At 42.5% G+C, this 273,147-nt stretch overlaps 6 protein-coding genes and 2 long non-coding RNA genes across 12 annotated transcripts; 3 read left to right on the forward strand and 5 right to left on the reverse strand.

The window, feature by feature from the left end:
* Positions 1-57,336: 57,336 nt before the first annotated feature.
* Positions 57,337-65,069, reverse strand: LOC115144547 (uncharacterized). Of its 2 annotated transcripts, XR_003865831.2 has the most exons (3): positions 64,816-65,069; positions 59,960-64,575; positions 57,337-57,477 (listed from the first exon to the last, which is right to left on the reverse strand). It is a non-coding gene; the product is annotated as an uncharacterized LOC115144547 (long non-coding RNA). The 2 variants fall into 2 exon arrangements; XR_010459297.1 differs by having other exon boundaries at positions 57,337-64,575.
* Positions 65,070-75,107: 10,038 nt separating this feature from the next.
* On the forward strand, positions 75,108-76,743 carry LOC115144549 (dexamethasone-induced Ras-related protein 1-like). The gene is made up of 2 exons (XM_029685591.2): positions 75,108-75,491; positions 75,658-76,743. Exons 1-2 carry the CDS (start codon positions 75,233-75,235, stop codon positions 76,185-76,187), a joined length of 789 nt encoding a protein of 262 aa, XP_029541451.1. The 5' UTR covers positions 75,108-75,232; the 3' UTR covers positions 76,188-76,743.
* Positions 76,744-94,010: 17,267 nt separating this feature from the next.
* LOC135561163 (uncharacterized) lies at positions 94,011-116,543 on the reverse strand. The gene is made up of 3 exons (XR_010459262.1): positions 116,406-116,543; positions 94,466-94,509; positions 94,011-94,065 (listed from the first exon to the last, which is right to left on the reverse strand). It is a non-coding gene; the product is annotated as an uncharacterized LOC135561163 (long non-coding RNA).
* An 11,271-nt stretch (positions 116,544-127,814) lies between these two features.
* Positions 127,815-137,639, forward strand: LOC115143997 (COP9 signalosome complex subunit 3-like). Its single transcript, XM_029684555.2, has 12 exons — positions 127,815-127,987; positions 129,164-129,293; positions 129,587-129,699; positions 129,941-129,990; positions 135,038-135,130; positions 135,254-135,433; positions 135,810-135,950; positions 136,082-136,255; positions 136,564-136,650; positions 136,804-136,917; positions 137,055-137,135; positions 137,312-137,639. Exons 1-12 carry the CDS (start codon positions 127,933-127,935, stop codon positions 137,363-137,365), a joined length of 1,272 nt encoding a protein of 423 aa, XP_029540415.1. The 5' UTR covers positions 127,815-127,932; the 3' UTR covers positions 137,366-137,639.
* An 18,336-nt stretch (positions 137,640-155,975) lies between these two features.
* On the forward strand, positions 155,976-202,852 carry LOC115143998 (ubiquitin carboxyl-terminal hydrolase 22-like). Of its 3 annotated transcripts, none has more exons than XM_029684556.2 (13): positions 155,976-156,455; positions 174,876-175,008; positions 177,988-178,101; positions 186,352-186,453; positions 189,197-189,363; positions 189,801-189,948; positions 194,685-194,790; positions 196,008-196,166; positions 196,509-196,635; positions 196,777-196,868; positions 199,528-199,587; positions 200,411-200,560; positions 201,442-202,852. In XM_029684556.2, the coding sequence occupies exons 1-13, from the start codon at positions 156,336-156,338 to the stop codon at positions 201,482-201,484; spliced, it is 1,521 nt and encodes a 506-aa protein (XP_029540416.1). In that variant the 5' UTR covers positions 155,976-156,335; the 3' UTR covers positions 201,485-202,852. The 3 variants fall into 3 exon arrangements, with proteins under 3 accessions (XP_029540416.1, XP_029540417.1, XP_029540418.1); XM_029684557.2 differs by having other exon boundaries at positions 194,688-194,790; XM_029684558.2 differs by lacking the exon at positions 174,876-175,008 and having other exon boundaries at positions 155,977-156,455.
* A 1-nt stretch (position 202,853) lies between these two features.
* Positions 202,854-216,167, reverse strand: LOC115143999 (tumor necrosis factor receptor superfamily member 13B-like). 2 transcript variants are annotated; one of them, XM_029684559.2, is made up of 5 exons: positions 214,594-216,167; positions 213,553-213,694; positions 213,097-213,213; positions 204,886-205,182; positions 202,854-204,657 (listed from the first exon to the last, which is right to left on the reverse strand). In XM_029684559.2, exons 2-5 carry the CDS (start codon positions 213,665-213,667, stop codon positions 204,404-204,406), a joined length of 783 nt encoding a protein of 260 aa, XP_029540419.1. In that variant the 5' UTR covers positions 213,668-213,694; positions 214,594-216,167; the 3' UTR covers positions 202,854-204,403. The 2 variants fall into 2 exon arrangements, with proteins under 2 accessions (XP_029540419.1, XP_064858489.1); XM_065002417.1 differs by having other exon boundaries at positions 213,553-216,167.
* A 12,980-nt stretch (positions 216,168-229,147) lies between these two features.
* Positions 229,148-235,546, reverse strand: LOC115144551 (somatostatin receptor type 2-like). The gene is made up of 3 exons (XM_029685592.2): positions 235,050-235,546; positions 232,649-233,445; positions 229,148-232,324 (listed from the first exon to the last, which is right to left on the reverse strand). The coding sequence occupies exons 2-3, from the start codon at positions 233,372-233,374 to the stop codon at positions 231,908-231,910; spliced, it is 1,143 nt and encodes a 380-aa protein (XP_029541452.1). The 5' UTR covers positions 233,375-233,445; positions 235,050-235,546; the 3' UTR covers positions 229,148-231,907.
* Positions 235,547-240,575: 5,029 nt separating this feature from the next.
* On the reverse strand, positions 240,576-245,892 carry LOC115144552 (somatostatin receptor type 2-like). Its single transcript, XM_029685594.2, has one exon. The coding sequence runs from the start codon at positions 245,230-245,232 to the stop codon at positions 244,180-244,182; it is 1,053 nt and encodes a 350-aa protein (XP_029541454.1). The 5' UTR covers positions 245,233-245,892; the 3' UTR covers positions 240,576-244,179.
* Positions 245,893-273,147: the final 27,255 nt, after the last annotated feature.

Genomic DNA, 273,147 nt, shown 5'->3' on the forward strand with positions numbered 1-273,147 from the left:
GACGTATTTAGCACTAAGTGAAGTTTATTTAGTGCTTTATCCGGGTAGCCAGCAAGTAGAGCATTGCAGTAGTAACAAAAGCATGGATTCATTTTTCTGCATCATTTTTGGACAGAAAGTTTCTGATTTTTGCAATGTTACGTAGATGGAAAAAAATCTGTGCTTGAAACAGTCTTAATATGTTCGTCAAAAGTGAGATCAGTGTCCAGAGTAACGGTTCAGATTCAACATAAGATCTCTTTGTTTCTTGGGACCTAAAACAAGCATCTCTGTTTTGTCCGAGTTTAAAAGTAGAACGTTTGCAGCAATCCACTTCCTTATGTCTGAAACACAGGCTTCTAGCGAGGGCAATTTTGGGGCTTCACCATGTTTCATTGAAATGTACAGCTGTGTGTCATCCGCATAGCAGTGAATGTTAACATTATGTTTTCGAATGACATCCCCAAGAGGTAAAATATATAGTGAAAACAATAGTGGTCCTAAAACAGAACCTTGAGGAACACCAACATTTAAAGTTGATTTGTCAGAGGACAAACCATTCACAGAGACAAACTGATATCTTTCCGACAGATAAGATCTAAACCAGGCCAGAACTTGTCTGTGTAGACCAATTTGGGTTTCCAATTTCTCCAAAAGAATGTGGTGATCGATGGTATCAAAAGCAGCACTAAGGTCTAGGAGCACGAGGACAGATGCAGATTCTCTGTCTGAATCCATTAAAAGGGCATTTACCACCTTCATAAATGCAGTCTCAGTGCTATGATGGGGTCTAAAACCAGACTGAAGCATTCCGTATACATTGTATGTCTTCAGGACCGATGTTGCACAACTGCTTTTTCAAAAAAAATTGAGAGGAATGGAAGATTCGATATAGGCCGATAGTTTTTTATATTTTCTGGGTCAAGGTTTGGCTTTTTCAAGAGAGGCCTTATTACTGCTTGTTTTAGTGAGTTTGGTACACATCCCGTGGATAGAGAGCCGTTTAAGCTAGCCGCACGACACGGAGGAGCGGTCCATGGATCACACGCCCATACTTCCTTCCAGCCTCTTGCCTGTTGGCACCGGTGGTGTGGGAGATGGACGTGGACATAGAGCGGGCGTTACGCACAGAGAACACTCCCCCCAGTGTCCAGCTGGGCGTCTGTACATTCCGTGTGCTGTCCGCGACAGTTTGATCTATTGGGCCCACACGTCACCCTCCTCTGGTCATCCTGGCATCGGTTGGACGGTGCGTTGACTGAGTGGGAAGTACCTGTGGTCCACCTTGGCCAAGGACATGAGGGTTTATGTTTCCTCCTGCTCAGTGTGCGCCCAGTGCAAGGCCCCTAGGCACCTGCCCAGAGGGACTCCTCACGGATCTTCCTCCCTCCCAGGATTACACCACGATCCTGGTCGTTGTGGATCGGTTCTCTAAGTCCTGCCGTCTCCTTCCTTTGCCCGGTCTCCCTATGGCCCTGCAGACTGCGGAGGCTCTGTTTACACAGGATGGCTTTCACCCCGAGAGTAACGGGCAGGTGGAGAGAGTAAACCAGGATGTGGGTAGGTTTCTGTGGTCTATGGCCCTACAGACTGCGGAGGCTCTGTTTACACAGGGGCGCTTTCACCCCGAGAGTAACGGGCAGGTGGAGAGAGTAAACCAGGATGTGGGTAGGTTTCTGCGGTCATATTGCCAGGATCGGCGGGGGAGTGGGCGGCGTTCATCCCCTAGGCAGAGATGGCCCACCACTCCTCCACTAACCTCTCTCCTTTCCAGTGCGTACTGGGGTATCAGCCGGTTCTGGCACCTTGGCATCAGAGCCAGATCGAAGCCCCTGCGGTGGACGAATGGTTTAAGCGCTCAGAGGAGACCTGGGACGCCACTCATGTGGCGGGGGTACTGTCACGTTCTGACCATAGTTAATTTGTGTTTTCTTTGTTTTAGTGTTGGTCAGGATGTGAGCTGAGTGGGCATTCTGTTGTCTATCTATTTTTCCCGTTTCTATGTTTGGCCTGATATGGTTCTCAATCAGAGGCAGGTGTTAGTCAATGTCTCTGATTGGGAACCATATTTAGGTAGCCTGTTTTGTGTTGGGTTTTGTGGGTGGTTGTTTCCTGTCTTTGTGTCTATGCACCAGATAGGACTGTTTCGGTTTTGGTATTTTGTAGTGTTCACGTTTATGGTCTTTATTAAACATGTTGAACTCTAACCATGCTGCGCTTTGGTCCGATCCTTCGTCCACAGACGAAAACCTTTACACAGACATTTTCCATATGCTCAAAAGGCTTATTTCTCTCACATTTTGTGCACAAATTTGTTTACATCCCTGTTAGTGAGCATTTCTCCTTTGCCAAGATTATCCATCCACCTGACAGGTGTGGCATATCAAGAAGCTGATTAAACAGCAAGATCATTACACAGGTGCCGCTTGTGCTGGGGACAATAAAAGGCCACTCTAAAATGTGCAGTTTCATTTTCAGCCCGATCAGAAACATTGTGGTCAGAATCTTATTCCCTAAATGGCATCACTGATGTGTTGAATTTGGGTACTATTCCACGATAAGGATTTCATCTTACTTCGATCCATTTAGATCCTGTTCGCGAAACACACATTTGTATTTGCTCCATAAATGTATCGTCTACAGAAGAACTGTTTACACACCATGTATAGATGAGAAAATTGTGGACTACCTTCCTGTAATGTCAACCATCCAAATAAATAATTTCAGGGTCCTTTCGTCCTTTTTGTCCTTGTAAACTTTGTAAACAACAGTTATTCCATTGATGGTAGTCCAAAACACTTATTGTCCCAGCTGATCATCATCACATATGGCTTATATACAGTGTAGTCATAGGCTACACAACTTGCAAGGAGTAGGGTATTTGATGAAAACAACATTATCACATTGACAACCCACGCTTGCTGGAGGAAGTTTTGCCCTGGTTTGGAAATGACATCTCGCATAATTTCCTTATTCTAAAACTGTTAATCATTTAACGAGTTAGTAATTTTGAAAATGTAGGCCATAAATGTATGCTAATCATATGTTTATAGTACCCAACAAAAAAAATGAAATTTTGATAGCGGCACGCATCAATATCTATTGGAACCTGGAAATTATATTGAAGATGTTTTTTTATAAATAAAGAGAGAGGGAGAGACTTGGCAAGTTCAGAGTGAGTGACGAAAGAGAGAGATAGACATAGGGAGTTCAGGTCACTGGGGTCATTCCCCCCTGCCTCACACTCCCACGGGTGGCCTGCATGTTTGCCTGTGGCCTGTGGAGTATGGGTTGCCCTGTGACGGTCGCTGCTAATCCTCTCCATATGCCATATGGTAATGTAGAGAAATATGTCTAAATACACACGCAAATAAAAGCCCCCATGGAACATTGACTGAACTGCCTGCCTTCCCCTGAGTAATCTCCAGCGCTGCTTAGCAGAGGGTAGACCTTTTCCCTTCTCTTTCTCCCTTTCTTCCCTCCATTTTTAACTCTCCAAGTACGTTTGCTATTTTCCCCTGTTTCCTACAGGTGACAGAAACTGAGGTAGCAGGGTAAAATGCATTGTGTGAGTCATATTCCCCAATATAGCTAGGTAATAGATGGTGCAAATGTAAACCGACTGGTGCGCAACTACGGGGCGAAACAGATGGGGTTTGCTTAGATTGTTGACAACACGTGAAACTCTATTTTGTCTCCAAAATGTTTATTGAAAACATAAATGTATTTGCACAATTAGCAGTTGTTGTCTCTCAAATACATCGTTAGAGTTGTTATTTAGCTAGCTAGCAAAGTTGATCCATATTAGCATTCACATGAAATTAGTCAAAACACCTAAAAACAACACATGATATCAAGAACTGTCACGCCCTGACCTGAGTATTCTTTGTTTTTTTTATATATATTTTGGTTAGGTCAGGGTGTGACAAGGGTGGTATGTGTGTTTTTGTCTCATCTAGGGTTTTGTATGTCTAGGTGTGTGTCTAGTCTAGGTGTGTGTCTAGTCTAGGCATATTGTAGGTCTATAGTGGCCTGGATTGGTTCCCAATCAGAGGCAGCTGTTTATCGCTGTCTCTGATTGGGGAACCTATTTAGGTTGCCATTTTCCAGTTTGGTTCGTGGGTTATTGTCTATGTGATGTTGCATGTTAGCACTCAGTTGCTATAGTGGTCACAGTTAGTTAGTTAGTTAGTTAGTTAGTTAGTTAGTTAGTTAGTTAGTTTTGTTTGTTTAGTGTACTTTGTGTTTTTTTGTCTTTAATTAAAAGTATGTATTCACACCAAGCTGCGCTTTGGTCTCCTCAATATGACGATTGTGACAAGAACAAGATAAAACTAGCTGAAACAAGCCACCTATGATTCCCCACATGGCAGCTTCTTGTAATTGTTGTTAGCTACAGTGCCTTGCGAAAGTATTCGGCCCCCTTGAACTTTGAGACCTTTTGCCACATTTCAGGCTTCAAACATAAAGATATAAAACTGTATTTTTTTTGTGAAGAATCAACAACAAGTGGGACACAATCATGAAGTGGAACGACATTTATTGGATATTTCAAACTTTTTTAACAAATCAAAAACTGAAAAATTGGGCGTGCAAATTTATTCAGCCCCTTTACTTTCAGTGCAGCAAACTCTCTCCAGAAGTTCAGTGAGGATCTCTGAATGATCCAATGTTGACCTAAATGACTAATGATGATAAATACAATCCACCTGTGTGTAATCAAGTCTCAGTATAAATGCACCTGCACTGTGATAGTCTCAGAGGTCCGTTAAAAGCGCAGAGAGCATCATGAAGAACAAGGAACACACCAGGCAGGTCCGAGATACTGTTGTGAAGAAGTTTAAAGCCGGATTTGGATACAAAAAGATTTCCCAAGCTTTAAACATCCCAAGGATAACTGTGCAAGCGATAATATTGAAATGGAAGGAGTATCAGACCACTGCAAATCTACCAAGACCTGGCCGTCCCTCTAAACTTTCAGCTCATACAAGGAGAAGACTGAGATTGATTTGAGTTGTTCAAATACATTCAGACCTAACACATTCTCTAATGCTGAGGTGAGTCCATGTCTGGCTGTACCCAAACATAGTTATATGCAAAGGTTATTGTCCAGCACATGTAATGCAACTTAAATAATGAAAAAAATCAAAACAAAAAAACAATTAACACATTATGGAGTAACAAAATCATACCGGCTGTGATGACATCAGCTTTGTCAGTCCAAGATGTCTTGAACTTGTTCAGACGGATTGCAGCAGCAATAAGCTGTGGCTCCTCCCTTATTTCTCCAAAACGCTTTTGGAGACCATTCTGAATGGCTCTGATAAGTGGTAGGCACATTTGGCAAGATGCTTCCAGCCTTTGAAGTTTTGTTTTTAGTAAGAGGATCACTGGCAGCAGCCACCCCATATGCGTGTTGGTCTCAGACTGTAGAATGTTCAAAGCTGAGACCAAAGGCTTCATCACTTTGCAGTACTCATTCAAGAAGGACATTTCTGCCGGGCTCAGCCTGAAAGATAAGGTAAGGTAAATGTAATACCTCTTAGAATTGTAACATTTCATGGACAATAAATATTACTGTCGTAGGAAAACATTACATTGATTCAAATAATTGCTACTCACATTTTCACTTCTAGTTCGTCACACACATTTCTTATGGCATCCTCCCCCTTCTCTTGTATGATACCTGGCTGTGGAGAGGATCACACGTAAGTGGAGTTCCAATGTGTTTGATTTGGACGGATCAACTGCAGTTTGCACTCATTCTCTACAACTTCAGCAGCTAAGGTTGACCGCCCCGTTTTACTCCACATGGCATTTGGCAAAAGACCACCTGGACAACCTTTTGTAGCCATCACTACTTGTTCCTGGCAAAGCAGAATATGTTGTTGCAATGAGGTTCAGCAGGTGACGTGCACACCGTTGATGCTGAGGGAGTTGATATTCTAGGCCACTGTCATTTTCCAGGATGGAATAGGTGTCTTGGTATTCAACCTGCTCTGCTGGCTCTTCAGCATCTGAGTCTCGGTCTGCTGACTCGACTGCCTGGCTCTGCTCACCAAAAACATTGAATGCTTTGATGACGTTTTATCCACTGTCTGTGGTTCTTACCACTTTCTCCCTGATCCTGTATGCACAATGGATGTCATCGAGGGCACCTGCAAGCACATCAAATGTGTGGGAACCTCTCAATCTCTTGCAAGCGAGTGCAGCAGAATGTCCCACCAGAGTTTCTTCATCTATCCAGTGACATGTTTTAATTTTTTATTTTATTTATTTAACCTTTATTTAACCAGGTAGGCCAGTTGAGAACAAGTTCTGTTTTACTACCGCGACCTGGCAAAGATAAAGCGAAAGCAGTGCGACAAAAACAACACAGAGTTACACATGGGATAAATAAACATACAGTCAATAACACAATAGAAAAATCTATATAGCGTGTGTGCAAATGTAGTAAGATTAGGGAGGTAAAGGCAATAAATAGGCCATAGTGGCGAAATAATAATTTAAATTGTTCATTAACACTGGAGTGATAGATGTGCAGATGATGATGTGCAAATAAGGATACTGGGTGCAAAAGAGCACAAATAAATAACAATATGGGGATGAGGTAGTTGGGTGGGCTATTTACAGATGGGCTGTGTACAGGTGCAGTGATCGGTAAGCTGATGCTTAAAGTTAGTGAGGGAGATATAAGTCTCCACCTTCAGTGATTTTTGCAATTTGTTCCAGTCATTGGCAGCAGAGTACTGGAAGGAAATGCGGCCAAAGCAGGTGTTGACTTTGGGGATGATCAGTGAAATATACCTGCTGGAGCGCATGCTACGGGTGGGTGTTGTTATGGTGACCAGTGAGCTGAGGTAAGGCGGGGCTTTACCTAGCAAAGATGACCTGGAGTCAATGGGTTTGGCGAATAATATGAAGCGAGGGCCAGCCAACGAGAGAATACAGGTCGCAGTGGTGGGTAGTATATGGGGTTTTGGTGACAAAACGGATGGCACTGTGATGGACTACATCCAATTTGCTGAGTAATTTGGAGGCTATTTTGTAAATGACATCGCCGAAGTCAAGGATCGGTAGAATAGTCAGTTTTGCATGGGTATGTTTAGCAGAATGAGTGAAGGAGGCTTTCTTGCGAAATAGGAAGCCAATTCTAGATGTAATTTTCGATTGGAGATGCTTAATGTGAGTCTGGAAGGAGAGTTTACAGTCTAACCAGACACCTAGGTATTTGTAGTTCTCCACATATGTTTAGTCAGAACCGTCCAGAGTAGTGATGCTAGTCGGGCAGGTGCGCCCAACTAGGTTAAAGAGCATGCATTTAGTTTTGCGAGCATTTAAGTGCAGTTGGAGGCCACGGAAGGAGTGTTGTTTGGCATTGAAGCTCGTTTGGATGTTTGTTAATTAACACAGTGTCCAAAGAAGGGCCAGAAGAATACAGAATGGTGTCATCTGCGTAGAGGTGGATCATAGAATCACCAGCAGCAAGAGCGACATCATTGATATATACAGAGAAAAGAGTCGGCCCGAGAATTTAACCCTGTGGCACCCCCATAGACTGCCAGAGGTCCGGCCAACAGGCCCTCTGATTTGACACACTGTGACCCCGATTTGACATGTGACCCCGATGTAACTCCTTTGATGAGCTGTCCAACAATCAGTGGTGGTGGCAACATAATTTACCCTGCCAAGGTGTGCCATAACTGAGTTCTTCATGTAATTGGCAGCTTCATGTATTCTTGAATGAACAGTAGGTCTGGTGATGACTTTGCATTGAGGTTGCAGGTTGGTTACCAACTCTTTAAAAGCTAGTTGTTCGACCACAGAGAATGGCTGTTGGCCTTCACAGATCAAATTAATGACAAGCGTGTCAACGGTTGCTTGTGAGACACACCTGGCTCCTCCCACTGCCATAATTTCAGACATCTTTGCTTGCAAGTTGAAGAGGGGTTTGATAGTTCCTTGGTTTGTTTGTTTGTGGTTGCAGAGGTGAACATATTGTAGTTTGTCATCTTTAATGGATGTTTCCTCTGTGGACAAAATGATTGCATAGCCTGACCAGTTTGGTTGTATACAAATTAACTTAAACCAGCACATAAAATGCAATCTGTAAGTATTTGGGTAATGACAACATTTTTGTTTTAGCTCTATAGTCCAGCACATTGGATTTTAAAAGATACAATGACAATGGGGTTAAAATGCAGACTGTCAGCTATAAGAAGGTGTTTTTATTCATATCAAATGTACCATTTAGAAATTATAGCATGTTTTGAATAATGTCACTGTCCAAATACATATGGATGTTGGGGAATATTGTTCTTTCTTTTCCCAAGTTATAAGAACTATAGTTTTACCAAACATGATTTTGGGCTATTATTCGAAACTCAGTGATCCAACCAGGTATTGCTAGGTAATAATCAAGCAAAAAAAAAAGATAATGCACATACCTAAAAATCTCAGGTCTCAAAATGATTTATTTATTTTATCATCACAAGTTCATTGATTTCACTTTTAGCTATCCCCAACAACTGACATTATGTGGATGGCTAGCTACTAGCCACCATAATGTCAATGCGGTAGTAGCCCGCACTAGCTAGCAACAGGATGAGCTAGCTAACCTTAGCATTATGCTAAAGATTGAATGCAACTGGCTAGTAGAAACACTTTGTTTGCTAAATTTCATGGCCATAAAATATATTTACTTTACTTTTTGTGCCTACACAATAAACTCCATTCATGGCCATAAAATGTATTTACTTTACTTTTTGTACCATTACATGTTTCCTCAAGTTTGATGCAGAGTTTTTGTAGGCAGCCACCCCCATCACATCTTGGGTAAGCAGAGCTTACATTCCATAATTGGGTTATTATGCAACTTTGGGCACTTTGGCTGTGCAAACTTTCAGAAATTGAAACTTATTCAAACACCATTTTACCAGTATTGTACTTTGATTTGTCCAGAAAATATATATCTGATAATGGCTACTATTCAGGAATGTATATATTTTTGTCATTTTTCCCAGACAGCCATATTTCCATCACATCATTAAAGATCCATTTTAGTTGAAAATGAAATATCATACAATTGATTTGTAAATGAACTTGTATTGAATATTATTATCACTTATAAGTGATTTTTAAGGTTTTCCTAATATTAATAATTCAACACAACGCCTGAATGTATGAACTTGCCTCGGTGACAGCTGAAAGTATTTATTTCTCATGAAAAATAAGATATTTAAACCCAACCTTTTTGTGAGATTATGATAACAACCATATGATTTCCATATCTAAAACAAATAAATGTATGTAAATTATACATAATATACTCATTTACCTCAAAAATATGGGTTGTGATGGAAATGACAAGGTGTGGTGTAAATGTTTTTTTTTTAAATAAAAACAATATTTTATTGCAAACATTTTGAACAACCATTGTTAAAGATTTCATTAATATAAGACAAAGTAAGATTCCAAAACACTGGAACTTGACTATACTTAGATGCTACAAATAGAGGGAAGATGTCACGTTCGGCAGTCGACATCACCGGCCTTCTAGCCATCGCCGATCCACTTTTCATTTTCCATTTGTTTTGTCTTCGTCTTACACACCTGGTTTCAATCCCCCAATTACTTGTTCATTATTTAACCCTCTGTTCCCCTATGTTTGTAATACGGTCCGTTATGTGGGCTCGCTTTATAGTATCGTATTTGTCTATTTTTGAGTAATTACGTTTATATACTCATATCTGCTGTCCTGCGCCTGACTCCGCTACACACAGACCTCATTACAGAACAGTTAATTGAGAGCTACACATGTTTTATTTAATGTATGATGTTATGCCCTGCTTCGTATGTACTGTATAGTGAGTTTACAAGTGTATCTAAGGCTTAGAAAGAGCGCTAAATTCCTCCCAGACATCCAGCTCCATGTGCCTTTTGGTCACTGTCTGTACCATATGATGTTGTCTCTCATTGGCCATTTACACAGGTAGTTCTCTGCAATGTCAATTTGCACAATGATATCCTCTTTCCCCAGATTCTCTTTTAATTCTCTCATTTGTAGTATTGGTGTCGAATATTGTACTGTCTTCCAATATAATCTGCAGTGTGCCACACCTTTTTATTTTACTGTCAAATGTACAGTGAACTTCTACATGTTTCCCTCTATCTCTCTCTTCAGCTTTGTTTTTCCACTGAAACCACCATGTCTGCTCACCAGCATCAAAGTCAGATGTTTTAAGCTCTTTTGCTTGACAAAGGGAGCACTCTCTATACATGCACTCTTCAGGTTCTCACAGCACAAACACTCAAAAGCTTTCTCAATGTTGCTGCAGCTGATCACTTTGTGATACTGTAGTTTGTCCACCATGAAGTGGAGATTGGTGTGGGTTTTGCAAAGGCATGTGTCCCTATCTTGGCTGCTGGCTTGACAACCCAAAAAGGACGTCTTTTGCAGAATTCACAGTAGGATATTTGAATGTTTGAATATTCCCTTTTAAACTTCTGATAAAGGTTCTGAATTGTGCCATTCAAGAAGCGCTTCTGCTTTTTCTTCTTGTTCCTCGTTAGTGTGTCCTTTTTCCCTGTTGTTGCTTTACTGTTGACATCATGTTCATAGAATCTAGTGATTTTCTCTTCTGTGGCAGTGCTAATTCTGTTATACTGATTCTTCCTGGAGTATTGAAGACTTGATGGCCTGTTTTCATTTGCCCTCATTGCTTTGGCTGAAAATCCAAATTCTCTGTTTGTGGCTTTGACCAGGCCATACTTTCGCAGGATGTTTCCTCTGAGCATTTTTGAAGCCACTTGTTTGTCCTTGGCACTGCACATTTTAATATACTTTTGTTTTAACTCTGCAATGATGGCATTTTGAGACAATAAAATCCTCAAGTTTTTCGGAGTTCCCTTCATTTGCTGTTTTATCTTTGGGGAATCTTGTCTCTCGATTTCGTTCATCAGTCGATCATACCTTTTTACATAAAGCATTATCAAGTTTGACGTTTGTCATACTAAGATCTCTGTATGCTTTTGAGCAACCTCTTCCAACCCTTTTCCTTCCAGCAAGTATTCTACTTCTCATTCCTGTTGCAGATGATGAGGGATGGGTATCAGGATCAGGGAAAGGGGCAGGTACTGTATGTTAACCTCATGTTCTGGCTGCAAGTCATCTGGTGACTGAGGTGGTGTGTTGCCTGATAAGTAGGTCTCCATTGCGACTGTTCTCTTTAACTTCTTGCGGCGAGCCATCCCGGATCCGGGATCGTGAATACAGCCTCAAGCTCATTACCATAACGCAACGTTAACTATTCATGAAAATCGCAAATGAAATGAAATCAATATGCTAGCTCTCAAGCTTAGCCTTTTGTTAACAACACTGTCATCTCAGATTTTCAAAAATATGCTTCTCAACCATAGCAAAACTAGCATTTGTGTAACAGTATTGATAACTATTGATAGCTAGCATTAGCATTTAGCGTTAGCATTCAGCAAGCAACATTTTCACAAAAAACAGAAAACCATTCAAATAAAATCATTTACCTTTGAAGAACTTCGGATGTTTTCAATGAGGAGACTCAGTTAGATAGCAAATGTTCCGTTTGTCCTGAAAGATTATTTGTTTAGGAGAAATCGCTCCATTTTGTGCGTCACGTTTAGCTACTAAAAAAACCTGTATCCAGGATTGTGTAAATCTATCCGCAAGCTCATTAGGATAACACAACGTTAACTATTCATGAAAATCGCAAATGAAATTAAATCAATATGCTAGCTCTCAAGCTTAGCCTTTTGTTAACAACACTGTCATCTCAGATTTTCAAAATATGCTTCTCAACCATAGCAAAACTAGCATTTAGCATTTAGCGTTAGCATTAGCAGGCAACATTTTCACAAAAACCAGAAAAACATTCAAATAAATCATTTACCTTTGAAGAACTTCGGATGTTTTCAATGAGGAGATTCTCAGTTAGATAGCAAATGTTCAGTTTTCCTGAAATATTATTTGTGCAGGAGAAATCGGTCCGTTTTCTGCGTCATGTTTGGCTACCAAAAAAAAACGTAAATTCAGTTATAAAAACGCCGAACTTTTTCCAAAATAACTCCATAATATCGACTGAAACATGGCAAACGTTGTTTAGAATCAATCCTCAAGATGTTTTTCTACATATCTCTTCAAAGATATATCGTTCGTGGAAGTGTGCTTTCACCTCTGTATCCCATGTGAAAATGCATGCATCTGAGAATTACGCACCAATTTAGACGAAGGACACCGGGCGGACCCCTGGCAAATGTAGTCTCTTATGGCCAATCTTCCAATGATATGCCTACAAATACGTCACAATGCTGCAGACATCTTGGACGAACGGCAGAGAGCATAAGCTCGTTCATGGCACATTCACAGCCATATAAGGAGACGATAGAAAAACAGAGCCTCAAAAATCCTGCTCATTTCCTGTTTGATGTTTCATCTTGGTTTCGCCTGTAGCATGAGTTCTGTGGCACTTACAGATAATATCTTTGCAAAGCTGCCAATTATATGCATAGTCGAGCATCTTTTCGCTACAAAATATTGCGCTTAAAACGGGAATGTTTTTTTTATCCAATAATGAAATTAGCGCCCCCATAGCTTCAACTGGTTAAAGTCTGTCTTCTATTCTGTTGGTTACATTTCCATTGCCTTCTCTTGTTGATTTGTTCTCGCTTTGTAAGCTCAGAGATAGATTTATCTTTTTTCTTCCAATATCTCTCCCTGTCTTTTTGCAGGTGTTCCTGGTATCGTATAGGATAATATTTTTTATTTTGTTTCTATTTGTCTATGACCTCTGCTAAGAATAAAGATAAATACTACTTAGTTTTCAACTTGTGATGGAAATGACTGTGATGGAAATGACACTTCTACAGTTTCTGGAGAAAATTGACAGACTGCTTTGGTTAGTATTACAGCTAGCATATAGTTTAGACTAAATATATAAAATTAAAAAAAAGTTCTACCACAAATTAAAGAAATTTAAAGAAAGATTAAAGAAAGATTCCATACAAATATTTGTATATTTTTATATTTTATTAAAAAAACAAAATTGACCCGAGGACATAGAAGTGCCCGTAGTTGCAGAATCACTCAATTACACTGTCTCCACTTCTCTGCTTGAAGCTGAAGTGTTCTTTGAGATGCGGCCAGGGTTTTCCTACCTTGTGGTCTTCAGAAGACCTGGCCACTGGCTCTGTCTCTGTGTGTGTCTGTATTGTCTCCTGAACCTGCTCAAACTCGTTAGGCTCCATTTATTTTTCAAGTCGATTAGGAAACCTTTTTTTTTCATGGCATGTAGCTACCTTTTTTTCCTTTTTTTTCCTGCAACCGATCATCATTTGATTTGCATACACAGCTGTGATTGGGCCGTTTTGTCGTGATGTGTGAAATTGAGTAGTATTGGTCCATCTGGTCATGTTACTTGTCACTGACAAACAAGTGAACAGTTCTAGCTGCTTCATTCAAAATGTACTTAAGTTAAAGTACAGCCTTTGAAAAATACTGGAAAAAAGTACAAGTACACAGAAAAGCTACTCAATTACAGGAACGTGAGTAGCTGTAATTCATTACTTCCACCCCTGGATATAAGGTACGGAGATTAATATAAAGCATGTTGTGAGATGTTCGGTGAGCTCCTTCTCTATGTCATAATGGTATATCCTATCCATCATGTCCTGCTGTGAAATAGGCTCAGAAACAGAGGAATAGGGTGACGTTTGTGTGTGTGTCCATGTTTGTGCGTGCATGACTGCGTGTACAATATGTGTCCATCTATCTAGCACAGTACAGCAAAGGTACAGTAACATTGTGATCCTCGTATCGTACGGTGAGTCTTTTGGAGCCTTCATCCTGCACAGCTGTGCTTTTTGCATAACGACTAACAAAGGTGAGCACAGGACGCTGTGTTCTCCCCCACCCCCCACCCCACACACACACACACTCTCTCTCTCTGGCAGAGTCAGAGGGGGGGATCAGGACATACCCAACCCTACCTAGCTATCACTGATGGCTGACCTTTTTACACCGGGTGTGCGTTCGTACAAGGCCGTCTCCTTCCCCACACCCCGTCCCTAGCTGGGAGAATGGTCTGGCTGGTTGTACTATTCAGGGTTGTGATATTCACCAGCTGGACACTGTGTCCTCTGACACATTGGTGCGGCTGGCTTCCTGGAAACTCTTAAGGATCAGACCCTTTTTTTTCAATTTTTGCCTAAAATTACATACCCAAATTTAACTGCCTGTAGCACAGGCCCTGAAGCAAGGATATGCATATTATTGGTACCATTTGAAAGGAAACACTTTGAAGTTTGTGGAAATGTGAAAGGAATGTAGGAGAATATAAAACAATAGATCTGGTAGAAGATAATACAAAGAAAAAAACAACAGTTTTTTGAAATGCAAGAGAAAGGCCATCATTTATTATTCCAGCCCAGGTGCAACTTAAATTCTGGCCACTAGATGGCAGCAGTGTACGTGCAACGTTTCAGACTGATCCAATGAAACATTGTATTTCTGTTCAAAATGTGGTATCAAGTCTGCCCAAATGCACCTAATTTGTTTATTAATAACTTTTCATGTTCAAAACTCTCAAGCAATAGCATGGCATTATTTCACTGTAATAGCTACTGTAAATTGGACAGTACAATTAGATTAACAGGAATTTAAGCCAATTAAGTGTCCTCATTAGTTGAGGTCAATGAGTTGGAATTGAAATAGTTGTGGTCACAGAGTTGGAGTTGGAGTTGAAAGAGATAGATCTCAATGTATCTATCTATCTAGGCTAACTGATGATAATTTTGTCTAAAACTGCCTGTTTAGCTGAAGTTTCTGACGCAAATCTACTTATTATTTAACCCTTATTTACCAGGTAAGTTGACTGTGAGCACATTCTCATTTTACAGCAATGACCTGGGGAATAGTTACAGGGGAGAGCAGATGAATGAGCCAATTGTAAGCTGGGGATGATTATGTGGCCATGAAGGCCAGATTGGGAATTTAGCCAGGACATCAGGGTTAACACTCCTACTCTTACAATAAGTGCCATGGGATCTTTAGTGGCCACAGAGAGTCTAGACACCCATTTAACATCCCCCTACACAGGGCAATGTCCCCAATCACTGCCCTGGGGCATTGGGATATTATTATGTTTTTTTAGACCAGATGAAAGGGTGCATGGTACTGGCCCTCCAACACCTCTTCCAGCAGCATCTGGTCTCCAATCCAGGGACTGACCAGGACCAACCCTGCTTAGCATCAGAAGCAAGCCAGCAGTGGGATGCAGGGTGGTAATAAGCTTAGTTTTCTATTACCCAAGTTCACCCATATTAATTCCTCCATGACCAACATTTCAAGCTTAGTCATAAAAAGTTCCATCCATTACCTATGTACTGTATGCATATTCACATAACATTCATATGTCCTTCAATCAGCTGCAGAGAGGTGGGTTTACAGCTAAACCTGTTTTTCAGGGTTTCCTATGAATTAGGAACTCACCTGAAAAAAACAACTAATGTTTAAGGTCAGATACAGTACGCTAGCCTCAATGCCCATCCCCTCTGTTCAATAATTCAATAAGTAATTGGAGATTGTGAGAATGCATTACACATATGGGTCCCGATTCAGACGTAAGAAATGTACGCCTTTCCTAGGCACACCTTTCCAATGCACTTCTCAGTAGTTGGTATTGAGACTGACCTTATGCAGATGCATAACGTGATTGGCAGGCGTGGTTCCCTTGAGTGCACTGAATACATTTAATTCAGCTGCTGAAAACCATCCCACTTGCTGGCCAACAGATTTTCTCATGGAGCTTTCATTCAATAGGGTTTTCAGTACATTTATCTAAAGCCATCCCTTTAAATGTGATGTACCTTTTAATTAGAATTTTCTCAACAAACTCACCACAAAATTGAGAGAATGATTCAGAATGTTAAGGATCCATGAAAGAAACCCATGTACTTCTCAGCACCAATTGGTAGATTAAAAAAATACTCGGGTGTATATTATTTAGGATAGGAAAGTATTTATAAATAATAATAAATAAGTCAAGGTCAGAATCGGTAGACACCTCTGCCACACCTTCATTTCTTTGATCACCACCCCGAATGAGTAGCTGGCTGAAACATACGTTACCTCATGCCTAAATTCAAGGTCAGAATACACGTAGAAAGAAAAGTGCATAAAAAGGGAATTAAGTTGCATTTATGCGTGAGTAACGTGGGTCTGAATCAGCCCCATGGACAATTAAAGCACTTTATATTCATGAGATAAGATTTCACTCTTGATTAAAATGATTACAGATGGATTACCGATTGAGCGTCTCAATCCCCTGCACAAATTACACAGTCTTTGTATCCATAGCCGATTCGTTCTCACAATAGCCAGTCAGGTCTTATATTGTAGGAGCACACAGTGCTTTGTATAGAAACCATTGCTGTTGTTTTAGAATGGGTTGAATTTCAAAAGGGTTTCAGTATTCTGTCCTTCTGTCTCGTCGAGGGGGATAAGGTCAATGCTGTGGAAACTGGACAGAATACACTTCTGAATGTGTTTTAGTGACGACTTTGTCTCTCTCTACCTCTCTTTCACACTCTCTCTCTGTTTACTTAAAACTATATACATCAACTGTTAATGTATGCAAACTGTCATACACTGACATTTATGGCATAGCCTGTGTGTGATCGGATGAGATAGATGCACTAATTTCTATTTTGTGCATGACTGAAAGGGTTAAACAGTAAATTACATCGCCATAGGAAGGGGGGGGGGGTCTAATGTGTAGTCCGTTATGCATGTAATCAATGTATGTTCTATTCTCTCTGTTTCCCTGGGCTGGGGACAGGGACAGAGCGCGGCTGTGCATTAATACGGGTGATGAATCCCAGGTGGTGATTAGGTTGGTTCTAAGGCAGTGTCAGAGAACCAGGCCCCGGGAGACTGAGCCTGTACCCACTACAGACACTCAGTACCTCGGTAATAGCCAGGATCTTGTTGTCTGAAATACACCTGTGGTGAGAAGCTGGATGGAGTGGCCTGTCCAGGCTCTTACCTAAGCCTTGAATCTGTGCATGGGGCTGATACAGAACGCATTCAGAGTGTGATAACTTTGATCTGCCCGTGTATTTATACGACGAGAAATACATGTGCATTTAGAGTGCCTTCCGTCATAGAGCACATGTTAGGCTCTGTGTTTTTCTCAACCAAGTGATGTACCTAGCTTAACATACACTTGTCCTCGAGGCATCACAATGTAGAAAATAGTCCAAATAAAGAAAAACCCTTGAACGAGTAGGTGTGTCCAAACTTTTGACTGGTACTGTATATGCAAATGCACAATAAAGTATTGTAACGTATGGTATCATAGCAGCTCATAACAACTCCGCAATGCATCAAATGAACTTATCTCGCTGTCACATGTCACCCCTGCACTTGGAGCCACACCTGAGGGATGGGATGAGTCTACTCCCACCCAAATTGGAGCTAGAATTCAACAACCACTTTGTAAAATCTATGTATGGACAAATGACCACTCACTCTTCCACTTGTAACTGTGATGGAGGCGCGGTGTACCCACGGAACAAAGAGTAATCGTCTCTTTTTACTAGACAACATGCACGAAATGCTTTTAGAGAAGGTGAAGTCTAAGAATAGACACGCATTGACCAAGATAAACCCAATGACATTCATAAACACAATTACCATGCTCTCTCTGACCACCTCAACCTGACCATCATATGGGCCGTTCCACGAAATAAGTCACTGTTGCGTCCCTTTGATATGTTGAGTAGAAATTGTGCACCAATATTGAATTTTAAAAGCCTGTTATATTAAATGAAGTGCCCTTTAATATATACTTCATGTACAGTTTAATATGAATAAATACTTGCTAAAGTGCAAAATTATGCATTTTGGCATGTCCCTCTGTGCACCCTCTGTCACACCCTCAGAGGTTGTTGTATTGGGCCCCCACCTTGCTTAAACTCAGATTGTAGAGAAGTTGGTCATTTGTCCAAAATTGTAACACATACGACCAGAAACCTTGCTATCTTCTTTGACTCTGACCTAAACCTCGAGTTGCATGTACAAAAAGGTTGTCTAGTCTTGCTTTTATCATCTAAGAAATATGCTAAAGACAAGTTTTATCTTAGTCATTGATCTGGAGAAACGCATACATGCTTTTACTTCCTCATGCCTAGATCAAAACAAATGTTATTTGTCACAGGCGCTGAATACAACAAATGCTTACTTACAAGCCCTTAACCAACAATGCAGTTCAAGAAATAGAGTTAAGAAAATATTTACTAAATAACCTAAAGTTTAAAAAATCGAATCAAAAAGTAACACAAGAAAATTACACAAAAACAACGAGCCTATATACAGGGGGTACCTGTACCGAGTCATTGTGTGAGGGTAAAGGTTAGTCGAGGTAACTTGTAAAGTGACTATGCATTGATAATAAACAGCGAGTAGCAGCAGTGTAAAAACAAAGGAGAGGGGCAGTCTATGACTTGGTGACTGGAGTCTGACAATATTTGGGATCCTTTTTCTGACACTGCCTAGTATATAGGTCCTGGATGTCAGGAAGCTTGGCACCAGTGATATACTGGGCTATACGCACTACCCTCTGTAGCGTCTTACGGTCAGATGCCGAGCAGTTGCCATACCAGGCGGTGATGCAACCGGTCAGGATGCTCTCGATGGTGCAGCTGTATAACTTTTTGAGGATCTAGGGACCAATGCCAAATCTTTTCAGTCTCCTGAGGGGGAAAATGTGTTGTTATGCCCTCTTCACAACTGTCTTGGCGTGATTGGACCACTTTAGCCCCGTCAATGTTAATGGGGGCCTGTTCGGCCCTCTTTTTCCTACAGTCCACGATCAGCTCCTTTGTCTTGCTCACATTGAGGGAGAGGTTGTTTTCCTGGCACCACACAGCCAGGTATCTGACCTAGGGTGTTTCATCTTTGTCAGTGTTATGTCGTCAGGAAACGTAATGATGGTGTTGGAGTCATGCTTGGCTACGCAGTCATGGGTGAACAGGGAGTACAGGAGGGGAGCACACACCCCTGAGGGGCCCCAGTGTTGAGGATCGGCGTGGCAGATGTATTGTTGCCTACCCTTACCACCTGGTAGCAGCCTGTCAGGAAGTCCAGGATCCAGTTGCAGGGTCCTTAGCTTAGTGATGAGCTTTGTGGGTACTATGGTGTTGAATGTTGAGATGTAGTCAATGAAAAACATTCTCACATAGGTGTTCCTTTTGTCCAGGTGGGAAAGGGCAGTGTGGAGTGCGATTGCGTCATCTGTGAATCTATTGGGGAGGTATGCGAATTGGAGTGGGTCTAGGGTTTCCACATTGATGGTGTTGATGTGAGCCAAGACCAGCCTTTCAAAGCGTTTCATGACTACCGACGTGAGTGCTACTGGTGGTAATCATTTAGGCAGGTTACTTTCCCTTTCGCACAGGAACTATGGTGGTCTGTTTGAAACATGTTGGTATTACAGACTAGGTCAGGGAGAGATTGAAAATGTCAGTGAGGACACTTGCCAGTTGATCCGCGCATGCTTTGAGTACACATCCTGGTAATCCATCTGGCCCTGCAGCTTTGTGAATATTGAACTGTTTAAAGGTCTTGCTCAAATCGGCTATGGAGAGCGTATTCACACAGTCGTCTGGAACAGCTGGTGCTCTCATGGATGATTCAGTGTTGATTGCATCGAAGCGAGCACAAAAGGCATTTAACTCGTCTGGTAGGCTTACGTCACTGGGCAGCTCACAGCTGGGTTTGCCTTTGTAGTCCATAATAGTTTTCAAGCCCTGCCACATCTGACGAGCATCAGAGCCGGTGTAGTAGGATCTTAATCCTGTATTGACTCTTTACCTGTTTTATGGTTCGTCTGAGGGCATAGCGGGATTTCTTACAAGCATCCGGATTAGTGTCCTGCTCCTTGAAAGGGGCAGCTCTAGCCTTTTGCTCACTGCGGATGTTGCCTGTAATCCATGCTTCTGGTTGGGATATGTACGTTCGGTTACTGTGGGGACGACGTCGTTGATGCACTAATTGATGAGCCGGTGCCTGAGGTGGTGTACTCCTCAATGCCATTGGATGAATCCCAGAACATATTCCAGCCTGTGCTAGCAAAACAGTCCTGTAGCGTATCATTCGCGTCATCTGACCACTTCTGTATTGAGCGAGTCACTGGTGCTTCCTGCTTTAGTTTTTGCTTGTAAGCAGGAATCAGGAGGATATAATTATGGTCAGATTTGCCAAATGGAGGGAGAGCTTTGTATGCGTCTCTGTATGTGGAAGTGGTCTAGAGTTTTGTTCCCGTCTGGTAGCAGAGGTGACATGCTGGTAGAAATTAGGTAAACTGGATTTAAGTTTCTCATTTTAAGATTGTGATGAACGAAATAAAAGCTGAAATCATTCTCTCTACACTTATTCTGACATTTCACATTTTACACCTAAGACAGGGAATTTTTACTAGGATTAAACTGAGTTTAAATGTATTTGGCTAAAGTGTATGTGAAATTCCGACTTCAACTGTATGTGTGTGTGAAAGTAGAGAAAGAGAAGAGAGTAATAAATAGTGTCATGATCGTCGTAGGGAACTGACCAAAATACAGCGTGGTATGTGTTCATGATTATTTTTTAATTAAAGAAAGCACTGAACACTGAATACAAACTATACAAAACAATAAAGGAATAACGACCATGAAGCTATAATGAGAACTGTGCTGACACAAGCAACTAACATAGACAATCACCCACAACCCACAACCCAAAATGACAACAGGCTACCTAAATATGGCTCCCAATCAGAGACAACGACTAACACCTGCCTCTGATTGAGAACCATATCAGGCCAAACACAGAAACAGACAAACTAGACATCCAACATAGAATGCCCACTCAGATCACACCCTGACCAAACAAAACATAGAAACATACAAAGCAAACTATGGTCAGGGTGTGACAGAGAGGCAAAGGAGGAGGCTGAACTGAGCTGAACCTGACTCTCCATGCAGCCCCCTTAACCTGCATACTTAGAATCCAATTTGTAATCTCTTAATTGCTCTGACACAGGGAGATTTGGAGAAAAGGAAAGAGAAAAAAAACAGAGAGAGACAGAGAAAGACCACAAGAAGGCAGGTCATTAGTTTAGCCTCTTCTCCAGCTTCTCCATCTCACCACGGCTCTCTGATAGATAGATAGTGATGATACAGAAAATTGATGAATACTGCATGAAAAAGGATAGAGAGAGCTAGTATAGAGTGCACATTGATAAAGAAATAGAGAGCAGGGTTATAGAAGGATAAAGAAAAAAGAGAGATCTACACCTGTTTCTGAGTCCTAAAAGCGCAGGCGAGGATGAGGTTGTCTTTGTACTGTACAAGGACTATGGAGAGAGTGCTCTCAACTTTCTAGAGGGTTGCTCTTTAACTGTAAAGAAATTAAAGAAAGGATTTTAAACTAAAGTGGAGGAACGAAGCGAATGTACGTGGAAAATTGGAGCAGAATACCTTACTAATGACATAAAAGGTTTGTAATGGGTGAATGTATGACAGCTGATGACGAGGAAAGAAGAAGACTTCAACAAGTGTTCAACAGATGGAACCAATCACACATTCACATGATAATGGCACGAGAGATAATGGCCCGTGACACATGTCCCATCTGAAAGAATGGGTAGAAGAAGCAATAATGGTGTAAACTCAATAACCTACCAGAGGGCTGGGTTGAGCTATTACTGTATTGTAAAATACTCTGGATTTAAAATTCTAACAGACTGAATGTGAACTTGGTTACCTTTTTTTATTGATTGTGTCGAGCGGTCCATAGTGTACAGAAAAGTAGTATACTCGAGTGAATAAGGTTCATAGTGTACTAATAGCATAGTGACAGCTCTGTCGTGGTTTGTTCCATGAACAATAGAGTGCCTTTAATGTCCTTGTGACATTGTGCATCTACGATCAAACAAAACTAAATCAATGTAAAGATTCCAATAGTGATGTGTTTTCAATCAAATAAATTTGTTGTTTTCTCAGAAAATTCCTATTTTGGCATGTCCCACGTCATGTTCTAGGAAGATTAGAGGATGTAGCATCCTACACTTTTCTTCTTAAAAGTGCTATATCTTGAAAACTTAACTGCTGACATGGAAAAAAAATGTGTGACTGTATCAACAGTGGACTCGTGAAAAAAATACCAAAAGATAGTTTTTGAGTGCATTATTCCTTTAAGCCAAACACGTCCCCAGGTTTTCACCGTGATTGTAAAGTCCTAGTTACTTTGTTGCTTTGACAAAGTCATTTCTGAAGATTATTATTTATTCATGTGATTCGTGTGGTGGTTCATTTCAAACGTATCACACAAGTCAGAGTTATACTTTAAACTAAATCTTTATTCACTTATTAATAAGGGAGCAGGTCAATACAACACACACATATAAAGTGAATCGATTGAGTGCTCTATGATAATAATGGCTGGTCGACGAATCACCCTCAGATGATTCGTTGAGAGCCCAGAGGTAAAAGTACAAATGTATTTTATAGCCAGTCTACATGACGACGAACAACAGGTGTATGGAATGGGTCACAAGGTTAAGATTTGTAGGAAAGATACTTATAATTCACAGCAGTATCTGCTGTAAAAAATGGTTTTCTTTGTGTGGAGACCAAGATCTGGCCCTGGGGTCATCTCTCTCTGGAACGATGTAGAACAGAAACATTAACTCATGCTCTGGAATGCGGTCCCTTTAGGTTTGATCACCCAAAAGCCATCGTAAATCTCCTGTCAGTGTCCCAAAGGCCCACTTTCAGTTCACACAGACACAACAGTTATAAGAATCCTCTATTCTGTTGCATAAAACAACCATTTGATGCAATAAAAGTATTAACATAATCTTGCAATTTTGCTCTTACATTCGTGAATAATTTACATTGTCCCTAATGTTTAATGTCAACCCTGTTATGTGAACTGAACTCTCATATAGTAAAACTTTTATTATTTTGTATTATTTTTTCAAAAGAAACATTAAACAACTAATAGTCAATTATAGTGTAAAAGCAGGTGAGCTGGTCCTACACTTTTTTGCAATTTTCTGGTGTTTTGTGATGGAAAACTGAAAGCATCAAGCATAACGTAAACCCTGTTTCCCATATATAGATACATTAGATAGATAGGCTAGAAATGGGTTAACTAGGCCAAGGATTACAGAACACTCCTGATCAATCAACAGATCAAGGAGATCAAAGGACATGTTCTTCAATTTAACAGCATGTGATCAAAAAATCTAATCAAATCAAATGTATTTGTCACATACACATGGTTAGCAGATGTTAATGCGAGTGTAGCGAAATGCTTGTGCTTCTAGTTCCGACAATGTAGTGTAGGTGTCCTGGAGGGCAGGTAGTTTGCCTCCGGTGATGCGTTGTGCAGACTTCACTACCCTCTGGAGAGCCTTACGGTTGTGGGCGGAGCAGTTGCCGTACCAGGCGGTGATACAGCCCGACAGGATGTTCTCGATTGTGCATCTGTAGAAGTTTGTGAGTGCTTTTGGTGACAAGCCGAATTTCTTCAGCCTCCTGAGGTTGAAGAGGCGCTGCTGCGCCTTCTTCACGATGCTGTTGTGTGGGTGGACCAATTCAGTTTGTCTGTGATGTGTACGCCGAGGAACTTAACTTACTACCCCCTCCACTACTGTCCCATCGATGTGGATAGGGGGGTGTTCCCTCTGCTGTTTCCTGAAGTCCACAATCATCTGCTTAGTTTTGTTGACATTGAGTGTGAGGTTATTTTCCTGACACCACACTTCGAGGGCCCTCACCTCCTCCCTGTAGGCCGGCTCGTGGTTGTTGGTAATCAAGGCTACCACTGTTGTGTCGTCCGCAAACTTGATGATTGAGTTGGAGGCGTGTGTGGCCACGCAGTCGTGGGTGAACAGGGAGTACAGGAGAGGGCTCAGAACGCACCCTTGTGGGGCCCCAGTGTTGAGGATCAGCGGGGTGAAGATGTTGTTACCTACCCTCACCACCTGGGTTGGCGGCCCGTCAGGAAGTCCAGTACACAGTTGCACAGGGCGGGGTTAATTGAAATGCATTCCAGATGACTACCTCATGAAGCTGGTTGAGAGAATGCCATGAGTGTGCAAAGCTGTCATCAAGACGAAGAAGAATCTCAAATATGAATTACATTTGTTCAACACTTTTTTTTTATTACTACATGATTCCATATGTGTTATTTCATAGTTTTGATGTCTTCACTATTATTCTACAATGTAGAAAATAGTAAAAATAAAGAAAACCCCTTGAATGAGTACGTGTTCTTAAAATTTGGACTGGTTGTGTGGATGATACTGTAATGATACTATAATTATACTAGCTGATTACGGAGGGCAAGTTGGAGTGAATTTATGAAGTTGTGGGATCTTCAGGATGACAAACAGGACATGATCAGGCTGGATTAAAAACCTGTGTTTTCTAATCAGAGGTCCATTTCAGATGCCTGTCTCAGAGACATGGATAATTACAGTAATTATAGAGGAAATGGACAAAGCTGAAATAAATCATAATCATAACGAGCTGGACAAGAACAGAGGGAGAGATAGAAATAGAGAGAGAGATAGAAATAGAGAGAGAGGGAGAGAGAGGGCTAGAGAGAGAGATTGAGAGAGACAGAGTTAATAAGGCTTAGATATACTCTAATAGCATATCTCTTGACCTGGTTTTGAGTCAGTACAAAACCTTTTTTCTCACAAGCACATTGATTACTTAAGGAGCAAATGACCACTCTGCTCTCAGCTGGAGTCTGGCCACGCTTCTATTAGGCATTAATCACACACATATTGAGCAGCAGTAGCATTTACAGAGAGGGATGAGATATGCCTTTTGGGTACTACCCTGAACAAAAATATAAGTACAACGTGTAAAGTATTGGTCCCATGTTTCATGAGTTGAAATAAAAGATTCTAGAAATGTTCAATACGCACAAAAAGAGTATTTCTCTCAATTGTTGTGCAAAAATGTGTTAATGAGCATTTCTCTTCCAATATAATCCCTCCACCTGACAGGTGTGGCATATCAAGATGCTGATTAAACAGCATTATAATTACACAGCTGCACCTTGAGCTGGGGACGATAAAAGGCTACTCTAAAATGTGCAGTTTTGTCACAACACAATGCCACTGTCACGGTTGTCGTAAGAACGTGACCAAGGCGCAGCGGATGTTTAGTTTCACATATTTATTTCCAAGTGAAACTTCAGCAAAACAAAAATATACCAATAAACGAACAACTAAACGTGACTACGTGGTGCACATGCACAAACACAAAACAATATCCCACAAACACAGGTGGGAAAAAAATAGCTACTTAAATATGATCCCCAATTAGAGACAACGATTACAAGCTGCCTCTAATTGGGAATCATACAAAACACCAACATGGAAAATATAAACTAGAACACAACATAGAAATTATAAACTAGAATATCCCCTAGTCACGCCCTGACCCAGAAACAAGGGCTCTCTATGGTCAGGGCATGGTCAGGGCATGACAGCCACAGATGTATCAAGTTTTGAGGGAGCGTGTAATTGGAATGCTGACTACAGGATTGCTGTTGCCAGATCATTTAATGTTAATATTTCTACCATAAGCCACCTCCAATGTCATTTTAGAGAATTTGGCAGTACGTCCAACCGGCCTTACAACCGCAGACCACTGTCATGACTCTCCGGTGAAGATGTCTTTTCATATAAAGTTCTACACAGTCAATGACCACACCCACGTGAGCACAGACATTATATTGACGTCATGGAACACCCCCTTTTGCTAGACTGCATAAAATCGAAATGTACATTAGAACAAGCAGACGGACAGTGTTGAACCGGATGTCACGAATGGTTCGATTCAGTGGCTGCACATTAAAATGGTAGGAATTTAAATCTCTAGAGACCAGTACATTGCCGGGTTGCTATGGGCATGTAAAATGGTTCCAGCTCTACATTAGACCAACGTGACCGACAGCGTGAGCTGAAAGGTACGGAATGGTTAGAAACTCTGAAAGTCTCTCTCTCTAGGAAGAAGAAGAAGAAGAAGAAGACTACACAGGAACATTCAGTCTGCAGCTGTTGAAGTACTTTACTCTAGTAAACTAGACCAAATACGAGAAGACAAAGAGCAGCTTACTCTTACCACTATAGATACCTCTATTCTAATGAACAGAGCCCGTTGAACGATGTGGGGTAGACCTATGGATGATCCATTCTCACAGACACTCTGAAACTTAAAAGCTATGACTACAAAGGACATGCTGACCTTTGGTGGATAACCAGAGACTTACACAACCAGAGACTTTGTTGAATTACTCCCCGTAAATGTGTACATTGTAATTCTTTCGATTGAGTGGCCGTTCATGTGTATTCACATATCCATGAGCATAGTTATCTGTACAATAATAGTTGTCTGTATATAATTGTCTGTACAATAATGTAATTCCTTTGTCGCTCCCTTTCCCTCTCTTTTGAATCCGCCATTTTGTGTAACAAGCCGTCATATCTGTTTAGTCCACTAGGGACTTGTCATTATATTGTGTAGTAATCAATGTGTAAGCTATTCTGTTTGTGTGTTTACGTAATTCTGTTTGATTATTTAGTTAGTTAGTAAATAAATAACAGAAACAATTTGTATATCGCTGATTCATCATTTAGGCTAGGGTTCGTGCAGATTTCCAAGAATTTTGCGACATTCAGAATGAGACCGAAGGTAAATAGGAATTAATGAATTGACTGACTGAGGTAAGAGATATTTATATCTTTAGAGTTTAGTCTGGAGATAGTAACTCGTTAACTTCTTATGGCTGAGATCCCGTTACCGGGAGCGATATAACAACAACCAGTGATAGTACAGGGCGCCATATTCAAAAGAACAGAAATCTCATAATTAAAATTCGTCAAACATACATGTATCTGATATCGGTTTTCAAGGTAGTCTTGTTGTTAATCCCACCACAGGGTCCGATTTCAAATAGGATTTACGGAGAAAGCACCACAAACGATTATGTTAGGTCACCAACAACTCACTAAAATACACAGCCAATTTTACCAGCCAAAGAGAGAGAGAGAAAAAGCACATATAGAGATAAAAATCACTAACCTTTGATGATCTTCATCAGATGACACTCATAGGACTTCATGTTACACAATACATGCATGTTTTGTTTGATAAAGTTAATATTTATATCAGAAAATCTGAGTTTACATTGGCGTATTAGATTCACTAGTTCCAAAAACATCCAGTGATTTTGCATAGCCACAATACTCATCATAAATGTAGATGATAATACAAGTTATCCTTGGGAGCAATTTCCAAACGCCTGAAGGTACCACCTTCATCTGTACAAACAATAGTACGCAAGTATAAACACCATGGGACCACGCAGCCATCATACCGCTCAGGAAGGAGAAGTGTTCTGTCTCCTAGAGATGAACGTACTTTGGTGCGAAAAGTGCAAATCAATCCCAGAACAACAGCAAAGGACCCTGTGAAGACGCTGGAGGGAACAGGTACAAAAGTATCTATATCCACAGTAAAACAAGTCCTATATTGACATAACCTGTAAGGCAGCTCAGCAAGGAAGAAGCCACTGCTCCAAAACCGCCATAAAAAAAGCCAGGCTATGGTTTGCAACTGCACATAGGGACAAAGATCATACTTTTTGGAGAAATGTCCTCTGGTCTGAATGAAATGAAATTAGAACTGTTTGGCCATAATGACCATCGTTATGTTTGGAGGAAAAAGTGGGAGGCTTGCAAGCCGAGGATCAACAGCCTAACCGTGAAGCACGGGGGTGGCAGCATCATGTTGTGGGGGTGCTTTGCTGCAAGAGGGACTGGTGCACTTCACAAAATAGATGGCATCAGGTGGATATATTGAAGCAACATCTCAAGACACCAGTTAGGAAGTTAAAGCTTGGTCGCAAATGGGTCTTCCAAATGGACAATGACCTAAGACAGGACATTTTTACTGCATTATATGTCAGGAATATTGAAAAACTGAGTTTGAATGTATTTGGCTAAGTTGTATGTACATTTCTGACTGTTCATTGACTACAGCTCAGCATTCGACACCATAGTACCCTCCATGCTCATCATTAAACTTGAGGCCCTGGGTCTCAACCCCGCCCTCTGCAATTGGGTCCTGGACTTTCTGACAGGCTGCCCCCTCATGTCCTCCCTGTTCACCGATGACTGCGTGACTATGCACGTCTCCAACTCAATCATCAAGTTTGCAGATGACACAACAGTGGTGAGATTGATTACCAACAACGACGAGACAGCCTACAGGAAGGAGGTGAGGGCACTCGGGACTCGGAGTGTGGTGCCAGGAAAACAACCTCTCACACAACATCAACAAAACAAAGGAGATGATCGTGGACTTCAGGAAACAGCAGAGGGAGCACCCACCTATTCACATAGACGGGACATCAGTGGAGAAGGTGGAAAGTTTTAAGTTTCTCGGCATACACATCACGGACAAACTGAAATGGTCCACCCACACAGACAGTGTGTTGAAGAAGGCGCAACAGCCTCAGGAGGCTGAAGAAATTTGGCTTGTCACCTAAAACCATCACAAACTTTTACAGAGGCACAGATGAGAGTACCCTGTCGGGCTGTATCACCGCCTGGTATGGCAACTGCACAGCCTACAACCGCAAGGCTCTCCAGAGGGTGGTGCGTTCTGCACAATGCACCATTTTGGGCAAACTACCTGCCCTCCAGGACACCTACAGCACCCGATGTCACAGGAAGGTCAAAAAGATCATCAAGGACAACAACCACCCAAGCCACGGCCTGTTTACCCCGCTACCATACATAAGGCGAGGTCAGTACAGGTGCATCAAAGCTGAGAGACTGAAGAACAGCTTCTATCTCAAGGCCATCACACTACTAAACAGCAATCACTAACACAGAGAGGCTGCTGCCTCCATACAGACTTGAAATCATTGGCCACTTAAAAAAATGGATCATTAGTCACTTTTACAATGCGACTTTAATAATGTTTAGATATCGTACATTACTCATCTCATGTATATACTGTATTTTATACCATCTATTGCATCTTGCCTATGCCGCTTGGTCATCGCTCATCCATATATTTATATGTATATATTCTTATTCCATCCCTTTACTTTTTTTGTGTGTATAAGGTAGCCATTGTGGAATTGTTATATTACTTGTTAGATAGTACTGCATTGTCGGAACTAGAAGCGCAAGCATTTTGCTACTCGCAATAACAGCAGCTAACCATGTGTATGTGACCAACAACATTTGATTTGGTTTGATTTATATGTGATAATAGTATAAACTTTATGTACACAGAGGTTAAAATAAACACACAAAAAATGACTAAATAGCAAATTCGACCTTCTCCATCAGCGCCATCTAGATTGAGCTTTGTGCCAAATTAAATTAAATGGTGTAGTGCTTGCTTAATATGTTTTTAGCATCTCCTAATCTCTTCTCTTAACACGTATGGAACCAGAACTTAATCGAGCAGCTGACCAATTACATGAGACTTTAGTTATTGGTTGACCGAGATTACACCACCATTAAATACATTAAAGTGCTGTTGCCATTGAGAAACTTGCAAGCCCTTCTCTGGTATCCCAGTATTCCCATTCAAACTGGAAATGCTATTTAAAGGCATACGATACCTGCGAAAAAGATATGGATTATCTCACTGTAAATTTGTAAATATACACAGGAATCTAACAGTTTATGTATTTGTTGCAATTTAATCCACTCAAAGTTCTCTCAGCATCCACCCTATTTTGTTGATGTAACCTAGATTTATGGTAGGCCTAAGCACTGCTGGCCGACTGGTCAAATATTATCTAGTGACAATTACAAAAGTCTGGATATCAGGGGAATTTGGGAATTTTGTGGCTGTTTTTACATTATGATAACCTGCTAATGGTGCGGCAAGTAACCTAGTGGTTAGAGCGTTGGGCCAGTAAACGAAAGGTTGCTAGATTGAATCCCCAAGCTAACAAGTTAAAAATATGTTGTTCTGCCCCTGAACAAGGTTGTTAACCCACTGTTCCTAGGCTGTCATTGTAAATATGAATTTGTTCTTAACTGACTTGCCTAGTTAAATAAAATAAAAAGAATGCTGAAAATATTGGATGCTGCAGAATTTCATACAGTATATCCAAAAACTGAGATTCAGCACCACAGTTGATCAATTTCCTGCAAATCTGACTTGTCAAGCCTCTCACTCTCACTTTTTTTAGTGTAACATCATGGAACAATGTTGCAAAAGTCTATTTCCTTGAGCGCTATTGTGGACACAATGTGCAGATGTAGGATCTTAATTTGATCACTCTATTGTTGCAGCCAATTTTCCTGAAAAGCAGGAAATGCAAACTTGTAGTGAATTTTAGTTTTAAAAAGGATTAATAAGGTAATTTCCACTTTGAAATTTGACATAATTTGCCCCTACAAGATGTCCTTTTGCTGCAGAATTATTTTCCTGTATCAGCCATTTTGTTAACAGTGATTATAGAATTATAGCAGCCATGCAAGTAAGTTTGGGATTTTATGTTGAGTAAATATGGTAGGCTGCAAGTCTTGCAATGACTGGTCTAATGTATGAATGAAGCCAGAGTTGATATGTCTGTGTCACGCAGCTATTTGCTTGTGCATATTTTGCATTAGTGAGGTATAGAAATAGTAAATTGGGCCTAAGTTCCCATATTTTTTTCCTCAGAAATCAGGAAGGAGCTTGGTCAGGAGATCTCAGGATCCCAGTTACCAGTTACCAGTTACCCTACTCAAAAATGGAGTTTAGACATGTGCAGCGTTTCAAGACTGCATCATAAATACTGCAAGCACTTGCGCACATACTATGTATTAAACAGACATACACCCCGCTTCCCTACACACAGCTCCTCTACACACACACAGGGCAGTCAGGGAGGAAGGCCACAGTCAAGGACAGCCGGGCTAAGATAGCAGCGTCAGGGTCCCAGGCAGAGAGAGGATCAGATAGGAGGAGAAGACGGTCACAGAGGGATTTGAGGTGTGAGTAAGGGTTACATGGGGCATTTCAGACAAATAAACCCTTAGGGATATGCTAGGGGATTTGGGGAAAGAAAAAGAGGAAATGGAGCTGAATCTGAGTCCATAGTGTAAACAAATTAATTGAGCAGACATGATTGGCCCAGTGAATGTTAATTAACAGTACAAGGCTTTCTTACAGTGCCTTTGGAAAGTATTCAGACCTTGACTTTTCCAAATTTTGTTATTTTAGCCTTATTCTAAAATTGATTTTTTTTAAATGTTTTAATCTCCTCACAATACCCCATAATGACAAAAATAAAAACAGGTTAGAAATGTTTGCTAATTTATTACAAATGAAAAACAGAAATATCACATTTACATAAGCATTCAGACACTTTACTCAGTACTTCATTGAAGCACATTTGGCAGCGATTACAGCAGTGAATCTTATTGGGTATGACACTACAAGATTAGCACACCTGTATTTGGGGATTTTCAAACATTCTTCTCTGCAGATCCTCTCAAGCTTAGTTAGGATGGATGGGGAGCATTGCTGCGCCTGGAGCAAGTTTCAGGTCTCTCCAGAGGTGTTCGATCAGGTTTAAATCCCGGCTCTGGTTGGGCCACTCAAGGACATTGAGACTTGTCCCAAAGCCACTCCTGTGTTTGTCTTGGCTGGGTGCTTAGGGTCATTGTCCTGTTGGAAGGTGAACCTTCGCTCCAGTCTGAGTTCCTGACCACTCTGGAGAAGATTTTCATCAAGGATCACTCTATACTTTGCTCCGGTCATCTTTCCCTCGATCCTGACTAGTCTCCCAGTCTCTGCCACTGAAAAACATCCCCACAGCATGATGCTGTCATGCTCCACCGTAGGGATGGTGCCAGGTTTCCTCAAGACGTGACGCTTGGCATTCAGACCAAAGAGTGTCTGCGCTGATGAAACCAAGATTGAACTCTTGTTTCTCATGGTCTGAGTCTTAAGGTGCCTTTTGGAAAACTCCAAGTGGGCTGTCACGTGCCTTTTACTGAGGAGTGGCTTCCGTTTGGCCACTCTACCATAATGGCATGATTGGTGTAGTGCTGCAGAGATGGTTGTCTTTATGGAAGGTTCTCCCATCTTCACAGAGGAACTAGAGCATTGTCAGAGTCACCATCAGGTTCTAGGTGACCTCCCTGACCTTCTCCCCCGATTGCTCAGTTTGGCCAGCTCTAGGAAGTCTTGGTGGTTCCAAACATCTATTTAAGAATGATGGTGGCCACTGTGTTCTTGGGGACCTTCAATGCTGTAGAAATGTGTTGGTACCCTTCCCCAGATCTGTGCCTCGACACAATCCTGTCTCGGCGCTCTACGGACAATTCCGTCGTTCTCATAGCTTGGTTTTTGCTCTGACATGCACTGTCAATTGTGAGACCTTATATAGACCATTTCCGGGGCAGAACATAGCCATGGCAACACTAAAGATACTGGAATGGAGTGGTTTATGTATGTTGTACTTATTTGAGAGACCCCCCCCCCCAATCTGTTATTGTCTATTTCATGTGGTTTTAGGAACTCAATGGCAACACAGGTTGATATGAGCACGAATGTGACAAAAATAACGCATGGTCTACTTCCTTTAAAAATAGTATCTAAAGTAGAAGGGATTTGTTGCTGTGTTACTTTGCCGAGTAGTTAACAGAGTTTGACTAACTTTGTACAACTGTGTCACATGTTAGTTATATGCAGAGTAAGGAAGGAGAGTAGGAGTGGGAGGGGAAAGCAGGGAGAGGTGGATGTGTGAATGATGTGATACGGTGATAATGACGAGAGTGTATCAGGGGTAGACAAACACAGGTGGATGGAGGGTGAGATTCATTGTGAGTGTGTGTGCTGTTGTAGCCTATCGTAGTCAGGCCATGTAGGCCTACAAAGACGTGCCATAAATTAAAAGCGCACGCATTGTTTATGCTGAAATGCAGTAGGACTATGGTAACAAAATTGACTCCAACAGAGCTTCACTAAAAATGAATGCCACCGTGGCAGAATTCAAAATGTGCAGGCGCAGAATAAAATGTGCAGGCGGTTCAACAAGTGTATTGATCCAACATGCAGGCCTACACCCCCAAGTAACACTTGCATGGCATGTGCAGAGAGGGGGCCTTAGCAGCAAAACCTCCTAAAATGATGCTGTCTTACCTCAAGCCGATGCAAGCACATCCTAATTGAAGTCTTTATTCATACAGATTTCCTCAAGGTTTTGCATCCCTATGCTTTTACCAACATGCAATTGTTTGTTTCCTGCAGGTAGAGTTGTTTGTGTCATGCACGAACACTCTGAAATAGCTAACTTCCTAATGACAGAAGAACAAATTGTTTATACCATCACCAAACCAATTACATTTAATAAGAGTACAGGACAGTGTGAGGGAATGAATGACAGCGGAAAGAGCAACAGCGAACACTGTGTTGTATTTTAGGCGGAGAGTGCAGACTGCACTACCAACCTCCTGCACACTGAGACCTCCATTAGGGGTAATTGTGTCTTTCCTGCTTTGGCTTTTGAGTTGAAAAGTGAAGTGCTGTCATTATGACTGGCCATTTGGACTGAGGGTCAGTAGGTTTGAGACACGAGATTCATGGTTGTTCAGCTAGCCACAAACACACCTAGTACGGACCACAAACACACACACACATACACACACACAGGGAGACTAGCACTAGTGTGTGAGTCCCAGGTAGTTGGCAGTGCTGCCCCAATACATAGGGTTCTATCATTATGTCTAAGAGACGTGATCATTCATACAGGTACGTACATAACAGTACAGAATATGTAGAATTTTGTATCAAGGTGGTAATTTTTTAAGATTTTGGTTATGCGGATAGCAGTAGATGGACGCTGGTGGGGAGAATGGAGCCAGGTAGCAGGCAATGTTCCCTCTAAGCTGTGCATGTGCGCAGGCATGCAGCTCCCCCGGGAGTGCCATTCAGAAGAAATATCAGCAATATTCAATGCAACATACAGAAACAAAATGAACTATGCAAGACTTAGTGTAACAGATGTAAATCGTACTCTCCTTCCGTTGTGTTTTGTCCAAATAAATCACCCCAGCCAGCAGGCCCAGTTGAGCATAATTTATTTCTGTTGTTAAATAGGAAACAGCACGTTAGTTGTGCAGGGCTTACCGATGTTGATGGCTGTCGATGGTCACATTTTCATACTGGGTGAAGAAAATACAAAAATGCAATACAAAATATAACATGTGTAAATACCCATTGTTAAATTGATGGCTGTCAATGGTAAAAATCTGTAGCATGAAAACAACTGTGTTAGCAGTGGGTATATGTGACCATTACATCGGTGTATGCTAGCTAACACACTTATTTACAGCAATCATATGCCAAAGCACATCCCAGAAAGCCCCTCAATCCCTAACAGGTACCATATACCCACACATGTATAAATCAGTAATGTGTAGCAAAATTGTACACATTGTAAAATAGAAAACAGTGCTCAGAACGTGACCTACCCCTTGCATCACATTTTCATACTGGGGAGACCTGATGTTCGCGATCTCCCCCTATCTGCATGCGGAGCCAATCACAACACGCCTTATTGTCATCAGAGTTGAACCAACTAATAAGAATGCTTGAACATTGAATACACCTTTCTTTAGAGGCAAGTGGAAACATAACCAACCTTGTTACATTAGCATGCAAAACTAACTATGCAATAGATTTTGTTGTAGACAGAACGCATCAGAGTATGATTCTATTGCATTGACATGCACCACTCAGCCAGTACTCTATACAGATTGGGGCGGCATAACCAATCAGAGCTGAAGTAGGCCTATATGCAAATAGACCATTGCCATATATGGATCTGTGCCTTTCACTTTGAACTGAACTGTGTTTACAGCATGAGCGGACCTGAGTAGATGTGCTTGTTTTGAGATCAATGCGAGAGCACAATTGTTCATATTTGTTGCTAGTTAGTGAGTTATTAGCCCAGTTATAGATGTTTATTTTTTATTTTATTTCACCTTTATTTAACCAGGTAGGCAAGTTGAGAACAAGTTCTCATTTACAATTGCGACCTGGCCAAGATAAAGCAAAGCAGTTCGACACATACAACAACACAGAGTTACACATGGAGTAAAACAAACATACAGTCAATAATACAGTAGAAAAATAAGTTTATATACGATGTGAGCAAATAAGGTGAGATAAGGGAGGTAAAGGCAAGAAAAAGGCCATGGTGGCGAAGTAAATACAATATAGCGGGTAAAACACTGGAATGGTAGATTTGCAGTGGAAGAATGTGCAAAGTAGAAATAGAAATAATGGGGTGCAAAGGAGCAAAATAAATAAATACAGTAGGGGAAGCGGTAGTTGTTTGGGCTAAATTATAGATGGGCTATGTACAGGTGCAGTAATCTGTGAGCTGCTCTGACAGCTGGTGCTTAAAGCTAGTGAGGGAGATAAGTGTTTCCAGTTACAGAGATTTTTGTAGTTGGTTCCAGTCATTGGCTGCAGAGAACTGGAAGGAGAGGCGGCCAAAGGAGGAATTGGAGAGATATACCTGCTGGAGCACGTGCTACAGGTGGGTGCTGCTATGGTGACCAGCGAGCTGAGATAAGTTGGGACTTTACCTAGCAGGGTCTTGTAGATGACCTGGAGCCAGTGGGTTTGGCGACGGCCAGCCTTTGGGGCTTTGGTGGGGCTTTGGTGACAAAACGGATAGTACTGTGATAGACTGCATCCAATTTATTGAGTAGGGTATTAGAGGCTATTTTGTAAATGACATCGCCGAAGTCGAGGATCGGTAGGATGGTCAGTTTTACGAGGGTATGTTTGGCAGCATGAGTGAAGGATGCTTTGTTGCGAAATAGGAAGCCAATTCTAGATTTAACTTTGGATTGGAGATGTTTGATGTGAGTCTGGAAGGAGAGTTTACAGTCTAACCTGACACCTAGGTATTTGTAGTTGTAAGTCAGAACCGTCCAGAGTAGTGATGTTGGACGGGCGAGCAGGTGCAGGCAGCGATCAGGTGAAAAGCATGCATTTAGTTTTACCCGTATTTAAGAGCAGTTGGAGGCCATGGAAGGATAGTTGTATGGCATTGAAGCTCGTCTGGAGGGTTGTTAACACAGTGTCCAAAGAAGGGCCAGAAGTATACAGAATGGTGTCGTCTGCATAGAGGTGGATCAGAGACTCACCAGCAGCAAGAGCGACATCATTGATGTATACAGAGAAGAGAGTAGGCCCAAGAATTAAACCCTGTGGCACCCCCATAGAGACTGCCAGAGGCCCGGACAACAGGCCCTCAGATTTGACACACTGAACTCTATCAGAGAAGTAGTTGGTGAACCAGGCCAGGCAATCATTTGAGAAACCAAGGCTATCGAGTCTGCCGATGAGGATGTGGTGATTGACAGAGTCGAAAGCCTTGGCCAGGTCAATGAATATTCTAATCTTTGGTGACTTTAATATTCACATGGAAAAGTCCACAGACCCACTCCAAAAGACTTTCGGAGCCATCATCGACTCAGTGGGTTTTGTCCAACATGTCTCTGGACCCACTCACTGTCACAGTCATACGCTGGACCTAGTTTTGTCCCATGGAATAAATATTGTGGATCTTAATGTTTTTCCTCATAATCCTGGACTATCGGACCACCATTTTATTACGTTTGCAATTGCAACAAATAATCTGCTCAGACCCCAACCAAGGAACATCAAAAGTCGTGCTATAAATTCACAGACAACACAAAGATTCCTTGATGCCCTTCCAGACTCCCTCTGCCTACCCAAGGACGCCAGAGGACAAAAATCCGTTAACCACCTAACTGAGGATCTCAATTTAACCTTGCGCAATACCCTAGATGCAGTTGCACCCCTAAAAACTAAAAAAATGTCTCATAAGAAACTAGCTCCCTGGTACACAGAAAATACCCGAGCTCTGAAGCAAGCTTCCAGAAAATTGGAACGGAAATGGCGCCACAACAAACTGGAAGTCTTCCGACTAGCTTGGAAGGACGGTACCGTGCAGTACCGAAGAGCCCTTACTGCTGCTCGATCATCCTATTTTTCTAACTTAATTGAGGAAAATAAGAACAATCCGAAATTCCTTTTTGATACTGTCACAAAGCTAACTAAAAAGCAGCATTCCCCAAGAGAGGATGACTTTCACTTTAGCAGTGATAAATTCATGAACTTCTTTGAGGAAAAGATTATGATTATTAGAAAGCAAATTACGGACTCCTCTTTAAACCTGCGTATTCCTCCAAACCTCAGTTGTCCTGAGTCTGCACAACTCTGCCAGGACCTAGGATCAAGAGAGACGCTCAAGTCTTTTAGTACTATATCTCTTGACACAATGATGAAAATAATCATGGCCTCTAAACCTTCAAGCTGCATACTGGACCCTATTCCAACTAAACTACTGAAAGAGCTGCTTCCTGTGCTTGGCCCTCCTATGTTGAACATAATAAACGGCTCTCTATCCACTGGATGTGTACCAAACTCACTAAAAGTGGCAGTAATAAAGCCTCTCTTGAAAAAGCCAAACCTTGACCCAGAAAATATAAAAAACTATCGGCCTATATCGAATCTTCCATTCCTCTCAAAAATTTTAGAGCAGGCTGTTGCGCAGCAACTCACTGCCTTCCTGAAGACAAAACAATGTATACAAAATGCTTCAGTCTGGTTTTAGACCCCATCATAGCACTGAGACGGCACTTGTGAAGGTGGTAAATGACATTTTAATGGCATCGGACCGAGGCTCTGCATCTGTCCTCGTGCTCCTAGACCTTAGTGCTGCTTTTGATACCATCGATCACCACATTCTTTTGGAGAGATTGGAAACCCAAATTGGTCTACACGGACATGTTCTGGCCTGGTTTAGATCTTATCTGTCGGAAAGATATCAGTTTGTCTCTGTGAATGGTTTGTCCTCTGACAAATCAACTGTAAATTTCGGTGTTCCTCAAGGTTCTGTTTTAGGACCACTATTGTTTTCACTATATATTTTACCTCTTGGGGATGTTATTCGAAAACATAATGTAAACTTTCACTGCTATGCAGATGACACACAGCTGTACATTTCAATGAAACATGGTGAAGCCCCAAAATTGCCCTCGCTAGAAGCATGTGTTTCAGACATAAGGAAGTGGATGGCTGCAAACTTTCTACTATTAAACTCGGACAAAACAGAGATGCTTGTTCTAGGTCCCAAGAAACAAAGAGATCTTCTGTTGAATCTGACAATTAATCTTAATGGTTGTACAGTCGTCTCAAATAAAACTGTGAAGGACCTCGGCGTTACTCTGGACCCTGATCTCTCTTTTGAAGAACATATCAAGACCATTTCGAGGACAGCTTTTTTCCATCTACGTAACATTGCAAAAATCAGAAACTTTCTGTCCAAAAATGATGCAGAAAAATTAATCCATGCTTTTGTCACTTCTAGGTTAGACTACTGCAATGCTCTATTTTCCGGCTACCCGGATAAAGCACTAAATAAACTTCAGTTAGTGCTAAATACGGCTGCTAGAATCCTGACTAGAACCAAAAATTTGATCATATTACTCCAGTGCTAGCCTCTCTACACTGGCTTCCTGTCAAAGCAAGGGCTGATTTCAAGGTTTTACTGCTAACCTACAAAGCATTACATGGGCTTGCTCCTACCTATCTCTCTGATTTGGTCCTGCCGTACATACCTACACGTACGCTACGGTCACAAGACGCAGGCCTCCTAATTGTCCCTAGAATTTCTAAGCAAACAGCTGGAGGCAGGGCTTTCTCCTACAGAGCTCCATTTTTATGGAACGGTCTGCCTACCCATGTCAGAGACGCAAACTCGGTCTCAACCTTTAAGTCTTTACTGAAGACTCATCTCTTCAGTGGGTCATATGATTGAGTGTAGTCTGGCCCAGGAGTGGGAAGGTGAACGGAAAGGCTCTGGAGCAACGAACCGCCCTTGCTGTCTCTGCCTGGCCGGTTGCCCTCTTTCCACTGGGATTCTCTGCCTCTAACCCTGTTACGGGGCTGAGTCACTGGCTTACTGGGGCTCTCTCATGCCGTCCCTGGGGGTGCGTCACCTGGGTGGGTTGATTCACTGTTGTGGTCAGCCTGTCTGGGTTGGCGCCCCCCCTTGGGTTGTGCCGTGGCGGAGATCTTTGTGGGCTATACTCGGCCTTGTCTCAGGATGGTAAGTTGGTGGTTGAAGATATCCCTCTAGTGGTGTGGGGGCTGTGCTTTGGCAAAGTGGGTGGGGTTATATCCTTCCTGTTTGGCCCTGTCCGGGGTGTCCTCGGATGGGGCCACAGTGTCTCCTGACCCCTCCTGTCTCAGCCTCCAGTATTTATGCTGCAGTAGTTTATGTGTCGGGGGCTAGGGTCAGTTTGTTATATCTGGAGTACTTCTCCTGTCCTATTCGGTGTCCTGTGTGAATCTAAGTGTGCGTTCTCTAATTCTCTCCTTCTCTCTTTCTTTCTCTCTCTCGGAGGACCTGAGCCCTAGGACCATGCCCCAGGACTACCTGACATGATGACTCCTTGCTGTCCCCAGTGATGACTCCTTGCTGTCCCCAGTCCACCTGGCCATGCTGCTGCTCCAGTTTCAACTGTTCTGCCTTACTATTATTCAACCATGCTGGTCATTTATGAACATTTGAACATCTTGGCCACGTTCTGTTATAATCTCCACCCGGCACAGCCAGAAGAGGACTGGCCACCCCACATATGCTCTCTCTAATTCTCTCTTTCTTTCTCTCTCTCGGAGGACCTGAGCCCTAGGACCGTGCCCCAGGACTACCTGACATGATGACTCCTTGCTGTCCCCAGTCCACCTGACTGTGCTGCTGCTCCAGTTTCAACTGTTCTGCCTTATTATTATTCGACCATGCTGGTCATTTATGAACATTTGAACATCTTGGTCATGTTCTGTTATAATCTCTACCCGGCACAGCCAGAAGAGGACTGGCCACCCCACATAGCCTGGTTCCTCTCTAGGTTTCTTCCTAGGTTTTGGCCTTTCTAGGGAGTTTTTCCTAGCCACCGTGCTTTTACACCTGCATTGTTTGCTGTTTGGGGTTTTAGGCTGGGTTTCTGTACAGCACTTGAGATATCAGCTGATGTACGAAGGGCTATATAAATAAATTTGATTTGATTTGATTTGAATACGGCTGCACAGTAATGTTTCTTATCGATGGCGGTTAAGATATCATTTAGGACCTTGAGCGTGGCTGAGGTGCACCCATGACCAGCTCTGAAACCAGATTGCATAGCGGAGAAGGTATGGTGGGATTCGAAATGGTCGGTTTGTTGACCTGGCTTTCGAAGACCTTAGAAAGGCAGGGTAGGATTGGTATAGGTCTGTAGCAGTTTGGGTCAAGAGTGTCCCCCCCTTTGAAGAGGGGGATGACCGCAGCTGATTTCCAATCTTTGGGAATCTCAGATGACATGAAAGAGAGGTTGAACAGGCTAGTAATAGGGGTTGCAACAACTTTGGGAGATAGTTTTAGAAAGAAAGGGTCCAGATTGTCTAGCCCGGCTGATTTGTAGGGGTCCAGATTTTGCAGCTCTTTCAGAACTTCAGCTGACTGGACTTGGGAGAAGAAGAAATGGGGAAGGCTTGGGCGAGTTGCTGTGGGGGGGGGGGGGGCAGTGCTGTTGACCAGGGTAGGGGTAGCCAGGTGGAAAGCATGGCCAGCCGTAGAAAAATGCTTATTGAAATTCTCAATTATGGTCGAGGGGTGACAGAGTTTCCTATCCTCAGTGCAGTTGGCAGCTGGGAGGATGTGTTCTTATTCTCCATGGACTTTACAGTGTCCCAGAACTTTCTTGAGTTTGTGTTGCAGGAAGCAAATTTCTGCTTGAAAGAGCCTTGGCTTTTCTAACTGCCTGTGGGTATCAGACAGATAAAAATTATTGAAATTTATGAACATTGATTACTGAACAGTTCCTGGTTCTAAATTTCTTGAATGGGGCATGCTTATTTAAGATGGTGAGGAAGGCATTTAAAAAAAATAACCAGGCATCCTCTACTGACGGGATGAGGTCAATATCCTTCCAGGATACCCGGGCCAGGTCGATTAGAAAGGCCTGCTCGCTGAAGTGTTTCAGGGAGCATTTGACAGTGATGAGTGGAGGTCGTTTGACCGCTGACCCATTACGGATGCAGGCAATGAGGCAGTGATCGCTGAGATCTTGGTTGAAAACAGCAGAGGTGTATTTAGATGGCAAGTTGGTTAGGATGATATCTATGAGGGTGCCCGTGTTTACGGCTTTGGGGTGGTACCTGGTAGGTTCATTGATAATTTGTGTGAGATTGAGGGCATCAAGCTTAGATTGAAGGATGGCTGGGGGTGTTAAGCATGTCCCAGTTTAGGTCATCTAGCAGCACGAGCTCTGAGGATAGATGGGGAGCAATCAGTTCACATATGGTGTGCTGGGGGCAGAGGGTGGTCTATAACAGGCTGCAACAGTGAGAGACTTTTTTTAGAGAGGTGGATTTTTAAGTCGAAGTTCAGATTGTTTGGGTACAGACCTGGATAGTAGGACAGAACTCTGCAGGCTATCTCTGCAGTACATTGCAACATCGCCCCCTTTGGTTGTTCTATCTTGTCTGAAAATGTTGTAGTTAGGGATGGAGATTTCAGAGTTTTTGGTGGTCTTCCTAAGCCAGGATTCAGACACGGCTAGGACATCCGGGTTGGCAGAGTGTGCTAAAGCAGTGAATAAAACAAACTTAGGGAGGAGGCTTCTAATGTTAACATGCATGAAACCAAAGCTATTACGGTTACAGAAGTCATCAAAAGAGAGCGCCTGGGGAATAGGAGTGGAGCTGGGCAATGCAGGGCCTGGATTCACCTCTACATCACCAGAGGAACAGAGGAGGAGTAGGATAAGGGTACGGCTAAAAGCTATGAGAATTGGTCGTCTAGGACGTCTGGAACAGAGAGTAAAAGGAGCAGATTTCTGGGGGCGATAAAATAGCTTCAAGGTATAATGTGAATACAGTGGAGGTAAACCTAGGCATTGAGTGATGATGAGAGAGATATTGTCTCTAGAAACATAATTGAAACCAGGTGATGTCATCGCATGTGTGGGTGGTGGAACTGAAAGGTTGGATAAGGTATAATGAGCAGGGCTAGAGTCTCTACAGTGAAATAAGTCAATAATCACTAACCAGAACAGCAATGGACAAGGCATATTGACATTAAGGAGAGGCATGCTTAGCTGAGTGATCATAAGGGTCCAGTGAGTAGTGAGGTTGGTTGGGGTCACGGCGATTCAGACAGCTAGCCGGGTCATGGGTAGCAAGCTGGCAGAGGATGGAGGTTTGTTTTTAGCCACCTCATGCGTTTCCGTCGGTAGATTATTGGGGTTCCGTGTGGTAGAGGGGACCAATCCAATTGACAAAATAGATATAGTTATAGTGACCCTGCTTTTCAGATAGCAGCCGATAAGACAGCTAACGATTAGCGGGCCGCAGATGGGCGTTCAGGTTACGTCGCGACGGAGGGGCTAGTTGGATAACTTCCTTCGGCAGATAACGTCGGTTGTCCAGTCGTGAAGGCCCGCTGGGGCTCTGTATCGGCAGTAAAACGGGTCCGGATAGGTGATTGTAGCCCAGGAGTGGCTGATGGAACTCTTCAGCTGGCTAGCTCCAGAATAATTTATGTTTGCTCCGGGACAATAGTCACTCGGATAGCAGCTAGCTAGCTGCAAGGTCCAGGTGTAAATGTCCAGAGCTTGCGGTAGAAATCCGGGGATATGGAGAGAAAATAGGTCCGGTATGCTCTGGTCTGAGTCGCGTTGTACAGAACTGGCGATAGCTTTTCGAGCTAAAGGATAGCTGATGACCGCCAACCGTGGTTAGCTGAATACTAACGTTAGCCAGCTTCTGGCTAGCTTCTGTTGTGGATTTCAGATTTGAGGTGAATAATTGCAGGAGAGCCCGTCAGGGTTGCAGCCCGTCAGGGTTGCAGGAGAGTGTTTTGAAGTTGAGTTTTTAGAAGAAAAAAAATATATATATATAAAATGATATGCGAAGAAAATATGTAAATATATATATATACACGGGACACGACGAGGACAAAGGACGTCTGACAACTATGCCATCTTGGAATATGAGTGAGATCATTTGTAGTCGGCAATGGGGGAGTGATTGCTTCCTACAAGAGCACAAAACGTTTACATTTCTAGACATCTTGGAAAAGTGAGGCGGGTAAAGGGCCATGTTGTATTTTGAGACGGTCTGTCACGCCCTGACCTTATAGATCCTTTTCATGTCTCTTTTTGGTTTGATCAGGGTGTGATTTGGGGTGGGCTTTCTATGTTTCTTTTTCTATGATTTTGGCCAGGTATGGTTCTCAATCAGGGAACCATACTTAGGTAGCCCGTTCCCTCCTTTCTGTGTGGGAAGTTGGCTTTGTTTGTTGGCACTATAGCATTTAGCGGCACGTTTTTTGGATTGGTTATTGTTTTTGTCACCGTCATATAAATAAAGTAATATGTACGGTCTTGAATAAGCTAAGTAGCCAATAGACAGAGGGTATCATCATTTATTTGATTCTCTATAATAATGCTATGGGAACAAGAGTGCATTTAATTTTGTAAAGTGGTTTCTTGCATCAAACAACACAACATTTTTAGTCACCTCGTCTGAAGGACAAGTGGATAAACAGGTTAATGTCAAGCCCTGCATGTACATTGAACACCACACATTGGCTGCTACTGTGGGCTGAATGATAGAACAGCTGTTTCCATGTTAAAATGTCATGGGATGCATTTTCTCCATTATGGTATGGGATGCATTTTCGCCACTCTGGTAGGCCTATATAATGATCAAATAACCACAGTATCCTACTTGACCACTGTCTGAAAACTATAACTTAAAGCGGGTACAGACTCAGTATTCACAGTAAACACGTGCTGGAAGTCGCACAGAACTTTCACAATGTTCAAGTTTGCGCTCAGCAGATCTGAAATTTGCTCAATGCCCAACATTTTTGGGGGGAACATTGGTGGCAGGAATCTCTGATCTGGGGCACAGCTCAGTATAATGGGAGCACCTGTAGGGCCCCCATACACACAGTACAGACAACTACACACAAATGCGCTTTTGTGGTTGGTTTTGGCAACATCTCTGGATTTTCACATCATGGTGCTGATGTGTGCAGAGCGGTATACTAGGACACGAACTAGATCTAGTCAGGATTTTCCTAAGCTAGCCAGCACGTGGATAGTCCAACGAGTTGAACGCCAAGGTCTTCATTTTGAGACAATGTTGAAGCAGCAATCCATGGGCGAGTTAGTGCCACATTTAACTTTTTGACAAAATCTAAATTAAATACTTTATCCTGCAAATTCAGGCTTTAGTGGTTAATAGGCTATTAGAAGTGCCGTCTTACTTTGGTGTGCTTATCAATAAACAAGCACCATTTTTTCCCACTCCTATCGATCAAATACTTGTATATAGTCCTGCAAAACTTGAACCATCTGTGAAGTTTCTACACTAAATGTGGAGTTTGATAGGTATTTTATTGACTATTTTTAAAACAAAATAACATTTAATTAATAAAATATTTCATCGGTCGTCTTCCTCAAATGAAGGGAATGTTGATGGAATTTTTGCAAGAGATTTTATTGGTCCTCAATTCACGTCTCAGGTTAGAGCTGAAGGAAACGTTGCCATAGAAATTGACCTGGCTAAAAGGTAAGCTACCTGGCTAAAAGGTGGGCTACCTTCGTGTCAACGGCTATCCCGTTTTGTAGTATACCCCTCTGCTGTTTGGTAGATGGAAGATGGAGGATGTTGAGATGTAGGGTTAGAGGGAGGTTGAGCTAAGAGGAGGGTGTAGGCTGGGGACAGAAGTCCCTGATCTGGGGCACAGCTCAATGTAACTGGAGCACCTGCAGAGCTTTAACTGCATAACCTGCCAGTTCTCTTCCACATACAAACAGTACAGACACACACACGCTCACTTTCTCTCTCTCTCTCTGACTGAGCCACACACAAATTGACCTTTTCTAATTCACACAGATGGTTTTCATTATTTTATCTGTAAATGCCAAATGTAAGAGGAGGCAGGTAAATATGTTTGGTTATATAATGGGTTGCATTATGGAGTCTTTTAAATGACAAAGTGCGATAGACATACATAAATATTTGCTAAATAGAAAACCTGGCTTTTAGGGTGTCATAACAAAACCATGGTAACCTGATTTCTGTATCGAAAAGTGAGCTTTACCTACAAATTTACTGTACCTGCATCACTTGAGAAGATTATTATCTTATTCAATTTGGTCACGAAACTTCAAACCCAGATTTCTTGATAAATTACCAAAGCCACTGAAGGAGGGTGTACAGTAGGGGCGACCAGGGTTGGTTGTCACACGTTTTACCCAACTAGCAATGGGTGCCCTTTTTTGCAAGGCACTAGAATACCTCCCTGGTCTTTGTTGTTGAATCTGTTTGAAATGCACTGCTCAATTGAGGGACCGTACAGATACTTGTATGTGTGGGCTAAAGAGATGAGGTAGTCATTAAAAAATCTTCTTAAACACGATTATTCTAAATCAAATCAAATGTTATTAGTCACATGTAACGAATACAACAGCTGTAGAGACCTTGCAGTGAAATGCTTACTTACGAGCCTCTAACCAACAATACACTTTAAAAAAAATATGAGTAAGAAAAGGAAATAAAAGTAGCAAGTCATTTAAGAGCAGGAGAAAAATAACAATTGCTAGACTATACACAACAGGGTACAGGTACAGAGTCAATGTACCTTTAGTTGAGGTGATATGTACATGTAGGTAGAGTTATTAAAGTGACTATGCATAGATGATAACAACAGAGAGTAGCAGTGGTGTAAAAGAGGGGGGGGGGGTGCAAATAGTCTGGGTAGCCATTTGATTAGGTGTTGAGGAGTCTTATGGCTTGGGGGTAGAAGCTGTTTATAAGCCTCATGAACCTAGACTTGACGCTCCGGAACCACTTTGCGTGCGGTAGCAGAGAGAACAGTCTATGACAAGGGTGGCTGGAGTCTTTGACCATTTTTAGGGCCTTCCTCTCACACTGCCTGGTGTAGAGGTCCTGGATGGCGGGAAGCTTTGCCCCAGTGATGTCCTGGGCCATACGCACAGCCTTCTGTAGTGCCTTGCGGTCGGAGGCCGAGCAGTTGCCATGCCAGGTAGTGATGCAACCACTTTTGAGGATCGGAGAACCCATGCCAAATCCTTTCAGTCTCCTGAGGGGGAATAGGTTTTGTTGTGCCCTCTTCACAACTGTCTTGGTGTGCTTGGACCATGTTAGCTTGTTGGTGATGTGGACACCAAGGAACTTGAAGCTCTCAACCTGCTCCTCTACAGCCCCGTCGATGAGAATGGGGGCGTGCTCGGTCCTCCTTTTCCTGTAGTCCACAATCATCTCCTTTGTCTTGATCACATTGACGGAGAGATTGTTGTCCTGGCACCACACGGCCAGGTCTCTGACCTCCTCCCTATAGGCTGTCTCGTCGTTGTCGGTGATCAGGCCTACCACTGTTGTGTCATCGGCAAACTTAATAATGGTGTCTGAGTCGTGCCTGGCCGTGCAGTCATGAGTGAACAGGGAGTACAGGAGGGGACTGAGCACGCACCCCTGAGCGGCCCCTGTGTTGAGGATCACAATGGCGGATGTGTTGTTACCTACCCTTACCACCTGGGGCCAGCCCGTCAGTAAGTCCCAGTTCACTTAGTCCATGCAATGTATTATGCAACTTCTTAAGCAAATTTGTATTCCTGATCTTATTTAGGATTGCCATAACAAAGGGATTGAATTGACTCAAGACATTGCAGCATTTCATTTTGTAAAAATAATAAACTGTACACTGAGTGTATATTTCGACACCATAAGGTTAGAATAATATTGTGAAAATGAAGATAATGCCATTTTAGTGTAAGAGCTGTTTTAAATGACCGCCTGAAATGTCATCCTGATTTGGTGTGATGTACACTGAACAAAAATATAAATGCAACTGTCACGCCCTGGCCATATAGAGGCTTTTATTCTCTATTTTGGTTATGCCAGGGTGTGACTAGGGTGGGCATTCTAGGTTGTTTATTTATTTGTTTTGTATTTCTTTGTTTTTGGCCGCATGTGGTTCCCAATCAGAGGCAGCTGCCTATCGTTGTCTCTGATTGGGAATCATACTTAGGCAGCCCTTTTCCCCACCTGTGTTTCGTGGGTAGTTAGTTTCTGTTTAGTATCTGCACCTGACAGAATTGTTTCGGTTTTTCACTCTGTTATTTTGTTCGAGTGTTTTCTGAGAAAATAAAATATCATGAACACTTACCACGCTGCTCATTCCGACAAGAGCCGTGACAGCAACATGCAACAAATGTCATATTTTACTGAGTTACAGTTCATATAAGGAAATCAGTCAATTGAAAAAAGTCAATCTGCCCAAATCTATGGATTTCACATGACTAGGAATACAGATATGCATCTGTTGGTCACAGATATCTTTAAATAAAATATTATGGGCCTGGATCAGAAAACCAGTCAGTATCTGGTGTGACCACCATTTTCCTCATGCAGCTCGACACATCTCCTTCGCATAGAGTTGATCAGGCTGTGAGATTGAGTGGAATGTTGTTCATTCCTCCTCAATCGCTGTGTGAAGTTGATGGATATTGTCGAGAACTGGAACACTCTGTTGTACACATCGATCCAGAGCATCCCAAATGTGCTCAATGTGTGACATGTCTGGTGAGTATGCAGGCCATGGAAGAACTGAGACATTTTCAGCTTCCAGGAATTGTGTACAGATCCTTGCAATATGGGGCCGTGCATTCTCATGCTGAAATATGAGGTGATGGCGTCGGATGAATGGCACGACAATGGGCCTCAGGATCTAGTCACAGTATCTCTGTTCATTCAAATTGCCATTCATAAAATGCAATTGTGTTCATTGTCCGTAGTTTATTTCTGCCCATACCATAACCCCACCGCCACCACGGGGCACTCTGTTCACAACGCTGACATCAACAAACCGCTCGCCCACCTGACGCCATACATGTGGTCTGCTGTTGTAAGGCCGGCTAGAGTCATAGACCGTTTCATCAACATGAAAGAGAGGAGGATGGCGTTGGCGTAGTAAGTAGGGTGAGTAAACCTTTTTTTTCTACTTGCACAATCATGCTCACACACACACACACACATACAGAGATAAATCAGATCCATGGACAGCCACATCATATTTAGCTTAAGTTGATAGGCCTAATTGTTTTGGGTATGTTTTAGTTGTCACAGTATTAGACTAAGCATACGTGATTTTATGATGTTGAAATGGTGCTGGAATAGTGGAGGCAGCTCCTGTTTTCTTTGTGACTTGCAGTAACTCTGTGGTTCTAAATCAAAAGTAGTTTAGTAGTACGAAAATGTCAGAAACATTAACTTGCATGCCGATGCTGTGGATCAGCTATTTTCTAAATGCAATATGCTTTGTGTATTTAACCGGACAGATGTTGATCTCCGGTTTTGTGATGAAACAAAGGTGTGGTTGAATTTATTCTGCCATGGTCGCAAGGCATATGAACTAACAGGTGATAGAGCAAACAACACAATTATCACAACACATAGGTTGTAATATGGCATTTTTTTTCCTGCCTTGGTTTACCCAGTGATTTTACCCATGCACTGATTCTGGTAGCTAGCAAGCTAGCCAACATTAGCCAGTTAGCCTGGATGCTTGACTGCCATTGAGAGGAAAGCTAGGATCAACCCTACTCCTCCGCCAGAGCGTTGAGTGTCAATAGTGCAGTGTGCGCTCTGTACCCTCGGAGAGCGATACGCTCTGAATTTACTAACATAGAATCTAACAATGCTCTGAATTAACGAACGACCCAGAGCGCACTCTGACACACTGGAGGCAATTTATGAACGTACCCTTAGCTAGTTGTCAATCAATGTATTGTATTAGCATTGATCAATTGGACGGGCAGGCAAGTTCCCATTCTGTTGTCAAAACGTGAGTTAGGAAAAGCATGCATTGGCAGGCAAGCTGCAGATGGACGAACATGCTACTATTCCCAATCGTTTATTAGCGCAATTTTGATGGCCAACTACCTGAAGAAGTTTTAGAGGTTTATCTAATGTTCTCTCGTTAGATTTTAGCTCATATCGCTCTGGCTAGCATTAGTTGTTGATCTTGTTGTTGTTGAGGTGCTTAATTTAGGGAGTGACAGCCTACCTTTTGTTAAGGGTTGCGTCAATCGAATCTGGTATCAGGATAAGTATGACACTGAGTCACCGAATTGTATACTATGTACTTTTTATTAGCTAAGCAATAAGTGGTAAATGCAATTTTCATATATACGGGCTCTCTGTCCCATCTCGCAGGGCAAACAGAGAACTGACTTGTTCCTGACAAAGTTATTATAATATGCTCTGACAGAAGTAGTTCCTGCTTCCGAGCCGGCCTGTCAGAGTAGAGACTGGGCGTGGTTTAAACTCACTCAGCCTATCGTTGATTGTTGGCGCACGAGCTGGTCCCAGCACCCTAGGCGCTTCAGCGGTCAGTCGTTGTAGTTGTGTAGAATATCTATGCGCCCATGCACTCGATACAGTTATCACACACCTGGCTCCTGTTATCTAACAAAAGACTGTTTGTTCCTGTTTTTATGTTAATCTGTATTTTTCCATCCCGAGAAAGGACCATGGCCCTGAAACTGTTGACAATGTCTCAAGTCAGCTATGTTGCATAACACATACACCCACACAAGCCAACAGCAAATAATATTCCATCACATATGATATGGTAACGGGCTATAGTGTATAACACAGAACCTCACACTTTTCATGGTTGTTTGATCAATAGGACTGTAAAGTTCTGTAAAGAGGACTCCTGTCCTACATAGCCTATTTGCAGAAATCCATTCAGGTGTATTTTGTGGCTTTTGACAAATGCGTTCTAATGATCCCGAGTGACGCAGCGGTCTAAGGCACTGCATCACAGTGCTAGAGACATCACTACAGACCCTGGTTCGATCCCGGGCTGTATCACAACCAGCCGTGATCGGGAGTAGGGCGGCGCACAATTGGCCCAGCGACGTCCGGGTTAGGGGAAGGTTTGGCCGGGGTAGGCCGTCATTGTAAATAAGAATTTGTTCTTTAACTGACTTGCCTACTTAAATCAAATAAATAAAACATCTAAAGTAGCGCTGTTTCTACTACCTGTAAACACACAGTCCAGTTCAAAGAGTATGATGGCAGGCCCGTGTTGCTTATTTGCATAAAGGACTACTGTAGCTCTTATTGGCTAGTGCGCATTGGTCTGCATACGGCGCAAATGGAATGGCATCATTGTGTTCGATTGCGCTCCAGTCATTACCGCGAGCCTGTCCTCCCCAATTAAGGTGCCACCAACCTCCTGCGGTTTTTATTAAGTTGTGTTTACAGCATTGTCTAATAATTGTCCAAACGCACGGCCGCGTTTCCCAGTCTATTTTGCTATAGAATTTTTACAAATGCCTCACTATGTCAGTCCCAGACATTCTAAGAATTTATGAAAATTTGAAAATGAAAATCTAAATGCTTGCTTGTCAGAAAAATAAAAAAGGTGTCCTATTCTTCCTAGGGGTGTATATGAACATATTTTAATACATTTTCAGATTCCTAAAACGCTGTCAGTTCCACTTTAAGAGACTTATAGTGCTATTCATAGGTATTTATGAGTTTAAAAAGAAAAATCTAATCTATTCCTATCTCATCTCTCAATCATACAAACATTCTCACTCAAAATGCACATTCATGAAGTTCCCTAAGGCTTTGTTAATGTTGTTATTATTCTTATTAATTCACCATTATTGCTTGTTTTACCCATTCTTTCAGATAGGACATGTGTCAAGGGCCATTATCACTTATGCCATTTATCATGTGAATGTGTGATTGGTTCCATCTGTTGAAGTCTTCTTCTTTCCTTGTCATCAGCCGTCAAACATTCACCCATTACAAACCTTTTATGCCATGAGAAATTCCACTCCAATTTTCTACATGCATTCACATTATTCCTCCACTATAATTTAAAATCCTTTTTTAATTTCTTTACAGTAATAGACCAACCTTCTAGACACTTGAGAGCACTCTGGCCATAGTGCTTGTACTGTACAAAGGCTACCTCATCCGCACTTGCACTTTTAGGGCTCAGAAACGGGTGTAGATCTACCCATCCTTTCTGTATCCCTCTTCACAAGTCATAATAATCCAGACACTTTGAATCATCATCAAGGGAGCCTAAAGCTAAAGAACAATACTGCTATTCATAGGTGCTGATTTGTTTTTTATTCTTCATATATAAAGGTTAGAGGGAACAATCATTCACAAACTTCTTAATTAAAAATGCTAATTTAATATGTTCCCTAAGGCTCTGTTAGCTTTGCTATTCTTGATTTGTGCCCACAGGGAGGAAGTGAGAAAATAACTGTGGCGTTGTGGGCAAGAGGGACTGGTATGACATTTGCAAAATTGCCATGGCATTCACACAATTATTCGCAACCTTGTGTGTGTGTGTGTGTGTGTGTGCTTGGTAGGGTGTGTGTGCGTGTGTGCTTGCACACGTGTTTTCTGTTTATATAAGTTGTGCTTGTCCGTGGTGCTTGAGTGTGTGTACTCAAACTAATTGTCTAACTCTCTAGGATACTCAGAGCTCAGATGCACTATGCTGTGAAATAAGGGTTATGAGAAGGTCCTGCTTCTCTAACTAAGATTTAACGAGCACACTGGTCCTGAATGCACGACACAGTGGCACACCCTGATCGGTTTCACCTGTCTTTGTGATTGTCTCCACCCCCTCCCAGGTGTTGCCCATCTTCCCCATTATCCCCTGTGTATTTATACCTGTGTTCTCTGTTTGTCTGTTGCCAGTTCATCTTGTTTGTTCAAGTCAACCAGCATTTTTTCTCAGCTCCTGCTTTCTCCAGTCTCTTTTCTCGCCCTCCTGGTTTTGACCCTTGCCTGTCCTGACTCCGAGCCCGCCTGCCTGACCACTCTGCCTGCCTCTGAGCCTCCCTGCCGACCTGTAACTGTCCCCCCTCTGGGTTACTGACCCCTGCCTTACCCTGAGTCTGCCTGCCACTCGGTTCCGTTGCCCCACCTCTGGTTTACTGACCCCTGCCTGCCTTGACCTGTCCATTGCCAGCCCCTGTTGGGATATTAAACTATTGTTTATTCGACGTGGTCTGCATCTGGGTCTTACCTTCATACCTACCTACACAGTCTGTCTTGCTCTGTTCATTCAGTACGTCAGAGGCGACGGCAGGTTATAAATACATGCAAAATAGCTGTGTTTTTCTTCCTTTCTATTCCCCACGACTATGAGAGCTGACATTATGTCTAAATGGGCTGCCACTCAGCGAGAGATGGAGGCTGGAAATTGAACCTACCAGAATCTCGGTTACTTGCTGAATACTTCTTTGCCTAAGAGGAACAGCCCATCCATCATCCCTACCCCTACTCATCCTTCAGGACCAGGTGAGTGCCAGGCCAATCTTGTCTGGGAAAAAAAGCCATCCATTCCAGGAAACTATTAGTAACATATGTGACATTTTCTTCCATTAAGATGTGAGGTAAAAATTGACGAGAAGGCCTATAAGTTTATGGAAATTCCTATAAGCTTATGCACATTAAGCCAGGGGTACTCAAGTACTAAGTACTACTAGCTGCATAGTACTGATCCAAGCCTATGGAATAAAAGTGGGGCTTTTATTGCTCAATATAATTCATGGTGATAAAAAAAATAATCCATAGGCCTAATGGACACATGCTCAAACTCGCACACATTTGATAGACTTAAAGGGGCCATCTGTAGTTGCTACACCAATTTTTGGATTTATAAATGGTATATAGATAGATATCCATTGATTCTTGAAAAATATAACTTGCAAATGCCTCATGAGTTTAGTTCAACTGTCACACTCCATGCGAACCCAACATATAAGCTTGTTTTTATTGAATATTTGTAAACATTGTAAACAAACCCTGTATAGCCTCATAACATGGTTAAAACAATCATTTTGATATCATGGACGGTCAGTCCTTGCATCCATAGCTCTGTCTATTAATCTGACTGTGGTTACATTTCTCCAGGCCCATCCCTCAGTATTTTACCAAAACAGAGGTGGGGCAAACATTTTATTGTTTCATATGTGAATGTGCCTTTTAAACAGCTGCATATGATCAATATATCAATGTGTCACCAACAAAAAGATAACCACGGGACGGTTGAGCTAACATAGGCTAATATGATTAGCATGAGGTTGTAGGTAACAAGAGAATTTCCAAGGACATAGACATCTGATATTGGCAGAAAGCTTAAATTATTGTTCATCTAACTGCACTGTCCAATTTAGAGTGAAATAATACCATGCTATTGTTTGAGGAGAGTAGATAGTTACGAACTTGAAAATGTATTAATAAACCAATTAGACACATTTAAGCAGTCTTGATACAACATTTTGAACAGAAATGCAATGGTTCATTGAAGCAATGCTAACAATGCTCTGAATTAACGAACGACCCAGAGCGCACTCTGACACACTGGAGGTAATTTATGAACGTACCCTTAGCTAGTTGTCAATCAATGTATTGTATTAGCATTGATCAATTGGACTGGCAGGGAAGTTCCCATTTTGTTGTCAAAACGTGAGTTGGGACAAGCATGCATTGGCAGGCAAGCTGCAGATGGACGAACATGCTACTATTCTCAATCGTTTATTAGTGCAATTCTGATTGCCAACTACCTGAAAAAGTTTGAGAGGGTTTATCTAATGTTCTCTCGTTAGATTTTAGCTCATCTCGCTCTGGCTAGCATTAGTTGTTGATCTTGTTGTTGTTGAAGTGCAACTTTTATAAGCTGTGGATGCCTTATATAGAATACTGTACGATTAAAGGAGTCTGTATTGAAAACATGCCCCGTCAGGGGAGATACCTATTTAGGCAATTCCTAGCTGCTGGGCTGCTCATTCCTGGCCCTGGGGGTCTGCTGTACTGTTATCACTCTGGCCTTGGCCTAACACACCTGAAACCAATAATGAATGTTTCACTAATATCCTAAAGCTGAGTGGGGTGTGTTGGGTTGGGGCGCTACAGGGCCATAGACCCCTAGGGGCAGGACGGGGTGATCCAGTTATATTGTGTGCAAGTAAAAATAGCTCTAATGTACTATTAGGCCTATGATATTAATTATATGGAGGGTGTACTGTTTCTGTGTGTTAATGTGTAGGTGTATGTGTTTTCATTCAACCTTTCCCTTGAGACATACAACAAAAAGATGGGAAGGAAGTTATGCTGGGGAGAGTTGCGTTATTGACTAGACTAGTGCAGCTCGGGCGTGTAGGCAGCTCTGGTTGGCTGGGCGGTCTGGCTGAAATTTGATTTACAGGATGTATTAAAGACAATCAAAAGTTGTCTTTGTACTTCATTTGTAAGAGTTCTTCATTTGTAAGAGTTCTTCATTTGTAAGAGTTTATGAGGCTATTGGTTAAAGGTGCAACACAATACAAATTATTGAATTATCATGGATTTAGTTTATTTATTTTTTATTTTACCCCCTTTTTCTCCCCAATTTCATGGTATCCAATTTTTAGTAGTTACTATCTTGTCTCATCGCTACAGCTCCCGTACGGGCTCGGGAGAGACGAAGGTCGAGAGCCATGCGTCCTCCGAAACACAGCCCAACCAAGCCGCACTGCTTCTTAACACAGTGTACATCCAACCCGGAAGCCAGCCGCACCAATGTGTCGGAGGAAACACCGTGCACCTAGCGACCTGGTCAGCGTGCACTGCGCCCGGCCCGCCACAGGAGTCGCTAGTGCGCGATGAGACAAGGATTTCCCTACCGGCAAAACCCTCCTTAACCCGGATGACGCTAGGCCAATTGTGCGTCGCCCCACGGACCTCCCAGTCGTGGCCGGCTGCGACAGAGCCTGGGCTCGAACCCAGAATCTCTGGGAGCACTGCTAGTGTCTTGCGCCACCCGGGAGGCTGATTTAGTTCATTTTGTCTTACTTTTTGTTGTTCTAAATAGAGACGGCTAAAGGGCCATGGTTTATATTCGATAGTTTATAAATGCAGGAAATCTGCTTTAGATGCCCCCAAAAATGTGAGGACCCCCAGAAACCCTGCCAATTTATGTACCCCTTTGCAAATAGCACTGCTAGGTGATTTAAAAAGTCTGAGCAAATGTTTTTAATTTGCAATATTTAGAAGCCATGAGCACAGAACTTTAGTGAAACATCTCAGCACAGTTGAAAAATATATGGCAAATAGAAATCAATGGTGGTCAGGAATAGATGGGGGGGTTGACTAGAGCTGAAGGATCGGACCAAAAACAATCAAAATATAACTCTTGTAAGATATATATAGTATGAATAAACTGGAATTAGAAGCCAAATTGTTCTTGTCCATTAGTTTACTCCAATTAGAGGAGGGGTGGTAGGGTTAGGGGAAATAATAGATGAAAAAGTTATATTTTTTAAATATATATATATATACAGTGGGGCAAAATAGTATTTAGTCAGCCACCAATTGTGCAAGTTCTCCCACTTAAAAAGATGAGAGGCCTGTCATTTTCATCATAGCGACACTTCAACTATGACAGACAAAATGAGAAAAAAAATCCAGAAAATCACATTGTAGGATTTTTAATGAATTTATTTGCAAATTACGGTGGAAAATAAGTATTTGGTCACCTACAAACAAGCAAGATTTCTGGCTCTCGCAGCCTGTAACTTTTCTTTAAGAGGCAACTCTGTCCTCCACTCGTTACCTGTATTAATGGCACCTGTTTGAACTTGTTATCAGTATAAAAGACACTTGTCCACAACCTCAAACAGTCACACTCCAAACTCCACTATGGCCAAGACCAAAGAGCTGTCAAAGGACACCAGAAACAAAATTGTAGACCTGCACCAGGCTGGGAAGACTGAATCTGCAATAGGTAAGCAGTTTGGTTTGAAGAAATCAACTGTGGGAGAAATTATTAGGAAATGGAAGACATACAAGGCCACTGATAATCTCCCTCGATCTGGGGCTCCACGCAAGATCTCACCCCCTGGGGTCAAAATGATCACAAGAACGGTGAGCAAAAATCCCAGAACCACACGGGGGGACCTAGTGAATGACCTGCAGAGAGCTGGGACCAAAGTAACAAACGCCTACCATCAGTAACACACTACGCCGCCAGGGACTCAAATCCTGCAGTGCCAGACGTATCCCCCCGCTTAAGCCAGTACATGTCCAGGCCCGTCTGAAGTTTGCTAGAGGCAATTTGGATGATCCAGAAGAAGAGTTGGGAGAATGTCATATGGTCAGATGAAACCAAAATATAACTTTTGGTAAAAACTCAACTAATCGTGTTTGGAGGACAAAGAATGCTGAGTTGCATCCAAAGAACACCATACCTACTGTGAAGCATGGGGGTGGAAACATCATGCTTTGGGACTGTTTTTCTGCAAAGGGGGGGAAAAAAAAGAAAAAAAAATCTCAAATTTGGACTCCAGCCCAAACAACAAATTTCCACCGATCTAATGTCCATTGCTTGTGTATCTTGGCCCAAGCAAGTCTCTTCTTCTTATTGGTGTCCTTTAGTAGTGGTTTCTTTGCAGCAATTTGACCATGAAGGCCTGATTCACACAGTCTCCTCTAAACAGTTGATGTTGAGATGTGTCTGTTACTTGAACTCAATTTCTGAGGCTAATAATTCTAATGAACTTAACTCTATGACCTAAAAATAAAGAAAAACCCTTGAATAAGTAGGTGTGTCCAAACTTTTGACTGGTAGTGTATATAGTTATGTCCCCCCCCCCCTTCTAAATCAATAGCCCACTAGGGGATTTGTTTCCATCGAATCAGGGTCAATTAAGACATTAATTAAATGAATTTGACTCATAAATAGAAAGCTAAAGTCATCGGATTAGGTAAGGACCAAAGGACAGGATATTAACAGTCAAAAGGCAGGAATGGTGAGGTACAAAATGAAACATCCCACAGTAGTCTCTGCATTGGCCTGTGATTCATGTCTTGACCCCACTCAATCACTATGATGTCATTCTGATCTGAGTTTCAGTGGGGGGTTGGAGCAGCATTTGGAGACCCCAAGCAGGAAAACAAGGTGTGTGACAGAGAGACAGGAGGAGGAGAGGAGAGCGAGAGAGGAGGAGGAAATAATAGAGGTAGCGAAGATAGGGATGAAAGAGAGAGAAAAGAGAGGTAGACATTGAGGAGGTTGATGAGGGTGCCTACCCATTAGGCACACATTGGTTGAATCAACGTTGTTTTCCACGTCATTTCAATGAAATTACGTCTGTGGGTAGGAGGTAAAGGGCAAGATACGGGGCCCCAAACCGTCTGGTCAGAACTTGTATGATGCTTCCAACGCGCCATCTGCAACACACAACACAAGTATCATTTCACGAATAGACTGCCTTTTCGGGTAGTATAATCTTGTAAAAAAATATGATTTATTTAACGTAATTTGAACCTTCTCTATTGTTCATAAGAAACATGTTTTATCTCCAGAGGTTAAATCATAAAAAATGATAATAAAATGTGACAATTAAAGTGACAGGTTTCATGTTAAATCAGCCCATTTGCAAAGTTCATTGTTTAATTCCAGCATTCACTTCCAGCATTTGAATCAATTTATTCATTTCCTGGACTAATTTGTTATCATTTACACCCTGTGTCATATTTCTTATGCCTCTATTGAAAAAAATACTTGACAGAATAATTATGCATTTGTCAGTTCTTACTTTCGCCACTCGACAGCGATAGGCAAATTTATGGGGGTCGGTATTCCCAAAGTTGTTGACTGTTTTTTTGCTTGCCAGTTAGCTTGCAGTTTTACACTATTAGCAGCCAATGGCTAGCAGATTCTTACTGGCAATAAAAACAGATGATTTTCATCCTTTCTTTTGAGTCATTACTGAATTATTTAATGTAACTACTGTTGTATTCGGCGCATGTGACGACTGAAATGTGATTTTATTTTATTTTAAACCTTGTAAACATTCATGGTAACCGTATAACCAATTCATATAGACCCGGCATTTATTTCAAACAGGCGTTTATTTGCTGAAATGTGTCCCATTCCCTAACTATTACAAGGGACAGGCGGCTATTGAAAAATTGGAATAGAAGGATTTGTCTTCCTGTCTCTCTTGTTATCAAACTCCCCCTCACAATTTATTAAGGGGGAGTTGAGAGGGAGGAGTTGAGAATTAAATAAACAAATGTGTTTTCTTCCGAGCACATCAAAGCAGAGGATGGAGAGAGGGCAGAAGAAGGTTCAACCCACACCCAGTCTTCTCCTCGGACATTAAGTGTGGCCCACTTATGATCTTTCCATTCCTCCGTCCATCCCTCTGTCTCCCTGTCACCACACAGAACCAGCTAAAGCCAGAGCCAGAGCTAGCTGCCAAGGTCCCCACTCACTATACGCCTATTCATACAGTGCGTGCAGGGAAGTGGGTGTGAGAGCAAGAGATAGAAACTCATCAACAACCCAGTGACAGACATCAGACACATGCTTTTTAGTTGCCTGCCTTTGGACGATACACCAGACAGGTAATCAACAGAGGGACACATATAGACAGAGTCAATTACACAACAATCAGAACACATATGTGCAGGTATATCAAGGGGACTCAGGGAGAAAATATGCATCAGAAGCTCCCAACTAATGCTCCCTAAACGAATGAAAGTGCTCACGCAGAAAAATGTGTCTTCAATTGTTTGAAAACCAGGTCAAGAGATTTGTTATGAATAGAGAATAAGTAACCCATATTAACCTTCCCTGTGACAACACACATGACCTGTCCCTGTCTATCCCACTTAAAACATGTTGACTAACTCTGTGTTGTTTGTCTTGTGTTCTGTATCCGTGTTCGGTGTTTCTAAATCAACACATACCCTGTCCATTATAAATGATGTTTGTCAAACAGCACCCACCCTATCCCCTATATAGTGCACTATTTTGACCAGAGCCCTTTGGGTCCCTTTCAGGCTTATATTTAGCCTACCTGTGCTAGGATCGATGAGAAGCCTAGCCACTCAAATAGGTTTTAAATGGACCTGTGTGGAGCGACCACTGATTGAAAGGTTGGGAGAAGTCATATAATTAGGTCACTGTGAGGCTGGGGTCAGGCCTCAGATAGTCCAGCTTTTTCATCACAAGTAAGACTGGACGGCATTTTACTGTGACTAATTCAGACTCACTCTGGAAGAGAGAGTGACAGATACGGAGAGAGAACGAGAGGAGAAAAGCCAATTACATAGCTGTAGGTTCCCTGCTGTGCATCACTGTTTCCCTGGGGAGTTGAATACAGACCAGGATGGAACTGGTTGACTTTTTTAGTGTGTCGATTGATTTGTCAAGGCACGGTCCATGTCATGAGTCTTCTCCAAGCACAGAGGAAGTGCGTTTTGATCAGCTAATGTGTCGAATGACAACACATCCACTGTTTTGTTGATGTAGTAAAACCAGCACTAGAGCTATTCTAAGTGATTTGTATAATGCCTGAATGAAATTAATTCAATCTTCAAATGATTGATGGAGTTGTTGAATCACCTGGTATGAGTTTAGGCCAGGTTCAAATCAGATCAGCAGTAACCCGTGGTAACCGACAAACGCATAGCTTATCATTGCATTTGTTTGGCGTGTCAGAGGTGTAACTGCATTGAAGCTGTTAGATCTACAAGCGGCTCCTGGCGTTATATCTATTGCGTGTGTGTGGGCCAGCTTCCAAAGTCACGCTCACTGCGTGCTATTCAGACTAGCAGAATAATAGGTAGCTCTGTTTACTGTACCTGCCCCTGTCTATCCCAATCAAAACATGCTATATATCACTCTCCAGTCTGTACCTACCTGTTGTCAGTTCATTGAACGATTCTTGATGTAAATCCAGATGCTAATTAGTCTCCATTATCCATAACTGGGTGGGCATTAATAACTTTTTACTCCCGTGTTTTATAAGGAGCAGTGACAGAAGAGAGGGAGGGAGAAGAGGGAGAGAAGGTCATTATAGGGTTGGACGCTACACCTGTTCCAGCAGTCATCTGTCTGTACAGGATGGGGCTTTACGAGGAGTGACTGGGAGGTCATTGGTGCAGAACACTGTGTGTCCATGCGTGCAGCAATGGATAACAGGCAGGAAGAGGGACAACTTTTACACACACACACACACACACACACACACACACACTCTTCCGGGGAACAAACACGGGCTCCAGGCACGGGCTGGTACGGTGGAGTAGCCGTATTACTCTCTTCTCCCATTTATGATTCTATTATGGGTTTATTCTCTGGTATTTGCAGACCTTTCACCAAGGACGTCTATCGACAGAGAGCACAGTGCTGCAAGCAAAAATGAAGATGAAGCAGGGTGGACTGTTTGTCCAAGGATCACTAACAGACCAAAGACCACCAGTCTGACTACCAGGCAACACTAAACCTGCTACAGAGAGGACTGCACAGGGTGGGATACAAAGAGAGGGGGGATGTTGTTTTCTTCTCCTTTCTGTCAAAGATCCTCCAAGCACAAGTCCAAGATATTTTATTTCTGTTTTTGAAAACCTTGATCACTGTATTTTAATAGTAAGTTCTTACAATGAACGGGTTGGATAAATAATTTCCAGCTTTTAAAGGGCCCATTGAATGAGCTGTAGTTTTCATATTTCACACTATGTTTTCTGACAATACTCTCAGCGTTTACCTACAGTTGAAGTCGGAAGTTTACATTCACCTTAGCCAAATACATTTAAACTCAGTTTGTCACAATTCCTGACATTTAATCCTCTTAAAAATTCCCTGTCTTAGGTCAGTTAGGATCACCACATTATTTTAAGAATGTGAAATGTCAGAATAATAGAAGAGAGAATTATTTATTTAGTCTTTTATTTCTTTCATCACATTCCCAGTGGGTTAGAAGTTTACATACACTTCATTAGTATTTGGTAACATTGCCTTTAGACTGTTTAACTTGGGTCAAACGTTGTGGGTAGCCTTCCACAAGCTTCCCACAATAAGTTGGGTGAATTTTGGCCCATTCCTCCTGACAGAGCTGGTGTAACTGAGTAAGGTTTGTAGGCCTCCTTGCTCACACACGCTTTTTCAGTTCTGCCCACATATTTTTTATGGGAGTGAGGTCAGGGCTTTGTGATGGCCACTCCAATACCTTGACTTTGTTGTCCTTAAGCCATTTTGCCACAACTTTGGAAGTAAGCTTGGGGTCATTGTCCATTTGGAAGACCCATTTGCGACCAAGCTTTAACTTCCTGACTCATGTCTTGAGATGTTGCTTCAATATATCCACAGAATTTTCCTCCCTCATGATGCCATCTATTTTGTGAAGCGCACCAGTCCCTCCTGCAGCAAAGCACCCCCACAACATGATGCTGCCACCCCTGTGCTTCACGGTTGGAATGGTGTTCTTCGGCTTGCAAGCCTCCCCATTTTGGCCGAACAGTTCTGTTTTTGTTTCATCAGACCAGAGGACATTTCTCCAAAAAGTTCGATCTTTGTCCTCATGTGCAGTTGCAAACCATAGTCTGGCTTTTTTTATGGCGGTTTTGGAGCGGTGGCTTCTTCCTTGCTGAGCAGCCTTTCAGGTTATGTCGATATAGGACTCGTTTTACTGTGGATATACATACTTTTGTACCTGTTTCCTCCAGCATCTTCATAAGGTCCTTTGCTGTTGTTCTGGGTTTGATTTGCACTTTTCGCACCAAAGTACGTTCATCTCTAGGAGACAGATTGCATCTCCTTCCTGAGCGGTGTGATGGCTGCGTGGTCCCATGGTGTTTATACTTGCGTACTATTGTTTGTACAGATGAAGGTGGTACCTTCAAAAAATTGCTCCCAAGGATGAACCATACTTGTGGAGGTCTTGGCTGATTTATTTAGATTTTCCCATGATGTCAAGCAAAGAGGCACTGAGCTTGAAGGTAGGCCTTGAAATACATCCACAGATACACCTCCAATTAACTCAAATGATGTCAATTAGCCTATCAAAAGCTTCTAAATCCATGACATAATGTTCTGGAACATTCCAAGCTGTTTAAGGCACAGTCAACTTAGTGTATGTAAACTTCTGACCCACTGGAATTGTGATACAGTGAATTATAAGTGAAATAATCTGTCTGTAAACAATTGTTGGGAAAATGACTTGTGTCATGCACAAAGTAGATGTCCTAACCAACTTGCCAAAACTATAGTTTGTTAACAAGAAATTTGTGGAGGTTGAAAAATGAGTTTTAATGACTCCAACCTAAGTGTATGTAAACTTCCGTCTTCAACTGTATATGGAGCGTATAGGTGTTATCTAAGAAGCCAATGAAAAGTATTTAATATTATAAAGTGGGTGGTTCAAGCACTGGATGTTGATTGGCTGAAAGCCGTGGTATATCAGACAGTATACCACAGGTATGACGAAACATGCATTTCTACTGCTCTAATTATAAAAGTAACCAGTTTACGATAACAATAAGGCACCCTGGGAGTTTGTGGTAAATTTCTAATATACCACAGCTAAGGGGTGTATCCAGGCACACCGTGTTGCATCCTGCCTAAGAATAGCCCTTAGTCATCGTATATTGGCCAAATACCACACCCCCTCAGTCGGGCCTTATTGCTTAATCTTCTAGCTGGCTATGTTTGCAGATGTTACAATTACCATGCATCTTAATTAAATCTGATCCTCTAACTCTGATGTGTTCGGTGTTTCTGATCCATACACTACATACCCTGTCCATTATAAACTATGTTTGTGTTTCAAATATCCCCTATATAGTGCACTATTTTGACCAGAGCCCTTTTGGTCCCTTTCAGGCTTATATTTAGCCTACCTGTGCTAGGATCGATGAGAAGCCTACCTACTCAAAGAGGTTTTAAATGGACCTGTGTGGAGCGGCCACTGATTGAAAGGTTGGGGGAAGTCATATAATTAGGTCACTGTGAGGCTGGGGTCAGGCCTCAGATAGTCCAGCTTTTTCATCACAAGTAAGGCTGGACGGCATTTTACTGTGACTAATTCAGACTCACTCTGGAAGAGAGAGTGACAGATACGGAGAGAGAACGAGAGGAGAAAAGCCAATTACATAGCTGTAGGTTCCCTGCTGTGCATCACTGTTTCCCTGGGGAGTTGAATACAGACCAGGATGGAACTGGTTGACTTTTTAGTGTGTCGATTGATTTGTCAAGGCACGGTCCATGTCATGAGTCTTCTCCAAGCACAGAGGAAGTGCGTTTTGATCAGCTAATGTGTCGAATGACAACGCATCCACTGTTTTGTTGATGTAGTAAAACCAGCACTAGAGCTATTCTAAGTGATTTGAATAATGCCTGAATGAAATCAATTAAATCTTCAAATGATTGATGGAGTTGTTGAATCACCTGGTATACGTTTAGGCCAGGTTCAAATCAGATCAGCAGTAACCCGTGGTAACCGACAAACGCATAGCTTATCATTGCTTTTGTTTGGCGTGTCAGAGGTGTAACTGCATTGAAGCTGTCAAATCCACAAGCGGCTCTGGCGTTATATCTATTGCGTGTGTGTGGGCCAGCTGCGAAGGTCCCCGCTCACTGCACGACTACTCATACAGTACGTGTGTGTGTCTTTGTATGTGTTCGTGTGTGTATGCGCGTGCGTGCGTGCAGGTGAAGCGTTTGTGCTCGGGTGTGTGTTAAGGCGAGAGATAGCAACTCAACAACAACCCAGTGACAGAAATCAGACACATGCTTTTTAGCTGCCTGTCTTTGAATGACATATCAGACCGGGCATTAACAGCGGCATTAACATTTTCCACATTTTGTTACATTACAGCCTTATTCTAAAATTGATTAAATGTTGTTTTTTTTCTACACACAATACCTAATAATAACAAAGCAAAAGCAGGTTTTTAGAAATGTTTGCAAATGTATGAAAAAAAAAAGAAATATAACATCAGACCTTTTACTCAGTACTTTGTTGATGCACCTTTGGCAGCGATTACAGCCTTGAGTCTTCTTGGGTATGACGCTACACCTGTATTTGTGGAGTCTCTCCCTTTCTTCTCTGCAGATCCTCTCAAGCTCTGTCAGGTTGGATGGGAAGCGTCGCTGCACAGCTATTTTCAGGTCTCTCCAGAGATGTTAGATCGGCTTCAAGTCAGGGCTCTGGCTGGGCCACTCAAGGACATTTAGAGAGTTGTCCCAAAGCCACTCCTGCACTGTCTTGGCTGTGTGCTTTGTATCGTTGTCCTGTTGGAAGGTAAACCTTAGCCCCAGTCTGAGGTCCAGAGCACTCTGGAGCAGGTTTTCATCAAGGATCTCGCTATACTTTGCTCTGTTCATCTTTCCCTCAATCCTGACTAGTCTCCCAGTACCTGCCGCTGAAAAACATCCCCACAGCATGTTGCTGCCACCACCATGCTTCTCCGAAGGAAGGGAGACAGGTTTCCTCCAGATGTGATGCTTGGTATTCAGGCCAAAGAGTTCAATCGTGGCTTCATCAGAGCAGAGAATAATTCACAGATATTAGTGTTGTCACATTGAATTTATATTAGCATTGTTAACTCATTTTCAGGTCTGATTAAAGCCATCCCGAATCTCACTCAATATTTGATTTCCTTCTTCCACCCACTCTTATTCAGACTAGCAGAATAATAGGTAGCTCTGTTTACTGTACCTGCCCCTGTCTATCCCAATCAAAACATGCTATATATCACTCTCCAGTCTGTACCTACCTGTTGTCAGTTCATTGAATGATCCCTGATGTAAACCCAGATGCTAATTAGTCTCCATTATCCATAGCTGGGTGGGCATTAATAACTTTTTACTCCCGTGTTTTATAAGGAGCAGTGACAGAAGAGAGGGAGGGAGAAGAGGGAGAGAAGGTCATTATAGGGTTGGACGCTACACCTGTTCCAGCAGTCATCTGTCTGTACAGGATGGGGCTTTACGAGGAGTGACTGGGAGGTCATTGGTGCAGAACACTGTGTGTCCATGCGTGCAGCAATGGATAACAGGCAGGAAGAGGGACAACTTTTACACACACACACACACACACACTCTTCCGGGGAACAAACACGGGCTCCAGGCACGGGCTGGTACAGTGGAGTAGCCGTATTACTCTCTTCTCCCATTTATGATTCTATTATGGGTTTATTCTCTGGTATTTGCAGACCTTTCACCAAGGATGTCTATCGACAGAGAGCACAGTGCTGCAAGCAAAAATGAAGATGAAGCAGGATGGACTGTTTGTCCAAGGATCTCACTTACAGAATGACAACACATCCACTGTTTTGTTGCTGTAGTAAAACTAGCCCAATGCCTGAATGAAATCAATTAAATGTACAAATTATTGATGAAGTTGTTTAATCACCTGGAGTGAGTTTATGCCAGGATTAAATCAGTTCAGCAGTAACCCGTGGAAACCGACAAACACATAGCCTACCATTGCTTTTGTTTGGTGGTGTCGAAGGTGTAACTGCGTTGAAGCTGTTAAACCTACAAGCGTCTTCTGGCGTTATGCCCATCGCCTGTGTGAGGGCCAGCTGCGAATTTCCCCGCTCACCGAAGGACTAGTCATACAGTATGTGTGTTTGTGTGTGTGTGTGTTGGGGAGTGTGTGTGTGTGTGTGTTTGTGCGTGCGGGGGAGTGTTGGTGCGTGGATGTGTGAGAGCAAGAGATAGCAACTCATTATCAACCTAGTGAAGTAGAACAGACACATGCTTTTGAGCTGCCTGTCTTTGGATGACATACCACACAAGTCATCAACAGAAGAACACATCGATATAATCAAGTAACACCTAGTACATAGTGGGGTCAAAACAGTACTTAGTCAGCCACCAATTATGCAAGTTCTCCCCCTTAAAAAGATGAGAGAGGTACATTATAGGTACACTTCAACTATGACAGACAAAATGAGGGAAAAAAATCCAGAAAATCACATTGTAGGCTTTTTTATGAATTTTTTTGCAAATTATGGTGGAAAATAAGTATTTGGTCACCTACAAACAAGCAAGATTTCTGGCTCTCACAGAACTATAACTTCTTCTTTAAGAGGCTCCTCTGTCCTCCACTCGTTACCTGTATTAATGGGGGCGTGCTCGGTCCTCCTTTTCCTGTAGTCCACATTCATCTCCTTTATCTTGATCACGTTGAGGGAGAGGTTGTTGTCCTGGCACCACATGGCCAGGTCTCTATAGGCTGTCTCGTCGTTGTCGCTAATCAGGCCTACCACTGTTGTGTCATCGGCAAACTTAATGATGGTGTTGGAGTCATGCCTGGCCATGCAGTCATGAGTGAACAGGGAGTACAGGAGGGGACTGAGCATGCAGGGGCCCCTGTGTTGAGGATCAGCGTGGTGGATGTGTTGTTGCCTGTCCTTACCACCTGGGGGCAGCACGTCAGGAAGTCCAGAATCCAGTTGCAGAGGGAGGTGTTTAGTTCCAGGGTCATTAGCTTATTGATGAGCTTTGATGAGCTTTGAGGGCACTATGGTGTTGAACGCTGAGCTGTAGTCAATGAATAGTATTCTCATGTAGGTGGGAAAGGGCAGTGTGGAGTTCAATAAAGATCGCATCATCTGTGGATCTATTAGGGCGGTATGCAAATGCAAACCTTTCAAAGCACTTCATGGCTACAGACGTGAGTGCTTTGGGTCGGTAGTCATTTAGGCAGGTTAACTTAGTGTTCTTGTGCATAGGGACTATTGTGGTCTGCTTAAAACATGTTGGTATTACAGACTTGGACAGGGAGAGGTTGAAAATGTCATTGAAAACACTCGCCAGTTGGCCAGCGCATACTCGCAGTACACATCCTGGTAATCTGTCTGTCCCTGTGGCCTTGTGAATCTTGACCTGTTTAAAGGTCTTACTCATATCTGCTGTGGAGAGAGGGATCATACAGTCGTCTGGAAAAGCTGGTGCTCTCATGCATGTTTCAGTGTTATTTGCCTTAAAGTGAGCATAGAAGTAGTTTAGCTCGTCTGGTAGGCTCGTGTCACTGACAGCCCTCGGCTGTGGCTCCCTTTGTAGTCTGTAATGGTTTGCAAAGCCCTGCCACATCCGATGAGCGTCGGAGCCAATGTAGTATGATCCGATCGTAGTCCTGTATTGACACTTTGCCTGTTTGATGGTTCTTCGGAGGGCAGAGCAGGACTTATTATAAGCTTCCGGGATAGAGCCCCACTCCTTCAAAGCAGCAGCTCTAGCCTTTAGCTCAGTGCGGATGTTGCCTGTAATCCATGGCTTCTGGTTGGGGAATGTACGTACGTTCACAGTGGGGATGACGTCATTGATGCACTTATTGACGAAGCCAATGACTGATGTGGTGCACTCCTCAATGCCATAGGAATAATCGTGGAACATATTCCAGTCTGTGCTAGCAAAACAGTCCTGTAGCTTAGCATCTGCTTCATCTGACCACATTTTTATTGATCGAGTCACAGGTGTTTCCTGCTTTAATTTTTGCTTGTAAGCAGGAATCAGGAGGACAGAGTTATGGTCAGATTTGCCAAATGGAGGGAGAGCTTAATACCCAACACACAGAGATGCGTAAAGGTGTTCTAGAGTTTTTCCCCCCCTCTGGTTCCACATTTACATGCTGATAGAAATTTGGTAAAACAGATTTAAGGTTCCCTGCATTAAAGTCCCTGGCCACTAGGAGCTCCGCCTTTGGATGAGCATTTTCCTGTGTGAAGCTCACTACCATTGGACTCTGGAACAGTGGAAACACTTTCTCTGGAGTGAAGAATCACTCTTCACCATCTGGCAGTCCGACGGACGAATCTGGGTTTGGTGGATGCCAGGAGAACACTACCTGACCAAATGCATTGTGACAACTGTAAAGTTTGGTGGATGAGGGATAATGGTCTGGGGCTGTTTTTTATAGTTTGGGCTAGGCCCCTTAGTTCCTGTGAAGGGAAATGTTAGTGCTACAGCATACAATGACATTCTGGACAATTCTTTCCTTTTTCAAATTTGTGTCAACAGTTTGAAGGCCCTTTCTGTTTAAACATGACAATGCCCCCATGCACAAAGCGAGGTCCATACAGAAAAGGTTTGTCAAGATTGGTGTGGAAGAACCTGACTGGCCTGCACAGAGCCCTGACAGCAACCCCATCAAACACTTTTGGGATGAATTGGAACGCCGACTGCGAGCCAGGCTTCATCGCCCGACCTCACCATGCTCTTGTGGCTGAATGGAAGAAAATGGAAGCAAGTCTCCACAGCAATGTTCCAACATCTAGTGGAAAGCCTTCCCTGAAGAGCTTAGGCTGTTATAGCAGCAAAGGGGGACCAACTCCATATTAATACCCATGATTTTGGAATGAGATGTTCGACGAGCAGGTGTCCACACACCTTTGGATCACGTAGTGTATTATTATTTGAATAATAGTATGTAATTATGAAGTCTAGTTGTTATTTAGTTCACTGGGTTACGAGTGCAATCAGGGAGTCACACACTCACAGGCATACACACATTCTGTCCCATCCACATCACTCCGGCCAAATGACATGCCCAGTAGTGTTTCTTCTCCACGATGAGTATGGATATGCATTCCTCCCTGACGTCTTGTTGAATAGAGAACGTTGGGCCAGAGACAGCCTACACGAATCATGAATAAACGCCAGTGGATTCGATAATTTAATTGGTCAGAGAAGATCCAATCGCTGATTTAATTGTTTTGTACAATGGCCCTCATTTTGAAGTCAGCACAAATGACTTCTAGGATGGCAGTTTCAGACTGCATGTACAGTGCATTCGGAAAGTATTCAGATCCCTTGACTTTTTCCACATTTTGTTACATTACAGCGTTAAATTGATTAAAATGTTTTTTTTCACCTCATCAATTTACACGCAAAACCCAATAATGACAAAGCAAAAACAGGGTTTTTTGATTTTTCTGCAACTGTATTACAAATAAAAAACAGAAATATCACATTTACATAAGTATTCAGACCCTTTACTCAGTAATTTGTTGAAGGTGTGTGACTTTCAAATCAATTGAATTTACCACAGGTGGACTCCAATCAAGTTGTAGAAACATCTCAAGGATGATCAATGGAAATAGGCTACACCTGAGCTCAATTTTGAGTCTCATAGCAAAGGATCTGAATACTTATGTAAATGTATTTGAATTATTTATTAAACCTTAATTTAACTAGGCAAGAACAAATTCTTATTTACAATGACGGCTTACCAAAAGGCAAAATACCTCCTGCGGGGACGGGGGCCTGGGATTTAAAAGAATAATTTAAAACATAAAATATAAATATATGACAAAACACATCCCGACAAGAGAGACAACACAACACTACATAAATAGAGACCTAAGGCAACAACATAGCAAGGCAGCAACATATGACAACACAGCATGACAACAACATGGTAGAAACATTTTTGGGCACAGACAACAGCACAGAAGGCAAGAAGGTAGAGACAACAATACATCACACAAAGCAGCCACAACTGTCAGTAAGTGTCCATGATTGTTTTCGCTTTGTGTGTAGATTGATGAGAGAAAAAAGTATTGAATCAATTTTAAAATAAGGTTGTAACGTAATGAAATATGGATATAAGTCAAGGGCTCTGAATACTTTCCGAAGGCACTGTATGGAGCGATCAATGGAGCAGCAGAATTCTATTCTGGATTGAATTCAGGCAAGTACAATTCATAAATTATTACATTTACATTTACATTTAAGTCATTTAGCAGACGCTCTTATCCAGAGCGACTTACAAATTGGTGCGTTCACCTTAAGACATCCAGTGGAACAGCCACTTTACAATAGTGCATCTAAATCTTTTAAGGGGGGTGAAGGATTACTTTATCCTATCCTAGGTATTCCTGAAAGAGGTGGGGTTTCAGGTGTCTCCGGAAGGTGGTGATTGACTCCGCTGTCCTGGCGTCGTGAGGAGTTTGTTCCACCATTGGGGGCCAGAGCAGCGAACAGTTTTGACTGGGCTGCGCGGGAACTTACTTCCTCAGTGGTAGGGAGGCGAGCAGGCCAGAGGTGGATGAACGCAGTGCCCTTGTTTGGGTGTAGGGCCTGATCAGAGCCTGGAGGTACTGAGGTGGTTCCCCTCACAGCTCCGTAGGCAAGCACCATGGTCTTGTAGCGGATGTGAGCTTCAACTGGAAGCCAGTGGAGAGCGGAGGAGCGGGGTGACGTGAGAGAACTTGGGAAGGTTGAACACCAGACGGGCTGCGGCGTTCTGGATGAGTTGTAGGGGTTTAATGGCACAGGCAGGAGCCCAGCCAACAGCGAGTTGCAGTAATCCAGATGGGAGATGACAAGTGCCTGATTAGGACCTGCGCTGCTTCCTGTGTGAGGCAGGGTCGTACTCTGCGGATGTTGTAGAGCATGAACCTACAAGAACGGGCCACCGCCTTGAAGTTGAGAACGACAGGGTGTTGTCCAGGATCACGCCAAGGTTCTTAGCGCTCTGGGAGGAGGACACAATGGAGTTGTCAACCGTGATGGCGAGATCATGGAGCGGGCAGTCCTTCCCGGGAGGAAGAGCAGCTCCGTCTTGCCGAGGTTCAGCTTGAGGTGGTGATCCGTCATCCACACTGATATGTCTGCCAGACATGCAGAGATGCGATTCGCCACCTGGTCATCAGAAGGGGGAAAGGAGAAGATTAATTGTGTGTCGTCTGCATAGCAATGATAGGAGAGACCATGTGAGGTTATGACAGAGCCAAGTGACTTGGTGTATAGCGAGAATAGGAGAGGGCCTAGAACAGAGCCCTGGGGGACGCCAGTGGTGAGAGCGCGTGGTGAGGAGACAGATTCTCGCCACGCCACCTGGTAGGAGCGACCTGTCAGGTAGGACGCAATGCCGCGCCGGAGATGCCCAACTCGGAGAGGGTGGAGAGGAGGATCTGATGGTTCACAGTATCGAAGGCAGCCGATAGGTCTAGAAGGATGAGAGCAGAGGAGAGAGAGTTAGCTTTAGCAGTGCGGAGGGCCTCCGTGATACAGAGAAGAGCAGTCTCAGTTGAATGACTAGTCTTGAAACCTGACTGATTTGGATCAAGAAGGTCATTCTGAGAGATAGCGGGAGAGCTGGCCAGGACGGCACGTTCAAGAGTTTTGGAGAGAAAAGAAAGAAGGGATACTGGTCTGTAGTTGTTGACATCGGAGGGATCGAGTGTAGGTTTTTTCAGAAGGGGTGCAACTCTCGCTCTCTTGAAGACAGAAGGGACGTAGCCAGCGGTCAGGGATGAGTTGATGAGCGAGGTGAGGTAAGGAGAAGGTCTCCGGAAATGGTCTGGAGAAGAGAGGAGGGAATAGGGTCAAGCGGGCAGGTTGTTGGGCGGCCGGCCGTCACAAGACGCGAGATTTCATCTGGAGAGAGAGGGGAGAAAGAGGTCAGAGCACAGGGTAGGGCAGTGTGAGCAGAACCAGCGGTGTCGTTTGACTTAGCAAACGAGGATCGGATGTCGTCGACCTTCTTTTCAAAATGGTTGACGAAGTCATCTGCAGAGAGGGAGGAGGGGGGGGAGGAGGATTCAGGAGGGAGGAGAAGGTGGCAAAGAGCTTCCTAGGGTTAGAGGCAGATGCTTGGACTTTAGAGTGGTAGAAAGTGGCTTTAGGAATTATCTGAAAGAAGAAAAAAATAGGTTAGTCTGTGAAAACATACACTTCTTAATGTAAGGTTTCTAGCCCGTTTACTGTTGAAGGGGTTCATGCAGAGAAGGTATACTTGTAAGACAACTTACGCAGTCAGTTTTCTTTATGTTCAGCAGATGCCTTAAGGCTTTTGCTGAGGTGAAAGGCCATGTATCACGTAGTGTCTTGTATACATGATCTGCACTCACCTCTTCCAGACATGTCCAAACACCTTAAGGCCATTGGTGAGGTAAACGTTAATGTATCTGGTCGTTTTTAATGTCTGGTTATACCTTCTCTGCAACCACCAAACCCTTCCAGTCAAACCCCAAACAATGACTGAAGGTATACTAGTATGTATCTGGTTGTTTGTAGTGTCAACACAACTCCTGCTTCCAGCAGCTGGCCAGTGTTTATGCACTCTGGACACCCCATGCTTTGCAGCTTGTGGGAACCATGTTTGTACAGAGCAACTTCCCAGTGTGAGTGTTGTGTTCCCATCACTGTCTGTGTAGCAATCCTCCAGCATGGCTGCAGCTGCACAAAGCTGTTTGTCCCTGTGTGCCTACTTTTTTTCTAATGTCAGTCCCACACGGCGAGAGTCCTTGATAGTCCGGCTGTTTGAAGTCCTCCATTTGCTTTGTACACATGGTGTTCCACACTGTTCTCCTCCGACGCCTCTGGACCAGTAACCAGTTACCTGTATCATTATCACCTTCTGTCAACGACCGTTATCTGACATTAAAATGGCCTGTCTGGCCATCCTTTTGATGTGTGTTTCGTGGTCTCGCTCTCTGCATTTTTTCTCTCTCACAATCACAGGGAAAGTAGATGTATGTCATTTCTTCCTCTCGTTGGTAGCGTGAAACGAGGGCGTGGGGGTGAAGGATGGACATGGCAGTAGAAAATTGGATGCTGTCTTTCATGTCTGGGCACTGTCTCCCTCCCTTGTTCCCTCCCGCAGTGTTAAAGAGAGGTCGGAGTTACCACATCTCTCCTTCTCTCTGTTTCAATGTTATGTCTCATCCCCTTTGTCTTTGCTCTGTAATAAAGGCCCTCTGTGTCCACCATTACCTAACCGGTTATAAAACGGTGATTTTTAACTCCATTTTAATGTGTCATGTCTTTGGTCTGCGTTCTATGTAGTTTCTTAGAAATCGGAAATGGCTATTTTGTTTTACTCTGATTGAATGTCTCTTCTGCATCTCTCTCTCACACACACACACACACACACACACGATCATATTTATATAGTAGATATATAAACAATTTTCTGCATAGTTTTGTTCTAGTCTATTGCATAAAATAAAATGTATAAAAGGTTCACTTTCGTCTGATGTTTTTTTGGGGCCCTGAGTTCCATTAGAGACCTGTGCACCAGGCTCAGGGTCAGAGAGACCCTGGATAAGTCATCAAGGGCAGGCCGTGGATACATTGGGTCACAGTGCCTATTTTTTCTGTGTTTCGCCACCCACCAGGGGCTTTTCTGAGAGGCACGTTGCTTCTGCCCTCCAACTCAGATGGGATTGAAGTAACATACCTCATCTCTTGTGGACTGACGCACGTTACATAGGATGTTATCGTAGCATCTATCAACAGACTGTGGGATGCGATGACTAACAAGGAACTTTGTTTCCGGTTTGAAGATGAGTTTTTCGTCATTTATCAGTTGGACAAATCACGATTTCTCTTGTGTTCGCGTCTTTTTGAATTTGGGGAAAAAGGAGACATTTGGTCTAGTTTTGGCTGAGAGTTTCTGTTTCGGGGGTTGGAGACTTTGCGAGTCTCATTAGTATCTTTTCTCATACGTCTCCCCCAGAACCAAATCGAGCATCTGACCCAATTATGGGAGATTTCAGTTCTGGGTTTCTGAGAAGACTGATAATTGGGTTCTTAACATGAGTACACCGTTTCCTTGAGCAGGTGCAGGTTGAAATAGTCATAGAGACACAGGTACATGCATGCACATATACAGATACAGGAAAACATGTAAGCACATAGGTACACGTGTACACACACAAACACACTATGCATTATGCAGCCACACAAACACACTAAATGCGGTAAAGTGATAGTTTTCTTACTGACTGCTTCTATGGTTAATAAATCACACAAAGCACAATTGTATTTCACTACAATGTGTTTGCCAAAGCACCTGTGCTGGTTGCAACATGAGTGCCCCTTAGTGGTAGTCCTTGTAAATACACAAATGTTCTCCGCTTTCCACGAGAGGCTTATTTTGACTGGTGACTTGAATGAAGAACTATGCACAAATGCATTAATGGAGTGCACGTTTCAAATAATTGAATTAAAGCTGAAAGGGATAGTCTCCCAAATGACAAAATCACATTTATAAGTAACTTCATTGACTGACACAATCAATTTGTATATACTTTAGGATGAATTGGACATGAAGTGCAAAAATCTTAATATTAGGTACTATTGACTTGCATTGGATTTGGGCCACAAATGCTAAACAGTTAGCATTTGAAACAGTGGTCAGGAATACAAAACCAAAGCATGGATTGTTGTCATACCTTGTCCATAGACTGCTTACAGGGTAAGGAGACCAACATGTAATTGTGTCATTTGGGTGAACTATCCCTTTAAAACATTTAAATGTATTAGTGTTAGCCTAATAGTAATCAACTGAGTGTGCAATTGAATAAAACTAGGCTGTTTTGTTACACTTGAGTGAAATGAGTTTAGTGCAATGTCTGGAATGACAATTTAATTTTCACCTGGCTGAATGTGCATGGGCTTTTTAATTAAAAGCACTGTCTGAAACAGATCAATTGTAAAAGGGCAGATTGTGTAGGCCTACTGCTCTGATGCATTGGGAATGCCTGGTATGTAGAAGGCTAGGCTACTGCAGCCTATTTTGAGTCACATTATGTTCAAGTCCATCCTTTTAGATTTGATATTACTAAAATTGTCCAAGGTTCAACATCATTCCAAACAGAAGAAATACTGGCCAAATGTCAGAAAGAGTGTAATTATTAACAAAGTAGGCCTAATATTGCAGAAAGCGAGCATTACACACAATATTACTAACAACACACGGAGTGTACAAAACTTAAGAACAGCTCTTTCCATGACAAAGACTGACCCGGTGAATCCAGATAAATACTATGCTCCCTTATTGATATAACTGTTAAATCCTCTTCAATCAATGTATAGGTTAATAAAGAAGGATTTTTGAGAAATGGATTGTGTATCCCCAAGGTAGTTGGTAACGCAGTTATCATAGTCTCGTATTCCCTGGAACTGACAGACGCATCAGCAGGCACCTGTTACCCTTTCCCTTCTACTCAATAGAGCACTGAGTACGGTGACGTCGGGAGAGGGGAGGGCTCTGCTTTCAGCTTAAATAGCTGGCGATCCCCGTAGTTCAGACAGACTGAACAGAGCGCACTGAGAACTTTAAAACGATAGCCAACTGTTGAATCCAACTTTGGCTGAAAATAAAGGAAACGACGAGGGAGCACATATTGGAACCACTCTACGCACTCTTACTTCACAATCACGATCAAGAAAATGTCGCCTTCAGAGAACGACTTTGATATACCGGCGAAGAACTGTTGTAGGATGGTGATTTTGGGGTCCACCAAAGTGGGCAAAACAGCCATCGTGTCTCAGTTTCTGAACGGGAGATTCGATGAGCAGTATACGCCGACCATAGAGGACTTTCACAGGAAACTGTACAGCATTAAGGGAGATGTATACCAACTGGACATATTGGATACCTCAGGAAACCACCCATTCCCTGCCATGAGGAGACTATCCATACTGACAGGTAAATATCTTATTCCATCTCTGGTTATTGCAACTCAAATAGTGTGCATGTTCAATAACGCAATTTGTGCGTCTTTGTAGTTACTACGCGTTGAAATACTCTAGCATATTTCACTGCGTTTCATAGAAGCTCTGATTCTAAATCCCTTTCTCTTGTTTCCATTCAGGTGATGTCTTTATCCTGGTCTTCAGCTTAGACAACAGAGACTCATTCGAGGAGGTTCAGAGGCTCAAGCGACAGATAATTGAGACCAAGTCTTGCCTAAAAAACAAGACCAAGGAGAACGTTGACGTGCCTCTGGTTATCTGCGGCAATAAGGGCGACCGGGAGTTTTGTCGGGAGGTGCAGAGTGAAGAGATTGAGCAGTTGGTGGCTGGAGATGAGCAGTGCGCATACTTTGAGATATCAGCCAAGCGCAACACCAACGTGGACCAAATGTTCCAGACCCTATTCACCATGGCCAAGCTACCCAATGAGATGAGCCCGAACCTCCACCGCAAGGTCTCGGTGCAGTACTGCGACATGCTTCGCACTAAGTCCCTGAAAAATAAGAACAAGAAAAACGATGGAGACGCGTATGGCATCGTGGCACCATTCGCACGGCGCCCGAGCGTCCACAGTGACTTGATATACATAAAGGAGAAGGCGATCGGTGGCGGGCAGGGAAAGGATAAAGAGAGATGTACTATCAGCTAGGACTATGAGATTAATTTTATGGAAGATATTGTAACCTAAAAGGATATGCTTCATTTGTGATGCACCTGACAGACGGGGTTTGGGCGCGCAAGGCTGCCCATGCCGCTTCCGTTGTCCTTAGTGGGGACACTTGAGACAGCGATGCGAAAGCCAATGAGCTCCAGGAGCAATACTGTCTAGATTCAACCTCTCCACAAACGTGGAAGCGCATGTTACATGTCCGCGAGATATTTAAGAACGTTCGCTACTTTGTTCTGTTAGACCAGAGCCTTATGTGATGTGGCTTAAAATATTGTGAGATTATTCACAACAAATGTGTAAAATGTGTTGTTTAGACATCTCAAAACAGACAGGCGAGAACAGACTCTGGCGTGGAGTACAATGTGAAGAATGTTGTTTACATTTTGTTATAACATTTTATAACAGATAATTCAACTTGAATGTTGCAATCTGAACAATTTTATATTGTGAATGTATATTTATTATTGTATGTCGACGTCAACTTTTGCAAAGAAAGGATGAAAAGAACTGGAAAAAATAAATACAAAAATCTGAATCTGCTGTTTCTTTATGCTTTTCTTCTCACAAGGTGTTTTGAAATGGCCCACTATTCACACATCATGCCCTTGACCTAGTAGGCCTAGATACTGTGTCTAGGGATAAACTAACTAGGCTAAACACCAAAGCATGAATTCATGAAATAAGCTGCAATGAGCAGTCTAGCATTCAATACAGTTGAGAGCCAAATGTTCCCACACCAGTTTACAGATGGAGAAATAATTTAGCCTACTTGGATGTAAGAACTATAATTACCCAATAATGGGAACATAATTAGAGGACCATGCACTTTCTCAGCTTTTTCACCTTTTGCATTATTGGCTTATTATAGACCTAACTAGTCCTAACACTGGGCACACACTGGTTGAATCAACGTCGTTTCCACTTCACTTCAATGAAATTACATTAAACCAACATGGAATAAATGTTGAATTGATGTCTGTGCCCAGTGGGAAAGTATACTGAACAAAAATATAAATGCAACCTGCAACATTTTCAAAGATTTTACTGAGATACAGTTCTGAGGGCAAAGGGGGGCAATGTAATACTAGGAATGTGTTCCTAATGATTTGTACACTGTGTATTTAAAAATACATCTGAGTTAAAAGATTACACTCCTTGGGGACAAACACAAACATGATAAGAATGTATATCCTTGGCCTACATGCCTCTGCCCACACCATGACACTGAAAATATAACAGCTGGTACATGTAATGTCCTACAAGAGAGCATCAACAGAAACGACAAGGCTTTCCTACCAGACTAAAGCACATACTGTAGTCCTGTTCTAAACCTTCAACCAACCAGAAACATCTCAACACATAAAATTCAGCGTAGTCCTGTGGATGGGAGAGCGCGGTAGGTTGAAATATAGTTCTCTTTCTAACAAAGATATCTACATATTGTATATTTCAGTCACTAGCAGTTCTGGGGGGGGGGCAGTGCCCCTGTGATAACAATTTTGGACCCCCTTGTGGTCTGCCTAAATGTGGAGTATGAAATCATTCTTACAGAACACATTTTTGCAATCACTTTTTTACATCTGTTATTAGACAGAAAATGCAAATAAATTGTTGAATGATTATGAACACCTTATTTTGCCTGCTAATGCCTGCAATGCAGTGAAGAAAACGATAACGTCTAATGTAACTGGCCCCTCTAACAGTACAACTGGCCCCAGCTTTCTGACTGAACTTTCTTAACACTTTTTTCAAGTGTTCTTCCTTGACACTCCATGAAATGATGACCTCTTCCTAAACATTTGGTAAAATGATAGGGTGACTCAACTTACCCCTTTAGCTCAACTTGTCCTGTAAATTCATACACAAGAACAGTGACATGCATGTCTTGATTATGCCTATCCTGCAAAGACTGGGACATGATCTTTTACAACCGTTCCAATCAAAATAATTCCCCTGCCTTCTGTAACATTCTGTTCTTCCCTCTGGTTTAATGGCTGAAACGTGTAATTACAATGCTAATTAATATGCAGTTCTCTCTTGGCAGACGACTGCTTTGTGTTGGTACTTCAATGGGCTAGGCCTTTCCAGGAATTTGCTTTGCTATGTCTACCAATCATTGTTATGACTGAATACTTCAGATACCATCCACATAACTGAGAATAACAACAAAAAAAGGCCCAATGAAATGTGTTTATTTCTACAATACAACAATAAAATCAACTAAATATACACTATTTAACACTTCTTATTGATAATAATTCTGTTCTACAATTGCACGATATCAAACAGTCAGTACTTATCTAAATTGAAAGAAGGCAGGCTATGAACTCACTGAATGATGAACACATTTGGCATAAAAATGTCAGTCTTTTGTAGCCTGGTTAAACCAGACTGAACGCTGCACTCACCATTATTTAACTTGACGTTAAACAACAGTGAAACCAAGCTAAATTAGTTTGGATGCCATACTTAGTCTTTTCGGTCCCATGCCCTGATAATCCATTCACCAAAATGTTGTCCCCATCCCACTATGATTTGGGAGAGTCAAACACACAGAGGCCCTTGTATTTTTGTAGGAGCTGTGTCTTGGTGTCCACCTTCTCTCTCATGGTCTTCAGCTGCTCCTGTTGCTCCCCAGGACTGGACTCTATCTCAGGCATGGCTAGGATCTTCTCCCTGGTCTCTTGAATTTTAGTCTTTAGCTTGGTCAGCTCTTGGTTCACATCCATACTGTCTTTATCCATGCTATTAGAAAGGGAGAAAATATTTAAACAATACTTTAGGCTACATAGCAGTTTCTTATGAAGTACAGCTTGTTGATGCTGCTGATCCCAGCCTTTGCAAGCAGCACGTAACGCCCTGGACCAAAGCCACTTAGCTATAGATGTAGTCATAATAGTGCATTGTGAAAGAGCATACTAAAGTAACAAGGCACAATGAGGCTTTGACAGCTAAATTACATCTCACTACTAACTATCCTATGCTCTGTGACTGCATCTATTATGTGCTGCGATATACCTAACACTTCAAAATCACAAGCAAAACAAACTATCGCTAGTAAGCTAGCCGGTTAGCGTTACCATGGTTCTAGCTAACTAAATAACGTTATCTTACGTTGGCCTCACACGAGAGGAGTACACATAACCAAAAGCTTTATGTGAAGGGTATTGGAACATGCACAATAAAAAAAGCAGCAGAATTCATTTACCATTTTATAATATCAAGAATAAAAGGAAGCCAGGAGCAATCTTCATTTGTTGCCTCTACCTCCATTGCGTCTGCTAGAATAACTGAAACGTCATCAACAAGCGCTGGTACATGAGTCCGTTCCCCCTCTCCCTATCACGTACTTTATGTCGACAGTGAAAACACGCGCAAAATGGTATGCTGCATTATCTGGATATGCCTGCAACAAAAGTTCAACATTCACCTTCTGCTACCATCTACCAAGCCTTTTAAGCATGCACTTTGATACATACGTTCAATAAATCCAACACAGTACGCTCTGCAGCTGCCACTGCAACGCAAGGCTGCAAGACAAACACAGCTCCATTGGAAATGAATGTACTTCTGGTATACCAAAACCTATTATGCTTGGATCACACCGATAGTACATTGCGCAAAATGGTATGCAGCAGCATCATCTGGATTTTTGTACAACTAAAGTTCAACATCCACCTTCTGCTACCATATTTTTTACTTAACACGTATTTTTCTTAAAACTGCATTGTTGGTTAAGGGCTTGTAAAGTAAGCATCTAGGTCTACTACACCTGTTGTATTTGGCGCATGTGACAAATACAATTTGATTTGATATGGTGATAAATCCAATCTATGCACCACACAGAACACACTGCAACTGCAAATCAATGTTGCAAGGCAAACACAGCTTTCCATTCGAAATGAATGTACTTATGGTGTGCCAAAATGTAATGACACTGTCGGCGTGATCGAGGCGTTACTGTCTGTATTATTGAGGTGGTATTCTAACATCGGGAGTCTTCCGGGAAAGCTTGCGAAACAGAACAAGCGGGGTTTGGCTTTTGAGAAGTCAATGAAAGAAAACATATTCCTTATTTGTTAATTTTCTCGAAATTTAAAGGCACTGTCTTAATGAACATGTCATTACCCCCAACCTCGTAAAAGTGACAAACTGGCATGTTTTCATTTTCGTCAAAAGCTACTTTAAATCCTTTGATTTGACGGCCTGTACACGCGCAGTTCACCGCAAGACACCATGACGTCTTTCTGTGCATGAGCTTGTCATCGCCTACAAGTGTGATCTGGGATTTCTATTGTAGAGGCAGTTTCTGCTTACTTTCATAGTGTACTGTATTTGTTATAACCTCATCTGTTGTAACAGATATTGCAGTTGCACAAGCAGGACTGATCTGTTCATGTACTAATCAGAACTAAAAACGTGAAGATTTCCGACTTGCTGGTTCGTTGAACGCAGCACGTGTATAACTACAACTAGTTAGACTAGCTAGACATGTTGAAAATTCAAGGTGTTGCGAGCTGCTAATTTTTATAGCATTCAAATAGGCAGTTTATTCTCCCATACAACTCTAAGGGGGGCCCTATAAAATCTGAGATTTTTCTCCCAAGTTATGTTTTATAATTTATTATTTCTCAGTTTTATTTTTCCTGGTTTTAGATTGTTTTATTTGATTTACTCTCAAAATGACAATTGTTCATAGAGAAACAACGAAATTTGACTTCCCCAGGCCTTGTAAATGCTTAAATCACATCAGAAGACACTTTAAGGTCTGGAAGATTTGGCATCTGGTCCTTTGTGAAGAATGAGGATTGTGCTGTCTGATGTGTTAGTCTAGCAATGGTTCTGTACTGCTGCTGCTCATTTCATGGTAAAGTGTGCAAATAACAAATGATAAATACAAATTATATACTTACTCATGATATACACTTCTGCCAGGTAAGCCTACTTTGCAGTTAACATTTAATTGAGAAGGTTTAGGGGAAAGTATTTCTGTCAACCCACAAGATGGATATGACATCAACTGGCTACACAGAGTGATAGAAAATGTACGCACCACACAGACAGACAGGGGCAATATTACTGTACATTTATTGTCAGACATTGTTTTAGGTTTGGCTTTTTAAGCTAAGTGGCTAACCAGGGGTGGGGTAATGTCAATGTTGTGTTGATGATTTTTTTTCACCATTATTTAACCAGGTAGGCCAGTTGAGAACAAGTTCTCATTTACAACTGCAACCTGGCCAAGATAAAGCAAAGCAGTGCGACAAAAACAACACAGATTTACACAAACAAACACAAAAACTCTATGTACAGTGTGTGCAAATGTAGAAGAGTAGGGAGGTAGGCAATAAATAGGCCCTAGAGGTGAAAATAATTAAAATTTAGCATTAATACTGGAGTGATAGACGTGCAGTTGATGATGTGCAAGTAGAGATACTGGGGTGCTATTTACAGATTGGCTGTGTACAGGTACACAGATCTGTAAGCTGCTCAGACAGCTGATGCTTAAAGTTAGAGAGGGTAGACTTCAGCTTCAGAGATTTTTGCAATTCGTTCCAGTCATTGGCAGCAGAGAACTGGAATTAAAGGCAACCAAAGGAAGTGTTGGCTTTGGGGATGACCAGTGCAATATACCTGCTGGAGCGTGTGCTATGGGTCGGTGTTGCTATGGTGACCAGTGAACTGAGATAAGGCAGGGCTTTACCTGGCAAAGACTTATAGATGACCTGGAGCCAGTGGGTTTGGCGACAGATATGTAGTAAGGGCCAGCCAACGAGAGCATACAGGTCGTAGTGGTGGGTAGTATATTGGATTTGGTGATAAAACGGATGGCACTGTGATACACTACATCCAAATTGCTGAGTAGAGTGTTGGGGGCTATTTTGTAAATGACATCGCTGAAGCCAAGGATCGGTAGGATAGTCAGTTTTACGAGGGTAAGTTTGGCGGCATGAGTGAAGGAGGCTTTGTTGCGGAATAGGAAGCCGATTCTAGATTTAATTTTGGATTGGAAATGCTTAATGTGAGTCTGGAAGGAGAGTTTACAGTCTTACCAGACACCTAGGTCAGAACCGTCCAGAGTAGTGATGCTAGTCGGGTGGGAGGGTGCGGGCAGCAATCGGTTGAAGAGCATGCACTTAGTTTTACTAGCATTTAAAAGCAGTTGGAGGCCACGGAAGGAGTGTTGTATGGCGTTAAAGGTTGTTTGGAGGTTTGTTAGCACAGTGTCCAAAGAAGGGCCAGAAGTATACAGAATGGTTTCGTCTGCATAGAGATGGATCAGAGAATCACCAGCAGCAAGAGCAACATCATTGATATATACAGAGAAAAGAGTCGGCCTGAGAATTGAACCCTGTGGCACCCCCATAGAGACTGCCAGAGGTCCGGACAACAGGCCCTCCGATTTGACACACTGGACTCTATCTGAGAAGTAGTTGGTGAACCAGACGAGGCAGTCATTTGAGAAGCCAAGGCTATTGAGTCTGCTGATAGGAATGCAGTGATTGACAGTCGAAAGCCTTGGCCAGGTCAATGAAGACAGCTGCACAGTACTGTCTTTTATCGATGGCGGTTATATCGTTTTGGGACCTTAAGCGTGGCTGAGGTGCATCCATGAACAGCTCGGAAACCAGATTGCATAGTGGAGAAGGTACGGTGGGATTCAAAATGGTCGGTGATCTGTTTATTAACTTGGCTTTCGAAGATTTTAGAAAGGCAGGGCAGGATGGATATAGGTCTATAACAGTTTGGGTCTAGAGTGTCTCCCCCTTTGAAGAGGACGATGACCGCGACAGCTTTCCAATCTTTGGGGATCTCAGACGATACGAAAGAGAGTTTAATAGGCTAGTAATAGGGGTTGCAACAATTTTGGCAGATAATTTTAGAAAGAGAGGGTCCAGATTGTCTAGCCCAGCTGATTTGCAGGGATCCAGTTGAAAAGCATGGCCAACCATGGAAAAATGCTTGTTGAAATGATCGATTATCGTAGATTTATCGGTGGTGACAGTGTTTCCTGTCCTCAGAGCAGTGGGCAGCTGGGAGGAGGTGCTCTTATTCTTATTAGTGCTACAGGATGCAAATTTCAGTTTGAAAAAGCTAGCCTTAGCTTTCCTAATTGACTGAGAATGCTGGTTCCTGACTTCCCTGAAAAGTTGCATATTGCGGGGGCTATTTGATGCGAATGCAGAACACCAAATCAAATCAAATTTTATTTGTCACATACACATGGTTAGCAGATGTTAGTGCGAGTGTAGCGAAATGCTTGTGCTTCTAGTTCCGACAATGCAGTAATAACCAACAAGTAATCTAACTAACAATTCCAAAACTACTTGTCTTATACACAGTGTAAGGGGATAGAGAATATGTACATAAAGATATATGAATGAGTGATGGTACAGGGCAGCATACAGTAGATGGTATCGAGTACAGTATATACATATGAGATGAGTATGTAGACAAAGTAAACAAAGTGGCATAGTTAAAGTGGCTAGTGACATAAGGATGCAGTCGATGATCTAGAGTACAGTATATACGTATGCATATGAGATGAATAATGTAGGGTAAGTAACATTATATAAGGTAGCATTGTTTAAAGTGGCTAGTGATATATTTACATAATTTCCCATCAATTCCCATTATTAAAGTGGCTGGAGTTGAGTCAGTGTCAATGTCAGTGTGTTGGCAGCAGCCACTCAATGTTAGTGGTGGCTGTTTAACAGTCTGATGGCCTTGAGATAGAAGCTGTTTTTCAGTCTCTCGGTCCCAGCTTTGATGCACCTGTACTGACCTCGCCTTCTGGATGATAGCGGGGTGAACAGGCAGTGGCTCGGGTGGTTGATGTCCTTGATGATCTTTATGGCCTTCCTGTAACATCGGGTGGTGTAGGTGTCCTGGAGGGCAGGTAGTTTGCCCCCGGTGATGCGTTGTGCAGACCTCACTACCCTCTGGAGAGCCTTACGGTTGAGGGCGGAGCAGTTGCCGTACCAGGCGGTGATACAGCCCGCCAGGATGCTCGATTGTGCATCTGTAGAAGTTTGTGAGTGCTTTTGGTGATAAGCCGAATTTCTTCAGCCTCCTGAGGTTGAAGAGGCGCTGCTGCGCCTTCTTCACGATGCTGTCTGTGTGAGTGGACCAATTCAGTTTGTCTGTGATGTGTATGCCGAGGAACTTAAAACTTGCTACCCTCTCCACTACTGTTCCATCGATGTGGATAGGGGGGTGTTCCCTCTGCTGTTTCCTGAAGTCCACAATCATCTCCTTAGTTTTGTTGACGTTGAGTGTGAGGTTATTTTCCTGACACCACACTTCGAGGGCCCTCACCTCCTCCCTGTAGGCCGTCTCGTCGTTGTTGGTAATCAAACCTACCACTGTTGTGTCGTCCGCAAACTTGATGATTGAGTTGGAGGCGTGCGTGGCCACTCAGTCGTGGGTGAACAGGGAGTACAGGAGAGGGCTCAGAACGCACCCTTGTGGGGCCCCCGTGTTGAGGATCAGCGGGGAGGAGATGTTGTTGCCTACCCTCACCACCTGGGGGCGGCCCGTCAGGAAGTCCAGTACCCAGTTGCACAGGGCGGGGTCGAGACCCAGGGTCTCGAGCTTGATGACGAGCTTGGAGGGTACTATGGTGTTGAATGCCGAGCTGTAGTCGATGAACAGCATTCTCACATAGGTATTCCTCTTGTCCAGATGGGTTAGGGCAGTGTGCAGTGTGGTTGAGATTGCATCGTCTGTGGACCTATTTGGGCGGTAAGCAAATTGGAGTGGGTCTAGGGTGTCAGGTAGGGTGGAGATGATATGGTCCTTGACTAGTCTCTCAAAGCACTTCATGATGACGGAAGTGAGTGCTACGGGGCAGTAGTCGTTTAGCTCAGTTACCTTAGCTTTCTTGGGAACAGGAACAATGGTGGCCCTCTTGAAGCATGTGGGAACAGCAGACTGGTATAGGGATTGATTGAATATGTCCGTAAACACACCGGCCAGCTGGTCTGCGCATGCTCTGAGGGCGCGGCTGGGGATGCCGTCTGGGCCTGCAGCCTTGCGAGGGATAACACGTTTAAATGTCTTACTCACCTCGGCTGCAGTGAAGGAGAGACCGCATGTTTTCGTTGCAGGCCGTGTCAGTGGCACTGTATTGTCCTCAGGCAGACGCCTGGGAGCAAGACATCCTGGTCCGTGACTGGGCTGGGTTTCTTCTTGTAGTCCGTGATTGACTGTAGACCCTGCCACATGCCTCTTGTGTCTGAGCCATTGAATTGAGATTTTACTTTGTCTCTGTACTGACGCTTAGCTTGTTTGATAGCCTTGTGGAGGGAATAGCTGCACTGTTTGTATTCGGTCATGTTACCAGACACCTTGCCCTGATTAAAAGCAGTGGTTCGCGCTTTCAGTTTCACGCGAATGCTGCCATCAATCCACGGTTTCTGGTTAGGGAATGTTTTTATCGTTGCTATGGGAACAACATCGTCAACGCACGTTCTAATGAACTCGCACACCGAATCAGCGTATTCATCAATATTGTTATCTGACGCAATACGAAACATGTCCCAGTCCACGTGATGGAAGCAGTCTTGGAGTGTGGAGTCAGCTTGGTCGGACCAGCGTTGGACAGACCTCAGCGTGGGAGCCTCTTGTTTAAGTTTCTGTCTGTAGGCAGGGATCAACAAAATGGAGTCGTGGTCAGCTTTTCCGAAAGGGGGGCGGGGCAGGGCCTTATATGCGTCGCAGAAGTTAGAGTAACAATGATCCAGGGTTTTACCACCCCTGGTTGCGCAATCGATATGCTGATAAAATTTAGGGAGTCTTGTTTTCAGATTAGCTTTGTTAAAATCCCCAGCTACAATGAATGCAGCCTCCGGATAAATGGTTTTCAGTTTGCAAAGAGTTAAATAAAGTTTGTTCAGAGCCATCGATGTGTCTGCTTGGGGGGGGATATATACGGCTGTGATTATAATCAAAGAGAATTCTCTTGGTAGATAATGCGGTCTACATTTGATTGTGAGGAATTCTAAATCAGGTGAACAGAAGGATTTGAGTTCCTGTATGTTTCCTTCATCACACCATGTTTTTGTGCTGGTCAATGGCAGTCAAGTCTGGGGTGAACCAAGGGCTATATCTGTTCTTAGTTCTACATTTTTGGAATGGGGCATGCTTATTTAAGATGGAGAGGAAAGCACTTTTGAAGAATAACCAGGCATCCTCTACTGATGGGATGAGGTCAATATCCTTCCAGGATACCCGGGCCAGGTCGATTAGAAAGGCCTGCTCGCTGAAGTGTTTTAGGGAGCGTTTGACAGTGATGAGGGGTGGTTGTTTGACCGCGGACCCAGTATGCACGCAGGCAATCAGGCAGTGATCGCTGAGGTCCTGGTTGAAGACAGCAGAGATGTATTTAGAGGGCAGGTTGGTCAGGATGATATCTAAGAGGTGTCCATGGTTACAGATTTAGGGTTGTACCTGGTAGGTTCCTTGATGATTTATGTGAGATTGAGGGCATCTAGCTTAGATTGTAGGACGGCCGGGGTGTTAAGCATGTCCTAGTTTAGGTCACCTAACAGTACGAACTCTGAAGATAGATGGGGGGGGTGATCAATTCACATATGGTTTTCAGGGCACAACTGGGGGCCGAGGGGGGTTTATAATAAGCGTCAACAGTGAAAGACTTGTTTCTGGAAAGGTGGATTTTTTAAAGTAGAAGCTAGAATTGTTTGGGCACAGACTTGGATAGTTTGACAGAACTCTGCAGTAGATTGCAACTCCGCCCCCTTTGGCAGTTCTATCTTGTCGGAAAATTTATAGTTAGGGATGGAAATTTGTGGAGTGGTTGAAAAACGAGTTTTAATGACTCAAACCTAAGTGTATGTAAACTTCCAACTTCAGATGTACTGCATGTAGATATTCTAAACTAAGGGTTGTGATAACTTTCAAATGTAGTAACAGGTCCATGCAGAATAAACAACCCTTTACACAGGGTTGGGTAGGTTACTTTCTAAATGTAATCTGTTACAAGTTACATGTCCAAAATTGTAATCAGTAACGTAACTTTTGAATTACTCAAAGTGAGTAACGTAATATACTTTTACGTTGCTTTCCCCTTAAGAAGCATTAGAAGAAAACAAAAATGAATGTTACCAATTGAACCACATCTATTGCAGGATAAATTAATGTTAAAGTTTACATAGCTGGCCATATACAGTATGGATGTAAAATTTTACTTTATTGTTTGGTTAAGTAGGCTTCTTCTAACTCATCGCTTTCTAGTACATATAATAATACAATTATATCTTTACATTAAAAACCAGTCTATCAGAATTCCATTCATTCCAATAAATGTTATACCCCTTGAACTTCAAGAATAGGACTTGGAAATATGGAAGTATAGATTAGCCAAATTGTTTTACCTGAGCATGACACCAAAACTAAGGACATATTTGCCAGCCCTACTCTATTGTTTATGTTGTCATGGAGGACTGATTGGGCTCATTGATTCGAGTTGAAAAATAAATGCTGCGCTCATGGAATGCCATGCTTTTACCAAGAGTGTGCAAAGCTATCATCAAGGCAATGGGTGGCAACTTTGAAGAATCTAAAAAAGTTTTGATGTCTTCACTATTATTCTACAATGTAGAAAATAGCAAAAATAAAACAAAACACTTGAATGAGTGGGTGTGTCCAAACTTTTGACTGGTACTGTATATGCAATTTATAAGTCCAAAAATAGATGTAGCAACTACAGATTTTTTCCTTTTAAGTCTATCAAAAGCGTGCAAATTTAAGCATGTCCATTAGGTCTAAGGATTTTTTGTTTATAAGTATGAATTAGATTGAGAAATAAAAGCCCCACTTTTATTCCATAGGCTTGGAGCCGCACTGTGCAAATTTTGCAAGAGCGCATTTTTCACTGGCTGTCCACTGGTTTCAAAAACAAGGATTGATAGGCCACTTAAACTTCTTGAATTCAACCATTACTGAGTTCAAATACACATTTAGATTTGTGAGCAGCCATCCACAACAACCACAATATGTAATGTGCAAATAGCTAAATGAGAGAGCAGGAGTGTGATTCACATCAATGTGCTATGTAGATATCAATAATAAGTGATATCTGTATCGTCGTAGACGACACCACTACTGTCATCCTTACCTCCAAGTGTTTGTTCAAGTTGGATAATCTTTGGAGTCCGACAGCAGTCGCTCCATTGGAAGACATAGCTTGGACAGTAGCATACAAAAGCCTATTCCTGCTCTTTTCCCAAGATCCATCAAACACATTTGGTGTGTCATCATAGTGATCTCTGACTTGTGGTCAGACGGAACAAACTTAAAACTTGCGCCTTTTTTCAATGCTGATTTGATTGTCATTGAGAAAACTGAGAAGTGTCAAGATTTTCTTTTGCAAACATCCTTTCTGAATTTAAAAGTCACCCTCGAAGTAATCATCTAGTTTTTCAAAAGTATTCGGCAATCTGATTACAATATTTTTTTGGAAACGTAACCGATTACTGTTACATTTTTCTTGTAATCCCTTACATGTAACAGATTACATGCAATCCGTTACTCCCCAACCCTGCCTTTACATAATACCATATAAGCAGTGTTCTGCTAATATAGCAATGTGCACTTTTCATTGTCATTCCCAGCCAATAGAGCATTTTGTCTGGTGGTAATGGTGCTACCTTGGCAAACATGTCAGAGTCGTCATGCCTTCCTGTGTGGTGTCCCGTATACAACAGGAATTCCCGATCCTGGTCCAGAATGCACAAAGTTACTCCCTCCCCATATTGGCTGACACCATTCAATTCAATGATAAAAGAAAGACAACACAAGTAAAAGTTTTGTCTAGCAAAAATGTTATGCCGAGTGCCAGGTCTCGGTGACAGTCTGGACTTCATCACATCACCTTGCAAGTCTCCATGTGCTGGTTCCATACATGTTTCTGTGAACACATACACATAGTAACTGTTCTATTACCAGTGGCAGTTAGGATAGGTCATATCTGATGGCATGTGCGTTTCATAGGAGTGGAGGGAGACTCCGTCAACATCGGAGGAGGTGTAACAAGGGTTTTAATTCGGAGGTCTTGCCTGACAAGCTGAGAAAATAGCAAGTGAACAAAACTATTTTTGGAGGTCGCTAAACCATTGCAATCACATTGGTGGACATGTTATGATACCCATCTTTGCTCCTTCTGGTAGGTCCCGACATATGTTAATAACAAAGACATCAGTCTGGCACCCAACTGTGCACTTTGTCTAACAGCAAAACAGGTTCAACGATTGTCATCATCCCTCAATTATAAACATAGCTCGTAATCTCGTTTGGAAGCTAATTCTATGCTTTACAGCTGTCTGGCTCCAGATTGGATTAGACTCGGGCCGGTGACGCCGTTACACTAAACAACCAACTGTGACATGTTTTGCTATGGCTCTGGGTTGGTTTTAGTTTGTTGCTGCTAGTTAGTACACTGTTTGTAGTCAGACATGAGTTTAGTTTAGTTTATTAGGATCCCCATTAGCTACTGCACATGCAACAGCTACTCTTCCTGGGGTCCACATAAAACTTACAAATGCATCAAAGTACAGAACAGTTTTAGACAGTTAAAAAATGTATAAATAAATACAAATATATTATATATTATATATACACACACACACACTGTATATGGGAAAGACACCAAGAGACAACGAAAATACTATTGACACACTATTCATATATACAGTTAAATTATGTTAGCTAGTACCACCATAGCTGAATCCAATATTTATTTGTGCCCTAGTGATGGCTTCACCATCATAGGTTAATGTGACTGTTTAGTCTGAATTACACTAAATTAGTGGCATGGGAATGCGATGACATTGCTAAAGTGGGCAAATAACTAGTAGGAAACAACTTTGCCATATTATGATATCTTAATGTACTTTAAAAAGGGATGGCAACCATCCGAGATCCTCCCCAAGAGCTGCCCCCCAACCATCCAAGACCCTCCCAAAATGCCCCCTGAGAAATCACCCCCTTCATTCCCTATCCCCAAACACCTATCCCCCCCTAAGAAAAAAGGTAAACAACAACAGAAAACAACAATGTAAAAACAAAAGACATGTATGTGTGTGTTCGTGTGCATGTGTGGCACTATTTGCATGTGTGCGTGTGTGTATCCTTGGTGAGGATCAAAAGGACCCATCAGCTAGGCAAATGTCTGAGGATAGCCATAGGAGAGGGGGGGGGGAATTTGGCCTATTTTATGACTTAAATACCTTGCAGAAACTCTCCCTTCGGCTCTGCAGAAATGTATACCTGAAAATCCTTTGTTACAGAGAGACTTTGCCACCAAAACTCCAAGATCCAAAAGTGGATAATGAAACAATATTTCTAACATAAAGAATGTGGGAAATGGTAGGTGGGGATTTAAATAACAATCCTGTCAGTGTTTATTATTTTGTGATATCATTAAGGGTGGTATAACTAAATGACTAACCTGACATCTAGAATGTGTACACCCTCAGAGATAGTTATCTAAATGTTGTATAAAATATATAAGTAAGTATGACAATATTTAAACAAAGATAGAAATGTGATTTTAGCCTTCTAAAAGAGATAATGGCTTTTCATATAAACCTGGGCACAGTCAGTAACCACGCCCATGAGAGCACAGACATTGTGTCAGCGTGTTGGAACGCCCCTAAGGGAAGAACAGCTCCCTCTGAACACCGTGTGATACATCTGAAGTATCTATTCTAACGAACAAAGATGCCTACAAGTAAGAAGGACATTGTGAACTCTGGTGGACAACCAAAGACTACCATCAAACCACTTTCCATAAACAGATCGAGTGGTTTCAACAGCGGGTCGACAGAAAAAGACAGCTACGCGTAAATATATATTGCATTTCTGTAAGGTTCTGTGTTTATTTTCTTAGCCAAGCCCTGGATTTCATTTTTGTTCATTGATTTCACCTGTGTTAATTACTCACCAGGTCTCATCAGCTCCTTATTTAGATCAGTTCATTCGGTTTGTGCCTTGTGAGGTATTGTTCATTTTGACTCCACTAAGCCTTTTCCTAGCTTGTTTGTGAAAACCAATTATAGACTTCAGTTCTAGTTTTTAATTCACTTCCCTGTTTGCCTACCTGTGTATGACCATTGCCTGCCTGTGACGACGATTCCTGCCTTCTGTCGAGGTGAAATAAACACCTGCCGTGCTCTGCGGGTGAATCTACACCTTTTTCTCCCTGAGTAGTCATTACAATTTCTAATCCGAATGACCGGTTGTTAGGGTGCCAAGTATTCTGGTTACGGTGAGCATAGTTTCGAAATGTATGTACGATAAGTTGACTCTTTGTCTCTCCCTTTCCTTGTATGCCCTCCCTTTCCATCGCGTAACCAAATGTTCATGCTTTTGTTAATACAATGAAAACAGGTCCCCAGTGGACTATGTATGTAATCAATAACCTTTGCTGTGTGTGTTTACGTATTCTGTGTGATGATTTAGTTACACAAATTGATGTATTTATTAGCTATCGCTGATTCATCACTTAGGTTATGGTTCATGCAGATATCCAAGGATTTATGCAACATTCATAATGAGACTGATGAGGTAATAATTGACTGTTATTGATGTAAGAGATATTTAGATCATCTTCAGAGTTTAAGTCGGGAGATAGTAAATCGGTAAACTGTTCCCGTGGTGCCCCAAATTCCTAATGGGTTAATTGTTGCATGATTAATTTAATCAAGTAATAATTAAGCATAGTAGGTAATTATTTGATAAATAGCAGTCATCACATTAATGATAGTCACAAGAGCTCTTAAGTTAAAACCAAAACTCAAATTTAGGGGTATAGGCATACCTTTAATTACTTTAAAATGTAATATTTCGGTAATTTGTGTGGTATTAAAAATGATTCTGCTAATATGTCAAATGAAATAGAATTGCAGGAAGTGTTTAGCAAATAAATTATCAGACTTGCAAATATGTTGATATATGAATGCAAGGCTTTTACTATAAAGGTGATCTTTCCACTCCTACTCTTGTCCAAGGTGGTCTGTGAACCCACAACCTTCTGGCCCGCAGCCCTGTGCGCTATCAAAATTACTGTGTTGCCATGTAATGCTTTCATGATGACAAACAGTTTTTAAAACTGCATATTTAAGGCTCCGGTCTGTCCAAGAAGTGAGGGTAAATGGTTGACATGTTCTCTGCTATCCATTTTATGTTTAAATTATTATTTTGGGTATAGGGGAGGGTCACTTGTTTCATTGCAAGTGTGAAGGGAGGGTTAGGTAATATATATTTTTGCTGAATCCATTTTAATTTCAGAGAGGTCTGATTTTCTCTATGTAATCCATAAATAACATTCACTCCCTAAATTGTGTGAGATATTTGTTTTGTGTCAATATGACAGTGAAATATGTCTGACCTAAAAAAAAAATCATCGCTTTCACTCATTAGCATATTATCCCGTTAGAGACAACAGTCAATTCAAATTACTTTTCTGAAACACTGCAATATCCATTTAGGGGGTGCGGTCTCCAAATACAGATATCCTATTGCTCCAAACCTGACTTGGTTAAACAATTAACAGGAAGAGGGAGGATGATGTGGGCCAATTCTGTGTATGGCTGTGTGCAGGGTAGTGTTGACAGTTTGATATATTTGGATACATTCCAAGAAATGGGCATAGAAATACCACCTCCTAATAGGGGATCACATTAGTAGAAACATCTTTGGTCAGGACATCCATGAGTGAGCAACTTGAAGCTGTTATTATGTTGACATCCCCTTACGCATGGATGCATGCACAAACACGCACGCACGCACACACACACAGAGAGAGAGTCACAGGAATACACACACCCACAGGTGGGGGCTGTGTATAGGCGTGTAGAGAATGGAGGATGAACCTTCCTTACCTTATCATCTTTCTCCTTCAAGAGATTTAAAAAAAAGTAGAACTGAAACCTACTGTATATTGGACTTCCAATCAGCTTTCAATAACATCACAGATCCAAAACAACAATCACTTTCCTCGACACCTCTGCATCTTTCTTATCCTTGGATTTCAAATATTCAGATGGATTCATCATCCTTGCTTTCATTTGGTGTTTTCATCAACCCCGTCAAGCCTGCCTTGGGGCTCAAAGCTGGATGTAAACAAACAAGAGGCAAATTAAATTACAGATATCAGCTATGAAAGCGTTCCGGTTGGGTCCGATGGGCCGTTCTCTGACGCACTGGCTCGCTCAAACACAAAAACAAGCGCAGCCTTCCTAAACCCATGGAAATTGCTCCAACCACATGATTAACAGTATGTTAGGGCTTGTGACTCAGGCCCTGGCATCTCTGCTTAGGATCATTCCTCCTGTTGCCCATAATTTCCTTGTTATGGTTTTTCTATGTTGTGGTTGTTGTGGTCTGGTCAGCTGTCTGACAAGACACAAGATTTGTTATGTTTTCATTTATGCTCAAACCTATAGAAAGATCACTGGTTAAGAGGTGTGTGTATTGTTTCTGTGTTTGTGAATGGTAGCTCTTTCTCCTGGGTCTTGTTTGTTCGTCTGTTCTTTGCTTTATAACTCGACCAATCTCACTTTGATATCTGTTTAGTTAGGTACTGTAAGTACATTTTTCGGGAAATGTGTGAACATTGCCCAAATTAGTAAAAACCCAATCTTACTTATGGCCTCAGTTTGGCCTGCAGTGGCCTCAAAATGACATCTTAGACAAGTAAGCCTTGACCTACTAACCTTGAGTGAAATGAAAGAACATTCATTGGTATTGTATTGAGATAAAGATAGACAGACAACTTACCTTCTTCATCCCCATACTACAATGGTCAGACTGCCAGCTCAAAGACAAGTACAACCTGTATGGATTAACATTGACACAGATGTTAATATTAACTCTGTATCTAACAATAAGTACTTTTCTTAGACAGACTAGAGCAGGTGTCCAACATTTCACACATTGAGTTGAACTGGGTCAATGTGGGATTTTCCCTAACCAAGATAACTCTCGCGCTTTGGAGATCCTTTGAACATGAGCTTATAGCTACAGGATTATGTAACCGAGAAGTACAAGGAACCGGATTTTCAGATAGGAAATGTACAGTATATTCTTGTGATTTTTACACGGTACATTTAAATAAATGTTATCCAACATACCCTTCCATGCTCTGTTTCTATACCATGTGTCTACTTTGGCCATAAGTAAGCTATGATTTATTCTAGAAACAGTCCAACGATTATAGAGCTCATTGTAAATACCTCTTTTCCATTGGTTCCATGAAGGTTGCCATTCTTGAGCCATCCTGCACAATACAGAGATACTACTGAAAGTCTTTTAATGTATAGATGATAATGTACAGTTATCCTTTGTGGGCTAATGAGTGTGATCATGTTCATGAAAATGGTCCTATGATTTTCCTGGCTCCTAAGTTGACTTGTAACATAAGAGTAGCCTGCTGTGATTTTCACCATGGGGAGAGGGAAACTTGACTGACTGGGCAGTGGAAGTGCATAATTTTGCCAGGCCTATGTTGTGAGATCAGATAACAGGGCCTTCTCACAAATTATCCCTCAGTTACAGAGCTCACATTAGTGCCCATTAGCCTCACATTATGCCTCTCACTTTCCACTTGAACTGTGTCTTTAACATACAGTGCCTTCAGAAAGTATTCACACCCCTTCACCTTTCGCACATTTGGTTGTGTTACAGCCTGAATTTAAAATGTATTATATTGAGATTTTGTGTAACTAATTTACACACAATAACCCAAAATGTCAGAGGAATTTTGTTTGTAGAACATTTTAGATATTAATAAAGAATGAAGAGCTGAAATGTCTTGAGTCTATAAGTATTTAACTTGTTCGTTATGGCAAGCCTAAAATGTGCTTAACAAATCGCATAAAAAGTTGCATGGACTCATTCAATAATAGTGGTTAACATGATTTTTGATTGAGTACACCATCTCTGTACCCCACACATACAATTATCTATAAGGTCCCTCAATCGAGGAGTGTATTTCAAGCACAGATTCAACCCCAAAGACCAGGGAGGTTTTTGAATGCCTCACAAAGAAGGGCACTGATTGGTAGAAAAAGCAGACACTGAATATTCCTTTGAGCATGGTGAAGTTATTAATTAGGCTTTAGTTGGTGTGTAAATACAGTGGGGCAAAAAAGTATTGAGTCAGCCACCAATTGTGCAAGTTCTCCCACTTAAAAAGATGAGAGGCCTGTAATTGTCATCACAGGTACACTTCAACTATGACAGACAAAATGAGAAAAAAAATCCAGAAAATCACATTGTAGGATTTTTAATGAATTTATTTGCAAATTATGGTGGAAAATAAGTATTTGGTCAATAACAAAAGTTTCTCAACACTTTGTTATATACCCTTTGTTGGCAATGACAGAGGTCAAACGTTTTCTGTAAGTCTTCACAAGGTTTTCACACACTGTTTCTGGTATTTTGGCCCATTCCTCCATGCAGATCTCCTCTAGAGCAGTGATGTTTTGAGGCTGTTGCTGGGCAACACGGACTTTCAACTCCCTTCAACGATTTTCTATGAGGTTGAGATCTGGAGACTGGCTAGGCCACTCCAGGACCTTGAAATGCTTCTTACGAAGCCACTCCTTTGTTGCCCGGGCGGTATGTTTGGGATCATTGTCATGCTGAAAGACCCAGCCACGTTTCATCTTCAATGCCCTTGCTGATGGAAGGAGTTTTTCACTCAAAATCTCACGATACATGGCCCCATTCATTCTTTCCTTTACACGGATCAGTCGTTCTGGTCCCTTTGCAGAAAAACAGCTCCAAAGCCTGATGTTTCCACCCCCATGCTTCACAGTAGGTATGGTGTTCTTTGGATGCAACTCAGCATTCTTTGTCCTCGACGAGTTGAGTTTTTACCAAAAAGTTATATTTTGGTTTCATCTGACCATATGACATTCTCCCAATCTTTTTCTGGATCATCCAAATGCTCTCTAGCAAACTTCAGACGGGTCTGGACATGTACTGGCTTAAGCAGGGGGACACGTCTGGCACTGCAGGATTTGAGTCCCTGGCGGCGTAGTGTGTTACTGATGGTAGGGCTTTGTTACTTTGGTCCCAGCTCTCTGCAGGTCATTCACTAGGTCCCCCCCGTGTGGTTCTGGGATTTTTGCTCACCGTTCCTGTGATCATTTTGACCCCACGGGGTGAGATCTTGCGTGGAGCCCCAGATCGAGGGAGATTATCAGTGGTCTTGTATGTCTTCCATTTCCTAATAATTGCTCCCACAGTTGATTTCTTCAAATCAAGCTGCTTACCTATTGCAGATTCAGTCTTCCCAGCCTGATGCAGGTCTACAATTTTGTTTCTGGTGTCATTTGACAGCTCTTTGGTCTTGGCCATAGTGGAGTTTGGAGTGTGACTGTTTGAGGTTGTGGACAGGTGTCTTATATACTGATAAGTTCAAACAGGTGCCATTAATACAGGTAACGAGTGGAGGACAGAGGAGCCTCTTAAAGAAGAAGTTACAGGTCTGTGAGAGCCAGAAATCTTGCTTGTTTGTAGGTGACCAAATACGTATTTTCCATCATAATTTGCAAATAAATTCATTAAAAATCCTAGTGTGAAAATAAGGAAGCTTGTACAGAATATAAATATTCCAAAACATGCATCTTGTCTGCTACAAGGTAGTTAAGTAATACTTCAAATAAATGTACTTTCTGTCCTAAATACAATGTGTTATATTTGGGGCAAATCCAACACGTCACTGAGTACAGTACCACTCTCCATATTTTCAAGCATTGGGGTGGCTGCATCATGTTATGGGTATGCTTGTCATTGGAAAGAACTAGGTCGTTTCTTAAGATAAAAATAAACTGAATACAAAATTCACAGGCAAAATCCTAGTGGAAAACCTAGTTGTAGCGTTTGCTGTCCTTAAATGTGAAGACTTATATTATCATATCAATTAAACAAATCACGGAATACTAATTAAACTAGGAAGTCGGGTCACCATGGGAAAATGTTGTTCATAGAGTTGCAAATTTTCTCGGCAGATATTTTATTATCTCATCGATTACAGTCTTCTATTAATGTATTATTACCTCACCAGTCTCATTCCTGAATGTCACAAACTATTGGATGTCTGCACGAACCCTGGCATCATATACAGTGGGGAGAACAAGTATTTGATAACCTGCAAAATCGTCAGTGTTTCCTATTTACAAAGCATGTAGAGGTCTGTAATTTTCCAGAAAAAAAATCAACAAAAAAAAAATCACATTGTATGATTTTTCAGTAATTAATTTGCATTTTATTGCATGACATAAGTATTTGATCACCTACCAACCAGTAAGATTTCCAGCACTCACAGACCAGTTAGTTTTTCTTTAAGAAGCCCTCCTGTTCTCCACTCAATACCTGTATTAACTGCACCTGATTGAACTCATTACCTGTATAAAAGACACCTGTCCATACACTCAATCAAACAGACTCCAACCTCTCCACTCTACATGCTTTGTAAGTAGGACAACCTGCAAAAATTGGCAGTGTATCAAATACTTGTTCTCCCCACTGTATATACAGAATATCACAAAAGTGAGTACACCCCTCACATTTTTGTAAATATGAGTATATCTTTTCATGTGACAACACTAGAGAAATGACACTTTGCTACAATGTAAAGTATTGAGTGTACAGCTTGTATAACAGTGTAAATTTGCTGTCCCCTCAAAATAACTCAACACACAGCCATTAATGTCTAAACCGCTGGCAACAAAAGTGAGTACACCCCTAAGTGAAAATGTCCAAATTTGGCCCAATTAGCCATTTAGCCAATTAGTCATTTTCCCTCCCAGACAAGGTTCCCAGACGCACTGTCCCGGATGTATGACACAGAGGAGCGGTCCACGGATCCCGCTCCCATACTTCCGGCTTCTTGCCTGGTGGCACCGGTGATATGGGAGATTGACGCGGACATCGAGAGGGCGTTATGTGCGGAGCCCACTCCCACCCAGTGTCCAGTTGGACGTCTGTTGTCGTGGAAGAATCAGAATTTGTTGGTAACATATGTAAGATGTTTTATATTCATCAAATGTGTGTAAGTTACTTCTCATCAGAATGGTATTTTTGTATAATACTGTGGCGAGGTTGCAGTTATCTGTTCTATGTCAAGACTAAGTTGCATGGGCCGCAGAGAGGGGAGAGGTCAAAGTGCCATCATGTGTAAACATATCTTTTGCTCCACAATGTCTGTATGCCAGTCAGTGTGTCTCTGTGAGTTTGTCCAGGATTGGTTGTATTTAGTATTGGTTGTATCTAAATGACAATTTGATATATATCATAGGGTGGGGGTAATGTCTTGGTACCATTTTGTACCAAGGACGAGATAAGAGCTTTGTTTAGGAGACCAAACTGAACGATAATTTATAGCCAACTCTGTCTTCTTTGGGGATACTCCTCTCTGAAGTAAAGTCTTTGCTAGGGGGTGGATCTTTGCTATAAAGGAACCCATTTGCCATTGTGTTGGGGACTCTCAACTTTTCATTAGAGATACTGAACTGTTGAAAGTCAAAAGGCTATTGCAATGTGGAAGGGGCTCTCAGAGAATTCACTGAGAGACACTGAATTCCATGAGAGTCACATGATTGTGATAGAGCTCATATAATTAAAGATGGACTTTGATAACTAACTGACTTGTGTGTGTGTGGTTTGCTCCCATGATTTGGTAAATAGAGGAAATTTCCACGACACTGTACGTGATGTCCGTGATCGATTGATCTGTTGAGCTCACACGTCACCCTCCTTTGGTCATCCTGGCATCGGTCGGACAGTGCGCCGTCTTAGTGGGATGTAATGGTGGCCCACTTTAGCTAAGGACATGAGGGTGTATGTGTCCTCCTGCTCGGTGTGCGCCCAGTGCAAGGAACCTAGACACAAACCCTGAGAGAAATTACAACCCCTACCCGTTCCACAACGGCCGTGGTCACACCTATCGGTGGATTTCGTGTCGGATCTTCCTCCATCACAAGGAAACACCACGATTCTAGTGTCTGATCGGGGTCCCCAGTTCACATCCAGGGTCTGGAGGGCGTTCTTGGAACGTCTGGGGGTCTCGGTCAGCTTGACCTCAGGGTTTCACCCTGAAAGTAATGGGCAGGTGGAGAGAGTTAACCAGGATGTGGGTAGGTTTCTGCGGTCTTATTGCCAGGACCGGACGGGGGAATGGGCGGCTTTCATCCCCTGAGCAGAGATGGCCCAAAACTCCCTCCGCCACTCCTCTACAAACCTGTCTCCGTTTCCGTGTGTACTAGGTTATCAGCCGGTCCTGGCACCGTGGCATCAGAGCCAGATTGAGGCACCTGCGGTGGATGAATGGTTTCAGCGCGCTTTCATCAAGGATCTCTCTGCACTTTGCCCCGTTCATCTTTCCCTCGATTCTGACTAGACTCCCAGACCCTGCCGCTGAAAAACATCCCCACAGCATGATGCTGCCACAAACATACTTCACCGCAGGGATGGTACCAGGTTTCCTCCAGACGTGACGCCTGGCATTCATGCCAAAGAGTTCAATCTTGGTTTCATCAGACCAGATAATCTTGTTTCTCATGGTCTGAGAGTCATTTAGGTGCCTTTTGGAAAACTCCAAGCGGGCTGTCATGTGCCTTTTACTGATGAGTGGCTTCCGTATGGCCACTACCATAAAGACCTGATTATTGGTATGCTGCAGAGAGGGTTGTCCTTCTGGAAGGCCCTTCTCCCCGATGCTCAGTTTGGACTGGCGGCCAGCTCTAAGAAGAGTCTTGGTGGTTCCAAACTGTGTTCTTGGGGACCTTCAGTGCTGCAGAATTGTTTTGGCACCCTTCCCCAGATCTGTGCCTCAACACAATCCTGTCTCTGAGCTTTACAGACAATTCCTTCGATCTCATTACTTGATTTTCGCTCTGACCTGCACTGCCAATTGTCGAACTTTATGTGGACATGTGTGTGCCTTTCCAAATCATGTCTTATCAATTGAACAAGTGGACTCCAAGTTTTAGAAACATCTCAAGTTTGATCAGTGGAAACAGGATGCACCTGATCTTAATTTCGAGTCTGATAGCAAAGGGTCTGACTACTTGTGTAAATCTTTAGTCAATGGTGATGTAAGAAGTTCAGTGTGGTTTCCAGTGCCCTGTCTCCTCCCAAGAGTCCAATCAGAGCTAAATGAAAGATCCCCTCAACAGCCATCTGCATCTTTAGGCATCACACCACAGCCAGAAGTATTGGGCCTTATCAGTAAAACACACTGATTGTCCACTGTGGGAGTCATTGGCCTAAATCTCTTATTAATGACAAACCAGGGATGGCTGTTTTTCCCCCAAAATATACTATGTTCTACTAAGTCCTAAAAAACTGGAAGAGCTCTGTATGCTTTCAGGGTTTGCGTAAATGCACTTGTGCGTGCATGCGTATGCACATTTTGTGTATGGTTGTGATTATGTGTATGTGTAAGAGCGTACCACTGCCACACTGTAAGACAGAGAGCCCTGTCTGGCTCCTGGACACAGGGGTAGTAAGGGAGGATGGTGTGAAAGTGATAGATTGAGGAGGAGGGCAGATGAACAAATGATACTGCTCTGCCAGAGGCAGCATATGTCACGACTTCCACCGAAGGTGGCACTTCTCCCTGGTCGGGTGGCACTCTGTGGTCGTAGTCACCGGTCTACTAGCTGCCACTGATTCCTTTTACTTTTCTGTTGGTTTTGTCTTGATTGTTTTCACCTGTACCTTTATTTGTTGTTAATTCGTGGCTATTTAAACTTCCAGGGCCCGCCTGCTTTTGTGCTTATTCCTCTCTGTCAGTGGTAGATTTTTGTTTGGCTCATACGTATTTTTGCTGTTCATTATTTTCCCTGGTTTTGGGGGACTTAACTGTTTATTGGTCATTGTGCCTGTTAGTTGGCTAGACCCAGCTCTGCGCCTGACTCCACACCCACCACTCCTAGCTTTCGTGACAGCATAACACTTGCAGACTCCTCGCACTGTTGGTGCTGAACATGTGAGGGAGGATCCAAACCTTTTTTCATCAATAACTCACAAATTGAGGTGTTGCTTTTACCTTCTTCCTTCACTGAGAAAGTCAAAACTTTAGTTTAGAATGTACCCTACATACAAAGTCTCACACAGCGCATTTTTGTTCAGTGCACAGAAGCATCCATACTAAAGGCCATATCACAGCGATATTAGCTTGTGTCTGGTCTGCACCAGAAGAAGAGAAAGCCTTTGCAGAATAACTTGCTGAAAGTACCACCACATGATCAAAATAACACATTTGTGTGCTACTGGCAAAGAGTGTCCTCTGTTGACTGTTCACATACAGTAGCCTCCTTTTGTATCATAGATTGCCTTTGATCCAGCATTATCGTTTAATCTCTCTAACCTTTTGATGGCAGACACATGCACTCGCTCACTCGCAAAAACACATGCACTCGCTCACTCGCTCTCTCCCTCCTGCCTGTACACACTCCCTCACGCACACAAACCAGCAGACACAACCGCAAAGCTTTTGAAGTCTTTCTCTCTATAGAGACTCAGGAAGGCTGGTCTGAATGCTTATTTAACTTCATCCTGTAAGCGTAACATAATTCCTATTATAGAGGCATGGTGGGAATGAACACAAACGTACCATCATCAGCATAGCATCTCATTCTTCTCTTCTTTCCTATTAGCCATGTGAGGAATGTGTATATTAATAAGAATGGTGCAGGATGGGATGGCTGCCGTTTTACAGGCTCCTAACCTTTGTTTTGTTGACATTGAGTTAGAGGTCGTTTTCCTGACAACACACTCAGAGTGCCCTCACCTCCTCCCAATAGGCTGTCTCGTCGTTGTTGGTAATCAAGCCTACTACTGTTGTGTCGTCTGAAAACTTGATGATTGAGTTGGAGGCATGCATGGCCACGCAGTCATGGGTGAACAGGGAGTACAGGAGGGGGCTGAGCACACACCCTTGTGGGGCCCCCCTTGCGGATCAGCGAGTTGGAGGGGGGGGGCTGTCTGGAAGCCCAGGACCCAATTGCACAGGGCGGGGTTGAGACCCTGGTCTTCAAGCTTAATGATGAGCTTGGAGGGTACTATGGTGTTGAATGCTGAGCTGTAGTCAATGAACAGCATTTTTACATAGTTATTCCTCTTGTCCAGATGGGATAGGGCAGTGTACAGTGTGATAGCGATTGCATCATCTGTGGACTTATTGGGGCGGTACGCAAATTGAAGTGGGTCTAGGGTGACAGGTAAGGTGGAGGTGATATGATCCTTGACTAATCTCTCAATGTCACGACTTCTACCGAAGCCGGCACCTCTCATTGTTTGGGCGGTGTTTGGAAAACGAAGTCACCGGCTTTCTAGCCATCGCCGCTCCATTTTATATATATTTGTTTTGTCTTGTTCCATACACACCTGGTTTTCATTCCCCAATCAATCTACATGTATTTAACCCTCTGTTTCCCATCATGTCTTTGTGTGTAATAGTTACATGTTATGTGGTGTTTTATTATGCAACTTTTGTTATGTTCCGTGTTTTGAGTGTGTTTGATTTATGTAGTGCTCTCAATTTTGGAACGAAAATAAAAGTGAGCCTATTAACATTACTCTGCTCTCCTGCACCTGACTTCGCTTCTAGTACACCCCTTGACACTCAAAGCACTTCATGATAACAGAAGTGAGTGCTACGGGGCGATAGTCTATAGTTCAGTTACCTTTGCCTTCTTGGGTACAGGAATAATGGTGGCCATCTTGAAGCATGTAGGGAAAGCAGACTGGGATAGGGAGATATTGAATATGTCTGTAAACACACCAGCCAGCTGGTCTGAGCATGCTTTTTGAATGTGGCTAGGGATGCCGTCTGGGCCGGCAGCCTTGCGAGTGTTAACACGTTTAAATGTCTTACTCACGTTGGCCACAGAGAAGGAGAGCCCACACTCCTTGGTAGCGGGCCGTGTCAGTGGCACTGTATTATCCATAAAGCAGGCAGAGAAGGTGTTTAGTTTGTCTGGAAGCAAGACGTCGGTGTCCATGACATGGCTGGTTTTCTTTTTGTAGTCCGTGATTGTGTCTGAGCCGTTGAATTGTGACTCCACTTTGTCTCTATACGGACATTTCTCTTGTTTGAATGGCTTGCGGAGGGAATAACTACACTGTTTGTATTGGTCCATATTCCCATCAACTTTCCATCATTAAATGCGGTGGTTCGCGCTTTCAGTTTTGCGCAAATGCCCCCATCTATCCATGGTTTCTGGTTAGGGTAGCTTTTAATAGTCACAGTGGGTACAATATCTCCAATGCACATCCTTATAAACTCACTCACCAAATCAGCGTATAAATCAATATTATTCTCTGAGGCTATCCACAACATGTCCGGACGACTGTGTGATCACGCTCTATGTCGCCGATGTGAGGAAGACCTTTAAGCAGGTCAACATTCACAAGGCCGCAGGGCCAAATGTATTCTCAGGACATGTACTCAGAAAATGCGCTGACCAACTGGCAAGTGTCTTCACTGACATTTCAAAACTGTCCCTGACTGAGTCTGTAATACCAACATGTTTCAAGCAGACCACCACTGTACCTGTGCCCAAGAACAGTAAGGTAACCTACCTAAATGACTACCAACCCGTAGCACTCACGTTTGTAGCCATGAAGTGCTTTGAAAGACTGGCCATGGCTCACATCAACACCATTATCCTATTAACCCTAGACCCACTCCAATTTGCATACCGCCCCAACAGATCCACAGATGACGCAATCTCTATTGCACTCCACACTGCACTTTCCCACCTGAACAAAAGGGACACCTACGTGAGAATGCTATTCATTGACAACAGCAGTTTTATGAAAAATACCTACAAATATTATAAATAAAAGTAACAAATAATTAAAGAGCAGTAGTAAAATAACAATAGCAAAGCTGTATACAGTGTAACGGCTGTTGGTGGAAGAAGGTGAGGACCAAGGTGCAGCGTGGTACGTGTTCATATTATTTATTCGAAACTGAACACTCAAATGCAAACCAACAAAGAGAACAACCGAAACAGTTCTGTCTGGTGCAGACAGAAAGCAACTACCCACAAACCTCATGTGGGCAAGAGCTACCTAAGTATGGTTTTCAATCAGAGACAACGATAGACAGCTGTCCCTGATTGAGAACCATACCCGGCCAAAAACAAAGTAATGCAAAAACATAGAAAAAGGAACATTGAATGCCCACCCTAGTCACACCCTGGCCTAACCAAAATAGAGAATAAAAGCCTCTCTATGGCCAGGGCGTAACATACAGGGTGTACCGGTACAAAGTCAATGTGTGGGGGCACCGGTTAGTCGAGGTAATATATACATGTAGGTAGAGTTATTAAAGTGACTATGCATAGATAATAAACAGAGAGTAGCAGCAACATTAAAAGGGGGCAATACAAATAGTCTGGGTAGCCATTTGATTATGGCTTGTTGGTAGAAGCTGTTTAGAAGCCTCTTGGACCTAGACTGGGCGCTCCGATACCGCTTGCCATGCGATAGCAGAGAGAACAGTCTATGACTAGGGTTGCTGAAGTCTTTGACAATTTGTATGGCTTTCCTCTGACACCGCCTGGTGTAGAGTTCCTGGATGGTAGGAAGCTTGGCCCCACTGATGTACTGGGCCGTTCGCACTACCCTCTGTAGTGCCTGAAAGAGATCGATGGAGGAATGAAACTCCCTGCCAGATGCAGCATGACACGTGCAAACTCCTAGCACTGAACATGTGAGGGAGGTTCCAATTCTTTTCAGTAGTAGCCTAGAGGTTAGAGAGGCAGACCAGCAGTCGGAATTGAACTGGCAGCTGGAAGGCTGCTCGTCTCTTATCCAATGTACCATCTCCTGCCATTGTACCCTTAAGCAATGCATTTAACCCCTTACAATTGCTCTCCATCTAGGGGTGCTGCAGTGCTTCTGACCCTGTGCCTCTTAAAGTGTGTGTGCATGTATGTTTATGTGTGTGCGTGTGTGTGTGTGCGTGTGTGTGTGTTGTTGGGAAAGGCAGAAGACACATTTCTGTTGTAACCAATGGACAATAAAGTTGTATTCTATGCTATGCTATCGAGTTGTTGCTTTTACCATCTTCCTTCACTGACACAGTCAATATTTTAGAATCTACCCTACTTAGCCTCATACCGTCTTTCTTTTCAGTGCACAGAAACATCCCATACTAAAAGGCCAAATCACAGCACCAGTAGCTTTGGTCTGCTCTACACCAGGAAAAGTGAAAGACTGTGCAGAATAACCTAGCTGAACGTAAGGCAGCACGATCAAAATGAATACATAGTAGGAGTACTGGTAACAGTGGCGTGTATTCATGGATGCCAATGGAAGCCAGGCTTCCCCCAAAATGTGTAATTATTATTCCTTTTAAATAAAATAATGCATATTTGGACTCAATCTGCAAGTGGCTGAGTGCATCTCACTGGAGAAAGCATCAAAGTGAGCAAAACAGCACCCCTCTGTCTCTGTATTTAGAGCCCACCTAACTGATTCTGTCTGGTCAGAAAGAATATGAGATTGTTGCCAACCGTTGAATTGAATTAAATAGCAATGGAAGCAAGTGAGCATTTGGCCTATTTTCTTATATAAAGGAATAATCAATCAATGTTGAGCTAAACTGAGTGAGCTCAACCGTGAATGGTCCTGGCGCACCAGGACCATTCACGGTTGAGGGACCATTCATTGGCTTCACGCCAATCACATCACATCAAAAGCAAAACGTAATTGACAGAAAAAAATGTAATTGTTGCATCTCATTGTGTCGTTACCCTCCGGTGGCTAGCTAGCTAAAATCGTCCCTTGCCTAAATTAGCCATGGATGGACACACACACACACACACACACACACACACAGACAGAGCGAGAGAGAGTACCATGGACAGCCACATGATATTTAGCTTACGTTGATTGGACTAAATCGTTTTTGATATCTTTAAGTTGTCACTGTATTAGCATTCACCTGCAGCCAGGTGGTTTATTTGGGATGGGGCCTTATGACACTGACAGAGCTGGTCTGTACTAAATGGATAACACTAGCCCACTGTTTGTGACAGACAAATTGATATTTTGTGCTTTATAAATAAAATACATTAATATTGTGTGTGTCCATACAGTATGTTGACTGCATAACACACCATAATGTACACTACCGTTGAAAGGTTTGGGGTCACTTAGAAATTGGGGTCACAGTGCAAAATGGCTCTAACCAAAATAGAAAGAGGAGTGGGAGGCCCCGGTGCACAACTGAGCAAGAGGACAAGTATATTAGTGTCTAGTTTGAGAAACAGACACCTCACAAGTCCTCAACTGGCAGCTTCATTAAATAGTACCCGCAAAACACCAGTCTCAACAACAGCAGTGAAGAGGCAACTCCGGGATGCTAGCCCCCCTCCGAGGATATGTATAACTTAATATTATGTCTCCAGAGAAACCCGTATTGACATTTTTGGATTTGCCCTAGAGTAACTACTTTTCGGAGAATTACACACCAATACAGATCTCTATGTATGTTCAGATGGTGTCTGGGTTCTGTATTGCAGTTCTATCAAGTACACCTTTGGCAGATTTTATATGCAAAAACATATAATTAATTTGGGTTTTGCAGACAGTAATACGATATATGGTATTGAAAAGTACAATCTCAGGCAAATACATGGGGTGCTATTGTCACGTTCACCGTCTTAACTCCCTGTCATAAATGAGCCAATGTGCAGCGTGCATGTAATTCCACATCTTTTAATAAAGTGAAACTTTCACACAAAAAAACAGGTAAACAGATACCGACCATGACGCACACAAACACACACAGTAAAATAAATAATTACCCACAAACACAGGTGGGAAAAAGGCTACCTAAGTATGATTCCCAATCAGAGACAATGATAGACAGCTGCCTCTGATTGGGAACCATACCCGGCCAAAAACAAAGAAATAGAAAACATGCCCACCCAAGTCACACCCTGACCTAACCAAATAGAGAAATAAAACGGCTCTCTCAGTTCAGGGCGTGACAGCTATATTTCAGCAGACGATCTGTCTATCTGGTCAAAATCACTGATACAGGTCCCTCTCCACCATATGGTGATATGGATACATTGTAATTATGTCTCCTAGATCTCCATGTCCTTTTTATCAAATTTCTATAAGCAGACTTACTGTGGTTGTTTTTGGCTGGGGTTAAAATGACCCAAGTCGGTTAAGGCTCCTGCAGCTTCAAAACATATTTTCCATCCATTTATCTCCTCTCTCCCACAGCCCCTCTATACTGCTTTGGTACTATAGCTCAGTTGTTGGCTCTTGGCGATTACACTTATTGCGATAGGCAGAACAACCCAATCATAACACTGCAAGGGTTTCAAGGAATCATCCTCTTATTTATTCCCAGAAACAGTTTGGATAGACAGGCAGTGTCTACTCCAATTGTTTTTGTTAAGTGAGGAGATTTATAGTTTAGGGCAATGACACACTTAGAGACCTGCATTTTGAGTGCACCCCACTGTTTTTGCACTTTTCATTCAGTTGAAGTAACTCAATTTCCAGGTAAATCACTCAAGAGGGACTTCAAAATTGGACGTGCCTTGATTTGAAGGGAAATGCCTTCAAATCAAATCAAATTGTATTGGTCACATACACATGGTTAGCAGATGTTAATGCGAGTGTAGCGAAAATCATGTGCTTCCAGTTCCGACAGTGCAGTAATATCTAACAAGTAATCTGAACAATTCCCCAAAAACTACTTAATACACACAAATCTAAAAAAGGGGTTAATGAGAATATGTACATATGAATATATGGATGAGCGATGGCCGAGGGGCATAGGCAAGGTACAATAAAATACAATATATACATATGATACGAGTAATGTAAGATATGTAAACATTATTAAAGTGGTGTTATTTAAAGTGTCATTGTTTAAAGTGACAAGTGATCCATTTGTTAAAGTGGCCAGTGATTGGGTATCCATGTAGGCGGCAGCCTCCGAGTTAGTGATTGCTGTTTAGCAGTCTGATGGCCTTGAGATAGAAGCTGTTCTTCAGTCACTCGGTCCCAGCTTTGATGCACCTGTACTGACCTCACCTTCTGGATGGTAGCGGTGTGAACAGGCAGTAGCTCAGGTGGTTGTTGTCTTTGATGATCTTTTTTGCCTTCCTGTGACATTGTCTGCTATAGGTGTCCTGGAGGGCAGGTATTTTGCCCCCAGTGATGTGTTGTGCAGTGATGTGGAGTGCCTTGCGGTTGAGGGTGGAGCAGTTGCCGTACCAGGCTGTGATACAGCCCGACAGGATGCTCTCGATTGTGGATCTGTAAAAGTTAGTTAGGGTTTTGGGTGACAAGCCAAATTTCTTCAGCCTCCTGAGTTTGAAAAGGCGCTGTTGCGCCTTCTTCGCCACACTGTCTGTGTGTGTGGACCATTTTAGTTTGTCGTTGATGTGTACGCCGAGGAATTTAAAATGTTCCACTTTCTCCACTGCTGTCCCTTCAATGTGGATAGGGGGGTGCTCCCTCTGATCATGTCCTTTGTTTTGTTGACATTGAGTGTTTTCCTGACACCACACTCCGAATGCCCTCACCTCCTGTAGGCTGTCTCGTCGTTGTTGGTAATCAAGCCTACTACTGTTGTGTCATCTGCAAACTCGATGATTGAGTTGGAGGTGTGCATGGCCACCCAGTCATGGGTGAACAGGGAGTACAGGAGGGGGCTGAGCACGCACCCTTGTGGGGCCCCAGTGTTGAAGGTCAGCGAGGTGGAGATGTTTCCTACCTTCACCACCTGGGGGCGGGCCGTCAGAAAGTCCAGGACCCAATTGCACAGGGCGAGGTTGCGGCCCAGGGCCTCCAGCTTGATGATGAGCTTGGAGGGTACTATGGTGTTGAATGCTGAGCTGTAGTCAATTAACAGCAAAACCGTCCACTAGGGGGCAACAGTGAGCGCTCTTACCATCAAGTAGGCGTGGATTTTGCTAGGGTATTGTGGACGGGGTTTGTATGATAGGCATAATCCCACGACTCTGGATCAGAAGGTTGCATGTTTAATCCCAGTGATGGACACTTCTAGAAAATAAAAATAAAAAACCTTAACCCTTAATTTAACCATTCGGAATGAGTGCCTAAACTTCATGTTTTAACCCTATCCAAAACCCTAACCATTAACCTTCTAAGTGTTAAGTTTGGAAATTTGACATTTTTTAGAAACAGTACGATACTGAGCAGTAGAAATCAACCCAGAGTGTCAAAAACACACACTTTTGATGTTTGGAGAAACATAGACAAACGTCTAATTCTGCATTGAGACTGAGAGCTTGTTGCAATTTCTCTGTGTCATGTTGGCCTTCTAAAGTGTCGTGTTGGCCTTCTAAAGTGTCTTCGTTCTCTCTTTTCTCTGCCGGCACACTAATTTGCATGTTGCCTTTGCAGAAACTTCTGTTAGTGTTGCACACTTTAAAACTGATCAATGGACAAATAACAGTGAGTCACTTGTTTTTTGTTGTTGTTATTGTCTAGTAGTGATTGAGTCGTTTCGCATATGGTCACATAGATAAGAAATCACTATGGATTGATTAAAGGATTACAGTGGGTAAACCCTCAAAATTACTGGTACAAAATTATGTGACATGTGCGTAAGTACATGCGTGATCAGTTGCCTATTTAAGTTCCATTCAGAGTCAGTGTGTGTGTTTCCTCAAGCTGTTGAGGTGTTGGAAACGGATACACACCCCCATTGACACTGGCAGTAGCATGAATGAATCAGAGTGTGTGATGATATCGTGTGCGCGCATGTGTGTGTGTGTAGCGGGAGCTGGTCATGGATGGATTGGCACTCCCCTCCAGAAGCGAACAGGAACGTAGGACGATCTGGGCTGGTGACCATTTCCAGGGCTGCAGCCTTGTGCCAAGTTAATAGCTGCCTTCAATCTCTATCCACACGTTCTCTGTGCTCCAAAGGCGGAGTGTGAAAAAATTGCTTGGGCGCTGGGCCCAAGAGAAAATAAACCACCTACAATCATTATAGAGCCTAAAATAGCCCCAAATTGGAAAGAGCGACAGCATGTCGGAACAATATGGAGTTAATACACGTGTCAGAATCATCAACACGTTTGTTGTGTTTACCAGCGTGGTTAGTCTGCCCAGCAACAGACAATCACAATCAGGCTGCAGATGGACACCACCACTGTCCACTGGTCCCATTGGGAGTCAATGATCAGGCTATATTCTGCATCCTGCTTAGAGAGTTTTGTGGTTTCAATGAAATAGCATATGGAAACTTCCAGGATGGTGATGATTCACCTGTGTTCTGCAGAAGCATTGAAATGTAATGCATTTTTTTCCGAATAGACTGCTACTGTGACATCACAGGAGGCTGCTGAGGGGAAGACCGCTCATAATAATGTCAGGAACGTTCCACTGACGTTCCACGTTCCACTGATTCTGCTCCAGCCATTACCATGAACCCGTCCTCCCCAATTAAGGTGCCTCCATCCTCCTGTGTGTGAAGTGACTATAATGAGAATTTCCGTGCCTAGTAATTTTCTCTGTTCTACTGAAATCGTTAACTGCTGCTAATCCTTTAGTAGGACAGCCTTAATAGTGGAATTTCAGTTGTAAAATTAAGCATTTTGACATACACCCTAAGGAGGGAGTTCTAAATGTTTAGACACAAGTATGAAATGCTGTGACAAAACACGTCTATTTTGGGCCTGTGTTCCCCACCAAACAATGTCTCATAGAAGCTTCAATCCTGTAAAACACCTCTTAGAACCTCACCCCTCCTTCCACCTCCCAATAAGGACATTTTGAAGTATTTGCTCCATGTGTGAGTCACAATTCCTCTATCTAATATAAAAAAAAACTCCTGATATTTTTAGCATGCATCTTTCTTTATGCCTCGGGGCTTGGCGATTAAAATGTTGCGCTGTTCAAGTCCACCCAGACAAGTCCAAATTCGAAAGCCTAATACATTCACACTTCCACCCAGGCTGCATACCAATCACATCTATAACGAGCGTATGCGTTAGTGAGTGATGCCAATGTCTGTACGCTTTCGCATTGTATGGATTGATTGGAATGTTGTTTTCTGTTTTTTGCGCTAAGCTTGTATTATTTATGCCACCAGTCTATGCCTGCTCACTATAGACATTAATGACTCATGTTAGGAGCCCCTCGCAAATGTGTGGTGTTGACTCACCAACCTCTTGGATATGCCAGTGTTCTCATTATACGCATAATCTAGTACCTTACACTCTGACACAATTACCTATAATTGGTTGCTGTAGGTGTTGGAAAGGTAGGTCAAGGCCATGGATACACCGACGCAACATCCACGGCCATGGAAGCACCAACGCAAAAAGATCACATTCAAATACAATGTCATTGCAAACGGCCAAACGTTTCACGTCGTATCCTTCTTTGCAAAAACCTTCGATGCAACTGGCTTGTTGTCGGTTGGTCTTTCGGATAGTGCTGTTGTGTTGTGGTCACTCAGATAATCTGGCTGTGTTGTGGTAAACCATGCATTGTGCGTCGTGTTGCTGTAACTATATGTGATTGTGTTGTGAATGCTCGGTGCCAGTGTTACAGAGATGTGTTACGTTAGAGGACCCATGTTATTTCTGAGTGGTGACAAAGGCCAAGCACTGAGCAAACAGTTGTGTCACAGACCTCTCAGATACTGTAACCCAATTTAAGGGGAGGCTGAATGGACACTGTGTGTGTATGTATGTATGTATATGTGTGTGTGTGTGTATGTATATGTATGTGTGTGTGTACAACTGGACATTTTCCACAACAGACACACTGTAAAAAAGATACCATAACCAATCGCTTAATCAGTTTTATTCTGTGAGTTGAGTGGACTTTAAATGGACAAGAACTTGAGCTAATGTGCTAAAGTTTGTTCACTCAACAAACTCTGCTCGAAGTGAGCTGAATTTTAAAAAGCTTGCTTAGTAAAATTACAAATTCATGTTTGCTTTTGGAAAGCAGCACTGTATGTTGGTTCAGTTAAAATGCCCAAATGTTGAGCAAACTCACAATTCTATTTGTATTCTTTGTAGTTGTTAACATACCACCACATTCAGAGGCTGGCACTAAGACAGCATTTGCATGAGCTGTATTCCGCAATAAGCAGAACTCACCCAGAGGCGGCGCTTCAAGTAGCCGGAGACAATAATGCAGGGAAACTTAAATCCATTTTACCAAATGTCCATCAGCATGTTAAATGTGCAACCAGAGGAAAAGGAACTCTGTACCACCTATACTCCACACACAGAGATGCACACAAAGCTCTCCCTCACCCTCCATTTAGCAAATCTGACCATAATTCTATCCTCCTGATTCCTGTTGACAAGCAAAAATGAAAGCAGAAAGCAGATGCTAAGCTACAGGACTGTTTTGTTAGCAGACTGGAATATGTTCCGGGATTCCTTCGATGGCATTGAGGAGTACACCACATCAGTCATTGGCTTCATCAATAAGTGCATCGATGATGTCGTCCCCACAGTGACCGTACGTGCATACCCCAACCAGAAGCCATGGATTACAGGCAGTATCCGCACTGAGCTAAAGGCTAGAGCTGTCGTTTTGAAGGAGCAGGACTCTAACCCGGAAGCTTATAAGAAATCCCGCTATGCCCTGCCATCAAACAGCAAAGCGTCAATACAGAACTAAGATAGAATTGTACTACATCGGCTCGGACGCTCGTCGGATGTGGCAGGGCTTGCAAATCATTACAGAGTACAAAGGGAAGCACAGCCGAGAGCTGCCCAGTGACATGAGCCTACCAGACGAGCAAAACTACTTCTATGCTCGCTTCGAGGCAATTAACACTGAAATATGCATGAGAGCATCAGCTATTACGGAAGACTGATCACGCTTTCCGCAGCCGATGTAAGACCTTTAAACAGGTCAATATTCACAAGGCCGTAGGCCCAGACGGATTACCACGACGTGTACTGCGAGCATGCGCTGACCAACTGGCAAGTGTCTTCACTGACATTTTCAATCTTTCCCTGTCTGTAATACCAACATGTTTTAAGCAGACCACCATTGTCCCTGTGCCCAAGAACACTAAGGTAACCTGCCTAAATGACTACTGACCCATAGCACTAACGTCTGTAGCCATGAAGTGCTTTGAAAGGCTGGTAATGGCTCACATCAACACCATTATTCCAGAAAACTTAGACCCACTCAATTTGCATACCACCCCAACAGATCCACAGATGATGCAATCTCTTTTGCACTCCACACTGCCCTTTCCCCCCTGGACAAAAGGAATACCTACGTGAGAATGCTATTCATTGACTACAGCTCAGCGGTCAACACCCTAGTGCCCTCAAAGGTCATCAATAAGCTAAGGACCCTGGGACTAAACCCCTCCCTCTGCTACTGCATCCTGGACTCCCTGACAGGCTGCCCCCAGGTGGTAAGGGTAGGTAACAATACATCCACCACGCTGATCCTCAACACTGGAGCTCCCCAGGAGTGCTCAGTCCCCTCCTGTACTCCCTGTTCACCCACGACTGCATGGCCAGGCACGACTCCAACACCATCATTAAAATTGCCGATGAAACAACAGTGTTAGGCCTGATCACCGACAACGACGAGACAGGGAGGAGGTCAGAGACCTGGCCGTGTGGTGCCAGGACAACAACCTCTCTTTCAATGTGATCAAGACAAAGGTGATGATTGTGGACTATAGGAAAAAGAGCACCGATCACTCCCCCATTCTCATCGACGGGGCTGTAGTAGATCAGATTGAGAGCTTCAAGTTCCTTGAGGTCCACATCACCAACAAACTAACATAGTCCAAGCACACCAAGACAGTCATGAAGAGGGCACGATAAAACCTATTCCCTTCTCAGGAGACTGAAAAGATTTGGCATGGGTCCTCAGATCCTCAAAAGGTTCTACAGCTACACCATCGAGAGCATCATGATTGGTTGCGTCACTGTCTGGTATGTCAACTGCTCGACCTCCGACCGCAAGGCACCACAGAGGGTAGTGCGAACAGCCCAGTACATCATTGGAGCCAAGCTTCCTGCCATCCAGGACCTCTATACCAGGCGGTGTCAGTGGAAGGCCCTAAATATTGTCAAAAACTCCAGCCACCCTAGTCATACACTATTCTCTCTGCTACAGCACGGCAAGCAGTTCCAGAGCGCCAAGTCTAGGTCCAAGAGGCATCTAAACAACTTCAACCCCCAAGCCATAAGACTCCTGAAGATCTAGTCAAATGGCTACCCAGACTTGTTACTTTTATATCTTATTCTTATCCCCAAAAAATGTAAACTGCGTTGTTGGTTAGGGGCTCGTAAGTAAGTAATTCACTGTAAGTTGTACACCTGAGAATCCATAAGAAATGTGTATTTGTTATATTCGCTATGTAGCCCTTATTGTTGTGTGTTCATTTTAACTCACCTTATATGTCCATTTGAATTGGCCTTTACAATTGTACGTTGAATCAACAAACTCTGCTCAAAGTGAGCGGAATTTGAACATGCTATTTGAGTAAAATTACAAATGTATGTTCTCTCAAAACCACGCCCATCACGATCATATTTCCAAGCATGCTCTACTGCAAGTTGATTTTCAGAATTGTTTGTTTCAATACCTGTGTTTTTGCATGTACATTGATTGGTTGATTAATCTTATGCTACACAAACATAAATAACATACCCTTTTCTAAACTAATCCAATCTGTTAGTGTTTGGACTTTTTGCACCTGTTACTGAGACGGTTGTTCCAGTTTATGTGATTTAGGTAGTCTCAATAATAAATCTTCCCTATCCGGCAATCATTCTCAATGCTGGTTGGAAGTGATTAAAAGTTCAAATTTTTAGAATATCTCACTCTGGCTAGATTCAAATAGGAATTCCGGGTGTGTTATCCACTGTAGAGGAAATGTCCTTTCCTTTCAGACTGATTTCACAGTATCACCAAATGGAAAAATATACTAGCTCTTTCTAATTTGTTTTTATGTGATTTTTTCCCATGGTCCGTCTTCCTAGATATTTACCTTCCTGGTAGGTCTGCTAATTTGAAGTGAAACCCGCAAGGAGCATAGATAGCCAGGAAAAGAGAACAGTTTAATAAATAAACGGAAAAAGTACAATAATGATGCTTATACTGTATGCTAGATAAAGACTGCACACATATTGCCCACAGAAACGTCCCTTATTTACATATAATTTATATGTTTGGTTGTAGGCCCCCTCTTTCAACAACATTTCTGTGTACTCTGTAGGTTTTCACAAGTCTGTCAATAGGGAAAGCTTTGGGACACAACACTGGGAGTCTGTGTAATGGTTGGACTCCCTGAGTTGTGCATGGATCTGGTGGGTGGCAACGGAAAATAACCTTACCCCGATATGGCGGCTTAACAAAAAAAAAAGTTTCCCGTCAACAAAGATATATGTATAAACTCTAGGAACTCTACTTACCAGACAAAAAGTGAAATGTGTCCCTCGCTATCAAATACACGTCTGAATCCAATTTGCCCGAAACACCATATTTTAGCGCTAGATTTATTGGTGGGAGGTCTCGTGTGAAATGGCAGACCGCTGTCAAACTCAGCAGGATTATTTAATTAATTTTAGAATAAGACTGTAACGTAACAAAATGTGGAAAAAGTCAAGGGGTCTGAATATTTTCCCAAGGTACTGTACATCGCATATGTGTTTTCTCAGCACATTCGAGATATGAAGCTATATGGATTCCACAAATGTTTCTCTTGGCTGAGGTGCATATGCGGATCTTCATATGCTTTTCGATATGCTGAAAATAAGGAGAATTTCTGATGCATTTCTGAGTTTTCAGCACATGCTCAATTATTTGACAAATATCAATTCCATATTTTTCTTTCATGCAACAGATATAATATAAGTGGGTGCACACGCATCAGGTTCGTGTCGTCAATTTATCTCACCTCAGATATATCCCTGGACTCATACAGTAGCAGTGAGATTTTTGAGGTCCGGATTGGATACACTTAGAAACTGTCCCATTAATCCATTAAGGAGAATATTGTTGCTGCGTATATGAAATTACGGACATGCATATCTGGAACATGTCTGCTCCTTATATCTTATAAAATATCTGATATTCGGAAATACATAAATATATCCAATAACCTAAAACACATGTCCAAGCTACACTGGAGTTGCTTACCAAGAAGACAGTGAATGTTGTGGCAGTGTCATGACTTGTTCGGGCGGTGTTCGGCGATAGATGTCACCGGCTTTCTAGCCATCACCGCTCCATTTTCCATATATCCATTTGCCTTGTCTTGTTTCCATACACACCTGGTTTTCATTTCCCCAATCAATCTACTTGTATTTAACCCTCTGTTTCCCATCATGTTTTGTGTGTAATTGTTTCATTGTTAAGTGGTGTGAGTTTACGCGCTTTACTTTTATGTTCCATTTTTTGAGTGCGTTTGATTTATGTAGTGCTCTCGTTTTTGGAACTATAATAAAAGTGCGCCTGTTCATTATACTCTGCTCTCCTGCACCTGACTTCGCCTCCAATATACCATTGACAGGAGGAGCTACATTTTTGACTTAAATCAACTTGAAAATCTATGGCAAGACCTGAAAATGGTTGCCTAGCAATGACCTAGAGGCGAAAGAAACGTACACCTATTTAGGCGAGTTGCTGGCTAGCGGAGTGGAACACTTAAAAAATAAAGGAGAGCCGCACACTCTAGGAGGGCAGATGAAAAAATATTTATGTCCAATGTTTCGACAGACAAGCTGTCTTCATCAGGGTATAATGACAAACACTGCGGGATGACTCATTTATATAGTGTCAAGAGACACACACAGGTGTCTGTAATCATGGCCGGGTGTGGCCTGATATCATTGGTTAATTCTCATATATTAAAAGAGCATACAAAAAACATAAATGGATAGCGTACGATCATAGATACAATTTGACTGCATAAGCCTAAATATTTACATTAGCAAAATCACAATAATGGCTTCAGATCAAAGTCTACGTTGAGACCGAAGGTAGCAAGGGTCTTTAAATTAAAGATCCAGGCAGCCTCTTGTTTTAACAATAAATTGTCGAGGTCACCCCCTCTCCTAGGGAGGGTGACATGTTCGATGCCAATATAACGTAGAGATGAAATCGTGTGGTTTTCTTCCAAAAAGTGGGCCGCAACTGGGTAAGTCTGAGTTTTTGCACCAAATGGTGCTACGTTGCTCCGAGACACCTACTTTTAATTTGCACTTTGTTTTACCCACATAATTTTTTACCACAAGGACAAGTTATAAGATAAGTAACTGCCGTAGTGGAGCACGTGATAACACCTTTGATTGGGATCTGTTTCCCTGTTTGGTTGTGTTTGAAGGATCTACATTTATAAGTGCCATTGCATTGAGCACAGCCATTACATTTGTAGTTTCCATCCAGTAGGTGCACAAATAGACATTGTACTTACTTATAAGCTCTTCAATACTTACCTTTGGGTTAAAGGGGAATGCTATATCATTACATTTTATTATTTTGTATTTACTAATTAAATATGTAGCACCTACTTGCTTGTTTCCTAGGAAGTATGTTTGGTACTAAATTGTTACCATGTATTTACTTTTTGTTCCTAGGTATTTACCTTGTTAATATCTAGTAATTACCAGGCTGCTAAATCCAAAGACTCACACACCTTACAACACCTTACAACACCTTACAACACACAACTGCTGGCATTCCACCACTGCACTATACTATCTATGTATTACCAAGTATGTTTACATAACAGTTCAACACTTTCCATGACTACACAGTACTTCATTCTTCATTTGGATCCCAATTAGGACAAATATTCCATTTGGTGATGCCATTTCTTTTTATGTGAGTTGTTCCATGGTCCGCCTTCCTGGAAATCTAAAAGGGAACCGTTTAGTAAATAAAAGTACAATAACAATGCCTACATGCTAGATGAAGACTGCACAAATATTGTTTCTCAAAAGTTTGTTGCCCACACAAACCTCCCTTATTTATATATGTTTTATGTTTGGTTGTAGGCCTCCCTCGTTCAATAACATTTCTGAGTACTCTGTAGGTTTTTACACTTAGTTTTGGGACACAACATTGTGATTCTGTGTACTGGTTGGACCTCCCTGAGTTGTGCACTGTCCTGGTGGGCGGCGAAGGAAAATAACCCTTCCCCAATATGGCTGGCTTCACCCCCCCCAAAAAAACATACCCCCCCCCCCCCAAAAAAAAAATGCTAACCTCCCTGTTATTGTGATGGTGAGAGGTTAGCATGTCTTGGGGGTATGATATTTGTGCCTCTAACTTTCTCACTCATTATTCATGATTAATTCAGGACGATCCGTAATCATGGTAGCATCCACATTAATGTAGAAGTGTTTAGAAACATTATATTCTTATTTACAATAAAAGTGACTCAAAAATGACACAGTACATTATTTCACATTCATTTCTATTGGGCACAAAAAAAATCTGAAACACCAAAACAAACAGCAAATGCATATGTTGAGCTTTACTGTGCCTGGGTCTGAAGTGCATGGTAAGAGTGGCCCCTACTGCTGAATCTGGATATTTTTTCCCCCCTAAACTCAAGACATGTTTCCTACTTGACCTTTAACAGGATCATGTATCATGTAAAACTTTCAATAAATCATTGAATACCCTATTTTCAATATGTTGCATTCTTTATGTAATGGCTACATTTGGTATATTTTCTGTTCTGCAAAAAAAAACACATTGGCATATTATTCAACACCAAAGACATGAGACAATCATTGACAAGATGCAGTGACATGTGAAGAGGCTTTGTGAGATGCAGTGGTTGACTGGACAGTGGACACACATCGCTTAACCCTAACTCGCCCCAGAGACTGTCATCATCAGGCCAAACACTTGTTGTCCAACAGTCTTGACAACATTATTCTCCTTCCCTTCATGACAACTGTAAAGACACTTGGAAGGTTAAAAATCATTACAAGAAAAGCCTACCAGTGCTTTTACAATTTGATTAACACCAGAGATAAGAGGAGAGGAAAGGAGGGGGCATTGGTACAAAGGCATTGTGTGAAACCAGATTCAAATGAGTTTGCTACAACATCATGCTGATACGGTTAGACTGAAAGCAGTTAGAACCAGAGCCGTATAGAGGTCAGGCCAAAGCTTGCTACGCCCGCTCTGTGAATCACTGGGGGAAAGGACACTCACAATAGGTGAACTAGCAATGAACAACATTTTAGCACCAATTTCAAATGATTTTGTAAAACTTAATTAGAAACTAGAGACATTCAGCTTAGGTATAAGTACTGTACAGAAAATCATCTCAGTATGAGTGATTGATGAAACATTTTAGAAGCTTGATAGGCCATTGACAATGTTGCCTGCGATCACATTTTAGGAAGTGGCAGCAATAGCTGACACCATTGCAACAAAAATCACAAAATGGTTACCCGTTTAGTTGTTGCTCTTTGTTAATAAAGGCAACTTGATCATAAGTTCTTCACTAGACCACTGTGAATATACTGCAAGGCCTGCAAAGAGATATACATGCTTTTTGATAGAAGAGCTTGACCATATTTGTTCACAGCAGAGGGTATAGGATATTTTGAGGTAAAAAAAAAAATGTTTGTCTCTCTAACAATAAGACACATAAAAGACTAATGCAAATAAGTTATGCTTAGATGAACGACAATGTTGAAATAAAATGTGATTTAAAAAAAAATGTATATTAAAAAAATTAAGTATATTCACTTTCTTGAACTATATATATTTAACATGCATTTTAAATCATGCCACCTAGTTATGTCATTCCTTATACCTGCATGTGGATTGGTAAGGATGCATATAACTACATAAGCTATGGGTGCAGCTTGAAAACATATTCATTTATATAACCCTCTATATAATCAACCTAACTAGGTTGAAAAAATATATATAGGCTACCATTTGATCTACAGTATGTTGGCACAATGGTGGAAAACAACATTTACAATATGGAGTCATTCCCATACAGTACATGTAAAACAGAGCCCTATGGTCCTTGGGCCAATGTACTTGTCAACATACAAAATGTGTATGCGTGTGTTATATATTTCAGGTGATTGACAGTGGTGACTATTTAAACATTTTGCAATGATGTGTGCCTTTGGGTGGAGTGATCGTAAGTCTCTCTGTCAGTTGATAATGAATGGTGCTTAATCGATGGTTAAAGTGCACACCACACTAAACAACTCTAGACCACTTTTAAAATGGATCATTTTATCCCTTTGAAATTATTTTCTATTCTCCCAAATTGTCAAAACACAGGCTGCTGTAAGGTGCCTCACTAGGACGAGGTGGGTGCAAGAGTCAGGAGCAGGAGAGCACTGAGGTCCAAATAGAAAATATTTATTTGGAAATCCCAAAACACAACAAAACTGGTCAGGAAACAAACCCAACGAAGGCGCCCAACAAAACAGGAATTCAAAGTGACAAAAGGAGGAAAAACGATCTACTCCTAAATTAAATCACAACGGCACAAACGACCGTGAGAATAGCCTGTGATGCAATCTAGCACACGCACCAAAAAAATAAAATAAAAATAATCCCGCACAAAATACCAGCAGGCAACGAGGTTAATAAACCTACAGAAATGAACTCAATAGAACACAGGTGTAAGAAACAGACAGAACCAAACAAAAAAGAAAAATGGATCGGTGGTAGCTAGTAGGCCGGCGACGATGACCGCCGAGCACCTCCCGAACAGGGAGAGGAGCCACCTTTGGTGGAAGTCATGACAGCTGCAAAACTTTCCAAAACCATACAGACAGACAACTGATAATAGATACCCAAACAACTATAATGAGCGTGTAAAAACAGTAAAATCATTTTCATTATTTTTTTACTAGTGATGTGCCGAGTACTCGGACAAAACGAGTACCGTAATAAAGATGAATTTTCCAAATACGATTATGAAAAAAATAAGTATTTTTTGTAATTATTTGTGATCGAAAACTCCCCTCCTCCAAACATTGCGTATGAAACAGAATCCATAGCTAGTTATTTCCTGTCGACTTTGCTGAGGCCATACGGTTGTTCAGTAGGCCTACTTTGTCTGTCCATATATTCCATCGCTGACGACGTCTGTCATTAAATCGTGATCCAAACCCATGCTTGCTTGCTATTATTATTTACTCTAGCCCAGACAATTTTACAGAGCAAACAGATCAGTAGAAAATAAAATGCCAAATGTAGATTGTTTATTTTGATTGTACAAATGTTGTGGCATAAATATCGGGAGGGAAAAGTTTTGCTCCTCTCGAAAGTGAAACAATATATGGGGCAAGCGAATTAGCCTAGCTACTTCAGGGAAATTCAGGGAAACGCAGGGAAAGTTAAATCAGTTCTACCAAATCTCTAACATGTTAAATGTGCAACCAGATGGAAAACAAATCTAGATCACCTGTACTCCACACACAGAGACGCGTACAAAGCTCCCCCTCGCCCTCCATTTGGTAAATCCGACCACAACTCAATCCTCCTGATTCCTGCTTACAAGCAAAAATTAAAGCAGGGAGTACCAGTGACTCGGTCTATAAACAGATGGTTAGATGAAGCAGATGCTAAACTACAGGACTGCTTTGCTATCACAGACTGGAACATGTTCCGGAATTCTTCCGATGACATTGAGGAATACACCACATCAGTCACTGGCTTTATCAATAAGTGCATTGAGGACGTCGTCCCCACAGTGACTGTATGTACATACCCCAACCAGAAGCCATCGATTACAGGCAACATTCACACTGAGCTAAAGAGTAGAGCTGCCACTTTCAAGGTGCGGGACTCCCGGAAGCTTACAAGAAATCCCGCTATGCCCTGCGACGAATCATCAAACAGGCAAAGCGTCAATACAGGGCTAAGATTGAATCATACTAAACCGGCTCCGACGCTCGTCGGATGTGGAAGGGCTTGCAAACTATTACAGACTACAAAGGGAAGCACAGCCGCGAGCTGCCCAGTAACACGAGCCTACCTGACGAGCTAAAACACTTCTATGCTCGCTTCGAGGCAAGCAACACTGAGGCATGCATGAGAGCATCTGCTGTTTCGGACAACTGTGTGATCATGCTCTCCATAGCCGACGTGAGTAAGACCTTTAAACAGGTCAACATACACAAGGCTGCGGGTCCAGACAGTTTACTAGGACGTGTGCTCCGGGCATGTGCTGACCAACTGGCAGGTGTCTTCACTGACATTTTCAACATGTCCCTGATTGATTCTGTAATACCAACATGCTTCAAGCAGACCACCCTAGTCCCTGTGCCCAAGAACACAAAGGAAACCTGCCAAAATGACTACAGACCCGTAGCACTCACGTCCGTAGCCATGAAGTGCTTTGAAAGGCTGGTAATGGCTCACATCAACACCATCATCACAGAAACCCTAGACCCACCACAATTTGCATACCGCCCAAACAGATCCACAGATGATGCAATCTCTATTGCACCCCACACTGCCCTTTCCCACCTGGACAAAAGGAACACCTATGTGAGAATGCTGTTCATTGACAACAGCTCAGCGGTCAACACCATAGTACCCTCAAAGCTCATCACCAAGCTAAGGATCCTGGGACTAAACACCTCCCTCTGCAACTGGATCCTGGACTTCCTGACAGGCCGCCCCCAGGTGGTGAGGGTAGGTAGCAACACATCTGCCAAGCTGATCCTCAACACTGGAGCTCCCCAGGGGTGCTCAGTCCCCTCCAGTACTCCCTCTTCACCCACGACTGCATGGCCAGGCACGACTCCAACACCATCATTAAGTCTGCTGACGACAAAACAGTGGTAGGCCTGATCACCGACAACGACGAGACAGCCTATAGGGAGGAGGGTCTGTAGTGGAGCAGGTTGAGAGCTTCAAATTCCTTGGTGTCCACATCAACAACAAACTAGATTGGCCCAATCACACCAAGACAGTCGTGAAGAGGGCACGACAAAGCCTATTCCCCTCAGGAAACTAAAAAGATTTGGCATGGGTCCTGAGATCCTCAAAAGGTTCTAAAGCTGCAACATCGAGAGCATCCTGACAGGTTGCATCACTGGCTGGTACAGCAATTGCTCGGCCTCCGACCGACCGGAAGGCACTTCAGAGGGAAGGCACTTCAGAGGGTAGTGCTTATGGCCCAGTACATCACTGGGGCAAAGCTGCTTGCCATCCAGGACCTCTACATCAGGTGGTGTCAGAGGAAGGCCCTAAAAATTGTCAAAGACCCCAGCCACCCCAGTCATACCCCCCCACCCCTATTTTACGCTGCTGCTACTCTCTGTTTATCTTATATGCATAGTCACTTTAACTATACATTCATGTACATACTACCTAAATTGGCCCCTACCAACCAGTGCTCCCGCACATTGGCTAACAGGGCTATCTGTCCCACCACCTGCCAACCCCTCCTTTTTACGCTTCTGCTACTCTCTGTTCATCATATGTGCATAGTCACTTTAGCGATACCTACATGTTCATACTACCTCAATAGGCCCGACTAACCGGTGTCTGTATAGCCTTGCTACTCTTTTTTTCAAATGTCTTTTTACTGTTAGTTTAATTTCTTTACTGACCTACACACACACACACCTTTTTTTATTTTGTATTATTATAATTTTTTCACACCATTGGTTAGAGCCTGTAAGTAAGCATTTCACTGTATGGTCACTGTTGTATTCCGCGCAAGTGACAACTAAACTTTCATTTGATTTGATTAGCGTTACATTCATCTAAACCTGTGTCTGGAATAAATGCAGGCAATAGTAGCCAGTCATGCATTAGGCTATTTATTAGCCTGTTTCGTTGATAGGACAAAGTAATTAAATCATGTGCATTTTCATCTGTCTGGGTCATTTAACAATGTGTGCATGAATGAGTGAAGGGGCATAACAATGCACATTTGAGTGATAGCGCAGTAATGCGCCCTGAATGTATAGGCTTTACCCGCATTTAAAGCGCACTTCTGGGTTTTCCGATCAAGAGTAAATCCGATTACGAATATGATGTGTGATAAAACAGATACGATGACGAGTAGGATGAGATCGGCACACCACTTATTTCTACCACATGCTTCAGTCTATGTGTGCCCCCTAGTGGTCAAACAGATGAATACTCACTTCACTTCAAGTTGGAGAAGTTAGTGGAGGTATTCACTCTAGCAGTTGAACCCCAATGTAGTGTAGGTCATCAGGGTGGAGAAGGGGAGGTTGGTGTGTGTGCTTAAGGGTTCAGCGCCTCTTGCTCTCCAGGATGGCCCTCCAGTCATGGGCCCAGGAGAGCAGGCGCTGGCTGGAGCTGGGGGTTACATTTTTTTTGTTGTGGCAGGCAATGAACAGGATGTGCTCCCAGGTTGGGTTGGACTCTACACCTGCAACAGCGGCACATCACAAAGGCTTTTGTGCTTTTCGATTCATCTAACGGTCTGGAGTACTAACTACCAACAAACTAAACTGTAATATACCTAAATGTATGACAAAGTAGCATGCATATGGCACCATCACGTAAATGCAAAACACATACATTTAGACACACCCAGTTTTCCAGCTTTGCTACAAACACTCGCCTCGGATGTCTGGCGTGTCATCTATGAGGATGTCCCCAGTCACCATGGTCTTGTCTCAGGTCAGGAAGATCTGCTCCAAGAAGTCATAGCTCAGGTGTTTCTCTATCCAGGCACACTGAACATGCATGCGCAAGGGAGAGTGCAAAGACCATTATTGTTAGAAGGAGGAAACACAATCACCACTCTGCCTCCAGCCTACAGGGTTTCTGTCTTGACTCCGAGCTCACCTTCTCACCAGGGCAGTGTATATGATGTTTTATAGGGCTGATGCAAATAAAACCATCTGTGCTGGAAAACAGAGAAGAAAACAAAAGGGTTAGTTTGTTTTCAATGTAAATTTTCAACAACATACCATTTTTGAAAGGTGAGCAAAGAAGATGTCCTAACATGAGAATGCAGGCTAATGTTGGAACAGGGAGAACTGTGAATTTGTTAAATGAGGACAATTGCCCTTGAAGTTAACTGCTATATGGTTGTTCACATCAGCTAGGCCAAAGTGAAACACTAACAAAGGGCAAAGCAAAGGTTCCAGCTATAAAGTTAGTGCCTACAGTATTTCTGGGAAAACTAAGCATGGTGACATTTTAGCTATGCAAACGACGCATAGCAAAGAGTCCCATAGGGCAGCGCACAATTGGCCCAGCGTCGTCTGGGTTTGGCCAGGCCGTCATTGTAAATAAGAATTTGTTCATAACTGAAAATAGACAGTTCAGAACTACTTCAACACAGATCACGCTTCAAGTTCCCATACTGAGATGACACCCAGAATCTTTGTCTGTCCTCCAGGGTGATGTATAGTTTGTTGGGGTACCTGGCCCAATATTGTTTTGACCCCATCCATGTCCACCAGGGGAAGAAGACATCTTCGCGGATATACACTTGAACTGATCATGAAGAAAAGTTATCTCTCTGCCAAATAGGCGTAAAGTTATCTTAGGCAGTAATGACATTATTTACTTGTCTCACTAATTTCTGTCCATGATCGAACAATGGCTTCACGAAGCGTGAGATGTGTTCGAAAGTCCAGAACGTCAATGTGTTATTCTTAATAGGGTTCCATTTAAATAAAAACTATTTTGGAATACCGATTCGTTACTAATGCAACTAAATGATTGACACTGTCAAATATACTTTTTCTGGTTTGAACCTTTATTGCAATTGGTCAGACTTTGACATTTGTGCTGCATAGCATTAGCCAGCAAGCTAGCTAAACTAAGCACTATGTTGATTATGCCTTTCAGCACTGTATTTGGACTTGTTACCGACTATCAGTATGGACTGGTGTCACAACCCTCAGCTCTTAGTGCCGCAACCCGTCAGCCGCACAGCAGCTGTAAAATTTGGTGCAAATGCTCCCAGAAGTGTTGCCTACTGTACAACATCCCCCAAGATGTAAAGTCTGCCTACATCTTCATCAAAGACAATGTCCTGAAACAAGATGACGCACATGTCCTCAGTTTCTCTGTTGGGTTTACAAATCCAGAGGCAAACTTGTACCATGAAAGGGTAAACATCAACAACATTCAATATTAGCATATCAACATGAACTTTTCACATCAAAACATGCTGACAGCATGCATGCAGCAGGAGAAGCAAAATAACAGTGAAGGGAGGAATCAGTCAGCTCTGGGGACCACTTCTTCTCCATACGTAGGGTTTTCAGACTCTTTTCTTTAATATCAACAAGAATTAATATTTCATATAAAAGATATACACTTGCTGTAGCAGTTTGCACAGACAGACAAGCTGTGTGTGCCTACAGTTGACCAACTACACTTCCTCCTCAGTTACGCTTACACACAAGTGTTCCGAGCACGCTAGATAGCTAATTAGTACAGGTGGCTGGCCACCTATGTCTTCAGTCTATCTTCCAAGTGATGTAACATGGAGATATGTCTGTGTGGGAACACTTAAGCTAACCCTATAAAGGTGTGTAGTAATTTAACCTTTTTAAAATTATTATTTGTTGCTGATATGAAAGACATATTCCTTATGTTTCCAAAACCATACCACAAGCGATGCATTTTAACGTTCAGAACAAGTGTCGGGGGTCTTAACAAAACGCCCCCGAACAGAAGATACTATCGTTAATGGGCGCTAAAGCAGTTAGCATCTATTAATGGCCAACCATGAGTCTATTAGTGCCAACCATGAGTCTGGCAAGCAAGACTAAGCAGCTGTAGTCAATCGCAAGACCGATCCAATGAGGCACCAGAACAATGAAGACATCCTGAGAAGCAGTATCAGGCAGCTATAGGTAGGAGAGTGGAGTGTGCTGGCCTACTGTATGGTTTGATAACTGTCTGTGGTACTGGGTAGGAAGCAGGGGTGGCCTCTGGTTCATTGGTAAGCTTCAGGGAGGTGTTGAGTGTCCCCTTGTAGGGGCCCCAAATAATTTTGTTTGCCAAATCACACCTGGAAAAAGGATAAAAGTCTGTACATTATAATCCATGTATTATTTATTGACGTTTAACTTTCTCCTATTCTTATTATGTCGCATTGTTGAGTGGGGATCTTGCACGCACATTTTAAAATGTAGGTGCAGAGCTATCCAATTCCCCTTGTGTTACAGGTGTCCCCATCCAGATCTGAATCAGTCCAATTAGAAGGAAACTATGAAAAACAGTACTGCACTCTGGCCCTCCAGGGCTGTAGTTGTGTGGGAAATCTCCAACTTTATAATATCTTTGCCTGCAACCCGGTAGCATCTGCACTGCCCTTTCTGTGTTTACTTGGCTGTGAGGGAAAAAGTGAGCCACCTTTTATAATAAGGGAGCCAAATTCCCAATTATAACAAATATTGATAGCAAAGAACAACAATCACAAGATGTTTTCAGGGGGATTATGTTTCGAGAAAAGTGGCAAATAAATGGTAGCAAACAGCAATAACAAGGTTTCTGAAATGAATATTTAGCAAAACCCTATGCCTGTCCCTTTAAGAGCCTAAAGTTCCAACTGTAAATCTCGTTGTTTCCCGTCTGCTCTTACTAAGGTCTCGCGATACTTTTCTCTCAGTGGCGGCTGTGTGGCCCCCTGTCTCAGTCCGGACGGAGTTGTTTCTGACATCTGAATGAAAAACAGTCTGAATTGCTACCACTTTGGACATATATAACAATGGCTTCAGCCTTGGAGCAGTTCGTGAACAATGTGCGGCAGCTCTCCGCTCAAGGTATGGACAATAAACATGTTTTAGTTCTCAGACGAGCTGGAACTATTAGCCAATGCTAAGCAATGCTTTGCTGTGCCGATAGCATAGCTAGCTAGCCAAACTGGATAGCTAGATCCTCCTTTTTGCTTTATCATGTAAACACAGCCCTAAATGTATTGTTTTTGGGAATGAGGCCTCAAAAAAGTCGTTCAGAAAGATGTGTTTTTACCCCTGGACACTAAAGCGTACAAATAACAACATAGTAAATGAATACGTGTTTTAAAATCTAACTTTGTTTTTGTTCGAGAAAAATATTTCAGTGGAATGCTTACCGGTAGTTCCGCCCTAAGTAGGCGCGATTGGTTGCAGAGCGCCATTGTCAACTGTTATTGGTCGACAGTCCCATCTGTAACGCAATATGCGTTACTTTCATAGCTAATGTAACCAGTGCAGGCCTTGACAGGACACTTGACCGGCCGATATATTTTACAGTAACTGCAAAGAATATGAACAATGCAGCTGGACCGCGTTTCATTCTAAAAACATGCTCAATGTTCTTCGTGGCACCCAATATTTTAAAAATGTTTTATTACTTAATTATTATTTACATATGCAGGTGTATTCAGTTGACATTCTGGTTAGTTTTTGGTACAGAGTTTTTGTAGCCTGCATTACAATATCGTTAGAAATAAGCATTAAATGGAGCAACATAATGAAATATTTAGTTATGACTGACATATGCTGTCATCTCTGGGTTAGATGGGTGTGAACTGGGTCTGGACATTAATGTTTGGGTTAGGGAGGTCTCATTTAAAAATGGGAGAAACACTTGTGTAAATTAAACTATATAAACTGGGGTGGCAGGGTAGCCTAGTGGTTAGAGTGTTGGACTAGTAACCAAAAGGTTGCATGTTTAAATCCCCGAGCTGACAAGGGACAAATCTGTCATTCTGCCCCTGAACAGGCAGTTAACCCACTGTTCCTAGCCCGTCATTGAAAATAAGAATTTGTTCTTAACTGACTTCCCTAGTTAAATAAAGGTAAAATAAAAATAAAATGTAGGTTTAATACTCAACAACATAACACATTAACTGTTATCTGATATGGACCTGTACTTCTCTTCAACCAGGCCTTGATAGCTTGACTATCAAGGGCTGCATTGTTTGTTTACCAATTGTCTTAACTGTTGCATCTCAGGTCAGATGACACAGCTGTGTGAACTGATCAACAAGAGCGGGGAGCTGTTGGCCAAGAACCTGTCCCACCTGGACACTGTACTGGGGGCCTTGGACATCCAGGAGCACTCCCTGGGCGTCCTGGCTGTGCTGTGAGTAGCCTTCTCTCCTCTGCAGTCCTTTAATCACTGATAAATGAGTATAAGTAAATCACTGATCTAGGCTATGACTTCGAGTCATTTTCTGCTTAGTGTACCTGTGCATTCGGGGCTCATGACTCAAAAGTATATCACACAGATCAAGGTTTCTACCCCTGGTGTTCAAATTAAATTATGTGCCTGTTGAAACTGTCTTACACAGCCTACAATCTTTTTTGTTTTCATGTACTGTGTCAAAATGTTTTCCTTGTGTGCTCACTGCCAGTTTTCACTTTCCCTTCATAAAGGTTTGTGAAGTTCTCCATGCCAAACATCCCTGACTTTGAGACGCTCTTTTCCCAAGTCCAGCTCTTCATCAGTACCTGCAATGGGGAGCACATTCGATATGCAACAGACACTTGTAAGTCTTAACTGAAATAACTTTTGGTTTTAGAGTTTTTAGCCTTGGATTCAACTGAGTTTCAGAGGAATGGTTTACTTCATGAGGTGTTTACTCCATGAGGTGTTAACATCTTGCAATTATTAGAGTCAAATCCTAAGGAATGTGGAGAATGTTCAAGGTCAAATGTTCAGGGCAAAATTAATTTAGCTTGATTGAACCTGTTAAACCTACTTACTACTTTTATTATTTCTCTTCACAGTTGCCGGCCTCTGCCATCAGTTGACAAATGCCCTTGTAGAACGGAAACAGGTAAGACTTGCCAAAGGATGAAAAATACCGGAGTTTTGGCAGAGGTGCAGCCGACCTAGTGCTCTCGACCCCATGCACAGGGTGATGGTTCGAGTGGCCAAAAAAATCTCCAAGGATCACAACTGGAGAATTGCAGACGTTAGTTGGTCTTGGGGTTAGAACGTCTCCAAAACTACAATCAGATGCCACCTACATAACCAAAAGTTGATTGGGAGGGTTGTCAGAAAAAAAGCCTTTGCTGTCATCAAACAACAAACTCAAGCGCCTACAGTTTGCCAAACGTTACTGGAACTTTCAATAGGACCGGGTTCTATGGTCAGATGAGACCTAAATAAAGCTTTTTGGAAACAAACACCAGAAGTGGGTTTTGGCGTAGACAGAAAGATAGCCATGCAGAAAAGTACCTCATCCCCACTGTGAAGTGTCAAATCAAACTTTATTTGCCACATGAGCCGAATACAACAAGTGTAGACTTTACAGAGAAATGCTTATTTACAAGCCCTTAACCAACAGTGCAGTTCAAGAAGGTATTTACCAAGTAGTCTAAAATAAAAAGTAACACAATAAGAATAACGAGGCTATATACAGGGGGCACCGGTACCGAGTTAGTGTGCAGGGGTACAGGCTAGTTGAGATAATCTGTTCATGTTGGTGGGGGCGAAGGGACTATGCATAGGTAACAAGCAAACAGCGAGTAGCAGCCGTGTACATGAGGGGTGCTGTCAATGTAAATGGTCTGGTGGCGATTTTTATGAATTGTTCAGCAGTCTAATGTCTTCGGGGTAGAAGCTGTTGAGGAGCCTTTTGGTCCTAGACTTGGCGCTCCGGTACCGCTTGCCGTGCAGTAGCAGAGAAAACAGTCTGTAACTTAGGTGACTGGAGTCTCTGACAATTTTATGGGCTTTCCTCTGACACTGCCTATTATATAGGTCCTGGGTGGCAGGAAGCTTGGTCCCAGTAATATACTGAGGTGTTCGCACTACCCTCTGTAGCGCCTTACGGTCAGATGCCGAGCAGTTGCCATACCAGGCGGTGATGCAACCGGTCAGGATGCTCTCGATGGTGCAGCTGTAGAACCTTTTGAGGATCTAGGGGCCCATGCCAAATCTTTTGTCTCCTGAGGGGGAAAAGGTTTTGTCGTGCCCTCTTCACGACTGTCTTGGTATGTTTGGACCATGATAGTTCGTTGGTGATGTGGACACCAAGGAATTTGATACTCTCAACCTGCTCCACTACAGCCCCTGTTGATGTTAACCTCTCTGGGATATGTGGGACGTGAGCGTCCCACCTCGCCAACAGCCAGTGAAAGTGCAGGGCACCAAATTCAAAACAACAAAAATCTCATAGTTAAAATTCCTCAAGCATACAAGTATTTTACACCATTTTAAAGATAAAATTCTCGTTAATCCAGCCACAGTGTTTGATTTCAAAAAGGCTTTCCAGCGAAAGCACCACAAACGATTATGTTAGGTCACCACCAACTCACAGAAAAACACAGCCATTTTTCCAGCCAAAGAGAGTCACAAAAAGCACAAATAGATACAATTAATCACTAACCTTTGATCTTCATCAGATGACACTCCTAGGACTTCATGTTACACAATACATGCATGTTTTGTTTGATAAAGTGCATATTTATATCAAAAAATCTCATTTTACATTGGCTTGTTACGTTCAGTAGCTCTAAAACATGCAGTGATTTTGCAGAGAGCCACATCAATTTACAGAAATACTCATCATAAATGTTGATGAAAATACAAGTGTTATACATGGAATTAGAGATCTACTTCTCCTTAATACAACCGCTGTGTCAGATTTAAAAAAGAAAACAATAATCTGAGGACAGCGTTCAGACAACAAAGCAGCCAAAAAGATATCCGCCATATTGTGGAGTCAACATTAGTCATATTCACTTACCTTTGATCTTCATCAGAATGCACTCCCAGGAATCCCAGTTCCACAATAAATGTTTGATTTGTTCGATAAGGTTAATAATTTATGTCCAAATAGCTTCTTTTGTTAGGGCGTTTGGTAAACAAATCCAAACGCGCGATCAAGGTCCAGCCGAATGTCAGACGAAAAGTTCAAAAAGTTCAGTTACAGCCCGTAGAAACTTGTCAAACTAAGTATAGAATCAATCTTTAGAATGTTTTTAACATAAATCTTCAATAATGTTCCAACCGGAGAATTCCTATGTCTGTAGAAAAGCAATGGCACGAGAGCTAACTCCCGTGACCGTGCGTCAGAGCCTGTGGCACTCTGCCAGACACCTGGCTCATTCCCCTCCACTTCATAGTAGAAGTCCCAAACTAAGTTCTAAAGACTGTTGACTAGTGGAAGCCTTAGGATAGTGCAATATGACCCCATTTACACTGTATATTGGAATGGCAAAGAGTTGAAAAACTACAAACCTCAGATTTTCCACTTCCTGGTTGGATTTGTCTCAGGTTTTCACCTGCCATATGAGTTCTGTTATACTCACAGACATCATTCAAACAGTTTTAGAAACTTCAGAGTGTTTTCTATCCAATACTACTAATAATATGCATATATTAGCATCTGGGACAGAGTAGCAGGCAGTTTACTCTGGGCACCTTATTCATCCAAGCTACTCAATACTGCCCCCTGTCACCAATAAGTTAATGGGGGCCTATTCGGCCTGCCTTTTCCTGTAGTCCACTATCAGCTCCTTTGTCTTGCTCACATTGAGGGAGAGGTTATTGTCCTGGCACCACACTGCCAGTTCTCTGACCTCCCTATAGGCCGTCTCATTGTTGTCGGTGATCAGGCCTACCACTGTTGTGTTGTCAGCAAACTTAATGATGGTGTTGGAGTTGTGTTTGGCCACGCGGTGAAAGGGGAATACAGGAGGGGACTAAGTACACAACCCTGAGGGGCCCCAGTGTTAAGGATCAGCGTGGCAGACGTATTGTTGCCTACTCTTACCACCTGGGGGCGGCCCGTCAGGAAGTCCAGGATCCAGTTTCAGAGGGAGGTGTTTCGTCCCAGAGTCCTTAGCTTAGTGATGAGCTTCGTGGGCACTATGTTGTTGAACGCTGAGCTGTAGTCAATTGAACAGCATTCTCACATAGGTGTTCCTTTTGTCCAGGTGAGAAAGGGCAGTGTAGAGTGCAATAGCGATTGCATCATCTTTGGATCTGTTGGGGCGGTATGTGAATTGGAGTGGGTCTAGGTTGTCCGGGGGGGATGCTGTTGATGTGAGCCATGACCAGCCTTTCAAAGCACTTCATGGCTACAGACGTGAGTGCCACGAGGTGGTAATCATTTAGGCAGGCTACCTTCGCTTCCTTGGGCACAGGGACTATGGTGGTCTGCTTGAAAAATGTACGTATTACAGACTCGGTCATGGAGAGGTTGAAAATGTCAGTGAAGACACTTGATAGTTGGTCTGCGCATGCTTTGAGTACATGTCCTGGTAATCCGTCTGGCCCAGCGACTTTGAATGTTGACTTGTTTAAAGGTTTTGTTCACATTGGCCACTGTGAGCGTTATCACACAGTCGTCCGGAACAGCTGGTGCTCTCATGCATGCTTCAGTGTTGCTTGCCTTGAAGCTAGCATTAAAGGCAGTTAGCTCGTCTGGTAGGCTCGCGTCACTTGGCAGCTCGCATCTAGGTTTCCCTTTGTAGTCTGTAATAGTTTTCAAGCCCTGCCACATTGGTGGATCTTTGATGTTGTGGGGCTGTTTTTCTTCCAAATACCCTGGACAACTTGTTAGGATACATGGTATCATGGACTCTATAGATATTATATCAATACCCAGAATGCCTCTGCTAGAAAGCTTAAACTGGGCCGTGGTTGGATCTTCCAGCAGGACAATGATCCAAAGCACACCTCAAAATCAACACAAAAATGTTTCACTGACTACAGAATCAAGATTTTGCCATCCCAGGCCCCTGACCTAAACCCAATAGAGAACCTGTGGGATGATTTGAAAAGGACCTCGGAATCTGGAGAGATTCTGTATGGAGGAATGGTCTCAGAGCCCTTACCATGTGTTCTCCAACCTCATTACGCATTATAGGAGAAGACTGAGTTGTTTTCTTGGCAAAGGGAGGTTGCACGAAGTATTGAATGAAGAGGCACACATATATTTGAGAAAAATATTTGTTTCATGATAAGAATGTAATTTTTCTTGCAAATTATTTTACTTTTAATTAAAGGTTACATTTTTGTGAATATTTTGAATGAAAGACCAAGAGGATAAACAATAGATTTTTTTTTTACGGCCCATTTTGCTAATATTTACCAAATGGTGCCAATATTAGTGGAGGGCACTATCATATCGTCCAAAATAATATTGTGATATATAACTATCGATCCCCCATCACTAATATCGGTTCATTCTACATGATCTAAGTGTAATGCAGGTGTTTTTCAAAGAAGGATATGTGAAACTAGGGCTGGGCGATATATTGTGAATCCACATACCAGTATGGGTTTTTACAATACTGTCAATAATGATATTTTAATATAGTGCTAAATTAAATGAAAGGTTCTGCACATTGGACTACTTCACTGTCAGTTTTGTCTAAGTTTGGTTGAGTATAAAACCATCAGAATGGAGAAAGGCCCAAAACCCCCCATTTAGAATTTAACTGTACCCTGCAAGTACATCTGCAACCCTGTGCATGTGACTAATAAAATCACATATCATTAAACATATTTAAAACTTGGATTATTCAGAAACATAAAATACCGCCATACTGTCAAAAAAATAGAAATATAGTGATATATTTTGGCCATATCGCCCAGCCCAATGTGCAAGCTTAGCAGGATTAGCTTTCTTCCTCTCTGACGACAACTCAGGGCAAACTGACCGTACCACACCTCAAACCTGGGGCCCTCTGCCTTGCCAAATCAGGTGATCGCCTGATTGACAACGTCGTACTATCCAGTCGTGCCACTGAAAAGGAGCGCTTTCGATGGCATTATTGGCGACATTTCAAGCTAGCTGTGTGGAGTGCGCTTACGACACATTCTTATCTCTGTTACGTATGGTTTTAATGCATCTCTTTCTTTCACAGCCATTGAGGGGTGTCGGCATTCTAAAACAGGCAATAGACAAAATGCAAATCAACACAAACCAACTTACCTCAGTTCACGCAGACCTGTGTCAGGTGAGTAAACTGATTCGTATCAACAGGATCTTTGACTTTATATGATTATTGGAATGTATTGACGCTTGGCTGCGAGACTTCGAATGAATGACCCCTCAACAATTTTTGTGTGTACATCCACAGCTGTGCTTGTTAGCAAAGTGCTTCAAGCCTGTCCTCCCATTTCTTGAGCTTGACATGATGGACATCTGTAAGGAAAATGGCGCCTACGACGCAAAGCACTTTCTATGTTACTACTATTACGGAGGCATGATCTACACGGGTCTGAAGAACTTTGAAAGAGCACTGTATTTTTATGAACAGGTACTGGCTTATTTGAGAACCTAAAATGTGTGTGCTAAAGCTGTTTTAGATGTGACCTAGTGTTCCTGTTATCAAAAGTGAATTGATTTAGCATACTACTAGTAAAACCTTTGCTCATTGTAATAACATTTGAAATTACCTTCAAATTACTATTTTGATGCATACAGTAGTCAAGTACACTACACACTGAGATTACATTTCATCTGTAATGGCAATGACATATCAAATCAGAGGTTTTTTTGTCACATGAACAGGATACAACGGGTGTAATCAGTACAGTGAAATGTTTACTTGCAAACTCTTTCCCAACAATGCAGTATTTTGTTTACATCTCCTGTTCCCTTCTGTGATATTCTGGTGATCTCTTCTCCACCAGGCAATAACCACTCCAGCCATGGCTGTCAGTCACATCATGTTGGAGGCCTATAAGAAGTACATCCTGGTCTCCCTGATTCTCCACGGCAAAGTGCAGCAGCTCCCCAAGTACACGTCACAGATAGTTGGCAGGTTCATAAAGGTGAGAATGAAGATCCAAAATGGGCCATATATCACATCTTTAAGGCTTAAATATGCCATTATATTTTGAATTGTCTGTTGTACTACATACTATACATATGACATATATTTTACTGCTTTTTGTTTCTGCAGCCTCTCAGCAACGCGTACCATGAGCTTGCTCAGGTGTACGCCACCAACAACCCAGCAGAACTGCGCTCCCAGGTGAATAAACACAGTGAGACCTTCACACGCGACAACAACACAGGGCTGGTCAAGCAGTGCCTGTCCTCCCTCTACAAGAAGAACATCCAGAGGCTAACAAAGGTATACTTCCTTCCCCTTCAGATCATGTCTTCTTCACCTCAAATATACGACCCCTCACCTCACATATACCTACTAATATGTCTATCAATAGTCCTCGCTCATCTCGGTTACCCCCAATACACCATTCTCATTCTTAATATATCTCCATCTGCACTTACCTCGACTATATTCAAAATATACCTCCCGTCCTTCACCTCAAATCTAACTTCTTCGTCCCTATCTTCACCCTGTTACCAGGGTGTAAACAAAGTATTTAAAGCAAATGGTCAGAAAGGCAATGTATCATGACCACCCTTCTTTCTTTGCAGACTTTCCTGACGCTGTCCTTGCAAGACATGGCGAGTCGAGTGCAGCTGTCAGGGCCCCAGGAGGCGGAGAAGTATGTCTTGCACATGGTAAGCCAACGTGACCGCAGGAGGATAGACACGCTTTATCTCAGTACTCTGAGAACACTCAATTTTGAATGTATCAAAGAAAATGGCGTTCACTTCAAAGAGGACTAGATCTAACATTGATTCGTCCATTAATAACCTTTCTGTTCCTTACAGATTGAAGATGGTGAGATATATGCCAGTATCAACCAAAAGGATGGCATGGTCTGTTTCCATGACAACCCAGAGAAATACAACAACCCCGCAATGCTTCACAAAATTGATCAAGAGGTAAGAGAATGGCAGTATTTGATTATCTATCCTTATATGGAAATTACTATTGGGGTGCAATGAAGTGACAACAATTATTTGAATATCATTTGGTACTGTTTTAGTGAAGTAAATGCCTTGTTTTGTGTCCTTCACAGATGTTGAAGTGTATAGAGCTGGATGAGAAACTAAAGTCCATGGATCAAGAAATCACAGTAAACCCGCAGTTTGTTCAGAAGGTAGGAAGCAACAATTAAATTCTTTAGGCTCCTCTAGTGGTTTTCCAAGAGGAGTATTTTCACAGTTTAGTTGGTTGAGTATTTGTTGGTATTTTTATTTATTTATATGAAACCCCTGGTCTTTCAGTTAGTATTAAAATGATTGCTAATGGTTTGTATCACACTGTATGTTTCAGAGTATGGGAACGCAGGAGGACGATGTCGGCAGCAAAACATCAAGTTACTCCTGAGGGGCATGGACAGGGGAGAACGCTGCCACCCTTCAGGTTCTTGTTGGATTGCTTTTTTTAAAGAGGAAAAACATTCTATTGAGTATGGACATTGGTCAAGGAAAATATAAAATGTGTGGAATGATAATTTGGTTATTTCTTTCACAGTGTCTTGAGGAAACCTTAACAAAAACATTTTTTGTCAGTGTTTTATTTATCAATGTTCAGATGGAAGAGCCACTGCTGCATTAACAACCATAATAATAAAAACTGGACTTATTTGTTCAAAAAATAATATGTTGCATGTTCATTTCTTTGGTATTTCCTTCTAGCCAAACTTGAAATTTGAGGAAAGCTTAAGTCTCCTGTTTCCAAGATCAGTAATTTCCCACGACGAGCTAGCATATTTTTTGGGGGGGTCAAATCAAATGTAGATTTGACAACAAAAGCAAGACTGTACTTCTGCCCTTGACCAAATGTACAGAGGAGAGTCCAGCTTTAAAAAAAAATGGTGCACTGTTTTTTCCATCCCCTAGAGGTCTCTCGTGTACTTTTGTACTGTAGTTTGCATTTACTGCAGGTGGGATGAGCACTGAACTGAATAAATATTTATCTGTAATGTGGAAGGACTCAAGATTAGCGATTTTGAATGTTGGAATAAATTGATTCAGTAAATTGACACAATTTTGCATTAAATGGATCACGTCACATTACTATTTTGTCAGCATGGTTTACCCTAGTTTTCTGACATTGTGTGCTACTTATAGCTCAGGTATTTGTGCAGTGTTATGTAGTTAACACAGCCACCAAGTCATAATTATGGCTAAACCCTGCCCATTTCTACAATTTTTCTTCTTAAAATCTAACCTTAACCACACTGCTAACCTTATGCTTAACCTTAAATGAAGACTACAAAGCTTTGTTTTTGTAGCCAATAGATGTGGTAAAGAGGTCAATGGGATGCTGGAATGGGCACATTTAACACATCTGATCGAACAAAGTCGATATTTTTCAAATCCGTATGAATTTATGTCTTGTAACAGGCTCACAGTGTGGTTACTAAAGTCTGATTTGGATACAGACCTTTTCAACTGTCAAAACAACAACACGTACTATGTACACGCACAACCAATAGGTTCCCCAGTAAGGCCTCGAATCACACCTACAGCGTCATTGCGCAAAATGGTACGCAGCATCTGTATGTTTGCAAAAGTTCAACATTCACTTTCTGCTACCATTTTCTATCAAGCCGTCTACGCATACGGTTTGACGCATACGTTCAATAAATCCAACGTATGCACCACACAGAACGCATTGCAACTGCTTCTGCAACGCTGCAAAGCAAATGCAGTGTTCCATTGGAAATTAATGTACTTCTGGTTTACCAAAATGCAATAACGCCTCGATCACACCGACAGTGTCATTACACCAGAAGTACATTCGTTTCCAGTGGAACGCTGCGTTTGTCTTGCAGCGTTGCAGTTGCAGTGCGTTCTGTGTGGTGCATATGTAGGATTTATGTGAACGTATGCATTAAACTACATGCGTAGACTGCTTGACAAAAATGGTAGCAGAAGGTGAATGTTGAACTTTTGTTGCACACCTATCTAGATGATGCTGTGCAGTTGTGAGTTTGGCATGTAGATATTGGTTATGCAACCCCCCCCCCCCCAAATAAAATGTTTATGCATGCCAGCAAATCCACAACACTAAAAAATACATGAACTGCACTATAACGGTGACAAACAGTACCCACAAACTGTTAGGGCCTACATAAAGCTGTCCCAACAACTTACCATTGCTACACCTGGCTATCAACGGAACCTTGTCCGGCAGCAAAACAGTTCATTCAGCCTCATTTACTGCCTTTAAAAATGTTTTTGCTGATATGGCTGTATGTAAGTATGATGTTGACATGATCAGTCCAATCAAACTACGGTAAATATAACGTGATTTGATGTAATTTTATCTGTGGCCAATGACCTTGATCCTTCATGGATGGGCACTTCTCATATAACTCAATGGCAGCACCCAAGGGGCATGAATTTTCGAGCTCTCGCTGTAGATTTTGCTGCGATGAAGTGTCCCCATGAGTGACAGAACAGTGAGCCAATCATGGCGCAATTAGAGAACATTACCATCCCCTACGCTACATACGTTCCGCTGGCTGCGACTTTATTAACTCTATTATATATATTTACATGTTTTGCAAACTGATATGTGGCTCGTACTAATGCCAAAATAACGTGCAAAACAGGCACACACAAAAAAGCTCAACAGGCGGGAGTTCAAAACAGCCCTGAATGACGGGTTGCCACTGATGTGTAGCATTTTGCGCAATAACACACACAGTAGATGTGATCTAGGTGTAAACATCTGGCGCTGCAGCGCGCCATAATTGCGAACTAGAAAATTACTAGTACTTGGCTAACCTTACTGAGCTAGCACAAATGGTTAAATTCGTATTAATTGATCCAAACAACAAATGAATTATATATACACATTGAATTGTTGCCACCAGATCAAACAAAAAAATCATCGGGCAATGTTTATTTCCCGTTAATTATCCATTCGTTCTGGTGGTGTTACATTTGGCTAGCAATAACTACATCACGCTGGCTCTGTGAAGGTAGAGAAAGATCAGTTTACCTTGTTAGCAGCTAGATTAATTTACCTCATGACAGCCAACAATATAACTCAACTAAATGTGGCTAGCATACGAGTCCAACGTGCGATGGCCACATTCTTTACATCAAAGTTAGCTAGCAGCAGTAATTCACACTATCACCTCTCCTCCCTCACCAATCTGTCTCTCCTAGCTCTTCGTCTGGTTCCTCCAAAACGCAACTATATTTTACCCGGGTGTACACTTAGTTTCAATTAGGAAACATACTGTAATATTATTGACCTCCCGTTACGAGACCAAGCCAGTGGTTTGTTTACATGTAGCAAAACAATTGCTAACGCTGACACCTTGTGGTTATAATGTTGAACTGCATATGAATTACACCAGGATGATGCATTACATGAAGTTCAAATTGCAACTTTATTTTAAGCAACATGTATTTTGACATTAAATCAAATAAACTTTAACATATTCATTTCTGCACCCCCTATTGAAAGTGATATTTGCTAAAAATGTCTCTTCTGAGCATGTCATCCTGCCTACCTTCGTTACAAGGGTAAGGCTTGCAATAATCAATTTCATGGCGGCATGTACAGTAGGTGTAGAAGTCAAATCTGGTATCCTTCAACATGGTTAGCCTCAATGTCTAATGAAAAAGAAAATCCCACACACTGATCTTGCCAGTTTCAATCAAATTATTCCCACACACAAGTTTGACGATGTGTGAGTGCTTTTCCTATTTCTAACAGTGTATCATTTCCAATGTAGAAAACATCTCAGCAAAATGTAAACAATGTGTGAGGATTTGTGAATCCTGTTTCAGTATAGAAATGACAAGCCACATGTACAAGTGCATTGGACAAGACCACAAGGCCAATACTAATCCCATCATGTTTGCGATGGGCGTGCATGCCATATCCACTGTAACCAAAAGGGTAGAGCGCGGATAGTGGAGACAAAAGAAAAACACCCTGGAGAATGACCACAACGAAGGGTAACTTTTACATGGGCTGCAAAGTAGCTATGTAATTTATGAGTTCCATCCCTGTATGGCTGACCGGCCAGGACACAAAACCCTAATCAAATTACACTTGTAGCTAGCATGCCAACCACTGGAGGAGGAGGATAGTGAGTGTAGCAGAGTGAAGCAAATCAGCGCAAAATTATGGGAGGAGATTCACCCGCAGCCGAGATGCTTACAGTATTAAAATATCTATACATTCATGATAGACAGTAGGAGACACGACTTCAAATCTCCTCTCCTACATACACACCCCTTCCACCTCCTACCCCACCGACAGTATATCTCAGCCACCGACTGTGATCTGAGTCAATGTAGCACAATTAAATACCCACAAAATTAAATCTGTGGGTGCTAGATTGACCCAGTTCACACAGTCTTCTCTGCTGGCTGCTGAGGTTGATGAGGAGAAGGAGGAGGTCAGTGAGTGTAGCAGAGGGGTGAGTGTGTAGCACATGTGAACTAGTTTACAGGTGAATGCTAGGCTCTTTCTCAATTCATCCTTCCTCGATTCCTCTCCTCGTCTCCTTCTAAAAACCCATTGGAGAAGAAGGTCCGAGGGGAGAGACCTTGTACCTTCTCTTCCAATACAGATGCCGTACAGTACAGGTGGGGAGATAGGATGCGAGTAATCAATGATAGACAAAGTGAGAAAGCCCTAGTAGCCATCATGTGGTGATGTCACCCACCCAGAGACCAAAAGTACTGTTATCCTAGCCCAACCAAGATCATGGTTTTGGTATGATAATGGATGCTTCATTGTGGGTATGAAATGCTGTTGTGGACAGGGGTTGCAACATCCTAGGTCAGGCATTCTGACCACTATATATTTTTTTACCTTTATTTAACTAGGCAAGTCAGTTAAGAACAAATTCTTATTTTCAATGACGGCCTAGGAACAGTGGGTTAACTGCCTGTTCAGGGGCAGAACGACAGATTTGTACCTTGTCAACTCGGGGGTTTGAACTTACATTGGAAACCTTCAGGTTACTAGTCCAACGCTCTAACCACCACAATATGATGTGTTATATTATGTGTTATATACTGTAGTGAAGACCTCAACACAACATGGTAATGACCACCTGACTACAGCTTATTACTGTAAAAAGTATTACAGAGGATAAAGTTGGATATTGAAAACATGGTTCATTAAATTTCTATGTGTTTCCATAGTCACCAATAAAAGTTGAAATCTGCAACACATTGTTACATTTAAAATAGATAGCAAGTGTAAAAACAAATCAAAGAATTTGCACATCTGCATACAGTAATTGTTTCATAATTCACCAACAGACATTACATACATAGAAAGCCTGGGACACAGGGTATATAATTGCAGATTGTTTTTTTTATTAATGATTTATATGAGTAGTGTGATGGGTCAGATCTGCAGTGAAGAGAATCAGCGCATTACAACTTGATCCATTTGAGATTTAAAAGAAAACTAGAAAAGGACATTCCTCAAGAAAATGTAGTCTATCTATTTCTATGATGGATCACACCAATATGTAGCTATACCCTTGCGGGTTATTTGGGTTCTTGCATTGTAATTATATTGAATCTCGCTGCGCTCTATCAGCACCATGGACAGTGCCCTACACACGAAAGCAAGATTTCTTATAAAAACCAACCAACTGGATTGTTTCAATCTTAACTTTTCAAAAGTTGCAGCTTCCTTGATGCTCTGTGGAACTCTCAAATACCAGTTTGATTAGTTGAATTTTCATTGGGTGTAGCATGCTTTTTCTGTGCTGACTGAAAATGTTTGTCAAAGTGGAAAGTGGGTTCTCTTGTGTACCCTAAAAGTCTGTCCATGTTTCAGTGCAGTGAGCACGGTCGGCATAGCGGACAGAAGCCCAGATAATTGGAGCCAGAGCAGGCATTTCAGTCTTGGCAAGCAACACTAAATTCAGCTTCCACCCAATCGGTTTTCTCAACGTCACAAGTCTCAACACCAGTCTCAACGTCATGTGGTATCCCAGGAGGTTTACCCCGTGGGATGGCAGTTGACTGCAACTTTCTGCAGACTTGTTTACGTGCTGCTGTGCATTTTGTTGCCAACCTTACTTTTCTACCTGACAATTTTACGCTTTTTACTTTTTAATTACCGTTTATATTTTTTGTTTTTCCCTCACTCAACTTTTTTTCATTCAACTTTTTCACTCCGGATGTTTTATCTGGACATGGTTCGTCAGGACTTCCAACAGCTGAAGCTAAGTAGTAACATTAACATGATGCCTTCTAATTGCAGTCGCTGTACTCATAATATACAGGAGAACGATTGCCTTACGGCAAGGATAGCTGTGCTACAAGCCCAGCTTCAGACGCAATCTTTAGGCAAGGGTAATTTCAATGTAGGAAAGGATGAAACAGTGTCTGTAATAACCAGTAAGTTTAGATAGTAACGTTAGTATAAATCCCCTCGCACGGTCCCCGCAGCCAGACAACTTTCTCATGGCTTCTGGAGGGAAATGCTGTAGGAATGCTCAACCGGTGTCGCTCATTCAGCCGACAGAAACTTTCAACCGGTTCTCCCCATTATGCAGCGAGTCGAAGTCAGAGGCCGAGCCTTCTCTGGTCTCTACTCCTCCCGTTACAGGGTCTGAGACGCCGAAGCTTCCCACCATTAGCTCTGACAAATTGAAAACCCTAGTCATTGGCGACTCCATTACCCGCAGTATTAGACTTAAAACAAATCATCCAGCGATCATACACTGTTTACCAGGGGGCAGGGCTACCGACGTTAAGGCTAATCTGAAGATGGTGCTGGCTAAAGCTAAAACTGGCGAGTATAGAGAATATAGAGATATTGTTATCCACGTCGGCACCAACGATGTTAGAATGAAACAGTCAGAGGTCACCAAGCGCAACATAGCTTCAGCGTGTAAATCAGCTAGAAAGATGTGTCGGCATCGAGTAGTTGTCTCTGGCCCCCTCCCAGTTAGGGAGAGTGATGAGCTCTACAGCAGAGTCTCACAACTCAATCGCTGGTTGAAAACTGTTTTCTGCCCCTCCCAAAAGACAGAATTTGTAGATAATTGGCCCTCTTTCTGGGGCTCACCCACAAACAGGACCAAGCCTGGCCTGTTGAGGAGTGAGGTACTCCATCCTAGCTGGAGGGGTGCTCTCATCTTATCTACGAACATAGACAGGGCTCTAACTCCCCTAGCTCCACAATGAAATAGGGTGCAGGCCAGGCAGCAGGCTGTTAGCCAGCCTGCCAGGTTAGTGGAGTCTGCCACTAGCACAGTCAGTGTAGTCAGCTCGACCTAGATTGGGCAAAACTAAACATGGCGGTGTTCACCTTAGCAATCTCACTAGAATAAAGACCTCCTCCATTCCTACCATTATTGAAATAGATCGTGATTCCTCACATCTCAAAATAGGGCTACTTAATGTTAGATCCCTCACTTCAAAGGCAGTTATAGTCAGTGAACTAATCACTGATCATAATCTTGATGTGATTGGCGTGACTGAAACATGGCTTAAGTCTGTTGAATTTACTGTGTTAAATGAGGCCTCACCTCCCGGTTACACTAGTGACCATATCCCCCATGCATCCCGCAAAGGCGGGATTTACGATAGCAAATTTCAACGTTTTCATGAAATCTATGCAGTCTACTCAATCACTTTTTATAGCTACTGTTTACAGGCCTCCTGGGCCATATACAGCGTTCCTCACTGACTCCCTAAATTCCTATCGGACGTTGTAGTAATAGCAGATAAAAGTTGTGCTATAAATTCTCAGACAACCCAAAGATTCCTTGATGCCCTTCCAGACTTCCTCTGCCTTCCCAAGGACGTCAGAGGACAAAAATCAGTTAACCACCTAACTGAGGAACTCAATTTAACCTTGCGCAATACCCTAGATGCAGTTACACCCCTAAAAACATTTGTCATAAGAAACTAGCTCCCTGGTATACAGAAAATACCCAAGCTCTGAAGCAAGCTTCCAAAAAATTGGAACGGAAATGGCGCCACACCAAACTGGAAGTCTTCCGACTAGCTTGGAAAGACAGTACCATGCAGTGTCGAAGAGCCCTCATTGCTGCTCGATCATCCTATTTTTCCAACTTAATTGAGGAAAATAAGAACAATCCATAATTTATTTTTGATACTGTCGCAAAACTAACTAAAAAGCAGCATTCCCCAAGTGAGGATGGCTTTCACTTCAGCAGTAATAAATTGATGAGCTTCTTTGAGGAAAATATTATAATCATTAGAAAGCAAATTACGGACTCCTCTTTAAATCTACGTATTCCTCCAAAACTCAGTTGTCCTGAGTCTGCACAACTCTGCCAGGACCTAGGATCAAGAGAGACACAAGTGTTTTCGTACTATATCTATTGACACAATGATGAAAATAATCATGGCCTCTAAACCTTCAAGCTGCATACTGGACCCTATTCCAACTAAACAACTGAAAGAGCCAAACCTTGACCCAGAAAATAAAAAAAAATATCGGCCTATATCGAATCTTCCATTCCTCTCAAAATATTTTGAAAAAGCTGTTGCGCAGCAACTCACTGCCTTCCTGAAGACAAACAATGTATACGAAATGCTTCAGTCTGGTTTTAGACCCCATCATAGCACTGAGACTGCACTTGTGAAGGTGGTAAATGACCTTTTAATGGCGTCAGACCGAGGCTCTGCATCTGTCCTCGTGCTCCTAGACCTTAAGTGCTGCTTTTGATACCATCAATCACCACATTCTTTTGGAGAGATTGGAAACCCGAATTGGTCTACATGGACAAGTTCTGGCCTGGTTTAGATCTTATCTGTCGGAAAGATATCCGTTTGTCTCTGTGAATGGTTTGTCCTCTGACAAATCAACTGTAAATTCCGGTGTTCCTCAAGGTTCAGCTTTAGGACCACTATTGTTTTCACTATATATTTTACCTCTTGGGCATTCAAAAACATAATGTTAACTTTCACTGCTATGCGGATGACACAACTGTACATTTCAATTAATGAAACATGGTGAAGCCCCAAAATTGCCCTCGCTAGAAGCCTGTGTTTCAGACATAAGGAAGTGGATGGCTGCAAACTTTCTACTTTTAAACTCGGACAAAACAGAGATGCTTGTTCTAGGTCCCAAGAAACAAAGAGATCTTCTGTTGAATCTGACAATTAATCTTGATGGTTGCACAGTCGTCTCAAATAAAACTGTGAAGGACCTCTGCATTACTCTGGAACCTGATCTCTCTTTTGACGAACATATCAAGACTGTTTCACGGACAGCTTTTTTCCATCTACTGTACGTAACATTGCAAAAATCAGAAACTTTCTGTCCAAAAATTATGGAGAAAAATTAATCCATGCTTTTGTTACTTCTAGGTTAGACTACTGCAATGCTCTACTTTCCGGCTACCCGGATAAAGCACTAAGTAAACTTCAGTTAGTGCTAAATACGGCTGCTAGAATCCTGAATAGAACCAAATAAATGGATTTGTAACAGTTTACTTTACTGGAAGGAGAGGTGGACCAAAACGCAGCGTGGTTATATTGATTCATGTTTAATAAAAAAAGATAAACACGAACACTACAAAACAATAAATGTGGAAAACCAAAAGCAGCCCTATCTGATGCAAAACACAGAGACAGGAACAATCACCCACAAACACACAGTGAAACCCAGGCTACCTAAGTATGATTCTCAATCAGAGACAACTAATGACACCTGCCTCTGATTGAGAACCATACTAGGCCGAAACATAGAAATACCCCAAAACATAGAAAAACAAACATAGACTGCCCACCCAACTCACGCCCTGACCATACTAAATAAATACAAAACAAAGGAAATAAAGGTCAGAATGTGACAGGATCATATTACTCCAATGCTAGCCTCCCTACACTGGCTTCCTGTTAAGGCAAGGGCTGATTTCAAGGTTTTACTTCTAACCTACAAAGCATTACATGGGCTTGCTCCTACCTATCTTTCCGATTTGGTCCTGCCGTACATAGCTAAACGTACGCTATTGTCCCTAGAATTTCTAGGCAAACATTTTCATGGAATGGTCTGCCTACCCATGTGAGAGACGCAGACTCGATCTCAACCTTTAAGTCTTTAGTGAAAACTCATCTCTTCAGTAGGTCATATGATTGAGTGTAGTCTGGCCCAGGAGTGTGAAGGTGAACAGAAAGGCTCTGGAGCAACGAACCGCCCTTGCTGTCTCTGCCTGGCCGGTTCCCCTCTCTCCACTGAGATTCTCTGCCTCTAACCTTATTACAGGGGCTGAGTCACTGGCTTACTGGTGCTCTTCCATCATGTCCCTAGGAGGGGTGCGTCACTTGAGTGGGTTGAGTCACTGACGTGGTCTTCTTGTTTAGGTTGGCGCCCCCCCCCCGTGTTGAGCTGTGGCGGAGATCTTTATGGGCTATACTCGGCCTTGTCTCAGGATGGTAAGTTGGTGGTTGAAGTTATCCCTCTACTGGTGTGGGGGCTGTGCTGTGGCAAAGTGGGTGGGGTTATATCTTGCCTGTTTTGGCCCTGTCCGGGGATATCATCGGATTGGGCCACCTGACCCCTCCTGTCTCAGCCTCCAGTATTTATGCTGCAGTAGTTTATGTGTCGGGGGGCTAGGGTCAGTCTGTTATATTTTGAGTATTTCTCCTGTCTTATCCTGTGTCCTGTGTGAATTTAAGTATGCTGTCTCTAATTCTCTCTTTCTTTCTCTCTCTCGGAGGACCTGAGCCCTAGGACCATGCCTCAGGACTACCTGGCATGATGACTCCTTGCTGTCCCCACTAAAAGTGGCAGTAATAAAGCCTCTCTTAAAAAAGCCAAACCTTGACCCAGAAAATGTAAAAAAACTATCGGCCTATATCGAATCTTCCATTCCTCTCAAAAATTGTAGAGAAGGCTGTTGCGCAGCAAAACACTGCCTTCCTGAAGACAAACATTGTATACGAAATGCTTCAGTCTGGTTTTAGACCCCATCATAGCACTGAGACGGCACTTGTGAAGGTGGTAAATTACATTTTAAGGGCATCGGACCGAGGCTCTGCATCTGTCTTCGTGCTCCTAGACCTTAGTGCTGCTTTTGATACCATCGATCACCACATTCTTTTGCAAACTTTCTACTATTAAACTCGGACAAAACAGAGATGCTTGTTCTAGGTCCCAAGAAACAAAGAGATCTTCTGTTGAATCTGACAATTAATCTTAATGGTTGTACAGTCGTCTCAAATAAAACTGTGAAGGACCTCGGCGTTACTCTGGACCCTGATCTCTCTTTTGAAGAACATATCAAGACCATTTCGAGGACAGCTTTTTTCCATCTACGTAACATTGCAAAAATCAGAAACTTTCTGTCCAAAAATGATGCAGAAAAATTAATCCATGCTTTTGTCACTTCTAGGTTAGACTACTGCAATGCTCTACTTTCCGGCTACCCGGATAAAGCACTAAATAAACTTCAGTTAGTGCTAAATACGGCTGCTAGAATCCTGACTAGAACCAAAAAATGTGATCATATTACTCCAGTGCTAGCCTCTCTACACTGGCTTCCTGTCAAAGCAAGGGCTGATTTCAAGGTTTTCCTGCTAACCTACAAAGCATTACATGGGCTTGCTCCTACCTATCTCTCTGATTTGGTCCTGCCGTACATACCTACACGTACGCTACGGTCACAAGACGCAGGCCTCCTAATTGTCCCTAGAATTTCTAAGCAAACAGCTGGAGGCAGGGCTTTCTCCTATATAGCTCCATTTTTATGGAACGGTCTGCCTACCCATGTCAGAGACGCAAACTCGGTCTCAACCTTTAAGTCTTTACTGAAGACTCATCTCTTCAGTGGGTCATATGATTGAGTGTAGTCTGGCCCAGGAGTGGGAAGGTGAACGGAAAGGCTCTGGAGCAACGAACCACCCTTGCTGTCTCTGCCTGGTCGGTTCCCCTCTTTCCACTGGGATTCTCTGCCTCTAACCCTTTTACAGGGGCTGAGTCACTGGCTTACTGGGGCTCTCTCATGCCGTCCCTGGAGGGGGTGCGTCACCTGGGTGGGTTGATTCACTGTTGTGGTCATCCTGTCTGGGTTGGCGCCCCCCCGTGGCGGAGATCTTTGTGGGCTATACTCAGCCTTGTCTCAGGATGGTAAGTTGGCGGTTGAAGATATCCCTCTAGTGGTGTGGGGGCTGTGCTTTGGCAAAGTGGGTGGGGTTATATCCTTCCTGTTTGGCCCTGTCCGGGGGTGTCCTCGGATGGGGCCACAGTGTCTTCTGACCCCTCCTGTCTCAGCCTCCAGTATTTATGCTGCAGTATAAAGTATATTGTTATATCTGGAGTACTTCTCCTGTCCTATTCGGTGTCCTGTGTGAATCTAAGTGTGCGTTCTCTAATTCTCTCCTTCTCTCTTTCTTTCTCTCTCTCGGAGGACCTGAGCCCTAGGACCATGCCCCAGGACTACCTGACATGATGACTCCTTGCTGTCCCCAGTCCACCTGGCCATGCTGCTGCTCCAGTTTCAACTGTTCTGCCTTACTATTATTCGACCATGCTGGTCATTTATGAACATTTGAACATCTTGGCCATGTTCTGTTATAATCTCCACCCGGCACAGCCAGAAGAGGACTGGCCACCCCACATAGCCTGGTTCCTCTCTAGGTTTCTTCCTAGGTTTTGGCCTTTCTAGGGAGTTTTTCCTAGCCACCGTGCTTCTACACCTGCATTGCTTGCTGTTTGGGGTTTTAGGCTGGGTTTCTGTACAGCACTTTGAGATATCAGCTGATGTACGAAGGGCTATATAAATAAATTTGATTTGATTTGATTGTGATTTTTCAACGCCGATACCGATACCGATTATTGGAGGACCCAAAAAAGCCGATACCGATTCATCGGCCGATTTGTAATAATGGCAATTACAACAATACAATAATACATCAATAAAATCAATTTAGCTTCAAATAAATAATGAAATATGTTCAATTTGGTTTAAATAATGCAAAAACAAAGTGTTGGAGAAGAAAGTAAAAGTGCAATATGTGCCATGTAAAAAAGCTAACGTTTAAGTTCCTTGCTCAGAACATGAGAACATATGAAAGCTGGTGGTTCCTTTTAACATGAGTCTTCAATATTCCCAGGTAAGAAGTTTTAGGTTGTAGTTAATATAGGAATTTAGGACTATTTCTCTCTATACGATTTGTATTTCATATACCTTTGACTATTGTATGTTCTTATAGGCACTTTAGTATTGCCAGTGTAACAGTATAGCTTCCATCCCTCTCCTCGCTCCTCGAACCAGGAACACATCGACAACAGCCACCCTCGAAGAAGCGTTACACATCGCTCCACAACAGCCGGGGGCCAACAGCGCAAGGGGAACAACTACCCCCAAGTCCCAGAGCGAGTGACGCCACCGATTGAAACGCTATTAGCACGCACCGAGCTAACTAGCTAGCCATTTCATATCGGTTACACCAGCCTAATCTCGGGAGATGATAGGCTTGAAGTCATAAACAGCGCTGCTGTCGAACGCACAAAAGTGCTGTTTGAGTGAATGCATACGATCTTACTGGTTCCTACCATCGCTCAGTCAGACTGCTCTATCAAATCATAGACTTAATTATAACATAATAACACACAGAAATACGAGCCTTTGGTCACTAAAATGGTCAAATCTGGAAACTATCATTTAAAAAACGAAACGTTTATTCTTTCAGTGAAATACGGAACCATTCCGTAATTTATCTAACGGATGGCATCCCTAAGTCTAAATATTGCTGTTACAACCTTCAATGTTATGTCATAATTATGTACAAATCTGGCAAATTAATTACGGCCTTTGTTAAGAATAAATGGACTTCACACAGTTCGCAACGAGCCAGGTGGTCCAAACTGCTGCATATACCCTGGCTGCTTGCACGGAACGCAAGAGAAATTACACAATTTCCCTAGTTATAAGAAATTCATGTTAGCTGGCAATATTAACTAAATATGCAGGTTTAAAAATATAAACTTGTGTATTGATTTTAAAGAAAGGCATTGATGTTTATGGTTAGGTACATTGGTGCGCAACGACAGTGCTTTTTTCGCAAATGCCCTTAAATCATCACCCGTTTGTCAAAGTAGGCTGTGATTCAATGAGGAATTAACAGGCACCCTATCGATTATATGCAACGCAGGACACGCTAGATAAACTAGTAATATCATCAACCATGTGTAGTTTAACTAGTGATTATGTTAAGATTGATTGTTTTTTATAAGACAAGTTTAATGCTAGCTAGCAACTTACCTTGGCTTCTTGCTGCCCTGCCGTAACAGGTAGTCAGCCTGCCACGCAGGCTCCTCGTGGAGTGCAATGTAAGGCAGGTGGTTAGAATGTTGGACTAGTAACCAGAAGGTTGCAAAACTGAATCCCTGAGCTGACAAGGTAAAAATCTGTCGTTCTGCCCATAAAAAAGGTAGTTAACCCACCATTCCTAGGCTGTCATTGAAAATAAGAATGTGTTCTTAACTGACTTGCCTAGTTAAATAAAGGTGTAAAAAAAAAAAAAAAAGTTATAAAAATCGGCAAACCGGTGTCCAAAAATACAGATTACCGATCGGCCATTCCGGTTAATCGGTCGACCTCTAGTCAATATAAGGTTCCACAGTTGACATTGCATGTCAGAGTAAAAACCAAGCCATGAGGTCGAAGGAATTGTCCGTAGAGCTCAGAGACAGTATTGTGTCGAGGCACAGATCTGGAGAAGGGTACCAAAAAAATTCTGCAGCATTGAAGGTTCCCCAAGGACACCGTGGCCTCCATCATTAACTGGGAGAAATTTGGAACCACCAAGACTCTTCCTAGAGCTGGCCGCCTGGCCAAACTGAGCAATCGGGGGAGAAGGGCCTTGGTACTGGAGGTGACCAAGAACCCGATGGTCACTCTGACAGAGCTCCATAGTTCCTCTGTGGAGATGGGAGAACCTTTCAGAAGGACAACCCTCTCTGCAGCACTCCACCAATCAGGCCTTTATGGTAGAGTGGCCAGATGGAAGCCACTCCTCAGTAAAAGGCACTTGACAGCCCACTTGAAGTTTGCCTAAAAGACTCTCAGACCATGAGAAACAAAATTCTCTGGTCTGAGGAAACAAAGATTTAACTCTTTGGCCTGAATGCCAATCTGAATCTGGAGGAAACCTGGCACCATCCCTACGGTGGAGCATGGTGGTGGCAGCATCATCCTGTCGGGATGTTTTTCAGCGGCAGGGACTGTGAGACTAGTCAGGAAAGGACAACAACCCTAAGAACACAGCCAAGACAACGCAGGAGTGGCTTTGAACGCAGGAGTGGCAAGTCTCTGAATGTCCTTAAGTGGCCCAGCCAGATCCCGGACATGAACCCCATCTCGCTCTGGATAAGAGCGTCTGCTAAATGACTTAAATGTAAATGTAAATGTGAGAGCCCTGAAAATAGCTGTGCAGTAACTCAGCCCCATCCAACCTGACAGAGCTTGAGAGGATCTGCAGAGATACAGGTGTGCCAAGCTTGTAGCACCATACCCAAGAAGACTAAAGGCTGTAATTGCTGCCAAAGCTGCTTCAACAAAGAACTGAGTAACGGGTCTGAAATTTTACGTAAACTTGATATTCTTTTTTTTATTTTACAATTTTGCAAACATTTCCAAAAACAAGTTTTTGCTTTGTCATTATTGGGTTTTGTGTGCAGATTGATGAGGGGGAAAAAATATTTAATACATTTTAGAATAAAGCTGTAAAGTAACAAAATGTGGAAAAAGTCAAGGGGTCTGAATACTTTCGGAATGCACTATAGATATAGTTTACTATTTAATCTGTTATTTTAATGTTCTTCCGACATGTTAAATATACTGTAACTTTGCCTGTTCCTGATAATTACAGGCATCCACTAGGTGCTTCTATCATGCATTATTACATCTATTTAAAATACCTTTTCTTCAACACCAAAATGTCTCTAACAGACCAAAAGGGAAGACAACTGTTTATCAAGTGCCACACTGTTTTCTTAATTTTTGCCCTTGAAAACAAAACCCAGAATCAAACTGAAAAGTCATTTGAAACCCTTAGACATGCCTCCCCCGTCCTTCCTTTCAGAATGTTAAGTATCAAAGAAAATGTCAACAAAGTGGAATTTCATTGTGTTTTATTAACACCATCATTTGCTAAGTACAAGATGTGTTATGGTATGCTTAGATGAGTTCATTAAGTGCCATATGAAAATAAAGAGCTATACAAGGTACATTTCAAATATTAATAAACCACAAGGAGTTATATTTAGCCATTAGATAAACATGATTGAAGAAAGCTGTACAAGACAACAACAAAAAAACACAAATCAAGAGTTATGCTTAGATAATAAGGTAGAGCTGACAGAGAGAGCTTTACCAGGCACAAAATACAAGACCTTTTTAAAAACACAAAGTATTCGGCCCGAGTCTAAATACCACATAGATTAACATATTTGGAGCACAGAGTTAGTCTGAATGACTGGAACTCATCTACTATCCTTGGCAGCATGTGTGAAATAGAATGCCTTCAGTTTAGGAATAACATCAGCACAGAACTTCACATCAAATGGCACATCAATAACAACTTGCTTGGATGGAGCCCAGCCAAGTAGTTTGCATCTCTCCAGTCCTGTGTAAGAACATGCCCATTTGCACCTGCAAGTAGTACCCACAGGCTCCATTAGGTTGCCGCTGAGGCATCAACCAGTTTCACATCAGTGAGTTTGCCAGAGAACAGTTTAGTCAGAGACTCACACTTCTTACTCAGAATAGGACATTTGATTTCTAGAAGTGTGTAAGCCACCTGCTCGTTCTCCTTGCCAAATGTGGTTGCTGAGTTCCCATGGGACATGGAGAAGAGATGCTCCCACACAAAGTTGTCGGGATTTTTTGTGGTGAGCACGGGAAACTTCTTTGCTGAGCTATAAGGGATCCGAAGTTTACGTGCGTCATAACACGCATGGGAGGCTCTCTGTGCTTTAGTGACCTCCTTCAAGGTGGCACATTTACACTCCTCCAGCTTAACATAAACATCATAAAATGACAGCATTTCTGACACTGCATATTTATGCCATGTTCACCATGAGGCTGCTGTAGCTGTTGCTAGAACTTGATGACTGTTTGGTTTAGCTTTGATACACTTGTGCAGAAGGATCTCCACTGGAACATTGGCCCCTTCCAAACTCTTCTTAAGTGCGTTGTGGGAGAGGTAGAGATGGAGAAGCGGGCGGGTTTCTGTCAGAGAACTCGTCACTTGGTTTGTGATGTTTGAAACATATCGCGCTCAACCTTTTTGGAGCTAAATTCCGCTGCGTCTCCGAGTTCCACTGGCATTGCTCATACAGTATGTACAGGACATCCATGTCAATCCTCCATAGATAGCATTCTGCACCTTCAGCAAAAAAAACTACTAGAATAGTAAATTACAGTACAGAACACTGGTTTACATGGTGCTCACAGTTGACTAGTTTAATCAGTTCCATTTTAACTAGTAGGTTTAAGTTATGCTGGTAATTACCAATTTCCTTGTAAAATTCACCTTGATTCTGTACCTACCTCATTGTCATTCGAGATTAGACTGATATACTTACACAATGAGCCATTGAAACCAAGAACTGTGTGTGCATGTTGTAATAGTTAACGTTATCAGTTCTGGTCAGTGATATGGTATAATCACAATTAGCTAGCTAGCTAAGTAACTAGCTAACATCAAATGTATCAGTCATAAACAAAAATACAACGGGCTTGCTACTTTCCATAGTATTGCAGCTGCATGACTGCAAGATTTCCCCTGCCCCTACAACAAGAACACCCTGCAGTCTCCACCGATGATGATGATACAAGAATCCAGGCAGAATGATGGTGTGTTTTGGTCTGACTGGGCTGGACATCTGCTTTGAGGAACACCAGGTTGTCATCCTCAAAGTGAATAAACACCCACCCAACTTTGCCACTGTGGAGGTATTGATATGCATCTGTGCTTTTGTAGCTCCTCATCTCTGAGCCATCCACACAGACAGACAAGATTCAATAATTCAAGAAGTCTTTGTAGGTGATATGTGGCCATTTTTTTCATATCGTCCTCCCACTCTTGAATAATCCGCAGATGTAGCCCAGACTTGCCATTCAACTTTGAAAGGTTTTTCTTGGTGTGATTTTACGACATTTTGAGCTAGCTAGCTAATGTTCGCAAAAACGGCAAGAATATTACAACGGATGTCCTCCACAAAACTGAACATTCAGACATTGTTTTGTTTTCCAGGTTCTTAAATAAGGTGAATACATGAGGCCAACTTTACCATATTATCCTGGAGGCATACTTACACATCCTGTCTCATTACTATGAGTGAAAGATATCTCTGAACTTTAAACAAATTCTAATACAAAATCTTTGTTCAGCTTCTTTCTATTCTGTGGTTGCATGAAATAGCAAACATAATGTGAATTCAACAATGACATTACTTTATCTTTGTTACTCCCTGATAAAACAGTAACATCCTTTACTGTAGTTAAACAGTGGGTTAAATAGATTCCACGATCCGGATTCGATCCGAATTTACGCAAGTGCTTGGTTCAGTTCTCGCCCTGTGTGCACCCATATGCTTGCAGAACTGTACGCCCGCCTTGATGTATAATAGCGCCGCCCACAGGGCGAAATGTCGTGAAAAGAGTGTGTCCACCAAGGAAAGAGGACCACTGGAGAGGAAGCATGGTGGTCTTTCGCCCAAAATACAAAACCTCTGTATTTGTTTCGAACAGTGTAACACAGATAGAAAAATGAGGTTAGTTATAACAATATTTGAGTCTAATGTACAGTACCAGCGCTTCATGTAGCCAATGGGAGTCGTTTTACGAGCGGATAAGGCGCGTAATAAATAATTAAGCCAATCACAATATCAGTTTCCAAATATGGGCGGGACATAATACGGAAACGATACCCACACACGCCAATCAAAACCAGGCACTCCTTTCCATTGGCCGATCGAGAAATGAATGAGGTGGGGCTTGCAGCAACGCTCGCGGTGTTCTGTTGAAATTCCATTGCCGAACATTAGCTAGCTAAAATAACTGGAACTAAGGATATAGCTTCCGAAGTGTGGCCAACGACCAATACCACCCAAATGTGGATTTAATTTGGGAAAAATATGTCAAAATTCTGGAATGGGATTACTCAAGGATTGCTTTGATGTGTACTGCATTTACCTCCGATTTAGCTGTGGCTACCTCTCAAGCTAGCCGAATCGGAACAATCGGCGGATAACTGGCTAACTAACGTTAAACGTAACTAACTTAGCTAGCTAATTCTTTAACGTCAGGACTAGGACGGAACACGTTTCATCGTTAAAAATACACAAAACGAATGTTGTTACTGTCATGAGTCCAGCCGGGTGCCCCCATGTGAACGGGTTCAAAGTGGATAACTGGAAACAGAATCTACGGGTCATTTACCAATGCTTTGTGTGGAGTGGGTCTGCCGAAACCAGGAAACGCAAGGTAAACATTTTAAACGTTAGTTAGCTAACGTTGGCTACTACTAACTCGCTCAGAACATGTATGCAGACCGCTTCTCGAGAGAACAGTGCCTACAACGTCTCTCTGGCTAGCTGTCGTACATCGTCATTGTTACCAAGCCACACACGAAGAGGCAACTCGTAGAGTCTGTGAAATACCCTGTTTTTTCCCCCGATTAACTGGTGATATATGCTACTGTTTCCCTTGCACGGATAGACCTTGTCCAACGTTAGCTAGGCACACATTTTCAGGCATTTATTTTTCTCGGCTTGGGCACTTGTAAGTTTGCTTACGCGGACTGCTGCAGTTTTAGACAAAATTGACACTGACTGGGGGTTTGTGTGTGAGAGACTGTTCGTTAGCTCAGCCCACTACCTAAACCCCCTGCGTCTCTTGCATCACAAAATCTGAGTGTCAACTCTGCCCATGTGTGCGCGATCCTGTTTAAGCACTCCCAGTTCAAAACTTAAATGTAATGGCAAAATGTAGATTTCCGTCTAAATAGACATACCCAAAAGTAACTGATATTCATGTGTAATTACAAGATTCTGACATTTAATAACTTGGTATATTTGGAAAGAGAACATCTGGGAGACTGAGGAAATGATCAGGAGTTATGTAGTTAAGAATACACAAGATCAAGCACACAAGTTTTTCTTTTGAGTCATCTTTCATTGACAAGCTATAAGTGAGTTATTGATGACTAGACCTGGAAATCCATCAGATGGCTTCCACAGCATGTGAGCAATAGCATAAAAAATGGGATTGATAGAGCTAACAACTAGAAATTTATTTTTTATTTGACCTTTATTTACATTTAAGTCATTTAGCAGACTAAGACTAAGCAAGTCAGTTAAGAGCAAATTCTTATTTTCAATGACGACCTAGGATCAGTGGGTTAACTGCCTTGTTCAGGGGCAGAACGACATATTTTGTACCTTGTCAGCTTGGGGATTAGATCTTGCAACATTTCGTTTACTAGTCCAATGCTCTAACCATTAGGCTACGCTGCCACCTCAAATGGGGAATCCTGGGTACATTCAAGTGTCCTTTTAAATGCTCCAAAGGGTCCAAATGTGCTAAATGCACATGTGCCTAAAAGTTATTGTTCACCATTAAAACAACATTCTTACCACATCAACCTCTCACAAACATTGTGGTGGTGTCAGGGAACATACAGGGGATATCCAAGTGTTTTTTTATATTTCTTATATTTCCCAACCTAGTCACTCATTGGACATTTGATTTTGCCATTAAGTCATACATCATGGAAATAGGCTAGATTTGTTCCTACCAGCTTAAAGATTAACTTCATACCCACCATGTATCTATAGCTCAAACACAGACCAAATCTAGGCGTACCTTGTAATGTTTGGTGAAAATGTTGTGTAAAATAAATATTTGAACTCTCGGGGCTGGTGATCAATAACGGTAGATCACAGGCAGACACATAAGATATTCTCATGGTCTGTGGAGTCTCTGCAATCGGTGTGTATCAACGTATTCCGTGTTTATTTTGTTTATGCTTCACAACGTTAACCGGAATGGAGGTAGCAGCCATCTTGAAATTAGGTCATCGGCTTGGCCTTCCCTTATCGATTTGTATGCTCATATATACATTTATATACATATATAAGTCACACCAAAGATTTGAAGGCACCGATCAATAGCCAAGATACTCAGCTGTCCGCAGACACACCGATTTTGCACATAGGGGCTACCGTTCTAATACCAGACTGAATTGAATTTAAAAAACAAATGGGGTTTACATTTTTAAGAGTAACGTCATTGCATTCCCAGCTAGCTACATTGCTGGTCTCTCTGGAAAGTATCTTGTGGTTACATTGAAAATAAGTAAATCATGCCATGCTTCCTGAAGAACATGAACACAGTACTTTGTTTGTCTCATCCAAATGTGCAATACCTCTATATCTACTTTTATGGTACGCCATCAGCGCTCATCAAATAAAATTGTATTTGTCACATGTTTCATAAACAGGTGTAAACTAACTATGAAATGCTTACTTACTGGCCTTTTTTTTTCGACAATGTAGAGAAACATAGAACAATTGTAACACGAGGAATAAATGTATAATGAGTATTGATAACTTGGGTATATACACTGAGTGTACAAAATGTTAGGAAAACCTTCCTAATATTGAGTTGAACCCAATTTTGCCCTTAGAACAGCCTCAATTCATTGGGGCATAAACTCTACAAGGTGTCGAAAGCGTTCCCCATGGATGCTGGCCCATGTTGACTCCAATGCTTCCCACAGTTGTCAAGTTGGCTGGATCTCCTTTGGGTGTTGGACTATTCTTGATACACACAGGAAACTATTGAGCGTTAAAAACCCAGCTGCATTGCAGTTACACGTTGCGGTGCATACTCAAAACCAGCGTGCCTGGCAACTACTACCATACCCTGTTCAAAGGCACTTTTGTTTCCCCCATTCACCATCTGAATGGCACACATACACAATCCATCTCAAGGCTTAAACATCCTCCTTTAACCTGTCTCCTCCCCTTCATCTACACTGATTTCAAGTGGATTTAACAAGGGACATCCAATAAGGGATCATAGCTTTCACCTCTATTCACCTAGTCGGTTTGTCATGGAAAGAGCAGGTGTAAGAAATGTTTTGTACACACAGTGTACACAGTGTACCAGTACTGAGTTAATGTTGCAGGGGTACAAATTAATTTGGGTAGATATGAACATATAGGTAGGGGTAAAGTGACTAGGCAATAGGATAGATAATAAGCCGTAGCAGTAGTGTATGTGATGAGTTGGTGCAAAAGGGGATCAATGTAGATAGTCCGGGTAGCTATTTGGTTAATTATTTAGCAGTCTTATGGCTTGTGGGTAGTGTCCTGTTGGTGCATCAGTACCGCAATGGTACAGACCGACACAACATTCAACTGATAATCTTATGTCCGTTTGGACCCGAGTACAGTCTGGGGATATTGCTAACTAGCTGTTGTAAAATCAACATGACATGTATTTCCATAGCATGTAAATGTAACCCATGCTCCCATTGGATACAGACAGTGCTCATTAACGTATTAATTCATCCCAAAAGTGTTCATTGGTGTCAGCGCTCTATGCAGGTCAGTCAAGTTCTTCCACACCAATCTCAACAAACCATTTCTGTATGGACCTCGCTTTGTGCACTGGGGCATTGTCATGTTGAAACAGGAAAGGGCCATCCCCAAACTGTTGCCACAAAGTTGGAAGCACAGAATTGTCTAGAATATCATTGTATGTTGTAGTGTTAAGATTTCCCTTCACTGGAACTAAGGGGACTAGCCCGAACCATGAAAAACAGCCCTTGACCATTATTCCTCCTCTAAACTTTACAGTTGGCACTATGCGTTGGGGCAAGTAGCGTTTTCCTGGCACCCGCCAATCCCAGATTAGTCCGTCGGACTGTCATATGGTGAAGAGTGATTCATCACTCCAGAGAAGGCGTTTCCACTGCTCCAGAGTCCATTGGTGGCGAGCTGTGCACTCCAGCCAATGCTTGACATTGTGCATGGTGATCTTAGGCTTGTGTGCGGCTGCTCGGCCATGGGAACCCATTTCATGAAGCTCCTGACAAACAGTTCTTGTCCAGACGTTGCTTCCAGAGGCAGTTTTGAACTCTGTAGTGAGTTTTACACGCTTCAGCACTCTGCGGTCCCATTCTGTGAGCTTGTGTGGCCTTCCACTTCGCAGCTGAGCCATTGTTGCTCCTAGACGTTTCCACTTCACAATAACAGCACTTACAGTTGACGGGGACAGCTCTAGCATGGCAGAAATTTGACGAATTGACTTGTTGGAAAGGTGGCATCCTATAACTGTGGCATGTTGAACGTCACTGAGCTCTTAGTAAGGCAATTCTACTGCCAATGTTTGTCTATGGAGATTGCGTGGCTGTGTGCTCGACTTTTATACACCTGTCAGTAACGGGTGTGGCTAAATTAGCCGAATCCACTAATTTGAATGTAAATTTAGCTACATTAGAGACTATGCCTGTTGGAGTTTGTGTGGGTGGGCAGTGAAATTTCCATTTGCATATATTTTCAAAGGTTAGGCTGACTTAAACCAACTTATTCCACCCGTGTGTTTTTCTGAGTTCATCTGTCAAGTTACACTGAGAGGCTGCAGTGACGGTTTCAATGTAGAATGTAGCTTCCTTCTTAATGGTTTCAACATAGAAGAAATGTAACAGTTTCTTCTCGGGGGGGGGGCTCAGCTTGCTTAACAGCAACACACAGTGTATCCAGTAATGGTAAGGTAAAAGGTAACCACCTCACTATCTTAAAAACATTATGAGCAGTACTGACTGAGTCCCCATAAGACTGCTGGTTTGTATCAGTAATAAAAATCTACCATGTCTCTTGAAAAGGGGCCCATGGATCATAGTCATTGATGCTGCATGAAACAGACAGTTCATAAGACAATTCATAACCCCACCCACCAACACTCCATTTCTGCTGGAGCCTCTATATTTGTTTGACTCCACGCCACTCAATCATATAAGATGTTGAAAGTACTGTCTTCGTGCGTTAGGCCCTGCAATCTTAGATTTATTTCATGGATTGGTAATGTAAACCTACCTATTCACTGGGTAGTGGTTAGTTATGGGGAGGGACGGTGACACCTGTGTTCAGAGCTGTCACAGACTAGGCTTGTATTTAATCAGGGCTGGCGGACTGTCTGGGGGGTGGAGCAGGGACTACACAAAGATTTATCAGTTCAAACACTAGCGTCTTTTGCTCCTTTCTTCGCCCCCTCTTTCTGTCAATTTCTTTCTCGCCCTCTTTCTCTTTGTGCCTTCTTTTCTTACTCTCACTCCCCCCCCCCACACACACATGCAGTTGCCCCTGCTCCATGGATACGTCAATTAGGATAAATGGAGTGAATGTTGCATGGATGGAGGAGGAGAACTAACAGATCAATCATCTGTGGAGGACCTCCTAATGAGCAGTTGAATTGCTCATCGGTCTGCTTTATAAACACCTCGTTTCTGCCCTAAGATGAACAGACCCAAAGAGATGAGGTGACATACCATTGGCAACCATCCAGGTTGTGCTGTACAGCACACTGTAGCAAAATGTTTTGAAACAGAAAATAAAAAGGAGAGTTTCTAATCGGGAAAATGCAGGTATTACTTCCCTGTATCATTCTATTTCAAACCTATGTCTCAACCTAGTCTGTTTTCTCTTTTGATACTGTGCCTACCTCCTAAACCCCACAAAGGCTCCATGTGAAGAAGAAGCAGCACACCGTGTGAAGTCCCCTCAACACCTTGGACAAGCCACTCCTCTTTGCAGATGGGTCTTTGAGTTATCTGATTGTTGAGGAAATCGTAGCGCCTAACAAGCTGTATAGCAGCAGTACATCAATAATTCATGCACATTGTAACCAGCAGCTATTTTTCATGCTCATATATAGGCTACAGCGAGTGTGTTCAGAATACATATGATCTCCAGGCTGCTGGTTGAGATGAGGGGCTCAAGGTTATTTTCTCATTTATGTTACCTCTTGAGAGAGACCAGTTCTGGCGACTGCAGGTCATTGTCCACATGCCCAGTCCCTGCTGGATTTTAGAGAGAGAGAGTGTGTGTGTGTGTGTGTGTGTGTCCTAGCGCAATGGTAGGAGGAGTGGCTTGCACACACACTGTTTATGCTTCTTCATAATTCATGGACACAATGAGGAAGTGGATAGATCTCGTTTCTCATGATAATCAGTAAAATTAACATTTATAAAATGGATTACTAGCTTTTTGAGACTATAAAAAAAACTATGACCAACCACCCATCTTTGGAGTAGTTAGGTCTATTTACCTGCGTTTGAAAGGCTGCTGGCTACTGTCCTGGGAGACTCAGCATATCGTGAGCTTAGCACAATTGCTATCTTAAATCATCTCAAAACTGCACCCAGAGACATAAAAATGGTATCCATGAGTTCCTCTGACTCTGGGTAATTAAACTTCCTGAATCTCAAAATATCACCGTATCCCTTTTAAACATGCTGCAGCGTTTTGACTGGAATAAATATGTAATGTTTCTATCAAAGGGCGTCTGTCATTTGATATACTAGCTCTGAAATATAGCCTAGGGATAACATTTTTGTTTACTTCAGGACCGTAGGTACATTTCCCAACCAGAAGCCATAGATTACAGGCAACATCCACACTGAGTTAAAGGCTAGAACTGCTGCTTTCAAGGAGCTGGACACACATCCGGACTCTTATAAGAAATCCCGATACGCCCTCAGACGAACCATCAAACAGGCAAAGCATCAATACAGGACCAAGATCCAATCCTACTACACCAGCTCTGACTCTCGTCGCATGTGGGAGGGCTTGCAAACTATCTCCGATTTACAAAGGGAAACCCAGCTGCGATCTGTCCAGTGACGCAAGCCTATCAGATGAGCTAAATACCTTCTATGCTAGCTTCGAATCTATCAACACTGAACCATGCATGAGAGCATCAGCTGTTTTGGACGACTGTGATCACACTCTTCGTAGTCAATGTTAGTAAAACCTTTTAAACAGATTAATATACACGGATTACCAGGACGCGTACTCAGAACATGCGCTAACCAGCTGGAAAGTGTCTTCACTGACACATTCTACCTCTCCCTGACCGTCTGTAATACCTACATGTTTCAAGCAGACCACCATAGTCCCTGTGTCCAAGAACGCCCAGGTAACCAGACTATCGTGCCGTAGCACTCACACCTGTAGCCATGAAATGCTTTGAAAGGCTGGTCAACACCATCATCCCAGACACCCTAGAACCATTCCAATTTGCATACCACCTCAACAGATCCACAGATGATGCAATCTCTATTGCACTCCACACTGCTCTTTTCCATCTGGACAAAAGGAACACCTGGTGGAAAATCTGTCAACTTTGAGAAAAAACTATTTATATTGGAGTTGTCTCGATGGTTTATGCATATTCATGGCATGAGATTAGTAGCATAGCATCTCTTTCCATTGAATACTGATGGTTGATGTCAACAACCCTCATCGAATATTCAAAAAGGATTACAATAATGAGATGTATCCACCAATCCAAAGAAAGGATAGGCGAGAGCTAGATGTGTTTTTTTTTGGACAAGACTCCCATTGTTAGGGCAGAAAAACCTGCATCTTGTCAGTATATCCATAATATTTTCTACAGCTCAGCATTCAACACCATAGTGCCCTCCAAGCTCATCACTAAGCTAAGGACTCTGGAATTAAACATTGCTCTCTGCAACTGGCTTCTGCACTTCCTGGCGGGCAACAACCCATCCGCAATGCTGACCCTCAACACGGGGCCCCTCTGGGGTGCATGCTTACTCCCCTCCCGTACTTCCTGTTCACCCATGACTGCGTGGCCGTGCACGATTCCAATACCATCATTAAGATGACGATAAGACAGCCTACAGGGAGGAGGTCAGAGACCTGGCAGTGTGGTGCCAGGACAAAAACCTCTCTCAATGTAAGTAGGAGAAAGGAGCTGATAGTGGACTACAGGAAACAGAGGGCCGAGCACACCCCATCCACATCGACGAGGCTGTAGTGGAGCAGGTCGAGAGCTTCAAGTTCCTCGGTGTCCACATCACTAATGAATTATCATGGTCCACTCTAGAGGTCGACCGATTATGATTTTTTTCAACGCCGATGCCGATTATTGGAGGACCAAAAAAAGCCGATACCGATTAATCGGACGATTTAAAAAAATATTATACATTTTTAAACATTTTATTTTAAATGTATTTGTAATAATTACAATTACAACAATACCGAATGAACACGTATTTTAACTTAATATAATACATCAATAAAAATCCATTTAGCCTCATTAACATGTACAATTTGGTTTAAATAATGCAAAAACAAAGTGTTGGAGAAGTAAAAGTGTAATATGTGCCATGTAAAAAAGCTAACGTTTAATTTCCTTGCTCAGAACATGAGAACATATGAAAGTTGGTGGTTCCTTTTACCTTAGAATATTGAAGTCTCATGTTAAGAGGTTTCAGGTTGTAGTTAATATAGTATTTATAGGACTGTTTCTCTATACCATTTGTATTTCATATACCTTTGATTATTGGATGTTCTTATAGGCACTATAGTATTGCCAGTGTAACAGTATAGCTAACGTCCCTCTCCTTGCCCCTACTTGGGCTCGAACCAGGAACACATCGACAACAGTCACACTCGAAGCAGCGTTACCCATCGCTCCACAAAAGCCGCGGCCCTTGCAGGGCAAGGGGAATAACTACTCCAAGTCTCAGAGCAAGTGACGTTTGAAACGCTATTAGCGCACACCCAGCTAACTAGCTAGCCATTTCACATCGGTTACACCGGCCATTAGGCTGATAGGCTTGAAGTCATAAACAGCTCTGTGCTTGCGAAGAGCTGCTGGCAAACGCACGAAAGTGCTGTTTCAATGAATGCTTACGAGCCTGCTGCTGCCTACCATCGCTCAGTCAGACTGCTCTATCAAATCATAGACTTAATTATAACATAATAACACACAGAAATACGAGCCTTTGGTCATTAATATGGTCGAATCTGGAAAATATCATTTCGAAAACAAAACGTTTATTATTTCAGTGGAATACGGAACATCTAACGGGTGGCATCCCTAAGTCTAAATATTGCTGTTACATTGCACAACCTTCAATGTTATGTCATAATTACATAAAATCCTGGCAAATTAGTTTGCAATGAGCCAGGCTGCCCAAACTGTTGCATATACCCTGACTGCGTGCAATGAACGCAAGAGAAATGACACAATTTCACCTGGCTAATATTGCCTGCTAACCTGGATTTCTTTTATCTAAATATGCAGGTTTAAAAATGTATACTTCTGTGTATTGATTTTAAGAAAGCCATTGGTGTTTATGGTTAGGTGAAGTCGTCCAACGATTGTGCTTTTTTCGCAAATGCGCTTTTGTTAAATCATCCCCCAGCGTTGCATCGATTATATGCCATGTAGGACACTCTAGATAAACGAGTAATATCATCAACCATGTGTAGTTATAACTAGTGATTATGATTAATTGATTGTTTTTTCTAAGATAAATTTAATGCTAGCTAGCAACTTACCTTGGCTTCTACTGCATTCGCGTAACAGGCAGTCTCCTTGTGGAGTGCAACGAGAGGCAGGTGGTTATAGCATTGGACTCGTTAACTGTAAGGTTGCAAGATTGGATCCCCGAGCTGACAAGGTGAAAATCTGTGGTTCTGCCCCTGAACAAGGCAGTTAACCCACCGTTCCTAGGCCGTCATTGAAAGTAAGAATGAGTTCTTAACTGACTAGCTTTTTTTTTCAAATCGCCAAAATCGGCTCCCTAAAACACCGATTTCCGATTGTTATGAAAACTTGAAACCGTCCCTAATTGATCGGCCATTCCGATTAATCGGTCGACCTCTAGTCCACACACACCAACACAGTCATGAAGAAAGAGGGCATGACAAAGCCTCTTCCCACTCAGGAGGCTGAAAAGATTGGGCTTGGGCCCTTAGATTCACAAAAGGTTCCACAGCTGCACCATTGAGCATCTTGATTGGCTGCATCACCACTTGGTATGGCGACTGCTTGGTTTCCGACCAGCAAGACCCTACAGAGGGTAGTGCGTACTGCCCTGTACATCACTAGGGCTGTGCTCGCTACCATCCAGCACCTCTATACCAGGTGGTGTCAGAGGAAGGCCCTAAAAATTGTAACATACTCCAGCCACCAAGTCAGACTGTTCTCTCTGCTACCGCACGGCAAGCGGTACCGATGCAACAAGTTTGGAACCAACAGGACACTGAACAGCTTTTGCACTAACTCTTTTGACTCATCACATACGCTCCTGTTACTTTTTTATTATCTATCCTGTTGCCTAGTCACTTTATCCCTACTTATATGTACATATCTACCTAAATTACCTTGTACCCCTGCACATGACTAGGTAGGTACTGGTACTGGTTATTGTTTCTCTTTGTGTACTTATTTGTTGTTTTTCTATTATATCTCCTTTTTTCTCTGCATTGTTGTGAAGGGCCTGAGGATTTCACTGTTAGTCCACACATGTTTATGAAGCATATGACATTTGATCTATCTGGCACTTCTGAGCTCATTTGCTTTCTATCCCATCATGTCTTGCATTTCACAGTCACGCTCTCCGTCTCTCTTGTTTTTCAGTCCGAGCATTACAGCAACATTGTTGGTCAGTTCACAGGGGATCTTTCCATCAGCCTGCTGCTCACCTCTCCTTTTGATGTTTGTCTGATTTAGTCGCCACTTCTGCTGCCTAGCCCCCTTTCACCCTCACCGCACCATGCCTCCTCGCCAACACAGAGCAGCCCTTCTCTCACTCTGGCCCAGCCAAGCACTGATGTCATCCCGGAAGAAGACCAATCAACATTCTTAGGCCTCGCTCACTCTTGTCCAATTCCACATTGAACACCAGTGTGTGAGCTAAAATGCATCAGCATGAATGGGTTTGTGCTTGTGTCATTTGTGCGTGTGTGTCAGGGTTTCCGTTAAGAAAATGGAGCCAGACAACGTGACGGGAAGATTTTAATTTACCGGCCATTTGTGAAATTTACCGTACCCATATGCATTTGGTGCATAACCCATTAGGTTGTCCACCCACGGTGCTCACAATGACAGAAATCACATTTTAGGTTAGGGGAATAAATCCTAATCTAATGTCCTCCGGATGCAATGTTTTGCACACTGTCCTACCAATCTTTGCAGAGCGCATCGGAGTATAATCTAATCAAAATCACATTTTATTGGTCACATACACATATATTTAGCAGATATCATTGCGGGTGTAGCGAAATGCTTGTGTTCCTAGCTCCAACAGTGCAGTAGTATCTAAGAATTCACAATAATACACCTCTAAAAGTAAAATAATGAAATTAAGAAATATAAATATTAGGACGAGCAATGTCCGAGTGGCATTGACTAAAATACAGTAGAATAGAATGCAGTATATACATATGAGATGAGTAAAGCATTATGTAAACATTATTTAAAGTGGCTAGTGTTCCATTTATTAAAGTGACCAGTGAATCCATGCCTATGTATTAGAGGTTGACCGATTTTAATCGGCCGGACCGATTTTAATTATGGCCAATTTCAAGTTTTCATATCAATCGGTGGGCGCCTATTACATTGCAATCCGCAAGGAGACTGCGTGGCATGTTGACCACCTTTTACGCGAGTGCAGCAATCTGAAGGACCTTGTGGCTGCAAGGAGCCCAAGGTAAGTTGCTAGCTAGCATTAAACTTTTCTTATAAAAACAATCAATCTTCACATAATCACATCGAATCACAGCCCACTTCAACTTTGAAAAGCATATTTGCGGGAAAAAAGCAATCGCTGCACAAATGTACCTAACCATGAACATCAATGCCTTTCTTAAAATCAATACAGAAGTATATATTTTTTTAAACCTGCGCATTTAGTTAAAATAAATGCATGTTAGTAGGTAATATTAACTAGCGAAATGGTGTCACTTCTCTTGCGTTCAGTGCAAGCAGAGTCAGGAAATATGCAGCAGTTTGGGCCACCTGGCTCGTTGCGAACTGTTGTGAAGACCATTTCTTCCTGACAAAAACTGTAATTAATTTTCCAGAATAACATTGAAGGTAGTGCAATGTAACAGCAATATTTAGACTTAGGATTGCCACCTGTTCGATAAAATACGTAACAGTTCCGTATTTCACTGAAAGTATAAAGGTTTTGGTTTTCGAAATGATAGTTTCTGGATTCGACCTTATTAATGGGGCGGCAGATAGCCTAGTGGTTAGAGCGTTGGACTAGTAACCAAAAGGTTGCAAGACAGAGCAGTCTGACTGAGATAGGTAGAGCAGTCTGACTGAGATAGGTAGAGCAGTCTGACTGAGATAGGTAGAGCAGTCTGACTGAGATAGGTAGAGCAGTCTGACTGAGATAGGTAGAGCAGTCTGACTGAGATAGGTAGAGCAGTCTGACTGAGCGGTGGTAGGCAGCAGCAGGCTCGTGAACATTGATTCAAACAGCACTTTACTGTGTTTGCCAGCAGCTCTTAGCAATGCTTGAGTTACAGCGCTGTTAATGACTTCAAGCCTATCAACTCCTGAGATTAGGCTAGCAATACTAAAGTGCCTATAAGAACATCCAATAGTCAAAGGTCAATCACACTTCTGTGAAATCAAACTGTCCACTTAGGAAGCAACACTGATTGACAATAAATGTCACATGCTGTTGTGCAAATGGAATAGACAACAGGTGGAAATTATAGGCAATTAGCAAGACACCCCCAATAAAGGAGTGGTTCTGCAGGTGGTGACCAGACCACTTCTCAGTTCCTATGCTTCCTGGCTGATGTTTTGGTCACTTTTGAATGCTGGCGGTGCTTTCACTCTAGTGGTAGCATGAGACGGAGTCTACAACCCACACAAGTGGCTCAGGTAGTGCAGCTCATCCAGGATGGCACATCAATGCGAGCTGTGGCAAGAAGGTTTGCTGTGTCTGTCAGCGTAGTGTCCAGAGCATGGAGGCGCTACCAGGAGACAGGCCAGTACATCAGGAGACGTGGAGGAGGCCGTAGGAGGGCAACAACCCAGCAGCAGGACCGCTACCTCCACCTTTGTGCAAGGAGGAGCAGGAGGAGCACTGCCAGAGCCCTGCAAAATGACCTCCAGCAGGCCACAAATGTGCATGTGTCTGCTCAAATTGTCAGAAACAGACTCCATGAGGGTGGTATGAGGGCCCGGCGTCCACAGGTGGGGGTTGTGCTTACAGCCCAACACCGTGCAGGCACCCTGTGCTCTTCACAGATGAAAGCAGGTTCACACTGAGCACATGTGATCGACGTGACAGAGTCTGGAGACGCCGTGGAGAACGTTCTGCTGCCTGCAACATCCTCCAGCATGACCGGTTTGGCGGTGGGTCAGTCATGGTGTGGGGTGGCATTTCTTTGGGAGGGCCGCACAGCCCTCCATGTGCTCGCCAGAGGTAGCCTGACTGCCATTAGGTACCGAGATGAGATCCTCAGACCCCTTGTGAGACCATATGCTGGTGCGGTTGGCCCTGGGTTCCTCCTAATGCAAGACAATGCTAGACCTCATGTGGCCGGAATGTGTCAAGAGTTCCTGCAAGAGGAAGGCATTGATGCTATGGACTGGCCCGCCCGTTCCCCAGACCTGAATCCAATTGAGCACATCTGGGACATCATGTCTCGCTCCATCCACCAACGCCACGTTGCACCACAGACTGTCCAGGAGTTGGCGGATGCTTTAGTCCAGGTCTGGGAGGAGATCCCTCAGGAGACCATCCGCCACCTCATCAGGAGCATGCCCAGGCGTTGTAGGGAGGTCATACAGGCACGTGGAGGCCACACATACTACTGAGTCTCATTTTGACTTGTTTTAAGGACATTACATCAAAGTTGGATCAGCCTGTAGTGTGGTTTTCCACTTTAATTTCGAGTGTGACTCCAAATCCAGACCTCCATGGGTTGATAAATTTGATTTCCATTGATAATTTTTGTGTGATTTTGTTGTCAGCACATTCACAGTATTTAATAAGAATATTTCATTCAATCAGATCTAGGATGTGTTATTTTAGTGTTCCCTTTTTATTTTTTTGAGCAGTGTATTTAATCTAGCAAAAATGACTAACTAATTTCTGACAAAATTAGCAGTTACTGACTTTTTGCTTGGTGGGGCAGAATGGATCAGTGTATCAATGTGTCCACATGGCTGGTGGTCTTGCATTAGTTGACTTTAAACTTTTAGATTTTTTTCATTCAGATTTTTATGATTAACCACATGAAACGAAAACAACATTATTATTTAAATGAAACGGTTCCACAAAAATGCACATATGACAATCATAACTCACACGCAGAACAGTTGAAATGTTTCGAGCTTCCCTAAACTTGAAACTTAAATATAATAATTGTCTCCACATTTCCATGGTTGGATTTTGCCTGTAGGCTACTTTGAAATTAGGTAAGACATGCCTCATAATATGAATTAAAACAATCAGGATTCAAAAAAATATGTTTTCAAAATGCATACGGCCTCCAGCTCGCGTTGTAAAGTGGTGGATGACGTGTTGCCTGCACTTGAATGGTGAATGGGAGGCACACTTTAACTACCAGTTGAACATTTTTTATAAGCTGGATTTGCCTGTTTTTGCAATTAGTTTAGGTTAGTTTTAGCTCGTTAACATTTAGCTACGTGATCTCGCTATTAGTTTGTGCTAATTTTGTAGTCTGGTTAGAGGCCCAATGGGCTTTTCTTGCATTTTTAGCGCCCCCTTGTGTGCTATGCCCTTTAATGGCGTAAATCCCCGAATGAAAGAAGGATGGTATGACAATATGAAAATCTGGATACCACCCAGGCCTAGCTCCTACAAAGGTTGTAATGATGAACTTAGCATTTAGATAGGCCTTGATCTGATCTGTCTCCAGCTCTCTTTATCAGATGGTCTGGTCACGGGTGAGGCTGTGATTGATGCACCCCCTAATAGCATATCAACACCAACTGGGAAGACTGCTGACAACATTGCCTTGCCTGCCTGCTACAGAGGAGGGATAGCGGGAAAGGATGGGGAGAGGATAGAGAATGCATCCATACTGGTTCAAATACAGATGGAGAAAGTGAAGAGAATGATGAGAGGAATAGATGGAAACGAAGGAAGAAAGAAAGAAAGAAGAGGGAGAGTGAGCAGTGGAGGAGAGATGTATGATGACGGGGGTGTGAGAGGGCAGGCTGTGAGTCTGGGACAGACCAAGGAGAGAGGGAGTCTGAGAGCAGCTGTACTGCAGTGCAGAATCCTGTTGTCATGATACCCACATTTTCTGCCATATTTGCCAGTCACAGAATGGCACTTGATCCAGACAGCTCTTTTGAGTTCAAGAGAGAGCCATGCATTAATGAATCAATTATATAGTGATAAAATCGATTTGACTTAGTCTTTACCAATCGAACTACATAACAACATAATAGTAATAATTAATTTGAATGATAAATCTCTATTAATAAACTGTTTTAATCAAGATGTAGCCTAGGTCTATTCACAATACAGGTGAATCACAGGTGTCTGGTGTAGAGGTCGATCGATTAATCGGAATGGCCGAATTCAAGTTTTCAATCAGAAATCTGTATTTTTTTTGTATTTTTGGATGCCGATTTTGCCGGTGTAAAATATATATATATATATATATATATATTTACTTTATTTAACGAGGCAAGTCAGTTAAGAACACATTCTTATTTTCAATGACGGCATAGAAACAGTGGGTTAACTGCCTTGTTCAGGGGCAGAACGACAGATTTTTACCTTGTCAGCTCAGGGATTCAATCTTGCAACCTTACTGTTAACTAGTCCAACGCTCTAACCACCTGCCGCACGAGGAGCCTGCCTGTTATGCGAATGCAGTAGGAAGCCAAGGTAAGTTGCTAGCTGGCATTAAACTTATCTTATAAAAAACAATCAATCATAATCACTAGTTATAACTACACATGGTTGATGATAGTACTAGTTTATCTAGCGTGTCCTGCGTTGCATATAATCGATGCGGTGCGCATTCGTGGAAAAAGGATTGTCGTTGCTCCAATGTGTACCTACCCATAAACATCAATGCCTTTCTTAAAATCAATACGCAGAAGTATGTATTTTTAAACCTGCATATTTAGCTAAAAGAAAGGTTAGCAGGCAACATTAACCAGGTGAAATTGTGTCACTTCTCTTGCGTTCATTGCACACAGAGTCAGGGAATATGCAACAGTTTGGGCCGCCTGGCTCATTGCGAACTAATTTGCCAGAATTCTACGTAATTATGACATAAGGTTGTGCAATGTAACAGCAATATTTAGACTTATTGATGCCACCCGTTAGATAAAATACAGAACGGTTCCGTATTTCACTGAATTAATAAACTTTTTTTTCTTTGAAATGATAGTTAACAGATTCGACCATATTAATGACCAAAGGCTCGTATTTCTGTGTGTTATGTTATAATTAAGTCTATGATTTGATAGAGCAGTCTGACTAAGCAATGGTAGGCACTAGCAGGTTCGTAAGCATTCATTCAAACAGCACTTCCGTGCGTTTTGCCAGCAACTCTTCTCAATGCTTCAAGCATTGCGCTGTTTATGACTTCAAGCCTATCGACTCCCAAGATTAGGCTGGTGTAACCGATGTGAAATGGCTAGCTAGGTAGCGGGGTGCGAGCTAATAGCGTTTCAATCATCACTCGCTCTGCGACTTGGAGTAGTTGTTCCCCTTGCTCTGCATAGGTAACTCTGCTTCAAGGGTGGCTGTTGTCGATGTGTTTCTGGTTCGAGTGTTACACTGGCAATACTAAAAGGCCTATAAGAACATCCAATAGTCAAAGGTATATGAAATACAAATCGTATAGAGAGAAATAGTCCTATATTAACTACAACCTAAAACTTCTTACCTGGGAATATTGAAGACTCATGTTAAAATGAACCATCTTTCATATGTTCTCATGTTCTGAGCAAGGAACTTAAACGTTAGCTTTCTTACATGGCGAATATTGCACTTTTACTTCTCCAACACTTTGTTTTTGCATTATTTAAACCAAATTGAACATGTTTCATTATTTATTTGAGGCTAAATTGATTTTATTGATGTATTATATTAAGTTAAAATAAGTGTTCATTCAGTATTGTTGTAATTGTCATTATTACAAATAAAAATAAATAAATCGGCCGATGTATCGGTGTTGAAAAATCATAATCGGTCGACCTCTAGAACGGAGTTACATGCAATAATGTCTCTAATACTGTATGCTTGAATTTGTTCTGGATTTGGGGACTTTGAAAAGATCCCTGGTGGCATGTCTGGTGGGGTAAATGTGTGTAAGTTGACTATGCAAACCGTTTGGGATTTTCAACACATTAATGTCACTTGTAAAAAAAAAAAAATGTGATTCAGTCAGTCTCTCTCCAACTCTTATCCAAGAGAGACTGGCATGCCACCGTATTTATATCATCCCTCTGATTACAATAAAGACCAAGCCTCTGTTGTTCAGCTGCAGCTTAACAAGGTATTTCCTTGCAGCACTCGACCACATGACTGGACAATAATCAAGATAAGACAAAACTAGAGCCTTCGGGATTTGGTTTTTGGAATGTGGTGTCAAAAAAGCAGAGCATCTCTTTTTATTATGGACAGACCTTTCCCCATCTTTACAACCATTGAATCTACAGCACCAGTCAAAAGTTTGGACACACCTATCGGTGCGTTTTTATTTTTTAGCTAACTTTGATTAGCAGACCGTGCCGTTTGGTTGCTGTTAAGGAGGTTGTCATGGAGAAGTGTTCTATCGTGTCCAACTACGTTGACAATTTTAATTGGCTGATACGGAATTAGAACCGGATATAATCACGGCCACCTGGTGAGGATGGCATGGGGCTAAATAGGCCAGGTTATGTGATGGGAAAGGCTAACATGTAGCCTTTTGATCACGTACTACTACGTCAATGATTTTAATTGGCTGATGCTTTAACTTTTTCTAATATTCGCAAGTAGGCCCCAGGGTTTTATGGAGTTTTTGTCTTGTCTGTTTTCATTCTCATGCGTCCACTCTCTCTCCTCTCCGTTTCTGTGTGTGTGATTTTGTGCTTCCACTTCACCAACTGATTTTGGCTGAGGCAATGGTCATGGTGTGAACATGTGTCACATATAATCTCTCAGCTCACTCAGGTGGCATGTCACCGGGGGACACCGTGGCAGGACAGCTTGCCACGCCGAAATGGGCTCGGTGCAAAATGTTACATCAAAGAAACTGTAACAGGAAAGCTACCCTAAAGCAGCCTAAAGAAAAGGGAACCAAAAATCGAGGTCTATTTCAAGATCTGGTTGTAGGCCTACCTGTGTTATTGATACGATGCCAAATGCGTTCTCTTTATTGAGAATACATTGTGTGTCGCGGACTTGTGATCTCCAGGCTGATGATGTCAGGGGAGGGGTTTGGCAGGTGTGGAAGATAGCGATCTTTTTCACCTTACCAAAAGTGCGGAGATGAGGCAAGGACATTATAAGCAAACACCCACACGCCAGCTGAAAATGACACGCTGGCTTTCTCTCTCCATGACAAATGGATGTGGTGTTTTATCATGTGCCTTCCATCCCTTTGTGTCCCAGAGATGCCAGGTGTTCTCTTCAGCCTGTTTTGTCTTTTGTGAAAAGAAAGTAAAGTACAACCATGTAAATTTGCTCCTCTTTTCACGGCAGACTTTCGCTCCATTAGGCTCTAACACGGCTGCCGACTTTCACTATAAACTGGATATTGACAGACCTGAGTCTTTGTGAGTTTATGATGGTGATGATGACACTGGTTTCTATCAGTGATCATCAACCTGTGGCCCTCTCTCGTCCCCCCACAGGCCAAGTCGTGTGTCTGTCACATGTGCGGTGCCCACCTGAACCGGCTCCACTCCTGCCTCTACTGCGTCTTCTTCGGCTGCTTCACCAAGAAACACATCCACGAGCACGCCAAAAACAAACGACACAATCTAGGTAAGACAGGTGCGCACACACACACACACGAGCGCAACAAACGCTTGAGAACATCACAGCAAACTGCTCATTGTCCTATCAGGTTGGGTGTTGCTGTAGTATAGCTCTCCTCCTATCCTATGGACCACAGCTTGAGTCAACACCAGCTCTACACTGCCCTCACAGAGGGGAAGCCATAGGAATAGTGTTGTGCCGACATGGCCGTACTGGTCATCCTATACTCAAATCAACAGTTGATAATCTGATCGGATGATACTCCTGATTGTACAAAACTGAAGTAAAAAATATATATATATATATGCCTAAGTAGATATTGGCAAGATACCTCTCTGCACATTCTCACTGCAAAAAATCTGCAGATTAGAAGCAGCGCACAGAGGGGTGTCTGAACTTGCAGCGGGAAGCCAAGTTTGCTGTCAACCAGTTAGAATGCGGATCAGCGTTTCGTCTTTTTTTTCCCCGTACCCTTGCCCCGCTTGTTAAATATTATTCACGTTGATAGCTTCATAGCAAACATCCTCGTCGTGTAATTTATCATGGTAGCAGGCAGCAGCAATCTCACCTGAAAAACATGCAAGGAAAAGTGATTGGGTGAAATCATGACACGAGTGTACGGGAGAAATACAGTTTCAGTTTATCCAATCAGAGCAGCAGGATCAACGTACAGCCCGCCCTTCTCTTTACAGACAGCCAGTTGCGTTATTTAGACCACGTAGAACCTCACACATGACTGCCTGACATGAGAAAGAAGCGTGCTAGCACCCGATTAAAAAAAAAAATATATATATATATATCTTTTTTTTTCAATGAGCACGGATAATTACAAAAAATTCTTGGATCATAATCGTATCCTCAAAATTGTCCATATCCGTTGCGATACTCGTTTAGTCCGACTACTCGGCACACCTCTAACATAGAACATGTGCTCTGCTCCTCTGTCTTACTTCATATTTGACACGTTAGACCTGTACAGCACCACCACAACACTCCGCCCCCTGCCAGGTCCCTCACCCACACCCCTGAAACATTAAAGACTCATAATTACCCCCTTCACTGAACTAGGCAGGCCTCGGCTGCCCCTCCTTCACACATGGGGCCCAAACAAAGGCTGCTAAGTAGCTAATTATACTGTTGAGGGTAATAAGCAACCAGTAAATAAAAATGTATGTCCTTTTGTTCAGCTCTAGGGGTTTTATGGTGGCAGAACCCCAAATGAGCCAATGTCAAGATGAACGTGTCATCAAACCTTGTTGGGTTATCGTCGCTGTACCACATCAGGGATGGAGCTGATGGCGACATAAATCACCAACCTGTTATGCAACCTAACGCAACACAATGCAACACGCCAGGACTGATGCCCCAGGGGCTATTGAATGTTGCCTGTGTAGTTGGCCACATAGGCACTTGGCACCAGTGGGGTTTCTGATTCTCTGTTGCACAAATGTGCCTGAGCAGCTCAGTGCATTGCAGCCCGGGTCTATTAGCCTATAGGGCATAGATAGATTTACACTACAGCAGGAGGAGAAGAAAAGAATGACCGATCTCACTAGATGAGTGCACAGAGTAATTAACATGTCTTAATAAAACCCAACAGAACTCAGTTAAACCAGTTCCTTCATTTTCCAGTAATTTTTTGGGGAGTTCTTTCTTCCTTTCAGATGTTTGGTCTGTTCTTCCTCTATTTTGGCTCTTCATGTTATGTTTCTCCCTGTATCGGGTTATTTCTCTTTCTCTCCCTCCTTTTTCTCGGTTCCCATGGTTACATGAAGGTCTGTGGGTTTATTTTCATTTTGTCTTCTCTCAGCAAGTCTCACCTTGTTACGCAACTTTGTTCTCACTCTCTCTCTCTCTCCCTCTCTCTCTCTCACTCTCACTCTCTCTCCAGCTCTTATTGTGCCATTAACAGTGTGGCTGTTATTCAATCTGAGTCCTAAGGCTAGGGTTTTACTTTTTCAGTCTCTATCCTATTTTTGTGCCCGATTCTTTATTTTATTTTTAGGTGAATAGCCTCCCTCTGATGTGGCAATCTGCAGGAAAGTTATATTTTCACTGCAATGACAGCATTATACACGTATGTCCAATATCCACAACATATTACAGCTGTAAAACTGGTTGTATTTGGTTTGGTGTGTGAATTGAATCCACAGGCAGACTTGATGTTCCACTCTTTGCTATTAGCTGCAGCTTTGCAGGGCCCAGTCTGACATTTTTTCAGTATCTATCCACATTTTCTCTAATTAATCATTCGGGCGATCATTTAGACATACACACAACCTGCATACCCCGTGCTTTCTCCACATACACCTAATGATTGTTATGTCTGGCAGCTGTAGGCAGGTTGCTGCTGCAAAAGGTGAGGAGGCTGCTGAGAGGAGGATATGAGAGGGGGAGAGAGAGAGGGATAGGGAGAGGTGCAGCTTTTACCTGGCTCTATCCTCTTTCTATCCCTTTGTCTGTGGGTACCTGCATGCGTGGTAGCTGACGAGTTGACGGTGAAAAGTCAGATTTTTCAGATTGAAGTGGTGTAAAAGATGTCAACGATGGCTGACAAATTGTATTAGAAAACGGGCCCTTTACACTACATTCATAAATAGACATTTATCAAAACATTATCAAGCGGGGATGTGTTCACATCGTCACATTGACTATAAGCCCTCCTGCTCGCCCCGGATCTTTTCCTACGCCAAAGGATGTTATCAGAAAGTCAAGATGTCAGCGCGTAAGCTGGCCTTGCAGAGGTAGAGAGCTAGCTAGCTGCCTACTCCTTTCTCCAGGACTGATCTTGGATTTGCGACCCAAATTGGCACCCCTTTCCCTCTGTAGTGCACTATATAGGGAGTAGGGTGCCATTTAGGATGCACTACAGAGCTACAAATGAACAGAATGTTCCAATGTAGCCTTGAGCTGTTTCATACCTCCTTTTCCTCCCCATTTATCATTTGTCACTTCATTCTCTTTCTGTGTCTGTTTTTCTTCCAGCTATAGATCTATTGTATGGAGGTATATATTGCTTTGTGTGCCAAGACTACATATACGACAAAGAAATGGAACAGATTGCCAAAGAGGAACAAAGGAAAGCGTGGAAATTGCAAGGTAAGTTCTTTCCCCTATTCAATCCCCCAGTATTGCCCTCTGATTTATACAGTGACACCTCGGTTATAACCACAGCTTTTGTTTTCTAAACTTTGGATTTATTGCTTGAGTTTAGCGTTCTCGCTCTCTCTTTTGGCCTGTTCCCAATCCCATTCACCAAGCCCTGCCCCCTGTTACTCAAGCAGGCAGTTTCTCATGCTCAATATTCACTCTGCAATGCATGCATTGACCAAACAACAGCATGCTGTCAACAGGTTTTTTTTTTTAAAAGAGCGACACACCTTTCCATTTTTCTTCTTAATATAAATCCACATGTTTTCTGTCGTACACTATTCTTTTGTGTAATTTGCTAGTAAGTTGGTTTTAGCAAGCTACAAATTTGCCCCTAATGCTAATCGCTTGCTAGCTAAATCTGGGAAACACTCTTTTCACACCACTTCGATAGCAGGTTAGGAGATTGACGTTAAGGTTAGGAAAAGGGTTAGTGAAAATGCACCCCTAACCTGCCACGAAAATCCCTTTTACTCTAAGTGGTGTGAAGTGTCTCAGCTTTTTTTAAACATGTATTTTTCCATATAGACACACCCTATATGCATCGAACTTGTCTGATGCTTTAAGCATACTGTTTGAAATAAGACACAAACAAGAGGGAGCCAGATATCAAGATAAATTGACCCGACCATCCCCATACCGCTCCTACTGCTGATAATTGGCTACACGAGGAGGCGGCAACCTTTTTCTGATATGGAATTTCAATTTATCTTACCACTTCTACCTGATCTGCGTGCCAGTTATGGTTTTCATGTGCACATTTTTTTTTGTGCAACAGTTTGATTTCATTTCTAATAATGTCTTCGTTTCTCAAAGTTATTGTCATGTGGCTAATTAAAATTATATCTGAATGAAAGTGATACCTTTTAGGTTTGTAACTTCTATTGTCATTGCCAATTATGTAAAAAAAAAATATATATATATATATATATATATAATATATATATATATATAAAAACATTGCAGCCTGCAGGTAGAAAATATCCATAAAGTAATGTATATCCAATAAATCACATTGGCTGTGCATGGCCTGTCTGCAACTAACTTGAAACATTGGTTCAACTATTAACTTGGGTCTGGCCTGAAGCTCATGCTAGCAAAATTGCAACATTGTATAAAATATTCTGGGCCCTCAGTTTCCTAAGCCAGTAAAGCTCAGGAAAGACGGATATATACAGTGGGGGGAAAAAAGTATTTAGTCAGCCACCAATTGGCTTAAAAAGATGAGAGAGGCCTGTAATTTTCATCATAGGTACACTTCAACTATGACAGACAAAATGAGGAAAAAAATCCTGAAAATCACATTGTAGGATTTTTTATGAATTTATTTGCAAATTATAGTGGAAAATAAGTATTTGGTCAATAACAAAAGTTTAACGCAATACTTTATTTTATACCCTTTGTTGGCAATGACAGAGGTCAAACGTTTTCTGTAAGTCTTCACAAGGTTTTCACACACTGTTGCTGGTATTTTGGCCCATTCCTCCATGCAGATCTCCTCTAGAGCAGTTATGTTTTGGGGCTGTTGCTGGGCAACACGGACTTTCAACTCCCTCCAAAGATTTTCTATGGGTTTGAAATCTGGAGACTGGCTAGGCCACTCCAGGACCTTGAAATGCTTCTTACGAAGCCACTCCTTTGTTGCCCGGGCGGTGTGTTTGGGATCATTGTCATGCTGAAAGACCCAGCCACGTTTCATCTTCAATGCCCTTGCTGATGGAAGGAGTTTTTCACTCAAAATCTCACGATACATGGCCCCATTCATTCTTTCCTTTACACGGATCAGTCGTCCTGGTCCCTTTGCAGAAAAACAGCCCCAAAGCATGATGTTTCCACCCCCATGCTTCACAGTAGGTATGGTGTTCTTTGGATGCAACTCAGCATTCTTTGTCCTCCAAACACGACGAGTTGAGTTTTTACCAAAAATGTATATTTTGGTTTCATCTGACATTCTCCCAATCTTCTTCTGGATCATCCAAATGCTCTCTAGCAAACTTCAGACGGGCCTGGACATGTACTGGCTGAAGCAGGGGGACACGTCTGGCACTGCAGGATTTGAGTCCCTGGCGGCGTAGTATGTTACTGATGGTAGGCTTTGTTACTTTGGTCCCAGCTCTCTGCAGGTCATTCACTAGGTCCCCCCGTGTGGTTCTGGGATTTTTGCTCACCGTTCTTGTGATCATTTTGACCCCACGGGGTGAGATCTTGCGTGGAGCCCCAGATCGAGGGAGATTATCAGTGGCCTTGTATGTCTTCCATTTCCTAATAATTGCTCCCACAGTTGATTTCTTCAAACCAAGCTGCTTACCTATTGCAGATGCAGTCTTCCCAGCCTGGTGCAATTTTACAATTTTGTTTCTGGTGTCCTTTGACAGCTCTTTGGTCTTGGCCATAGTGGAGTTTGGAGTGTGACTGTTTGAGGTTGTGGACAGGTGTCTTTTATACTGATAACAAGTTCAAACAGGTGCCATTAATACAGGTAACGAGTGGAGGACAGAGGAGCCTCTTAACCTGTTGTGACGAGCAATCCCGTATCCGGGATCCTATTTATAGCCTCAAGCTCATTACCATTACGCAACGTTAACTATTCATGAAAATCGCAAATGAAATTAAATAAATATATTAGCTCTCAAGCTTAGCCTTTTGTTAAAAACACTGTCATCTCAGATTTTAAAAATATGCTTTTGAACCATAGCTAAACAAGAATTTGTGTAAGAGTATTGATAGCCTAGCATAGCATTAAGCCTAGCATTCAGCATGCAACATTTTCACAAAAACAAGAAAAGCATTCAAATAAAATCATTTACCTTTGAAGAACTTCAGATGTTTTCAATGAGGAGACTCTCAGTTAGATAGCAAATGTTCAGTTTTTCCAAAAATATTATTTGTGTAGGACAAATTGCTCCGTTTTGTTCATCACGTTTGGGTAAGAAAAAAAACGAAAATTAAGTCATTACAACGCAAACTTTTTTCCAAATTAACTCCATAATATCGACAGAAACATGGCAAACGTTGTTTAGAATCAATCCTCAAGGTGTTTTTCACATATCTATCGATGATAAATCATTCGTGGCAGTTGACTTTCTCCTCTGAAGAAAATGGAACGTGCATGGACCTGGAGATTACGCAATAATTTCGACGGAGGACACCGGGCGGACACCTGGTAAATGTAGTCTCTTATGGTCAATCTTCCAATGATATGCCTACAAATATGGCACAATGCTGCAGACACCTTGGGGAAACGACAGAAAGTGCAGGCTCATTCCTGGCGCATTCACAGCCATATAAGGAGACATTGGAACACAGGGCATTCAAAATCTGGACCATTTCCTGTATGAAATTTCATCTTGGTTTCGCCTGTAGCATTAGTTCTGGGGCACTCACAGATCATATCTTTGCAGTTTTGGAAACGTGAGAGTGTTTTCTTTCCAAAGCTGTCAATTACATGCATAGTCGAGCATCTTTTCGTGACAAAATATCTTGTTTAAAACGGGAACGTTTTAATCCAAAAATTAAAAGAGCGCCCCCTATCTCGAATAAGTTAAAGAAGATCTGTGCCTTCACAGGTCTGTGAGAGCCAGAAATCTTGCTTGTTTGTAGGTGACCAAATACTTATTTTCCACCATAATTTGCAAATAAATTCATAAAAAATCCTACAATGTGATTTTCTGGATTTTTTTTCTCATTTTGTCTGTCATAGTTGAAGTACCTATGATGAAAATTACAGGCCTCTCTCATCTTTTTAAGTGGGAGAACTTGCACAATTGGTGGCTGACTAAATACTTTTTTGGCCCCACTGTATAGGCTAGTTTGGCAAAGGAAAAATAAATAATCAAGTAGGCCTATTTTATTAACTTTTTTCTCTTTCATGCGGAGTGGTTATCGAAAGGAGAGAGCTGGAAATATTTTTCAAATACATTGAGGAGACAGGATTGTGTGAAGGCACAGATCTGGGGAAAGGAACCAAAAAATGATTGCAGCATTGAAGGTCCCCAAGAACACAGTGGCCTCCATCATTATAAATGGAAGAGGTTTGGAACCACCAAGACTCTTCCTAGAGCTGTCCTACCGGCCAAACTGAGCAATCGGGGGAGAAGAGCCTTGGTCTCAAGCACCCGATGGTCACTCTGACAGAGCTCCAGAGTTCCTCTGTGGAGATGGGAGAACCTTCCAGAAGGACAACCATCTCTGCAGCACTCTACCAATCAGGCCTTTATGGTAGAGTGGCCAGACGGAAGCCACTCCTCAGTAAAAGGCACATGACAGCCCGCTTCGAGCTTCCCAAAAGGCACCTAAAGGATGAGAAACAAGATTCTCTGGTCTGATGAAACAAAGATTGAACTCTTTGGCCTGAATGCCAAGTGTCACGTCACGTCAGGAGGAAACCTGGCACCATACCTACGGTTAAGCATGGTGGTGGCAGCATCATGCTGTGGGGATGTTTTTCAGTGGCAGGGAATTGGAGACTAGTCAGGATCAAGGCAAAGATGAACGGAGCAAACTACAGAGAGAACCTTGATTAAAACCTGCTCCAGAGTGCTCAGGACCTCAGACTGGGCATATAATAATTTCTCATCAAATCACAGCCTTCTTCGTAAAACGGGCGATGATTTGTGAAAAATCACTGTTGTTGCACCAATGTGTACCTAACCATAAACACCAATGCCTTTCTTTAAAATCAATACACAAGTATATATTTTTAAACCTGCATATTTAATTAATATTGCCTGCTAACATGAATTTATTTTAACCAGGGAAATTGTGTCACTTTTCTTGCGTTCCGTGCAAGCAGTTTGTGACCGCCTGGCTCGCCTGCGAACTGTGTGAAGACCATTGTGTGAAGACCACTAACAAAGACCGTAATTCATTTGCCAGATTTGTACATAATTATGACATAACATTGAAGGTTGTGCAATGTAACAGCAATATTTAGACTTATGGATGTCACCCGTTAGATAAAATACGGAACGGTTCCGTATTTCACTGAAAGAATAAATGTTTTTTTTATTATTATAGTTTCCGGATTTGACCATATTAATGACCAAATGCTCGTATTTCTGTGTGTTATTATGTTATAATTAAGTCTATGATTTGATAGTGCAGTCTGACTGAGCGGTGGTAGGCAGCAGCAGACTTGTAAGCATTCATTCAAACAGCACTTTCGTGCATTTGCCAGCAGCTCTTCGCTGTGCTTCAAGCATTGAGCTGTTTATGACTTCAAGCCTATCAACTCCTGAGATTAGGCTGGTGTAACCGATGTGAAATGGCTAGCTAGTTAGTGGGGTGCGCGCTAATAGCGTTTCAATTGGTGACATCACTTGCTCTGAGACCTTGAAGTAGTTGTTCCCCTCGCTCTGCAAGGGCCGCAGCTTTTGTGGAGCGATGGGTAACGATGCTTCGAGGGCGGCTGTTGTCAATCTGTTCCTGGTTCGAGCCCAGGTAGGGGCGACGAGAGGGACGGAAGCTATACTGTTACACTGGCAATACTATAGTGCCAATAGTCAAAGGTATATGAAATACAAATGGTATAGAGAGAAATAGTCCTATAATTCCTATAATAACTACAACCTAAGACTTCTTACCTGGGAATATTGAAGACTCGTGTTAAAGGAACCACCAGCTTTCATAGGTTCTGAGCAAGGAACTGGAACGTTAGCTTTTTTCCTTGGCACATATTGCACTTTTACTTTCTTCTCCAACACTTTGTGTTTGCATTATTTATTTGAGGCTAAATTGATTTTATTGATGTATTATATTACCGTAATTGCTGGACTATTAAGCGCACCTGAATATAAACCGCACCCACTGAATTATAAAAAAATATGTATTTTGTACATAAATAAGCCGCACATGTCTATAAGCCGCAGGTGCCTACCGGTACATTGAAACAAATGAACTTTACACAGCCTTTAAACGAAACACGGCTTGTAACAAATTAAACAGTGGCCTACCAAGAAAGTCATTGGTCACGATCTTCCTCCTCCTGTGCACTGAAACCACTGAAGCCATCTCCTTCGGTGTCAGAGTTGAATAGCCTCCGAATTGCTTCATCCGATGTTGGATCGTTTTCATTGTCGCTCTCGTCACTTTCATCCGGAGGCAAATTCCTCGCTGAGCTCATGCTGCCTCTTCAACACGCAGCAGTCCAGCCTTTCGAAACCCGTTGATGATAGTGGATTTTTTGACAATGCTCCACGCTGTCAGAACCCACTGGCAGACTTGACCATAAGTTGCTCTTCGCATGCGGACCGTTTTAGTGAAGGATTTCTCCCCACTTGTCATCCAAGCCTCCACTGAACAAGGAGCACCACCTTAAATGCACGATTTACACTGATGTCGAGTGGCTGCAAATACTTTGGGCCATCTGCTTTTCTTCCCTCTGAAAGCTGTTGTTGTCTTTTTGCACTGAGTCAGTTCCTCACGCTGCTTTCCAACGTCTTATCATCGACTCATTAAGGCCAAGCTCCCGTGCAGCAGCTCTATTTCCTTTTCCAACAGCCAGATCGATCGCCTTCAACTTGAAAGCTGCATCATATGCATTTCTCCGTGTCTTTGCCATGATGAGGGTGACAAAATTACTACCGTAAACATTATGTGACGGTGCTCAGTTTTTTGGCGGCATGAATCTTGTGAAAGCGGGAAAAATCCATAAATTAGCTGCGTCATTGTATAAACCGCGAGGTTCAAAGCGTGGAAATAAAGTAGCGGCTTATAGTCCGGAAATTACGGTAAGTTAAAATAAGTGTTCGTTCATTTTTGTTGTAATTGTCATCATTACAAATAAATAAAAATAAAAAAAACGGCTTTTTTTGGTCCTCCAATAATCGTTATCGGCATTGGAAAATCATAATCTGTCGACCTCTACCGGAGAGACCTGAAAATAACTGTGCAGCGATGCTCCCCATCTAACCTGACATAGCTTGAGAGGATCTGCAGCGAAGAATGGGAGAAACTCCCTAAATACACGTGTGCCAAGCTTGTAGCGTCATACGTCAAGAAGACTCGAGGCTGTATTCGCTGCCAAAAGCTTCTTCAACAAAGTACTGAGTGAAGGGTCTGAATACTTGGGGTATTTCTAGAAAACAGTTTTTGCTTTGTCATTATGGGGTATTGTGTGTGGACTGAGGGGGGAAAAAAACTATTGAATCAATTTTAGAATAAGTATGTAACATATCAAAATTTGGAAAAAGTAAAGGGGTCTGAATACATTCCGAATGCGCTGTACATGCATGCATGCAAGTACGTATGTGGACATCCTTTCAAATTAGTGGATTCAGCAGTTTGAACATTGGCAGTAGAATGGCCTTACAGAAGAGCTCATTGACATTCAACATGGTACCGTCATAGGATGCCACCTTTCCAACAAGTCAGTTCGTCAAATTTATGCCATGCTAGAGCTGTCCCCGTCAACTGTAAGTGATGTTATTGTGAAGTGGAAACGTCTAGGAGCGACAATGGCTCAGCCACGAAGTGGTAGGCCATACAAGCTCACAGAACGGGAGTGCTGAAGCGCTTAACGTATAAAAATCGTTGGTCCTCAACACTCACTACGAGTTCCAAACTGCCTCTGGAAGCAATGTCGGCACAACTGTTCGTCGGAAGCTTCATGAAATTATCTTCCGTGGCCGAGCAGCCGCACACAAACCTAAGATCACCATGCGCAATGCCAAGCATTGGCTGGGGTGGGTTTGGCAGATTCCTGGAGAATGTTACCTGCCCCTTAGTTCCAGTGAAGGGAAATCTTAACGCTACAGCGTTCAAAGACATTGTAGACAATTATCTGCTTCCAACTTTGTGGCAACAGTTTGGGGAAGGCCCTTTCCTGTTTCAGCATGACAATGCCCCAGTGTACAAAGCAAGGTTCGTACAGAAATGGTTTGGTCGGTGTGGCAGAACTTGACGATCGCAAGTAGAATCGCAATATTTGGGACCAAAATCTCCATTTGTTTATGTTGCCCTTATTGTGCAGCCCTAGTGCAGTACATTACTGCACCTCTGGTATATGTAAAATGCATATTCTCTAGAGATTCACTGCATTGGCCATGTAGGTTTCCCCATTTCCTGTTCCCCTCCCTTCAGGTTTAAGGTAAAGCGACCCATCTAGTTAAATCTAAGTTCTCACATCCTCGCTCTAGCTCTCTGCCTTGCACTTGTTTTTTTTACTGATTTCTTTCCTGTTGTTGTGTGTGTCTGTGTCAGGTGTAGGGGAGAAGTATTCGACGTGGGAGCCCACCAAACGAGAGCTGGAGCTGCTGCGGCACAATCCAAAGCGTCGGAAAATGACGACAAACTGCACCATCGGTAAGGGCTCCTCCTCCCAGTGCTGCACTGTCTGGCTACAGCAAGAGTTGTCTTGTGCCTCGTCTGAAAACCCATCTCCCTGGTCCCTTATCCTAGCTTCTTACCCCTGCCTAGCCCATACCCTCTACCCTTTCTGTATTTCCAAATCTGAAGAATCCCAATAATGGGATAAGCAATATGGCAGATGGAAATTATAAGGCTTGGTGGAGCCATTGTCGTATTGAACCCGCCATATTGGTCCATTCAGACCTGCCAACACAGAAGGGTTAGTGGAGAGGACTAGGGCAAACCGCTCTAGTCTGCTTCTCTCTATATGGGCGTAGTTCATTTCCTATGAGGTTCAGTGCGATGACAGCATCTGCAGTACAGACTGTGTGATGTCTGTGGGCGGATAGAACCCCCAGTCTCTCCTTAATCTCATTGCAGAGACTTCTGTTGGCTGTGTCTGAAAAATGTGTGTGTGTGTGTGTGTGTGTGTGAGAGGTAGTATGTTATTGATCAGGGATTTAGAAAGTGCTGTCCAGTGGAGAAATAAGACATTCCTCTCCTCTCACTCATCCCTCTTTAATTCTCACTCCTCCTCCACACAGCTATGGAGCAGCTCAGACATAGTTGGAGATGAGTGGTGTTAAACAGCATCGCAGTATGCTTCTGCTAGGTGCTAAACGTTCACGCTTGTGCGCTCTCTCGCGCGCTTGCAAATCTCAATTTGTTTTTTTGTCAAGATGCCCTGTACTGTGTGTAATGGTGCCCTGTAGGGGTACTAAGGTGAGCAGCTGGTCAGGGGCAACATGTTTTTTAATACACAAACGTCACTTAGAAATGTCCTTGTTTTTGAAAGAAAAGCAACATTTTTTTTGTCCATTTAAAATAACATCAAATTGATCAGAAATGCAGTGTAGACATTGTTAATGTTGTAAATTACAATTGTAGCTGGAAACGGCTGATTTTTAAAGGAATATCTACATAGGTGTTTTCTTTCAAAAACGAGGACATTTCCAACTGACCCCAAACTTTTGAACGGTAAGTGTGTGTCATTATGTCTTTGTTTTCGTGGCATTTGTGTAAAAAGTTTGGAAGAGATCATTGAAAATAATGCCATTGTTGATTAGATGCTTCTCTTTCATTAATTAGGCTATTTTTCTCTTCAACCATATGGTTTATCTACTACAAACTCATGGACAATATGGACAGACATATAACACATCTATTCTGTATATATGATTCATTTTATAAAAACTTATTCGCATCAAAATGTGTATTTGTCACATTCTTTGTAAACAGCAGGTGTAGGCTATTAGTGACATGCTTACTTACAGGTCCTTTCCAACAACGCAGAGTTAAAGCTAAAACATTCAATGACGTCGAGACACGAGGAATAAACGCACAGTGAATAAAGAATAACAATAATGAGTCAAAAATAACATGGCTATATACAGGGAGTACCAGTACCAAGTCTATGTGCAGGGGTAGCAGGTGATTGAGGTAGCTACAGTACCAGTCCAAAGTTTATAAACACCCACTCATTCCAGGATTTTTCTTTGTTTACTATTTATAATAGTAAAAAAAACAATATAAGACATCAAAACTATGACATAACACATATGGAATCATGTAGTAACCAAAAAAGTGTAAAACAAATCCAAATATATATATATATATATATATATATATATATATATATACTGTATTTGAGATTCTTCAAAGTAGCCACCCTTTATCTTGATGACAGCTTTGCACATTCTCACCCCTCTGTTTCCTGTAGTCCACGATCAGCTCCTTTTATCTTGCTGATGTTGAGGGTGAGGTTGTTGTTGTCCTAGCACCACACTGCCAGGTCTCTGACAACATCCATATAGGCTGCATCATTGTCGTGTGTGTGTGATCAGTCCTACCACCGTCGTGTTGGCGTCTTACAGTCGCGTGTGAACATGATGTACAGGAGGGGACTGAGCACACACCCCTGAGGGGCTCCCATGTTGATGGTCTGCATGGCGGATGTGTTGTTGCCTACCCTCACCGCCTGGGGGCGGCCGGTCAGGACGTCCAGAATCCAGTTGCAGAGGGAGGTGTTCAGTCACTGTCCTGAGCTTGGAGTGGACTATGGCGTTGACTGATAAGCTGTAGTCAATGAACAGCATTCTTACCTTGGGTATTGCTTTTGTCCAGGTGGGCAGTGTAGAGTGCAATGGAGATTGTGTCATATGGTTGATGTGAGCCATGACCAGTCTTTCAAAGCTTTCCATGGCTATAGATGTGAGGGCCCAGGGGGCGATAGTCCTTTAGGCAGGTTAACTTGGCTTTCATGGGCACGGGGGACTATTATTCAAGTATAAATTACCAAAGTTATCATAGATTGCCGTAGATGACCTGTTATTTACCCAAATGACTGAAAATGCCAGTAACTTTGGTAAATTACCGGTAGCTTTGCATGCAACCCTACCTGTCAGGGTATCCCAGCTCAGTGGGTCTTACCCTGTTGTCCTCCTGCCAGTGTGAGGCTGCTGTGTTCACTCCAGCCTCCGTCTAGGGACCACTGTGGCCATCTGTTACAGCCATGTCTCCACTGGTTCTCATTTACTGTAGTGGTTTTGGCGCTGGAATTGATATTATGTCTCTTTCTGCATGTCTCTCTCCCCCCCTCCCCCATTTACCTGTCTGTTCCTTTCTCTCCATCTTCCTCTGCGTCCTGCTTCTCTCTCTCTCTCTCGCTCGACCTCTAACCCTCCCTTCTCTCCCTCAGGTCTTCGAGGTCTGATCAACCTGGGCAACACGTGTTTTATGAACTGCATCGTCCAGGCCCTCACCCATACGCCCCTGCTGCGGGACTTCTTTCTGTCCGACAGACACAAGTGTGAGATGCAGTCCAACTCCTGTCTGGTGTGTGAGATGTCCCAGCTCTTTCAGGAGGTAAGGGGGTTAAAAATATCTTTCTCTTTCAGGCTCGTACACCTCCTCCATCCTCCTCCCTCTTTCTTTCCCAGGCCACCTCTACTGCTGTCTATAACGCTCTTGTTCTAAATCTCTCTCAACCCAAAACTATCTATCTCTCCCCCACCTCTCTCCCTCTAAAACCATTGTAGTGGAAGTACTTAACTAGCGAAGTTGTTGTCAGTACGTGGTGGGATTTGCATGGTTTTAAGTTCCTGTTTCATCCCGCCCCTTCTCCAACCCTTATTCTCTCTTATACCTCTTTTTATTTTGCCTCGCCTCACTTTCTCGCTCTCTCTCCATTCCCCCTCTCCTTCTCCCCTCACATTTAATGTTTCCGTTCTTTCTTCCTCCTCCTTTTTTCTCATCCCTCCTCTCTCTCTCTCTCTCTCTCTCTCTCTCTCTCTTTCTGTCAGTTCTACTCGGGCCACCGTTCGCCCCACATTCCCTTCCGACTGCTGCACCTGGTGTGGACGCACGCGCGCCACCTAGCAGGCTACGAGCAGCAGGATGCCCACGAGTTCCTCATCGCTGCCCTGGACGTGTTGCACCGCCACTGCAAAGGTTTGCATCATAGTACAGGGGCGAACGCATATAATCGCGCAGGAACACACACACACACCTACCACCTACCTTTTTAAGACCTACCTTTTTATATACAGTGCCTTGCGAAAGTATTCGGCCCCCTTGAACTTTGCGACCTTTTGCCACATTTCAGGCTTCAAACATAAAGATATAAAACTGTATTTTTTGTGAAGAATCAACAACAAGTGGGACACAATCATGAAGTGGAACAACATTTATTGGATATTTCAAACTTTTTTAACAAATCAAAAACTGAAAAATTGGGCGTGCAAAATTATTCAGCCCCCTTAAGTTAATACTTTGTAGCGCCACCTTTTGCTGCGATTACAGCTGTATGTCGCTTGGGGTATGTCTCTATCAGTTTTGCACATCGAGAGACTGAAATTGTTTCCCATTCCTCCTTGCAAAACAGCTCGAGCTCAGTGAGGTTGGATGGAGAGCATTTGTGAACAGCAGTTTTCAGTTCTTTCCACAGATTCTCGATTGGATTCAGGTCTGGACTTTGACTTGGCCATTCTAACACCTGGATATGTTTATTTTTGAACCATTCCATTGTAGATTTTGCTTTATGTTTTGGATCATTGTCTTGTTGGAAGACAAATCTCCGTCCCAGTCTCAGGTCTTTTGCAGACTCCATCAGGTTTTCTTCCAGAATGGTCCTGTATTTGGCTCCATCCATCTTCCCATCAATTTTAACCATCTTCCCTGTCCCTGCTGAAGAAAAGCAGGCCCAAACCATGATGCTGCCACCACCATGTTTGACAGTGGGGATGGTGTGTTCAGGGTGATGAGCTGTGTTGCTTTTACGCCAAACATAACGTTTTGCATTGTTGCCAAAAGTTCAATTTTGGTTTCATCTGACCAGAGCACCTTCTTCCACATGTTTGGTGTGTCTCCCAGGTGGCTTGTGGCAAACTTTAAACAACACTTTTTATGGATATCTTTAAGAAATGGCTTTCTTCTTGCCACTCTTCCATAAAGGCCAGATTTGTGCAATATACGACTGATTGTTGTCCTATGGACAGAGTCTCCCACCTCAGCTGTAGATCTCTGCAGTTCATCCAGAGTGATCATGGGCCTCTTGGCTGCATCTCTGATCAGTCTTCTCCTTGTATGAGCTGAAAGTTTAGAGGGACGGCCAGGTCTTGGTAGATTTGCAGTGGTCTGATACTACTTCCATTTCAATATTATCGCTTGCACAGTGCTCCTTGGGATGTTTAAAGCTTGGGAAATCTTTTTGTATCCAAATCCGGCTTTAAACTTCTTCACAACAGTATCTCGGACCTGCCTGGTGTGTTCCTTGTTCTTCATGATGCTCTCTGCGCTCTGAGACTATCACAGTGCAGGTGCATTTATACGGAGACTTGATTACACACAGGTGGATTGTATTTATCATCATTAGTCATTTAGGTCAACATTGGATCATTCAGAGATCCTCACTGAACTTTTGGAGAGTTTGCTGCACTGAAAGTAAAGGGGCTGAATAATTTTGCACGCCCAATTTTTCAGTTTTTGATTTGTTAAAAAAGTTTGAAATATCCAATAAATCTCGTTCCACTTCATGATTGTGTCCCACTTGTTGTTGATTCTTCACAAAAAAATACAGTTTTATATCTTTATGTTTGAAGCCTGAAATGTGGCAAAAGGTCGCAAAGTTCAAGGGGGCCGAATACTTTCGCAAGGCACTGTATACAGGGGCAAACACGAATATATTACACAGCCTTACACCCACATACAGTGCCTTTGGAAAGTATTCAGACCCCTTGACTTGTTCCACATTGTTACGTTTAACCTTTCTGGCGCAGGCGTTCTGCTAGCGACCCACCTCGAAAACATCCAGTGAAATTGTATAGAGTCGAAATTAGAATTACAGAAATAGAAATATTTAACATTCATGAAAATACAAGTGTCATACATGAAAATAAAGCTTAACTTCTTGTTAATCCAGCCGCTCTGTCAGATTTCAAAAATGCTTTACGGTGAAAGCACAACATGCGATTATCTGAGGACAGCGCCCCGAATACAAAAGCATGAAAACATTTTTCCATCAGGCAGGTGCGCCACGCCACGAAAGTCAAACATAGCGATATAATAAATACCTTTGAAGATCTTCTTCTGTTGGCACTCCAAAAGTTCCCAGCTACATCACAAATGGTTCTTTTGTTCGTTAGTCCTTCTTTATAACCCCACAAACTCAGTTTAGCTGGCGCGTTTCATTCTATAATCCACTGGTTTCCCTCCTTCAAAATGCATACAAAATGAATCCCAAATGTTACCAATAAACTTCTCCAAACAAGTCAAACAACGTTTATAATCAAACCTCAGGTACCCTAATATGTAAATAAACGATGAAATTTAAGACGGAGAATCAATGTCTTCACCGGAGTTAAACAACAAAGAACGCGCTCTCACCCATGCGCATGAAAACAAGACAGCCAAAATGGGAGCCACTTAGAAAAACTACAAATTCTAGCTAATTTTTCCAAAAACAAGCCTGAAACTCTTTCTAAAGACTGTTGACATCTAGTGGAAGCCCTAGGAACTGCAATCTTGGAGGATTTCGCCTCACAATTAACTTGACAGCCATTGGAAACAGTGGTAGGCTGAAAATGTTAATTTTTTGGATGGTTTGTCTTCGGGGTTTCGCCTGCCATATCAGTTCTGTTATACTCAGACATAATTTTAACAGTTTTAGAAACTTTAGAGTTTTTTTCTATCCAAATCTACCAATTATATGCATATCCTATCTTCTGGGCCTGAGTAACAGGCAGTTTACTTTGGGCACGCTTTTCATCCGAACGTCAAAATACTGCCCCCTAGCCCAAAGAGGTTTAAGCCTAATTTTAAAATGTATTTAAATCTTTTTTTTCCCTCATCAATCTATACACAATACCCCATAATGACAAAGCATGAACAGGATTTTAGAAATGTTGCTAATTTATAATAAAACAAAACACTGAAATATCCTATTTACATAAGTATTCAGACCCGCTACTCAGTACTTTGTTGAAGCACCTTTGGTAGCGACTACAGCCTCAAGTCTTCTTAGGTATGACGCTATAGCCTTGGCCCACCTGTATTTGGGGAGTTTCTCCCATTCTTCTCTGCAGATCCTCTCAAGCTCTGTCAGGTTGGATGGGGAGCGTTGCTGCACAGCTATTTTCAGGTCTCTCCAGAGATATTAGATCAGGTTCAAGTCCAGGTTCTGGCTGGGCAACACAAGGACATTCAGAGACGTTTCCTGAAGTCACTCCTGTGTTGTGTGCTTAGGGTCGTTGTCTTGGTTGTTGGTCAACCTAAGCCCCAGTCTGAAGTCCTGAACACTCTGGACCCGGTTTTCATCAAGGATCTCTGTACTTTTCTCCGTTCATCTTTTGCTCAATCCTGATTAGTATCACAGTCCCTGCCGCTGAAAATCATCCCCACAGCATGATGCTGCCACCACCATGCTTCTCGGTAGGGATGTTGTCAAGTCTCCTCCAGATGAGACGCTTGCCATTCAATCTTGGTTTCAAACTCCAAGCGTGCTGTCATGTGCCTTTTACTGAAGAGTGGCTTCCGTCTGGCCACTCTACCATAAAGTCCTGATTTGGTGGAGTGCTACAGAGATGGTTGTCCTTCTGGAAGGTTCTCCCATCTCCACAGAGGAACTCTGTCAGAGTGACCATCGGGTTCTTGGTCACCTCCCTGACCAAGGCCCTTCTCCTCTGATTGTTCAGTTTGGCTGGGCGGCCAGCTCTTTGTGGTTCCAAACTTCCATTTAAGAATGTTGAAGGGCACTGTGTTCTTGGGGACCTTCAATGCTGCAGAATTTGTTTGGGCACCCTTCCCCAGATCTGTGCCTCGACCATAATCCTGTCTCGGGGCTCTACGGACAATTCCTTCGACCTCATGGCTTGGATTTTGCTGTGACATGCACTGTCAGCTGTGGGACTTTTTATAGACAGTGTGCCTTTCCAGATCATGTCCAATCAATTTAATTTACCACAGGGGGACTCCCAAGTGGTAGAAACTTCTCAAGGATGATCAATGGAAACAGGATGCGCCAGGACTCAATTTCTAGTCTCATAGCAAAGGGTCTGAATACTTATGTAAATAAGGTATTTCTCGATTTAATACATCTTGTAAAATTTCTAAAAAACCTGTTTTCGCTTTGTCAGTATGGGGTATTGTGTGTAGATTGCTGAGATTTTTTAAATACATTTTAGAATTAGGTTCTATCGGGAAAAATGGGGGTCTGAATACTTTCCGAAGGCACTGTGCATGTACACATACTAACTTGTACAGACAATCAGATTGTAGAAAGCAGACTGCTCTACTCAAATGGCGCCCACGCTCTCTACTTCTGCTACAGTCAAATGGTGGGAGGAAAAGCAGGAATACGGGAAAGGAAGGGAGCAGCGATTGGGGGAGAATGAACAAGAGAGGAGGAGAGTGAAGAAAATGGCTGGTCTGCTATCTGACTGGATGAGCTGAGACGAGGGGCTGCTAATTGACACAGACAAAGAGCCTCTTTACATAAGTGCTGATTGTGTTTGCTTCGCCCTGTGTCCTCCTTCAACATCCCTCATTCTCTCACTCTCTCTCTCTCGATGTTGTCTTTCTCTGATACTGTGGTGGAGCGGGGAGGTGGAGTTCTGCAGCAGTCGACAAGCTTTAATTCTCAATCGCGTGTGTGTGTGTGTTTTGTCCCTGTGCTCTCGATGTTCACCAAGGAGATGATAACGGGAAGAAGGCCAACAACCCCAATAACTGCAACTGCATCATCGACCAAATCTTCACTGGGGGTCTGCAGTCTGACGTCACCTGTCAAGTCTGCCAGTATGCTCCTCCATCTTTCTCTCTGTGTGTGTGTGCGCTTGTAAACAGTGTGAAAGTTATTTCCTGTACATCTTTGTGCTTCACCCTTACTGTTTGTTTGTTTGTGTGGGCGTGTGAACTGTTGATGCATCATGTTGATCACGTTTCAAACCAGCACTTGTAAAAAAATATATTTAAAAAATGTTTTTAAATCACTCACTCTTAGACCTCGTCAGACCCCCTCTCTGCAGTGAGTCAAGGAGAGTGGGACTGATTTAAAAAAATATTTTTTTAAATTAACACACGCATCACCCGTTGCTCCACTCCCACTGCTTTAGCAGCCAGGCACCTACTGGGCAATGTAGACTCTGACATAGTGTTCTACCTACATCTGGTGGACACAGAGTAATGCACAATATTTACTCATTCACAAAGAATCAGTCATTTCGTGTTGAGTTTGCAAACTAATTGAGAAGCATTTGTGCAACATTTTGCAACAAAACCAACGTGGGCGCAACTATGGGGCAAAACAGACGGGGTTGGCTTAGATTGTTGACAACACGTAAACAATTTTTAATCTCCAATGTTTAATGAAAACATAAGTTAATTTGCACAATGAGCACTTGTTGTCTCTCAAATACATCATTATAGATGTTTGTTGGTTGGTTAGCTATCTCGCAAACTTGAGCCATATTAGGATTGACATGAAATCAGTCGAAATACCTCAAAACAAGACCTATCAAGAACAAGATGAAACTAGCTGACTAGAAGAAACTAGTCACTTAGATGAAACTAGTCACTTACGATTCCCCACGTCACAGTTTCTTGTCATAGTTGGTAGCCATCCCGAATCACAACAATTCCGACTTCTAACCCATTGAAGCGTGCGCATCGTTTTCGTGACTTTGTCAGCTAAGTCGTCTATATATACACTCACACTCGCATGCAAACTAACATTGTTCAAGTGTTGTAACTGGCTACTTAGGCATTCTAGCGGTTAAGAGCGTGGGGCCAGTAACTAAAAGGTTGCTGATTCGAATCCCTGAGCCAACTAGGTGAAAAATCCCATGTGCCCTTGAGCAAGGCACTTAACCCTAATTGCAACTGTAAGTCGCTCTGGATAAGAGCATCTGTTAAATGACTCAAATGTAGAGGTTATAAGATGGATTCATAGGCTTTGGGTCAGTCAAAGCCCAAAAGCCATTCCCTAACAGACCCCCTCCCCTCTCGTCCTGTAGTGGTGTTTCCACGACGATAGACCCGTTCTGGGACATCAGTCTGGACCTGCCGGGGTCGTCCACGCCCTTCTGGCCCCTCAGCCCCGGGGGAGACGGCAGCACACTCAACGGAGAGAGCCACCTCTCAGGGGCCACCACACTCACAGACTGTCTACGCAGGTATCCCACCCCTCTCCCCCTCTCTCAGGGGCCACCACACTCACTGATTGTCTAGGCAGGTTCTGCTCATCCCTTTATCACCATCCCTTTCTCTATCGCTCTCTTTCTCTCGTTCTCTCTTCATCTTTCAGGGGCCACCACTCCCACTTTCTGTCTATGCAGGTAATCATCCCTCTGACTAATTCCTTCCACATCATCGCTTTAACCTTCTCTGTATCTCTCTGTTCTGCTGTCCATCTTTCTATCATGCGCGCGCACACACACTCGCAGGCACACACACACACACACACACACACACACACACACATGGTGTGGGTTCTGACCCTGGTCCGTCTTCTGCAGGTTTACCCGACCAGAGCACTTAGGGAGCGGCGCCAAGATTAAGTGTAGTGGTTGCCATAGTTACCAGGAGTCCACCAAACAGCTGACTATGAAGAAGCTCCCCATTGTGGCGTGTTTCCACCTCAAAGTGAGCGTGTGTGGTGTTTTTTTTGTCTGTATTTGTGTAAAAGAAATGTAAGTGTGAGAGCTCAACTTTAGTTCATCCTTCGCACTGTAATATCTCTAACCTCTCTCTTTGTCGTGTTCTTTTTCTCCCCCCTCCCCCCAGAGGTTTGAACACTCTGCGAAGCTGCGGAGGAAGATCATTACGTACGTCTCGTTCCCCTTAGAGCTGGACATGACTCCCTTCATGGCCTCCAGGTCAGTCTGAACAATGAGCCAGTCGCACAGTGGCGGAGACCAGGGCTGCATCTCAATAGTCTGAAGACTCTTCCTTTTCATATTATTCATCCTCTGCACTGAGCCGAGAGAAGTGAAAGTCAGTCCACTGATGGTCTCTTTGCTATGTAGCCTTCACCTGCTGATTTCTTAAATCAGTGCTAGTGAAGTGAAGGAGCCTGGGAAAAGGAAGCCCCTTGAGTCAATCGAGAGGCATAGGTGTGCGCATATTTGTGTGTGTATGTGCTGTCCGACCAGCCATGTTCATTTGCCGTTTGTGTGTGTAAATGTTTTTTTTTGTTGTTTTTTTTGTGAATTTTACCCCTTTTTCTCCCCAATTTCGTGGTATCCAATTGTTGTAGTAGCTACTATCTTGTCTCATCGCTACAACTCCCGTACAGGCTCGGGAGAGACGAAGGTTGAAAGTCATGCGTCCTCCGATACACAACCCAACCAAGCCGCACTGCTTCTTAACACAGTGAGCATCCAACCCGGGAAGCCAGCCGCACCAATGCGCCGGAGGAAACGCAGTGCACCTGGCCACCTTGGCTAGCGCACACTGCGTCCAGCCCGCCACAGGAGTCGATGAGACAAGGACACCCCTACCGACCAAGCCCTCCCTAACCCGGGCGACGCTAGGCCAATTGTGCGTCGTCCCACGGACCTCCCGGTCGCGGCCGGTTACGACAGAGCCTGGGCGCGAACCCAGGGACTCTGATGGCACAGCTGGCGCTGCAGTACAGCGCCCTTAACCACTGCGCCACCCGGGAGGCCCCGTAATTGGTGTTTTTAACTTAATTAGCCAAACAAACACAGGTGTGCGCTCACACACACACACACACACACACACACACACACACCAACCCATGACTCCCCATGCGTATCCCCTGATGTGCAGGATGTCAAAACAGCACCTGCTGCTGAAGGGGACTCCAATGAACTCAAATGGATTCAGATCTCTCTCCTCCAGAGAGAAAGAGAGGGACGACTGGAATTGAATGAACGAGTGTACGTATGAAAGGGATGCGCCATATTGGTGCGGAGGTGGGAATGTGATCTAGGATTAGTGTCAGACGAAGCAGTCAGGGGCCTCATTTAGAAACAGTGCCAGACTGGGTGAGGTGTTAATCTCATAGCTAACTCAACTTTAAAGGGGTGCCTTTTATTATTATTTTTACATTTAACCTTCATTTAACCTTTATTTAACTAGTCAATTCAGTTAATTCTTAGGGCTGCAATCCCGTTAACGGGATGATATGACAACAGCCAGTGAAAGTGCAGGGCGCCAAATTCAAAACAACAAAAATCTCATAATTAAAATTCCTCAAGCATACAAGTATTTTACACCATTTTAAAGATAAAATTCTCGTTAATCAAGCCACAGTGTCTGATTTCAAAAAAGCTTTCCAGCGAAAGCACCACAAACGATTATGTTAGGTCACCACCAACTCACAGAAAAACCCAGCCATTTTTCCAGCGAAAGAGAGGAGTCACAAAAAGCACAAATAGAGATAAAAATGAATCACTAACCTTTGATGATCTTCATCAGATGACACTCATAGGACTTCGTGTTACACAATACATGTATGTCTTGTTTGATAAAGTTCATATTTATATTTGGCGTGTTAGGTTCACTAGTTCCAAAAAGATCCAGTGATTTTGCATAGCCACAACAATTCAACAGAAATACTCATCATAAATGTAGATGGAAATACAAGTTATACACATGGAATTATAGATATATCTCTCCTTAATGCAACCTCCTTAATGCAACTTCATGCAAAATGCTTGATTTGTTTGATAATGTCCATTATTTATGTCCAAGTAGCTACTTTTGTTAACGCGTTTAGTACACAAATCCAAACGCTCGTGCGGGTCCATCCGAACGTCAGACGAAAACTTCAAAAAGTTATATTACAGGTCGAAGAAACTCATCAAACTAAGTATAGAATCAATCTTTAGGGTGTTGTTATCATAAATCTTCAATAAAGTTCCAACCAGAGAATTCCTTTGTGTGGAGAGAAGCCAGCAGGTCGCTATCATGTGAATTGTGCATGACCAGCCCTTGGCTATCTGCCAGACACCTGGCTCATTCAGCTCCACAACACAGTAGAAGCCTCATTCAAGTTTCTAAAGACGGTTGACATCTAGTGGAAGCCCTAGGAAGTGCAACTTCTTCCATATCCCACTGTAAATTCAATAGGAGCTGGGTTGAAAATCGACCAACCTCAGATTTCTCACTTCCTGTTTGGATTTCTTCTCAGGTTTTTGCCTGGCATATGAGTTCTGTTATACTCACAGACATCATTCAAACAGTTTTAGAAACTTTAGAGTGTTTTCTATCCAATACTATTAATAGTATGCATATATTATCAACTGCGACTGAGGAGCAGGGCCAATTGTGCATCGCCCTATGGGTCTCCCGATCACGGCCGGTTGTGATACGGCCCGGGATCGAACCAGAGTCTTTGGGGACTCCTCTAGCACTGAGATGCGGTGCCTCAGACCGCTGCGCCATTCAGGAGGCCTGCTCTGAGGATTGATTGTAAATGTATACGTGCGGTATTATGCTAGAGGATGGCTTAGTGTGATGGTCTTTGTTCATTGTTGCTGACATATTGTCTGATCGTGTGTCTTTCAGCAAAGAGAACAGGATGAACGGACAGTACCAGCAGTCAGTAGACGTTTTCAACGACAATAAGTAAGTGGACTTTCCCTCTAACACTGAGTATACAAAACATTACGAAAACATGCTCTTTCTGTGACAGACCAACCAGGTGATTCTAGGCTAAAGCTATGATCCCTTATTTATGTCACTTGTTAAATCCACTTCAATCATGTTAGTAGGTGCCAGGCGTACTGGTTTCCGTCAAAACCCAGCAGCGTTGCAGTTCTTTTCACGCTCAACAGTTTCCCGTATGTATCAAGAATGGTCCACCACCCAAATGACATCCAGACAACTTGACACAACAGTTGGAAGCATTGGAGTCAACATGGGCTAGCATCCTTGTAGAATCCTTGCCTTGACGAATTGAGGCTGTTTTGAGGGCAAAAGGGAGGATTTCAACTACATTTTAGGAAGTTTTCCTAATTTTTGATTTATTTTACCTTTATTTAACTAGGCAAGGCAGTTAAGAACAAATTCTTATTTTCAATGATGGCCTAGGAACAGTGGGTTAACTGGCTGTTCAGGGGCAGAACGACAGATTTGTACCTTGTCAGCTCGGGGATTTGAACTTGCAACCTTCCGGTTACTAGCCCAACACTAACCACTAGGCTACCCTGCCGCCCCAACAGAAATACTCATGAACACGTACTCCATAATGTTTGGTATACTCAGTGTATGTTGCATGTAAAGAACAATATAGAATGACAGTGAATTTGCTCTGTTCTCTTGCTTTGTTTTGAACCAATTCTCACCCATTTTCTGCCTCCCTTCCCTTCTCTCTCTTCCCCCTTTCCCTCCACCTCCTTCCCTCCCTCCACTCTCTCTCCATGCCTTCGCCTCTCCTCCCTCCATCCAGGTATTCTCTGTTTGCGGTGGTCAACCACCAGGGTACTCTGGAGAGCGGTCACTACACCACGTTCATCCGGCAGCACATGGACCAGTGGTTCAAGTGTGACGATGCCATCATCACCAAGGCCAGCAACAAGGACGTGTTGGACAGTGAAGGGTGAGCTCAGACCGCTGCAACCTCGACCTTTACGGTGCTAAGCTCGACCTCCACTCCCCCGCGGAAATTGAATTTGCGTAAAAAATATTTTAAAAATCCCCACAGAAATCTGTCAGGTTAATCTACAGATGTTTTTTTTTGTTGTCACATTGGATGCGTCTCAATCCACCGTATCCGCCGATGTCGCACCTCCGCATCTGCGGTGACCGAGCTAGAGCGGTGTTTGTCAGACCTCGAGACGTGGTGAAAAATTGGTTTTCTCACAAAATCGTCTGTAGTGTCCGAATGGGTTACAAACTATTTTGACCCCTCTATGGAAAGATGAGACTCTAACGAACGCGGTGGTGTTCTCCGCTTTGCTCTTTGAACCCCACAAGCGTCTTGGGACTGGTCTGGAGTCGGCTACAGCTGATCTGCCAACTTCTTCTGTCTGTTTTTCATCAAACATATAGCAGATCTGGTGTCAGAGGTTAGGGGAAACTTCTACCTACTCTGTATTGTTGGGGAAGGTTTCCCAGATGTCGTTTAAGCCTAGTCCAGGACTTAAAAAGCACTTGGAGATTCTCCATGGAACTTGCTTGTCGTCCAGGTTTATATTTTATGGTCAATCATTAGACTTCAAAGCTACGTTATTTTTTAAAATTTTTAACAAACTTCAAAGCCACGTTATGAACACCTGCTATAAGGAAGGTGTTTTAATGTTTTGTACACTCTGTGTATATTATTTCATTCAAAACTCCATCTCCCCTGTTCTTTCCATTTGTATCATTATGCAGTAGCTTCGACCTTGTGTTTTTCTTATAAGTAATTCCTCAAGATAATGAGAGAAATATATTTTGAGTGTGAAATCTTACCAGTGATTATTTTTTTCTTGTTGTCAGGTACCTTTTGTTCTACCATAAACAGTTTCTGGAGTATGAATAGCCAAGCTTCCTTCAGCACTGATGTCAACAGCCACCAAGAGTTGCGCAACAACAAAATGGCAACATAACACAAGCCTGCCTGAAACTCTACATCGGTGAAGATTTGAAGCTGTGGGAATGGAGGAACCCCGCATCCTTTCTAACTAAAAGGACACTCCACAACCAATCTGCATGGAAGCTACTACGTAGGATCTACTTGATAGGGCAGAAAGGAGGAAGAGGAGGGGGAAGATTGCAGAACGGCGAGAGAAACGAGGAGCCTTTGTTGGAAGATGAGGCGCTTCACTCTCTCGCTCTCCTCTCCTATCGTTTCGGGCAGATGAAGGAACAGTCCGAACAGTGGCCACATCTCATAAAAACAGTCAACTACACGTTGTATTATTTTCTGAAATCCATAATTCCACTCCCCCCCCTCCCCACACACACGCACACACACACACACGCACTCATCTCTCAAGTGACCAAACATTTCTGAGGGAAGACATTTGGTTGTCTAAGTTCATTATATGCATTGTTATTGCTCTGAATGCAAAACAAGCTGACAGATTATATTAAGAACATTGCAAAAACAAGAAGAGATGATTATAATCGTTGTTTGAACTTTTAGGTTTTGAAAATACTGTATGATGAATCTAGCGCACATTTGTTTTTTGTTTTTTTACTGAAAAAAAGATGGGAGGTAGAGAAAGGGAGGTTGTTGTTCTGTGAAAAGTCCCCCCCTCTTTATTTTATTTTTTCTTTGAGGGCAGGGAAAATGTAGAAGTATATTTTTATAAGTCATTTGAATCCTTGTTCACGGTTTCCAATGTTCCCCCCTCCCTCGAACCCATGTCCTTGTTATGTTGTGCAGTCAATCATGTATTTTTTTTTTAATGTATGCTTCTTCTCATGAGACTGCTGTTGTGGAGCCTTTTTCACATTTGTTGGTTGGTTTGTTTGTTTCTTGTGACGGGATAATTATTTCGTTGCTGACTTGGTTGTGAAGATGTTTCAGGTGATGCGTTGTTGTGAATAAGAAAAAGACGAGCACTATTCTGACACGGTGTGTATCCTGCCGTGGCGCGATCCGACAGTGTTAAACTTTGGCCACATGTTGCTCTTAATTGTGTGTGTGTGGGTGTACGCACATGTGTTGTGCGCATGTTTGTGTACTGAATCAGTACTTTTTTTTTTCACATGTTAATTATGTATGTTAAAGTATGTATGTATGTTAAAAAAGAAAACCAAGGTATAAACTGAGTTCCTTTATCCACGTTGCTGGAAAAGGTCAAGGGTTATTATGCTAGTCAAAAATACATCCCCCACACTTTATCTGCTGCAAGAACTGGACACTGATGGTGAGACACACAATAAAAAATCTATATCTATACTCTCGTGTGCGTCAGGGTTTTATTAACTTCTACAAGACTTACTGGAGGTCTTTGCTGAATCATGGCACAAGGAGGCCACCCACATGTGAATGTCTCCTGAGAGATGCAGCGGGTGTCATTTGGGGTGAGTACATACAGGCATAAATCATGTTCTCTGTTACTCCCTCAATACCGTTTATTGTGTATCCTTTACCACCTATTTCATTTCTGCTCTCCAGACTTCTCACATCACAGTTGTTTCTGGTCTGCATGGTGTAGGCCAGGTGAAGTTCACCATAGATGTGGCTGATCTTGGGACAGTTTAGAGTTATTGTTTTTTTTCCTCCTAATGGTTCAGGTTAGGATTGTGGAGGGCAAGCTGATCCTAGATCTGTACCTAGGGGAAACTACCCCGGAGTGGGCGTGTCATCTGTCTAGGGTGGTTTTATTGCGATTATACTAGAATGGCCATGAACCTCATGATGGTCCAAAGGTCAGCCATGATGGTCATGGTCAACCTTGGTTTGCCAGTGCTGTGATAAGATAAAACAATGAATGTGAAGAATTGATCCGCTCTGTGTGTATCAAGGCACAAGGTGAAACCAACATGCTAACACAGTAGGCAGATGGTTGGAGTCTTACAATGTTAATTAATCCAAAGGGGTAGGCAAGAGAATGGTCGTGAACAAGCAAAAAGGTCAAAACCAGATCAGACTCCAGGAGGTACAGAGTAGCAGACAGGCTCATGGTCAAGGCAAGCAGAATGGTCAGACAGGCGGGTACAAAGTCCAGAAACAGGCAAGAGTCAAAACCAGGAGGAATAGAAAAAGGAGAATGCAAAAAGTAGGAGAACGGGAAAAACGCTGGTTGACTTGGAAACATACAAGGCGAACTGGCACAAAGAGACAGGAAACACTGGGATAAATACACTGGGGAAAATAAGCGACACCTGGAGGGGGTGGAGACAATCACAAGGACAGGTGAAACATGACAGTATGGGTGTTTGCTAGCTAGCTGGCCAACCAGTTTTTGAGGAATGACACCATAAATGTGTCTAATTAACTGCCAACAAGCAAACATTCCATTCAAACAAGGCAGACAATACACAGCTATACATTGGCTCAAATCAGTTGATGATATGACTGAGACCTAAATGCAACAAGTACTGATATTTTATCATAGAGTAGCACACCGTTTTTCAAGAAAACTAAGACGTATGGTCTGTTTACATGTATTTTAGAAGGTATTTGTACAGAAAATTGGTATAAAACCAGTATCAAATGTTTTTAGAATTACAACACTATTTTAGGTTGAGTATAATTACATTACACAATTTCTAATACATCACCTGCCTTACTTTTATTTTCCTGCATCAGTAAAAGCAGGAAATGCACCACCTATGCCTCTGTCATTCATTCCAATTAGACTGGTTTTCTATTTCTCCCTGACCAAGATTGCTGCCATTTTCACCCCATTATGGAACTTTGAGGGTTTATGACATAGCCCCTCTAGTAATTTAATAGGATTTCTATGATTGCCGTAGTGTCCAGTCGGTTTCAGTTCTGCTCCTGTCAGAAGCTAGGCTGAGAGGGGGAGCAGATTATTTTTTCTGATGATCCACAAGTGAGTCGTCTAGTAGGAGTGTGGAGGTCCTGGGAGACAGCCTGCTGGTAGAGGGTGAGATGGGGTCTCTGCTGCTTCTCACCTCTGCCAGGCACTCTGAGGTCAGGGAAGCAGTGGACACACACACAGGTCTCTATTGGGCTGGACGAACGGCCCGCTGTCACACTGTTCAGCTTGGGCAGGGATGGATCCATCAGGTTGTCTAAAGATGGTACAAATGCATGCACACAGAGAAGAGAGATAAATAAGCTAAAAGAAGCCATGCTGAGTTATTTGATTGTGATCTAGGATCATTTTTGCCTTTTGGATCTTAATTAATAGGAATACATGGACGAGGGGACCTGATCCCCGATCAGCACTCCTACTCTGAGTGGCTTTATGAAGACATGCCCTGAGCTATGTTTTAGACTAGAGTTGTGCCCAAACTGACCTTTGGAGGACTTGCTGTGCTGGTTAGGCTCTTGGGCCTCCTGGCTTCCACGGCCCTGGGTGGGACTGCTCTGTGTGGCCCCTGGTCGGGGACCTCTGGCACTGGCCCTCCTCAGCAGCACAAGCAGGGCCAAAGACAGGGTCAACAGCAGCAGAGCCAGACAAAAGCCCAGCAGAGAGTACACCAGGATGACTGAGTTAGGCACACCACTGAGTAGGGAGCCCCCCTTGGTGGTAGGGTTCTGGAAGACTGTCCCATCCACAGGCCTCAGGGTTGCACTCAAGTCAGGCTGTTGGGCTTAAGGTGAATTAAATTACTTAAATTACTTAATTTAAATCCTTATTTACCTTGCAATAACATCAATGTAATGCAAAGTGAGTCTAAACAAATGTATGCACCATTTCCAAATGTCAAAGCTCTACTTCTAGGAGTTTCTCAATTCAAAAGATCAAAACCAAAAGCATTTAATCCCAAGGTTATCCTATTTAAATGTGACTGAATTAGAAAAAGACGCCAAATGGCACCCTATTCCCTAAATAGTGTACTTCTTTTGGCCAGTACCTTATGGAAGGGTGCCGTCCGGGACGTAGACAACACATTTCAGCCTTTGGCGTTGGGATGTATGGCAGCAGTTTTACGGGCTCCTGACCAATTATGCTATTTTGAGTTGTTTTTTTATTTTTTTAATGTAATGAAACAGGCAGGGAGCAGGTCTCGAACCATCGACCTTCGAGCCCGAGATCCGGCGCGCTATCGACTGTGCCGCAAAAGCATGCTCGTGCGACAGACTCGATTTCCGCGTTTATAAACCCAGGGTCGTTACAATAATATGTTTTTATATTCAGATTTTTCACCCCTACTTGTTTTGATTGGGACAGCCCCATCGCGCATTTTTTAAACGAGTGTAGGGGACTCGTCTAGATAAATGAATCAATGTCAGATCTTTGTTTTCGCTGAATCACCGTTTGGATATTTAGTAACAATTAGGCTGGGGGAAATGTTAGCTAAATTGAGGCGAGTGCTAATCATCATCTTCGTTCTAGTTTTCTCATATATTAGCTGATCAGAACAGTTTGCTAGCATCTTATACAAATGGATTTTTGCTCTTCACTCGCCTGTCATACTCCCGACCCAAAAGCCTGTGATTTGTCTGATAATCAATCAATGTGAATTTCCCCCCCACTGAATCTATGTCTGTACACGGTAGTTGGTTAGTTGATCTCCGTCTGGAAAACTGGAAGTTGTAGCTCATTTATTTGTTCGCTCATCTATCACTGATCAGAAACATGGAGCATGAAATAATGTAGCGGAAATCAAGTGTATGAATTATCTAATGACCAACGTAGAAGCCAGTATATAGCCTTAAATAGATTCCATGATGTTTTCCTATCGTCCCAATCCCACTGAAACCCAGAATTCAGACTCCTGTCTCACATGGAAACTCCTAACTGTATTCTGTAATCCATAGGTGGCATTATCAAAGCACGTCTCGCCTATGCATGTCAACATATTGCTATAACATAGTTTATAAAATTTCCTCCGCTTCTCTGCGCTGTCCCAAATGAGAGCTTTGGTAGAGAATATGTGATCATTAAATGGTTTAAGAGTAGATATGGATTTTTTTTTAACAGAGTTGGTCCCCGTTATACCTTGATATTTAAGCATTTTCATCTCCCCGTTATTCAAGCTGATCTGCTACCTGTATAGTCATCAATTCGATTTGACCAAATAGGACATTATGTGATAAGGTGCGTCTCGGTGAGAGGTGTAGGAGTCAGGCGCAGGAGAGCAGGGATTTCTGGGAAGCGTGTTTAATATATATACATAGTCCACCAATAGAAAATTGGCACAGATGAAAATCCAAAACAACGCTCTCGAAGGAACAGAAACTAGTTGTTAACCCACTGTTCCTAGGCCGTCATTGAAAATAAGAATGTGTTCTTAACTGACTTGCCTAGTAAAATAAAGGTCAAATAAAAAAATAAAAAAAGTTCCGACACTACATACAAGTGCCTAAATAGTGAAGACAATACAGAAACTCATGCCAAACGCACACGGAGGAACAAACTCAGTTCCGAAATTTAACTACACGTACGTAATAGCGAAAACAATAAACATCATAGATCATCGAACGCAAATACACACAAACTTAATCCTGCACGAATTAAGGCCGGTAATATATACACACAGAAATAAACGCAATTGAAACCAGGTGTGAAAAGGAACAGACAAAACAACCAGAAAAGGAAAAAGGGATCGGTGGCGGCTAGTAAACCGGCGACGCCGAGCGCCGCCCGAACAGGGAGAGGAGTTACCTTCGGTAGAAGTCGTGACAGACATATTATGTCATTCGTTGGACGTTATCTAGCAAGCTTAGCAACTTTGGTCGTTTTTCTTTTGTTTGACTGCGGTTACAAAGTTTGTATGATTTGACAACGCGTTGGCCAACTCAGGGACCGCTCTGTGTTAAGGTAGCCTACAGCTAAAATGCGTTGAATTAATTGTGGAACATGATAAACCTCAAAACCTGCCTGCTTAGCAATTCACAACAATGTCATTGTCGATCAAAGTTACTCTATAATTGTTTTTGTATCAGTTTTACTTGCTGTAAAATATTTACAAAGTGGCACAGCAACAATCTTTTTGGGGGAGAAACCCGAGTAAAGATATCTTGGTTTTAATTGCTTTAAATTCGCACTTGTGATTTTTTAGGTATTTCCCGGGACAAATATAAATTATTGAAACTTTGTTGATTTTCGAGAAACTTTAAGGGGCAATTTGAGATTGAAGTTCGAAGAAATGTTAAAATTATAAAATTTATTCAAAATGAAGGTGTCTGAAGTTGAACACTTGTTTCTTTTTCCATATTCCCTTGTATAGAAATAATAATTTTTGTAAATTATCCCAAGTATATTGAGGTAACTATTTGCATCAGCTTTTTAATTATAGCTGTGAGTATATATTTGAGTATATATTTGAGTATATAACCTGAGTACCATAAGTAACTGAGCTAAAAAACATTTGTAGATAAAACACAGAATATCAATTATGACACTGAGTAAATTCAGAAAATTAAACTTACAATATTAGTTCTGTAGCTGATTACATTAAGTATATCAAACTTATAATATTAGTTCTCGGACTTGAAGGACTTAAGCAGGTAAAAAAAAGAACTGTTCTGAACCTGAAAAAATGAAGTTGAATTAAATACATTTTTGAGATCCAGTTAGTTGTTTGCACTTAATATATTTGAGTTTGTTATACACTAAAAGCAATGTAAATTACACTTAAAACATCCTCCTTGTTGGATTTTAAAAAGCTGATGCAAATAGTTACCAAAAATGTTTAAGTAAAAGGGGCACAATATTTTTTACAGTGTGGGATTCTCTGCCTCTAACCCTATTACGGGGGCTGAGTCACTGGCTTACTGGTCCTCTTCCATGCTCGGGTTCGTGCCGTGGGAGAGATCTTCGTGGGCTATACTCAGCCTTGTCCCAGGGTAGTAAGTTGGTGGTTGAAGATATCCCTCTAGTAGTGTGGAGGTTGTGCTTTGGCAAAGTGGGTGGGGTTATATCCTGCTGGGTTGGCCCTGTCCAGGGGTATCGTCGCATGGGGAAACAGTGTCTCCCGAATCCTCCTGTCTCAGCCTCCAGTATTTATGCTGCAATAGTTTATGTGTCGGGGGGCTAGGGTCAGTCTGTTATATCTGGAGCATTTCTCCTGTCTTATCTGGTGTCCTGTATGAATTTAAGTATTCTCCCACTAATTCTCTCCCTCTTCCTCCCCTCCCGGAGGACCTGAGCCCTGGGACCATGTCTCAGGACTACCTGTCCTGATGACTCCTTGCTGTCCCCAGTCCACCTTGTCATGCTGCTGGTCCAGTTTAAACTGTTGTGCCTGCGGCTATGGAACACTGACCTGTTCACCGGACCTGCTACCTTGTCCCGGATCTGCTGTTTTCGACTCTCTCTCTCTACCGCACTGTTGTCTCTAACTCTGAATGCTCAGCTATGATAATCCAACTGACATTTACTCCTAAGGTGCTGACCTGTTGCACCCTCTACAATCACTGTGATTATTATTATTTGACCCTGCTGGTCATCTATGAACGTTTGAACATCTTGGCCATGTTCTGTTATAATCTCCACCCGGCACAGCCAGAAGAGGACTGGCCATCCCTCAGAGCCTGGTTCCTCTCCAGGTTTCTTCCTAGGTTCCTACCTTTCTAGGGAGTTTTTCCTAGCCACTGTGCTTCTACATCTGCATTTCTTGCTGTTTGGTGTTTTAGGCTGGGTTTCTGTATTGCACTTTGTGACATCGGCTGATGTAAAAAGGGCATTGTAAATCAATTTGATTGATTGAAAACTGTCATGGTCAAAACATACACTGCTCAAAAAAATAACACATCCTAGATCTGAATGAATGAATGAAATATTCTTATTAAATACTTTTTTCTTTACATAGTTGAATGTGCTGACAACAAAATCAAAATAAAAAAATGTAAAAAATGATCAATGGAAATCAAATTTATCAACCCATGGAGGTCTGGATTTGGAGTCACTCAACATTTAAGTGGAAAACCACACTACAGGCTGATCCAACTTTGATGTAATGTCCTTAAAACAAGTCAAAAAGAAGCTCAGTAGTGTGTGTGGCCTCCACGTGCCTGGATGACCTCCCTACAACGCCTGGGCATGCTAATGATGAGGTGGAGGGATCTCCTCCCAGACCTGGACTAAAGCATCCGCCAACTCCTGGACAGTCTGTTGTGCAACATGGCGTTGGTGGATGGAGCGAGACATGATGTCCCAGATGTGCTCAATTGGATTCAGGTCTGGGGAACGGGCGGGCCAGTCCATAGCATCAATGCCTTCCTCTTGAAGGAACTGCTGACACACTCCAGCCACATGAGGTCTAGCATTGTCTTGCATTCGGAGGAACCCAGGGCCAACCGCACCAGCATATGGTCTCACAAGGGGTCTGAGGATCTGATCTCGGTACCTAATGGCAGTCAGGCTACCTCTGTCGAGCACATGGAGTGCTGTGCGGCCCCCCAAAGAAATGCCACCCCACACCAGGACTGACCCACCGCCAAACCGGTCATGCTGGAGGATGTTACAGGCAGCAGAACGTTCTCCACGGCGTCTCCAGACTTTGTCACATCTGTCACGTGCTCAGTGTGAACCTGCTTTCATCTGTGAAGAGCACAGGGCGCCAGTGTCGAATTTACCAATCTTGGTCTTCTCTGGCAAATGCCAAACGTCCTGCACGGTGTTGGGCTGTAAGCACAACCCCCACCTGTGGACGTTGGGCCCTCATACCACCCTCATGGAGTCTGTTTCTGACCGTTTGAGCAGACACATGTACATTTGTGGCCTGCTGGAGGTCATTTTGCAGGGCTCTGGCAGTGCTCCTCCTGCTCCTCCTTGCACAAAGGCAGGGGTAGCGGTCCTGCTGCTGGGTGGTTGCCCTCCTACGGCCTCCTCCACGTCTCCTGATGTACTGGCCTGTCTCCTGGTAGCACCTCCATGCTCTGGACACTACGCTGACAGACACAGCAAACCTTCTTGCCACAGCTCGCATTGATGTGCCATCCTGGATGAGCTGCACTACCTGAGCCACTTGTGTGGGTTGTAGACTCCGTCTCATGCTACCACTAGAGTGAAAGCACCGCCAGCATTCAAAAGTGACCAAAACATCAGCCAGGAAGCATAGGAACTGAGAAGTGGTCTGTGTTCCCCACCTGCAGAACCACTCCTTTATTGGGGGTGTCTTGCTAATTGCCTTTTATTTCCACCTGTTGTCTATTCCATTTGCACAACAGCATGTGAAATTTATTGTCAATCAGTGTTGCTTCCTAAGTGGACAGTTAGATTTCACAGAAGTGTGATTGACTCGGAGTTACATTGTGTTGTTTAAGTGTTCCCTTTATTTCTTTGAGCAGTGTATATATTCAATGGTTGTAAACATGGGAAGACGTCTGTCCGTAATAAAGAGATGCTCTACTTTTTTGACACCACACTCCAAAAAGCAAGTCCTGCAGGCTCTAGTTTTGTTTTATCCTGATTATAGATTTTAAAGTAGATTTAAGTCAACACTAACTCGGCCACTCAGAAACATTAACTGTCTTCTTGGTAAGGAACTCCAGTGTACTGTAGATTTGGCTTTGTGTTTTAGGTTATTGTCCTGCTGAAAGATTAATCTCCCAGTGTCTGGTGGAAAGCAGACTAAACCAGGTTTTACTCGAGGATTTTGCCTGTGCTTAGCTCCATTCTGTTTCTTTTTTACCCTGAAAAACTCCCGTCCTTAACGATTACAAGCATACCCATAACATGATGTAGCCACCACTAAGATTGAAAATATGGAGAGTGGTACTCAGTAATGTGTTGGATTTACTTCAAACATAACACTTTTTATTCAGGACAAAAAGTGAATTGCTTTGCCAAATGTTTTGCAGTATTAGGGGTGGCAGGGTAGCCTAGTGGTTAGAGTGTTGGACTAGTAACCGAAAGGTTGCAAGTTTGAGTCCCTGAGCTGACAAGGTACAAATCTGTCGTTCTGCCCCTGAACAGGCAGTTAACCCACTGTTCCTAGGCCGTCATTGAAAATAAGAATTTGTTCTTAACTGACTTGCCTAGTAAAATAAAGGTAAAAATTAAATTACTTTTGTACCTTGTTTCAAACAGGATGCATGTTTTGGAATATTTTTTAATTCTGTACAGGCTTCCTTCTTTTCACTCTGTCAATTAGGTTAGTATTGTGGAGTAACTACAATGTTGGTACATCCAAAGTGTTCTATTATCACAGCCGTTAAACTCTGTAACTGTTTTATTGGCCTTATGGTGAAATCCCTGTGTGGTTTCCTTCCTCTCCGGCAACTGAGTTAGGAGAGAGGCCTGTATCTTTGCAGTGACTGGGTGTATTGATACAGCATTCAAAGTGTCAATAATAACATCACCATGCTCAAAGGGATATATAATGTATGCCCCCCCCGTCCCCCTAATCTACCAATAGGTGCACTTGTTTGCAAGGCATTGGAAAAGCTCCCCGGTCTTTGTGGTTGAATCTGTGTTTGAACACTGCTCAATTGAAGGACCTACAGATAATTGTATGTGTGGGGTACAGATATGAGGTAGTCATTCAAAAGTCAAGGTAAACACTATTATTGCACACAGAATGAGTCCATGCAACTAATTGTGTGACTTGTTAAGCAAATTTTTACTCCTGAACTTATTTAGTCTTGCCATAACAAAGGGGTTGAATACTTATTGACTCATAACATTAAAGCTTTACATTTTATTAATTAGTTTAAAACTATATATATATATATATAATTACACTTTGACATTATGGGGATTGTGTGTAGGCCAGTGACAAAAACATCTCAATTGAATCCATTTTAAATTCAGGTTGTAACACAACAAAATGTGAAAAAAGTCAAGGGGTGTGATGATGACATGACTCTATACATAACTGAGCGACGCGTTAAATCTTTGTGTTCCGTGAAGGAACCCATAGTGGCGTGTCTGATGGGGTATGTACACTACCGGTCGAAAGTTTTAGAACACCTACTCATTCAAGGATTTTTCTTTATTAGTTTCTACATTTTAGAAAAATAGTGAAGACATCAAAACTATGAAATAATACATATGGAATCATGTAGTAACCAAAAAGATGTTAAACAAATCAAAATATGTATTATATTTGAGATTCTTCAAATAGCCAGCCTTTGCCTTGATGACAGCTTTGCACACTGTATCTAGACTGATTTGTATTTAGCTGAGCCTGCTAGCTAGTTACATTTCGGTTAGCGAGAAATTGCTGTGAAGTCATTGAAATAACTTAAAAATAACGATTAAGGTAGCCACAGTATGTAATCTAACTCAACACTTAACTACTACAAACTCATTTAAATTACAATAAATAAAGGTTAACGTATTTGTTTTCCACTGTCCAGTGGCAGCACAAGTGGGGCATTTGATTTGCGAACTCATCACATGATCAGCGTGTCATCAGCAACACTAAAAAAGTACTTCTAGGTCATGGAATTTTGGACCAATTTTCAAAATAAAAAATGTCTAAATATTGGATCGTCAGCCAGAAACTATTTTGGAGATGGCTGTAGGCTCAATTAATTATTTAGTAGTGTACAAACTCTTATGACTGTTTGTGAGAGCTGTCTGTGTATGTGTGTACCTGCCTGCCACTCACTCTGACATTGGTGGGAACACTCTGAGGGATGGTTGCCACACACAACAGCACACGTCAGACACTTCTTCAACAGCCTGTCGTAGTACTGCCCTGGGACTGCCTTACACCCTAGAGAAACTGGCACAAACATACACACAATGGCACGGGAATGGTATACGTATTATAAAATGTCTTTGTTTTGACACGAAATGGCTACTATGTATCAATCACAATTGCACTAGACTATACTTGTTACTTAACCCCACAAAAAGGATCTTGAGATTCATTGATCTTTGTGTGAGCCTTTTACCACTGATATAACACCATAGAATGAAATATAACATGTATGTTATGTGTATAACTTTGAGGACTGAGTCATATGGACAATCGTGTGGTGCATTGGCCTCTCATTGACTTCTTAAGTGTATGTGTTATTTCCTCCGGTGAGCGTTTGTGTGTGTGTGTGTGTGAACTTACCACAGTACTCGATGCATCTGAGGTGGTGGTGAGGCTGCTGGCAGACCATCTGACAGGTCAGACACTTCCTCACCAAGCCATCCCAGAAGTGACCCTCAGGACAGCCAAACCCCATGGCTCAGCTCAGGTGTCAACTCACACTCTGACTCATTGAATGTCAGGCAGAGGAAAATCAGGGTCAGTTCATGGAATCCTTGCGTAATCAGCTTTGTGTCACTTGGTTGGGAATGATTCAAACCTGACACGAATCAAGTTGATTTGGGGGTGTTAGGCGTCCAGATTTTACATGACTTTATGATGGACTTCCTTAGATTTTGTGTTCTATTTTTCTTCTTTACTTTTAGATGGTGTAGGTTCGTCTACAGGCAGACAAGCAGGCTCAAACAAACAAATTGATGAATTACTCATGTACTGTATATTATTCTGTCCAAGTAACTCTAGAAGGTATCAGAAGAGAGGACAAGCCTCTATACACAACTTCAAAGATTTAAATGCACTTTACTTGACAGAGGCATACTGCGCTGTGCTCCACTGGGCACAAAATCACTGAGCTGGAGAAATGACACGCTCTACAAATAAAGCTACGCCTCGCCTTGGTCTTCAACTTCATAAAATTGACTTGTACATTTGTTCTTATCTGTGAATTTGCCTAAATCACTCTCCAACAATAGCATTTTACGCCTTTACTGATTATTCAGTCCTTTTACCACACATGATGTGATCAATGGTGTCTTTGTTGGTGTAACACTCTATAGCATAAGCAATGGCTCATTGCTTACACCATGTAAGTCATGTATTCAAGGCATGATGTTGATCTTTAAGTCTGCATATCCGATAAGTAAACATTTAAATAATTATGTTCTCCTTCAATACCATTCCCAGGTGTTCTATGAATAATCAAAGACAACATCCATCTTTTAAAAAGTTATAAACCATGAACAGCTTACTCATTAACCAGCTCACTTGTAACTAAAAATACATCTCATCATGGAATGTAATAATAATGCCCAATGTAATAAAACACAATATCGTATGACTTACCTACAGAGAGAAGAAAGACATCTGAGGACCTCAGCTTGAAATGTGCCCCTCTTGCAGTGACCTTGGGCTACATGTATTTGAGTAAGGGGCTGATTTGGGTGCAACCACAATGCATTTTCTGGGACTTCCCCCTTGCACTGAAGGTAAGCTCTTCTCCAGTTATGATGAGTCAGGCTTGATAGGTGTGAATTGTGACTAAAATGTGGAGTTTTGTCATATCTATGTATATACTACTACTAAGAAATATGAATTTGCCTACCTTTCCCAAATGTTGAATGAGACCATAAGTCATTTTCAGTGGTGTGTCATTTATACATGGTACAATGTCAGTTTCATGTCAAGTTCATGGAGAATGCAGACTTGGAGAGCAATATACCGTACAGTTCTTATATTGCACTAGACTTCCATGACCATCTTACTATGCTTTTCGAAAGAGCATGCACTCATCTGTCCTGCATAACCATATTCTGTTCATTTGCACAGGTGTTTTGCAGAATGACAATTGTCTGTTTTTAATAGTAACGTGACAGAGAGGTTACATACAGTATGCATGCATATCTGTTTTATAAGCTCCCGTTCATAAATATTGCTAGACTTACACACAGCAGATTTACTTTAAATCCATGTTTATGTTTTCACATACATGCAAGTAGTTTGTAGATGAAGTTGTAATAACAGCGTCAACTCAGTGGCCTTGTGGTTAGAGTGTCCACCCTGAGATCGGAAGGTTGAGCGTTTGATCCCAGGCAGATTCATACTAAAGACTGTGGAAATGGGACCTGATGTGTCTCTGCTTGGCAGGTAGCATTAAGGAGATATAATTGGGGGGTAAGGCTCTGCTGTAGAATAGCCACATACTTTCCAGGGGCTATACTTGTACATCAAGCTGCTTCACGCTACAGACACAGGAGATAAGCTCCTGCTCTCCTATGAGCTGTTCCGGCTCGCTCATGCAAGGCTACTTAGGGGAGACCAGGGTTTGTTGTATCATGGTTTGGTTGTATCATGGGTTGGTTGTATCATAGGTTGGTTGTATCATGGGTTGGTTGTATCATGGGTTTTTTATCCCGGTGCTTATTACTACCAATCCAGAGGGCACTGTGTAATAATTCTACACTTAAAATGTGTGAATTGTTGGAAAGAACTCATCCACCTGGTCAATTAATATCAGCATGACAAAGCATTTTGGTGATGGGAATGTACTGTATGTGTTTTTCTATGCATTGATATTTTCTTGAATTATCGAAGTATCAAATTATATTAATCACATGGGCCGAATACAACAGGTGTGGTCTTACGAGCCCTTTCCCAACAATGCAGAGTTAAATAGTAAGAAAAATAGCAAAAATAAATAGGAAATAGTAACACAATAAAATAGCAATAATGAGGTTATAGACAAGGACTACCAGTACCGAGTTATAGACAAGGACTACCAGTACCGAGTCAATGTGCTGGGGTACGAAGTAGTTGAGGTGATTGAGGTAATATGTAATGTACAGGTAGGTAGGGGTAAAAGTGACTAGGCAATCAGGATAGATAATAAACGGATAATTAACAGAGTAGCAGCAGCGGGTGTGAAAGTGTGTCTGTGTGTGTGTGTGTGTGTGTGTGTCGTCAATATGCATGTGTGTGTATGTTTTGTTTGTGTGTGTGTTTTTTTTTTAAGGGGTTGGATCAGCTTAATATTGCGGAAAGATTGTTGCTTCCATCAATGTAATTGTCTGCGTCATTTCCAATCCCCTATATATTTTTGGGGTAAATATATATATACATACACGTACGCATACATCTACACATATATACATACCTATATAGATATACATACTTTTTAAAGAATATACCTTTATTATTCCCCGCAAACCCTACCACCCTTCCCCCCAATTGGAGTAAACTAATAAACACTTAGGCTTCTACCTTCAGATTATACATCTTATACACATTTTACAGACACAATCTATTTTACAATAGTTATATTTGGTTTGTTTTTAGTTCTTCCTCTATTTATGATGTCCATCCAGTTTGATTTCTATTTGTAACTGTGCTATTTCGCAACATTTCAGAACCCATATACATTTTACAGACCCTGTATGTTTTACATTGGTTATCTTGATGTTCTTAGTCCCACCCTTCATTCCCCTTCAACCCCTCCCATCTATCTCTTAACACCATCCATTTTGGATTTCTATTTGCCATATATTTTTAAACTGTGTGTGAGCAAATTTTGTGTGTGTGTGTGTGTGTGTGTGTGTGTGTGTGTGTGTGTGTGTGTGTGTGTGTGTGTGTGTGTGTGTGTGTGTGTGTGTGTGTGTGATGGGGTGTCGGTGTAGTAGTATGTGTGAGTGTGTGGTTAGAGTCCAGTGAGTGTGCATAGAGTCAGTGCAAGAAAAATACGAGTCAATGCAAATAGTCCAGGTAGCCAATTGATTAAGTTTTCAGCAGTCATGGCTTGGGGTTAGAAGCTGTTCAGGAACCTTTTGGTCCCTGTCTTAGCGCTCCAGTACCGCCTGCCGTGCAGAATCACAGAGAACAGTCAATGACTTGGGTGGCTGGAGTCTTTGGCAATTATTATAGCCTTCCTCTGACACCGCTTGGTATAGAGTTCCTGATGATGTTGGAGGGCACTGTGGTGTTGAACGCTGAGCTGTAGTCAATGAACAGCATTTTCATGTCGGTGTTCCTTTTGTCCAGGTGGGAAAGGGAATCTGTGGATCTGTTGGGGCGGAATGCGAATTGGAGTGGGTCCAGGGTGTCTGGGATGATGGTGTTATTGTGAGCCATGACCAGCCTTTCAAATCATTTCATGGCTACAGATGTGAGCAATGTGGTAACTAGCATTATAGTTAGCATTTTTGCCAGGTTTGGGGATTGTTGTCACATGGAATCTGGGGTTGTAACTATCAACTCCATTATGAAAAGAAAATGGGGATTGGTTGTCGCAATCTAACTAATTTTAACCATATTGTTCAGGGTACATTGCCCCTGTCAGCATACAGTAAATCCCAAGCTCTTTTGTGCTTGTGCTATAAAGAGCTCCCTTTGTTGCTTCTCTCTCACACACATATTTTTTTCTGTCACATACCCACACACATGCATGTGCATACACACACACGCACACACAAAATATGTTGTTCTCAAGGCATAAAACACTGCATTTTCTCAGGAATATCGTTTGATCAATGAAAATATATTTTTAAGACTGTATGCCATGTTGCTTTATTTCCTGTTACAAAAAGAATAAGCTACTAGCAAACATTGTGACAAGTTGACTGGCTAATAACTACATGTTGGAATTAGATATGAGGATAAAAAGGGTCTCCATTTTACCCCAAGACTTTGGTCTTTCTATACATTTTTAAATGAGTCATACAAACTGGTGGTTTGGAATTCCCATTGTCAGAGCCTAGCCCATGATATATAGATGACTTACACTGAGCATACCAACAGTAGGAACACCATCCTAATATTGAGTCGCACCCCACCATCTCCCTTTTTTTGCCCATAGACTCTACAAGATGTCGAAAGCGTTCGACAAGGATGCTGGGCATTGTTGACTCCAATGCTACCCACAGTTGTGTCAAGTTGGCTGGGTGACCTTTGGGTGGTGGACCGTTCTTGATACACACAGGAAACTGTTGTGTGAAAAACCCAGCAGTGTTGCAGTTCATGACACACTTAAACTGTTGCACCTGGCAGTGGCTCCCGAGTGGTGAAGCGGTCTAAGGCACTGCATCTCAGTGCAAGAGGTGTCACTACAGTCCTAGGTTCAAATCCAGGATGCATCACATCTGGCCGTGATTGGGAGTCCCGTAGGGCGGCCCACAATTGGCCCAGCGTCGTCCAGGTTTGCCCCGGGGTAAGCCGTCATTGTAAATAAGAATTTCTTCTTAACTGACTTGCCTAGTTAAATAAAGGGTAAATAAAACCTACTACCATACCCTGTTCAAAGGCACTTAAATATTTTGTCTTGCCCATTCACCCTTTGAATGGCTGTCACGGATCCCTTTGGAACTGTGTCATTAGGCACACCTAGACCCCATTCCCACTGATTGTAATTGTTTAAAGGTGCACTTTGGTTTCCATCGGGGTGTCGATTATTGTTCCAATGTCCGTTGGTCGTGTGAGTACCTGTGCTGTGTTGTTTTGGCTTTCGTGCCGCTTGTATTGTGCAGATGATTACGGGTCTCGTCCCGTGTGGTATCATTGTCCGCTTGTGTATTTATTCGAGGTACACCTGGCTCTTTTGTTTGGGTCTCAACCCTGTGTTTTGTATACGTGTTTGTTTGGTCTTCATCCCCGTGCATTTACATGGCACACTAATTTGTGTAAATAAAAAACACAATTACGCATTCCTGCACCTGTCTCCCTGTCACGTTCGACATAAGGAATGGACCAAGCCGCAGCATGCGTAGAGTTACACATTTTAATAAATAGAAACTCACCAAACAAAACAAACAAGCACAAACTAAACATGACTACTTACAGGCAGCTACACAAACACAAGATCCCACAAACCACAAAGGGGAAATGGCTGCCTAAATATGATCCCCAATCAGAGACAACGATAAACAGCTGCCTCTGATTGGGAACCATAACAGGCCAACATCGACATATAAAAGCCTAGATGACCCACCCTAAATCCCACCCCGACCTAACCGACATAGATAATAAAAGCTCTCTATGGTCAGGGCGTGACACTCCCGATGCCTTTATACCAACTTGACAATGGCACACATACACATTCCGTGTCTCAATTGTCCAATAATCTTTCTTTAACCTTTCTCCTCATCCTTAATTTACACTGAAGTGGATTTAACAAGTGACATCAATAAGGGATCCTAGCTGTCATCTGGATTCCACTGGTCAGTCTATGCCATGGAAAGACCAGGTGTTCTTAATATTTTGTGTACTCAGTGTATGTACAGTATGCTTTTGCTGAGAACCAACCCTGGTATCCCCTACTTACTTTAAAAACAACACAACTGCAAAGGAAGGGAATTTGCAATGACTTCACAGCTATACAGATCTGTGTGTTGAGTCACTGTGAAACTAAAACCGGCGACACATAATTGTACCCTCCTCTGCACCTGGTGTACCAGTTCTCTGTGTGCTAGTAGACATCATGTAGAAACAGGCAGCCTGTTTTTGAACAGTTCACCTACAGAAACCTACTAACTCTCAGAATAGGCCTACAAACAGATGTTCAGTCAAATAGGAGGAAGAAGAAAAACCCAAACAAGTCAACACACTTAATCCTCAACAGCACTGGAAATGCTAACAAATTTGTCAACCCAAACGAGTGAAGCCAGCCATTTTTAAATGGAACTGTTTTAATTGCAAATAGTAGTAGCAATAGAAATATTAGTAATAATAGTAGTAGTAGTAGTATTAGTAGTAGTAACAACAACAGTAGCAACAATATGACATATTTACAAAAAACAGACATTTGATATGAAACCAACATAAATGCTACAGTGGATTTTGAACACAATAAGAAATCGAACAAATGATCTCAACCCAGGTATTCTCAGATAAACCATTTAGGATCTCACAATGTCTGTTTGTTTGGCTGTATGGACAAAGAGCCTTCTTCAAGCCTAACAGAGTAAGTACAGTCAGGTCCATAATTATGGGCACGCTTGATAAAGATGAGCAAAAAATACTGTATAAAATCAATTTTACAAATACTGAGCTATATTGTATGCTCCAAACAAATGGGAAACATTATGCTATGCTATTACAGTTGCTCAGATAAAGAGATTTTGTTGAACAAGTAATACAAAAACAAAAATCAACAACAAAAAACATAGGGGTCAAAATGATTGGTACCCCTGTATTCAATAGTCTAGCACTCTACCCTTGCGAGGATAACGTCACTGAGCCACCAAGGAGCTCTATTTTTACATCATCTGAACATAGCACTGTTTCCAATCCAAGTGCCAATGCCATTTATCAAACTTTCGCCAGTGCTATGGGCAGATAACATGAAATATGCAGTGCCTTTGGAATGTATTCAGACCCCTCGACTTTTCCACATTTTGTTACGTTACAGATTTATTCTAATCCTGTTTTCTCCACGTCAATCTACACACAATATCCCATAATGACAAAGCAAAAAAAGTAAAAAAAAAAAAGAAAGTTTGCTAATTTATTACAAATAAAAATGACATTTACAAAAGTATTCAGACCCTTTAATCAGCAGTACTTTGTTAAGCGCCATTGGCAGCGATCACAGCTTCGAGTCTTCTTGGTTATGACGCTAAAAGCTTGCCACAAATGTATTTGGGGAGTTTCTCCCATTCTTCTCTGCAGATCCTCTCAAGCTCTGTCAGGTTGGATGGGGAGCGTTGCTGTACAGCTATTTTCAGGTCTCTCCAGAGATGTTCGATCAGGTTTGCCTAGTTAAATAAAGGTTAAATATAAATAAAAAATAAGTCCGGACTCTGGCTGGGCCACTCAAGGACATTCAGAAACTTGTCTTGAAGCCACTCCTGCATTGTCTTGGCTGTGTGCTTAGGGTTGTTGTCCTGTTGGAAGGTGAACCTCCGCCCCAGTCTGAGGTCCCGCGAGCTCTGGATCAGGTTTTCATCAAGGATCTCTCTGTATTTTGCTCCATTCATCTTTGTCTCGATCCTGACTAGTCTCCCAGTCCCTGCCGCTGATAAACACCCCCACAGCATGATTTTGCCACCACCATTCTTCACCGTAGGGATGGTGCCAGGTTTTCCTCCAGACATGACGCTTGGCATTCAGGCCAAAGAGTTCAATCTTGGTTTCATCAGACCAAAGAAACTTGGCTCTCATGGTTCTGAGAGTCTTTAGGTGCCTTTTGGCAAACGCCAAGCAGGTTTTGATGTACCTTTTATTGAGGAGTGGCTCAGAAAGTTGTCCTTCTGGAAGGTTCTCCCATCTCCACAGAGGAACTCTAGAGCTCTGTCAGAGTGACCATTGGGTTCTTGGTCACCTCCCTGACCAAGGCCCTTCTCTCCCGATTGCTCAGTTTGGACAGGCGGCCAGCTCTAGGAAGACTCTTGGTGGTCTCGGCACTCTATGGACAATTCCTTTGACCTGAGGGTCATAGTGCATTTCCAGGTGGACTCCAATCAAGTTGTAGAAACATCTCAAGTTTCGAGTGCCATACCAAAGGGTCTGAATACATTTTAATAAATTAGCAAACAAAATTAAAACCTGTTTTCACTGTCATTATGGGGTATTGTGTGTAGATTGCTAAGGATTTATATTTTTAAAATCCATTTTAGAGTAAGGCTGTAACATATCAAAATATGGAAAAAGTCAAGGGGTCTGAATACTTTCCTGAAGGCACTGTAGCTCATTGAATAACAGAAGCATATGCAGAAAAGTAACTCATACTTACGGTAAAATTTGGTGTTATGACGCTAGTCCTGTGGTCAACAGCATCATTAACTTTACCAAGTACCAAGACATTTTTTGCCAAAAACCTGGTTACCTCGGCCAGGAGTCTGACGTTTGGCCTCAAGTGGATCTTCCAGCAACACTTTAACTCCAAGCACTAATCAAAATCCACAAAGGAATGTTTAATTTACCACAAAATCAACATTTTGCAATGGCTATCTCAGTCTCCAGACTTGAACCCCTTTGAAAACCTGTGGTTTGAATTGAAGAGGGCAGTCTATAAGAGCAGGCGAGGGATATCATGGATCTGGAAAGATTCTGTAAGATCCTTCCTAACATGTTCACCAACCTATTTTTCTTCTTTTTTTTATGTAAAGGCTCAGCCTTGTTATCCTCGCAAGGGAGGGTGCAAGAGTGTTATAAAAAAAACATGGGTGCTAAAAATGTAGAACCATATATTTTTTAAAGGATTTTTTATTACTTGTTAAACAAAATCCACTTTCTCTGAGGAATTGTATTATCAAGGGTTCCAATAATCATGGACCTGACTGTATATCCAGTATATCCACAGTGGTTTGTCTGACCATTGCAAAGTAGTTTGTATATCTATATCTAGCTAATATCCTTGGGGCGATCACATTACATCATTTCAAAAACTAACCATGTGAGGGAGACATTTAGTAACATTTTTGGTGATATCTCAACCAGATTTGACGTGATACAGTAACCACCCACTGGGCAAATACAGGTTGAATCAACATTGTTTCCACATCATTTCAACCCCAAAGATCTATGTGATGACATTGAATCAACGTGGAAAACTGATTGGATTTGCAAAAAGTCATCAACGTAGAGGCATTTTGTGTTTGTTTTTTCACCAATTTTTTTATCTAAATCCAATGACATGGAGAAATGTTTTGTTCATTTCATGTTGAATTCACATTAGATGACAACTCAACCAAATGTAAATCAAATCTAGGTGTTGAACTGATGTCTGTGCCCAGTGGGCAGGTTTCCTTCCAACCTTTTTATGCAAGTAAAGTACATGTCGGATAAAACTTTTCATGAGGGGCCTGATGGAAACTGCTAATTTGTCGGTAAACTTTCCAGATGTTGACTAAACAAAATACGCTAGACAAGGTGGAATCTTTGATGTCGGTAAAATGTATTGTGTGAGAAATGGTGGTGGAAATGCTTTTATGAGCAAATATTGATATAATAACAATTATTTCAAAGTAAATTGGAGTCACGCAATGATATTGTGTGGTCCTCCGGGAAGGTATGCAGTTTATTAGGCTACAAATTAAATCAATTATTATGAACTTCACAGGGTGGTGAAAGTGCACGGTGATGAGCTTAATGCTAATTTCCAATAAATATTGAGGGTTTTATTCTGGTGAGATGATGAACAATCCTTGGTTTCTGTTTAACAAATAAAAATAATCTAGTTATTTTGTTCATAATAATCTCATTGTGTATAGTAGGTAGCCTACCCGCACTGTATCTACGAGTGCCAGGTGTTGGCTAGAGCTCATGTGCCAAGACTAGAGTGGACACATTTGTTATTGTCACGCACTGACCATAGAGAGCTGTTTATTCTCTATGTTGGTTAGGTCGGGGTGTGATTAAGGGTGGGTTATCTAGGGGAATTATATGTCTATGTTGGTCTGGAATGGTTCCAATCAAAGGCAGCTGTTTATCGTTGTCTCTGATTGGGGATCATATTTAGGTAGCCATTTCCCCATTGTGCTTTGTGGGATCTTATCAATGATAAGATGCCTGTGAGTATTATTATAGCTTCACGGTTTGTTTGTTCGCTTTGTTGTTTTGTTCTTTGAAGTTTTCTATTCCAAAACAAAGGATGGAAACATACCACGCTGCATCTTGGTCTACTCCTTATGACGAACGTGACAGTTATATAAAAATGTTTTGTGAAAAAAAACATCAGTAAATACCATGGAAACCCATTTAACTTGTATTTTTTATTCGGTACATGTAAGTCGCTCTCGATAAGAGCGTCTGCTAAATGACTTAAATGTAATGTAAATGTTAACCGCAAAAGTTGTCTTTTTTTTGCATTACGTCATCATGCAGCCTTTTACGCATAAGTCAATTTGATGGAAACACATTTCCTTTGGAATTTTTTTATGCAGATTTTTGAATATTCACATTCGCTAATTGGATGGAAAGCTAGTTAGTATTAGCCATTCAATATGACCTCAACACATTCAAATACATATTCCTCCATTTCTATGGCCATTGGGAGTAAAACAGAACCTCTAAACATCTTTCTAATAATAGGCTAACTGTGTGCCACTGCTGCTAACGCAAACTCTCAAATAAAACTAACCAACCATTTTACATGTACAGGGTTTCAAAGACAACAATCTGTAAAAGTGTCAGAGAAGATGCCAAAATAAAGGAAACACTGACATAACGTGTATAAATAGGGCATTGGGCCACCACGAGCCAATGGGGTGGCGCACCATTGGCCCAGCGTCATCCGGGTTAGGGGAGGGTTTGTCCGGCAGGGATCTCCTTGTCCCATCGCGCTCTACCGACTCCTGTGGCGGGCCGGGCGCATGCACGCTGACACTGTCACCATGTGTACGGTGTTTCCTCCAACACATTGGTGTAGCTGGAATGCTGTTCATTGACTATAGCTCAGCGATCAACACCATAGTGCCCACAAAGCTCATCACTAAGTTAAGGACCCTGGCACTAAACACCTCCCTCTGCAACTGGATCCTGAACTTCCTGACGGGCCGCCCCCAGGTGGTAAGGGTAGGCAACAAAACATAAGCCACGCAGATCCTCAACACGGAGGCCCCTCAGGGGTGGGTACTTAGTCTCCTCCTGTACTCACTGTTCACCCACGACTGCGTGGCCAAGCACGACTCCAACACCATCATTAAGTTTGCTGTAGACACAACAGATCACCGACAACAATGAGACAGCCTATAGGGAGGAGGTCAGAGACCTGGCAGTGTGGTGCCAGGACAACAACCTCTTCCTCAACATGAGCAAGACAAAGGAGCTGATCCTGGACTACAGGAAAAGATGGGCCGAACACGCCCCCATTCACATCGATGGGGCTGTAGTGGAGAGGGTTGAGAGTTTCAAGTTCCTTGGTGTCCACATCACCAACAAACAATCATGGTCCAAACATGCCAAGTTGTGAAGTTGTGAAGGGGGCATAACAACACATTTTCCCTCTCAGAAGACTGAAAAGATTTGGCATGGGTCACCAGATCCTCAAAATGTTCTACATCTGCTACATCGAGAGCATCCTGATGGGTTGCATCACCGCCTGGTATGACAACTGCTCGGCCACCGACCGTAAGGCGCTACAGAGGGTAGTGCGTACGGCCCAGTACATCACTGGGGCCAAGCTCCCTGCCATCCAGGACCTATTTACTGCCAGAGGAAGGCCCAAAAAATTGTCAAAGACTCCAGTCACCCAAGTCATGAACTGTTCTCTCTGCTACCGCACGGCAAGCGGTACCGGAGCACCAAGTCTACGTCCAAAAGGCTCCTTAACAACTTCAACCCCCAAGCCACTGCTGAACAATTAATCAAATGGCCACCCGGACTAATTACACTGCTGCTACTCACTGTTTATTATCTATGCATAGTCACTTTACACCTACCTACAGGTAAAACATTACCTTGACTAACCTGTACCCTCTGAGACCCCTCTCTCAAAGTCACTGAGATTTCTAGACCACTGAGATCTCTAAAATGAAACTGGCCATTTTTATACATGACTCTAAGCATGGATTTGAATTGCTTAATTAACTCAGGAACCACACCTGTGTGGAAGAACTTGCTTTCAATATACTTTGTATCCCTCATTTACTCAAGTGTTTCCTTTATTTTGGCAGTTACCTGTACATTGTAGTGTTCTGTACATTGTACCTGATAACTGTCTTTGGTCAGTACATTATGACCCCAGTAAATTACGACCACATACCCCAGCTATTTCTTGCCCCAGTAGACTACCTCATATAACATTTTAGCACTTTGAGGATGTTTTTCAAGAAGCGCATTATCAATTAAATGTATTATAATTATTTATTAATACTACATTAAAAAATACTCTTTATCACAACAATCACAATGCCTACATGTAATAATTTCACTTGCTGAGCAGGGATATGCTCTGTATTCAACTGCATTTGTTAGCCTGAGTGCCAGTCTGTTTATGCTATCATGCCAACTCCTTGTCACTCGTTGCCAGGCCAGACATGTTTTTTTGACAATGACAGCAGTGGAGTTGGCAAGAGCACAAACAGATCTTGGACCAGGCTACTGCACTGCACCTCGGAGCGCAAGAAGAGCAGCTGATATTGAGGAAAAACACTGTGAGAAGAATACTGTTGGTCTGATGATGAGTACTGCTCCTTCATTTCACGGACATTCAATAGTATATTACCCCTGTATCGTTTAGAGTTCAACCACTTGTGACACTTGAACCTGAGAGACAGACACTTGACATGATGGAGGGGATGGTATGGTTTGACCTCTGCATTTTGCGGTTTCTTTTAAACATTAACATCCTGTTTGCTTAATGGAAAAGACTGTGTTTGAGGACAGTGTATGACCGTGTTCGACCCCTTCCTCTAACTCTCTGTGGCTACTTTGTTCAGTTAGTAATCATTACATATACAAATGTATTGTATATATGTCATCTCTCCAGACGACCATCTATAATATAATGCTTGTTTAAGGTTCAGGAGCGTTCACTGGGCGCTTCCTTCACTAATTAAGTCGATTTTAACGGAACACTAACACAACTGATACGTAGTAATGAATAGACTAGATAGATAAATATGTGCACATTGACACAGTGTTTTGTACATACCCTAATCGTGAGTTATGGTTAACAGAAAGGGTGAGTGATATCAAGCGGCAGTCCCACACACACACGCATAAACACACACACACACAAATTGCTCTGTATTACGAAAGTGCAGTATAATTACTGTCCAATAGACTATAATCCATCTGAGAACTCACACGTGACAATAAACACATTTTGACACATCATTAACAACATTTTACACGGCGCTTACTGTTTGCAAGCTGAAGGAAAGCAAGTGACCAAGAGAGAAAGATTGCTCCCACTTAGAGGACAATAGTGCTTACTGTAGACGAATATATGACCTCATATCTTATATCTGTCCTCCTTGTTCTCATTTAAGACCCCCTGCTCATCTGTAACAGGAGCAAGCATTGGTAACGGAGAATCCTAATGGTTGTGAACTCATCACTTGTTCTCCTCAATGTGTCTGGAACTGTGTCTGTGTGAACGTGTGTGTGTGTGTGTGTGTGTGTGTGTGTGTGTGTGTGTGTGTGTGTGTGTGTGTGTGTGTAGGAACAAGGTAGGGATTTAACGATTCATAGACAGTTCATTTTGAACAGTGCACCCAAAGGTTAGCACGTTCTAGCCCTTCACAAATGAACAACACATAGAGAGAAGGCTTAGGTTCCATCCTCCCGTGTGCTATACTAAACCCTCCTCCTCTTGGGTTAAATCTATCTACAGGCCTACATAACCTACTGTACATGAGCGAGAGCGTTCTCGCGCCTTTGGCATAATGATGCTGATTACAATGCCTGATTTCACCACTTTAATGGGCTGTGAAATTTGTGGCTCACACACACGCTAACACGTTAAGGCCTTCCAGAGAAAATACATGAGATACACACTTAAACACACACACACACACACACACAGGAAGGCAGGCAAGTACACGGGCACACACACACACACACACACAAACACATAACCATGGATTCCCCATCCGTACACATTGGAGAGATAACAACGTTGCCCTTGGACTGTGGTATTGAAGCCCACCCATCTCTCTACCAACCAAAACACTGCAGCTATAGCTCCTCCGCTCCTTTGGCTAGGTATCATCACTCCATGATGCAATGCTGTTCATTCAGAAAACATCAGCGTCACATAGAATTGACGCTGACACACAACTCATTCTGCTGAGTATCAACAAGATTGGCCCCAAGACAGTGGGAAAATGTTATACCAGATTATGAACTGTATACAATAGCTATATGAACCGCCCATGTCAGAGACAGTGTGTGTGTGTGTGTGTGTGTGTGTGTGTGTGTGTGTGTGTGTGTGTGTGTGTGTGTGTGTGTGTGTGTGTGTGTGTGTGTGTGTGTGTCTGTGTGTGTGTGTGTGTGTGTGCTTTTGCATGTGTGAGGTGAAAGGTTCACGAACAGAAGGGATCTGTCCTGCCTGCCTTATTTCATCACTATCATATTGACAAGGATAGGTTGTGATGCAATCTGACACGGTTTGGGAATAAGTAAAATCCACAAATGAGAAAGATATATCTAGGGAGACCTAAACCTGCAGGCGGGCTGGGCCTTTCCAATTATTTACACTACCACTGGTCAGCAAATATATTTAAATGTGTTTATTTGGTTTCGACATTTGAAAACAAGGATGGTCCAATTTGTGCTTTCATGGAGATACAGTCAAGCCTTCCAACTACTCCTGTCTCGTTCCTCTGCTCCCCACTGCTCATGAACCTTGGCACCCATGTTTTGAATCCCATTGTCAAGAACTTAAAAAATCTGGTCCCAATTCCGAAATTGCCTTAAACAACCAAAGTGCTTCTTTCTCCCCATTAACATCTAATCATGTCTACCGGGCATCGCAGATTGACACATCGGCTCATTCAAAACTCTGAGGGTTGACCATAATATTCCCAACACCCACTTTTCTAGGTACCTGCAAACTCACAGCTTTGCTAAAAAAACATTTCCCTTCATTTCCAGTCGACACCGCTAAGTGTCCAGTCGAGAAGTGCTTAGATCTTAACCCCCTATCTGAAGGGCACAATCTCCAGATAATACGACATACTACAGAATGTTAATCCGCCTTCCTGGGCAACACATCATTGAGCGTATCCACACCTCATCATTTTGCATTTTGCAGGTTCATTCAGTTCAAAGTTTTGCACCGTCTCCATTACTCAAATGACAGATTGGCAAACATATATCCAAATGTTGACCCCTAAGTGTTTGAGATGCCACCAGAATCCAACGACTGTGGGACACATGGTTTGAGTGCTTCCCTAAGATCATGCCAATCTTTGTGCTGGCGCGCCGCCTTGTCCTCTTTCACTGGGGACCCTCCAGCAGTGGGTTAAGGAGTTAATCTCTGTCTCTGGATAAAGATTAGGTACACTGTGCTTGGGTCCCGACAAAAGTCAGACTAAACCTGGTCTCCATTCATACAATACGTGGAGAGCCTGTCTTTTACACAGTGTCACTTGTATATTTTAGTAAGCAGTCATGTCTGTTCTAGTGGCCACATGTTGTGCTGATAAGATTCAACTATAATTATGAATTTGATGTCACTTTTTCCATTGTTTTTGTTTCTATTACTGTTAACGTTTCGGTCCTATTTAATGGACTTTTCTGTGATACCCTTGTATGATACCTTGGTGGATGGGTGGGATGGGTGAGTGGGTGGATAGGGGTTGGGGATGTTGTACTGTTTTTCTGTTCTCGCATTCTGAAATTCTATAAATAAAGGAAGAAGCAAAGGGACAAAAAGAGCTATAAACCGATAATAAGCTATTCTTTTCATTGCTGTTACCACTCCTCACTCTCATTCGCATGCATGCTCTCTTATTCTGCCCGTCATTGGCTGTGCTAGCATCTAAGGTCTGAGCCAAATATAAATCAGAGAGTAATGACTTCCTACAGATGAATGGTAGTAACAAGGCGCAGTAAACATAGTGTGTGATCGAAACTGAACTGGGTTTTACAAGGAGAGCAAACACACATCACAGAAAATGTCTACAGTGCATTTCAGAAAGTATTCATACCCTTTGACTTATTCCACATTTTGTTGTGTTACAACCTGTGTTACAATTCAGAATGTATTAAATATATGTTTTTTCTCACCCATCTTCACACAAAACTGAGTAATGACAAAGTGAAAACATTTTCAGAAATGTTTGCATATGGATTGAAAGTTAAATACAGAAATATCTCATTCACGTAAGTTTTCACACCCCTGAGTCAATACATGTTAGAATCACCTTTGGCAGGGATTACAGCTTTGAGTCTTTCTGGGTAAGTGTCTATGAGCTTTGCACACCTGGATTGTACAATATTTACACATTATTCTTTTAAAAATTATTCAAGCTCTGTCAAGTTGGTTCTTGATCATTGCTAGACACCCATTTTCAAGTCTTACCATAGATTTTCAAGCCAATTTAAGTCAAAACTGTAACTAGGCCACTCAGGAACATTCAATGCAATCTTGGTAAGCAACTCCAGTGTGTATTTGGTCTTGTATTTTAGGTTATTGTCCTTCTCAAAGGTGAATTTGTCTCCCAGTGTCTGTTGGAAAGCAGACTGAACCAAGTTTTCATCTAGGATTTTCCAAGTGCTTAGCTCTATCCTGTTTCTTTTTATCCTAAAAAAACTCCCTTGTCCTTGCTGATGACAAGCATACCCATAACATGATGCAGCCACCACCATGCGTGAAAATATGAAGAGTGGTACTCAGTGATGTGTAGTATTGGATTTGCCCCAAACATAATGCTTTGTATTCAAGACATAAAGTTCATTTCTTTGCTACATTTGTTTGCAGTTTTACATTAGTGCCTTTTTTGCAAACAGGATGCATGTTTTGGAATATTTTTATTCTGTACAAGCTTCCTTCTTTTCAGTCTGTCAATTAGTTTAGTATTGTGGAGTAACTACAGTACAAACTCCGTAACTGTTTTAATGTCACCATTGGCCTCATGGTGAAATCTCTGAGCGGTTTCCTTCCTCTCTGGAAACTGAGTTAGGCAGGGCGCCTGTATCTTTGTAGTGACTGGGTTTATTGATACACGGTCCAAAGTGTAATTAATAACTTCAACATGCTCAAAGGAATATGAAATATCTGCTTTGTTTTTATTTTAACCATTCAATAGGTGCCCTACTTTGTGAGGCATTGGAAAACCTCACTGGTCAATGTGGTTGAATCTGTGTTTGAAATTCACTGCTTGACTGAGGGACCTTACTGATAATTGTATGTGTGGGGCACAGAGATGAGGTAGTCATTCAAAAATTATGTTAAACACTATTATTGCACACAGAGTGAGTCCACGCAACGTATTACTGTATGTGACTTATTAAGCACATTTGTATGCTTGCCATAACAAAGGGGTTGAATACTTGTTTAACTTTGACATTACGGGGTATTGTGTGTAGGCCAGTGACACACACTCAATTGAACCCATTTTACATTTGTGCGGGAACACAACAAAATGTGGATAAGTAAAGAGGTGTGAATACTTTCCGAAGGCACTGTATATACATCCAGACGAGATTGTCTTGTTTGAAGTCAGAGAAGCTTCACGAATGCAGTCAGATAGGATTTCCAACCTTCCTGGATGCAGAATTCGAAAGTCTCCAGCTTCAGTCAAAGGGGATCTGACTTGGCGAGTAACATCTTCCTTATCAATAAATAAGATGCTTTATCAAAGGTGTTCTTTCTCTTATATCCTGCTCTCAAGACAGTATGAATCAATCCATGTCAATGAAACATGATAGGACATCTTTTTTGTCTTCTTCAAATCAATCTTTTTTCTCTGTTTTCCAAGACGGATCATGACAGGTATGTTGTAAAAGACAGTATGGACCCCCTTGGTGCCTGGGCCACTGCCCAGCAGTTTATAGGAGAGTGATGTTAAAATGACTAGTCTATCTAACTCGTCTACATACACTCTGGTAGTGGGCAGAGGACCATCCATCTGTTCAGGGTGACGATACTCACAAGCAGCCCCACGGCCACCTCAGATGAACCGAGTACTATGCGGATTTCATACCTGCACACAGACACACACGCGTACACATGCAAGCAAGCACGCACACAAACACTGTCTCACACACTCTGGCAAACAGGTCATATACTGGTCTGCAGCTCGCCGTTGAGCAGCGCTGCGTTGCGCGTTTCGGCGGTGACGTCTTTGACCATGCGCGTCCGCTCCATGCGGCTGTCGCTGCGCTCCGCCTCATCCAGGCCCGCCACCTTCTTCAAGCACAGAACGTTCTGAAAGCTCTTCTTGAAGTTGTCCGACAGGAAGGCGTACAGGATGGGGTTGGCACAGCTGTTGGCGTAGCCCAGCACCACCACAAACTCAAAGGTGCTCTTGAGGACAGGCGTGGTGTTGATGGTGCCCGTCACCGAGGTGACGTTGAACACGTAGAAGGGCAGCCAGCAGAGCACGAACATGGCCACTACGATTGACACCATTCTGGTCACCTTCCTCTCCGAGCGCTTACGCTTAGTTGAGCCCACGCGCATGCCTGACGACTTCACCTAGTGGCCGGGGAGAGAGGGGACACATCCTTTGTTATCGGTACTACCTTCATCGATGCCGCAACTGTACCTACAGTGCCTTCAGAAAGTATTCACACCCCTTGACTTTTTTGCACATTTTGTTGTGTTAGAGCCGGAATTCAAAATGTGAATAAGTCGTAAGTCAAGCGAGGTGTGAATACTTTCTGAAGAAACCGTATCTCTATAATTCTAGATTATAGGTCAATAAATACTATATCAGAATAGATGGGAGAACTTCACCAAAGAAGTAAAAGATGAATGAACTTGAGAATAAAACTCCATTAATAGGGAGGAGGAGCTCACCTTGACGATGATGAGCAGGTAACAGAGGCAGATGATTGTGAGCGGCAGGAAGAAACCCAGGAAGAAGGTGTAGAACATGAAGGCCGTCTGATAGGCCTCCTGAGGCTCTGGCCACACAATGGTACACACCCACGCCTCGTTCTTATTGGGCATCAGACCGCTGAAGATCATGATTGGCAGGTTGACCAGCAGGGACACTCCCCACACGGTCAGGTTGATGATCTTAGCCACACGTGGCTTCCGCCACTTGGTGGACTTTATGGGGTGGACCACGGCCAGGTAGCGGTCGATGCTCATGACCGTGAGGCAGAAGATGCTGGTGAACTGGTTGAGGCAGTCCACGGTCATGACCAGACGGCAGAGCACGGAGCCGAAGGGCCAGTGGACCAGGGCCAGCTGCATGGCGATAAAGGGTAGACTCAGCATACAGAGGACGTCAGCCACGGCCAGGTTCAGGATGTAAATGTTAGTGACTGTTTTCATCTTAGCGTAGCGCAGGATGACATAGATCACCAAGGTGTTGCCCGTCAGGCCCACGGCGCAGACCATGAAGTAGATGAAGGTAATAACCACGGAGCTGGTCTTGTCGAAGACCTGTTGGGTCTCGTCAGGAGTGTCATTCCGGGACCCCAGGTCGGACTCGTTCCCTGGGAAGTAGCTGTCATAGTACAGGGGCTCGGGGAGGGAGAGGTTGGGGGATGATGGGAGGAGAGGCCAGAGATCCATACTGACAGGGAGGAGGGCTGGGTTGAGTCTGTTTCAGGGTTGAGATAGGGGACACTAGTGTCACATCCCACCTGAGTGCACAGTACATAGAAAGAGAGAGAGAGAGAGAGAGAGAGAGAGAGAGAGAATGGAGAGAATGGAGAGAGAGAGAGAATGGAGAGAGAGAGAGAGAGAATGGAGAGAGAGAGAGAGAGAATGGAGAGAGAGATGACAACAGAGCAACACCATGGTGAAGGAGAATACATTCCTTCCAAGCACCATGGCAACTGTTAGCCTATACTATATAAGGGTTTATGACTGTCTTTCAAGCAACATGAAGTTACTTAATAAAGCCTGCCCATCACTTATAGGCCCCCACACAATACACTTGCAGGCCCCCACACTCCTCCTGTAGGGCTTTCTGTGTGTTTTTTCAATTTAAATGTTAACTTTAATGTGTTGAAGGGTTGGGACTTTATAGCCTTGTGTCTCTTCCACTGTGTCTAGCAGCAGCTATGTGTACTGTACATACTGATGACAAATGTTGATTTAATTGATCTGGATTGGACAAACAACCTCAAGTTGATGTTAGACCCTTTGGAAAAACAGCCATTGATTCCTCAGCAGAAATAAATGATGGATAGGATCAGCGCTATGCTATAGTTTTAGGCTATGGTGCATTCCTCTGGGTGTTGTAATGAAACTACTTTCTGATGCAAATGATTCAATTGTTTTGCAGACAAGGACCAGACAATGGCAAACGAATGTTGAACCCATTCATTTCCTATGTGTTTGTGGTTGCTGAGAGATGATTTACTTAGAAAAACAAAAACCATTGGGAATGTTTAATTTTGGGATAAAATATATTTGCAGGGCACAGGTCAAGATTTGATGTTGTTATTGTTTGGCATCTGTGGATCCGGGTTTATTGCGCAAATGCAGGCATTCTATTGGATTGTTCTGGAGATGAGGAGCTGGGTGCACTACATGGGCAACCTTTGCGCTCTAATTACAGACAGTGACAGTCATTTTCTTAAGAGAGGTTTTGTTTTTATATTATAGATCTTTTTAAAACGTACTCAGTAGGCAATTGTGAGAAAAATGACTAGATTGTTTTTTGTTGTTGCAGAAATTAGATTACACTTGTTCAGTATTGATTATATTTATTTTATGCAGAAGTATTGGTCTCATAAATGCAAGGTGGTTATGATTAGTCTGTCTTCTATCATTCTAAAATATTTCTCACGCCAAAACAGACTTCACATTGTAATATTTTTTGTTCAATATTGCAGGACAGGTTATTCTATATGAATTTATTGTTTGATCTGTTTGGCTACCAAAGGTGGACAATAACATTCAATTAATTGTTTAAGTCAAGTAAAATTGTGGTACATTGCAGGCATTAAAATTCTACAACACGCACAATGGCACACAAACGCTCACGAGAAATAACCTTGATTAGACTAAAAATATTACAGATGCGCTGTTACAATTGACTTCAGGTAGAACATTTAACAGAAGGTGTCAATTGAACTAAAGTTTCCGACAAAAAGAATATATACATTAGTTATTCATATGGTAGACGATTAGTATTATTGAGCATGCCTTTTGCAAAAACCAAGATCACAGTTAATTGGCTTATTATTTGTTAATAGCACATGTACAATTTCAAGATGTATGTACAGGTTAAACTTACCTTTATTTGTAAACTTTAACGTCACATTAGATCCATTTTGGAATGGTTTAATTTCAGCCATGATTTTTCTGACCATCACTGGAAATCCAACGGAAGGCAACATTCTGCCCTGTGGCTTACACTTAACATATAATGCACCTGTTCTCCCATTGCGCACAGTGGTATCTTGTGGTGACGGAAAAAGTGGTGACGGTCATTGCCACATAACAGGTATGTCTAATATGTCAAATAGGCAATATAGTATATATTACATTTTTCTTTGAAATACCTCAGCAATACAAAATTGTGTAAATCATTTGTAGATAGTTTTGAATAACTGATGTATCCAAAAGTAGCTTACTGGCGCTGAATCCGTGGCCAGAGCTAATGCGAAATATGTTATAGCAGGAGAACTGATGCACAAAGAAGAGCGCAGCCTGTTCAGCGCTCAGATGAGCGGTGCATTCACATCTGCGATCAGTGGAATTGGATGATGGATGAGTGCGCGTTTTCTTCAGGTTTCGTCTCTGCATGCAGATGGAGCTGCGGATCCGCTATACTCTCGCCCCCTCCTCCCTCCCCTCCTCACCAAACTCCCCCAACAGGGTTAGGGTTGTGCGTCAGTGTCTGGACATCGACCTGCGTGGAGGAAACTGCCATAGAGTTCCTCGCTCTCATATTTTGTAGGGGGATATGTGCTCATACTAACTAATGACCTTAATTGTAACGGTTGCCTCAGTCACCCAGACCGGAGCATTTTCTGTGTTTATATGAGAGCTACAATACGACAGATTGAGTGCAAAAATCTGTTCTAGCAGGAGGACTGGTATTTATTTTATGCAGAAGTATTGGTCTCATAAATGCAAGGTGGTTATATTGAACCACGAAAGGAGAAATTCTTCTGAAAAGATTTGGTAGCCACAAGCGTTCTCTAGACCTAAACACTGTTAAAAGCCTTGAAAAAAGTAAACAAACTCTCCAGTAAGCCTTCACCCACCAAGACAACAGTTTTGGAGTTAACAGAGAGCTGATATCAAAGTAAGTGTTAACTGTTAGCAATGGAGAAAGCCACATGGTATATACATGTACATATTTTTTAAAGTCATTGCAATCCTACTAATTTTGCCATGGGGCAGAGAAAGAAAATGTGCACTTTTACAGCTAATTTCCTGCAGTTCTGCCAATTTTGCAATGGGATGGAGAGACATTTTTGCAGTTTTAAAGCTAATTTCCTGCACTTTTACACATTTTGCCAATACTTATACCATGTTAATGATATCTGAGTGAGAGTGACTAACCAAATCAATGGGGGCCCCCTGGAGGTCAGGGCCCCTGGGTTCTTGCCCTGCGTGCCGTGTTGGTATTCGGCCATGATTACTACAAGTTTAGATAGCTGGCTAGACTAACTACCAATCTAAAAATTGTTAGCTGACATGACTAATTGAGTGACTGTCAATGACTGACATAACAAGATAAAAACTGCTGAAGCACAGTCAAATGTTGAAATTGCAACTTGTGTATTCTACTATTCTAACTCTCAACAGTAAATTGAGAGCCCTAGTGGCCGGGGGCCCTTCGGAGAGAGAAAAAAGGAATTTCAATAGTTAAATGCACTTTGAGATGAACATTGAGGGATGGAATCTTATAAGAATGTTGAAAAAAATACTATAAGAATCTACTCGTGTCAATTCTATTCAAAAGCCTATACAATATAAATATAATATAATTCAGGTAACTGGTACCTTCCCTCCTGCCACAGCAGACACTGCCAGTTTTCAATTCCAGTAGTGACTGTGGGTCTCTCTACTCTGGAACCAACCTGGACTCAGGGGTAGACATACTAAACTAAAATCTGGGACACTCAAATTAGTATGATATGTTATGTTTGGTATGGTATGTATTAATATGTGGTTGTTCATCATCTATTTTGTATGATATGTTACGAATGACAATTCATACAATATGTTACGAATTTGCAATACATATGTTACGAATTCCAAGTTGTTGTGGCTAACATTAGCTAAGTGGCTAGTTGGCTAATGCTAACATTAGCTAGGTGGCTAATGTTAGCTAGGCTAAGGGTTAGGGGTGAAGGTTAGGGTTAGGGTTAAGGTTAGGCGTTTGGTTAAATGGTTAAGGTTAAGCTTAGGGGAAGAGTTAGCTAACATGATAAGCTGATGCAAAGTACTAAGTAATTGCATAGATGCTAATTAGCTTAAATACAAAAGTTGTCCGTGATGAGAGTCGAACCTTTGGTTTGCTAGAAGTTTGGTTGCTAGAAGTTTGCGTTATACATCCACCTTCCTTCCTTCCTTCCTTCCTTCCTTCCTTCCTTCCTTCCTTCCTTCCTTCCTTCCTTCCTTCCTTCCTTCCTTCCTTCCTTCCTTCCTTCCTTCCTTCCTTCCTTCCTTCCTTCCTTCCTTCCTTCCTTCCTTCCTTCTTTCCTTCCTTCCATCTCTCCCTCCTTTAATGAATGCCTTAAGTAATCATCTGTCTTATGTAACCATATCATACTAATTTGAGTGTCCTGCTGGAACACATACATCTACACTGTAATGCCAAAAACCTCCATACCCCCCAAACAGCCTGCCCACCCATTCCAAGGTGTCCACCAGGTCCTATAGCACATGTTACCTCTTTTTTTTTACAGCCTTCAATTTCACAATTCTTTGACCATCAAAAGGTTGGCGGCTAGACAAAAAACATTCAGGGCTACAGCCCCGGAAGCCAACCCCTAACAATGGCAATGCTGCTGGACCAACAGTGACCACCGTTTCAAATCTCTGATGCATAAATCATGGCTATTCCACAAAATGTGGGTATTTAAAAACCCATGCTCTTTTACAATATCAAGGTTTTGTGATGAATCATTTTGCGCCCTGAAGCTTCCCATCCTTCATTGGTGGCCTTAGCAACATTACAAATGAAAGTATTTTGAAACTGAAATGATCTATCTCATAATCACTGACAGTTGTTTGTAAGGATGCTTGAGTGGATGTGTGGGGGCTTGCACCAGGATTGAGGGCCAGAGGCTGTGGGGAACTACTTTGCATCTGAAGGACAACCCGCTCTGGGCTGAGTTGGAGGCATGTCATCTTCACATCTCGTGTCATCTGCTTTTTAAAAAAAACATTGATTCTCTCTTTGCTCTCTATGTCTTCCCTCGCAAAACATTGCAGAGAGTGGTGAGTGTGTGGCGCGTTAAGAGGACGCGTTGTGATTCTTTGACACCACAGGACCGGGACACACAAGGATTCCGGTATCGTCATGACCATTGTATGCATTGACTCTCCAAATAGTACAGCCCCTTTGCAGAGTCGGGGCAATTCTATGATAAATCTTTTCCAGGAATGTGCCAAACAAATCTCTTGGTTCAGAAAGTAGCAATTGCAATGCCATATCTTCATATTCATTTAGAGTTGTATTCTTGGGTTAAACCCAAATGGTAGCATAGAGCAGGGTTTACCAAACTCTACCCTGGGGTCCCCCCTTGGCGAACATTTTGTTATTTGTCCTATCACTACACAGCTGATTCAAATAACCATTCATCGTCAAGCTTTGATCATCAAATCAGCTGTGTAGTGCTAGGGCAAAAACCAAAATGTGCACCAAGGGGGGACCCCCAGGGCAGAGTTTGGTAAACCCTGGCATAGAAGAGGGACTCTATGTATGGCAGAAAACAATTACAAAAAATGTTTTTTTGCACTGTAATTACAGAACATGTCCATAATATATCTGTCACTGATAGTGGAATGATAGTGTTTCACAGTGTTGTGATTGGCTGTGATATCTGGCTATTCATTTATCCCGCCGGTGAGGCATCTGCTGTCAAACTGTTCTGACTTTGTGGCTGTGATATCTAGTGGAAATTAGCCTGTTTGCTAAAATTCTACACTGTTCACTAAATTTCAGTTACAGTGCATTCGGAAAGTATTCAGAAACCTTCCCCTTTTCCACACTATGTTACGTTACAGCCTTATTGTAAAATGAATTAAATAAAAACATTTCCTCATCAATCTACACACAATACCCCATAAACACAAAGCGAGAACAGGTTTTTAGAAATGTTTGCAAATTTATAAAAAACAAAACCTTATTTACATAAGTATTCAGACCCTTTGCTATAAGTCTCGAAATTGAGCTCAGGTGCATCTATAACGACACAAGGCGAGACCCAGATGCAGACACAGGAGGCAGATGGTTTGAGTCTCTGATATTTATTGAACAATGAGGGGAAGGCCAGAGACAGGCAAGAGTTCATAACTAGGTCAGGGTGAAAACAGTACAAGGCGGCAGGCAGGCTCGAGGTCAGGGGCAGAAAGAATGGTCAGGCAGGCGAGCTCAGTGTCAGGGCACGCAAAAGGTCAGGACCGGGAGGACTAGAGAAAAGAGGCTAGGAAGAACATGAGCTTGGAAAAACACTGGTTGACTTGGCAAGACAAGACAGACTGGCAACAGACAAACAGAGAGCACAGGTATAAATACACTGAGGGTAATAGGGAAGATGGGTGACACCTGGAGGGGGGTGGAGACAAGCACAAAGACAGGTGAAACAGATCAGGGTGTAACAGCATCCTGTTTCCATTGGTCATGCTTGAAATGTTTCTACAACTTGATTGGCGTGGTAAATTGGTCGGACATGATTTGGAAATTCACACATCTGTCTATATAAGGTCCCAAAGTTGACAGTGCATTTCAGAGCAAAAACCAAGCCATGAGATCGAAGGAATTGTCCGCAGAGCTCCGAGACAGGATTGTGTCAAGGCACAGATTTGGGGAAGGGAATCAACAATTTTTTGCAACATTGAAGGTCCCCAAGAACACAGTAGCCACCATCAATTGTAAATGGAAGAAGTTTGGAAGAAGTTTGGAACCTCCAAGACCCTTCCTAGAGCTGGCCGCCCAGGCCAAACTGAGCGAATCGGGGGAAAAGGGTCAGGGAGGTGACCAAGAACCCAAGAACCCGAGCTCCAGAGTTCCTCTGTGGAGTTTGGAGAACTTTCCAGAAGGACAACCATCTCTGCAGCATTCCACCAATCAGGCCTTTATGGTAGAGTGGCCAGACGGAAGCACATGACAGCTGCTTGGACTTTGCTTAAAGGCACCTAAAGGACTCTCAGACCATGAGAAACAAGACTATCTTGTCTGATGAAACCAAGATGAAACCAAGATGGAAACCAAGCGTCACGTCTGGAGGAAACATGGCACAATCTCTACGGTGAAGAATTGTGCTGGCAGCATCAGTGGCAGGGACTGGGAGACTAGTCAGGATCGAGGGAAAGATAAATGGAGCAAAGTATAGAGAGATCCTTGATGAAACCCTGCTCCAGAGCTCTCAGGACCTCAGACTGGACTTGTAGCGTCATACCCAAGAAGACTCGAGACTGTAGTCACTGCCAAAGGGGCTTCAAAAAAGTACTGAGTAAAGGGTCTGAATACTTATGTAAATGTAATATTTCATTTTTTTTATTTTTTTTTTACATTTGCCAAAATATCATCAAACAAAAAAAATCTTAGTCATTATGGTGTATTGTTTGTAGATTGATGAAGGATAAAAACAATTTAATCAATTTTAGAAGAAGGCTTTAACATAACAAAATGTGGAAAAAGTCAAGGGGTCTGAATAATTTCAGAATGCAATGGATATCTGCCTGAGGATGAAAAATGAGGTGCTGTGTGTGTGTGTGTGTGTGTGTGTGTGTGTGTGTGTGTGTGAGAGAGAGAGTCATTGATGACAGCTGATAGCTATTAGACATGGATTGTGTAATTGAACTTTATTGATTAATTCCCCACCCACACTCCCATGGTGGCCATTATTATTCTTTACTGCTGTCTGTCACCGGCAGTTAGCAGCTGCTTCTAATTACTGAAGAAGAGGGAAGGTTGGATCGCATCTAGCAAAAATAACAAGGAAAACGAATCGTCTGCAACATTAAGCAAAGTCTTAAATTAAAACCTTATTGGAAGATGACCGTGCAAATGTTTTATTTGCACTGACCCTCATGGACCCATTTCCAGAATCCCATAATCCCTACAGATTTGCACATCATAGAGCTGTACATATACAACCTTAGAGTCACAGTCTCTCTTCCTTTTATGTTGTTCAAACCCAGAATGAGCAAACATGCCCCTATTGACCCTTGACATTGATCAAGCGCGCTTCAGAAAAACAAAAACTTCAGAATCTTTTGGAATGTCTTCCCTTTGCAATATGAACTCGTAAAAACAACAAAAAAACAAGTGACAATGTACCAGAAGCACACATGTTTGAAATCTGCCAGTGAACCCTTAAAGAGGGGCACATTTTAACCAGTGGAACTCCTCTTAAAACTTACTGTAAACGCTGCACATTTGATAGTTTATTGCTTCTTTAACATAGTCCCCATGCCAGACACAAGTCAGTCCAAGGCCCTAGTTAGCAGAGTGGCCTACTACTAAGCAAGCTACATCTACTTAGGCTTTTATAAATCTAGCCAGCTTCAGTTAGCTTCACATTCCAGGTCAGGCTTCATCCTACGAAGGTGGATATAGCTTGTCCACTTGCCGCTAACTCTAGCAGGCTTGTATCGTCGCGTGCATGTCGCACATGGCTAGTTGAACGGCGAACTCTTCGTTGAGACAATGCTGAAACATCAATCCATGGGCAAGTCAGCGCCACATTTTCAGTTGTGCTGAAATCAAAATGAATGAAAAGTTATCTTGCACAGATGTATCGAAGTGCTGTGTTTTTAGGTAGTCCCTTGAATGGGAACTGCGATCTATGGATTATATTTCTATGGTTGGTTGCGGCTGTCAGTTTGCCTTTCGCACATTTCTAAATACAAACGTGCAAAAAAAAACGTTACATTTGGAAGCAAATGCTGTCATCACTAAGTGTGTAATGTGACATTTATTCTAACATTACACACGACAAATTTGATTAATAAAATATTTAATCAGTCGTCTTCGTCAAATGAAGGTGATGATGACAATCTTTGTGAGAGGGAGGGTATTTAATTTTACTGGTCCTCAACTCGTGGCTCAGCACCTCCAATCTTCCCACGGCCATGGAAGGATTCGTTGTCATAGAAATTCACCTGGCTAAAAGGTAAGCCACCTTCATGGTCTTGGTCATCTCGAGTTGAAGTCAGAGCTGACCAAAGTTACTAAACTAACTCTTCAAACCTGATTCGTAGTATAGGGCTCAGGTCGTAAATATTTAGTCTCAGAGCAGCTCTACACTAGGCTTCACAGAGAACCACAAATTGTAACAGAAAGTTGGTCAGAACATCTCATAGTGCAAACTCACCACACAATTCACCACAAGCAAACTGTTTATACATGGAATGTACAAAATATTAGAAACATATTGTTGCACTTCCTAATATTGAGATGCACCCCCTTTTGCCCTCAAAACAGCCTCAAGTTGTCGGGACATGGACTCTACAAGGTGTCGAAAGTGTTCCACAGGGATGCTGGCCCATGTTGACTCCAATGCTTCCCACAGTTGTGTCAAATTGGCTGGATGTCCTTTGGGTGGTGGACCATTCTTGATACACGCCGGCAACATTTGAGTGTGAAAAACCCAGCAGCGTTGCAGTTCTTGAGACACTGAAACCGGTGCACCTGGCACCTACTACCATACCTCGTTCAAAGGCACTTCAATATTTTGTCTTGCCCACTCACCCTCTGAATGGCACACATACACAATCCATATCTCAATTGTCTCAAGGCTTGAAAACCATTCTTTAACCTGTCTCCTACCCTACATCTACACTGATTGAAGTGGATTTAACAAGTGACTTCAGTAAGGGATCATCGCTTTTACCTGGATTCACCTGGTTAGTCTATGTCATGGAAAGAGCAGGTGTTCCTAATGTTTGATACGCTCAGTGTGAACCAGGAGGCTATAGTCATACACACATACTGTAAAACTAAATAGTTCACTAACTTGAGCCTCACAGATGATTTATTTCTGTAACAAACCTAAGTAGAAAAATCCAACATTATGATTTGTATGTTTTAATGGAAAATTCCTTCAGTTAGCTTTCTCTCATGTGAGATTTAAAACAGGAAGGTGAGGATACAGTAGTGAGTAAGTGAGTGAGTGAGTGAGTGAGTGAGTGAGTGAGTGAGTGAGTGAGTGAGATTCAAGCAACAATGTGTAATACGTATCCATAAACAATATTTGTACACTGTGAAACTAATTTGACATAACAATAAGTTGAGCTTAATTGCAACATGAAAGCAACTACAAAAAAATGTGTTGATGACGATGGCGGTGATGGTTATGATTTGAATTATGACGATGATTATACCATCAATCTCTAGCTTGTATTTTCTTGGTCCATTGTCTTGATAAAGAATCAGTTGCTTGATCATAAAGTTTACATAAAGTCATATATTTTTCATTCATCTTCCTCCGTCAAGAAAACTTACTCTATTTAATTTAGGCAAAAGCGACTAAATTATAACTAATACAAAATGTACCCTGTTAAGACGGAATAACTTAAAAATATTAAGCCACATACAACAAGCATTTTAATAAGTATAAACCATCCATAGTTACAGTATGAACATTCTTACTCTATGAACATCCAATAGGACTAATCTTGGGATGAACCAAACACCTTTTGTCTTGTCCTTCGTATCTCACCCCAAACAGTTCTGTAGTAAGAATTTCCCCTAAAGAAATCAACTCTGAGCTGACTTCCATGACAACCATGACATCACCCCAAAAGTCATTGAGTCAACTTCTGTGGGTCTTCTGGGAGCTCATTGTCTTGGCCAGCAACACATAGCTGCTATCTTGTTTACATGCCACCTTTCACCGCCTCTCTGTTGTCGCATCATTTATGCTTCATTTCACGAGTTATGGAAAATCAAATGACCGAGGTGTGCTAGAGCAGCGGGGCCAACGCACAACAGCTGTGTTAGAAGTCAAATCCGAAGAAAAAGCCAGAGCAGAGCAGAAATATAAAGTATATTATCCAGTAGAAAAACAACAGCTGTACAGAAACACTTGTATAAAAAAACACTCATCTTTACCGAACTCCTTATATACACAATAATGAAGGTAATAATTGATTGGGCAAGTTTGCATACGGTACAAATTTTTTACACATTTCCACATTGTACCTTGAGGCTGATGTGAATTTTTTTTCTGGCTTCTCTACGCCACCACACTGATGTCCCTCCCATTCGTGTCATTGAGGTCATAGCGCTCCGTGTCAGGGTTGCAGTGCACGCTGGGAGACCTTTTGGTGGGGCAGAGGAGGGTGAGGAAGTGGCGTCCAAAGGATTCGGAGAGGCAGGCGTACAGTATGGGGTTGGCACAGCTCCAGGAGTAAGACAGCAGCACCACGAACTCAAAGCCCCTGGCGAAGGTCAACACCAGGTCCATACGGTAGAGAGAGCAGAAGTTGAAGGTGTAGAAAGGCAGCCAGCACACGCCGAACACCAGCACCACCGCCACCACCATCTTGGTGACCTGGGTCTCTAGGCAATGACTCTCCTGGCTTGGGGAGCTGGCCTGGCATCGGTGAGTCCTCAGGGTGACCACCAGGGCAGTGTAGGAGACAGTCATGACCAGGGAGGGCAGAGCGAAGCCCAGGACAAAAGTGTAGCTGAGGAAGGCCAGCCACCAGGAGTCAGAGGTCACGTGGGGGTCCACCGTGCACAGGCCGTCCCTGGCCGAGAAGTGAATGGCCATGGGGAGGACAGGCAGCAGAGAGAACAGCCACAGGAAGCCGCTGACAATCTTGGCCCGCCTAGGCGTGCGCCAGCGGGCGAACCGCAGTGGGTCGACCAGCGCCATGTAGCGGTCAATACTCATCACGGTCAGGCAGAAGACGCTGGTGAACTGGTTGATGCCATCCAGGACCATGACCAGCTTGCAGGCCAGGTCCCCAAAGGCCCAGTGGTTCTGGAAGTTCTGGATGGCGATAAAGGGGAGGCCCACCATGAAGAGGGCGTCAGCCAAGGCCAGGTTAAAGATGTAGACCGTGGTGGCGGAAGCCATCTTGTCCAGCTTTAAGACGGCTACGATGACCAGGGTGTTCCCGGCCAGCCCTACGATGCACACAACCAGGTACAGAACAGCCATGGTCACACTGAACACATCCAGATCCTCCTGCAGATAGATGTCCTCGTCCAGGTAACTGGCGGTGGGGGCTGCGATCGACCCCGCATTGTAAAACATCTCTGAGGTGAATGAGGAGTCCATCTTCGCTTCAATACCTCCGTTTTTCAATACTTGGTTTGGATAAGTTGTGGAGAATGTGAAAAAGATGAAAGACAATTTTTTTTAAGGTGGTAAAATAGTCACAATAACAGTGGGTTACAATTCAAAAACGTTCCTGTCTTTCTATCTTTTCCTCTGCGAACAGCTTGACAGTGCCCGTCCACCATTAATATCCACATCACAAAAGTACCCCCGAAACCTGGCTGCTACTTAGCCCAAAAAACATCCAATCTTTAAAGAGAGGGAATGTTTGTTGTCATATGCTGTCCAAATTAACTATCTCTTTTTCCTCTAAAACCTTTCAAGTTGAGTCGTGTGGTGTTTTGGAGGAAGCATTCTCCGTGATGAGAAACTCACACCCAAGTCAAACGGAGCCCTTCAGTGAAGTGTGGAGTGTGCCAGACGGCTGGACGCTGTGTGTGAGAGTGCTTTTATATCTCCCCCCGCAGTGCTAAAGTGTGTGTCTGCCGCCGCGAGCCCCGTCAGTCAGCGTCCCTCTGGCTCTCCTGTGAGGCTGATAAGCTCCCTTGGCTCTCCCGGACCCACTTTTATGCTGTTTCCAAGGTGCAGCTGGCCCCATCTGTTACAATACTTTTGTTTTCATAACTGAACCTTCTCCAGAAAGTGCTCTCCAGCTTTTTTTTCTTCCTCTCCTTCCTTCATCCCCCTACCACCACCCCCACCCACCCACCCCCCACCCCCACCACACACATCCAATCCTTCTCTCTCACCAACACCACCACTCTGCTCTCCTATACTTCCCTTACAGTTCAGTGTGGGGTCACTCGGAGCTGAACTACCCCCACACTTCCACACACATACCCCACCACTTCCCAGCTAGGGCCACCCACCTTCAAGATTGGCTCTAATGGATGAACTGTTGACAGGAATGAAGCCCCTGTCGGTTTTCAGGGTTGTTGTTTTTTGGTCTTTGTCTTGTACTTTTCTCTCTGATTGGCTTTGTTCCATGGCAGTTCATTCATCACGGAGACAGCGAGAGAGAGAGAGAGAGAGAGAGAGAGAGAGAGAGAGAGAGAGAGAGAGAGAGAGAGAGAGAGAGAGAGAGAGAGAGAGAGAGAGAGAGAGAGAGAGAGAGAGAGAGAGAGAGTGTGTGAGAGAGTGACAGAGGGAAAGAGAGAGAGGATGTGGCCCATTGTGGGTGGGGGGATGGCAGGCGGGTAGATAGAAGGCAGGATGAATGATTGCCTCTGTCCTGTTTCCCCTCAGACACGCATAGCTGGAATACCCCGGCAGCCCACCGACCCAGGAGCCGCTTAGCACAGAACAAACACATCAACACGTCCCGCACATCATCAACACATCCAGGTGCCAAAGTGGTTCAGGCGAGTGGAACATTCAGTACCATCATAGTTACCGATCTGATCCACTATCCCCTGTATATGAGAATAATTTAAATTCTCGACTTTTCCTAAATGCTCACTTTCCATTCCCCACACCCATTAACTCCTAGTGCATGGCATTTTACAGGCCTCTGTAAAGTGAGAAATGTCTTTGTAGTCTTGGTACAAGATACCAGATCAGGTACCTCCCCAGAGGAGTAGTAGCCTACTTCAAAGAAGTAACCTCTTTAGAGACACTCGGTTTCATGAAGCTAAATGTTCAGAATTTCTCAGGCATTGGATTTCACGGATAACTTTGTCATTCTGTTATGATGGACAAGACACATAGTGTATGTGAGATGTCCTTACTAAAGTGCAGAGGTGTTTGTTTGTGATCAAATACAGTCAAGTTCACGAACACAGAACCCACAGGTCACCTTGATTCTTCCAGATGACAATAAGTGGCCTTTAAGATAAAACACCAGGGACATCACCTGTGCCTTGTTACATCTGTTACATGGGTCTTTCTACGAAAATTTTGTTTTTTGACCAGACAATTAAAAAATATATATTGAACAAAAATATAACCGCAACATGTAAAATGTTGGTCCCATGTTTCATGAGCTGAAATAAAAGATCCCAGAAATGTTCCATACACACAAAAAGCGTATTTCTCTCAGATTTTGTGCACATCTCTGTTAGTGAGCCAAGATAATCCATCCACCTGACAGGTGTGGCATATCAAGAAGCTGATGAAACAGCATGATCATCACACAGGTGCACCTTGTGATGGGGACAATAAAAGGCCACTCTAACATATGCAGTTTTGTCACACAACACACTGTCACAGTTTTGAAGGAGCGTGCAATTGTCATGCTGACTGCAGGAATGTTCATTTCTCTACCAAAAGCTGCCTCCAACGTTGTTTTTGAGAATTTTGCAGTATGTCCAACCGGCCTCACAACCGCAGACCACGTGTAACCACGCCAGCCCAGGACCTCCACATCCGGCTTCTTCACCTGCGGGATCGTCTGAGACCAGCCACCTGGACAGCTGCTGAAACTGGGTTTGCACAACCGAATAATTTCTGCACAAACTGTAAGAAACCATTCTCAAGGAAGCTCATCTGCATGCTCGTCATGAGCTGACTGTAGTTCGTTGTCGTAACCGACTTCAGTGGACAAATGCTTACCTTCCACGACCAAATGAGCTCTTCACAGATGAATCCCGGTTTCAATTGGCATCCTGTGGCAAGTGGTTTGATGAAGTCTACGTTGTGAACAGAGTGCCTCATGGTGGCGGTGGGGTTATGATAGGGGCAGGCATAAGCTATGGACAACAAACAGAATTGCATTTTATCGATGGCAATTTGAATGCACAGAGATACTGTAATGAGATGCTGAGGCCCATTGTCGTGTGATTCTACCTCCATCACCTCATGTTTAAGCATGATAATGTAAAGCCCCATGTAGCAAGGATCTATACACAATTCCTGGAAGCTGAAAATGTCCCAGTTCTTCCATGGCCTGCCAGGGCTCCGGGCAGCCGAGCGGAAATGGAGGAAAACTCGCCTCCCTGCGGACCTGACATCCTTTCACTCCCTCCTCTCTACATTTTCCTCTTCTCTCTCTGCTGCTAAAGCCACTTTCTACCACTCTAAATTCCAAGCATCTGCCTCTAACCCTAGGAAGCTCTTTGCCACCTTCTCCTCCCTCTTGAATCCTCCTCCCCCCTCCTCCCTCTCTGCAGATGACTTCGTCAACCATTTTGAAAAGAAGGTCGACGACATCCGATCCTCGTTTGCTAAGTCAAACGACACCGCTGGTTCTGCTCACCCTGCCCTACCCTGTGCTCTGACCTCTTTCTCCCTCTCTCTCCAGATGACATCTCGCGTCTTGTGACGGCCGGCCGCCCAACAACCTGCCCGCTTGACCCTATCCCCTCCTCTCTTCTCCAGACCATCTCCGGTGACCTTCTCCCTTACCTCACCTCGCTCATCAACTCATCCCTGACCGCTGGCTACGTCCCTCCCGTCTTCAAGAGAGCGAGAGTTGCACCCCTTCTGAAAAAACCTACACTCGATCCCTCCGATGTCAACAACTACAGACCAGTATCCCTTCTTTCTTTTCTCTCCAAAACTCTTGAACGTGCCGTCCTTGGCCAGCTCTCCCGCTATCTCTCTCAGAATGACCTTCTTGATCCAAATCAGTCAGGTTTCAAGACTAGTCATTCAACTGAGACTGCTCTTCTCTGTATCACGGAGGCGCTCCGCACTGCTAAAGCTAACTCTCTCTCCTCTGCTCTCATCCTTCTAGACCTATCGGCTGCCTTCGATACTGTGAACCATCAGATCCTCCTCTCCACCCTCTCCGAGTTGGGCATCTCCGGCGCGGCCCAGTTGCGTCCTACCTGACAGGTCGCTCCTACCAGGTGGCGTGGCGAGAATCCGTCTCCTCACCACGTGCTCTCACCACTGGTGTCCCCCAGGGCTCTGTTCTAGGCCCTCTCCTATTCTCGCTATACACCAAGTCACTTGGCTCTGTCATAACCTCACATGGTCTCTCCTATCATTGCTATGCAGACGACACACAATTAATTTTCTCCTTTCCCCCTTCTGACGACCAGGTGGCGAATCGCATCTCTGCATGTCTGGCAGACATATCAGTGTGGATGACGGATCATCACCTCAAGCTGAACCTCGGCAAGACGGAGCTGCTCTTCCTCCCGGGGAAGGACTGCCCGTTCCATGATCTCGCCATCACGGTTGACAACTCCATTGTGTCCTCGTCCCAGAGCGCTAAGAACCTTGGCGTGATCCTGGACAACACCCTGTCGTTCTCAAATAACATCAAGGCGGTGGCCCGTTCCTGTAGGTTCATGCTCTACAACATCCGCAGAGTAACGACCCTGCCTCACACAGGAAGCGGCGCAGGTCCTAATCCAGGCACTTGTCATCTCCCGTCTGGATTACTGCAACTCGCTGTTGGCTGGGCTCCCTGCCTGTGCCATTAAACCCCTACAACTCATGTCTGGTGTTCAACCTTCCCAAGTTCTCTCCACGTCACCCCGCTCCTCCGCTCTCTCCACTGGCTTCCAGTTGAAGCTGCATCCGCTACAAGACCATGGTGCTTGCCTACGGAGCTGTGAGGGGAACGGCACCTCACTACCTCCAGGCTCTGATCAGGCCCTACACCCAAACAAGGGCACTGCGTTCATCCACCTCTGGCCTGCTCGCCTCCCTACCACTGAGGAAGTACAGTTCCCGCTCAGCCCAGTCAAAACTGTTCGCTGCTCTGGCCCCCAATGGTGGAACAAACTCCCTCACGACGCCAGGACAGCGGAGTCAATCACCACCTTCCGGAGACACCTGAAACCCCACCTCTTTAAGGAATACCTAGGATAGGATAAAGTAATCCTTCTCCCCCTCCCCCTTAAAAGACCTAGATGCACTATTGTAAAGTGGCTGTTCCACTGGATGTCATAAGGTGAAAGCACCAATTTGTAAGTCGCTCTGGATAAGAGCGTCTGCTAAATGACTTAAATGTAAAATGTAAATGTAAATGCCTGCATACTCACCAGACATGTCACCCATTGAGCATGTTTGGGATGCTCTGGATTGACGTGTACAACAGTGTGTTCCAGTTCCCACCAATATCCAGCAACTTCGCAGAGCCATTGAAGAGGAGTGGGACATTCCACAGGCCACAATCAACAGCCTGATCAACTCTATGCGAAGGATATGTGTCACACTGCATGAGGTAAATGGTGGTCACACCTAATAGAGACTGGTTTTCTGATCCACACCCCTAACTTTAAAAAAAAAAGGAGTCTGTGACCAACAGATGCATATCTATATCACTAGTCATGTGAAATCCATATATTAGGGCCAAATTAATTTATTTCAATTTACGGATTTCTTTATATGAACTGTAACTCAGTAAAATCTTTGAAATTGTTGCATGTTGCCTTTATATTGTCATTTAATATATATTAGTCAGATAATCATTAACCTCTTAACAATATAAATCAACATAAATTACAGCTTAATGTATTTGGATATTTTTACTATATTAAATAACCAAAAAATGCTTTTGTTGCCTTTTGTCACTGATGTTACCTACAGTTGAAGTCGAAAGTTTACATACACCTTAGCCAAATACTTTTAAACTCAGTTTTTCACAATTCCTGAAATTTAATCACAGTAAATATTCCCTGTTTTAGGTCAATTAGGGTTGACACTTTATTTTAAGAATGTGAAATGTCAGAATAATACTAGAGAGAATGATTCATTTCAGCTTTTATTTCTTTCATCACATTCCCAGTGGTTTAGAAGTTTACATACACTCAATTAGTATTCGGTAGCATTGACTTGAACTTGTTTAACTTGGGTCAAACATTTCGGATAGCCTCCCACAAGCTTCACACAATAAGTTGGGTGAATTTTGGCCCATTCCTCCTGACAGAGCTGGTGTAACTGAGTCAGGTTTGTAGGCCTCCTTGATCACACACACTTTTTCAGTCAGCCCACAAATGTTCTATAGGACTGACGTCAGGGTTTTGTGATGGCCACGCCAATACCTTGACTTTGTTGTCCTTAGGCCATTTTGCCACAATTTTGGAAGTGTGCTTGCGGTCATTGTCCATTTGGAAGACCCATTTGCGATCAAGCTTTAACATCCTGATGTCTTGAGATGTTGCTTCAATATAGCCACATAATTTTCCATTCTCATGCATGATGCCATCTATTTTGTGACGTGCACCAGTCAATCCTGCAACAAAGCACCCCCACAACATGATGCTGCCACCCCCGTGCTTCACGGTTAGGATGGTGTTCTTCGGCTTGCAAGCATCCCCCTTTTTCCTCCAAACATAAAAAAATATAATTATTTCACCTTTATTTAAGCAGGTAGGCTAGTTTAGAACAAGTTCTCATTTGCAACTGCGAACTGGCCAAGATAAAGCAAAGCAGTGTGACACAGACAACACAGAGTTACACATGCCAATAACACAATAAATAAGTCAATGATACAGTATAAAAAAAGAAAGTCTATATACAGTGTGTGCAAAAGGCATGAGGAGGTAGGCAATAAATAGGCCATAGGAGCGAATAATGACAATTTAGCAGATTAACACTGGAGTGATAAATGTGCAGATGATGATGTGCAAGTAGAGATACTGGTGTGCAAAAGAGCAGAAAAGTAAATAAAAACAGTATGGGGAGGAGGTAGGTAGATTGGGTGGGCTATTTACATATGGACTATGTACAGTTGCAGCGATCGGTTAGCTGCTCAGATAGCTGATGTTTAAAGTTGGTGAGGGAAATAAAAGTCTCCAACTTCAGCGATTTTTGCAATTCGTTCCAGTCACTGGCAGCAGAGAACTGGAAGGAAAGGCGGCCAAATGAGGTGTTGGCTTTGGGGGTGATCAGTGAGATATACCTGCTGGAACGTGTGCTATGGGTGGGTGTTGTTATCATGACCAGTGAACTGAGATAAGGCGGAGCTTTACTTAGCATAGACTTATAGATGACCTGGAGAAAGTGGGTCTGGCGACGAATATCTAGCGAGGGCCAGCCGACTAGAGCATACAGGTCGCAGTCGTGGGCGGTATAAGGTGATTTGGTAACAAAACGGATGGCACTGTGATAGACTGCATCCAGTTTGCTGAGTAGAGTATTGGAAGCTATTTTGTAGATGAGATCGCCAAAGTCGAGGATCGGTAGGATAGTCAGTTTTACTAGGGTAAGTTTGGCGGCGTGAGTGAAGGATGCTTTGTTGCGAAATAGAAAGCCGATTCTAGATTTGATTTTGGATTGGATTTGATTTGAAATAATGATGGTCATTATGGCCAAACAGTTCTATTTTTGTTTCATCAGACCAGAGGACATTTCTCCAAAAAGTACGATCTTTGTCCCCATGTGCAGTTGCAAACCATAGTCTGGCTTTTTTTATGGTGGTTTTGGAGCAGTCGCTTCTTCCTTGCAGAGCGGCCTTTAGGTTATGTCGATATAGGACATGTTTTACTGTGGATATCGATACTTTTGTACCTGTTGCCTCCAGCATCTTCACAAGGTCCTTTGCTGTTGTTCTGGGATTTATTTGTACTTTTCGCACCAAAGTAAATTCATCTCTAGGAGACAGAACACGTCTCCTTCCTGAGCGGTATGATGGCTGCGTGGTCCCATGATGTTTATACTCATACTATTGTTCGTAGTACCTTCAGGCGTTTGGAAATTGCTCCCAAGGATGAACCAGACTTGTGGAGGTTCAGCCTTGTGGAGGTTCAGGCTGATTTATTTAGATTTTCCCATGATGCCAAGCAAAGAGGCACTGAGGTTGAAGGTAGGCCTTGAAATACATCCACAGGTACACCTCCAATTGACGTCAATTAGCCTATTAGAAGCTTCTAAAGCCCTTACATAATTTTGTCATTTTCCATGCTGTTTAAAGGCACAGTCAACTTAGTGTATATAAACTTCTGACCCACTGGAATTGTGATACAGTGAATTAGAAGTGAAATAATCTGTCTGTAAACAATTCTTGGAAAAATTACTTGTATCGTGCACAAAGTAGATGTCCTAACCGACTTGCCAAAACTATAGTTTGTTAACAAGACATTTGTGGAGTGGTTGAAAAACGAGTTTTAATGACTCCAACCTAAGTGTATGTAAACTTCCGACTTCAACTGTACAGTATATTTGATTTGACAATTCTATCACGGCACAAGGCGAGACACAGGGAGCAGATGGTTGGAGTCTTGCAATATTTATTAATCCAAAAGGAGTAGGCAAGAGAATGGCCGTGAACAGGCAAAACATCAAAACCAGATCAGAGTCCAAGAGGTACAGAGTGGCAGACAGGCTCATGGTCAAGGCAGGCAGAATGGTCAGGCAGGTGGGTACAGAGTCCAGAAACAGGCAAGGGTCAAAACCAGGAGGACTAGAAAAAGCAGAATAGCAAAAAGCAGGAGAACGGGAAACCCGCTGGTTGACTTGGAACATACAAGACGAATTGGCACAGAGAGACTGGAAACACTGGGATAAATACACTGGGGAAAATAAGCGACACCTGGTGGGGGTGGAGAATATCACAGGGACAGGTGAAACAGATCGGGGCGTGACAATTTCAGGCTTTCCATACGACTCCTTAATTCACATATATAAAAAAAGACAGAAAAGCATTATGATAAAATTAGTTCGTTTTTGTTTAGTAATAATTTACTTTCACCATAACACATTTTTCTATAATAACACCAGTGACAGTAACACCAGTGACAAGTAACACCAGTGACTAATCTTCCGACTACTTCATTAAAACCAGCAGGAACTGTTACACCAGTGATGGTAACACCAGTGCCAAATCTGCAGAAAATATAGAATATCTAAGATGGCGGCCACAGTAGCTCAAACCACACTCCTTAAATTGTAAATAAATCACCTGATCATGTGATTTGGGCAATTATTTTCCCCTTACTGTAATCTTAAGGCTATGCATGAAATTACCAAATGAAATCATCAAATTGCTAACATACAGTACCTTCGGAAAGTATCTCTTGACTTATTCCACATTTTGTTGTGTTACATTCTGAATTCAAAATGTATTAAATTGATTATTTGTATCACCCATCTACAAACAATATCCCATACTGACAAAGTGAAAACATGTTTTTAGAAATATTAGCAAAGGGATTGAAAATTAAATACAGAAATATCTAATTAACATAAGTATTCACACGTCGGAGTCCATAATTTATAGAAGCACATATGGCAGCGATTACAGCTGTGAGTCTTTCTGGGTAAGTCTCTCAGAGCTTTCCACACCTAGATTGCGCAACATTTGCCCATTGTTCTTTTCAAAATTCTTCAGGCTCTGTCGAATTTGGTTGTTGATCATGGCTTGCCAACCATTTTCAGGTCATGCCAAAGATTTTCAAGCAGATTTAAGTAAAAACTGTAACTTCGCCACTCAGGAACATTCACTGTCTTCTTGGTAAGCAACTCCAGTGTAGATTTGGCCTTGTGTTTTAGGTTATTGTCCTGCTGTAAATGAATCTCCAAGTGTCTGGTGGAAAGCACACTGAACCAGGTTTACCTCTAGGATTTTGCCTGTGCTTAGCTCCATTCCATTTCTTTTTTATCCTGAAAATCTCCCCAGTCCTTAAAATGTTTTAATATCAACTAAATAGTGTGAAAAATAGTGAGTATCAATCTCCATGTTTTCAAGCATAGACATATCTGATATGGGCAGAAAGCTTAAATTATTGTTAAGCTAACTGCATTGTCTAATTTCCAGTAGCTATTACAGTGAAAGAATACCATGCTATTGTTTGAGAAGAGTTCACAATTATGAACTTGAAAATGTATTTATAAACCAATTAGGCACATTTGGGCCGTCTTGATACAACATTTTGAACAGATATGCAATGGTTCATTGGATCAGTCTAAAACTTTGCACACCGATAAGTATACGTCTAACCCCTCTCCTATGCGGAGAATGAGGTCATGGAGACCTACGTACAAGAGAGCCTCCAGCAGGGTTTTATCTGCCCCTCTACGTCACCAGCCTCCTCTAGGTTATTTTTGTTAACAATAAAGATGGGAGACTGCACCCCTGCATTGATTATCGAACACTGAATAAAGCCACTTTTAACTTCAGCTATCCTTTACCCCTCATCCCAACCATCTTCAAACAAATGCATGGGGCGCAGTACTTCACAAACTGGACTTGAGGAGCGCCTACAATCTGGTGTGCATTCATTATGAGTATCCCTTTGGCCTGTCTAATGCGCCTTCAGTCTTCCAGGCCTTTATTAACGAAGTGTTTTGGGAAATGCTAGGACAGGGCGTTGTGGTTTATATAGACAACATTTTGGTCTATTCTGCTGACCTCACACAAGATGTCTCGTTGGTCAGGTCTGTGCTGGGAAGACTGTTGGAGCATCATCTATATGTTAAACAAGAAAATAAAATGTTTTTCCAGCGGTCCCTGTCCTTTTTGGGCTACCTCATATCCACGGAGGGAGTGGAGAAGGAGGAGCAACGCGTCAGCGCGTCAGGTCAAGGCCCATCCCCAACTCCAGGAAAGCAGTCAAGCGATTCCTGGGGTTTGCCAACTATTTCCGGAGATTCATCTGGGGCTTCAGCACGGTGGTCGAGCCTCTTACCTTCCTGTTGAGAGGAGGTCCCCAGCGGCTTCGTTGGACAGCGGAGGCGGAGAGGGCATTCGAGACACTGAAGGCACGCTTCACTACTGCTCCCATGCTTGCACATCCTGACCCTTCACTCTCCTTCATCGTCAAGGTGGATGCCTCTGAGGTAGGAATCAGGGTAGTGCTGTGTCAGTGCACCGGAACCCTTCCAAAGCTGCGGCCCTGCGCCTTCTACTCCAAGCAGCTGAGCCCTGCCCAGAGGAACTACGATGTAGGGGACCGGGAACTCTTGGCGTTCAAGAAGGTTATGAAGGCATGGAGGCACTGGTTGGAGGGTCCAAACACCCTTTCCTGGTGTAGATGGACCACCACAACCTAGAGTACAGTCTCGAGCCTAAACCCGAGACAGGCCAGGTGGGCTCTATTCTGCACCAGGTTCCAATTCACACTTTCCTATAGGCCAGGCTCGAATAACGTGAGGGTGGACACCCTGTCTCATCTCTATGACGCAGAGGAGAGGCAGGGAGAGGAGACCCCCATCATCCCTCCGTTCTGTATCATCGTGCCAATGGTGTGGGACGTGGATGCTGACATACAGCAGGCCCTGCATACAGAACCGGCACAACGTGACAGTAGTCACCTGGAATGCATTTTGATTAACAGGTGTGCCTTGTTAAAAGCACATTTGTGGAATGTCTTTAATCCCAAGAGTAGTAATTTTAGGTTTTTTAATCCACAGAGTAGTAATTGTCTTCCTGTATTATATCGAAGGAAATTGATGTACCATTTGTAAATAAATAACCAACAAGTATGTCTTAGTGGGCATCCAAGGGTGTCCTCTGCTCTCTTTTACGGCAGGTGCTGAGCTGTGAAGTCATATCTATGATGGACGACTGCTTCAGGGGTTCGAGGTCAGGGGAATTCTAAAGATCCATTAGGATTTACTGGCCAACACGTTAATGAGATCCAAACTGGAAAGAAATTCAAAACATTCCCACCGGGTCTGTGTGGAAAGAACATTCCTGAGTGCCACTACGTTTACATTGCCTCCTATCTTTATCAAAACACAGCATGGACCACTTAAGCAGAGCTGTGAAGCTATTTCGACAGCACACACACACACTTTTTAAAGGGATAGTTCACCTAAATTACTAAATTACACATTGGTTTCTTGACCTTGTAAGCAGTCTATGGACAAGGTATAACAGCAATCCATGCTTTGGTTTTATTTTCTTGGCAATGTTTCCAAATGTTAACGTTTTAGAATTTGTGGCACTAATCAAATCCAAGTACAGGTACCGATATTAGCATTTTTCATGCATTATGTCCAAATCATCTAAAAGTATCTCGAATTGATTGTGAAGCTCAACAAAGTCACTTATAGATGATTTAACATGATGCATGAAAAATGCTAATATAGGTACCATGACTTTGTGGCATTTGTGTCACAAATTCCATTCAAGCCATGGTACCAGTATTAGATAGTACCAGGGAAATAAAACCAAAGCATGGATTGGTGTCAAACCTTGTCCATAGCCTACTAACAGGGTAAGGAAACCAATATGTCATTTTGTCATTTAGGTGAACAATCCCTTTAATGCTTTTAGCTGGTAGACTAAAAAGCTAAGCTTCCCTCCATCCTCTTTCTTGTGTTTTGTCGGAAGATTCCTCAAAACGGAATATAGGGTTGTGTGACCCACACAGCCTGACCATTCAGGGCTACTTCTTGAATGGAACCAACTGAATACAAACTAATTCAAGTTGGTTAACTGGATAATGGCACCTTGATTATGATATTTCTCTAAAAAGTAAGGAAAACTCACTAGCTTAAAAACCCAGAACCATCCATTATTCACACCTCGAGAAGAACTCACTCCCATATACAGTTGAAGTCGGAAGTTTACATACACTTAGGTTGGAGTCATTAAAACTCGTTTTTCAACCACTCCACAAATGTCTATAGTTTTGGCAAGTCGGTTAGGACATCTACTTTGTGCATGACACAAGACATTTTTTCCAACAATTGTTTAAAGACAGATTAATTCACATCTAATTCACTGAATCACAATTCTAGTTGGTCAGAAGTTTACATAAACTAAGTTAACTGTTCCTTTAAACAGCTTGGAAAATTCCAGAAAATGATGTCACGGCTTTAGAAGCCTCTGATAGGCTAATTGACATAATTTGAGTCAATTGGAGGTGTACCTGTGGATGTATTTTAAGGCCACCCTTCAAGCTCAGTGCCTCTTTGCTTGACATAATGGGAAAATCAAAAGAAATCAGCCAAGACCAAATTCTAAATGCCTGAAGTTACCACGTTCATCTGTACAAACAATAGTACGCCAGTATAAACATCATGGGACCCCGCAGGATGGAGACGCGTTCTGTCTCCTAGAGATGAACGTACTTTGGTGCGAAAAGTGCAAATCAATCCCAGAACAACAGCAAAGGAACTTGTGAAGATGCTGGAGGCAACAGGTACAAAAGTATCTATATCCACAGTTAAACATGTCCTATATCGACATAACCTGAAAAGTCGCTCAGCAAGGAATAAGCAACTGCTCCAAAACTACCATAAAAAAGCCAGACTACGGTTTGCAACTGCACATGGGGATAAAGATCATACTTTTTGGAGAAATGTCCTCTGGTCTGAAATAAATATAGAACTGTTTCGCCATATTGACCATTGTTATGTTTGGAGGAAAAAGGGGGAGGCTTGCAAGCTGAAGAACACCATCCCAACCGTGAAGCACGGGGGTGGCAGCATCATGTTGTGTGGGTGCTTTGCTGCAGGAGGGACTGGTTCACTTCATACAATAGATGGCATTATAAAGCAGGAAAATTATGTGGATATATTGAAGCAACATCTCAAGATATAAGTCAGTAAGTTAAAGCTTGGTCTCAAATGGGTCTTCCAAATGGACAATGACCCCAAGCATACTTCCAAAATTGTGGCAAAATGGCTTAAGGACAACAAAGTCAAGGTATTGGAGTGGCCATCACAAAACTCTGACCTCAGTCCTATAGAAGATTTGTGGGCAGAACTGAATAAGTGTGTGTGAGCAAGGAGGCCTACAAACGTGACTCAGTTACACCAGCTCTGTCAGGAGGAATCGGCCAAAATTCACCCACCCGTTGAGAGCCTTTGAAGCCACCGGTTGGCCATATTGGCGCTCCCTAGTAGGAGCAGTAATCCATAGGAATGAAAGGAATTCTACAGTATTTCAATTAAATGTTTCAATGACAAAATTACAGGTATTTAAGTATTTTTTTGCTGTTGTAGGAAAGCGTACATTTTCTCTTTATTAACTCAAAATGGTGCCGACAAAACAATAAACAATACAAAACAAACTGAAGCTTCAGGCTATGTGCCATCAAACAAAGTTAACTTCCCACGAACACAATTATATAATAAGAACTGCGGGAAAGCAGTGCCTGTCGTGCAGGGGAAAAGGGTTCTGTATACCGGAGTCTTAGCTAGCTAGCACACAGTCTCCTTTGCTCCCGCATTACGAACACCTGCCCTCGCCTTCGTTAACAGAACTGCAGGAAAGCAGTGCCCGACAGGCGGGGACAAAAGGACACTGCCCTCTGGTGTCCTAGCTAGCTGCCGGTGTCACCCCTGCCTCCTACCTTCTGTGTACCGGAGTCCTAGCTAGCTAGCAACCCAGAAACAACAGATAATTAGCTAGATAAGGCTAGCAAGTTAGCTAGCTAGATAGATGAATAGCTAGCTAAATAGATAGATAAGGTTAGCATGCTAGCTAATCTTGAAGGGTCATTTTTTATTTTATTTTTATTTCACCTTTATTTAACCAGGTAGGCTAGTTGAGAACAAGTTCTCATTTGCAACTGCGACCTGGCCAAGATAAAGCATAGCATTGTGAACAGACAACACAGAGTTACACATGGAGTAAACAATTAACAAGTCAATAACACAGTAGAAAAAAAAGGGGGGAGTCTATATACAATGTGTGCAAAAGGCATGAGGTAGGCGAATAATTACAATTTTGCAGATTAACACTGGAGTGATAAATGATCAGATGGTCATGTACAGGTAGAGATATTGGTGTGCAAAAGAGCAGAAAAGTAAATAAATAAAACAGTATGGGGATGAGGTAGGTGAAAATGGGTGGGCTATTTACCAATAGACTATGTACAGCTGCAGCGATCGGTTAGCTGCTCAGATAGCTGATGTTTGAAGTTGGTGAGGGAGATAAAAGTCTCCAACTTCAGCGATTTTGCAATTCGTTCCAGTCACAGGCAGCAGAGTACTGGAACGAAAGGCGGCGAATGAGGTGTTGGCTTTAGGGATGATCAATGAGATACACCTGCTGGAGCGCGTGCTACGGATGGGTGTTGCCATCGTGACCAGTGAACTGAAATAAGGCGGAGCTTTACCTAGCATGGACTTGTAGATGACCTGGAGTCAGTGGGTCTGGCGACGAATATGTAGCGAGGGCCAGCCGACTAGAGCATACAAGTCGCAGTGGTGGGTGGTATAAGGTGCTTTAGTGACAAAACGGATGGCACTGTGATAGACTGCATCCAGTTTGCTGAGTAGAGTGTTGGAAGCCATTTTGTAGATGACATCGCCGAAGTCGAGGATCGGTAGGATAGTCAGTTTTACTAGGGTAAGCTTGGTGGCGTGAGTGAAGGAGGCTTTGTTGCGGAATAGAAAGCCGACTCTTGATTTGATTTTCGATTGGAGATGTTTGATATGAGTCTGGAAGGAGAGTTTGCAGTCTAGCCAGACACCTAGATACTTATAGATGTCCACATATTCAAGGTCGGAACCATCCAGGGTGGTGATGCTAGTCGGGCATGCGGGTGCAGGCAGCGATCGGTTGAAAAGCATGCATTTGGTTTTACTAGCGTTCAAGAGCAGTTGGAGGCCACGGAAGGAGTGTTGTATGGCATTGAAACTCGTTTGGAGGTTAGATAGCACAGTGTCCAATGACGGGCCGAAAGTATATAGAATGGTGTCGTCTGCGTAGAGGTGGATCAGGGAATCGCCCGCAGCAAGAGCAACATCATTGATATATACAGAGAAAAGAGTCGGCCCGAGAATTGAACCCTGTGGCACCCCCATAGAGACTGCCAGAGGACCGGACAGCATGCCCTCCGATTTGACACACTGAACTCTGTCTGCAAAGTAATTGGTGAACCAGGCAAGGCAGTCATCCGAAAAACCGAGGCTACTGAGTCTGCTGATAAGAATATGGTGATTGACAGAGTCGAAGGCCTTGGCAAGGTCGATGAAGACGGCTGCACAGTACTGTCTTTTATCGATGGCGGTTATGATATCGTTTAGTACCTTGAGTGTGGCTGAGGTGCACCCGTGACCGGCTCGGAAACCAGATTGCACAGCGGAGAAGGTACGGTGGGATTCGAGATGGTCAGTGACCTGTTTGTTGACTTGGCTTTCGAAGACCTTAGATAGGCAGGGCAGGATGGATATAGGTCTGTAACAGTTTGGGTCCAGGGTGTCTCCCCCTTTGAAGAGGGGGATGACTGCGGCAGCTTTCAATCCTTGGGGATCTCGGACGATATGAAAGAGAGGTTGAACAGGCTGGTAATAGGGGTTGCGACAATGGCGGCGGATAGTTTCAGAAATAGAGGGTCCAGATTGTCAAGCCCAGCTGATTTGTACGGGTCCAGGTTTTGGAGCTCTTTCAGAACATCTGCTATCTGGATTTGGGTAAAGGAGAACCTGGAGAGGCTTGGGCGAGGAGCTGCTTAGCGGGGGGCGGAGCTGTTGGCCGAGGTTGGAGAAGCCAGGCGGAAGGCATGGCCAGCCGTTGAGAAATGCTTATTGAAGTTTTCGATAATCATGGATTTAGCCTCGGTGGTGACCGTGTTACCTAGCCTCAGTGCAGTGGGCAGCTGGGAGGAGGTGCTCTTGTTCTCCATGGACTTCACAGTGTCCCAGAACTTTTTGGAGTTGGAGCTACAGGATGCAAACTTCTGCCTGAAGAAGCTGGCCTTAGCTTTCCTGACTGACTGCGTGTATTGGTTCCTGACTTCCTGAACAGTTGCATATCACGGGGACTCTTCGATGCTATTGCAGTCCGCCACATTTTGGATGTTTTTGTGCTGGTCGAGGGCAGTCAGGTCTGGAGTGAACCAAGGGCTGTATCTGTTCTTGGTTCTGCATTTTTTGAACGGAGCATGCTTATCTAAAATGGAGAGGAAGTTGCTTTTAAAGAATGACCAGGCATCCTCAACTGACGGAATGAGGTCAATGTCCTTCCAGGATACCCGGGCCAGGTCGATTAGGAAGGCCTGCTCACAGAAGTGTTTTAGGGAGCGTTTGACAGTGATGAGTGGTGGTCGTTTGACTGCGGCTCCGTAGCGGATACAGGCAATGAGGCAGTGATCGCTGAGATCCTGGTTGAAGACAGCGGAGGTGTATTTGGAGGGCCAGTTGGTCAGGATGACGTCTATGAGGGTGCCCTTGTTTACAGAGTTAGGGTTGTACCTGGTGGGTTCCTTGATGATTTGTGTGAGATTGAGGGCATCTAGCTTAGATTGTAGGACTGCCGGGGTGTTAAGCATATCCCAGTTTAGGTCACCTAACAGAACAAACTCTGAAGCTAGATGGGGGCGATCAATTCACAAATGGTGTCCAGGGCACAGCTGGGAGCTGATGGGGGGTCTGGGGTAGCAGGCGGCAACAGTGAGAGACTTATTTCTGGAGAGAGTAATTTTCAAAATTAGTAGTTCGAACTGTTTGGGTATGGACCTGGAAAGTATGACATTACTTTGCAGGCTATCTCTGCAGTAGACTGCAACTCCTCCCCCTTTGGCAGTTCTATCTTGACGGAAGATGTTATAGTTGGGTATGGAAATCTCTGAATTTTGGTGGCCTTCCTGAGCCAGGATTCAGACACAGCAAGGACATCAGGGTTAGCAGAGTGTGCTAAAGCAGTGAGTAAAACAAACTTAGGGAGGAGGCTTCTGATGTTGACATGCATGAAACCAAGGCTTTTTCGATCACAGAAGTCAACAAATGAGGGTGCCTGGGGACATGCAGGGCCTGGGTTTACCTCCACATCACCCGCGGAACAGAGAAGGAGTAGTATGAGGGTGCGGCTAAAGGCTATCAAAACTGGTCGCCTAGAGCGTTGGGGACAGAGAATAAGAGGAGCAGGTTTCTGGGCATAGTAGAATATATTCAGGGCATAATGCGCAGACAGGGGTATGGTGGGGTGCAGGTACAGCGGAGGTAAGCCCAGGCCCCGGGTGATGATGAGAGAGGTTGTATCTCTGGACATGCTGGTTGTAATGGGTGAGGTCACCGCATGTGTGGGAGGTGGGACAAATGAGTTATCAGGGGTATGAAGAGTGGAACTAGGGGGTCCATTGTGAACTAAAACAATGATAACTAACCTGAACAACAGTATACAAGGCATATTGACATTTGAGAGAGACATACAGCGAGGCATACAGTAATCACAGGTGTTGAATTGGGAAAGCTAGCTAAAACAGTAGGTTAGACAACAACAGCTAATCAGCTGGCACGACAACAGCAGGTAAAATGGCGTTGACTAGGCAACGGGGCCAACAGATAAAACAAACAAGCAGAATGGAGTACCGTGATTAATGGACAGTCCAGCGTGCATCAGCTATGTGGCCAAGAGATCAGTGTCCAGGGGGCAGCGGTGGATGGGGCAGGGAAGCTGGACTGGCGAGTGTTATCCAGGTTTTTTAAAAAACGAACAATGACTAAATAGCTTGTAGCTAGTTAGCTGGTTAGCTTCTGGAGGTTCTTGAGTGTGTTCTAAAAAAATAAAAAATAATAGCGATTCCGTATCACATTGGGTGAGGCAGGTTTCCGGAAGGTATAAACAAATTAAAAATCAAAAAGAGATAGAAAGTAAATATGGGTGTTTGGGACGCGGCGATGCAGACGGTTAGCAGGCCTGTGCTAGCAAGCTAACAGTTCGTAGATAGCTAGATAGCTAGTTGTGAAGATCCAGCTGAAAAATGTTCCATTTGCGGTGGGAATCCGGGGAAGAAATCGGTGGATGAAAAAATAAATAGGTCCGTTATGCTCTGGTTAGAGTCGCGTTGTTCGAACTGGCGAGAGCTTTCCGGGCTGAAGGTTAGCTGATGACCGGTTAGCTGAAGACCGCTAGCATGGCTAGTGGTTAGCTGGCTAGCTTCAGTTGAGCTTCAGTTGAGGGGTTCCGGTTCCGAAGTAAATATAAATATAAATACTTTAGGAAAAATAGCTACATTGGGTGAGGCGGGTTGCAGGAGAGTATTTGGAACCTTAGGTTTAGCAAAAAGTTTTTAAAGAGATATGCGAAGAAAAATATGTAAAAAACGAAAAAGATATATACAGGGGACACGACACGACAGGACTTATTTTCTGACACAATTAGAAATGCATAATATCTGAATGTAGCTAGCTAGACTCTCTTACCCATCTGTATACATGGATGAACGCTTCTCCCTCTGTCACGGATGCGATGGTTGCCCTTAGTTTGAAGATATACTCCGTAGACAGGTGTTTTATACAACAGCCTTCTGTGTTCTCTTTTCGACTCTCTGCATTTGCAATAAAACGGCTGAATTCTCTTCATCTCCTAAGCTTTCATACTCTGCTTCCACCAGTCATTCCACTGATTTCAAAACTCGGCCCTCCAGTGAGAGCCAACTTTTGAAGTTCTTTGTGATATGTATAAAAAAAGCAGCTTTAGAAAGGATTACCTACACATACTACGCAGCACGTTATAGACAGAAAAAAATGTTTGTTCAAATGCCTCTCCTGTGAAGTATTGGCGCGCGACATACAGCTACTTTCCTGAAACTAGTCACAATGTTCTGCAAAGGTGAAATGGGCTACCTCTATGTGAATTAATGGCGAGGCGGAACACACCTCAATTCAAATTGTTGTATGAAAATAAAAATGGTTAGAAAATAATTTTAAATTGACAAGTTGAACATAGCCTATAGATAATTAGCATGCAGCGTGCCTTGGTTTGAGAGCAGCGTGGGTTAACTGTCCTGTTGAGTAACAATCACATTTTGGAACAGTGAGTGCATTCTGACATCACACGCATAAATAATATCACGCTGGGGTGACTGTTATTTGGAATTCATACGTGAAAAGATTCAAATAACTATACTGTTTATGAACAGTATTAGATTACTTTTGTTCCTGATTCTGATTATGTTTCTCGAATAATTTTGTTTTACAGTTTTGGGTTCTGTTTCCTGGACCCGTTCCAACCCCTGATAGAAATTGATTGATAGTTCGACAATATCTTGGAGAACGTGCCTTACTCGTCAACTTAACACCACAGTGGCTTGTTGATGCCCTTGGTTTGGTTTCATTTCCCCCCCCCCCCCCCTTAGAAGCAGATCTTGGATGGAAGTCTGGGCTTTGCTGCTGGGGTAAGAAAATATGCTTTTGAACCAGTCACACACAGAAAAATGCCAATATAATCCTCCACTTCGGCAGGATGAGAGCTGTTTCTCTCTCTCACTCACTCACACACACCTGTCCACCCACCTTTACCCAACCCAGGATTGCCCTGCTATCTAATATGTGAATACAAGCAGATGTCAGATGTGACAGTCTTTTCAGTTGATGTGGTGGACTCAAAGTCAAAGGGTGGGTAAGACTTTTCCAAAGTATTCCCTACTGTCTCATAAGAAGAAGTGTAACTTTCTGGGAAGTTTTTCAGAAGCATTGCTGCCTTCCTGACAGTTATTATATAATTCTCGATCTTTAATAATATATATGCGTAAGGCTGTACATCCCACTGTCTCCTAGAATGAAAGAAGAGGAATAGATGAATAAGGTATTATTGCTCACCTCAACAAACGATAATAGAAGACTCACCTTAGTATAGGGCTGTCCCCGACTTAGGAAAATGTTGGTCAACCAATATTTCTGTTTTGTTGACCAATCATGTATTTCTCCATATGTAGACACATCCTATATGTTTTAGTCTAATCTACTATATGTGCCGAGCTTGTCTGATGCTTTAAGCAAACTGTTTGATGAACTAATTAATACGCTCAAATGTCTAGAGCGAGTCCGACCGCAATTTATTTGCTTGTGCCAGGACTGACTTGCTGCACTATGTAAAAAAAAAAGAAATACAAAAGAAAAGACAGCAAGTGACTTTGACTAGCACCGGTTATCTCTCTCTCCTCCCTGCTTCAGCAATGACCACAGAACATTAACAGTGTGTATCGAGCTGTCCGTATTGCTGAGGGTGCAACAAAATTTCAGTCAAAGTTATGTTTCGGAAAAACATTTCCTATTCCCTCAACCCTTGCTCTCTTTACGTGACATGTGACCAATAGGGTTTGACCTATAGCATATCATAATCACATCAATGAATTGGTTAAAACAAACTCTGAACACCGTAATACGTGACAGTGGAATGGATACAGAGGACGTGACAAATAGATTCAAAACGTGGGAATGTTTACTGGTTTCTCAGGAGGTAAAGGGGAAGTCAGATATGTGGAATAAATTTGACTAGTTGTGGAAAATACAGGAGATCAAGAAAAATAAAATAAGGAGCAAGCCCTGTGTGCATATTATGTGTGCCAAACAGGTTATACTGTTATATTTATAATTGACCGTTTGGGACAATGTAAACAACACTAAATAAATTATAAGCGTACCAGTGAGTTTGTTGTAAGCCTTTATTACAGCAAAGAATAAAAACAATTCCATTCCTTTGTGAATGCAATTTTTGAAATGGAGCGGTTTAGGGCTATTTATTGTTTACGCTAATTATTCAATGGTCGCTATATTTTATTTGAACCAAATTGCATGTTTGCATTACAAATCATGAATGACTCATATGCTTTGTGATGACATGAACAAATAAATGATTGATTGATACACTGCCGATTTTGCAGGTTTTCCTACTTACAAAGCATGTCTGTAATTTTTATCATAGGTGGACTTCAACTGTGAGAGATGGAATCTAAAACAAAAATCCAGAAAATCACATGATCGTATGATTTTTAAGTAATTAATTAGCATTTTATTGCATGACATAAGTATTTGATCACCTACCAACCAGTAAGAATTCCGGCTCTCACAGACCTGTTAGTTTTTCTTTAAGAAACCCTCCTGTTCTCCACGCATTACCTGTATTAACTGCACCTGTTTGAACTCGAAGAAGGATGAGTACAACCCCAAGAACACCATCCCAACTGTGAAGCATGGAGGTGGAAACATCATTCTTTGGGGATGCTTTTCTGCAAAGGGGACAGGACGACTGCACCTTATTGAGGGGAGGATGGATGGGGCCATGTATCGCGAGATCTTCCCTCAGTAAGAGCATTGAAGATGGGTCGTGGCTGGGTCTTCCAGCATGACAACGACCCGAAACACACAGCCAGGGCAACCAAGGAGTGGCTCCGTAAGAAGCATCCCAAGGTCCTGAAGTGGCCTAGCCAGTCTCCAGACCTGAACCCAATAGAAAATCTTTGGAGGGAGCTGAAAGTCTGTATTGCCCAGCGACAGCCCGGAAACCTGAAGAATCTGGATAAGGTCTGTATGGAGGAGTGGGCCAAAATCCCTGCTAAAGTGTGTGCAAACCTGGTCAAGAACTACAGGAAACGTATGATCTCTGTAATTGCAAACAAAGGTTTCTGTACCAAATATTAAGTTCTGCTTTTCTGATGCATCACATACTTATGTCATGCAATAAAATGCTAATTAATTATTTAAAAATCATACAATGTGATTTTCTGGATTTTTGTTTTAGATTCCGTCTCTCACAGTTGAAGTGTACCTATGATAAAACATTACAGACCTCTACATGCTTTGTAATACTTGTTCTCCCCACTGTAAGTATAGAAATATAGGCCTAAGTAAGTTAGTGTTAAAACTAAACAGGATGCGCTCTTAGGCCTATAGCTTGATGGTGATTATACAAGGTTGCTATACTAAGCCTACTAATGATAATGACATTACTTATTATTATAATGATGATCGTAATAACAACAATAAGAAGGAGATCAAGGAAAAGGAGGGTTATTATAAATATAATTTTTGACAATTTGAACACTGTAAACAACACTAAATACAGTAGAAATAATACCAGAGAGGCTATAACATAAACTGTAATGCCTTTATTACAGGGTAGCAAATTTCTGAAATTGTTCATCCGACATGTGGTTGCGTGAGTCTTGGTGTTTAGGAATCAGAAGTGAGAGGTTTAAAGCTTTAATATTTAATAATTTTAGCTCCACAAACTCATATCATTATCTAAAAATAGGCACGTTTAATTTAGTCTGTTTTAGCATTCCAAATAAAATAATATTTTTCTCATATAATAGAAAAAACGAGTGTTCTGGAGTAGGCAGCGTCATTAGTAAGTAAGTAAACTGTGATTGGACCAAAGTGTTAATCAATGTGATGTTTCCATAAATAGACAAGTTTTTACCTCTTCACGCTAACTTTCTATTGAAATTGATTGTGTTAATTCATGTTTTCATGTGAATGCCAAGTATGTCTACTTCACCATCCACCCATTTTATTGGTAAACTGCAAGGTAGTGTAAACATTGTATTTTAATGATCCAATACATAATATGGTACACTTTTCATAATTCGGTTTTAGTCCAGAGAGGCTAGAAAAGTGATCAAGATCTTCAATGAGGCTGTGCAGTGATCCAGATTGGTCGGACTTTGAAAAAAACTTGAGTCATCTGCATTCATTGACACATTTTGTTTTTATCCCCTGGATTTCTAACCCCTTGATATTCTTGTTGGATCTGATTTTAATGGCTAGCATTTCAATGGCTATAATAAATAGATATGGTGACAATGGACAGCCTTGTTTTACTCCTTTTAAAAGCTCAATACCTTCTGAGATGTAACCATTATTTACTATTTTACACCTGGGGTTGCTGTACATAACTTTAACCCATTGTATAAGAGATTAACCAACATTTAAGTAATCCAGGCATTTATATATATACATACTAGTTGTACTTTATTAAATGCCTTTTCAAAACCTGCCTGGTATCTTTGATGTTTCATAATGTTCAGTTGTTTCAAGTAATTGTCGTATATTATCTCCATATGTATCGTCCATGTAAAACACCTGTCTGATCAGGATGAACAATATCTGGCATCCTGTCGGACTGTATCACAGTACGGCAACTGCACCGCCCTCAACCACAAGGGTGGTGCGGTCTGCACAACGCATCACCAGGGGCAAACTACCTGCCCTCTATGACACCTACAGTACCCGGTGACACAGGAAGGCCAAAAAGATTAAGGACAACAACCACTCGAGCAAGTGCCTGTTCACACCACTATCATCCAGAAGGGGAGGTCAGTACAGGTGCATCAATGCTGGGACTGAGAGAAGCTGTTTTTCAATCAATCTATATCTAGGCCTTCAGACTGTTCACAAACTCAGTGAGGCTGCTGCCTACACTGAGACCCAATCACTGGACACTTTAATAAATGGATCACTCGTCACTTTAAACAATGCCACTTTAAATAATGCCACTTTAATATGTTTTCATATCTTACATTATTCATATCACATGTACATACTGTATTTTATACCATCTACTGCACCTTGCCTATGCCGCTCGGCCGTCGCTCATCCATACACTTATATGTACATATTCTCATTCACCCCTTTAGATTTGTGTGTATTAGGTCGTTTTTGGGGAATTGTTAGATTACTTGTTAGATATTACTGCACTGTTGGAACTAGAAGCACAAGCATTTCGCTACACTTCCATTAACATCTGCTAACCATGTGTATGTGACCAATAAAATTTGATTAGATATATCGTAAAAAAATGAATGAAAACAAAAATGTGCTTTTTGGTCTTGTAGGGTTTATGGGCGGGGTGTATGACTTTGTGGCTGTGGTAACTAGTAACGACCCTGAAGGAGGATCTCTTCTTTATACTTGGTCCATTTTTAAACGACCTCCCCATAAGAAGTTGCAGCCACTATTTTAATGTAATTTCCTGTACTAAAGAGGAAATGCAACTTTAGGTTCCACCTCTGTAGAGGATTGCACTAGTTACCACAGCCAGAAAGTAAAAATAGTCTATCGTAAAAATTTATGCAAACAAAAATGACTTTTTTGGTCTTCATTTAAGGTTCGGTCTAGGCATAATGATAGCAGTGTGGTTAAGGTGATGGTTAGGGTTAGGTTTCAAATCTGATTTTAACAAGATCAATTGTAGAAATGGGTGTATCTGTAGTAATTAGTGATGACCCTTCAAGCTTAGCTTATGCTAACCTTATCTAGCTAGCTAGATAACTTGCTAACCTTATCTAGCTAATTATCTATTGTTGCTGGGTTGCTAGCTAGCTAGGACTCCGGTACACAGAAGGCAGGAGGCGGAGGTGACACCGGCAGCTAGCTAGGACACCAGAGGGCAGTGTCCTTTTGTCCCCGCCTGTCGGGCACTGCTTTCCCGCAGTTTCTATTATATAATTGTAAAGGATCCATAACTCTGCAACTCTTAGGCTCGAAACAAGCTGTAAAAGGCACAAAGATATGGCTTGAGTGAACATGGGGATAGCTTTGTTAAGTTTCTATGGTTGAGTGATACGACCTTCAAAAGTCACTGACTTAAAACCGTTTTCTTTTACTTTGCTTTAAATGAGAATTTAATCATATTTGACCATTTAAGACTGCCAAAATGAGCTAATTCACCTTCTGAAAACTGCAGACAATTACTTTTGACTATATATGGAAAATTCTACACATACTTCAAAAGTTAGTTCAAAATAGATTTGAGCTATTAGAGGGTAATAAGGCCAGAAGACCAATGTTCAAACCAATGATGTCTATAAACCCTGTATGATTGACAGGGGCACTGTACTGAAGCCAATGCGCAGCCATCTTGGTACTCCTCCTCCGGTGTCAAAAAATATTTTGGACTCTATAGAAATTCATTTATTGAATAATCTACACTTGTTTTGACATGTGTATTCTATTACAGGACACCTTAATACATATTTGTAAAATATATTATGTGAGCTAAACATAACAAAAAATGATTTTAAAAATATATATATTTTCATTATTAAAGTATTATTATTTTGGTACTAATGTTACTGTCCCCACTACAACCACAAAAAATACTTGAATACCTATCATTTTAGAATTCCATTCATTCCTATGGATTACCGTGCCTACTGGGGAGTGCCAATATGGCCAACCGGTGGCTTCAAAGCCTCTCAATGGTTGGGTGAATTTTGGCCCATTCCTCCTGGCAGAGCTGGTGTAACTGAGTCAGGTTTGTAGGCCTCCTTGCTCGCACACGCTTTTTCAGTTCTGCCGACACATTTTCTATAGGATTGAGGTCAGGGTTTTGTGGCCACTCCAATACCTTGACTTTGTTGTCCTTAAGCCATTTTGCCACAACTTTGGAAGTATGCTTGGGGTCATTGTCCATTTGGAAGACCCATTTGCGACCAAGCTTTAACTTCCGGACTCACGTCTTGAGATGTTGCTTCAATATATCCACATCATTTTCCATTTTCATGATGCCATCTATTTTGTGAAGTGCACCAGCCCCTCCTGAAGCAATGCACCCCTACAACATGATGCTGCCACCCCTGTGCTTCATGGTTGGGATGGTGTTCTTTGGCTTGCAAGCCTCGTTTTACTGTGGATATAGATACTTTTGTACCGGTTTCCTCCACCATTTTCCACAATGTCCTTTGCTGTTGTTCTGGGATTGATTTGTACTTTTAGCACCAAAGTACGTTCATCTCTAGGAGACAGAACACGTCTCCATCCTGAGCGATATGACGGCTGCATGGTCCCATAATGTTTATACTTGCGCACTATTGTTTGTACAGATGAATGTGGTGACTTCAGGCATTTGGAAATTGCAACCAAGGATGAACCAGAGGTCATCATTTTTTTCTAAGGTCTTGGCTGATTTCTTTGAATTTCCCATGATGTCAAGCAAAGAGGCACTGAGTTTGAAGGTAGGCCTTGAAATATATCCACAGGTACCCTCCATTTGACTCAAATGATCTCAATTAGCCTATCACTAGCTTCTTAAGCCATTACATACTTTTCTGGAATTTTCCAAGCTGTTAAAAGGCATAGTAAACTTAGTGTATGTAAACTTCTGACCCACTGGAATTGTGAGTGAATTATAAGTGAAATAATCTGCCTGTAAACAATTGTTGGAAAAATTACTTGTGTCATGCACAAAGAAGTTGTCCTAACTGACTTGCCAAAACGATGGTTTGTTAACAAGAAATTTGTGGAGTAGTTGAAAACGAGTTTTAGTGACTCCAACCTAAGTGTATGTAAACTTCCGACTTCAACTGTGTGCTTGTGCGTGCGCACACACACACTGTTATATACACTCAAGTGAAATGCGAACTCCTTGTAAGAAACTTTTTCATCCAAGAATCCATTCATTTGAAGCCACTACAAATAACTTTAAAGAAATTCCTTAATTTCTAATTCCAATTTGCACCCCATGAAGGATTGCAATATCGGCTATTGTATCTAGTAAGATCATCATTAATTCAATTTCAACCTTGTGTGAAGAAAGAGATTAACAAAAACCTCAGTTCTTCCTTCACTATGGTTCACACTTTCCTATCTTATCTTTTCTATCTAATTTTGTTCTTGTTCAAGTTTCTTCTACTAAGGAATGTTTAGCATTTTATTGACAGCTCCATATCTGGGTCTGATGCAGAAGCTTTAGAAGCACAGTTTCTCCTGAAAGACGGGCATGCCATTCATGACACCTGAATCAATAAGCAACTTGGCACACTCGTTACCTGTAGCTAATTACCACATCCATCTCTCCCAGTATCAAAGCGCTCTTCCTCCTCTCTCTCTCTCGCTCCTCTCTCTCTCTCTTGCTGAGTACACAGAGGACCAACACCCGGACAGCTGATGAAACTGAGGAGATATTCTGTCTGCAATAATGTCCTTTCGTGGGAAAAAACAGATTCTGAGTGGCTGCGCTCCTGCCCAGTCATGTGAAATTCATAGTTTAGGGCCTAATGAATTCATTTCAATTGACTGATTTCCTTATATGAACTGTAACTCAGTAAAATGGTTGAATTGTTGCATGTTGCATTTATATTTCTGTTCAGTATGTGTGTGTATATATATAATTTGTTTTTCTACAGGACAATGACCAAACACACCTCCAGGCTATTTTACCAAAAAGGAGAGTGATAGAGTGTTGCATCAGATGACATGTGCCCCCTTCCGGTACCAGAGGTACCATGAAGGAATAAGTGAAGTTGATGACTCAGAACCATGTCTAAACCCATTGTCTGAAGAGAGTCGGCTGGTGACCAATCCTGTTCTTGCCATGAGTTTGATCCTCAGCTATTGCTTATGTTCCCAGAGTAATCGGCATAATGCCACCGTTGAGACAGACACTCACAAGCAACACAC

This window comes from Oncorhynchus nerka, linkage group LG16 (genome assembly GCF_034236695.1).
Source record: "Oncorhynchus nerka isolate Pitt River linkage group LG16, Oner_Uvic_2.0, whole genome shotgun sequence".
Lineage (NCBI taxonomy): Eukaryota > Metazoa > Chordata > Actinopteri > Salmoniformes > Salmonidae > Oncorhynchus > Oncorhynchus nerka.

Coding starts and splice junctions, on each gene's coding strand:
- LOC115144549 (XM_029685591.2), top strand. CDS start 75,233: ATGTCGCCTTCAGAGAACGACTTTGATATACCGGCGAAGAACTGTTGT. Junction 75,492..75,657: donor GAGACTATCCATACTGACAG/GTAAATATCTTA, acceptor GTTTCCATTCAG/GTGATGTCTTTATCCTGGTC.
- LOC115143997 (XM_029684555.2), top strand. CDS start 127,933: ATGGCTTCAGCCTTGGAGCAGTTCGTGAACAATGTGCGGCAGCTCTCC. Junction 127,988..129,163: donor GCGGCAGCTCTCCGCTCAAG/GTATGGACAATA, acceptor GTTGCATCTCAG/GTCAGATGACACAGCTGTGT. Junction 136,256..136,563: donor ACATCCAGAGGCTAACAAAG/GTATACTTCCTT, acceptor CTTTCTTTGCAG/ACTTTCCTGACGCTGTCCTT.
- LOC115143998 (XM_029684556.2), top strand. CDS start 156,336: ATGAGTCCAGCCGGGTGCCCCCATGTGAACGGGTTCAAAGTGGATAAC. Junction 189,364..189,800: donor TGTCCCAGCTCTTTCAGGAG/GTAAGGGGGTTA, acceptor TCTTTCTGTCAG/TTCTACTCGGGCCACCGTTC. Junction 196,167..196,508: donor CTCACAGACTGTCTACGCAG/GTATCCCACCCC, acceptor CGTCTTCTGCAG/GTTTACCCGACCAGAGCACT.
- LOC115143999 (XM_029684559.2), bottom strand. CDS start 213,667: ATGGGGTTTGGCTGTCCTGAGGGTCACTTCTGGGATGGCTTGGTGAGG. Junction 213,214..213,552: donor CAGATGCATCGAGTACTGTG/GTAAGTTCACAC, acceptor TGTTTGTGCCAG/TTTCTCTAGGGTGTAAGGCA. Junction 204,658..204,885: donor GCACAGCAAGTCCTCCAAAG/GTCAGTTTGGGC, acceptor TACCATCTTTAG/ACAACCTGATGGATCCATCC.
- LOC115144551 (XM_029685592.2), bottom strand. CDS start 233,374: ATGGATCTCTGGCCTCTCCTCCCATCATCCCCCAACCTCTCCCTCCCC. Junction 232,325..232,648: donor ACCTGCTCATCATCGTCAAG/GTGAGCTCCTCC, acceptor CCCGGCCACTAG/GTGAAGTCGTCAGGCATGCG.
- LOC115144552 (XM_029685594.2), bottom strand. CDS start 245,232: ATGGACTCCTCATTCACCTCAGAGATGTTTTACAATGCGGGGTCGATC.